The following is a 288,358-nucleotide window of genomic DNA, read 5'->3' on the forward strand; positions in this document are numbered from 1 at the left end:
CGGTGTCCCTGGCCAACAAATGTGCCAGAAAAGTAATAACAGACTTCAAAATACAAAGATAATGAAAAGAGAAGAAAAACGAAAAGAAAAAAGCTTCAGCAGCCATGAGTTAGCATTTTGAAATGACTGACAGTCAGCTGTAGAGAAAAACCTAGTTCAGTTTCTGCTTGGTTTTTGAATTCTAGCTCCTTCAGAGTGTCAAACGACCGGCTGCTCGTCAGAACTCAGAATCTAATGTTGTGCACATGTTTTTAAAGTAATAGGTGATTGAAAAGTGAGCTTTATGTAACTTTCCATGTCTGTGTTTGAGTTTTGGAGCAAAGCTGGAGTGTAGCAGTCAGGAGCCAGGTCAGCGTCTTCAGTAGAGCAAAGGAAACCAGGAAGCATCAAAGTGGACTAATCTGTTATTATCCGAGTGACGTCAGGCTCTGTCAGCAGCGTGTCTGCAGGGATCACAGCCAGGTGTCAGCAGATAAACCCATATCACCTCCCCGTTTGACGACGACTCACACAGTATGGAGGAAACAGACGCCTCTCTGAGTTCTGATGTCAGGAGCTGAAATGAAACGTTAAATCAGAATCTCTCTGCTCTCATTTCCTCTCAAGGTCATCTGGTGAGGAGTTCCACAGCTTCTAGGTGGAGGAGTGGCTGACAGCGCCACCTAGGCGTGCAGAGTGGGACTGCATCCCGCCTCACAACTCGTCAACCAGCTTACCCAAGCAGCACCACCACCGCCGCCGCCAGATGGACCTCGCACTCTGAGAGCAGAGCCAGCCAGGACCGAAACCAACCGAGGAGAGGAGAGGAGAGGAGAGGAGAGGCGGGGGACAGCGCCCACCGGAGCAGGACAGGCGAGGGCATCGCTCGTAAGGGAGAGGAGACAGGAGGGGCTTCACCATGTCGTCGAACAGGACCCAGAACCCCCACGGACTGAAACAGATAGGCCTGGACCAGATATGGGACGACCTGCGGGCTGGCATCCAGCAGGTGTACACACGACAGAGCATGGCAAAGTCACGCTACATGGAACTCTACACGTATCCTGAGCCAACGGAGGGATGTGTCGTTGCTAAACTGTTTTTATTTTACTGTTTTCGTAGCTAATGTGTCACTCAGCGAGGGCCAATCAGAAGCTTCGACGAGTTGGTGAAATTGAGCTTCGTCTAGCTTAACAGGAAGAAGACACGACTTTCTGTTGATTAGAAAAAGTTGATCCCAGATATTTTAAACCGTACAGGAAGCAGAAAGCAAACAGTCGCTAAAGTATCCCAAGTTTTCCTGCTAGATTGATTTAAAAAGAGTAATAATAACCCTGATAGTAACAAATATCAACCTCCTGTTTTAAAGAGAGGCGTCTGGCTGGATTTTGTCGCTCCTCTCCTAAACTAAAACCTGTTTTATTGCTGTTTGTTGAGGCAATGAGTTACAACAAAACCCACCCAGTCCTCAGGCCACAAAACAAACCTTTCCCTCCATCCAACAGTTTAATGTTTTATGCAACCACTCGTAAACTTTAAAAACTGTATCACTAAGCTGGCAGAGTGATTAAAAGCTGAATCTTGAAAGCTGGAGGAGTTTTTAATCAGATTAAGTCAGAATAAGAAGATCCTGATCCACGGTTTGAAAAGAAAAATGATTCAACAGTTTCTCTTTGTTATAAGAAATGAACCACGTATGAAAGGTTTTAGCCGTGTGAGCTCAGATCCGCTTCGTTTTCTCAGATTAGCTCCAGGTTTTCTGTGATGTGCCATCTCCCTGTCTTCCTCCTTAACCCTCTCCTCAGACATGTATATAACTATTGTACCAGTGTCCATCAGTCCAGCCAGGGGAGGGGCTCCGTGCCTCCAGCCAAGCCCTCCAAAAAGTCCACCACTCCAGGCGGGGCTCAGTTTGTGGGCCTGGAGCTCTACAAGCGCCTCAAAGAGTTCCTGAAGAACTATCTGACCAGCCTGCTCAAGGTGAGGGAGTTTTTCTCTCTGCACGGCTTGATTTTGAAACCCCAGCTCTTCACTAATCTCCTCTTCCTCTCGTCTCCCAGGATGGCGAGGATCTGATGGATGAATGCGTGTTGAAGTTTTACACCCAGCAGTGGGAGGATTATCGTTTTTCTAGTAAGGTCCTCAACGGGATCTGCGCCTACCTCAACCGCCACTGGGTCAGACGGGAGTGTGACGAGGGACGCAAAGGAATCTACGAGATATACTCGGTACGTCAAACCTGAATCTGAACACCAGCGAGTGATGAGCACGGTGTATTTATCTGTTTTTATTTTTGTTTTAGACCTCCACCAAGCATACTGTGATTGTCACCAACACTTTAGTCCTACTTTAATGTTATACTCCCTTTCAGCAGACTGTCTGCTACAATTTGGTGTTAGTTGCAGGTTTGTATGATAATTTGTTTCCTGACAGTGTTGAAAAAATAGGATGACCCAGTTCATATTTCATATTCTGGATCTTAGTATCCAGAATATTTCCAGGATCTGGATCGTACTTTAACATCTGTCAGAAATTATGGTGACCTTGTCTTGTATTGTTTTGCAAAGCAATCCATTTATGGTGGAGTTATATACACATATGGTGAAAACGGCCCTATCTCACAGTGATAAAGAATCCTTTAAAAGAAACCTGGATCCAGACGGTGATCCAGATCACCTCCAAAATTTAATAACTTCTTTCTTATCTCATTTTGAACATTTCCTGACAATTTCATCCAGATCCGTTGGTTAGTTTTTGAGCTATGTCGTTCACAGACAAACAAACTCTCCCAAAAACATCACTTCTTTGGCGAGGGAATGAATAAACAGAAGAAATCAGTCACTCAGAGAGTCAAAAAAGAAAGAAGTAGCAGGTTTGATTTGAAGTTTACGAAGGTTTGTTTTAGTTAGGACTGAGTGCAAAGTCTTTGGCTCCATGGACTCTCCCTATAGATAACTCCAAGTAAAAAATGTCCAAATGCATAAAGACCCATGCTTGGAGAGTCTAATCTCCTCCTGACTCTACCTCCTGACATATTTTACAATCCCCGAAAAAATACACAAGAACAGCAGCTATCAGTCATTTACGTAAAACCTTGTTTTTATCCTCTTATAACTAATGAAAACGAAACTTTTCAGGAAAAAAGAGGACTTGAATACAGGTCAGCCAAATTATATCTTCAAATCACCACAAAAATCTGACGTAAGAAACATTTCTATCAGGTGTATTAATTTTATTAGTTTGACCACAGCCCATCTGGAATGACTGGGACGATAGATTTTTTGACCTCTACTGCAGCCAGCCACCAGGGGGAGCAGTTCTTGCGGCCACCTCACTTCGAGTTGAGCAAGATGACTTCTTTTTTTTTTTTTTTTTACAGTCTATGGTGGTGACCATTTTTTTTCTGTTGTGTGTCCAGCCAACACTGCTCTTCTCTTGTTCAGGGTTGAGGCTGACATTTTTTTGGGAATCCCGCGGGACACGGGAACCAATCAGGAAGATAAAATATAATATATAACATGCGCCGCCAATTTGTAGTTTAGAAGCCTGCACTCTAAGGCAAGTGAAAAGAACTACACTTCCCAGAAGCCAACAGTAAACTTAAACAGAATGAAGAGAAAGCTAGTCTCACATCAACTCATACTTTATCCCAGTGTGTTTTTCTGTTTACAGTTTTAAAGTAAGCGCTGTGCATACGTTCCTCTGAGAGCTCGAAGCTTCTTCTCATTTCATGTCTGCTCTCACCACAGAGCCTCTGTGCTCCTTCTTTCTGATAAAACATGAAAAAATCAGCTCAGTAGTTTTGTAAAACAGTTAAAGAGTAAAGAAGGACGCCACTGTTATCTCAAACTCCAATCTCTAACACTCCTTCCAGCATCAGAGATGATTTATTTAGACTTTAACGGCGAGTGACTTTGAGTTACAAACATGAACCCTGGAGTCTGGACCTTTTGTTAACCCTCTCACTCTCTCCCCCCTCCTCCCCTCTCCTCACACGTCTGTTTCCTCCCAGCTGGCGCTCGTGACCTGGAGGGAGTGTTTATTCCGACCCCTCAACAAACAGGTGTGTTTGTTTTCTTTCTCCGAGTTGAACGACAGAGTTCTTTGAGAAATCCTTCATTTGTCAGCTTCACATCAAGTCATCACAGAAATCAGGAGCATTTGCTAAACACACGTTTGTTTTTTAGGTAACGAACGCCGTGCTGAAGCTGATAGAGAGGGAGAGGAACGGCGAAACCATAAACACCAGACTGATCAGCGGCGTGGTTCAGTCTTACGGTACGGATCAGAAAATGCTTCCTCCTGTTTGTGTGAATGTTTTAAAGAGGAAGAAAGTCGACTGACGGCTTCATCGCTGAAACACGCTCTCATGTCTCCTCTCTCTGCAGTTGAGCTGGGTCTAAACGAAGAGGACGCCTTCGCCAAAGGCCCCACGCTGTCTGTGTACAAAGAGTACTTTGAATGCCAGTTCCTCACTGACACAGAACGTTTCTACACACGCGAGAGCACAGAGTTCCTGCAGCAGAACCCCGTCACCGAGTACATGAAGAAGGTCGGCCATCTTTCTTTCTTCACACAGATTGATTCTTTTGACTTTTCCTGACGTTGAATCTGAAGCTCGCTTCGTTTTTCTGCTCAGGCGGAGGCTCGTCTGCTGGAGGAGCAGCGGCGTGTGCAGGTTTATCTCCACGAGTCCACGCAGGACGAGCTGGCCAGGAAGTGTGAGCAGGTCCTCATAGAGAAACACCTGGAGATCTTCCACACGGAGTTTCAGAACCTTCTGGATGCCGACAAGAACGAAGGTAAACCTGGGATTTCTGCCTCACACACTTAAGGCCTTTGCACATCAACGGTGACGCGAACCAACAGCAAGAAGTTGTGAAAACTTGGAGGCGACATATTCAATCTCTTCAGCTATTTTCCTCCAATCGTTGTCTTTGTAGTTTTTTTATGGCTTTTGTTGTAAAGAACTTGGTGCTGGGACATGAACACAATCAATGTTGATTGTTTTGGTTGGTGATGTGTCAACAATGAGTGTTTTGATTAGTCTGATATTTATTCATCGCAATCCAATCCAACTTTATTTATTAAGCACTTTATAAACAACCATAGTTAAAACAAAATGCTGTACAGGAGAATAAATAAAATACGAGATAAAAGAATAGTCATAAAACATAAGTAAAATGATTTTTTTTTTAAAGACAAGGAACAATTTAAAAGACATAAAACAAATTAAAATGAATAAAAAACGCAGAAGAAGCAATCAAAATAAAATGAGATAAAGATAAATAATAAGCAAAGAGCAAGCAAAACTTTGGAAAAATCAACTTCAGTCCGAAAAAATTTAAAAGCCGCAATTTCCCTTAGCATCTTGCATCGAAAAACAGTAGGTTGGAAAAAAACAAATCCTGTCCTTCAAGTCAAACTCAGATTTAATTAACGCTCAAAATTAAAACTCTTACTCCATCCTGGCTTCTTTGTGGTTCTGGCTTAAAATCAAAAACTGAATTCTAAAACTCCTTCTTAAAGAAACGTAAAGACAAGAAATCCCCAATCATTTTAGGAGTAAATCCATAATTAGGGGAAAATTTCAGGTTTACAAAAAAGTGAAAAAAAAATACATGTATGTGTTTCATATTCTATCTGATTGCAAACGATACACCTGGAATGCACCAAATTTATTAGGTTTCAAGCTTAAGCTCTAATGATATTCTTAAATATTTAAGTAACAAAAAAAAAATTGGAACATAATTTTGTCAAACTTGTTATGAACAAAAGTTGTGACTATTTTTTCAACATAAATCCAAATTGAACTGAGTTTAGAGTTATTCAACATTTCTATGTCAGACTACGCTCCATAGAAATGTCCCTCATCATTTATACCGTAAATCCTCTTATAGTAGCCAGGGCTTTTATTTGTCTCAACTTTAGCTGGCACCAGGCTTTTAATGTAAGGAGGCATGAATAAAGGAGAGGCTTAAACTAAACAGTAGTGCAGTTACAGTACATATGGTCACACCTTTCATGTTCCTCGAGTGAGGCGTGCACGTTTATTGTCAGCGGCCATCAGCTCATCTTTTTGTCTTTTCCTATCTCGGATTTGTTTCGCGTCAATCTTTAAGTGCTTTGCAGCTTTCTCTCCTGAATACTCCGCTGCATAACGCAAAGCCTCCTCTTCAAACTTTGCGTCAAACTTTCGTCTTTTTGGTGTACAGAAAAACGCAGAGGGACGGGGGCACGCACGCTGTCAGTACAGGGCCACAGCGCTTCACAAAAAAAAATGAAATGACGAAAAAAAAGCTTCTATTGGGAGGCGGCTTTTATGCGCTTTCTTCAAAGACGCACCGGGTCATTAAAGGACACGGGTTTATAATGGAATACATGTCATTATGAGAGGATTTGCGGTATCACAGTTTAGCCAAAATTTTAAACAATTATAGCGCAAAAATCACAGCAACACGGCTGACATTTTCTCCTTTTTTGGAGACCACCTGACCTCCATCAGCTCATATTTCTGCTCCTTTTCTTCACAGTTTGGTCTTTATAACATCTATAGTAAGAAGAGCAGAAAATGTTGGTAACACAGTTGATGAACAGTTAATGCGCCCCATGCACAGACTATCATTCTGATGAAATATTGATGAGGAGGAGCTGAAACATGACACACTTTCTTCAAGGTTCACACCAAAAAGGATGGGACTTCAATTGATTAAAGTCATGTGACTTTGGAGCAAACCATTGCTGATTTATAGGGTTTTTTTCAATGGGTAACACAGTTGAAGTTGATTTTTAGGACACACAAAAAGAATTTTTTTAATCCATATAAATTGTTAAAATAGTTTTTAAAACAGCTTAGTCATGTTTAATGATTATTTTAAACAAATAACACTGAAAATAATATTCACAAACATGTTTTGTAGTATTAATTTTGAAGAGAAAACTTGACATTTGAGAAATCAGACAACAAAAAAACTTCAAATTCTTAAAACATGATTTCAGCTAAACAAATGATGTAACCTGTAACTTTCTGTATTTAATGAAAGTGAAATATCACCCAAATGACCCACTGTAAAACTGGTCATTGCTTTAAATTAATACTTAGTAAAATTGATGAGTATATCCCATGTACCCCTAATTATAGAACCACTCTTTAGCTAAAAGCAAATATAAAACTTAGATTTTGTCTTGTCTGACTCCACATTGCCTCCGTTTCTGCTCCTAACCCCCTCTGTTCGCCTCCTCAGACCTCGGACGGATGTACAACCTGGTGTCACGGATCACAGACGGTTTGGGTGAGCTGAAGAAACTTCTAGAGACTCACATCCACAACCAGGGCCTGGCTGCCATCGAGAAGTGCGGCGAGGCGGCGCTCAACGTAAGACATGTCCTCTGTCTGACGCTCTGTGTTCAGTTCAGCTGAGGTGTTTCTAAAGTGATGAAATGATTTACCGTCATGTTTCCTCCAGGACCCCAAAGTCTACGTCCAGACCACCCTCGACGTCCACAAGAAGTACAACGCCTTGGTCATGTCTGCCTTCAACAACGACGCCGGCTTCGTGGCGGCGCTCGATAAGGTCAGTCATCCTGTCGCAGGAAAGTATCCAAACATCCTCCAGGAGATGAGGCATTCTCACACTTCACGTGTTTGTTGTTTTCCACAGGCGTGTGGTCGATTCATCAACAACAACGCCGTCACCAGGATGGCGCAGTCGTCCAGCAAATCTCCAGAGCTGCTCGCCAGATACTGCGACTCTTTACTGAAGAAGAGGTACGGGACGCAGCCACTTTACCCCTTAACCCGTCATCAGACCTCATTATTGATCTTTAAAATACAACAAAGGAGATTAAAACAATCTGATCAGAGGCAGAAAAATCAAATCACTGCTTTTACAGTTTTTAAAATAGACATAGAGTCGGTGTTTGTATCAGGAAACTTTACATCATCCTTAAACTTTGTTTTTTTTAAATCGCATTCATATCTGGCACTCGCTCCTTTGATCCTCTCTGTGATCTCCGTTGTTGCGCTGCTCTTTCTTTCTGAACTACCGCGACACATCCTCAGTTGGAGCGTCTCGCTGTGTCTCTGTCATCTCACATCTTCTCCTCATATCCATGCTGAACTCTCGTCCAAAGAGCACACCGCTCTCACCCACAGTAGTTTACGAGCAGGATTTTGCTTGACAAACTCCGCCAGACCCCGCCTCCCCCTGCTAAAAAAAACATAATTTACTTCTATCGCCATAAACCTTTGCAATCAAATTGAAGAAATGTGGATTTACAAATTTTCTCTTCTTCGCGTTTTCTTCTGATTCTTCATCACTGCAATTTTGTAATGTCCTAGAATTCAGATTCTTTATTTGGGGGCCTTAAGCAGATAAGAGATTGAAATGCGATAAATTAGATTAATTAATTACAAATCTTGTAATTAATTAGATTAATTTTTTAATCGCCTGACAGCACTAATAAAAATAAATGTAATTTGAAACAGGAAAAAAAGGTTGAGAAGGATGTTAAAAGCACTCGTGATAAACGTCATGATGGTAATAATTTGTCCAGGTTGAAATGAAAATGATCCCAAATGAAAAGCTGTTGAAAAAGTTGATCTTTATTTTAGTGCCAGAGACTCCCAGCAGCAGAGAAAGAAAAAACAAAAAGGTTTTGGATCCACATGAACCCGTTAAACACGAGCTTCTCAAACTACAGACTCACTTCACAGACAACTGGAAACTTTAAATTAAGCAGGAAGTGACCAAACGGTCTCTTTCTGTTAACACCGTAAACAGGTTGAAGGCAGTGAAAGCTGAATCTGAGAAATCAAGTTTTTATTTCTCAGATTGTTAAAAATGAACTCACCAACACCTTCAGACAGTCGTCAGGAAGGAGCAGGTGGAGGTTAAAGGCTGATTCGTCGTTATGAGTTAGAAGAAGAAATGAGCAAAACAAAAACTAAAGAGGAGATGATCTCTGTTGGGACGTTTCTTTAGATGAGCTTTGAATTCAGTTTTTACGCTGGTTACAAAGTAAAGATGTGTTATATCCTGACTCACAGACTCAGACTGATGGGGGGCGGACCTCAGGTTTTAGCCTGATCTGGTTTCTCCTTTAATGAAATAATAATAAATGAACTTTCTGAGCCTCTCTGCTGAAATCTGAACTCTCATCTGTTTTTCTCTCCAGCTCTAAAAACCCAGAGGAGGCAGAACTGGAGGACACACTCAACCAAGTGGTGAGACTCTGACCTCTGTGTTTGCACCAACACACACACACACGCACCAACAGAGTGTGTTTGCATTAACTTGAAAGAGCACTGCTGAACTACTGACCTAGTTAGGAGGTTAGCAGGTCGTTTCAAACGGGACAGAGAAATGAAGAGTCTGTGTTTTTATTTCAGGTTTAACGTCTGACTTTAAACTTAAAATTCTTGTTGTAGTTTTGATTTTATTCCTCTCGTTTCTCCTCCAGATGGTCGTGTTCAAATACATCGAGGACAAAGATGTTTTCCAGAAGTTTTACGCTAAGATGCTCGCCAAGCGTCTGGTCCATCAGAACAGCGCCAGCGACGACGCAGAGGCCAGCATGATCTCCAAACTCAAGGTGAGACTCACACCTGCCCCGCACTCTGAACTTGGTTTCCCAGAAGTCTCCAAACCTCAGACCAGGTCCGTTTCTGTCTCCTGCAGCAAGCGTGCGGCTTCGAGTACACGTCCAAACTGCAGCGGATGTTCCAGGACATCGGGGTCAGTAAAGACCTGAACGAGCAGTTCAAGAAACACCTGACCAACTCTGAGCCTCTGGACTGTGAGTACACACACACACACACACCTTACAGAGCGTAACAAGCTTTACATTCACAGATCTTTGAGAGACTCTGAAACTTTGATTTAAACAATCACAATCGAAACTGATGGTTTTGCTCCTTCTCTGCTTCTCTCAGTGGACTTCAGTATCCAGGTCCTCAGCTCCGGGTCCTGGCCTTTCCAGCAGTCCTGCACCTTCGCTCTGCCCTCAGAGGTAACACACACTCACACACACATAAACATAACCTTTCTGTCTCTCTCCAGATTCAGACTTTGAAGAAGAAATGTGTCTCTGACGCTGCCTGAACATGTGGGGATTTTATTCCTGCTCCCAAAGAAGAAAAGGAAAATCCTGCACACTCGCCAACTTCCAGAGAAAAAAAAACTTTAAAGCAACGTTTCGGTCAAAGACCTTTGTGAAGCAAATGTTTGTGCCAGCTATCGAAGCCATCTCAAAGGGGCTGTGAGGAGTTTGACAGTGATCTTGAAAAAGTCTCCCTTCTAGATATCTTCCTGATCGTAATCCACACTTTAAAATAAGATTATTAGCACCAATATTACAGGTTATTTAAAATTGCTACTTCAAAGCTTCGTGATCGGGTCGTCCAGGACTGGATTGATCTACGGCAGGTTTAGGTCTCTATGACAACACCATGACGGTTGATGAAGTGTAGTAGTGAGAAGAGATAAAACACAGAGATCTGTGTTTTATCTCTGCTGAAAACGATTTCTCGGACTAATTTTGTAGTGATGGTGGACACAGGAGCCTAACTGTCAGACAGAAAAAGGACAGAAGAGCAGAAGAAAGATAGGATAAAGAACAGGAGAGAGATACAGCCCAAGCTAAAGGCTAAACGGGCTAAACTGTTTGTGCTAATATTGACTCCAACCCACAGTCAGCAGTTATTCTGCAGTGGTCTGTTCAAACTTGAGAGTCTATCAATAGAATGAAGAGTGAGGTTACGTTAGCTCTGATTGGTAGATGACTGGCAGGACATAACCAGGATTTACTGATGTTACCCATTATGGATATGTATTAGAGCACCGGGCTGCTAGCTGCGCTTGAATATAAACGGTCACTAAACTACTTACAAACTGACAGTGTTTGGCATGTTAACCTACAGCAGGGGTGGCCAACCTGCGGTGGATGCCTTCGAGTGTGCGGCTCTTCGATCCATTCGTAAAAATACATATATACTTAAGAGTAGCGGTGTGCCGATCAATCTAAAATATTGATTTACTGATGCCAACGTTGGGATCAGTGTTGATCAATGTTTGGGTGTACAGATTGATACTTAAGTTTCACTTTCTCTTCTCTAGTATAAGTTTAAACACACAAACAAAATACACCGGGCTAACATATCGCCGGCTGCTACAACATTTGCTTGATGTCACGTTTCGAACCGTAGCGCTACGTAACTGTACTGATAAGTCCCTTACCTCAGCTATACTTACACATATGAGTAAACACAAAGCAACAGGTCAAATAAACAGATAATTAAAAGACCTGATGATGTGAAATTTTTCTTTTCTTCTGGTAAATTTGGACTTTTTTTTTGTCTTCATCCAACGCACTAACCCGAGGAGTAGATCAAAGCTCTGCTGTTCCTGCTTCTGTGAAAGTCAAACATCTCTTCTCTGTTTTTTTGGAGGTCTGAGCAGCAGACCTTTAGCTCTAAAACACTTTGTTCCTGTTTTTTAAACCCCTCCTCTTCCTCTTCCTCTTCCTCTTCCTCTGATCTGCAGCTGGAGAGGAGCTACCAGCGCTTCACGGCGTTCTACGCCAGCAGACACAGCGGCAGGAAGCTGACCTGGCTCTACCACCTGTCCAAAGGAGAGCTGGTCACCAACTGCTTCAAGAACAGGTACACACACACCACACACACACACACACACGCTTTCTGTGAGGGTTTGATGATCAGAGTGTGTGTGACACGTGGCTTCATCTCACACTGAATCTGTCCCCGTGTGTGTGTGTGTGTGTTTAGGTACACACTGCAGGCCTCCACCTTCCAGATGGCCATCCTGCTGCAGTACAACACAGAGGACAGCTACACCGTGCAGCAGCTGACCGACAGCACACAGATCAAAACTGTACGTCAGCTCAAACCAAACCCCATCACCACAAACTCTTCACATGTTTTGTTTTCTCCTCTTCATGATGTTTTTTTTCTTCTCTTTCAGGACATCCTGGTTCAGGTTCTGCAGATTTTGTTAAAGTCAAAGCTGCTGGTGAGTCAAACAGACTCCTCCCTGAGATGTCTCTCCCCAAAAATGACTAAAACAATAATTTACACTCCTCACAGTTTAACTTTTAAAGATGGACGACCCAAAACTTCAGAGGAGAAACTTTTCTCTGTTCAGAAACGTGATTTTATGGCTTTAAAAAATCCTGCTGTTCTTTAAGTGAACACCAGAGGGCGCCACATGCATTTCTCACACACACACCCGTCTCACTGTCGTCTGTCTCTCCATCCCTCAGGTGATGGAGGACGAGAACGCTAACGTGGACGAGGTGGAGTTCAAACCAGACACCGTCATCAAACTTTTCCTCGGATACAAAAAGTGAGAACTCGTCGTTTTTCTTTTCTACGACACACACGGAGCAGAAAAGATCCTCACACTCACGTTTTTAAACTTTCCTCTCCTCGGCAGTAAAAAACTGAGGGTGAACATCAACGTCCCGATGAAGACGGAGCAGAAACAGGAGCAGGAGACGACTCACAAGAACATCGAGGAGGATCGAAAGCTCCTCATTCAGGTGACACTAACGGCAAATCAGCCCAGTGTGAAGTCAGACCGGAGTTTACAGCAGGAGCAGAAATATTTAAGGCTAAAAATGTTGTTTTAGGTTAAAAATTAAACAAAATCCAGATCCTGATCCCAGCCTCCGTGTCACGTTTTGTGTTTTGGTCTCCTGGATGTTCCTCAGGATCATTTACTGACGCGTGTTTGTTCCTCACAGGCTGCTATTGTGAGGATCATGAAGATGAGGAAGGTCCTGAAGCACCAGCAGCTCCTGGCTGAAGTCCTGAACCAGCTGTCGTCTCGGTTCAAACCCAGAGTCCCCGTCATCAAGGTGAGAGCTGAACCCTCTGTTAAGACCAGCCTAACCGCCCCCCAAACTCCAGAATCTGACTTTAACAACTGACTTCTTGGTACTTCTTAGTCTGTATATAGATATTTTTTGACCGAATATCTTTGTCCTGGTTTAAAACAAAATCTCTGTCCATACTAAGAGGCAAAACTGAAAACGATTGCCTCTGAAGCCTGCAGTGCCGTGACTGGCCGATAAGTGGCAGGTTAGCAAAATGTGAAAACCATAGAAGAAGAACGTTATGAGCATGTGCAGTCAAAAACAGGATGAAGCAGTCAACAGAGTAAGAAAAAATGTCGCCTATCGTTCCTGTTGTTGGTAACCGTTTTTTTAGTTTTTTTATTTCTTCACTTTTTTATCCGTTTCAAAAAATCTGTTTATGTGGATGAAATCACATAAATGGACAGAAAAATGTGCGATTAGGAAAATATCAATGTTTGTGTGGTCCAGGCCTTATTTAGCGTGTTGTCACTATAAGTCAAACACTCACTTCTAGGCCTAGGTTTTTGTCTACGCTGAGAAAAATTCAGATCAAAGCCTCAAATATTCCAGTTTTTGCTCAAGAATCCAACATTTTGTCTACAAGAATCTCTGACGCCAACAATGTTTGAGTTTTTTAAAAATCTGAAGTAGGGCTGTGCCGGGGGTCTGCAACCTTTACCTTCTTAGGAGCCATTTTGCGTCAGCTCACCTGAATTAAAGTCATCTGGAAGCCACAAAATGTACTTTGTCTTCGCAATAAAGACAAAAAGTCTATAAAAAGTTGTTTTTATAAAATTGTACATGTGATGTCTTAAGTTTTTAATCTTCAACAAATTTGCAATTTCAAAAAAAAGAAAAAAATTTCAAGTCATAAATTTTGGAAATTTGCACTTCTGAAAAAATAAGTTAGATTTTTTAAAGAAATTTTGAAAAGTCAATAATTTGCAAAATTTTTCAAAAGTATGAACTTAAAAAGGGCAAAAATTGGCTTTAATTTTATAAATTTGCCAGAAACTAAAATAATGCAATTTTAAATTTTTGCTTAACTTTCAAAAAATGCAATTTTATTTTTTTTAATAAATATTTAAAAAATCTGCAGAAATTTAAAAAACACTGAAATTTTAATTAAAAAAATATTTTTTAATATTTCACAAACATCCTTAAAAAATAAAAATGATAAAAAAAATAAAATAAAAAAATAAAAAGAATTGCAAAAATCACATTAAGTTTAGAAGCTTTTTCCTCAAGTGGTGATACATATTTTGCTCGACAAAATGTCAACATGTATGTTATTTAACATCAGTGTCCCTTATCATCAACACCATCTGTAAGAAAAACAAAAGTTCTTTATTTTAATAATACATTTTTGAAGCTACAAGGAGCCACTGCAGAGGAGTCAAAGAGCCGCAGGTTGAAGACCCTTGGGCCTAAAAATAAAATTCCCAGATTTTTCCACAAAACATTATATTTTTGACGACTTTTCTAAATAACAGCGAGAACTCAAAACCAGTTTTGTTTTGATTTAATCAAAAACTTACAAAAGTAAAGTCTATTTCACTCCTGGAATTGAAGTTTTAAAGGAGGCAGACTTATTTCACACTCACATTGACCCCCCGCATAAGTCAGAGCCGTGGTCGGGGCACCCCAGTCTAAAAAGTCTGGACCCGCCCCTGCAGATATGTTTTGTCGCTCTGCTCATCAGCAGATGAATTTATGCAGAAGGGAGTTACAGAGAAAGATGGGACTCAGATTTACCTCGGGTAGAAGTCAAACAACTTCTTGGTCACATCTCCCTCCCCGCGGTTTATTTTCACAAATCATAATCAGGCCGTAACAACAAAAAGAGGGGATTTTCTTTGATAGAGTGGGGATGTTCTGAGGAAAAATGATTTGTAATTTTCTACTATTTAAATCTAAAAATGATCAGTTTTATCTTTGAGGAGCAGCAGGTTTAACTCCTGAAAAGTGAGAGATAGAAAACAGAGGATTGAAAGAAAATGACATTCTACTTTCTTGTTGTTTTGTCAGTGAAATGTTTGATCACGCTGCACACACCCAGAGTCAGGAGAAAAATTTAAATTTTTCTTTTTTTGAATCTACAAAAAAAAACTTGAATCAATAGATATAATCGATATGTCACTAACTGGAAACCTGTTTTTGTGTCCCTGTCCTCACGTCTGCGTTTTGTCTCCCCCCTGTGGACAGAAATGCATCGACATCCTGATAGAGAAGGAGTACCTGGAGCGAGTGGACGGCGAGAAGGACACGTACAGCTACCTGGCCTGAGCGCCGCCCGCCCGCCCGCCCTCCCTCTGACCCGCCGGCTCTCCTCAGTTTTATTTTTATTTGTTCTCTTCTTCATTTTTTAAAATTTTATGTCTGAGTAATAAAAAGTGAGGATCCCTCTGAGCGGCGGCCGTGTTGTGAGTCTGTCGCCAACCATGTGACCTCCCTCTGTCATGACGAACCCTGAGGGGGAGGAGCGGGGGTGAACTTTTTACTCTCCCTTCAGCCATGAAGAAGACAAACGCCCCTCCTGTTGAGACTGGGAAGCCCCGTCTACACGCTCGCCTGTCTTGTCCCATCTGTAGGACTCAAACTCACACACTTACACACACACACACATAAACACAGCTACACACACACTTCCTTGTTGTCATTTGTAAATACAACCATGGACTCTAAGAGGAAAAAACAAACCCTGCTCCCTTCTCTGCATAGCGTAATGAATTAGCCAATCAGAGGAGAGCCGCATCCAAAGGTTTCTGCATGCTACTGCCTCCCTGCACCGCGGTGACCACGGAAAAGAAAAGATGAAATAAAGTCGAGTCACTGGGCAGCCGACGCAGTCCACCGTACGACACGAATCAAAGCCGCTCCTGTAATTTAAAGTCAGAGACTGAACCGGAGGAGGAAGAGGAGGAGGAAGGTGGTGAGCGTGGAGCCGCTGAAGTCGTCTCAGTTTTGGTTTGAGGTCGGTCGGGTTCGTGCAGGAGGCCTGTTTCATTACTGAACGGTGGACATTTGTATAGTGTGGTTCATTTTCTAAATGTGTGATAAATAAAAACAAGGAAAGATTTCTCTAAGGTTCAACTCTCCTCTCCAGATTCTGTTCACACCATCATCACCTTCATCACCTTCATCACCTGGGCGGGTTAGTTTCTGTTTCCCACTTTCTGTTTCCACAAAGCCACAAATCTCTGTTCACAAAATCTCAAAGTTAAGCTCACAGGAAGTTCCTCTTTTACCTCTGACCAAAATTTGTTTAACCCTCAACGATCATGAGCAGCAGTAGATCAGAAACTCGTTGTCTTTGAGGTTAAATTCTGTTTTTATCCGGTAAAGTCTACAGGCTTTGGAGAGAGATGTGTTTTCCTGGTTCCTGGTCCTGATGAGACCTGAAGTGTGAAAGTCTCTTTTTTTAAAATTCAAACCAGAAACAGATGTTACAGCACTCTCTTCAAAGCAGAGGGGTCAAGTAACTAAGTCAAAATTTTGGGTATCCATACTTTACTCGAGTAATTATTTCTTAGTCGACTTTTCTTCTACTCCTCACATTTTCAGGCAAATATTTGTACTTTCTACTCCGCATGTTTTGAAATCGCGCTATCCGCAAAGAGTGAATTTGATTTGAAGATGTCCGTGGCAGAGACTCAGGAATGGGGATGAACTTAAGGCCTCTGTGGCACAGACTGAGCTATTGACCTTAACGGCATTTCCCACTTTAAGTTACTTTTACTTTTATACTTTAAGTAGTTTTGAAACCAGTACTCCTACACTTAAGTTAAAAGCTTGATTTGACTTGTTTAACATTGTTACAAGACTAATTAGACCAACTACTTCTGTTTTTTGCAGGGAAAATCAAATTTTTTTCAAAAAAAAAGTTCAATCACAAAAACATGTTAAAAAACTATTTTTTTTCTTTACCTAAAGAAAGTTAATCAACCCAAAGATATTTTAAAAAGTAATTTATACATAGCAAACATATTTTAGAACCTCAGAATTTTTCAAAATCATTAAAATCAATGCAAAAACGGAAATTTAATAATCAAAAAAATTAAATGAAAGGCAAAAAACAAGACCCAGTATATATATATATATATTGAAAAAAGTTTTTTAAACTTTAAAAGTGATCCATAAAATGTGAAACTATTGCATATAAATATATATATTTAACCGAAGGGTAAAAGCGATATAAAAAATCCGTAAAAAAAAAAAAATCTGAAAACTCAAAAATATTTCATGAAATTCAAAACATCATCAAAAAAAAGTTTTAACTGAAAAATACAGAAAAACAAAATGTTTTATGAAATGCAAATTTTTTTTTTGAAAAATCATATTTAATTATATATTTTATATTTAATTATAATGAATAATGAATATAATTATATTTCTAAAATATGAAAAATGCCAAAATTTAAAAAAAAATTCTGTGACTACAAAAAACGTTCAAATGTTACACTCTTAATTTTTAATAACACAATTTATCCTTTTAGCATTTCACTTTACAAAACTCAAACGATTGAATTTTGGAAAAACGTTTTATTCTGAGAAATATTTTTGCTTGGTACGACATAAAATGTTTTATGTAATTGTCCTTCAGGGCCACCATAGTTGTTGGTTGTTTATGACAGTTTTCACTTTTGAAACCCCAAAAAAGAAGATACTTAGGTTCCTTCAAATTAATTATTTCATAGACATTTTTAATCAGAAAATGGACAAAAATCTTACTCATCAAAATCTTCGGATGAACTCTGGGCAAGTAGGACATTCAAATGAAGAAGGCAAAAACACAGAAACCATTTATAATATTTTAATCTGCATCACTTTGAACAACAAAATCCCTGTAAACATTACAAAGTCAGCACCTGTTCATCAGACGAAAGAAGTGGTCCAAGAAGAGAAGGGGGGGGATTAAACGCAGGCGGACGTCTGAAACGATAAATAAACCTGCAGCTCAGACTCCCTCCACTCGCAGAGAGCCGGGCGACACTGTAGAAGTGTTTCCTTAACCCAAGATTTTAAAAACACTGGAGAATGACCATGAGGGGACAGGAAAGTTTGGTTTCCCCTGCACACATTTACAAAAACAGCACGGGGAGGGGGCGAATATGCTGGTTCTCTATCATCTAAAACATTCGGAGGAATTCTGGAGGCTCGTTTCAGGCGGCAGTGAAGGTTTAAGGTCTGAGAAACACGTTTGTGTCACCGTGTTGTGCCGTTAGCGTCGCTGGATGTGACTGCTGGAGGAGCCCTGTGAGTGAAGCACCAGCTCTGAGAGCCTCTGAGTCTCTACGGGGCGATGGATGGGGGGTACAGGAGGCTGGTATTGCTTCAAGTGGAGTTTTTTTTTCTCTAAGCACCAGAGTTTCCATCAGAGGAGAGAGAAAGAGTCAAAGAGTGATTGTTGGTACGTTCTCAAAAGGCTTATTTATCACATCAAACTGATTGGACATCACACGGAAGAGGCAGTACTGAGATGTCGGAGATCCCCTGAATGCAGCACCAATGGAAAACTTCTCAGCATGCAGGAAGTTGAAAGTGAACGCAGACAGGCGGGCGTTTTGTTCGGGACTGAAGGCACGGCAGAGAGAGGGACACGAGGAGAAGTCGCAAACGAGGTGAAGGTCGTCACGGCGCTCGACTCAACTGGACGCTTCCCTGAGCTCTTTGAATCATCAAAAAGAGGATAAACAAATAATCATTATGACATATTTAATCATAATAATTCAGTTTTCAAGAATAACAAAGCCTTATTTCATAAATTTATCTCTTATTTACCAAAATGTTTTGATTTATTTCATTATGAATCTTTTGGGGTTCCAAAAAACTGGAATAAACCAGATTTATTTTTCCTTCTTCTCTAAAACTCTTTGAACACATCGACTTTGATGATTTGAAAAAAGAAAAAAAAAAATTAAGTTAATTTGATGAAACTTGATCTAAACGCTGGGAGAGCTCAGAGTGGGCGGAGCCTGAATGAGTGGAGCGCAGTGACAGAAAAATGTGAACGAAAAAAAAATCATGTGTGTTTTTGGTGAAGTTTGAGAGAGCAGTGTGTGTCCACACTAACACACACACACCAGTAAAAACCTTAAGCGTGTGCGTGTGCGTGTGCGTGTGCGTGTGTGAGGGTGGGTGTCAGGGGCTGGTGAAGCTGGTTCTCTTAGCACCAGAAGCGGAGGCAGCATCACAAAGCAGAGGATGTTTTCCACTTTAGTTCGTCCTCTCAGGATTTTCCCACAGGACCCTGAAGGCATCGCTCCATGAATCTCTCAGCTCCAGGATGTGAGGTCGTTTCTGATTGGTCAGAATATCTTTGAAGAAGTTTTGGTCGACGATGTCTTCGCCGCTTTGTGAGCCGCCTCCTGTGTTACAGACAGACAGTGATCTGGCACTCTGAGGAGTGTGTGGCTGCTTCACGACGTCACACCGTATAAAAACACACACACACACACTGTAAGCACAACATGTGGCACACAGAACGCAGAGTCCAGTGGTGGAGGATTTTGGTCCCTGAAGCATGAACACTGAGTCGTGGGTTCGTCTCCTCTCGCCCTCGTTGAGATATTTAAAAAAAAAAAACACTGAGTCAGTTTGTCGGTGATGTGCGGCTCCAGCTGAGCGGAGATTCGTGAGTCCCAGCCTCCCGCTTCGACAGGAGAGGAAGATTTGTCATCAAGAGAAAAGTCACAAGAAGAAAATTCAGACACGAAAAATGTTTTTTTTTTGTTGTCGTTTGTTTTTTAGAAAAAAAAGCATCAAAAACTCTGCTTCAAATATTCCCAGTTTTCCTGAAGCTCTCTAACATTTTCTGGATTTCCTGAAGTGAAAGTGTGTGAGTGTGTGTGTGTGTGTGTGCATGGTGTGTGTTTGTGTGTAAGGCCTTTGTGTCGTTGATCCACAGGAGGTAGAAGTCTGATTCAGGCGATCTCCATCTCTCGCTCGATACCGACGTACTTCAGAGCGTCGGCCTGGCTGTACCTGGAGGACGCAGAGGGACACGTTAGGAAATCTGACGTGTCCCGTGACGTCATACAACACCTTTGAAACATTTTCTTTGGCTCTTTAAAGATAATCCTGATCCAAAAAGTTAAGAGCAGGAAACTTTCCACTGACCGTGTTGGACTTAAACGCTTGAACAGTTTCATGATGTGACTGACCTGTAGTCAAAGAAGAGCTCCTCTCCCGTCTGAATGGCTCTCTTAGCAAAGATTCCTATCCTGTGATCCCCGTTGACCATCATCACTGCAGAGAGAGCAGTTAGCAAACATCACACACCGTAAGTTTGTTCACCTCATGGGTCTGCAGGGAAACAGCGCCCTCCTCTTACCTTTTGCATAGCAGTTAGGGTTGACAGAATGATTGGCAAAGCGGATTTTGTTTCCTTTCCTTGTGGCATCGACGACAAAGTCTGAGGAGAAAAAAAAAACATTTTCAGGATCTTTTAAGGTTAAGTCAAAAACTGAACTTTAAATTCAGGAACCTGTCGGGCTGTAAAACCTGAAACCTGTCTGTGTGTGTTTTTACCGTTGTTGAGGTTGAAGAGGAAGCTGCACATGTATTTGTCGTAGACCTTCCCTCTGCGGTCGGCTTCATCCTGAGAGATGATCTGCAGAGATAAAAGTTTGAACAAGTTATAGTCTAAGACAAGGGTCTGCAACCTGCGGCTCTTTGACTCCTTCGCAGTGGCTCCTTGTAGCTTCAAAAAAAGAAATTACTGAAATAAAGAGTTTTACAGAGGGTATTGATGATTAAAGACACTGACACTAAATAAAATCCTGTGTTAACATTTAGTTGAACTAAATCTTCATCCCATCTGTCAATAAAGCCTGCCACTGCTCTACTTCACCTCCTACAACATCAACAGCCCACCAACTTTCCATGCACCTGTGGCTAACCTCAAGTTTAACATCCCTGGGAAGATAACTACATCTACAAAAAGACTAATCTGGAAGAAAATACAGATTTTAATTCTGTGTGGATGGATTCATTTAACTGACAATGTGCTTAAAGTGCATGGTTAGTATGATGAAAGTAATTAGCACACAACAAAAAATAATATAAGCCCTATCAAAATACGTTACCAGATTTAATTATTTTTTCCAAAATTTGAAACTTTTGCAGCTGTTTGAAATTTGAAAATTTATTTAATTAAAAAATTTGAGTAAATTTTTGAAACAAAAAAATATTTTCTTGCAGATTTTTGATATAGTTTTTAATATTTACAAATCTATTTAACAACTAAATTTTATTAAATATTTGAAACTAAAAAAAATTTTTTTGCAGTTTTTTTTTTTTTCTTCAAAATTTGCAAATGTCAATATTCAATTTAAAAAAATATTAAATTTTTAAAATTTCAATATATATATTTTTGTCTGTTTTTTGTTTTGCAAATTTATTAGATTTCAACTTTTTGACATATTTGCAGACTTCCAAAATTCTAAAATTTATGCAAATTTCCAAAATCATATATATTTTTTAATTGTTGCAGATAAGAAGAAAAAATAAGATAAATAAAATAAGATAAGAATAAAGAACTAAGACATAACATGTTAAATTTCAGAAATCCTAAAAAGCTTCTTGTTCAGATAATTATTGTATTTTAGATTTTAATAAACTATAGATTTTTATACACTCTGAGTCTAGATTTTGAAGATAACGTTGGATTAGTGGCTTATGAATGACTTCAGATTAGCTGAGGCAAACGGCTCTTCTGAAAGTAAAGGTTGCAGACCCCTGGTCTAAGACTTTAATCGCTTGCTGACCAGACTGAAAATCCTGAATCAGAGTTTTCTTGGGAAACGTTATCTAACCGCTAAGCTAAGATAGCTGCAGCAGACTAGTCGACGTAAGGCCCGGCGACTCCGGCACAATGTAAAGAATTAATAAGGGAATCGTTAAGCACAAAGGCTAACGATATCGATGGATTGAAACATTTGTTGTCGATTCTCACGATTCCCATCCCTACTCATAAAGACTTGGAGGACTCGCACCTCTCCACAATACTCAGAGATGAACTCGTTTTTCTGGACCGGCTCTTTGATGAAGATGCCCCAACCTGCGACGTCTGATGGAGCGAGCAGCAGATGCTGAGAAACGAAGAGAGAAGCAGTTAAAAACAGTCACGTTTGTTTCTGTGAGTCACAGGAACTAGGGACTTTTAAAGATCTTAATTAGTTCTTGGCCTCATGGCTACATCACTTTAAGAGGTTGTGTCATGCAGCTGCTGAATGAGTCTCCTGTTACCTTCTTGGCTCCCCTCTGAATGGAGCAGTTCTTGCAGGACACGTTCTTGCTGTCCCAGTGATCCGCAGCGCCGCAGGTCAGGCAGAGGTCGGGGTCACACTCCCTCACAGCCAGGTAGCAGGGGCACTGCTTGGTGTTGCACTGGGCTTTGCACCGACAACCGGGGAAACGGTTTTGACCTGTTTCCACAGCGGAGAGAAAAACGTTACTTTGATTTCTACAGATACGTCAGTGTGTGTGTGTGTGTGTGTGTGTGTGTGTGTGTGCTCTTACACTCGGAGCTGCACTGGCAAAACTTCTCGCAGAAGTTCTGAGCTGTGACACAGGGGCAGGAGGAGTCACAGGGCTGCCGAGGGTGGTCACATGGTTGGTAATTGTACACGTGATTGGACGAGCCGTCTGGAAGGAAACAGGTGAAGACCAGAAGTCAGACTCAATGCGAGGAAGAGTGTGTGTGTGTGTGTGTGTGTGTGTCTTATGCTGCGTTCTCTCTGACCTTTCTTCAGCTGGATCTTCCTGCAGTGAGTGGCCCACAGTCTGTGTTTCCTCTTCTTCTTTCTTGGCGGTGTGTCCTCGTCTTCAGTCGGTGCTCGGGCGATGATGCTCGACTCTTTGACCCTGAACTCATAAACCTGCAGCACGCAGTCACAACGACAGTTCAGGCTCTTTGTTGAACTCAAACCCGACGTTAAAAACTTGATTTATGAAACCTAACGTGTCTGATGCTCACCTGTCTGCAGGTCTTGGTGCCTATGAGCCTCGCGATGGCGCAGAAGTTGTCGTAGTACGTCCCAATGAGAACCCTGAAGAGGGAAGCTTCAGCGCCGCTCCAATCCACCGCTTCAGCTTCACCCGTCAGCTTCATCTTCACTGGAGTCTGACAGCGGGAGTTACCTTCTAAACACACACACACGCACACACACACACACACACACACACACACACACACACACACACACACACACACACACACACACACACAAGAGCAGGATCATCAACAGGAACTTGTTCAGGGTCTAGCTTTCCTCCTTGAATCACGCTGACATCACATCCTACCTGAGCTGCTGGTGTTGTCGTCCTTCTTGTCGTCATCGTCTTTGTCGTTGTCTCGCTCGTCTTCTTTGCTGCCCTCGCGGTCGCTGTCTGTGTCTTTGGTTTCTGAGGAAACGGTCGGGGTGCTCGGTCGGCTGTTGCTGTTTGGCAGTCTCCCCCGGCGGCGGCCCACCGTTCGTTTGGAAGGCGTCTTAGCCCGATCGACGACCACGCCTGCGGAGTACTCGTTTACGATCCCATCCTGAGTGTACCAAAACAGTGACACAAAAAAACATTGGTTGGATTCATAAGTCATTGTGTAAAGTTACAAAAAAGGATGTTTTTTTATAGATCAATAAAAACAGAACCGGGAATAATTCAGGAAAAAACTGAGCCGCTGTTGTCATAAGTTGACTCACCTGAACAAGGTACATGTAGCAGTCGATGCCGCAGGGTTTACTGTCCACCAGGTTCTCCAAGTTCTTTCGCTTGTACGTGTTTGGTGTTGCGTGGAAAGCTAGGATTGTGACAAAAAAACATGAACCAGTTTGTTTACTCTGACATTCTTTCCTTTTTTATTCCAGAAAAATTGAGGATCTGAAAACCTGGGTTCATGAATGTCTTTGGTCGTCATATTTCTGGTTTGTCAGCATGTTTAGGTGAAGTTCTGTGTACTTACGGTGGAGGAAGCAGTCGTATTTGAAGCAGCGTCGGCAGAACAGAGTGTGGAACGAGTGCAGGCTCTGTTCACGCTGCACTGAGCGGGCGTTTGGCCCGTCGATGTTGGGTGTGCACTCAGGGGGCAGCGCGCCGGGAAGCTGCTGCTCCGTTAACTCCTTATACCTGACGAACACACACGGATAAGTTAACGCTGCTGAACGATAACATCATTCATCCTGCTCTCTGAAACTTCCTCTTTGACCCTCTTACTTCTCTTTGAGCTCCTCGGTGGAGCCTTTGTCTGGAAACATGGAGGAGATAGCTTCAAAAATCTTGTCAGAGGGAAACTTCTTGTTGCTGTCGTTGCTGCTTCGACCTGCAGACGACACAGACACACACTTTCCATTGGTGGAAAACAGGTTGTATAGCTCTAGATGTGACCGAAGTCTTAAAAAACATCAACATCATGTTCACAGGGAAGAACGTACTCTCATTGTTGACGTGCCCGTCCTTGCGGGGATCGTCTGGATGCTCTTTGCCGTCACACATCTCCATCTTGTCCACCTTGAAGTCCTGCTCTTCCTCCTCATCGTCGTCCTCGTTGTCACTGTACTGAGACAGAGCGCTGACCAGCTCCACGAATATCTCGTCGTTGATGAAGCCACACTCTGAAAATCAGAGAGATATAAAAGCACAACACATGAACTGCTGCGAAAACATTTCTGATTTATCTTTTCTCCCGTTCTCTAAAAAGAACGTTTCCAGACTTTCAGGATCTTCACAATGATCAGAACCACTCCACACTACACTCTCTAAAACCATCAACTTCTTCATCATCAGCACAAATGAAGAAGACAAAACTCACCTCTGTCTCCATGAACTTTTCCATCGTAGTTTTTTATGAGTTCTTCAATGAAAGTCCCGTCCTGGTCCAGGATCTCGTCTCCCATGTAGGGGATGTTATGGAGCACCGTCTCGTCCTCCACCTGAAGCACATCATGCAGAATAAGAAGGAAATTAGAGAAGACTTTTGACAACATTTCAGGTAAACAAAAAAAATGAAAAAATATCTGCTTTTCTTTTTTTATATTCAATCTGATAACAAATGATACACCTGGAATGTACTAAATTCGTAAGTTGGCAAGATTAAGCTCTAATGAATTCTTAAATATTTAAGTAACAAAAAAAGTTTGGAGTATAATTTTGTCAAACATGTAATGGACAAAAGTTGTGACTTCTTTTTCAACAACATTTAGATTTGTTCAACATTTTTATGCAAGACTATGCTCCCTAGAAATGTCCCTCATCATTTATACAGAGTTAAAGAAAATTCAAACACATGTAACAAAGTTGACATTTCCTCCATGTTTTGTCCCTTGTGCTAACTGAGGACTTTGAACGTGGCACCACCTGACCTCCATCAGCTCATGTTTCTGCTCATTTTCTTCGTCTAAGGTAAGAACAGCAGAAAATGTTGGTAACACAGTTGACGAACAGTTAATGCGCCCCATGTACAGACAATTATTCTGATTAAATATTGATGAGGAGGAGTTAGACCATGCAACACTTTCTTCAAGGTTCACACCAGAAAGGATGTGACCTCAGCTGATTTAAGTCACGTGACTTTGGAGCAAACCATTGCTGATTTATAGTTTTTTTTTTTTTTCAATGGGTAACACGGTTAATGTCGCAGATTTCTAGGAAACACAAAAAATGAATAATTTTATCCATACAAATTGTTAAAATACTTTTTTAAATAGCTTTGTCATGTTTTAATAATTATTTCAAACAAATAATACTGAAAATAATATTCATACATGTATTCTAGTGTTAATTCACAAATGCAAAACTTTACATTTGAGAAATAGGACAGCACAAAAACTGCAACTTTGCAACACATGCTTTGCATTTTTTGCTAAATAAATGATCGAACTTGTTAACTGTCTGAATTAAATAAAAGTGAAATATCACCCAAATGACCCACTGTAAAATTGGTCATTGCTTGAAATTTAGGCTGTATTCAGACCAGAAAAGTCCTTTGGTCCACTTGTTTGGTCCGGACCAAAAGCGGACTTTATTTTTTTCGTTTGGTGCGGTTCGTATTCAGATTGTACTTTTTGCAAGTGGACTATATTCTGTAAACACATCCAGGTGTGTGAGGATCAGTGCTCTCATTGGACAGCACTGACAAAGGGCGGCACACAGAGTACAGACCCGGAAATGGAGGTAAACATGTGTTTGTGCTCTTATTAGAGCTGCTAAATCATTTTCAGTTTCAAGAGCAGCTCCTTCAAAGCAGCTTAACAACACAGGTTCAAATTTTGGAACAGCGAAGACGAATGCGCGCAGCAAGGAGACGCTATGCTCTGTGTGTCCTGACCCACAACATGCTAGCAACAGCGTGGCTAAACAGAAGACGGAGGATCAGGTATGAACCAAAGACTGTTAGGTTACGGTGGCTTAATAGGCCCAAAAGGCGCATGTATCCTGTAGTTAGTTCGGATGGACCTTGGTTTGTATTCAGACCTGCACCGGAGAACCACGAACCGCACCAGAGTTCGTTTGGAAGCAGACTGAGACCACCTAAAAAAGTGGGTCTCGGGCTGGTTGTTTGGTCCGCACCAGGGGTTTTTTGTGTCTATTCACACCTGGATGAAAAGTCTGCACCAGTGTGGGAAACGAACCCTGGTCTGTTTAAAGTGGACCGAACAGTCCAGATCTGAATACGCCCTAATACTTAGTAAAATTGATGAGTTTACCCCATGGACATGAAATGTTCCCCTAATTATAGAATCACTCTTAGGTTACCAACAGTTTTTGATTCAAGCAAAGATGGAGGCTTGAAAGTTGCCTGTAGTTCTCTGAGGTGAAATCCTGAAACACGTTAAAAGTCATCTTTTCACATCTAAAACATTTATCCATCAAACTTCTGCCACTTATCCGGGGTCAGGTCGCAGGGAAAGCAGCCTAAGCAGGGAAGCCCAGACTTCCCTCTCCGTAGCTACTTCGTCCAGCTCTTCTCAGGGGATCACAAGACGTTACCAGGCCAGCCGAGAGATGTAGTCTCCCCAGCGTGTCCTGGGTCTACTCCAGGGTCTTCTCCTGGTGGGACGTGCCCTGAACACCTCACCAGGGAGGCATCCTCATCAGATGCCTGAGCCACCTCATCTGGCTCCTCTCAAAGCAGAGGAGCAGCAGCTCTACTCCGAGCTTCTCGCCCTATCTCTAAAGGAGAGCCCGGCCACCCTACGGAGGAAGCTCATTTCTGCTGCTTCTAAAACAGCACAAAGATAACGTTTAACTCCATACACACCATGAAGTTCTGCTGCAGTGGCGACCAGGAGTACATGACAGGGACTGAGGCCACGGCGTTGAGAGTCTTCAGGGGGATGACCTGCCTGGGGAACTCAGAGAACCCACTGTCCACCGTGCACTGCGGAGGACAGCAGAGACTCAGGAAAAACTGAATATTTTTCAACACGTCTGCGTCCTGAAGAAATGTGTGTTCACTAACCTCTCGGGTTCCTCTCAAAGAGCCAACAGAGGTCATGATGTGAACCGGCTGGATCCGTCTGGTCTTCCACTCCTGGTTTAAGATGTCCGTCCGCTCCATGATTTTCTGACGGTTTGTGTTGAACATGCTCTGTGGGGGTTCAAAAACAATGAAAAGTTACTGCAGTGACCAAAAGAAACACAATTATCAACCTCTAATTCATGTTGTTCATTGCTGCAAGAAAAGCCAAACAGTTGAGACATCAGAGCGGATGTAAAGTGACCGCCATCTGATTACTGAGGTATAGAAGCAGCTTTCCACAAATATCTCTTACCAGCCGGACCGCTGAGTACCGCCTCTTCTCCATCTGGACAAATTTACACCATGTCATGTTCTGTTGAATTATCAATTCTATGAAATACAAAGACTTGTTTCAAATATTGTGGCCTTTCTGACTGTGTGGTGTCCTCTTTGTTGAAGATTCAAGATCTAAACAAACCCTCTCAGAGACTTAACCCTGAGGTAAAGATTAAAGTGAGAACAGAAGCTTTCAAGCTCCTCAAACTTCTATCATTCTTCTTAAAGTGAAACTCCGGGATGGAACAAGTTGGGTCCTATCACAAGGTTTAGGGCAGAAATTACCCCTACAGCAGTGATTTTGTGCAGCAGAAGCCCAGGGCTCACACACCAAACACCCCCTCCCTGCTCCTCTGCCGGTTTCCTCTGCACTCAGACGGGGCCATATTTTACTTGACCAAAAACACCAATAAACGGACTCCCACCGAAAAAATCTTATATCGGTCTGCATTCACGGTTTATTTAGAGAATTTTCAGCGCGTCATCGTGTCTCTTCGTCCTGGCAGACTACCTGCGTTTGTTTATATCTGGCACGCCTGCGGACTGATACACTAAGCGGCGAGCGCCTCGTAGCCAGCTGTAGCTCTGCAGCGAAGGTAGCGCCGTTTTACAACACGATGAGAACTAGAGCCTTATTTAGCGGTGTTTTTGTGTGAAAGTAACGCGCTGAAAATTCTCTAAATTAAGCGTGAATGCAGTCCGATGTCAGATTTTTTCGGCGGGAGTCCGTTTATTCGTGTTTTTGGTCAAGTAAAATATGCCCCGTCTGAGTGCAGAGGAAACAGTCAGAGGAGCAGGGAGGGGGTGTTTGGTGCGAGCGCTCTGGGCTTCTGCTGCACAAAAACACTGCTGTAGGGGTAATTTCTGCCCTAAACCTTGTGATAGGATCCAACTTGTTCCATCCCAGAGTATCACTTTAATGTAGCTCTGATAATACTGAAGGCTGTCTGTGAGTTTTCTCCTCCCCCTCCCTGAACAAATACATCCTCGAGCCGACCTCTGTGAATAATGAGTTGGTGTGTTTAGACAAACCTTGACCTCGTCAGCCCGCCTGAAGCGCTTGAGCTGCCGCAGCCTCATGTATTCAGACTTCACCCTCCTCTTCCAGCAGGCAGGTCCCTTCTCTGAGCGCTTCCCTGTCAGCACCATGATCAACCTGCAGCCAAAGGAAACAAGCATGAAGGTCTGAACAAGTCACTGGATTCACATTTCATCCTAACAGGTCCTAAATAAGATCTGAAATAAAAGAAAGCTGCATCACAACACCTGAGGGGCTTCCTTTGATAGTTCCACCTCTCTTTTATTATCTCATGTATATCAGATCTGAGACATTTGCTTTGATTGTTTTTCACTGAATCTTAAAGGAGTTTTTTTTCTACAAGTGTTTTTAAGGTGCAGTGTGTTGAAATAGAAACACTCTGTGATGCTTGACTGAATCACACTCCTCATTCATATACATACACTGAGCATTTTTACACACGTTTCTGTACTTTGCTTGAACTTCAAAGAGCATTTCCCACTTCTCTCTGCTGTTGTGTAGCAACAAAATGTGCCACCTGATAATCAGAGTGAGTCCCTGCCTACCAGCACGCCGGTCTGACTAAAATCTCACACTTTCATTGAGATGTGTCAGACGGCTGTCATGGAGACGTGCTGGTAAGCCATGTGTCAGATTGTAAGCGATGTGGAGGAGTGCGCTGGTATGACACATTCAGCCAAAATTAATCACCAAACCACACACTGACTTAGGATTACAGGTAACTGGTTAAAACTGAGAGTTTGACTGATTGAGGTTGATAAGAATTCACTGTGTTGACAAAACTGAGGGCGTTAAGATCTCGCAGCAAAATTAGTCGCAGGTCTAGGAGATGACCCTGATGATCGGATGTTTTTCAGTCTGTATTAAGTCTCAACATTTTTACATTCTGGTTAACTTTATGTGTGTAGCAGGTATCATCTGTATATTTGCAGATTTTTAAAACATGTTTACATTTTTTATGCTACTGTCTGATGTTTAACACATTCAGAGAGTATATTTACATGAGTCTTGCATTAGTTACAGCAACTGTCAGGAGTTTCTAGTTGGTTTTGAATCAAATTTGAATTTATTTTTATGTCTTACATAAAGATAAACATAAAAACAATCTTTAACTCATGTCAAAATGGGGAAGTTACACAGAATTAAAGCAAGCAAGTGTAAACATAACCACAAGAATGCAGAGGAAAAAAGATAATCAAGTATGTGTAACCTAGAAAAAAATGTACAGAGCTGTTTAACTACAGAAATATGAAAATAACTAATATACAAACACGAAATGTACGTGTGTGAAGAGTAATGGCATATCTAAGGTAAAAACTGTGTAGGGAACTGTAAGATGGTGAGAGGTAGTGCACATGTTAAGGGGTGAAATGGTGATAATTACACCACTTGATGTTTTGACGTACAGAGCTCTGTAACACCGACCAAACCGCCTCGACGTGGTCGAATGAAATGAAGCTTTTGTTTACACGCTAACACAACAGTTTACTTTCGTCAAACAACGCTAGAAAGTTGCCATCTTTACGAGAGAGGCTGTTTTGACAGGGGTACTAAATTTGGCTCAACACCCCCGGCGAGCTAGCTAACAGTTGGTTAGTTAACAAAGATTAAGACTCCACAAAGCATCAAGAACAAACCCGGGGCATTTGAATCCACATGAAGTCTATAGCCGTGACAGCTTCTCTCACCTGTTCGGGAGAACCAGTCCTCATTCAACGGGGTGATACTGGGAGGATATGAAGAACACTGGCGAAGTCGTCCTTTGTGTTGGGGATTAGCTGGCTCTGTGTTTCAGCTAGCTGTAACGTTAGCCCAGCGGCTAACTAGCAGTTAGCTCAGGAGGAGGGATTGATTCACTTTGACCGGCTTCACCTACCCGGCAGTCGGCGAACAGAAACAGCTGCAGTTTCCTCACTTTAGCTACCGAAATCTCTCTATGTCACTGTGTTTTTGGAATGGGTTGAAAACTGTAGTATTCCGCCTCGCTTGTAAAGAATTTGTCTATTTTTAATGTTTCCGCCTCGACACAGTTACGGTTCAAACTGCTCCCTGTCTCACCGCCCACTTCGGCTGCAGCAGATTCAAGAGGCGCCAAACGTTTGAGCCTATCACAGCCGTTTACCTTCAGTGCTCTCAGTGTGGTGCCCCGCTATTGGTCAATGTTCATAGCGACGACAGCCAATCACACTCACAGATGCGCCGGGGGGCCTGCAACGGGGACATGTGGACAGGTTCTCTTTGTTCTCTAATGTGTCAACGGAATAAAAGTCAAAACACAACTTGTGCTGTTTGACAACTAAATTAGCAATCTCTATACATTGTTTTCTTCTCCACACCAGCTAAAGAGCCGTGTGTCAGTCGTCATTTTGACGCCTGTACGCTTTAAATGTTTGACAGCAAATTTACCCCACTGAATTCCTCATTTTCTCGTTGGCTTTTGTTGCTTTATTTTATTGTTAAGGTGAAGAATATGGACCGTAGATTGTATAATATTTACAACCCACATATCATAAAGATGCGCACACTTTTTGTGGCATTTTATTCCTTTCATTCAGCCTAGTTAGTGTTCCTTCAGTACTAAAATTAAAACTGTAAGCAGCATAAAATGTCTGTTTATTTTTACGGTCGGTTGTCATAAACGACTCTCCACCGTGAAGTCAATTTGTAGATGGATCTCGCGACCGTTACGGTGCAGCCGGTGTTTTGGAGTTTAGAGTGACCAAGCTAACAAGAGTCCTCCAGCTGAATGTGTAAGTAATTGGCATAGACTGTAAAAAAAAATTGGAGGCTGTCAGTCACCGGTTAACAGGGTCACACTTTACACTGGAACACCAGCGATGTCTCTGGTGGGTGATTAAATGTGTTTTCTGTATTTAACCTCTGTTTACCAGGTTTGACCGTCAATAACTAATATTAACCGTTAATGTCCTAAATCTATATTTTACTCTGTGTGGACTGAAACAGTTGGTTTTAGAGCTGAGGTTATGACCGAATTTGACTGAGGAATCATCTCCACCTGCTGATAGCTCAAGTGGAAGCAGGAGCTGAGACGTCAACTATTGAACTTGTATTTAGCAGCTTTAGTTTTGGCTGCCATGTAAGACAGGAGCCAATGACCAGCGCATCCTTGTCCAGAAAGAGTACACGGCGTTTTTTATTGAGGTACGTTTGAGAAAACATGACAATCTGTGCTCGCAGCGAGTCAGAGCAAGGGTCGTAGAGTTTATATAGCCACGCCCCCTCCCTACACCCATTGGCCCGTGGCTTTCCTTCGTTTTCATGGTGCGTTCAAGGTCCTCCTGAGTAGGGTTAGTTTTTTTTTCCCAAACACTTGAAATTTTATGTCAAAGTGTAGGCTAAACGATAATGGATTTTCCTGCAGACAGACAGTTGTAGTTAAACGAAACAACAGCAAAAAATTACTGTAAGTTGATAAATCATCTTCAAGAATGTGAATCTCTACATGACTTATATTTTCAATTTAGAAATTTAAGCAGAGGTTGTTTTGTTCACTCAGAATGTGGAAAAAACATTACACTTTTTGTTTCTCCTTTTTTTGTGACTTTTTTTTTTTACCGGGTTTTTACCTATAACCTGAAAAGAAACTAAAGGCGCAGAACTGGCACCGAGCACAGGCTGGTTAATTTAGCAACACGGATGCTAACGCGATGGAGACGTTACTCTGCTGTAAACCGAGGACGAAGAAGGAAAAGAAGAAAATGACTACCAGGATGAGCCACATTAAATGTAAGTGAACATACAGAAATACTGTGAGTTTATGTGTTGAGCTTCAAGAACTTTTCTTCACTTTGTGCTTTAAGAAACGAGCTAACGCGATAGCTCGTTTGCGGCTGCTAGCTGTCACGGCAGGTAGCATGACAACGTTCGCGTCGCCGCCATATTGGTAGTGGTTGGTGAGCCAGTTTTGCTCTAAGCCTAAGTATTTTTTAAATCTACGGGTGTTTTGTGGTGTTGTTTTTTTTTAATTATTAGGGTTTTTCCAGTTTTATGAATTACTGAAAAATGCAATTTAGCACGTTTTATAATAAGCAAGTAAGGTGTTAGTTAAAACACTTATTGTTGCTGTACCTGTTGCATTAAAATCACTTGTTCAGCTTAGAGCACTTTTTGGGGTGTGTGAATTAACCACAGCCCGTGTCTAAAGGATGTATTTAGGTTTATCATCGTGGTAAACAATAGTTTTGTACTTACAGTATCTGTTTAGGACAGTAAAGGAACCAAATTAAAACTCTAAGGATGAACAAGGGAGCCCAAAACAAGAGTGTTATCATAATCATTTCTTAATAAATGTACGCTGTACTGGAAATGTCATTATACTCGAAATAAGCACAAATGACACCTGTTTTGAATTGCTAAAAATTACACATTTAAACATGTAATCAGAAATACTCAGTTTTCTAATCTTTACAAAGATTGAAAAGATTTAAAGATTTTTGTCCCATATGTTTATGTTGCTAATGTTTTAAATAACTTATATGTAAGTTATTAAAATCTCAAACGCTACTGACCTCTTGAGCTATTGACCAAGTATTACCCATCTCAACAGTAGGTCAAAGAGCAAAATATAAAAAGTCCAAAATTGTTTTTTTAGGCTCTTTTTGGCCAGCAGATGGTGCTAAACCTGATCAAAGTTTGCTCTTAGGTTCTCATGAAAACAGATCAGGTGGATTCCCCGAAGCAGCACTAACAACATACATACATAGACGTCAACAGGAAACCCACATCCACCAGCCTGCTGCCCTCTGCTCTGAGAAACTCATATTTACTATCAACAGATCAGGAAAAAAAACTTGGGGTGTTAAAAACCACAGCTCTACTGCTTGATGAAATGTCTTCTAAGGTTTTAATCAAAATGGTGTTTTTAAGAATTTGAGATAAACAAAGAAAACATAAATGATATATTTTTTCACATATGTTAAAGCATGTCTCCATTTTCTTGTTCCACATTACATTAACATTACTTTTATCTGCTGAAACTTTAACGTTTTTTTTTTAAGTATGAGAAAAGAATGCAAAGAGCAGAAAATGTGTATTGAACATAGAATATAAATACATCATGCTGACAAAAAAAACATCAAAGGTGTACAAAAGTCAAATACATGAAGCAAACTTTGTGGCAGTATTTGGTCAGAAATGTTCATCATGGATTTTTAAAATGAAAAATCAAGATTTTACACATTTACTTACATGCATTTTCCTTACATTGATTTTAAAGGGGAAAAAATAAATAGTAGAAATAGCCAGACAGTATCTATAGGCATGTGCTAAATGAAACACGTGTATTTTTCTAGAGATAGATTCAGTGCATCATGACTTTTCAGAAATTTTATTGTAACAAGAAATAGATGAAACAAAGTCAACTTGAGTATTTTAACAATTAGAAAAGTCAAGACCAGCTTCATCCAACTGTTCCAAACCAAAGCAGTTTATTAAGTTTCTTTTGCTTGTTGATTTGCCTTAAAAACTTAGTTAGAAATTCCCTGGATCAGACAGAGCTTTATAAACTGAGCTTGGGTAACTTTCACAGGATGCATGCACTGAAGCTGTTCATCCGGCTTCACATCAGTCCCAGGTGTTCAGAGAAGAAGGGGTCGAGGTCACAGAGAGCCTCGATCATCTCTGAACTCGCAGCTTCACCTTTCCCCCTCACTGTGTCGATAACACAACGAGCTTTGTCTCCTCTGTTTCTTTTCACATCCACTGACTCCACTTCAGAGTCAGTCATCACTGTTTTCTGCAACAGTTTGTCCATCAGAGATTTGAGGACAGGTCCTGACACCCCCATGATAAAACTGCTTCGTATCTCAAACAGTCTCTGGTCTGGAGGCAGATTCAGAGCGCTCTGTCCACAGGACCTCTGGACCTCAGATGATGAAAGACAAACTCGTCTCTCCCAGACACTGTTAGAGTTGTTGGAGTCTCTTAAAAACAGTTTCAGGTGTGTCATGGTTTTTTCTAAAGCCACCTGGAATGATGGGAAGTAGTTGTCATAGTTGTCAGAGTCAAACTCTGCTGTTGTTGGTTCCACCAGGACTGAGTCGTCTTCAGGACAGGTTGACAGAGTGTAGTCCTGCTGTGGCTGCAGTTTACAGTGTGGGGACGTTTCTACGTAGATCTCGTTTACATCTAACTTCTTCCTGTAGCGCAGCACGTCCCTGAACGCCACGTTCCTCGGCAGCAACATCACATTGAGGAGAGAGCTAGGATCAGGATCAGCAGGAGGCTTGTAGAACACCAGAACCAGTGCCCTGACCGGGGCAGGGGGTGAGTCTTCATCTTTGACGTTACCAAAAGCAGAGAATCCTGTGATGTTTATGATGACGTGAGTTTCTGTGATCTTATGAGGGACGATCAACTCCATGCCCTCTTCATCAAAGTGAGCCACAGACAAGAAGTCAGCTCCACCTGTGGAGCGGATCTCACAGTGTGGGAGGTGGAGCTGACACACACTCTGCTGCTCACATTTGATGTCAAACAGTGGTCCTGCAGGCTGCTTGTGATGCTGAGACAGCAGCTTCCTGTTCCAGGGGACCGTCCTGTAGACCACGTCCCCTTCTCCCTCCATGTGGAACACCAGGCCTGTCACGCTGCATTGGTACAGACCTGGACTGGAGCACTGGAACCTGTAGGTTTCATGGTCTTCATCAGCAGTGATATCAGGTGTAAACTGCTCACAGCTGCTGTTAAACTGCAGATCAGGTAAGCTCTGTGCTCGGGTTAAGGTTTGATCCTCTGCAGAGGTCATGTGACTCAGTGAGGGGCAGCTGTGAGAACGAGGCAAAGATCCAGAGAGTCCTTTAGTCCAGGATGGACTTGAGGAGCAGGTCTGAGCATGGGGTGGCAGGGTGTTTGTGACTGAGCAGCTCACAGCTGTAACAGCTGCTTCCAGCTCCACCTCAGCATCAACGTCACCTCCTGACTCAGCTTTGGTTCTTCTTCGAGAGGATTCTGAGGATTCAGCATCAACAGACTGTGAGTGAGTAGTTAAACGATTTGGTTCAAGATTTTGCTCCCCAGAAAGGCCACAGGCATTAATGTACGAAGAATCCCAGCCAGAAATATCACTCAAGGTGCCACAAACTATTTGGATCAAGTTACCTTCATAGAATCCACTTGTGATAGATGGACTCTCCTCACATCTTTTAAGAAAATCAATATCAGAATAAGTATCAATATCAGTATCAGGTGGACAATCTCTGGGGGCTGTTACATATTCTGTGATATTAGGAAACCTGGGAGGGTCTTCAATGGGAAGCTGCAAAGATAAAAGTTGCAGACTGGGATATCTGGGAGTCAAAGCAGTGTAGACTCCAGGGGGGGGAGACCCTACTCTGCAAATCCTGGAAAGAGTCCTCCTGATTCCTCTGGCTGCTCTGCTGAAACAAGAAGCTTTTCGCCCGGTTCTTTCTTTTTCCATCGCTTTTGTCTTTTCTTAATCCTCACAATCCAAAACACAGGATGAGTGTTGGGTGTTTTACAGTCCTGTTTGAAGTTTTTCTTTTGCCAAACCTTTAAACAAACAAACAAAAAATTGGTATAAATTAACAAATAAAATATGTCCTAATCTAATCACCAAATGATTTGATTTACAGTACTTTATATCAAATTCCAGGCCCTGCTGTCCACATATCAAAGTGTCACTGGGAAAGACATTGAACCCCAAAAGTGCCAATGGTGATGTGTGACATTTACATGTAACGTAGACGTGCTTTAAGGGGTCATTGGACTGGGGAAAGTGTTATAGAAACATGCTCCAGTTACCATTTACCAAGAATGATCAACTGATAGGCAAACTGTCCCGCTCTTGTGATATTAGATCAACAGTTGTACCGTGTACTATGTTAAAGACTACGAAGTCGTATACATCAGAAACTTGCAAGATTCCTTCAACATTTAACAGAAACTGCTTAACTTCTTCTTTAGTCTACAGGGAACTCCTGCATGTGTTTCATAGACCCTTAATTTTATATATTTCAGAGCCTTAATGATTGATGATGCAACATTTTAATGGCATTTCGCAGCCACATCAATGGAAGACATTAGTTGTTGACTATCTTTTGAAATTCATTACACATTTACCCGATTTATATGTGTGCTTCTCCCTGGAACGGTAAGTTTTGATTTTCTTTTTCATTCAAACTTTATGGTAAAAATGGATCTCATTTGAGGTACTTCCTCTTGTCTGCAGTGATTATACATTTACCCTAACAAATAAGATTATAACTTGTAAAATTCCATAATGAACTGTTTTATAGTGAGATTTTATTGTAAACTAAACATATAACAGTTATCAAAACTGGTGAGTACATTTTCACTATTCCTCCCTTTGGTAGAGTACTCAGTCAGAGTACTTAAAGTACCTTAAAAGTGTACCATGTCTCAGTTCTTTCACAATACTTAGTAACATTCCTCCTCTGAACAGTTGTAAATTATTTAAAGTCATTTGAAAGAAACAAGAGTTAACTGCTTTTTATTTCTTCGTTTTGTGTGATTAAACAATACTTAAAATTGTTTTTCTATCTTTATGTGAAGCAAATCACTTCCTAGTATAATTTCAAAATATTCATTAAATAAAATAAATAAATAAATCTTTTCTTTTTTTCAGACTCACCGATGAACTGCCGGGATTGACTTCAGTCTTCACACATGAAAGAAAAACATGTCCGCTTTGGTCGCCTTCTGGTTCTTGTGCTTTTGCATGTGTTTTTTCTACCCTCCCCCACAAGTTTTTTTTCTCCCAATGTGTTTGAAATAAAGCAGCCCTGCACGAGGTTATGAACACTTTCTTCAAAATATAATTTCACAAAACAAAAACAGCCATAAAGTTACAACCCAATATATATTTTTTAACAGATTGTACAAAAGAAGAAGAATGTGGTTGTAGATTAACATTTATTTCACATTCATGTTTTTTATTTTTCCATATCTCAGGTTTCTACCAGATACTTATGACTGGCTTTGCCAGCATTAAACCCAACACCCTACAGTCCAGGAATGATGTACCATGTCCAGATTTTATTTTGCTGGTCAACAAACCACCATATAAAACACCTCTGTTGCTGTAAACAGATACTGTCACTGGCACATGAGCCAAACACTCCAACAAGAGGATTCCAGGGGTTACATCCAAAGAGGTTAAGACAGAGACCAAAAAGAAACCAGGAGATTGTCTTACCAGGTACGTGGACGATAACTTTAAACACACTAAGAAAGCAGTCTAGAAACGAACTAAACAACAAATATCTGCCTGTGATAGAATTAAAAATGGTTGTAATTTAAAAGCTGTAAATCAGGGTACAACAAGGACTTGATATAAAGCTGCGTAATAGTAAGGTGTAGTTAATAAAAAAAAAAGAAAGGGTGCTAAAAGCTGGGAAATACACAGGTAATAAAAAGGTATAATGCTTTAAAATATGTTACAACCTGCAGTTGACTCTGTAGCTATGTTGTAAAAGCAAAGACAGACACCATCATATAATGAAATTTAAATTCATTTTTTATGTCTGTCTTAAGGCCTCCAAATAAATGAAGAAAACTTAAAGAAACATAAAGTTAACTTGAGATCAAGTGAAAGAAAATAAAGATGGAAAAAGAAGAAACTTCTTCTGCCTTCTGTGAAGTGAGGGAGGAGGGGTTCAACAAAGGTCCTTTCCAGTCTTACCCTGTTAACCATTTACATGACATTGACAGACTGTATGATCAAAAAATTGCAGAAAGTACTAGAAATGCTCCCTAGATCATCCCTCAAGATGCCTGTTTTAAGGTAAAATAAAATAATGATAATAAAATAATTAGAGCTGTGACTTTAACACGTTAATTAGATTAATTGATTACACTGCACATTAACGCTTTATAAAAATCAACGCAAGATTAACTCTTTGGCTGTTGGCCATTTTCAGAGCATCTTGAATGATCTTCTAAGACCCAAATAATCTTGTTTTCTATGACCATGTGAACACCAAAGTTACTTAAGAAGAGTGGACTCTTTTCTTTTATGTGTCTCTTCCTGTTTTGTTCCAAAAAACAGACAAATCAAACTTTTTTTCATCGCGTTCATTTCGGGTGCTCCATCCTTTGATCCTCTCCATGATCCCCGTCGTCTTTTCTCACGATGGCGCCGCTCTTTCTCTCTGATTCACCGCGACACATCCTCAGTTGGAGCGTGAGCTGCCTGAACTTTTCTGACTTGCAGTGTCTCGCTTTGTCTCTGTCATCTCACATCTTCTCCTCATATCCATGCTGAGCTCTCATCCAAAGAGCATACCGCTCTCACCCACAGTAGTTTAGGAGCAGGATTTTGATTGACAAGCTCCAACCTAGACCCCGCCTGGTTTGGAGACTGATTCCACCACAGCGCAAAGACCTTGACCTTGACCTTGTGTGGTTTAATTCTATTTGTGGTTTTATTAATAGCATTTTAAAATAAAGACTTGGAAGAAGTCATTTTATTTTTCGTACACCTCATTGGTAGAACTAATTGAAAGCCTAACAAATCATTTTTTACATACCAAGGCCCAGGTTATTGGGTTTCAGAGAGGAATTTAATTTAAACCCCTTTAAATTACATGAAATTGACTTTTTGCTTTATCTTTGCCTCCTTTTGGAAAAAAAAGCTCTTTGGTGTCAAAATGTGTAAAACGTTTGAGCCATCTTGACTGGAACTGAAACTGTGAGTTGGCTCCTGATCCTCGTTGTAAGGGCGCCCCCTGCTGCATGATTCACACTACAGCATCCTCACACCCCACAGTGACAGGACGTGACTGAAATACTGAAATCAGCGGAAAATAATCTTCAATCCTGTTTTATACAGTCTATGCTTCGACCACAGAAAGTTGTTATCAACAAAGAGCTGTTTCTGTTGACACTTTTAAACACAAAATTAAGATTTTTTTTTTTCACACTGTTATTTTAAAACTCATCTGTCAAGTTTAAACACAAATGATTGAATGAAGAAAATGGAAAAAAATCACATTGTGTTACTTATCTGTATGACCTGGAAGAGAGTCAAGAAAGTTTTTAATTACATTGATGTGACAAAAAAGCCATCCAGAGGTCACTTTAAAAAATAATTCTGTGCTCTTTGTCATGCCCTTTTTTTAACTTCAACGGTTAGCAAAGCAGTCACCAAAAAATCCGTTATGACATCGCTGTTTCCTCAGAAATTCAAACCTACAATATGATTCACCGAGAAAGAATTGGGGGAAGCCCTTTGGTGACGTCAGAGTGATTGACGGCCGACTCAGCCAATCACAGCCGGTTTACCAACCCACCAGACCCGCTCGGAGTAATCAGCTGGAGCTCTGAACAGTAACGCGTGTGATTATTTTACTACGCATCACTCAGAGGTAAGAGACAGAAATTTAAACTCTGATACTGATTTTTCTAGAGTTTTCTATTTTGTGTCATGTAACATGTGTCAGCTAACATTTAGTTTATGAACATTAAAGGAAACAGGCTGTGAAGTAAAGTCAGGAAGTTCACCTGCGTCCGTCTCTTTTCTTTGCTTATGAGTCTTTACCCGAACTTTAATGTCAGTGATAGCTTTCTAACGACATGTAATGACTTTAAGACTGTTCAACATTCATGTTTTTGTTATTGAAGAGAGGAGAAGAAGCAGGCGGCCTCATTTACAAGCTAGAAAGTCATAAAGGGAGCTTAGACATAAGAGGGGGTTTAGTTTACTATTTTTACTAATCTTTAAGACATTAAACAGTCAAAATCTTTTGTTTTGTAGTATTTAACATTGTTTTGAATTTGGATGGCTCTGTACTGTTTTGAATGTGTGTGGGGAATCAGTCCCAGAGTCCAGTGAGAGGAAGGATGGGTGAGGATGATGATTTTAAAGTGAGTGTGTTGAGGGATAAGGAGCCTTAAAGGTAGTCAATCTTTGTATATAGCAGGAAAAATTATAACTGTATTTGTTTTTTCCACCCTGTGGTATCAGCAGTGTAAACTCTCCTTTTCTCCCTTTTCATGTGTGTTGAGTATCAGTGTGTATCTGTTTTGTCACGAATAAGACTTCCTCTTACTTTATAACAGGGGCGTCACTAGGATTTAGGGACAGGGGGGGCTTCAGCCCCAGGAGCTGCAAATGAAGGAATGTGTAACAAACAAAACACACCAAATAGAGTTAATAACTGCTCAACATAGAGGCTAATGCCATGACTTTTTGCAGACAATGCAATAATAGTTTTGTATTTTGAAGTCAGATTGATAAATTTTGGCACATAAGTGGCTAGAAAAGATTTAGAATAGAGTTTAAGGTTCTTGTATTAGTCTAAAAATCTGTGAATGGTCTTGCTCCTTTATATTTACCAGATTTGCTTTTATCATTTGAGCCAAGTAGGGCTCTCAGGTCTTCAGGTAGTCGTCTTCAATGTTACCTAAAGTTAGAACTAAAACATATGGGGAAACCTCTTGTTATTATTATTATGGCCCCCATCTGTGGAACAGCCTACCTTAAGACCTGAGGGTAGTTTCTACTGTTCATATTTGTAAAAGTAAACTCAAGACCTACCTTTTTATTCTGGCTTTTAGCTGATTATATTTAGTATAATTTATTGTGATAATTTTATTTGTTTAAATCCTCTTAACCTGTTTTTTTGTTCTCCTTTTTAGACCAGATCTATCACTTCTAATTTTATGACCTGCTCTGCTTTAGCTGTTTTTTTTACCCATCAAGTGTTAGGCTATCTCATTTCACCATATTACTTGTTCAAATTTTATTTTATTTATTTATTTTCCGTGTCGTACAGACCAATTACTCTATCTTTGGACTCACCTTTCCAGTGACGGTCTCTCCCCTCTCATTCCCTGTGCTCCTCTGCCCTGACTCCTACAGATCAATAGGGATGGCGGAGTGATTATTGTTAATGTATTATTATCATTATATTCACCATAATAATAATAATAATCAATAATCATAAAGTACTGTTAGCAGGGGGATGGAGTTCATTGTTAACTACCATCAGTAATAAATACGTACTTTTTGGAAAAAGTTCCTGATATCCATTCTACATTGATGGCTTAAATAAAGACTTATTGTGTCTTGCTTTACTCCTGAGTCCATGACAAGAAGACATCTCCGTCCTTTTGACTGTCCGTCCAGTATCAAGGAAGAAGAGACGGATAAAGCCTGCCCACCGCTCCTAGCTTAACTCAAACGCTGAGTGTCAATATGAAAGTTTAGCCTGTCCCTGCCTCATCAGATAAACTCTTCAGCCCTCCAAACGGTCTTGTGTGCCATTTGTGAGTCGTTTTTACCTCATTAGTTGAGCTAGCTTTACTATCAAAGTATTATCTTCTTCCACTACTAAACAGAGTCTTTGTTTCGTGACTTTAGTTGTTCTAGTACCGTGGTGGTTTTCACGAGAGATGGGACGTTCTCGAACGCGTCGACTCTTTTAAACAGAGCTTTTCAGTGAACAAAAAGAACCGATTGTTTGCAGGCCATTACTGAATACAAATTGCCTGCACATTTCAGAACAAACAGCTCACTCATAACTGTGAATGGGTTCTCACTGATCATTTCAAAAAGGTATTCAAAAGACTCGACTCGTTCGCGATTTCACATCTCCCGCGAAAACCACAGGGGGTGTATGTAGAATGTTGAAATTACCTCAAATCATTTAGGGGGGCTTAATGATATTTTAGAGGGGGCTTCAGTCCCTCAAATTAGGCCTAATGACGCCACTGCTTTATAATATTGATGTCTCTTTTTATTCTTTGTTTAAAGGTTGTCAAGCAGTGAAGACAACTTACTGGACAACAAAAAAGGGATGTTTTAAAAATCTCCATGTGATATCAAGATAACAAAAGATGCAACAAGAAAAAGGAGAAACTTCTTCTTCTTCCATCTCTTCTGAGGAGGAGGTCAGCAGCAGTAAGCAGACAGGTGACTCCACTCAAAAGGAGGAGTTTAAAGAATGTGGGATTGAGTCAACAGGCAGCACTCAGGGTTTACTTTCAGAAAGAGGAACAAGGATGAGTCGTTTTCTTGTTAAACAGAGATTACAGGAGGTGAAATGTGAGAGAAAGACTCACCCCTCTGACTTTTCAGGCCATCGCCCTCAAATCAAACTTGGGGACAGGCAGGAAAGAGATCGGAAATCAATTGTAATCGCCCGTAAACGCCCTGAGATTTTGTCAAGCTTTAGAAACATGTTTCCTGGTCTCAGTGTAGAGTCTACGGATACAGTTCCTGGCAAACTTTTGATCACTCACCATCCCAGCAGGACTCCTGTTGTTGCTTCTTCAACCTTTCCACACATACATATCCCCCCACCTAGACGTGTTTCAGCCGGCTATTTCACAGACGACTCAAAGGACACAGTGGAGAAAGAGTTGGACCTACGGGCGACTGTAGAAGACATGATTTCAGGTGATGATGATTTAAGAAGTTCCACTTCCTTCTTTCACAGTCGTAGTAGAGCGGCTAGGAGCAAGGCTAAACATCGGCCTGATCCTTATCGTCCACATTCTTCTTCAACTCTCTCACCACCAGAGAAGGCCATCAGTTTACAGCCTTTAGATGAACCGCTCTCAATGTCTAATGAAGATTCTTATCAAACCTTGAATAAGGAATGTTCCACAGCTCCAGAGAGAGTAGATTCTACACCCCCTGGTCCTGTGTGGCCAAAGAGCAGTACCGTACCCGACAAGGAGTTAGTGGACCTTTTGAACTCTTCTGCAATGTCATGCCTACCATCAGGACAATCCGACAATCTGCACAGCAGCTTTGGACCAGCAAATCCAAGCCCAAGTCTTGGAGCCGGTTTCAACAACGAGCCCAGTCCAGATGAACACTCTCTGCCTGCTGATTCTGACAAGGAGTTAGCTGACCTTTTGGATTTTTCTGCAATGTTTAGCCAACCATCAGGACAACCTGTATTTTTTTCAGGGAAGGTTAATCCTATACAAGCGCAATTACAAAAAAAATCAGACTATGGTCTGCAGAGCAGCTTGAGATCACGAGGTTCAAACCTTGGAGATGGTGTCAACTTTGAGGCCTGCCCTGCTGAACAGAAGTTTTTAGTGCAAAGAACACGACAGCGTTTGGGCCATTTTCAACAAGGAGGGCCTTGTCTAGCTGAACACTCTCTGCCTTCTGATTCTTACCCTCAACAAACTTTTGGTTCATTTCAAGGGACAGGAGAAGGCTCTCGTTTAGTGGAGCTTTTGAACTCTTCTGCAATGTCTTGCCTACCATCAGGACAATCTGACAATCTGCACAGCAGCTTTGAACAAGCATATCCAAGCACAAGCCTTGGAGCTGGTTCCAACTTTGGAGCCAGCCATGATGATGGGCAATGTTTAGTACAACAATCAAGACCTTATTTTGGCCATCTAAAACAAGGAGAGCCCTGTCCATCTGAGCACTTCCTGCCTACTGATTCTGACCCTCAACAAACTTTTGGTTCATTTCAAGGGACAGGGGAAGACTCACCTTCTTCTAGCTTATCATCCTCAAGTGAAACAAGGGGTCCTGTGCAATATCTCAATGCTGGCTTGTCCTCCTCTTCCTTCAGACTTCATGGAGATCTGAACAAATATTGGCTTGATCCTTATTCATATACTTCAAGTGCTCCTCTTCCACCCAAAATACCCAAAAAAGTTTTTGGAGCAGAGCATCCTGGAGGTAGTTCTTCCCTCTGGTGCTGGGAAAAACGTCCTACAGATGCAGAGGGAGTAGATTCTGCAGCCCCTGGTCCTGAGAGCAGTACCGTACCTGACAAGCAGTCATGGGACCTTTTGGGCCTTTTGGATTTCTCTGCAATGGTAAGCCAACCATCAGGACAATCTGCATTTATTTCAGCGAAGGCCAATCCGGTACAAGCACAATTACAAAAAAAATCAGACTATGATCTGCAGAGCAGCTATAGATCAGCATATCCAATCACAAGTCTTGGAGATGGTTTTAACTTTGGTGCCAGCCCTGCTGAACAGAAATGTTTAGTGCAACAACCACAACAGCGTTTGTGCCACCGAAAAGAAGGAGAGCCAAGTCCATCTGAACACTCTCTGCCTGCTGATTCTGACCCTCAACAATCTTTTGATACATTTCAAGGGACAAGAAGAGACAGGCCTATCCCTCAAATACACTTTGAAGCAATGAGGCAACAAACTCCCTGTTCCTTTTCTCTCCCTGGTCAGGCCCTCCCTAGCCCCAGCTTCTTTGAAACTGATACACAAGCGACCTCTTCCAGCTCATGTGATGTTGACTTCAGCTCCAACTTCAAACTTTGTGACAGTGTCCCAAGTCCTCGAGACCGTTCCCCTGATCCCCAAAACTCTTCCACTGTCACTGAGGGGAGCAGAGCACAAGCTGAGCGATCATCTGTCCACTCTGAAGCTGAGTCAGGAGGTGACGTTGATGCTGAAGTGGAGCTGGAAGCAGCTGTTACAGCTGTGAGCTGCTCAGTCACAAACACCCTACCATCCCATGCTCAGACCTGCTCCTCAGGTCCATCCTGGACTAAAGGACTCTCTGGATCTTTGCCTCGTTCTCACAGCTCCCCTTCACTGAGTCACATGACCTCTGCAGAGAACCAAACCTTAACCCGAGCACAGAGCTTACCTGATCTGCAGTTAAACAGCAGCTGTGAGCAGTTTACACCTGATATCACTGCTGATGAAGATGATGAAACCTACAGGTTCCAGTGCTCCAGTCCAGGTCTGTACCAGTGCAGCGTGACAGACCTGGTGTTCCACATGGAGGGAGAAGGGGACGTGGTCTACAGTACGGTCCCCTGGAACAGGAAGCTGCTGTCTCAGCGTCACAAGCAGCCTGCAGGACCACTGTTTGACATCAAATGTGAGCAGCAGAGTGTGTGTCAGCTCCACCTCCCACACTGTGAGATCCGCTCCACAGGTGGAGCTGACTTCTTGTCTGTGGCTCACTTTGATGAAGAGGGCATGGAGTTCATCGTCCCTCATAAGATCACAGAAACTCACGTCATCATAAACATCACAGGATTCTCTGCTTTTGGTAACGTCAAAGATGAAGACTCCCCACCTGCCCCGGTCAGGGCACTGGTTCTGGTCTTCTACAGGCCCCCTGCTGATCCTGATCCCACATCCTTCCTCAATCTGTTGTTGCTCCCGAAGAACGTGGTATTCACCGCTGTTCTACGTTACAGGAAGAAGTTAGATGGAGACGAACGATACATACCCATACCTCCGTACTGTAAACTGCAGCAAGAGCAGGACTACACTCTGTCCACCTGTCCTGGAGACGACTCAGTCCTGGTGCAACCAACAACAGCAGAGTTTGACTCTGACCATAACAACAACTATCTCCCATCATTCCAGGTGACTTTAGAAAAAACCATGACACACATGAAGCTGATTTTGAGTGACGTCAAAAGCTCTCACAGTGTCTGGGAGGGACAAGTTTGTCTTCCATCGTCAGGAGTCCAGAAGTCCTGTGGACAGAGCGCTCTGAATCTGCCTCCAAACCAGAAGCTTTGTAAAATACGGCTCGGCTTCATCGAAGGGATCTCAGAGCCAAACCTCAAATCTCTGATGGACAAACTGTTGGACAAAATGGTGATGACTGGCCCTGAGGTGGACTCAACAAACTACATGAGGGAAAGGAGGGACAAAGCTCGTTTTGTTATCGACACGGTGGAGAGGAAAAACAAAGGCTCAAAGATGATTGATGCTCTCCGTGAGCTGGACCCAGCCTTATCTGAAAATCTGGGACTGAATGAAGCTGAATGAACAGCTTCAGCTGCACATGATCCCGTAGTGCTGTTCACAAAAAGTTATCACAGCTGACTTTGAATTGCAATGAAATATTTTCAATTTGTTGTGACTTTGAACCAGCATCTTTTTTATACATTATTTAAGATTTGTATTCAAGAAATGAAGCTCGGTGTGTTACTCTCAGATCAATAGAAATTCATGATTCAGTGAATTCAAAATTTAATGCAGGTTTTTTTTTTTTATAAAATACAAAAAAATGTGTTGTTCGTTTATGCTTTCTTGAATCCTGTTCAAGTTTTTTTGACACCATTGCTGAGTAATTCAACAAAATGGATGGACATATTTTTTAAAAAAGAAGAAAGTAGTTCATTTTCAAACTTTTGGTTTTGAAGTTTGAAACATTTCTACATGTCTCTTATGTGTTTCTGTTTAATTTTTGCAATGTTTTGTAGTTTTATTCACACACACAGATCATGACCCTGTGTCTGCTAATTTTTTTACCCTGTTGTTTTATTCACAGCTTTTAAAATGAAGCTTGAGACGATTTTGATTTTGCTATTTTGATATTCTTTTACACCATTTGTTGAAGTGTTCAAAGCCTGACTTATTTCTTTGTCTATACATATGAATATATATATATATATATATATATATATATATATATATATATATATATATATATATATATATATATATATAAAATCCTGTTAGATGATATTAAACTGACTCACCTCCCTTAAAAACCACTTTGCTGCTTGAGTTTGAAGACGTTTTGTCAAAATGTGTAAAATGTTTGAACCATCTCAACTGAAACTGAGTTGACTTTGAATTGCAATTAAATATATTTTCAATTTGTTGTGACATTAAAAAAGCATCTTTTTGTACATTATTCAAGATTTTTAATGCCTTTAGAAATGTATTTAAATGTGTAACTTTCAGATCAATTGAAATTCATTATCCAGTGAACTCATAATGTTGATGCAATTTTTTATTTTTACAAAATGCAAAAATGTGCTGTTTTTAATGTTTGCTTAAATCCTATTGTTTATGTTTTTGACACTTGTTGAAAGAGTAACTCAATTTTACTTTGAAATTTCAGATGTTTCTAAATGTCTTTCATGTATTTTATATTAAATGTTTTGTAGTTTTATGCACACACACAGATCGTGACATTTGGTGTGTTATTTTGTTAGCCTGTTGTTTTATTCACAGCTTTCAAATTAAAGCTTGAGAAGAAGCAATTTGATTCTCTTTTATGCCATTTGTTGAAATATTCAAAGCACACACACATGAAAACCTCCAGCCTGACTAATTTCTTTGTTGAAAAAAAAATCTAATCTAATCCTGTTAAATGATATGAAACTGACTCACCTCCCTGAAAATCATTTTGCTGCTTGAGTTTGAAGACTTTCTTTGTCAAAATGTGTAAAATGTTTGAACCATCTCAACTGAAACTGTGAGTTGGCTCCTGATCCTTGTTGTAAGGGCGCCCCCTGCTGCATGTTTGACACTACAGCATCCTCACACCCACAGTGACAGGACGTGACTGAAATACTGAAAGCAACAGAAAAAAAATGCAGCGATAGAAGGCTGTTTCTGTTGACACTTTCAAAACCAAACATAAGACTATTTTTTTCACAGTTATTTTAAAACTCACAAGTTAAATATAAAAAAATAACGGAATGATGTGAATAAAAAAATCGCAGTACGTTTGTTATTTGTATGAGCAAGAGTGGAGTCTTCTAAAAAGAAAGTGTTTAGTACAGTAATATGACAAAGAAGCCATGCAGAGGTTATTTTAAAAAAGAAAACACTACGTGATATTTTCCTGTCGTGTCCTTTTTTACTGTAACAGTTTACTCAGCAGGACACAGTCATCACACACCTCTGATAATGTTGTGACACCGTTACTTCCACAGAAATTCTAACCCCCAGCGTTTCACTGAGAAAGAATTAAAGAACGCTGATTGGTGGTGTCAGAGTGATTGACGGCCGATTCAGCCAATCACAGCCGGTCGACCAACCCACCAGACCCGCTCAGAGTAAATCAGCAGGAGCTCTGAACGGTTACGCTTGACGAGATTTTAAACTCATCACGTAAAGGTAAGAGACAGATATTTGTTCCTTAACACCATTTTTTTTTAGCGTTTTTTATTCTCTGTCATTTAAGATGTATCAGCTAACAATTATTTAACAACATTAAGAACAGGAAGCAGGCTGTGGAGTTCAGTCAGGAAGTTTACCAGCGTCTGTCTCTTTTCAGAGCAGGTCCTAAAGTGCTTTTTAATCTTTACCCGATCAGTGATAGCTTTCTAACGACTTGTAATGACTTTGAGAATGTCCAACATTCTTGTTTTTGTTATTGAGAAGCAAAAATAAAAAAGAGGAGACAGACTGACTCAGCTACAAGCCAGGAAGTCAGGATAACATTACGATGTTCCAGGAAATAAAAAGTGGGTGTATTTTACATTAAATTTCAACCTGGAATTAAATTAACTCGGGTATTAAAAATACAACACAAAACGTGAGATGATCATCAGGAACAGGAAATATGATACCAATGATTACTATAAATTCATTTAATGAGGTTGTTTTCAAAACTAAAAGAAACTAAACAACAGATGAAATGTATTATTTTTCATTGTTTATCACTGTTTTTATTTAATGTATGTTGGGGGTGAGTCCCAGAGATAGGGGGCACCATAGTCTCTCCAGTTCAGGTGCTTTAGGTTCCTGGAGAGTGTGATGATGGGAGAGTTCAGTGAGGTGCTGAGGGACCTGGTGGTTCAGGGCTAAGGAGAGATAGGTGAGGAAGTTGATTTTAAAGTTGGTGTAGCTAGGGATGGGTACCAAATGTGGTACTTTTATAGGTACTGATCGGATTCTGTCAAAAGTACCGGGTACCACTTTACGTAAAATCAAAAGGTACCATGTTTAGGTCCCTAAATGCATCTTTGTGACTGAGAAGGAGTGGAAGAGTAGGCGATTTTCCAAGTTGATTGTTTTTTATATTGCATTATTAAACAAATTGATACCTTTTACCACATAAACACAAAAAGTACCAAAAATTGGTACCATTGAGTACCGGTACTGATTGCCAGGTACCGGGCAGCCGTACCAAATCATTTCAAATGTGAAAGGTACCCATCCCTACGTGTAGTGCATAAACTGTATAAAGAGTGGACAGCATGGCTCTGCTTTTTGCCGTTGTACATTCCTCAGCCAGAATATCTCTGTCAGAGGTGCTATCATTGAGCAGCTAGACTATGCACAGAAAATCTGTGTGGAGCCACGTCACATTTTTTTCCATTTAAGAGTCTGATCTCATTTTAGCTCTCCTTCCCAACATACCTTACAATCCCTGAACAAAATATGCAAGAACGGCAGCTGTCAGTCATGGTGAAAGGTGATATAAAACCTTGTTTTTAACATCTAATAGCTCATGAAAAAGAAACTTCAGAAAAGCAAGGACTTACACACAAAGCAGTCTATTGATTCACATCCCCACAATATACAAATGTGAGAATCATTTCTACGTGGTGTAATTATTTTTAAAGTCTGACCAGTGATGTGCACAGACATTTGAAGAGCAGGGGCAAAAAGGGCAAAAAAAAAGACACATACAACAACTGTTTTTGCCAACCAAGATGGCAGTTTACAGAATAGAATAGAATAGAACTTAATTGTAATTGTAACAAGTACAATGAAATTGAAGTCACAGTAGCAATCAAGAAAACAAAAGTAAGAAAGTGTATAGAAGGTGCAAAAAGGTCCATAAGAAAATAGATGCTGACAGCTTGTCCATCATTGTCCAGTCAGCCAGCCTCCACCTCCACAGGGTCCAGGACTGAGCTTCTTCAGCAGTCTGTTCAGTCTCTGTCTCCTGGATCCTGTCTGCTCACAGCAGGTGAAGCTCTTCCAATGTGGCGTTGGTGTCTGGTGTTAGCTCTGTTAGCCATGTCTGTGAATAGCATGATGCTATTCTGCCTTTTGGTATTCCCTCTGTTGCTGGGTTAGCACAGCTAGCTCGTCCATCTTATTGGAGATGGATCTTACGTTCCCAATAATGATGGATGGAGGGACAGGTCCATGTTGTCACTTCTTAGCTCACACCTGAGAACCAGCACGTCGTCCTCATCTCCTTCTCCTCACTTTGTGGGAAGACATCAGGTCTTACACCAGTTAGCATTGTCATGCTACAGGCTGCTAACAGCTGAGTTCACATGTAAACAATGCAGCCATGGTAACATGTAGCATCTCCAGACAAACAAAGGAAAAAAAGTAGTAAAAATATCCATTTGGTCATGGACACCAACCATTTTGGTGTCCATGACCAACATTACAAAGATGACGGAAAAGAGACGAAAAAAAATAACAAGAAACTGACAAAAAAGAGAGAGCTGCTGCAAGAGGCAGCCATAGCCGAAAGGGCAGTTTAGTGTGTTTTACCAACCAGGAGGGCACTTTATTGCACGTTTTGGCTCGAAACACACCCCCTGTGCACAGTCCATTTAAAATGAATGGAGAACAGAGTTTAAATCTGTATCGCCCAGCAACGACATTCAATTTTTTTACAGTCTACAGTGTGGTGAGAGATAAGGAGCTATAAATGATGCCAGTATCAATGTGTAACTGTGTTGCCACAGCTTTAGACCATCTCATACTTAAGAATATTCATATCTCTGTTTATTCTGTTTCAAGGCCGTCAAGCAGTGAAGACAACACAGAGACCAATCAAAGGCGATGTATTAAAAATCTTCATACGTAATCAAGATAAAAAAAGGAAAGATGCAACAAGAAAAAAGAGAAACTTCGTCTTCTTCTTCCTTCTATGCTGAGGAGGCCGGCAGCAGCAAGCAAACTGATGAGCCCACATGGATGAAGTTCAGTGAAAGATGGGAAAAGGCAAGGGGCAAGGCTCAGAGCTCAATCTCAGAAAGACAAACAAGCACAGTGTCGATGAGTAAAACTGGACTGCTTTCAGAATATCCAGTATCATCAGCAGGCCTCTCCAGCTCTTCAAGCTCTCTCTCTAAAAGCAATCTTGAGGAGAGGCTGGAAGTAGATGAGAAATGGCCAGCGTCGGACAAAACGTGCTTTAATCCCAGTCCACACATCTTTTATTCACCAGCCAGTGGAAACATAATTCCTGGTCTCGCTGTAAACCCTTTATATCCAATCTTTGACAAAGTTTTTCAAGAATATAGAGGAAAGTCCCAGCTCAGTGACTTTGGCTCTTCAACCAGCGGTTACATGAGCGATTCATCGGACAAAGGGTGTGAAAAGCTGGACAAGGACAATCAGTCGGCCATAGAAGAGAAGTTTTCAGTTGACGTCATTGATGAAAAACTATCAGATCAAAAACCTCTCAGTTCTCCTTCAAAGAGAAAGCTTTCTACAGCTTATGGAGCTAAAAAAAGAAGAAAAAGGCCAGGGCTTTGTCTCCCAGATTATTCTTCAACTTTGCTATCATTACCACAGTCAAGAGGCGAGACTATAGAAGGTCAAAGTTCAAACCCCCTAAGAATTGATCTTTCAAGAAGGATGTTGGCATCTTGGCAAGGTCAGTTTTATGATAGACAACATAGAGAGCATGACAAATTGGAGGATCTTCAAAAGTATCTTTGTCCATCAAATCTCCACGCACAAGGACCAAGACAGGACTTCATCCATGATCAGTCAGACTATGGTCATGGTACACTCCAAAGACAACAATCAAGTGGCAGCCCCTCTGTCTCCAGCCTTCTTCTCCCAATCACTCTTGAGGCCAGGCAGGAGAAAAGAGATCAGAAACAGCCAACATCAGAGGTACAGTACTATGGTCCCAGTATACACACTGAACATTTACCAGACAGTGGGAACATCTTTCCTGGTCCCAGTTTAGAGGCTGTAGATACAGTCACTACTGCAAAAATGACATATTCCTTTCCTAGCATGGCCAGAGTTCCTGTCACTGTTTTTTCATCCAAGCCCAACATTCATCCCCCCACACCTGTTCATGCGTCAACCAGCAGTTACACAGGTGACCTATTAGGCCCAGGATGGGAAGAGTTGGACAAGGAAAATGAGACATCTGTGGAAGAGAAGTTTACAGGTGGCTTCATCGTGGAAAAACTATCAGATCAAAGTGCTCTCAGTTCTCCTTCAAATATTTCTTCTCCCTCCAAGCCACCTAAAGTTTATGGTGCTGAGAATAAAAGCTGGTCTGGACCTGATCTCCCTGATTATTCTCCAACTCCCTTATCACTACCAGAGTCAAAAGGCAAGACTCTAAAAGATGAAAATTCAAAGCTATTTAGATGGAGGAGGCGGTCAAAACTTTGCAAAGGACGCCGTAGTGGCAAATTGGAGAATCTTCAAAAGTATCCTAATCTATTAAATCGCCACATACAAGGACCAAGACAGGACTTCACCCATCCTCATTCAGACTATGGTCATGGTACACTCCAAAGACTACAATCAAGTGGCAGCCCCTCTTCCTCCAGCCCTCTTCTCCCAATCACTCTTGAGGCCAGGCAGGAGAAAAGAGATCAGAAAAAGCCAACCTCTAGGGTAAAGATCTGTAATCAGAGTACACACACTGTTCATTTGCCAGACAGTGTGAACATCTTTCCTGGTCCCAGTTTAGAAGCTGTGGAAACGGTGACTACTGCAAAAATGACATATTCCTTTCCTAGCATGGCCAGAGTTCCTGTCACTGTTTTTTCATCCAAGCCCAACATTCATCCCCCCACACCTGTTCATGCGTCAACCAGCAGTTACACAGGTGACCTATTAGGCCCAGGATGGGAAGAGTTGGACAAGGACACACGGATGGCCATAGAAGATAACTTTTCCGGTAGTGATGTTGAGTCAGGTCATGATGCCATTGGTTTGTCTTCCAATATTTCCTTTCCCTTCAGACTTCATGGCGGTCTGAATAAAAATTGGCCTGATCCTAATCTTCCACATTCTTCACCAATTCCCCCTCTACAAAAAAAAGGCAAAACATCAGATTTAACAATAGTTTTTAAAGGTTATCCTTCAACCTGGAGGTGGGAGAATCCACCCACAGATCCAGAGAGAAAAGATTCTGCAGCCCCTGTTCCTGTGTGGCCAGTAGACCCCCCGAACAATGAGTTACCAGTGAAAAAGCTCCCCTTCACTCCCCGCTATAGCTTAACGTGTCCATTTTCTTCACCTAAATTAGAAATTATTTCAAGGGAGGCTGATGCTCCACTTGCACAATCACAGAGCAGCTCTGGATCACAACATCCAAGCACAAACCCCAGCGCTGGTTTCAACTACGGCTCCAGCCCTGCTGAAAAAATAAGTTTATTGCACGCATTGAGACAGGGAACACACGGAGAGCCCAGTCCAGCTGAACACTCTCTGCCTGCTAACCTTAAACAAACTTTGGATTTATTTCAAGAGATGAAAGAAATCTTACCTCATTCTGGCTCATTATCCTCTAGTCCCACTGATTTCCTAAAACTGAGTCCACAATCTCACAGCTTCCTCTCTTCCTCTCAGTCTAGCTTATCGTCCTCAAGTGATTCAACAGGTCCTGTGCTATATCGCGACGATGAATTGTCGTCTGTAAGCTCATTTGACGTTAACTTCAGCTCCAAATTCAAACTTTGTGACAGCGTCCCAGGTCCTCAAGACCATTCCTCTGATCCCCAAATCTCTTCCACTGTCACTGAGGGGAGCAGAGCACAAGCTGAGCAATCATCTGTCCACTCTGAAGCTGAGTCAGGAGGTGACGTTGATGCTGAGGTGGAGCTGGAAGCAGCTGTTACAGCTGTGAGCTGCTCAGTCACAAACATCCTGTCAACCCAGATCCAGACCTGCTCCTCAGGTCCATCCTGGACTGAAGGACTCTCTGGATCTTTGCCTCGTTCTCACAGCTGCCCCTCACTGAGTCACATGACCTCTGCAGAGAACCAAACCTTAACCCGAGCACAGAGCTTACCTGATCTGCAGTTAAACAGCAGCTGTGAGCAGTTTACACCTGATATCACTGCTGATGAAGATGATGAAACCTACAGGTTCCAGTGCTCCAGTCCAGGTCTGTACCAGTGCAGCGTGACAGGCCTGGTGTTCAACATGGAGGAAGAAGGGGAAGTGGTCTACAGGACGGTCCCCTGGAACAGGAAGCTGCTGTCTCAGCGTCACAAGCAGCCTGCAGGACCACTGTTTGACATCAAATGTGAGCAGCAGAGTGTGTGTCAGCTCCACCTCCCACACTGTGAGATCCGCTCCTCAGGTGGAGCTGACTTCTTGTCTGTGGCTCACTTTGATGAAGAGGGCATGGAGTTCATCGTCCCTCATAAGATCACAGAAACTCACGTCATCATAAACATCACAGGATTCTCTGCTTTTGGTAACGTCAAAGATGAAGACTCACCACCTGCCCCTGTTCGAGCAATGGTCTTGTTGTTCCACAGGCCCCCTGCTGATCCTGATCCCACATCTCTCTTGAATCTGCTGTTGCTACCAAGGAACGTGTCAATCCCAGATGTGGTGCGCTACAGGAAGAAGCTAATTGGAGATGAGCATTACATAGAGAAGCCCTCAGACTGTAAACTGCAGCCACAGCAGGACTACACTCTGTCCACCTGTCCTGAAGACGACTCAGTCCTGGTGGAACCAACAACAGCAGAGTTTTACTCTGACCACTATGACAACTATCTCCCATCATTCCAGGTGACTTTAGAAAAAACCATGACACACTTGAAGCTGGTTTTAAAAGACTCCAAAAGTTCCAACAGTGTCTGGGAGAGGAGAGTTTGTCTTTCATCATCAGGGGTCCAGAGGTCCTGTCGACAGAGCGCTTTGAATCTGCCTCCAAACCAGAGACTGTTTGACATACGGAGCAGGTTTATCAAAGAGGTTTCAGGACCTGTCCTCAAATCCCTGCTGGACAAACTCTTGCAGAAAATGGTGATGACTGACTCTGAGGTGGAGTCAGCTGACCAGTTTAAGGACAGAGGAGACAAAGCTCGTTTTGTTGTTGACACGGTGAGGAGGAAAGGCGAAGCTGCGAGTTCAGAGATGATCGAGGCTCTCTGTGACCTCGACCCCTACTACTCTGAACACCTGGGACTGATATGAACCATCATGAGTTATCAGATTCTCTCTTATAACCACAGCATTTTACTGTTCATTTTTATATGTGTATTTTTTTTTACAGTTTTTTTTGTATGTCTTTACTGTTTTTTTAAAAAGTAAATATTTATAACTTACATTTACTGTAAACAACTTTGTCTCCACTTGTTTCTGTCAGAAAAAATCAAGAGTAATGTTTTAAAACTTGACTGAAAACTTTACATGGGAGGATTTATTTGAAACACTTTAAAATAAGAGGATTAGTTTGAGCAGGTTATGATACAAACTGAAGTCAACATGATGCGTCTGATGATGCTCGATATATGTTCAAGAAACTATAAAGATTTATACACCAAAAAATATTTAATCCCTCTTACAAATTAGTTTTAGTTGCAAAACTTACAAACTTTTAATTGTTAGCAATAAAATAGTTTAAAGCAGCCAATTTTTAAATAATTTTATTTAAGTTTAATTTCAAATCATAGTTTTTTGGTCAAAGATAATTTTACCATTACAACGCAAAGACCTTGACCTTGTGTGGGTTACTTCTGTCAGTGGGTTTATATTCAACCTTGAATAAAGATTAGGAAGAATTCATTTTGTTTTTCTTTCACAACATTGGTAGAACTAATCAAAAGCAAAAACAAACAAAACCTCCAGCCTAACATCACTTTTTTTGTTACATACCAAGGCCTGAGTCAGTGGGTTTAAAAGGGGAATTTTATTTAATCCTATTAAATGATGTGAAACTGACCATTTGCTTAATAACTCTTTGCTTTATGATCTGTTCGAGCTCTTTTATTAAGAAATGTGTGTAATGTTTGTACCATCTCAAATGAAACTTAAACTGACAATTGGCTCCTGATCCTTGTTGTAAGGGCGCCCTCTGCTGCATGATTTACACTACAGCATCCTCACCCCCCAAAGTGACAGAGCATGACTGCAATACTGAGGACAAGAAAAAAATAACCAGCCAGACAGTTGTGATCAACAAAGACATGTTCCTGTCGACACTAAAAACAGGGAATGTTGAGAGCACTGAAAAGAATGAACTGGAAGAGAGTCCAGAGGGTGTTTTATTTTCATTATTATGACAGAAAAAATATCCACAAGACTCTAAAAATGACACTGTTCTCTTGTCGTGTCCTCTTTTTTATACTTCAACAGTTAGCACAGCAGGACGCACAGTCATCACGCACCCATGATGATCCTGTCATACTGCTATTTCCCTTTAAATTCTAACCTTTGACACGTTCCACTGAGAAAGAACTGAAGGAAGCTCTCTGGTGACGTCAGAGTGCTTGAAGACCGGCTCGGCCAATCACAGCCGGTTTACCAATCCAACGGACTGGTTCCTTAGAACCAGCTAGGATCGGAGCAGTTAGTCAAATACAGATTTTAAAACTCACCACCCAGAGGTAAGAGTATGGAGCTAATACCGACTTTTCTAACGTTTTCTGTTCTCTTTAATATAAGATGTGTCAGCTAACATTTATTTAAAGAACATTTATTTAGGAAACAGGCTGTGAAGTTCAGTCAGGAAGTTTTCCAGCGTCTGTCTCTTTTCACAGCAGCTTTTTAAAATCTTTGTCTTTACCCGACCTTTAGCGTCCAGGATAGCTTTCTAACGACATGTAATGACTTTGAGAATGTTCAACATTCATGTTTTGTTGTTGGAGAGAGGAGGAGAAGGACGAAGACAAAAAGGAGTGGCAGACTTCCTGATTTACAAACTAGGACGTTAGTATGAGATTTAACAATGTTCCGGGAAATAAAGAGGGTGAAGCTATCATTAAAGTCACATAGGAATATATAAATACGAAACACACAGACAGTCCTCACTCGCAGCAGATGAAATCATGTCAGTGTGTGTCTCATTATGGTCACGTATGTCCCAAAGAGGAGGGAGACAGGAGACAGCATCATTTAGTGACTTTAGTGACTTCTGGGACAGCCATTAGTGACTTTCCTTGCTGAGGAGTTGGCGTGTTGAACTAGTAATGTTTCACTCAGCTTTAATGATGTTTTAAACGGGAAACAGACTCACTCTTTCAGGTTTTTTATGGCTATACTTAATATAATTGATTAAGAATAATCGTTTCATCAAGGTATAAGGTAATCTGGGCTGTTTAAAAACAACAAGGTGTTATTGTTGTTGTTGTTGTTTGTGTGTGTGTGAGTGTGTGTGTGTGTGTGTGTGTGTGTGTGTGTGTGTGTGTGTGTGTGTGTGTGTGTGTGTGTGTGTGTGTGTGTGTGTGTGTGTATTAGGGATGGGTACCACATCAGGTACTTTCAAAGGTTCTGACCCAATTCTGTCTGTAGTACTGATTCATGTCAAATCAAAAGTTACCATGTTTAGATACACCCAACCTTGTGACTGTGAAGGAGTGGAAGAGAAGGTGATTTCCCATGCTGGACATGAACACAGCACTGCAAGGTTATATGTTAAAGGATAATTTACTAAAATAGAAAAACTTTGAGATTTTATGATTAAAAAAAATTATATTTGTTACCACATAAACACACAAAGTACTGAAAACTAAAATTGTTGCGTACCGATATCAATTGCCAGGTGAATTGTGAAGGGTACCCTCTCCTTTATATATATATATATATAATATAAATATAGATATATATTTATTTATTTATTTTGTTTTTGCTCAGTTGTTAAAAGTTTTTACTAACTTCTTACTGTGTTGCTACAGCTAAGACTTCCTCATACTTATATATATATAAATATTGATGTCTCTGTTTGTTCTCTGTTTAAAGGTCAAAGAAAACGCAGTGAAAAACATGAAGGAGATGCTTTGAAAAATCTTCATCTGAGATCAAGATTTAAAAAAAAAAGATGCAACAAGAAAAAGGAGAAACGTCTTCTTCTTCCTTCTCTGCTGAGGAGGAGGCCAGCAGCAGTAAGCAGACTCCTGCTAACCCAACACCATCTATGTCCCGCAGATCACATATTTCAGATAATTTACTCAGAAGAAAAAGACGTAGGCTTCGAAATCCGCTGTTTAAATCTGAAGCTAGTGAAGACTCACCACATAGCCTGGTCCCATCGATGGTTCTGGTGTTCTACAAGCCCCCTGCTGATCCTGATCCCACTTCTGTCTTGAGTGTGCTGATGTTACCAAGCAAAGTGTCGATACCAGATGTTCTGCGCTACAGGAAGAAGTTAGATGAAAATGAGCGCTACATAGAGATGTCCCCGTACTGTAAACTTCAGCCACAGCAGGAATACACTCTATCCACCTGTCCTGAAAACGACTCAGTCCTGGTGGAACCAACAACAGCAGAGTTTAACTTTGACCACCATGACAACCATCTCCCATCATTCCAGGTGGCTTTAGAAAAAACCATGACACATCTGAAACTGTTTTTAAGAGACGCCAAAAGCTCCAACAGTGTCTGGGAGAGACAAGTTTGTCTTTCATCTTTAGAAAACCACAGTCCCTGTGAACAGAGCGCTCTGAATCTGCCTCCAAACCAGAGACTACTGTGGATACAGAGCAGGTTTATCAAGGAGGTTTCAGAACCTGTCCTCAAATCCCTGCTGGACAAACTGTTGGAGAAAAGAATGATGACTGACTCTGAGGTGGAGTCAGCTGACCAAATTAGATACAGAGAAAACAAAGCTCGTTTTGTTGTTGAAACGGTGATGATGAAAGGTGAAGCTGCGAGTTCAGAGATGATCGAGGCTCTCTGGGAGCTTGACCCCATCTTCTTGTGTGACGTGGCCTGGCAGGAAAGACATCAGAAACGTCTGACATCAGACGTGAAGAGCTCTTCTTCCAGTCCGCACATTGATGATTTGATAGGTAGTAAACCTTTGTTTCTACCTTCTTTATCTCCACCTTTATCTTTTTATTCAGGGGAGGCTGGTTCTGTACATGCACAAAAAAAATCAGACCGTGGTCTGCTGGGCAGCTCTGGAGCACAATATACAAGTACAGCTGGTTACAACTACAGCTCCAGACAACTCAAAGGAAGAAGTTTTTTGCGCTTAGTAAGACAGGGCAAACGAAGAAAACCTTGGACGGCTAAACACCCTCTACCTGCTGATACACACATGACCTCTTTCATCTCATGTGACAGTGACTTCAGCTCCAACTCCAAACCTTCTGACAGCATCCCAGGTCCTCAAGACCATTCCTCTGATCCCCAAAACTCTTCCTCTGTCACTGAGGGGAGCAGAGCACAAGCTGAGCGATCATCTGTCCACTCTGAAGCTGAGTCAGGAGGTGACATTGATGCTGAGGTGGAGCTGGAAGCAGCTGTTACAGCTGTGAGCTGCTCAGTCACAAACACCCTGCCATCCGAGATCCAGACCTGCTCCTCAGGTCCATCCTGGACTAAAGGACTCTCTGGATCTCACAGCTGCCCCTCACTGAGTCACATGACCTCTGCAGAGGACCAAACCTTAACCCGAGCACAGAGCTTACCTGATCTGCAGTTAAACAGCAGCTGTGAGCAGTTTACACCTGATATCACTGCTGATGAAGACCATGAAACCTACAGGTTCCAGTGCTCCAGTCCAGGTCTGTACCAGTGCAGCGTGACAGGCCTGGTGTTCCACATGGAGGGAGAAGGCGACATGGTCTACAAGACAGTCCCCTGGAACAGGAAGCTGCTGTCTCAGCGTCACAAGCAGCCTGCAGGACCACTGTTTGACATCAAATGTGAGCAGCAGAATGTGTGTCAGCTCCACCTCCCACACTGTGAGATCCGCTCCACAGGTGGAGCTGACTTCTTGTCTGTGGCTCACTTTGATGAAGAGGGCATGGAGTTCATCGTCCCTCATAAGATCACAGAAACTCATGTCATCATAAACATCACAGGATTCTCTGCTTTTGGTAACGTCAAAGATGAAGACTCACCACCTGATCCGGTCAGGGCACTGGTTCTGGTGTTCTACAAGCCTCCTGCTGATCCTGATCCTAGCTCTCTCCTCAATGTTATGTTGCTGCCGAGGAACGTGGCGTTCAGGGACGTGCTGCACTACAGGAAGAAGTTAGATGGAAACGAGCGCTACGTAGAAACATCCCCATACTGTAAACTGCAGCCACAGCAGGACTACACTCTGTCCACCTGTCCAGAAGACGACTCAGTCCCGGTGGAACCAACAACAGCTGAGTTTGACTCTGACAACTATGACAACTACTTCCCATCATTCCAGGTGACTTTAGAAAAAACCATGACACATCTGAAACTGTTTTTAAGAGATGCCAAAGGCTCCAACAGTGTCTGGGAGAAACGAGTTTGTCTTTCATCGTCAGGAGCCCAGAAGTCCTGTGGACAGAGCGCTCTGAATCGGCCTCCAAACCAGAAGCTTTGTAAAATACGGCTCGGCTTCATCGAAGGGATCTCAGAGCCAAACCTCAAATCTCTGATGGACAAACTGTTGGACAAAATGGTGATGACTGGCCCTGAGGTGGACTCAACAAACTACATGAGGGAAAGAAGGGACAAAGCTCGTTTTGTTATCGACACGGTGGAGAGGAAAAACAAAGGCTCAAAGATGATTGATGCTCTCCGTGAGCTGGACCCAGCCTTATCTGAAAATCTGGGACTGAATGAAGCTGAATGAACAGCTTCAGCTGCACATGATCCTGTAGTGCTGTTCACAAAAAGTTATCACAGCTGACTTTGAATTGCAATGAAAAATATTTTCAATTTGTTGTGACTTTGAAAAAACATTTTTTTGTACATTATTAAAGATTTGTATTCAAGAAATGAAGCTAGGTGTGTTACTCTCAGATCAATAGGAATTCATGATTCAGTGAACTGAGAATCTGATGCAATTTTTTTATAAAATGTAAAAAAATTGTTTTTTTTTTATGTTTTCTTGAATCCTATTGTGAGTGAACCACTATTGTTGAGTAATTCAACAAAATGGATGGACATATTTTAAAAAAAAGAAGAAAGTAGTTCATTTTCAAATCTTTGGTTTTGAAGTTTCAAACATATCTACATGTCTCTAATGTGTTTCTATTTGATGTTTGCAATGTTTTGTAGTTTTATGCACACACACACAGATCATGACCCTGTGTCTGTTATTTTTTTTTACTGTGTTGTTTTATTCAAAGCTTTAAAATTAAATCTTGAGAAGAGTTTGATTTTAATTTTGCTATTTTGATTTTCATTTACAACATTTGTAAAGTGTTTAAAGGGGACATATCATGCTTGTTTCTCCTTTTCACTATGCCAGACTAGGATGCCTGTAAAGCATTTCTGCCCTCAGTACAAGTCATTTAGTTCCTTCATTGCCCCATAATAGTGTTCTCAATATCCTCATTTTAGGCCATTCTGAAGATCTCATTTGAAACGCTCCGTTTGGAGAATGACCTCCAGTAACCTCGCAACGTCACAGCCCTTTGTGCTCTGATTGGTCAGTTCTATCAGAGGGGCGGAGGGGGTAGAGCCAGGGGGCGGTATTTACAAAATCGCCACATTGAATGGAGCAGACCGAGCGAGTTTGCTGTTTGCCAAAACTTCACCAGACATTGATAGCACTAATAAAATGGCAGAGTGTAGGATACGTCCTTTTGTGTTGGACCCTGAGTCAGACCCGGACGGTTCTGCAGCTCAGGAGGAAGAAAATCTACCTGGACACAGATCATCTCAGGACGCTTCAGTGTGGTGAGTCAAAACGGTACTGTAACATGTAGAGTTTATACGTGGAAATAAAGGCAGACTTCCCCAATAAACTATTTCTATAACAGGGCTCCATCCTGCTCCTTCACTTTTCTCTGTCTGTTTTATCCATCATGCTGAAAGTGTAGTCTAAAGATCGCCTCTACCGTCAGTTCCTCACTATGTTATAACCGCAGCTTTATTGTGGTCCAGGTTCACAGAGCATGTCAGAACAAGCATGCAAATATCACAGTCTCACAAGTATTACGGCGTCTGCTAAAACTACAGTGTTTTAACTGCTAATTCACCATGTAAAGCTGAGCTGTTCCGCAGAGCAGAGTCCCTGCATCCAGCACTCAGTCAAGTTAGCCAGAGGTCGTCAGGAGCTGTATTTATACTCAGCTCTTGTGGGTGTATCCCTTGGTGGCGGTTGTGTGACTAACTGACATCACAGAGGAGGAGCTGCTTTATCAGATACTCCAATAAAAAGAAAGGATCCTCGTGTTGTCACGAAGGTCGAAATCTCGCGGCCGAATGGCAATTACCTATTTTCAGAGGCATCAAATCTCGTTCTAGGATATCAGAAAAATACAATATCTCATTTTTTGAAAATTCAGGGGGTGTAAGGTCTTGTTTTCAACTTTATTATATGTAGGTATTAAATCAGGGATCAGCATGATATGTCCCCTTTAAAGCACAAACAGCCTGACTCATTTGTTTGTCAAAAAAAAATCATATAATGTAATCCTGTTAGATGATGTGAAACCAACTCACCTCCCTTTAGGATCACTTTGCTTTTTGAGTGTAAAGACTTTTTGTGTCAAAATGGGTAAAATATTTGAACCATATCAATTGAAACTGAAACTGAGTTGGCTCCTGATCCTTGTTCTAAGGGCGCCCTCTGCTGCATGATTCACAGTACAGCATCCTCACACCCAAACTGACGGAGCATGACTGAAATCCTGAGCAGCAGAAAATAATTGTAATCAACTTAGATCTGCTTTTGTTGACATTTTCAAAGCCAAGAGTAAGACAATTTTTTTTTCACACAGTAAATTTTAAAATTCATGAGTTAAATATAAACAGAAAACACTGAAGTGGTTGAAAAATTATCACGTTATGTTTGTTATCTGTAGAGTCCATAGAGTTTTTTTTTATTATATTGATGTGACAGAAAAGCCATCCAGAGTTCACTTAAAAAAAGCAAAACAAAAAACAAAACATTTGGTTCTGTTCTCTTTGTCATGTCCCTTTTACTTTAACAATTCACTTAGCATGACACAACATAATAACAAACCTGTAATGATATTGTGATACCGTTACTCTCTCAGAAATTCTAACCCCAGCGTGTTTCAACCATAGACTGTAGAGGAAAGCTCTCTGGTGACGTCAGAGTGATTGAAGACCGGCTCAGCCAATCACAGCCGGTTTACCAATCCAACGGACCCGTTCCTTAGAACCAGCTAGGATCGGAGCAGTTAGTCAAATACAGATTTTAAAACTCACCACCCAGAGGTAAGAGTATGGAGCTAATACCAACTTTTCTAACGTTTTCTGTTCTCTTTAATATAAGATATGTCAGCTAACATTTATTTTAAGAACATTTATTTAGGAAACAGGCTGTGAAGCTCTGTCAGGAAGTTTTCCAGCGTCTGTCTCTTTTCACAGCAGCTTTTTAAAGTCTTCGTCTTTACCCGACCTTCAGCGTCCAGGATAGCTTTCTAACGACATGTAATGACTTTGAGAATGTTCAACATTCATGTTTTGTTGTTGGAGAGAGGAGAAGGACGGAGACAAAACGGAGTGGCAGACTTCCTCATTTACAAACTAGGACGTTAGTATGAGATTTAACAATGTTCCGGGAAATAAAGAGAGTGAAGCTTACATTAAAGTCACATAGGAATATATAAATAAGAAACACAGAGACAGTCCTCACTCGCAGCAGATGAAATCATGTAAGTGTGTGTCTCATTATGGTCAAGTATGCCTGTCCCAAAGAGGAGGGAGACAGTAGCATCATTCAGTGACTTTAGTGACTTCTGGGACAGCCATTAGTGACTTTCCTTGCGGAGGAGTTGGCGTGTTGAACTAGTAATGTTTCACTCAGCTTTAATGATGTTTTAAACGGGAAAAAGACTCACTCTGTCAGGTTTTTTATGGCTATACGTGATATAGCCTAATCGATTGAAAATAATCGTTTCATCAAGGTATAAGGTAATCTGAGGTGTTTAAAAACAACAACAATGTTTTGTTGTTGTTGTTGTTTTTGTGTGTGTGTGTGTGTGTGTGTGTGTGTGTGTGTGTGTGTGTGTGTGTGTGTGTGTGTGTGTGTGTGTGTGTGTGTGTGTATTAGGGATGGGTACCACATCAGGTACTTTCAAAGGTTCTGACCCAATTCTGTCTGTAGTACTGATTCATGTCAAATCAAAAGTTACCATGTTTAGATACACCCAACCTTGTGACTGTGAAGGAGTGGAAGAGAAGGTGATTTCCCATGCTGGACATGAACACAGCGCTGCAAGGTTATATGTTAAAGGATAATTTACTAAAATAGAAAAACTTTGAGATTTTATGATTAAAAAAAATTATATTTAATACCACATAAACACACAAAAGAACTGAAAACTAAAATTGTTGCGTACCGATATCAATTGCCAGGTGAATTGTGAAGGGTACCCTCTCCTTTATATATATATATATATATATATATATATATATATATATATATATATATATATATATATATATATATATATATATATATATATATATATAAATAATATAAATATAAATATATATTTATTTATTTATTTTGTTTTTGCTCAGTTGTTAAAAGTTTTTACTAACTGCTTACTGTGTTGTTACAGCTAAGATACTTATATATATAAAAATATTGATGTCTCTGTTTGTTCTCTGTTTAAAGGTCAAAGAAAACGCAGTGAAAAACATGAAGGAGATGCTTTGAAAAATCTTCAACTGAGATCAAGATAAAAAAGAAAAGATGCAACAAGAAAAAGGAGAAACGTCTTCCTTCTTCTCTGATGAGGAGGAGGCCGGCAGCAGTAAGCCGACTCCTGCTAACCCAACACCATCTACGTCCCGCAGATCAAATATTTCAGATAATTTACTCAGAAGAAAAAGACGTAGGCTTCGAAATCCGCTGTTTAAATCTGAAGCTAGTGAAGACTCACCACATACCCTGGTCCAGGCAAAGGTTCTGGTGTTCTACAAGCCCCCTGCTGATCCTGATCCCACTTCTGTCTTGACTGTGCTGATGTTACCAAGCAAAGTGTCGATACCAGATGTTCTAAACTACAGGAAGAAGTTAGATGTAAATGAGCACTACATAGAGATGTCCCCATACTGTAAACTTCAGCCACAGCAGGAATACACTCTGTCCACCTGTCCTGCAGACGACTCCGTCCTGGTGCAACCAACAACAGCAGAGTTTGACTCTGACAACTATGACAAGTACTTCCCATCATTCCAGGTGGCTTTAGAAAAAAACGTGACACACTTGAAACTGTTTTTAAGAGACACCAACAACTTCCACAGTGTCTGGGAGGGACGAGTTTGTCTTTCATCGTCTGAGGTCCAAAGGTCCTGTGGACAGAGCGCTCTGAATCAGCCTCCAAACCTGAGACTGTTGTGGATACGGAGATGGTTTATCAATGAGGTTTCAGAACCTGTCCTCAAATCTCTGTTGGACAAACTGTTGGAGAAAATGGTGATGACTGACTCTGAGGTGAAGTCAGCTGACCAAATTAAATACAGAGAAGACAAAGCTCGTTTTGTTATCGACAGGGTGAGGAGGAAAGGTGAAGCTGCGAGTTCAGAAATGATAGAGGCTCTCTGGGAGCTCGACCCCGTCCTCTTGTGTGACGTGGCCTGGCAGGAAAGACATCAGAAACCTCTGACATCAGACGTGGAGCGCTCTTTTCCCAGACCACACATTGATGATTTGCCAAGCAGTAAATCTATTCCTCTACCTTCTTTAAAGCGCGCCACATCACTGCCTTCAGTTAAAGTAATCAAACAAAATATTTCTGAACAATGTATGTTTGAATTATCTCCGCCTAAATCAGGAATTATTTCAGGGGAGGCTGATGTTCTACATGCGCAAAAAAATTCATACTATGCTCTGCTGGGCAGCTCTGGAGCACAATATACAAGTACAGCTGGTTACAACTACAGCTCCAGCTCTGACAAAAGAAGACGTTTAATGCAAGTATTAATTCAGTGCAAACAAAGGGAACTTTGGGCAGCTAAACACCGTCTACCTGCTTATACACATGTGACCTCTTTCAGCTCATGTGACAGTGACTTCAGCTCCAACTCCAAACCTTCTGACAGCATCCCAGGTCCTCAAGACCAGTCCTCTGATCCCCAAAACTCTTCCACTGTCACTGAGGGGAGCAGAGCACAAGCTGAGCGATCATCTGTCCACTCTGAAGCTGAGTCAGGAGGAGACATTGATGCTGAGGTGGAGCTGGAAGCAGCTGTTACAGCTGTGAGCTGCTCAGTCACGAACACACCAACTATCCAGACCTGCTCCTCAGATCCATCTCAGGCTGAAGGAGTCTCTGAAGCTTGGCCTCTTTACAGCTTCTTCTCTTCCTCTGATTCTAGCTTATCGTCCTCAAGTGATTCAACGGGTCCTGTGCTATATCGTGATGATGAATTGTCCTCTGAAAGCTCATTTGACGTTAACTTCAGCTCCAACTTCAAACTTTGTGACAGTGTCCCAGGTCCTCAAGACCATTCCCCTGATCCCCAAAACTCTTCCACTGTCACTGAGGGGAGCAGAGCACAAGCTGAGCGATCATCTGTCCACTTTGAAGCTGAGTCAGGGGGTGACGTTGATGCTGAGGTGGAGCTGGAAGCAGCTGTTACAGCTGTGAGCTGCTCAGTCACAAACACCCTGCCACCCCATGCTCAGACCTGCTCCTCAGGTCCATCCTGGACTGAAGGACTCTCTGGATCTTTGCCTCGTTCTCACAGCTGCCCCTCACTGAGTCACATGACCTCTGCAGAGAACCAAACCTTAACCCGAGCACAGAGCTTACCTGATCTGCAGTTAAACAGCAGCTGTGAGCAGTTTACACCTGATATCACTGCTGATGAAGACCATGAAACCTACAGGTTCCAGTGCTCCAGTCCAGGTCTGTACCAGTGCAGCGTGACAGGCCTGGTGTTCCACATGGAGGGAGAAGGGGACTTGGTCTACAGGACGGTCCCCTGGAACAGGAAGCTGCTGTCTCAGCATCACAAGCAGCCTGCAGGACCACTGTTTGACATCAAATGTGAGCAGCAGAGTGTGTGTCAGCTCCACCTCCCACACTGTGAGATCCGCTCCACAGGTGGAGCTGACTTCTTGTCTGTGGCTCACTTTGATGAAGAGGGCATGGAGTTCATCGTCCCTCATAAGATCACAGAAACTCACGTCATCATAAACATCACAGGATTCTCTGCTTTTGGTAACGTCAAAGATGAAGACTCACCATCTGATCCAGTCAGGGCACTGGTTCTGGTCTTCTACAAGCCTCCTGCTGATCCTGATCCTAGCTCTCTCCTCAACGTGATGTTGCTGCCGAGGAACGTGGCGTTCAGGGACGTGCTGCGCTACAGGAAGAAGTTAGATGTAAACGAGATCTACGTAGAAATGTCCCCACACTGTAAACTGCAGCCACAGCAGGACTACACTCTGTCCACCTGTCCAGAAGACGACTCAGTCCTGGTGGAACCAACAACAGCAGAGTTTGACTCTGACAACTATGACAACTACTTCCCATCATTCCAGGTGACTTTGGTGAAAACCATGACACATTTGAGGCTGTTTTTAAGAGACACAAACAACTCCCACACTGTCTGGGAGAGACAAGTTTGTCTTTCATCGTCTGAAGTCCAGAGGTCCTGTGGACAGAGCGCTCTGAATCTGCCTCCGAACCAGAGACTGTTTGACATAAGGAACAGTTTTATCACGGGGGTATCAGGACCTGTCCTGAAGTCTCTGATAGACACTCTGTTGCAGAGAACAGTGATGACTGACTCTGAGCGGGAGTCAGTGGATGTGATAAGAAACAGAGGAGACAAAGCTCGTTTTGTTGTTGACACGGTGAGGGGGAAAGGTGAAGCTGCGAGTTCAGAGATGATCGAGGCTCTCTGTGACCTCGACCCCTTCTTCTCTGAACACCTGGGACTGATGTGAACCATCATGAGAACAGATGAGATTTTCTATTTACTGATGAGATTCTGTGTCTTTTGTTTCATATTAAAATTGTATATTGATTTATGCATAACCCTACTGTCATGTATGCCTTATTAGTTCTTGGAAGTTATCAACATTATTGATGAACTGATTTAAAATACGGAATAATGCTAAATAATTAAATATATATTCACACTATTTTACAAAAATAAATAACTGTAAAGTTATCTATATGTTCATGCAATTTGATGTATGTTGCCATTTTATTATTTTCAAAGTCCTGCTGATCATTTGTTTTTCTGCTCTTGAGATAATCTTCCATCACTCTCATTATATTTTTAAAATGTATCTTCACTGATCATATCATGGTGCTTTACTTTGTTTTGCATGTACTGTACCTTTTACACATTTTTGATGTAACGGCTAGTAGTTCTTTGCAATGTAATTCATCTCCACAAAAGACATTTCAAAACTGTTCTTGTACCTGTAAAGACCAGCAGGCGGAGACATTCACCTTTTAAATATGAGTTGAGCTTGGTGTAGATGTTGAACTCTAGTTATTTAAATACTGTCTTTTTTTACTGTGTTGATTTCTATGGCAAGAAGTAAACATGTTTATATTTGGTTCATTAATCGTCTTTTTTAAGCACAGTCTCAATTGTTGTAATAAATAACATGGAGATATTTGTATCAGTGTCAGTCTGTTTTATTATCTGCTAAGAACTCATCACAGAAGCTTTTAAATCAAACTACGAGATTGCGAATTTGCCAAAATCTCTGCAACAGAAACAAATGGATGGCGTCACGTACACTACGTGATATTTTATACATCATATGTCAAAAACTTGATTATGGCGAAAGTTGCCGTTGTGTTTTTTTTCTGCCGATAAATTACTTTAAAATAAAAACAATTAAAAAAGTGTCGGTTGGATTGCTTTCTATTTCATTTTAGCTTACACCGTCGATTATTTAAACTATTTTTACGTGTTTTTTTTGAGTCCTACGACAACTTCCGGTTTCTCTCTCGCTAGCTGCTGCTAGCTTGTCGCTCATGAAGTGAACGGTTTAACGGTTTGCAATAAATATCAAGTAAGAACAATGTAAAACAGCTCAAACGAACTGTTTTTTCCTTTAAATTTCAACAAAAATGTGACTTTTTATCTACTGTAGTTTAAAAACTCAATTCTTTACTCGAGATTTTCAGTAAAGACGGTGGTTCAAGTCAGGTGACACACACTCGCACACCTCACCTTTTTTTCTTTTATCTCATTCCTGTCATGTCATGCAGAAAAGTCAATGTACTGCAGTTATCATTTCCATCGTCCCCGTCAGGTGGACACACCTTTCTTCCAGCACGCTAAGTGATGTCAAACTGTCAAACCAAAGAAGAAACCAGAGTGAGGGAAGCTGAGACTGTTAATGTTCTGTTACCAGAAAACAGGAATACAAGCGGTGGAGAGAAACTTCCTCTAAAATAGATAAAATACCCAGACTGGGTCAGACCAGCCGACCGGTTCCAGCGACGGTAAAGTCGAGACGGAGATCTACTGAGGGACCACAAGACCTATTCAACAGGTAAATAAAGACTTAACAATTTATTTGATTGACTTTTAATAATTGACTTGTAATTATAACCACGTTCACACACTTAATCTTAAATGAATAGCTAAATAACAAATGCTTAGTGATTAAAACGTCCACACTAAAAGATATATATATATATATATATATATATATATATATATATATATATATATATCTATATCTATATGAATATATATATGTATATATATATATATATATATATATATATATATATATATATATATATATATATATATATATATATATATATATATATATATACACTCGGGGTCCAATACAAAAGGACATATATATATATATATATATATATATATATATATTTTTTTTTTTTTTTTTTCTGAAAGAAAATATTCAGTTTAGTTTTATTCATGACAGCCACTTGAGAGCTAGCATGTCGTTTTCAAGGGGGTCTAAAATCCCAACAGAAGGGTATCTGGGGCACTGTCAGTTTCACAGAGGCTTCGTTCTGGCTTCCTTCAGCAGTATGAAGCAGAAAAAGTCACTGAGTGTGTCATAAATATCCCTTAAAGGGGACATATCATGCTGATCCCTGATTTAATACTTACATATAATATAACAAATTTGAAAACAAGACCTTTCACCCCCTGAATTTTCAAAAAAATGAGATGTTGTATTTTTTCTGATATCCTAGAACGAGATTTGATGCCTCTGAAAATAGGTCATTGCCATTTGGCCGCGAGATTTCAACCGTCGTGACAACACGAGGATCCTTTCTTTTTATTGGAGTAATCTGATAAAGCAGCTCCTCCTCTGTGATGTCAGTTAATCGCACAACCGCCACCGAAGGATACACCCACCAAGAGCCGAGTATAAATGTATAAACTATACATGTTACAGTACCGGTTTGACTCACCACACTGAAGCGTCCTGAGATGATCTGTGTCCAGGTGGATTTTCTTCCTCCTGAGCTGTAGAACCGTCCGGGTCTGACTCGGGGTCCAATACAAAAGGACGTATCCTACACTCTGTCATTTTATTGGTGCTATCGATGCCTCACGGTGAAGTTTTGGCGAACAGCAAACTCGCTCGGTCTGCTCCATTCAAGGTGGCGATTTTGTAAATACTGCCATGCTGCAAAAACCGCCCCCTGGCTCTACCCCCTCCACCCCTCTGATAGAACTGACCAATCAGAGCACAAAGGGCTGTGACGTTGCGAGGTTACTGGATGTCATTCTCCAAACGGAGCGTTTCAACGAGATCTTCAGAATGGCCTAAAATGAGAATATTGAGAACGCTATTGTGGGGCAATGAAGGAACTAAATGACTTGTACTGAGGGCAGAAATGCTTTACAGGCATCCTAGTCTGGCATAGTGAAAAGGAGAAACAAGCATGATATGTCCCCTTTAAATTTGCTGAAATAACAATATCATGAAGCAGAGTAGTGAAAAAGTCAAGCTTTGTCAGGTCTGTCCTCAAGAGGAGGGGAAAACTTCTTTTCAAATGTTTAATGTTGAGTGAAGTTTGGGTCCATCATTTGTGAAGCACTCCAGGAAGTCTGTAAATCCAAATGCTGGTTGTTTTTTGTGACATAGCAATCACAGAAATGTGTCTCAGTCTAAACGTTTGATCTAGAACACATGGTTTGCTGCTCTTGCATGCAGATATCTGATTGTAGAGATCTATGACTCATAATCAGATATCTGCTGAACAGAGCCACAATGTTATCACAGGGGATTGTTCTGCCTGTCCTTGCTTAACACTTCTCATACCAAAGTCCTGTTCTACTTCTTTTTGTCTTTTTTTGAAGTTGTGGAGATTCAGATAAATATAAGTGGGCTGTCCTTAGCTGGAAAAGCAGGTAGAGATTGTGACAGCTTTTATGTTTTCACTCAGTCTGGATTTAACCTTTAACTTTTCTTTGATTATTATTTCAGGTATGTTTTATTTTCATTAAAGCTACAACATCCCCATTTTTTATATTTAAATTATCATTCTGTTTTCATTTTAAGGCTTTGGACCAAATAAAATCAACAACAACTGTTGTGGAAAGAAAGGTGACGAGGTTTTGATTTGAAACCAAAGATGCAACGAGAAAAAGGAGAAACTAAGTCGTCCTCTGATGGAGGTGAAGGGGGCAGCAGTGAGCAGACAGCTGACTCATAGCTGGGGGGGAAGATTAAAGGTAGAGGTTCGTCTTCAAAAAAAACAAGAACTTTGAAAGAGAGAGTGATGAAGCTTTTCCGACACAAAAAGTCCACAAAAGGTGATTTAGCCTCGACTTCTGTCTGTCTTGAGGGATCTATAGTTTCTCCGAGGGGGCGTGAATTTAAGGAGCATCTTGTCAGACCACCCCCTTTTCCTCCCCCCAAGCCACCCAAACCAGGATCCAACCAGATCTTAGACGATGATGTTGATGATGATGATGAAGGAGAAGAAGTATATCAAAATTTCAGACCAGACTGTCTACCAACAACTAGACGACGACAAACCACCGCCAGAAATCTGAGTATTTCTGCTGTTTTTCTTCCATCACTACCCTCACCTCCTTCCTACAAAATGTGGCATGCTGTGGGCAGTGATAAGAACCCATGTGACTTATTCCCTACAGTGGAAGGGGAGCTGTACACAGACAGAAAGAAATCATCACGTCCAGATCAATACTGTCAAATATCCATGTCAAAAAATCAGAATACTAAGGAGAAGTTTTTAAGGGAGGGTATTGCGGACCAAACTGCTTTCGTTATTTCTCTGGAAAGTTCCTCTCACTCAGGTCTTCCTGGCGATCACAAGAGCCGGACTGGGTACAGGAAATACCCTGACCCTACACTTTCTTCCCCTCTGTCTCAACCACAAGATGAGCTAGTCATAGCGAATCTGTCCGTACCTGAAAGACTGCCACCTCGAAAGAATGTTAGGCCATTCAGCCTTTTTGAACCTTCTAGACCTCTTGATAAGTTCACTCCACAGTTAAGTGATTATAATCTGCCTAGCGAATCTCCATCAACTGATCAAAGATTGAGCCCAAAGGCTGGTGCCAGCTCCGTCTACAGCACTGGAGTAGGCCAAACTATCAGGGGGTGTCCAGTTCGGCAATCTGAAAACTCTCCGCCTGTTGATTCTGACGACATCTTAACCATCCTCGGAGCTTCTACTTTTCAAGACCAGCTCTCAGATCTCCAAGGCTCAAGAGTTACTGAAGGAAAGGAAGCAGATAATTCTGAGCTAATGTCCGTACAGACTGAACGCAAGTTGGGAAGTGGCAGTGACGATCTGGTGGAAATGCATGCAGGTCATACAGATGTGGATCAAGGCATGGAAAAAAGAGCACCGCACTTCAGCAGGGGGCTCAGACGGAGGCAGGGATTTAGCTCCAGCTCTGATTCTACTTCCACTGTCAGAAATTTCAACTTCTTCAGTTCAACAGACCCAAATGTTCCAGGACCTGTTGGGAAGCAACACCCTAATTCAAGAACAAGGGTCATGAATGGGTCCAACATCACCTACAGCCCAAGCAGACCCCCGAAGAAATTGTCGGTTAAGTCTCCAGAGCAGTCACAAAGTAAGCCTACAGATCACCGTCGTACACCACAGGAGATGCTGATGTCTGTTTATGCTCGGCATGGTCTACCTAGACGCCTTCAACAACCCTGTGCTCCTCCTACTCCAAGAAGCTCAGAGGAATCAGGATATCACAGTGATGCTGCGATGGGGCGGAAAGCAGCTGTTACAGCTGCGAGCTGCTCAGTCACAAACACACCAACTATCCAGACCTGCTGCTCAGATCCATCTCAGGCTGAAGGAGTCTCTGAAGCTTTGCCTCGTTCTCACAGCTTCCTCTCTTCCTCTCAGTCTAGCTTATCGTCCTCAAGTGATTCAACAGGTCCTGTGCTATATCGCGACGATGAATTGTCCTCTGTTAGCTCATTTGACATTCACTATGGCTCAAACTTTAAACCTTCTGACAGCATCCCAGGTCCTCAAGACCATTCCTCTGATCCCCAAAACTCTTCCACTGTCACTGAGGGGAGCAGAGCACAAGCTGAGCGATCGTCTGTCCACTCTGAACCTGAGTCAGGAGGTGACGTTGATGCTGAGGTGGAGCTGGATGCAGCTGTTACAGCTGTGAGCTGCTCAGTCACAAACACCCTGCCATCCCATGCTCAGACCTGCTCCTCAGGTGCATCCTGGACTAAAGGACTCTCTGGATCTTTGCCTTGTTCTCACAGCTGTCCCTCACTGAGTCACATGACCTCTGCAGAGAACCAAACCTTAACCCGAGCACAGAGCTTACCTGATCTGCAGTTAAACAGCAGCTGTGAGCAGTTTACACCTGATATCACTGCTGATGAAGACCATGAAACCTACAGGTTCCAGTGCTCCAGTCCAGGTCTGTACCAGTGCAGCGTGACAGGCCTGGTGTTCCACATGGAGGGAGAAGGGGACGTGGTCTACAGGACGGTCCCCTGGAACAGGAAGCTGCTGTCTCAGCATCACAAGCAGCCTGCAGGACCACTGTTTGACATCACATGTGAGCAGCAGAGTGTGTGTCAGCTCCACCTCCCACACTGTGAGATCCGCTCCACAGGTGGAGCTGACTTCTTGTCTGTGGCTCACTTTGATGAAGAGGGCATTGAGTTCATCGTCCCTCATAAGATCACAGAAACTCACGTCATCATAAACATCACAGGATTCTCTGCTTTTGGTAACGTCAAAGATGAAGACTCACCACCTGATCCAGTCAGGGCACTGGTTCTGGTCTTCTACAAGCCTCCTGTTGATCCTGATCCTAGCTCTCTCCTCAACGTGATGTTGCTGCCGAGGAACGTGGCGTTCAGGGACGTGCTGCGCTGCAGGAAGAAGTTAGATGGAAACGAGCGCTACGTAGAAACGTCCCCACACTGTAAACTGCAGCCACAGCAGGAATACACTCTGTCCACCTGTCCTGCAGACGACTCAGTCCTGGTGGAACCAACAACAGCAGAGTTTGACTCTGACAACTATGACAACTACTTCCCATCATTCCAGGTGACTTTGGAAAAAAACATGACACACCTGAAACTGTTTTTAAGAGACTCCAACAACTCCCACAGTGTCTGGGAGAGGAGAGTTTGTCTTTCATCATCTGAGGTCCAGAGGTCCTGTGGACAGGGCGCTCTGAATCTGCCTCCAAACCAGAGACTGTTTGAGATACGAAGCAGTTTTATCACAGGGGTATCAGGACCTGTCCTCAAGTCTCTGCTGGACAAACTGTTGCAGAGAACAGTGATGACTGACTCTGAGGTGGAGTCAGTGGATGCGATAAGAAACAGAGGAGACAAAGCTCGTTTTGTTGTTGACACAGTGAGGGGGAAAGGTGAAGCTGCAAGTTCAGAGATGATCGAGGCTCTCTGTGACCTCGACCCCTTCTTCTCTGAACACCTGGGGCTGATGTGAACCATCAATGTTTTTGATGTGTTTGTGTATTTACATTTATAATCCATCTATTAATAACTCTACTGTCATGTATACCTTCAACATCAACCTGTTATTTGTTTTCGGAAGTTATCAACATGAAATAATTATTAATTTTGAATACTAAACATCAGTAAATCATATAACCTTTTAACTGTACAGAAAATCATATGTTTTACACTTTGATGTATGTTGACATTTTATTTTGTCAAAGTCCTGTCAACCATTTTTTATCTGCTTTTGACATAATCTATCATTCCTCTCATGATATTTTTTATATTTATCCTCAATGATCATATTTTTATGTCTTGCTTTGTGAAGCTCGTACTGTTGCTTTTTACGTTTTTGCAGTAACAGATAACTAAAGTTTGTTGCATTGAAATGAATCTCAAGAAAAGACATTTTAAAACAGTGTGTACCCATAAATGCCAGCAGGGGGAGACATTTACTTTTTTAATGTTCATGAGCTCAGCTTGGGGTTATTTTAGTCCTTATTTTACTGAGCTCCTTTTTGTACCAAGCTGTAAATAAATGTATTTTGCTTTGAAGTTTAGACTTTTTTGTATGGTCTTGATCGTTTTATGTATCAGTCTCATGGGGGTATTTGTATCATTTTTAGTCTGTTTTGTATTTAGTTTAAAACTTCTCATAAGAGCTTTTAATCAAACAACAAGATCGCAAATATGCACAAAACTCCATATCAGAACAGATGGGTGACGTCACGGATACTACATAAATGATATACAGTCCGTTTAACATAGAACTATTGCTGAAGTAGCCGTTTTTTTCTGCTGATTAATCACTTTTAAAAATTATCAGATTTAATTAATTTCAATTGTATTTAGCTTATCCTGAATTGATTTTTTTGGAAGATTTTTACGTGTATTTTTATTTTATTTTATCTATTATTATTTTTTATGTATATATTTCGATCCTATCGCCACTTCCGGTTTCTCTCTAGCTAACTGCCGCTAGCTTGTTGCTCATGAAGTCAACGGTTCCAGATCAGCATCCACACTTCAGACCGGGACGGTGAGCCACTGAGTGAGGACACAACAGCCTTCCCTCTCTGAGAATTTCAGGTTTTATCACTTTTTTAATCACTGTCGCTGGCTGAAAAGGTTCTGTGGGAATATCCTTGCCTCTCTTTCTGGATTATATCAACTACATCTCCGTGTTAGGAGTGTCATTTAGCCGCTGGAGCGCTCAGGGGAGCTGTGGAGCATGAACCCTCCGTGTGCCCGCTGCGGGAAGATCGTCTACCCGACGGAGAAAGTGAGCTGCCTGGACAAGGTGAGCACCTCGACCAAGTATCCATCAGAAATTTTATTGTTTTCATTGTGACTTTATTCAGCGGAATCAAACATAATAATGGAGGAAAAATATTTAAAAAAATGACTGAAAATACAAAAAAGTGAGTTTAGGGTGAAAACAGAACTTGTGAAGTGAACAGAGTCTGTGGCATGATCTGATTCTTAAACCTCTTTATTGATCAGGTTTATGTCTTCTCTATGCTCATTTCCTTCTGGTATAAAACAGTAATGGGAAGTAAATACCCAAATACGTAACAGAGATCTGAGTGAATAACAGTCAAGATAAGTTGTATTTTCTTGCATTTCCAGAAAATAAGTGTGTGGTTCAGTTCAATATGGTTGCATAATCTCCAGTTTGATATTTAGTGTACTGAAATAGGAATGAAAACACTTTTTCCCCCTCAGTTTTATCTCCTTTGTAACAGATTTTATATTGATTGAAAAAAGCTGTTACTGGTTTCAGTTTGATTGCTACACAGATAGTAGTAGTAGTATTAGTAGTAGTAGTTCTTTATTTGGTCTGTAAGCAATTTCATTTACATGCACTTTTCCATCTCTCTCATTATTTCCTTTTCTAAACAATAATCATAATATTGATAACCAGGAAAAGAAATAGATAATAAAATATGGATGTAATAACCAGACCAAAAGGCGTAGGCTGAAGCCTAAGCTTATTGTGCCTACCCATTGAATTTTCAAATAAACATCTTGCTAGAAAGAGTTACAAACTGGGATAAACAAACAAACAATCAGAAGAAAAGAAAAAAAAATAACAGCAAAGGAAGAAAACAAAGAATAAATTGCAAAAAAAGGGAAGAAAGAATCTGACCTTTTTCTACTTGGTTGTTATTGTTGATTCTGAATTTAAAACGAATCCAAAAAGCTTTTCTTTTAAAACACGTAACTCTGAAGGCATCTGATAGCTAGCTTCATCTTCATCTGCATCTCAATAGTGTGGAAGCTAATAGGACAGACTCTCAGATTAAAAAAATCAGCCTATTTTTTGAGATTTTTTCGGACATATGTGTGATATTTCTGAACGACATCATCCTCTAAATAAGAGAAATAGTAGTGTTTTCCTTTCTGTGCCATGACACTATCGTGTGAGTTGATTTCTGCATTCACCTGATAACACCTTCAATATTCTGTTGCATAATGATGATGAATTATTGATTCTCTTCAGCATCCTCTGTCTGTCGTATGAAGCTTCAGATGACACAACAGCATGGTGGCCCTGCACATGAGAATCAGGGATCCAGTTTCTCTCAGCTGTATCAGATAATGTTTATGATCACAAAACTTCAAACCCTCGTCTTCATTACTAAAGAAAAACAGGCGTTCCAGCTTGTTAAAGCAGAAAAGAGACCGCATTTATCCCCTCCTCTGTCCTGTGAGAACAGAGGGGGCATGTTTGAAGCCTGAATAAGAGAATAAAAGAGCTTTAACACTGTAAGAGGCAGTGATTTAGAGAGGAGGAGGCTGGCAGAGAAACAGAGAAGTGTATGGAGAAAGCGAGAGAAGAGAGTGTGAGGGCGAAAGAAACAGAGAAATAAACTCGGCATCCAAGGACTTCTGAGCTCCCTGCTGTCTCCTACAAAAGATCATTTCACCAGGACTTTTGCAAGACTAAGTGGCACCTCTTCCAGACGTGCTAAACACAAACTCAGAGTGGGAATAAAAGCCTATAAGACAGGAAAAAAACTGCGTTTGCGTCTTGTTCTGCTGTTGGTGTGAGCCTGTGAGTAGGAGGAGTGCAGCTCTTCTTATTTATCTCTTGCAGAAGTTGTTAAAATGCACACGTCCAATGTGGCTTCAGTCGTCATGTTCTGCAGAGTTAAGGGGTGTGGAAGTGAAGCGCAGGAATCAGCAGGACCTTTTGAAGTCTTCTGATCTTTGAACAATGTGTGAGGAGTTATTTTTAGGATTTCAATAAACATCTCGCCCAAGAATCTGGAAATGAAACAAGCAGTGAGATAACAGAGAAAAGGAACAAGGTTTTTTGATCAGAGCTGAGTTATTCAAGAAGAGGAAATGAATATTTAGGTCAACAAAGGTCAAAGGTAACTGACTGAACACAGGGACTAAAAAGGAAACTAAATCTGCTGCTTTGACAAATTAAATCATGTTTTATAAAAACGGACACAAACTTAGACTGCATTTCTGTGCTAATGTGTATTTTGTGTATGATCCTGTGTTTGTGTTTTGTCTCTAGAACTGGCATAAAGGATGTTTTCACTGCGAGGTTTGCAAGATGACCCTGAACATGAAGAACTACAAAGGCTACGACAAGAAACCCTACTGCAACGCGTGAGTCCTCCTCCTCCTCCTCCATTTCTTTCTGAACTCATGGTTACAGAGCCTGAGAGTGAACTGTGTCATGTTATTGCTGTCTAAAGCTTGCAGAGCTAGCACCATCAACAACAACAACTTGATCTTCATTTCATAAATCAGAACTTAAAAAACCAGGCAGTGCTTATTTTTGTCAGGGTTGTAGAGTATTATTGCATCACTGCTAACTGCGGCTGTTGGCAGTGGCTGTGTTTAAGCTGCAACGCAACATATGACCCAACAATCCAGGCTAGTGATTCTGGGGCTGACTAGCTCAGGGGATGTTGGATTTTTCAGTCAACGACGTGTTATTAGGGCTGCTATGATCTGTCGTCAATCGACATGACAATGTGACTATAAAAAGTCAATAACTAAGAATTTTAACAGTCAACGTGTCATATTATTGTTTTTATTGTTGGTGAAATCAAGCACTAGGCGGTAAATGCTTCACTGTGACTTCAGTTGTTATTTGATACTTTTATGGAAAAAGATCACTGAATTCATGAGGAATATTGATGAGGAGCTATCCCAGTGGCCTTGATGGCACTGGGCGCTGTATCTCCGACAGCCTGACAGCTCCTGGTGTAAATAGTTCTCTCTGGAAATACGGTTAATTACTTTAACCAAAGTGTTATTTAGCATGTCTGATTCCAAGTCATCTTTTTAATTTATTCGACATTAAAATGAAGATAAATGACGTCACCATGAATCCCCATGGGTTGAGATACACAGGTTGAATTTTACAGGTGTGCACTCCTTAGCCACGGATGTAAAACAGCGTCCAAACTCATTATGATTAATTGACGAATCAAAAAAATAAACCATAGTGTAGTCAACTTTTAAAACATTGCATGTCATTTCCTGTAGCTACATGGTTTGTGTTTCCACTGTGGACTGAAGATCAGGGTCTGTTATAGAGACAAAAATAAAGGTTATTGCAATAGACCACCAGACCAGTAGAGGGCGGTAAGATGACAGCACTGCAGGTAGCCTGTTGGTATTTTACACCAACAACCAGCCTAATGTCACCTCCTTCTTGGATAAAACTAAAGTGTTTAGTGGCATTAACGCTGGGGGGGTTTGATCCTTGTATTGAAGTATTGGGATTTTTTGTCGAACGACTTTGATTTGAATTGTGATTTTTTTTTTGGTTCGAAACTTTTTTTCTTCAAATTTAAGTCCTTCATTTTAGTCTTTATTTATATGCTGGACTGTAGAAACTGAGATGTCAGATACCAGAATCCTCTATTCACTTAGTTTGTGATTTTTTTTGTTTGTTTTGTTTTATGAGATAAGAGGGTAGGTCTTAGGGTCCGTTTTCAGTTTTAGGCTGAAACGTAAAATTTTTGTTGCGTTTCAGCCTCGCGTTTACACAGAAATGGTGTTTTGGCCGACCTAGAACGCAAACTTTTGAAGGTGGCCTCCAGAGTGGGATTTTTCTGAAATGCTGCCAACACCGTTGCCATGATAACACTTAGCCAGCCTTTTCAGTGGAAACGCTGACGTCACACTCCGCTTCCCGCAATGCATACAACAGGACAACGGTACTGTTGTTACGATTGTCGCGGACTTCCGTGTTGTACTTGTGCTGCTCAATGTGGTGGAGATCTCCTAAAAGCAGCTTCTGGACAGGACAGCTGCAGCACCGACTACAGGCCTGGCATGCTTACTACAGCATTTTCAGTCCCTCGGTGTTTCTGTGTAAACGCAGTTTTTTCTTGTACTGCGTTTTAGCGTTTTCAGATGAAGCGTTGTTGTGTAAACGGGGCATCAATAAGCTTTAGCTTCAACCTACACCCTTTTGGTTTTTCTTGAAAATTCTGAAATTTCACTTTCAGCTTGTAAATTGTTACAAGTGTTGCAAGTGAACCGAAATAAATTTCTTACTGTCATTCATTCTTTCCCTATAAATTCAAACTAGAAGAGCACTCAGAGAGCTTTAATGTTATACTCCCTTTCAGCGACTGTCTGCTACAATTTGGCGTTAGTTGCAGGTTTGTACGATAATTTGTTTCCTGACAGTGTTGAAAATTATAATGACCCAGTACATATTTCATATTCCAGATCTTAGTATCCAGAATATTGGCAGGATCTGGATCGTACTTTAACATCTATCAGAAATTATGGTGACCTTGTTTTGTGTTGTTTTGCAAAGCAATCTGACCATTTATGGTGGAGTTATATACACATATGGTGAGAACAGCCCTATCTCACAATGATAAAGAATCTTTTAAAAAAGTCCTGGATCCAGACGGTGATCCGGATCACCTCCAAAATTTAATCACTTCTTCCTTATCCCATTTTGAACATTTCCTGAAAATTTCTTCAAGATCCATTCGTTACTTTTTGAGCTGTGTTGTTCACAGACAAACAAAGAGACAGACAAACTCTCCCAAAAACATAACCTCTTCACGTGGTCTGGTTTTAAAAAAGCAAACTAAAAATTGGAAATATCAAAGAATTGCAATTCAGATCGAATCAGCACCCCAAAAATCATGATAGAATTGAACTGAGGGAGAAGCATATCGTCCCAGCCCTAATAAACGCCTCCTCTGGTTGTAGCCTGTGTGTTATTATCAACATCTGCTGGTATCTGTGAGGTGACCCTTCATGTTTTTATAGCAGCGGTGGTTGATGGTCATGGTTTGTGGTTGTTTCTGGTGGTTTTGGTTGCTGGCCCAGCCCTGCTTGCTTACTGTGTGTTTCTCTGAGCTCTGGACATGCTTGTTTTTATCTGTACGAACACGATACACCACATCACCGTTTATGGCCCCCTCCCAGAAAGAAAAAAAAAATCATGTTTGCATGTTCTTCATTCACAAAAACAAACTAAAAATCCTCCAAGCCAGAAGTTGGGATGATTTTAAATTATGGTTTGAGCTAAAAATGTTATGCCTGTTTTAAAACCACAGGCTGAGGCTGTGACCTTTGACCTCTCTGTTTGGTTGCTTTAAAAGTTAACGATGTGAGAGCTGAAGCCTCTCATTGAAGCTTCCTCCTCCTTCCCTCGTGTTTCTAACTGTTCACATCATTCGCTTCTTTTCAGCGCAGCATGAATTTGGAGAAACAACAAGCAGCTTTCTGTAGTTTGAGAGAAAAAGACTTGAAGTCACAGCCAGATGAGAAGAGAACAAAACCACACTGTCCGCCAGACGCACCCACTTATCTACAAAACACACACACTTAATTATACACAGGTAAACACTCAACAACAGCGGACTTAATGGTTGAGTGGAAAGAGTGACATTTGACCCCGTGAGGTCAAAAAGGGCTTCCTGTCAGCTTCATGAACACGTCTTTGTTTCCCTTCTTCGTTCTCCTGAGAACAAACACAGCTCAAGTTGGTGACTTTTATACCTGCTGCCATCACACATCCACTGACTCTGACTTCTTCAGGGTTTTATACCAGGGTGAAGCACAGGTGTGAATAAACCCTGGGTTCATTCAGGTCAGTTCCTTCTATTTCACACACAGGAGCTAACGTCTTTGAGTGAGTCTTAGTTTCCACACACACTGTCAGTTTGTTTGCTCTGTGGAGAATCTCACAGCAGGTCAGGACAAACATGTAGAGAAGTACAGATGATTTACTAACTTAAGGTAAGAGTTTGACAGTCAAAGGTTTGAGCTTTCTCAAAGTTTGACCTTTAAATGTCCAATTTACAGTCCGACCCTAAATGTCCAGATTTTACCAAACTATACTTCCTTTGGTTTAATAGATTTCCTCTGGAAGGGTTCTCGAAAAACATATGGCGGACCTTGTTTCCTTTTCCTTTCTTTTATTGTTAAAGGTCCCATACTATTCTCTGCAGTTTAATATGGATCATTGATGTCTTCATGAAATGGTAGTAACATGTTTTGGTCCAAAAAGCCAATAAATCAAGCACAGCAGCATTGTTTCCAGGCTCTCATAGCCCCTCTGTTCAGAACGCTCTGATTTAGTGGGCGTGGCCTTCATATGTAAATGAGCCACCGCTGATACCGCCCCGCTCTTCAGCGTGACTGAGAGTGGCGCCACGAGCTCCGAGTGCACAATATTTAGGAAAAAGCAAAGCTCGTTTACCGTAACATCACAGGCTAAAACAACAGGCTAACTGCAGCTAAAGTTAGCATCCTGAAGCTAACACAGAGACGGGGGGACACTGAGGAAAAGCTCTTCCATCTGCTCCACAGCACACAGCATTTAAAATACTCACATTTCCAGGGTCCCAGGTTTGTTGGTGAATGGTTGGTAATGCGCCTGGATTCAGGACCAGTCTATTGGCTAGCCCTCTGTTGGACTGTCCAAAGTTGGAAAAGCAGTCGGCCATGAAGTGACTAGCACACACATGCACAGTTTTACTGAGTGTAGCTGGAACATTTCCTTGATAAATTAACTCTAGTCACTCAGTCTTGTCTTCTTCTGAGATGGGAAGCTTGAGCATGGAACTATGTGGCTGTTTACAGCCTAAAACAGAGCAGTGATGGCTCTTCAACTTTGGCATTCTCCTCCCCGCTGCTGGAGAGATTCCTCTCTTAACTAAACGAACATCAAAGTAAAATCTGATCTGGTTTAACAAGATTAACAAAACTTATACACTAGACCTCCTGAAAACCTTAAGGCTAATATGTTATTTCTTAGAGATGAGTATTGTTTTTGATATTTTTTTTTTTTACTAAGCTCCACAGAGTGGAAAAATAAACTGTAAAAGTTTGAGTTTTTAATCCGTTGACTGAGCTCATCTTACTTGTTCCATTTTTTCCTAGGTTAAAATCAAACAGATCTTCTTGGCGAAGACAGTTTTTACTGTCAGAAAATAGAAAAGCATCGTGTACGGACCAGAAAAGACCAGATGACTGTAATTGTGACTTTGTCTGATTCTCTAACAAGTTGGTCCCTCCGCCTCCAGCTCGCTCTCATCTCTTCAGTCTGCATGTGAAGTCAGACTGACAGGTTTGTTTACTGTGCAGAAAACAGCTGCACACTCCCTGCTGAGAGTTCTTACTCATCACTGAGAGTTTTGTGTTTGTACCTCAGTGTTACATGTCGCGCTCGGTGCCCAAACCAGCGTCCTGTAATTAAAGAGAGCCTCTGCGGGGCTCCGGCTCCCTCTGATGCTGACTGTTTTCAGTCAGATATGACTGGTGAGTGCTGTGAAAAACCCGGCGGCTTTGTTTTCCTTGGCCTTTTTGTGTCATGGGTCTGATCTGTCTGCATTGTTGAGCTGTGGCTGAAAACAAGCGTCTTATGGCTTCAGTGCTGGTCTGCGTGGCTCTGTGTGTTTGTTCTCTGAGGCTGCTTCAGTCGAGGTTCACGGGTTGAGCAACATGATACTGGAGCAACATTATGCCCCAGTATGATGCACTAAATCATCTATTAACCCAGTTATTTGGTTAGTTTGTGGATTAATTGAGCTTTGTGTAATTTGACGTCTGTCCCCACATTCCTCTCTGCATACGAACATGGAGCATGTCCCGTCTCACCTCGCCTCCTAAACTCTGCTGCTGATCAAGGAGAGTGTTCTCCATTAGGGGCCGATATGGAGGAAACATGCCAGGATCTTTTTACGGCAGGATCAGGATCTGGATTTTGTTTGCCAGACTATTTTGACCTGCAAACAACATTTTGAGTCTCAAATATTTCCTATACTGCATCCTGAGCTACTTTTCTGCATAACTTAAATGTCTTGTGTCCTCTAATTTGTCTTTTGAGCTCTCATATTTTCACATCATGATTGATTTAGTCATGTAAAGACGTCAGGTGTAAAAGTTGTTGAGTTTCTGCAGATTGTGCGGCGCTTTAGGTTTGCACAAGCAGCCTTTGCACAGCCCAAATGTGGTTTAAAGAGATGTTACTAAATACTACTAGATATATTTTATCTTAGACTTAGATCACTCCAGCATGCAGGTGAGACAATATAACAATTATTGTCTGCCTGAGTCTAAAACAAAGGGAAAGGCTGTCTCTGAAACCTGAGGGTCTCTGAATTTTCAGACTAGGTCCCGTGCTTCTTAAGACCGTGTCTTAAAGAGGGGAGGTATTACAGAAACTAAGACTCAACACACTGTCACTGACTGACCTTATTCCAGCACCAGTTCTGTCAGAGGAAGAGTTTTTACAATTTAGATAGAAACAGGAAGGATCACAGGTCTGTTTTTATGTTAAATTCCTGGAATACAGAAAGCTTTAGAGGGATATGTCAGTTTATAAATGCATAGATTTCTACGGCAGGTCATGTGGTGAGATTTAATCTGCAGTGTATGACTGCCCCCTGTGAACCAGGACACCTCTTGACCTCTGAGCCGCTGAACTTTTCCCCTTTAAGGCGGTGAAAGTCACACTGAACTTTCTTATTTTGCTGAAATCCTATGCAAAGTGTTTTGAAGGAAAGATTTCACCTCAAGCACAGAGTTACTAAAACTCTCTGTCTGTAATCACAGCATAATCAGCCTGTTAGAAAATCTCTTCAGTAGATCTTGGCTGCTTGTATCTTAATACTAAAGATTCATGATATGATTGGTGTTGTATGGACGCTTGTAGATAAAGGCTTCAAAAGATAACAGTCGATATCTGCAGATATACTTTCTGCTGATGTGTTGGCTAAGAAGGCGACGATTTAATTGTAGGCACCAACATCAAGACCCAGCTCTGACACGTCAGCTTTATGGAAGTATTTTATGGATACAAAAATGAAAATGTTCTAAGTTTATGAGTTAAAAAAACAAGCAGCAACCTCTGGTCTAATACTGGGAAGCCCATGAGGAAATCCCAAAAACTGCAGTTCCTCAAGTGACCACTAGAGGCTGGCTGCAGAAACACCAGAAGCTACATACACAATCCAATCAAATCCAAATTATAAATAATTAAAATAAATACACAGCCTAAAAGCCCAACATTTACAGCAAGAAAAAATTAACAGCCTGGATTAGAAAAAACTGGGGTCTAAATAGCTTTTTTTTGATGACTTGTTTATTTTCAAAGTCAATAAACTTACGAGTTTCGGGATGATAAAGAGATTAATAGGTCATCAACCGTCAATATAAACAAAAAAAAAACCCTCAAAATGAACTTAAATAAGTTTACATTCATCTGTTTAACATAGATCATTTTTTAAAACACAAACAAAAAAAAAACCTCACAAAGTCACTCACCGACACAGGGTACGAGTCCTGACAGGGGGAAATGAAAATGAAACTTAAAGAAGAACTGCACATTAGGACCACCAGCAACATGCACACAGCACATGATCTGGGAACCTTAACTAAACAATCAATTTTTTTCTCATTACATTTATTTCCAAAGCTGCAATTTAAACAAAATTTCTACCAGACATTGGTATTAACTCAAATAATCCCCACATGAAAAGAAATCACAACATTCAGGTCCACAAATAATGATTATGTGGAATTAAGTACGATAACACAGGATAACACACCTTGGAAAGGCTGTAAACTTTGGCAAGGAAATGCACCATACCACCTGAAATCTGTCAGTAATTATTACTTAAACTTCCAATTAGTGCAAACCAACATCAGCTGGGCTAGAGCAAATTGATGGTCCTATAAAAAAGGTTGTTTTTTCACCAAGCAGTTAAATACGACACACCTCATGATGGGTAAAGGCAAAGAGCTCTCTGAAGACATTCACAACCTGATTGTTGCTCAGCATCAGAATGGAACTGGTTACAGACTTATATCAAAGCACCTGAATATTCCAGTCAGCACCGTTGGGGCCATTATTCACAAATGGAAGAAGCACCACCTTACTATCAACAAGCCACACACAGGAGCCCCTTGCAAGATTTCTGACCAGGGAGTCAGAAAGATAGTCAGAAGATTACTCAACAAGCCAAGGACCACCCTGAAAGTGCTCCAGAAAGACTTGGAGGCAGCAGGTACAATTGTTACAGAGAAAACAATAGGCAATGCACTCCACTGCCATGGCCTCTATGGACGCTCAGCACACAAGACTCCATTCCTCAAGAAAAGGCATGTTGAAGCTGGTTTAGAGTTTGCTAAATAGCATCTTGACAAGCCTGTAGCATACTGGGAGAATGTTGTCTGGTCAGATGAGACCAAAACTGAACTTTTGGGCTGTCATACTACAGACCATGTTTGGAGGAGAAATGGCACATCAGCCAAAAAACACTACACCAACAGTGAAGTTTGGAGGTGGAAGCATCATGGCATGGGGTTGTTTCTCATCTCATGGTGTTGGCAAACTTCATATAACTGACGGAGCAATGAATGGAGCCATGTATGGGGAAATTCTCGATCTGAATCTGCTGCCATCCACCAGGATGATGAAGATGAGACGTGGCTGGACCTTCCAGCAGGACAACGATCCAAAGCACACGGCAAAGTTGACTCTCAAATGGATTCAAAAAAAGAAAATCAGTCTGTTAAAATGGCCTAGTTAAACACCTGACTTAAATCCAACTAAATATTTGTGGAAAGAAATAAAGAAAAGGGTTCACCAGAGGGCACCAAAGAATATTCCAGATTTAAAGACAATCTGTGCAGAGGAATGGGCCAAGATCACACCTGAGCAGTGTGGGCCATTAGTTCAAACATACAAGAAGCTTCTGGAAGCTGTCATTGCAAACAAAGGCTTCTCCACTAAGTATTAGATGAGTCTCAGTTAGCGTGTTCAATACTTTTTTCCTATGTTATTCCACGTAATCATTATTCATGGACCTGAACTGTATCTGCACAACCACATAAGTGTTACTTGATTTTGAAGGACGAACTCAGGGAAACAAAATGAAATAGATCAAGGTGTAAAAGTGTGATTAAATTTTGATTTCATGACAGTTTCCCTCTTCGGTAAGTCTCTTGTTTGTGGTCTGTGAATCCGGAAAGTGAGGCCTGCTCAGATGAAGGTGTTTTTCCCTTTCCTTTTCTTTTTTTCTGCAAACTTAAAAATGAATCCACAAAGCTCCAGCAGAACAGAAACAGTCTGATAACAACATTCAAAACAGGCGTCGTCTTCTGTCAGATATTTGGGTTTAATTAAGTTAGCCGTTATGCTAATTAGTAATAATCAAAGCTGGTTATGTAACCCATCACAGCAGCTCTTCATGTGGAGCTGGAGACATGTGAGACGTATAACTGAAGTCTTAAAGAGGTCACCACTCTGCTCTCCGTCTTACAAACGTCCTCACATGATTTCTACATGTTGGTTTGTGTTAATAGCTGCTCAGATTGCTCTGATAACGACTGTGTGGTTATATAACTCTGCTGCCCACATAACCCAGATAACTGCTGTCTTATTGTGCAGTGCAGGGAGAAATATTTCAGCTCACTTCAGTCTGCACAGCTTCAGGAGGCGAACAGATCGAGCAGCAGCTGTAGGATATGAGATCATTTACATTAAACGGTATCTCATTCTGACTGTAGCTCAGAGGCAGCAGGTGGAAGAAGTCGACGAGTGGTTCCTCTTCAGGCACAAGAGCAGCCGTCAGAAAAAAAGGAAAAACTTCTTTTAGTGCTAAAAAAAGCTCCTCTGCTCTGATCTGCTCTGTGGTTTTTGATCGCGCCTGTAAGTTTGCTGCGGCTTCACAAAGTGGACAAAGTGCAGTTAAAGGGTCGTTGCGTGGTTTTAAAGTGAAGTTGCCAGTTGTTGGTTGCATACTAGAGCTGACCAGAGGCAGAGTTTATGTTTTAAAGTAAAAGAAGAGCGTGCAAATTCAGATGACACAATATGCAAAATCTGCTCCAGAAATGTCTGTGTGAAAGTTGGTTAAACCATCAAATCTGAGGGCTCACCTAGCAGCCCATCCTGCAGCTTCTCAGTCGTCCAGAGGGCGTCCCTGTGCCACCCACCAACTCTCAAACTATAATTGGTTATTTGCCTTGTAAAACTTGGTATAATTAGTTACTGCTGGTAGCAAAGGTTTAAGAGATGAATCAGGCCATCAAACCACGCAAGAAAACTCATGCACACTGTTCATCAAAAACACATTTATTGTCAACATATGGACAAAAATGCTACATTTATAAGGTATAAAAAGTGACATGAATGTGTTGTAACTTAATGAATCAACAGTATGGGCAAAATAACAGAAAATAAATTATCTGCAGCAGCTAACACTAATGCTAATGTTTGATTAATAAACCAACATTAGCCAACATGGTGGTCTTCAAACAGGGTGATGATTCAATAAAAAGACTTTACGAGTCCTGAAAGACAAAACATGTGTTTTACAACATATAAAGGAGCGTATGTGGGATTCTGTAGTTCCTCACCTCGCTGTGAGCTCGCTGGCTCATCATCGATGAGCCCAACATGTTTGTGTTTTAAGTGCTGGATCATTGAAGTCGTACTGCCGTGTAGGGCTGAACAATTAATCAAATTTAAACCAACCAGCAATGCAATAGAATGCAATTTTCAAATAGCAAAGGTTGCAATTAAAAAAAAACTTTTTTAAAGAGCATTTAAAAAGTGCAATCCACACATTTCCGTATTTCAGTGGTTGAGCCAAAACTATTTTTATTTATATTTCTGAAATTGAGTTTGTGTTTTGTTACTGGAAAGAGATCAGTGAGATTTTTATACATATAATGTTTATCTTCACTCAGTGTTTCCTTTTATTTTATAAAAAAGTACATTCCATAAGTTGACATATTCCAGTTGTTGAGCCAGAGATTTGGTCTTATTTACAATTCTTTATTTTGTTTAGTGTAAGATCCATAGACAAGGACTCACATTTATCTTTCATATTATTGCTCATACCAGGCCTGTTCTGCAATGCTTTGTTTCTTTCACTAATTTTATTCAAGGTAATTAATTGGAATGTTATTACATGTCTACAAGCCTTGAAGTTAAACCAATCAGTCAATATTCAAATGTGACTATAATAGTTAAATAAAGATATGTTATTCATATTAATTCATGGATCAATTCATCTCATTTCAACATAACATGTAGGCATGGCCTACAGGAGATACCCCCCCCTTAAAAATAATAATAAAAAAAAATTGCATGCCCAATCACAATCGCATTTGGTCCAAAACAATCCCAATTAGATTATTTTCAAAAAAATCGTTCAGCCCTACTGCCGTGCCATCCAAGGTCATTTTTGTCAGTTAACACGCTGTGTGCGTTTACTCAGCGTAATATACTCCCAAACTCTAGATCTTTTGGGCGAACTGCTTCTCCGGCTCTGCCGTTTATTTGTGTGTTTACTTGTTTCCCTCACCCGCCGGCTCGGCTTCTCCTCCACCATGCTGATCTGTTTACATGTGACGCATACAGCCCCACAGCCCAGGTAATCTACACTCCAGTCCAGTAGGTGGTGGTAATACACCTTCAGCTAGTTGCTAACCGCTAAATAATCTGACAAAAAGGAAGAAGACAAATAAACTGAAGACTAACTGATACAGTAATAACGCAGCATAGTGCATCGCTTATGGAAAAACGTTGTCGATGCTTTTACTGATCAATTTTATCGATTTTATTGATTCGTCGTTGTAGGCCTTATCATAATGTTTACAAACAAAATAAACAATTGTTGGAAACATCCTGTGCCTGAGTTCGGCCTTAGAGATAGGGGGCAGAGCTCGGATATCCGGGGAGAACCTCGGAGTAGAGAGGAGCAAGATGATACCTCAATAAGGTAAAGGAGACTCTGAAGTCAGCTGAAATCTTATAACAGGCAAGGATGGGACAAGATTTGACTTTAAAACTCCAGAATCTGGTTTCCTGGGTTCCCTTTTTTATATTTTTGGGTTGTACACCCCGTAGTTTTGATGCAGCTTCGACCTAATTCAAGTTTCAAGTTTCTCCAGTTTCATCATTAACAAACAGTTTTGAAGAACAACAAAGGTGACTACGCAGAAATCTGAGTTAAACTTCACAGAGATTTCATGCTGTACCTGCTGAGACCAACAAAACAAACGACTGTGTGTGTGTGAGAGAGGAGGAGAGCAAAGAGAGAGGACTGAGAATAAATCCGACTGCAAGACACAAAGATGGAGAGAGAGCTGCTGAGAGATGTGACGGGAAACTTATGTAACACTCCTTCTAATCTTTCCTGCTCTGAGCTGAGAATCTGCTGAAAGAGGACGAGGAGAGGGGGGGACAGGAGCGAGCGCGGGGACAGCACACAAAGAGCCAGTCGAACACAGTTTTTAACCAGTCAATAAATAGAAATGTGAGGGATTGGAGGGGCAGAGAGGGATGGAGAGGCTCAGCCGGGAGAGGAGAGACAGAGAGGAAGAGGGGATGAGAAATGTCTCCATTGAAGGCTGACAGAGCGTCACGCATGACTGAGTGAAGAGAAAGACAGAGAGGAGATCACTGGAGACAGTGTCATGGTGTTAGAAGAGCTGCCATGACACAGCTCTCTGTTTTCCCTCCGCCACACTCGTCTGTTCCTGTTTTTTTCTCATCAGACGCTCATGCACATTCACAGGAATTCAGTCTGCTTCTTTCTCTCTATACCTCCTTTTATCCCAACTTCCCTCCTCCTTAATTATCCTTTCCCTTTCATCTGCTTTGATCCTCAATCATTCTTTTCCCTTCTTTCTTTTTCTCTCATCTCCTGTCGTTGTTTTCTCCTTTGTCTTCTCTCATTCTCATCTCCTCTTGTTTCCTCTTGTTTACTTTTACCTCCCCTCATCTCCTTTATTTAAAATAATTTTGTCTTTCCTTTCAGCTCCCTTCCTTTCCTCTCATGTCTTCTTTCTCTCATCTCCTTTTCCCTGTTCTCATCTCATTACCTTTCATCTCCTTGTCTGTTTCTCAACTTTTTTCCTCTCATCTCCTGTTGTCTCCCTTATCTCTTTCCCTTATACCCTTTCCTTTTTTCCTTCCCTCTCATTTCTTTTCCCTGATCTCATTTGCCTTGTTTCCTTCGGTTTCATTTCCTTACTTTCATCTTCTTGCCTCTCTCTCATCACCTTTCACTTGTCTCTTTTTCTATCATACCCTATCATCTCATCTCCTTGCATGTCCCTCATCTCATCTCATCTCATCTCATCTCATCTCATCTCATCTCATCTCATCTCATCTCATCTCATCTCATCTCATCTCATCTCATCTCATCTCATCTCATCTTATTTCATCTCATCTTATCTCATCTCATTTCAACTCCTTGTCTGTTTCTTATCTTATCTTATCTCATCTCATCTCATCTCATCTCATCGCAACGCCTTGTCTGTTTCTCGTCTCTTTTTCTTTCATCTTCTGTCATCTCTCTTAAGTCTTTTTCCTCATATCCTTCCCTTTTTTCCCCTCCTGATCTCATTTCCCTTGTCTCATCCACCCTTGTTTCCTTTATTTCATCTCCTTGTCTTTCCCTCACCTACTTTCCCTTGTCTTCTTTTGTATCATTTCCTTCCCTCTCATCTCCTTGCCTTTTCCTCATCTTACTTTCTCTCATCTTATCTCATTTCCTCTCATCTCATTGTTTCTTCCTCATCCATTTACCTCTAATCTCCTTTTCTTTCCTTATCTCTATTCACTCATGTCCTTTCCTGTTTTTCCTCTCATCTCATTTCCTTTCCCTCATCGCCTTTCCCTGATCTCAGTTTCTTTGTCTAATTCACTCTCATTTCATCCCTTTCATCTCCTTGCCTATCCCTCATTTCCTTTCATCTGCTTGCCTTTACCTCATCTCATTTTCTCTCATCTCATTTTCTCATATCTCCTTGTTTCTTTCTCATCTGTTTTCTCTCATCTTCTAATCTTTCCCTCATGTCCTTACCCTTGTCTCCTTCCTTCTCATTTCCTTTTCTTTCATCTTCTTTCCTCTCCCTCTTCTCCTTTCTCTTATCTCCTTTGCTATCATTTCCTTTCCTCTCATCTCCTTGTTTGCCCTCTTCTCATTTCCTCGCATCATTTTTTCTTTTCCTTATCTCTTTTTCTTTCCTTTCCTCTCATCTCCTTGTTTGCCCTCTTCTCATTTCCTCGCATCATTTTTTCTTTTCCTTATCTCTTTTTCTTTCCTTCTCCCCTCTCCTTTTCTCGCCTCTCATTTTCTTGCCTTTACCTTTATTTCCTTTCCTCTCACTCCTTTTCCTCCTCTTGTGTCTGTACTCCTTCTTCTTTTTCCTTGTTGTCTCTTCTCTCCCCTTCTCTTTCTTTGTCTTCTCCTTTTCTTTTCTCTTTTCTCTCTGTATCTTTAAACTTGTGACGTTATTTGTTTATTTCATGCTCAAAATAACGTCACATTTCTGCTCCGTGCAGCTGTGGTATATTTGATGCTGAAAGTGAATGCATGTGCGTACAAAGCGAAGACTGTGCCTGTGATATCTTTAATGTGCTTATTATTAATCTGATGATAATCCAGTGTTTGTTTTCTGGAGTAATTAACTTTTACACTCTTAGGCTGTGATTCAAAGAGGAGCAGGTTTGTTTTCGGTGAATTCTCCGACAAACAGCTGAAGTTTGCTCAGAGCGTGCGATAACTTTGTCCTGCGTCGTCCCCTGGCAGAAACAGGAGTGTGACTTATGTTGGAGGGAAGTGAGCGGTGTGATGATTCCCTGTGTCAGGGATGAGGTTTGGGCGCTGTCTTTATTTGGGGTAATTATATAACAGCATCAAATCTATGCCTCACAGAGGAGGCTGAACCAGAAACCTGGCACACGATTACACATCTGTGAACAAATCTCTTTTTCTCTGAAAGATTCTGTAATTAGCTTCCTCCAGATTTCGGGCTCGTCCTCCATCATTTCTCTCCTCTTCCCAGCGTCTTCCTCCCTCCGTGTCCTCTGAAAGACACAGCTCCTCTTCTAATCTGGGCCGTGGATCAGCCCGGCAGCCGGCTATTAAACCTCGTGGGTGATAATATCTTAGTTAAAAAGCAGAGCCTGAATTAACTCCCCTCATTTGTCACAGCCTTTTATCATCCACTGCCTCCAACGGGAAAGCACGAGAGGAGGTGAGGGGCATTAAATGTTGGGGATGAAGGTGGAGTAATTAAACAGGAGTCGGCGATGAACTAAAGGCTGTGTTTCAAAGACTCTCTCAGGACCGGAGCATCTCATGACTCCAAGATGATGATGATGATGATGATGATGAGGGTGATTTTGACCAGTTTGAGGTGATGTAGTGATGAAGCAGGCGCAAACATTACCCCCCCCTCCGTCAGAGTCACATACGTGGATTAGCCGGAGCCTGAGGGTGTGTAGATGCAGCAGTGTGTCTGAAGTCAAAGTAGGACACACACTCCCAATGTGGAGGACTGCAGAAATCAGTGTGTGTGTGTGTGTGTGTGTGTGTGTGTGTGTGTGTTGATTACAGGAAAATCACTGTGAAAGTGAGCGGCTTTGTGTTCTCTTCTGTGTGTCGGTGGTGTGCTCAAACTTTTTCTTACCACTAAAGAAGCACAAAGTTCCACATGTTTTCATTTCCCCTTATTCATATGTTACACAACAGGCACATTTTAAGGCTTATTATATATAGCTTCAAACAGTTTTTGAAGCTAAAAGATTGTTTTTTCTAACCAGAAGGGCACTTAAGCATAGGTTTCTCTCACATAAATAGGCAGATTATCATATTTAAACTAGCGATTGTAGTTTTCTAACGAGGAGGGCACTTAAGCACACATTTTGACTCTCAAGAGGGCCTGTTAGCATGTGTTTTTGGCTCAAGAGAGTGTGTCTTTTGGCTCCAAAAAAGGCAGTCTAGTGTGCATTTAGTGTCTAAAGAGGACACTTAAGCGCCACTTTCTCTCCCAAAAGGGCACTCAAGCACGTTTTGGCTCTCAACAGTGCACTGTAACATGTTTTGGCTCTCAAGAGGGACTGTAGAGTGCATTTTGGATCCCAAAAAGGGCAATTAAATGTGTTTCAGCAAACAGGAGGGCAGTTAAGTGTGTTGTTTGCCTTGAGAGGGCCCCAAAGTGCATGTTCTGGCTCCATAAACATCACATTTTCTTTGAGCTTTGGCTCCAAAGAAGGACTTTACCTCAACTTTTGCCTTCCAAAGAGGGCACTTGAGTGTGTATTTAGCCCTAAAGAGTGCACTGTATCATGTTTTGGCTCCCAAGAGGGACTAAAGTATGCCTTTTTGTCCTAAGTAGGCAGAAAAGCAGACATTTCGACCCAAAGAGTGCACTTTAGCACAGTTTTTGGCTTCTAAGAGGGCACATTAGCATGTGTTTTGCTTCTGAAAGAAGGCACTTTAGCACGTTTTTCAGCTCCCAAAGAGGGCAATTTTGCACATATTTTGCTCTAAAGAGTATACTATATCCTGTTTGGTCTGTAAAAGAGGGACTCAAGTATGCCTGTTGGATCCCAAGAGGTCAGATAAGCAAGCGTTTTGACCCAAAGAGGGCACTTTATTACAATTTTGGATTCTAAGAGGGCACTTTAGTGTGCATTTTCCCTCTCAAGAGTGCACTATATCATGTTTTGACTCCCAAGAGGGACTCAAGTATATCTTTGGATCTCAAGAGGGCACTTTATCATGTGGTTTGCCCCCCAAAGAGGGCACTTTATCATGTGGTTTGCCCCCCAAAGAGGGCACTTTAGCGTGCATTTTCCTCCCAAAGAGGGCACTTGAGCATGTGTTTTTGCACCACTCCAGAGGGCACTTAGGTGCACATTTTGGCTACCAACAGGGACTAAAGTGCATGTTTTGTTACCAAAAAGTGTCGTGTTTTGTGCGTGTTTTATCCCCAAAGAAGCATCTTAGCACACCTTTTGCCCCTATGAGGATATTTTAGCGTGTGTTTTTGCTCCCAAAGAGGGCAATTTAGTGCATTTTTGGCTCTGAAGAGTGCCCTTTATCATATTTTGTCTCTAAAAGAGGGACTCAAGTATGCCTCTTTGGATCCCAAGAGGTCAGATAAGCTGGTGTTTTGACCCAAAGACGGCACTTTAGTACAATTTGTGGCTCCTAAGAGGGCACTTTATCATGTGTTTTGCCACCCATAGACTGCACTTTAGCGTGCATTTTTGCTCCTAAAGAGGGCACTTTAGCATCTGATTTTACACCAAAAAGGGCACTCTAGTGTGCATTTTGGCTCTCAAGAGTGCACTGTATCATGTTATGTGTCCAAAGAGGGACTCAAGTATACCTTTGGGATCCCAAGGGGGCTCCAAGAAGGTGATTCAATGTGTGTTTCAGCATCTAGAAGGACAGTTCAGTGTGGTTTTTTGTCTCCAGAGGGCACTTAAGTGCACATTTTGGCTTCCAACAGGAACTAAAGTGCGTGTTTTGTCACCAAAAAGCATCATGTTCTGTGCGTGTTTTGGCTCCAAAGAAGCACTTTTGCACAGGTTTTAGCGTGTGTTTTGGCTCCCAAGAAGAAATTTGCTTTATTTTGGTGAATCTTCTCTAATGTTTGAGTTTTTTATGGCAGAGTTTTCCTGTGTTCTCTGCTACTTTGGTTTCCTGTCTTTACTCTAATGAGATGATACCTTTCCCTACATGTGAAATGTGCGCCTTTCACTTTGTTGCATCGATAAATCAGCGCTCAGTGGATCCAGCGTGTGCCTTTTGGTTTATGTTTGCCTGTTGTGCTCCTGAACCTTCAGAGAGGTTTACAGGAGCCAAGTCTGTCCTGAGCTCACACTGAGATATTCATCAACACCTACGCAGGAACATGGAGAGAGGCCAGACTGACCAGCAAACAAACACACACACATGCCTGGAGAAAAGCACACATTCAAACACACATTCAGCTGTCATCCCTGCTTCTCTTCCTCCTCTTCCTCCGTCTTACTCACAGTGATTCATCAAAAGAGCATCCATGCTGCTGTTCATCAGCCGGTGCACAAAAATCCACCGTCTCCATCTTCCCTCAATCTGAACATGCGGCTCCATCCTCCTCTCAGTGTGCTGCTGGAGTTGTTGACAAGAGGAGGACTGGGAGCTGTGGTGTGACTGGCTCGGCCTCCGTCACAGCCGGGCCTCCTGCTCCACCATGTGTCTGGCATTAGAGGCTGTTTTCCATCATCTGAGGGAGAGAAAACAGAAATGCTGAACATTAAAGGAGCTGAAACAACATACTAAACTCACACGGCAGACATTTTTATTCCAACATCACAATCAACAGAATGCTTTACTGCTCCTCAAAGCTGATGTGTGTAGGATCAAGTATTCAGAACAAAATGCAAAAGTTGTAGGTATGAAATCTTGCAACCCTACTGAAGAGTGAGCCATCCCTCCCAGTATGGAATATTTCTTGATCTTAAGCACTCTTAAAGGTCCCATATTCTGCTCCTTTTCTGCAGTTTAATACAGATCATTGATGTCTTCGTGAAATGGTAGTAACATGTTTTGGTCCAAAAAGCCAATAAATCCAGCACAGCAGCATTGTTTCCAGGCTCTCATAGCCCCTCTGTTCAGAACGCTCTGATTTAGTGGGCGTGGCCTTCATATGTAAATGAGCCACCGCTGCTACCGCCCCGCTCTTCCACGTCACTGAGAGCGGCGCCACGAGCTCCGAGTGCACAATGTTTAGAAAACAGCAAAGCTCATTTACCGTAACATTACAGGCTAAAACAACAGGCTAACTGCAGCTAAAGTTAGCATCCTGAAGCTAACACAGAGACAGGGGGACACTGAGGAAAAGCTCTTACATCTGCTCCACAGCACACAGCATTTAAAATACTCACATTTCCAGGGTCCCAGGTTTGTTGGAGGATGGTTGGTAAAGCGCCTGGATTCAGGACCAGTCTATTCACTAGCCCTCTGTTGGACTGTCCAAAGTTGGAAAAGCAGTTGGCCGTGAAGTGACTAGCACACACATGCACAGTTTTACTGAGTGTAGCTGGAACATTTCCTTGATAAATGAACTCTAGACACTTAGTCTTGTCTTCTTCAGAGATGGGAAGCTTGTGCATGGAACTATGTGGCCGTTTACAGCCAAAAACAGAGCAGTGATGGCTCTTCAACTTTGGCATTCCCCTCCCCGCTGCTGGAGAGATTGGGGGGGGGGGGGGTCGCTGATGTCGGCAAACCCCCGAAATTCCAATCAGCTCGTTTTAGGTCAGGATTTTACATTCACAAGCTCTACTAAGTACAGGTTTTGTCATTAAATATCACATTTTGTGAGCTGGAAGGAAATCCAAAGACCCACAAATTTCACTAAAAGACTTAATAAAGTGATTTTGGCATAATATGAGACCTTTAAAATCATGGGAGACAACTCCCATGAAGACAGCTCAGATTAATTTTTAATATCATAATCTTCTTAATATACACTGAATATTGCTACATAACACACTAAAAGTTCATGACAACAGTTCCATAGGTGTGAGAGCTCAATGAATCCTGCCTTATTCATTTGATCCACACACTTGAGGATTGTTTGGACTAATAATCGTTAACAATGAGGCCCAAATCAGGCCACGCCTTCTGATCTCTGAGGGAGGCAAACCAGGCCCTAAATCTGTTTTATAACCATGTGACCAGATTAACAGTCTCAAAAAGTTTGACCTCTTTCAATTCAAGTTTCTGGTCAGACGTCAAACGATGATCTCCCTTCTGTGTCATCAGCAAAGGATAGTTAATTTAAAAGATGATAAACAATAAAACCAGAAAGTGACTAAATCCATTGTTTTAGTTTGAATGTGAAAAGACAAAGTTTTTTATTCTGGATCCGAAACAATCTGACTTTGTGCGTCATCGCTGCAGGAGCCGGAGACTGTCGCTGTTCAGCAAATGCCACAGAAACAGTATAGACAATAGTGAATCTAAATCTGTACACACAACACACCCACTGCACTGCAGCACACACACACACACACGCACGTAAACACACACACAATGACTGTTGTATTGTAAATCTGGTGTCTTAACCGAGCAGTAAGAGAAAGGCAGGATGTGTCTGAGGGTATTATTGGAAGCAGTTAAAAGGACACTGTTTGTGTGTGTGTGTGTGTGTGTGTGTGTGTGTGTGTGTGTGTGTGTGTGTGTGTGTGTGTGTGTGTACGTTGTGTATGTGCGCATTTGTTTTTGTGAGTTTGTTCCTGTGTTTTTTGGTAGCTGCTATATTTAGCCGATGGCATGAATGACGAAGGTTTGAACACCTTAGAGTTTGTCTATCAGTGTGTGCGTGTGTGTGTGTTTTCTTTTTTACTCCACTGAGAGTGTGTGTGAAGTAAGTTTTCTGTCTCCATTCAGGTCCATAATGGCTGCTCATTTACAGTTAGCACAAATTGTCTCGAAGAGCTGATTAAAAAGTTTCTTCAGCTTCAGGATCTTGGTCATTTAATCTGATCTTTTGGAGAAACACACGTTTCTTTCAGCTCAGATGACTTCTCTTGGTGTGTCCTGCCCTGCCCCCCTTGGTTTCTCTGTCCTGTATTTGTGTCAGATCATCATCTACAGCTTGGTTTATTCAGACCAAAGTTACACATCTCACACTTCATATGGCAGGCGCTGCTGGTAATCAGACATGCAGGGTGGAGAGTATTTAAATCATTGATTGGCAAACCTTATAGAGGAAAAAAATTAATAAAAAATGGTCTGTAAATGAATCAAAGCAGGGATTGAATATATGAAGGGAACAACAACTAACTATTCAGGCATAAATGTGTACAAAAAAACCCCACAGGAATGAGGAGTATTTATTCACCCTTGAAGAGCTGCTTCTCTTCCTTTAAAGTATCAGATAGCTCTTACCCTCCTTACATTTTATGAACTTTGAAATAAATGTACAACTAATGCACAACTCTTTAAGAACTAAAAATTTCAAGTCTCAATGCAAACACCATCATAAGACAAAAAAAACCCCAACTGCCAGCAGCAGAAAACCACAAAATGTGGCAGTGTTAAAAACTGAAGGTAAGGATTGGTACTGAGTTAGGTTATGTTATATGTACCGACCGAATTCTGTCAAAAGTACCAGGTACTGATTCACGTAAAAAACAAAAGGTACCATGTTGAGGTACCTAAATGCATCCTTATGACTGTGGGAAAGTGGAAGAGTAGGTGATTTCCCATGCCGGACATAAACACAGCATTGCAAGGTTATATATTGAGAAATAAATATTTGATATTGAAAAGAATTTACATTTATTATTTACCAAATTTATATTTTTTTTAACACATGAACTCACAAAAGTACCAAAAATTGGCACCGTTGGGTACCGATACTGATTGCCAGGTACTGGAAATCGGCACTGTATCGTTTCAAATGTGAAAGGTACCCATCCCTAACTGCAGTACCCCAATTATCCACTTGGGGCTGGCTTCAAAAGCCCTGGAGGCCACATACACACCCATTGTAAAAAGCTGATCTTAACAGGAGATTTGAACATGTTTAAAGCCTGGTTCAGAAAAAAAATTTTGGGCATAAAAATGACTGTCTTTTTGTACGTATGGAATGGGGGGTGGACTGAGTATTATAAATGTATATATATATATATATATATTTTACCAATCTTTAGAATTGACAAAATCAAAGTGAGAGTCCAGCATAATTGGTAGGGATGAGTTGCAGTTTTCAAATGTTTGAAAAAATGTTCATGAAAAAAAAAAAATCAAATAGTTCATGTGTCTTTTTTCTTAAAAATACCCTTTGTTACTTTATCTATTTATTTATTTATTTATCTATGTACCTATTTATTCTTTTTAAAACATATGGAAAAAGCACCCTTCAAAGACTATCTTGTGCAACAGTCATAAATAACCACAAACTGTTGGCATGCGGGGTCACACTTGTTCCCCTCTCTTGTTGAATAAAACATAAAACCAGAGCAATTAAAAAATAAATAAAATAGAATGAAATTAATTAAAACTTATGCCAAATGTCTAATCAACTTAACTTACTAGAATTCTGAAAAGCATGAGAAAGTGTGTGAAATACAGGTCTGGAGAAAGAGTCAGATTTCTGCAGCATCTGAGAGTTCAAAAAAAAAAAAAAATCAAAAATTGAGGTTGAGGGGAAACTTCACAGATAAAACTGGAATATAAAGGAATATCATGTCCATTCATATATCATATCTGACAACTCAGACTTGCTTGTAGATAGAGTCAAGGCTGGTTGTGCTCAGTTCAACCTGTTTGCCTCTTTCCGAGGTAACTGTACGTTAGGTTGAGTTTACCTTTCCAAACATGACGTCACAGAGACAAAGCACTTACACACCTATAGTTCAGAAAGTTCTGTTGGCACCAGGCCTGGCCAATCAGATTTCAGAGGGTCCCATTCCATTTAGTTGCTGTTGCTGTTAAAAACACAGATTGTGAGGAGAAGCGAGCCAAGCAGCCTGTTTGTCCGCTGCTGTCGTCTGGACGTCATCTGGCTGTTAAAGACTCCGCACAAACACAGTTTTTGTCCTGAGCTGCTTGTCCGGCCAGCACACAGTTACCTTGGCTGGCTGTGTGTGTGTGTGTGTGTGTGTGTGTGTGTGTGTGTGGGTGTGTGTGTGTGTGTGTGTGTGTGTGTGTGTGAAATATCCCACAGTGCAGCTCTTTGTCTCAGAGGATTGGGTTGCACTGAACGAACAAAGCATCCATGGTTGCTAGTAGAGACGGTAACAGGTGAAGTGAAACTTAAGGGGAACATTGGTGTGTGTGCGTTCATGTGCGGGGGTGTGTGAGAGTGTGTGTGTGTATTTTTGTAAACTATGAGTAGAAGTGAAACAAAGGGACTGTTAGTTGAAAGAAATGCCAGCGTTTTCGCACACACAGTAAAAACTGCCTCTGGCTGTGTTTTTCTGCAGAGGCAAACTAAACCTCGACAGGAAGCCTTTGTGTGTCTGTGAGTCAAAGACAGAAAATAAGCGATCTGTAAAAAAACGACAGAGAGGGGTCAGTTTAGAAAGAAGCAGGAAGTTATCTTAAAGAGCGAGCAGACTTTAGTTTCTGTTTTTCTGATTTATTAATCTTTAACCTGTTGAGTTTATAAGCTTGTTGTTCACTTTACAGCCCCAGGCAGATAGAGGGCGCTGTTTTCCCTTTATATTCTCTCAAAGTTATGATTCTGTGAAGTATGAAGGCAGTATGAAGAGAAATGTGCACCCATCTCTTGCTCCACTTAGTATCTGATGCAAAGCTCTACTACCTGGATGTAAACAAGCGCAGATGACAGTGTCCTACTATGGCGTGACAGCATTTTTGAGTATTTTGATCTAGTAAATGGAGATAAAGTTGTAAGTAAACCATGTCTTACAACCCAAATGGAGTGAGTAAGTTGTGCTAGCTCTGATAGTGTTAGGAAACTTGGAGATCAGTCACTCAAAGTTGGGCTGTCGTGATGTCAGAATTTCATTTCATTATATATATATGTATATATTTTATTTTTTTATTTACTGTTATTTTTTAAAATTATTTTTTCAAGTATATATTTTCACTTTATTTGCATTTCTTGATTTTTAAGTATTATGTCATCTTATAATAATAATAATAATAATAATAATAATAATAATAATAATAAAATAATAATAAATAATAATAATAATTATTATTATTATTATATTTAATTTTTTAAGTATATATTCTTACTTTATTTGAATATCTTAATTTTTAGTATTATGTCATCTTATAATAATAGTTCTTCTTCTTCTTGTCATTATTATTATTATCATTTTTATTATTATTATTGTTGTTATTATTATTATTATTATTATTATTATTATTGTTGTTTTTATAATTATTATTATTATTATTATTATTATTATTATTATTATTACTGCTATTATTAATGGTAAATTTTTTGCTTGTTTTCCATTTTTCTAGTTTGTTAGCTTTTCACTAATCTATTTTATTTAATTATTTTTTTCTGGCATTTGTATGCCTTTAAATTCAAAACCAAAAACGGAATAAAAAGAGTGTGGAAAGACTCTAATTTCACAAATATTGTGGCCAAAAAGGTGAAATATTTTTCTGTCATTTATTGAAAACATGGTGGGGAAAACATAATCAGACTTCATGATCCTTGCCCTGTTGTTGTTATTTCACCTTCACAGTCAAATTTCACCAGATCCATGTCTGGTCCATCTCCCCTCTACACTGACACTAAACTTTCAGATAATTCAAACCCTTTTTGCAAGAAGGGACACAGCAGACTATTCTTGCTCAGGAGACTCAGGTCTTTCATCATGGAGGGGGCTCTTCTGGAGTCCTTCTCTGACTCTGTGGTGGCATCAGCCAGCTTTAGAAAGGTCTGCTCAGTTTGACCTCTGTTTTTTTGACACAAACACACTGAGAATCATTTCTGAAACTGTCTTCAAGCCTCAGTTCCTCCTGTGGGTCTCTCTGTGCTTCTCCTGACTGTTACAGACTCATAATGAGCGTCGACTCACAGTGACCGAAGAGACAAACACTGTGAGACACAAAGACGAGTTAATCTCATGATGAGTGTTTATGAACTCCCACTAATTATCAGTTAAAGACACCGTCATGTTGATAATAGCTGTGAAGGAGACGGAAACAAAGCGTCACAACATGAAACTGATGTTTGTTGCTTTAGGAATGTTAGTGAAACATCTGAGCTGTGGTCTTTGAATGTGTATCTGTGTGTGTTATGGTTAGGACGGCCTCAGGGTCAAACAGGGATCACTGGGTGACAGCAGAGGTGTGTATTACAGCTCACTGCCCTGATCAGTTCACAGTGCAGCCAGTGTTCAGTGACCTTTGGTAACCTCACACACCTGTGCATGGATGTTGTTTTATAAATGAGATGAACTTCTACTTCTTTTTAACCAAGCAGCAGTTAAATCCTCATAATTACCACCCTCTCTTATTTTTAATGATAATTACCGTAAAACCCATAATATAAGTGCAGGTGTAAACTGGACACAGTCAATTTTTGGGAGCTCTTAGAGGAATAAGGTTTTAGCTGTGTTCCTGATTTTCATCAGTCAAAGTTTGTAAACGTTTAAGAAAATGATCTTATTTCAGGAAAATATCAAATTAGTGATATTGAGTTGATCATTGATTTTGTATCTGAAGCTCTCACCTCAACCAATCACAGGACAGATACACTTATTTCCACACTGAAAAGAACGAGCTGGAATATTTTGTGTGTGTGTGTGTGTGTGTGTGTGTGTGTGTGTGTGTGTGTGTGTGTGTGTGTGTGTGTGTGTGTGTGTGTGTGTGTGTGTGTGTGTGTGTGTGGGAGAGTGTGGATGTTAAAAATGAGCGTGGGAGGCAGAAAGAGTTGAAGTTAGAAGAGGAGAGGAGTGAAGGACAGTTTGGTGGAGTGGTCAAACTGTGCTGCTGAATATGCTGCTGACACACACACACACACACACTTAATGGTCAACAGAGCTGTCACTCAGGACATTAACAAGTTTTTAAAGCATCAGAGAAAAAATCAGAGCTCAAATAAACCTGAAGATAAATCCCTGTGTTTAGAACAATCATTTTGAAAGAAACATGTGTTTTAGAAACATTTATTCACCCTGGATTTTGTTCTATAAACATGGAGGAGATGAGCTTTATAACCCATACTGAGCTAGCCAGCAGGGGGAGCTCCAAATGTTCTGTAATCACTTGTTTGAACATCTGATCAAAAGCAAAATTTCCCTGCAGCAGTCTGAACTCCTGCTTGTTGTGACAATTCTCACTCCTTTGTTTTTAAGGCTTGAAGACCCCAATTCAAAGAATTGGTTTGATATGATTTTCATTCTGACAAAAAAATAAAACATTAAGTACAACAAAATAGAACTTGTCCCTTCCCTCAATAAATATCATTTGCAAGTCACCTAGTGCAAAAATTTAAAGAGCAATAAGCTAATATGCAAAAGTCCACTTCATTTGTGCCCCACCTGCAGGGATTTTAATGAAACTGTGTTCACCTTGTGCACTAGGGGTGTGGATTGCTGGGTTGAAGGTGGAGGATTGTGTGTGTGTTTAAGTTGGGTCACAGGTCACTTTTGATTATTATTTTTCTTTTCTTTTCTTTTCTTTTCTTTTCTTTTCTTTTCTTTTCTTTTCTTTTCTTTTCTTTTCTTCTCTTTTCTTTTCTTTTGTCGAGCACTTTGTGTTGCAACTATTGTGCATAAAAAGTGCTTTATATATAAAGTTTTATTGATTACCCCCCCTCCCCAAAAAATATGTAGACTCCCCTAATGTTCATGAAACAAGAAGTACTTTTTATTTCAACTCTTATCCCCATACATACTAAACATCTTAGATTTGATAATATCTTTAAAGATATACTTTGATTTTTCCTGTTTGCCGTCCTTTTATAGTTATTCAATGAGTTTATCCCTCCTGCTGTGCGATACTGTTCCTTTAACTTGGTTGTAAATCTTGTTTTTTTGAACATTACAAATTTTTAATTATGACAGCTTTCAAACAAAGGATTGTTTTTTCTGAACCTGTACAAATGAGACCTGAAGATACAGTAAACAGATGCAAAAGTGCTCAATGTATCATGGGCTGTGCTGTGGAGATGCTGTTGTTTCAAAAAAATCTGACATTTTTGGAGAACAATCTCCTACTTTTAAGGAAATGAGCTTGATGGATGTGCAGTAACAGTGATGCACCAGGCGGTGGCTGACAACAGTGTTTTTTTTTTCATTTTTTTAAAAATTGATTTTAAAGAAGGAACAGTGCATATTAATGAACATATTTACTAATGTAAATATGCCAGATTATAGCCTTGGGCTAATTTCCATCTGCAGACTGATTGATGGTTACATATACAACCAAGAAACTAAACTACAGTCGGACAAACCTAATGACGGTTGACAAGTAAAAAAGAAACAGAAAAATATATATTGCACATCATTTTAGTAAATGCAACTTCTATTCCACCAACCCCTATTGCACCAGTTTGTATTGCACGAATCTCTATTGCACCAACATGAGCAACTTATAAGTCACACATGCTCACATGACTGCGTTCCTCTCAGCCACAGTTTTAGCTGTTTCTTAAACGTTTGCAGACTTGGACAGTCCCTCACTGATAAAGGGAGACAGTTCCAAATCTTTGCACCCTGGACTGACAGGATATAATGTTCACATGTTTGCATGCACAGTCTGCAGTCATCTGCAGTCAGTCTGCAGATCCGTATGAGCGTGGAGATGCTAACGGTTCATGTCCACAATTAGCTGCAAAACAAGAGCAAACTGCAAAGATCTGCAGAGCTTCATGGACGTGTTCGCTATTGAAAATTCTTCGACCGTTTCATGAGTGTGTTTGGGAATGTTCCAGAAGAAAATACCCAAAGGCTAATGATTTTTTTTTTTGGCTGAAGTTTCCAAACACCCACTCAGAGGGTTTCTCTTCCTGCGCTGTCAGTGAAACTACCTCTGAAAGTTCCCGGAGGTGGAGAGTGGGAGTTGCTGTAGATTCAGTGGAGCTGTTTTTAGATCTCAGGGTTTCATTCCCTGAAGGTCATTAGCAGGAGGCTGGAAGGTCATGTGAGATAAGGAGGGTTAAGTTTCTACACCTCTTAACGGCTCATTGTTCCTGCTGACGTCGTCGTGTTGGGTCATTAGCTCGTCTGATTCTTCTCAGGATCAGATAAATGCTGTGAGAAAGCATTGAGAGTTGTAAGAAAACATTCCCTTTTGTTCGTGCAAAATTCATGAAATGAAGCAGAAACGTTTGGCTCACAGGAGCTGAGGTATGAAGGTTCAAGAGTCAGAATTTGTCGTGCATTTCAGATTTCTAATTTGCATCTCTTTTAAAATCAATGGGTGCTTCAAAGTGATGAATAACAGAGTGATGAATCATTTACCTGCTTTTGAAAGAAGAGACAAAAAACACTGCCGTCTCCAAAACTACCATTCACAAAAACTTGATACTTGATATATGAATCTGCTTTCTTCTTTCAGACATTACCCCAAGACGTCGTTCACCATCGTGGCTGACACACCGGAGAATCTGAGACTGAGACAGCAGAGCGAGCTACAAAGCCAGGTGAGCACACACACCTACACACACACTTCAGCCTTCAGATGTTGACTCACGGAGCAGGTAGCTGCTTTGACATCCTCTGAGTGTGTTTGTATTTCAATTTAGAGAATGAGCTCCAGAGCCGGAGGTGACGGCTGATGGAGATCTTTAAATATTAATGGTTTATAAGTGGGCCGCTCATACAGAGCTGTTCAGAGCGCTCAGGTCGTCTGGTACAGGTGAGCTTCCTGTCTCCAGAGTCAGACGCTTAGTGAAACTGCCAGGTAGCTTCGACCCAGAGACGTATCTCTCGATAGACTGATAAATAAACCAGACGTTAAGCTAGATGTTTTAATTGTCCGTTATTTTGACGGACAGGGTCGCAAAAAATCTGTCATAATGAACAATTATCCCTCAATTAAAAAAATCTAGTACCAGGTTGGACCCCCTTTTGCCTTAATCCTTGGTGGCATAGATTCAACAAGGTCCTGGAAACATTCCTCAGAGAGTTTGGTCCATATTGACATGATAGCATCACACAGTTGCTGCAGATTTGTCGGCTGAACATCCATGATGAGAATCTCCCGTTCCACCACATCCCAAAGGTGCTCTATTGGATTGAGATCTGGGGACTGTGGAGGACATTTGAGTACAGGGAACTCATTGTCATGTTGAAGAAACCAGTCTGAGATGATTCCAGCTTTATGACATGGAGCGTTATCCTGCTGGAAGTAGCCATCAGAAGATGGGTACACTGTGCTCATAAAGGGATGGACATGGTCAGCAACAATACTCAGGTAGGCTGGGGACTTTTTTTTTGTTGTTTTATTTTACTTTTTCTCTTTTTTTATTCTTATGTCTTTTTTCCTTTTTCTTTTTTTTCTGTTTTACCCTTTGTTTTTCTTTTTTCTCTTTGTTTTCTTTTTTCTTTTTTTCTTTTTTCTTCTTTTTTCTTCTTTTTTCCTCTTTTTTCTTTTTTCCTTTTTTTTTTTTTTACTTTTTCCCCTTTTTTTCTTTCTTCTTTCTTTTTTCTTTTTCCCCTTTTTTCTTTTTTCTCTTTTTTTTTCTTTTTCCCCCTTTTTTTAGTCATTTTTTCTTTTTTTTCTTTTCCTTTTTTCTTTTTTTTTCTGTGGACTTTAAACCATGCTCAGTTGGTACTAAGGGGTCCAAAGTGAGCCAAGAAAATATCCCCCACACCATTACACCAGCAGCAGCAGCCTGAACCGTTGATACAAGGCAGGATGGATCCATGCTTTCATGTTGTTGAGGCCAAATTCTGACCCTACCATCTGAATGTGGAGCAAAAATCCAGACTCATCAGACCAGGCAACGTGTCTCCAATCTTCTATTGTCCAGTTTTGGTGTTGCTGTGTGAATTGTAGCCTCAGTTTCCTGTTCTTAGCTGACAGGAGGGTCACCCGGTGTGGTCTTCTGCTGCTGTAGCCCATCTGCCTCAAGGTTGGACGTGTTGTGTGTTCAGAGATGCTCTTCTGCAGACCTCGGTTGTAACCAGTGGTTATTTGAGTTACTGTTGCCTTTCTAATAGCTCCAACCAGTCTGTCCATTCTCCTCTGACCTCTGGCATCAACAAGGCATTTTGTCCCACAGAACTGCTGCTCACTGGATATTTTCTCTTTTTGGGACCATTCTCTGTAAACCCTAGAGATGGTTGTGGGTTAAAATCCCAGTAGATCAGCAGTTTCTGAAATACTCAGACCAACAACCATGCCACGTTCAAAGTCCCTTAAATCACCTTTCTTCCTCATTCTGATGCTCGGTTTGAACTGCAGCAGATCGTCTTGACCATGTCTACATGCCTAAATGCATTGAGCTGCTGCCATGTGATTGGAGTGAGGAAGTGAGGTTGCCACAAAAACTACTCCCCCTGGTGGCTGGCTGCAGTTTAGACGGAGAATAATCTGTTAACGCGACCCCTGAAATAAACCACTTTACGTTGGGATCATCTCGGTTTAGTCGATCGTGTTTGTGTAACTGACATCTGCAGATATCCGGCTCTTATCTCCGCCCCTCTGGCTCCACATGATGAGGAAAACAAACCCTCAGGTGTGTCAGAGAAAGCTGCTCTGACAGCTTCCTGGAGACGAGATGAGTCACTGCGCTCATTTACTGACACACACACACACACACACACACACAAACAATGATGCAAAGAACACATATCAAGGAAGAAACACGCTACACTTCTGTGCCATATGTCCTCATCCTGTGTGTGTGTGTGTGTGTGTGTGTGTGTGAGCTCTACAGACTGCAGTACAAAAGGACAGATGTCCACTCAGCAGTCAGCAGAAGGGGACATGCTGTTTGTCCTGCGATGTGTGTGTGTTTGTTTGTGTGTTCCTCTGCCCTCATAAAAACCACTTTATGACCACTTTGTCATTTGCAGACCTAAGATTTACTCTCTCATTTATTCCGTCCTCGTCTCTCTCTGCCTCGTATTCTCATCACACTCCTGTCTGATGCAGCAAGGTTCAAGTTCTCTACGTTTTTTACATCAAATATTTAATAAACACGCTGGATGATTCGCTCACAGTCACGCCTCACATGTTTTAGGAAAATCTGAAAATCGGGCATCACTTCAAATCGATTTTTTTATGTAACTTCTTCAGCAGTGCTCCTAAAAGGCTTTACTTCTCATTACTTCAAGGAGAGTTGTTATGAATCATTCCCTCTTCCTCCTCCTCTTCTTCTTCTTACTTCTCTGATCCAAGTGTGTGTGTGTGTGTGTGTGTGTGTGTGTGTGGTCCCCGGAGGTGATGTTAAAATCACCCCACATTAGCGCCGCAGCTCTCCGGTGCGGCTGAGGAGACTGATTATAACAGACGGTGACAGTGTGCAGAGTGAGTGAACGTTCACACTGTGGGAAAACCTCCTCATGTTCAGCTCTGACCTACTTGTTTGGAGGTGCAGAGGAGGGGATGTGACATCGTCATCATCATCGTCATGTGACCAGCTGGTGTCGTCTCACTGCTGGAGAGCTGACATGAATTTACACAATCTGTCAGGAAACAGATCCGTCCACCCTCACGTGCCTCCTTTTTCCTAATTAACACGTATCTCCTCCTCCAAAGCATCCTTCCCAACATGCCTTTCTCCCTACCACACTTTCTTCCTCCTTTGCAACCTTCATGCATCATTTAAGTCCGACTCAGCCGCCTCTTGTCAGACCTCACATCCATCACACCAGATTCTCCTTCTGTCACAGTTCCTCCAACACATACCAGGTGCTAATGCCGTATTATCTTTAATACTCCCGTACTTGTCTGATTGAACCAAAAGTGCCGAAGTTTAAAAAAAAAAAAAAAACGAAAAACAGATACAGTGGGGAAAACAAGTATTGAATGCGTCAACTTTTTTCTCATCACATTTATTTCCAAAGATGCAATTCAAACAAAATTTCTACCAGACATTACTATTAACTCAAATAATCCACACATGAAAAGAAATCACAGCTTTCAGTTCCATAAATAATGATTATGTGGAATTAAGTACGATAACACAGGAAAAAAGTATTACAGATTGTCTTTAAATCTGGAATATTCTTTGGTGCCCTCTGGTGAACCCTTTTCTTTAGTTCTTTCCACAAATGTTCAGTTGGATTGAAGTCAGGTGATTGACTAGGCCGTTCTAACAGATTGATTTTCTTTTTTTGAAACCATTTGAGAGTCAACTTTGCTGTGTGCTTTGGATGGTTGTCCTGCTGGAAGGTCCAGCCACGTCTCATCTTCATCATCCTGGTGGATGGCAGCAGATTCAGATCAAGAATTTCCCCATACATGGCTCCATTCATTGCTCCGTCAGTTATATGAAGTTTGCCAACACCATGAGATGAGAAACAACCCCATGCCATGATGCTTCCACCTCCAAACGTCACTGTTGGCGTAGTGTTTTTTGGCTGATGTGCAGAGCCATTTCTCCTCCAAACATGGTATGTAGTATGACAGCCCAAAAGTTCAGTTTTGGTCTCATCTGACCAGACAACATTCTCCCAGTATTCTACAGGCTTGTCAAGATGCTGTTTAGCAAACTTTAAACCAGCTTCAACATGCCTTTTCTTGAGGAATGGAGTCTTGTGGGCTGAGCGTCCATAGAGGCCATGGCGGTGGAGTGCAATGCCTGTTGTTTTCTCTGTAACAATTGTACCTGCTGCCTCCAAGTCTTTCTGGAGCACTTTCAGGGTGGTCCTTGGCTCGTTGAGTACTCTTCTGACTATCTTTCTGACTCCCTGGTCAGAAATCTTCAAGGAGCTCCTGTGCGTGGCCTGTTGATGGTAAGGTGGTGCTTCTTCCACTTGTGAATAATGGCTCCAACGGTGCTGACTGGAATATTCAGGTGCTTTGATATAAGTCTGTAACCAGTTCCATTCTGATGCTGAGCAACAATCAGGTTGTGAATGTCTTCAGAGAGCTCTTTGCCTTTACCCATCATGAGGTGTGTGGTATTTAACTGCTTGGTGAAAAAACAACTTTTTTATAGGACCATCAATTTGCAGATAGATTTCTTACCTCCTTTCGGTCAGTCATCTGAGTCAGCTCTCGTCTTGATTGACTTTGCTCCATTACACGTGACGTTACGCGTGACGTTACACAATGTACCTGCTCGGTTCCTCTTGTAGCGCCCCACACGCTACAGGATTTCTAGTCACAAATATTAAACACGTTCATTATCTACAATCTCTGAATCGGAGGCCTTCCCAGCAGCTCCGACCCAAAGAAATCACTCTTAACACACCCTAAACCACAGGAAAATCACACACAATGTCATTTGCAAACATCCAACGATCGGGCCTTTGCTGGCTTTGATTGTAAGGGGGAGATCCGGACAAAAATCAGCCTGATTACCCTGTAGTTTGTACCCGCCTTTACTAGAACCAGTCTGTCAGGTTGTCTGCTGACTAGGTTGGACGAAATGACCCAGTTTGGGTGGAAAGTACTGGTTGATCAGTCACATGATCGGACCTTTAACGCAAACATTATGTCGTTGTTTTATCCCTCTGATCATTTCTCCGTCCTTCATCGACTGTTCAGTGACCGTGAACCAAACATCAGTTTTCACTTTTGGATTCTTGTTATTTCTATCCCCTATAGATAGGTGTGTGTGTGTGTGTGTGTGTGTGTGTGTGTGTGAGAGAGAGAGAGCAGTAATAGACTCTTTTTAGTGCGTGTGTTCTTGTGGTGAACCTCGTCAGCTCGTCTTATTAGCTCTGCAGGAAGCCCTCGATGGATGAATGCCGCTTTAATCTGCTTTGTGTTTGGGAACAATCACAGAGAGCAGGATAGCAGAGCACACACACACTCACACACACACACAAACACTCAGTCTGAGTCATATTCCTGCAGTTTACAGCCTTATGTAACTCTGAGGGTTAATGGGCTGATACTGATGACTGATACACACCAGCAGGATGACTTTCTGGCTGAATGAGCGGCAGAGTTTCACTAAAGGTCGAGTGCGGAGTGACCTCCTGCTGCTCGCTTGTTGTTATCGTCTGAGGGATGTAATTTGTTCGGTCTAATCTCTGTTCCGCAGGGACGCTGCGTTACTTCGATTATTAAATCTCAACACGGAGTAGCTGCTTGAGAAGAAAGTTTATGAGTCAAGTTTGACTGGTTGATTACCTCTGTCTTTGCCCAAACGAACCACCCTCCAAAGATCAGACTTTTAAATCACTTTCTTCGTTTTGCAGGTGAAGTACAAGAAGGACTTTGAGGAGAGTAAAGGTCGAGGGTTCAGCATCGTGTCCGACACTCCAGAGATGCAAAGACTCAGAAAGACCCAGGAGCAGATCAGCATTGTACGTATAACACGCTGTCTATTCGTGGTGTTTGTACACATTGAAGTGTGTGTGTGTTTGAAGTGTGAGAGTAAGAGTGGGGTGCTGTTAAGTCGGTGAGCATAAACACACAAACTGCACACACATCCCCTGGTGATGAAGACATCAGCTGTTTGAAGACGACTTCCTCCTGAAACCAGTGAGTGCAAATGATTTTATTTCATATTTAACACATATTTTAGTTTGAAGCATGATAAAAACCTTTAATGTGTGTGTGTGTGTGAGTGTGAGCAGGTACAGGTGAATCCTGGCGACCCAGTGAGCTCCAGCAGATGAGGTAGTGTATCCCTCTCTTTCCTTCTTGTTGTGTATTTAATACTTTGAGCTTCTTGAGACAAATTAAAAGACCCATAAACACACACACACACACACACACACACACACAGACCTCCTCATGGCTGTTTGTTTGCATAATCCCCCTCAGACTGATGTAAATTCAGCCGTCATCCTTTATCCACAGAAAACAAAGACTCCTGTCCCTTACGTTGTCACATTGTTTATTTGATGACTCTATTTCTTTACGTTACACGTCGTTTAACACCGTGTGAGAGGAAAAACCTTCGGGAGATTGTTGTTTGCATAATCCTGTTCAAAGCTGCAACCTTCATCCTTTTATGTGCAGGAGGCAGAAACTTGTGTCTGTTGCTTCTTCTCTTTGTGAATGCTGACAAGGCGCGGGTGGTTTCAGCTTTTCAGCATGGACCGCAGTTTGCATAATCAAACTTACTCTTCATCACCATAGACTGTGTGATATAAGGACGCAGGATCTATGACTCCACCCATCAGTTTCTGAAACAGAGTTTTGAACAACACTGTCGAAAGGAGCCATATTAAAAATGCTGACCTAGACTTAACTTTATCAGGTAAAGAGGCAGGATTTTTCTTGAATAATAGTTTAATACAGGGTGTCCACGGGGTCTTAGAAAGTACTAAAAGTTAATAAATCAATTGTGGGAAAATTAAGGCCCTTAAAAAGTGTTAAAAAGTCTTAATTGTAATGTTCTGAGGTATTAAATATCATTAGTATTCAAGCTTTGACTCCAAACGTATCCATGAATTTTTATTTCCCTCCTCACGACTGTTACAAACTAGAGGTCGACCGATATGGTTTTTTTGTGGGCCGATGCCGATGCCGATGCTTTCCAAATTTGGGCAGCCGATGCCGATATGCATAGCCGGTTTTTCCAATTTGATATTCAGGCCGATTGTTAAATAAATATATATTTATCACATTTTTGTAGCAACTAAAAGAAATCTATTACAACAAGTGGTGTCCAGTCCTCTGAACATTTATTCAGCTTTCAAAACAATGAAATATTTTGTCTGAGTAAACACACAATGTAACAAGCAGTAGTAAACATTCACACTCTTCTTAAAATGTCAAAAAAGAAATTTAAACTTATTAATATAATTTGAACAAAAGTATGTAATGTATCCAAGTGGTTCCACAAGTTTGAGGTGCTCATCTTTTTTGTGCCTGATCAGAAATTGCGTCATTTTATACAACGGATCAAAAATCGGCTTTTTAAAAGAAAATACGGCCGATGGCCGATAGAGACAAATGTCCAAATATCGGCCCGATATATCGGCCGGCCGATATATCGGTCTACCTCTATTACAAACTACAGACACGCCAGGCAGACAGTTCCATATATCTGCCACAGAAATAGTTCGTCTGGTTTAAAAATGTTTTCAGGGTCTGAACCTTCAAAAAATAACCACACCTGTTGTTTGGACGATCAATCTGCTCGTCACGCTCATCACAGACCAGTGTGAGGATCCAGAAAAGCTTTAGCATCTCAAATATATTTCACTCTAGAGCATAAGAGTTTCTCAAGCCTCCTAAGAAAATGTCTCAGACTTTTGATGATCTGGGATCTTGGATTCTTATGATTTAGAGAAAGCTTCCCCTGATCTCAGTCGTTTTGGAACAAATTTTCTTTGTTAAAATCACCTTTTTACTGGATACAACGCGATGAGGTAAGGTATTAATCAACACAGTTACGTAGCGCTGTTGTTTGAGACGTGACAACAAGCAAAGTTGTGATTTTGTGAGGCGTGGTCGATACGTAGCGTTAGCAGCCCAACATATATGTAGGCTAATGTGACGACAAACTCAGTTTGTACAGTAGTTTATTAGTATGTAACACTGATAGAAAGCAAATACAATCTCAAGCACAAGTCCTAAATTTTGACAACGACGAAACAAAATTCTTGTTATCCTTGAATAACTGCTGCTACTTTTTGTGGGAATGGGAATTAACTTGCCTTTAGTTTCTTTTATTTTTTCAAGCTTTATTCCTTCTCAGCTTACCCAATTCATGTTAAAATTCAAACTACAACTGTCACAGATCGGTTGCCAACAACAGCTTAAAGTCGGGATAAAGTCTGAAGACTTTTTGAAAGGTTTTTTAAAAAGTCTTGAAAAGGAATTGAATATAACTTCAGGATTTCAGCATATACCCTGTAATATAAAAAAAACCCAGATAATTAATGTGACCATTATCCAGAGGGGTCAAAAGTATTAACATTCATTCAAGATGACGTATAGCTAGTTGGCTTTAGAAAGACTTTTGTAGAAGTTGAAGTATCAAGTTTTTTCGTGTAAAAGTACTGGTTTCAAAACTGTCTAAAGTATAAAAGTAAAAGTAATATAAGGGGAAAATGCCATCAAGGACAAAAGCTTAGGTCATGCCACTGTAAAGGCAATAATGACTAAAAAGTTTCATTTTCGTTAAAAAATTGATGTTTAAAAATTTGAAGCAGCTGGTGTTGATCAATACTCAACACGAAGGCTGGATTGATTTAAACTAATCTAGGCCAGGTTATGTTTTTGGGAGACGTTGTCTGTGAACAACACAACTCAAAAACTAACAAACAGATCTTGATGACATTTTCAGGAAATGTTCGAAATAGGATAAGGAAGGTCTGATTAAATTTTGGAGGTGACATGGATCACCATCTGGATCCAGGATTTTTTTTTAAGCATTCTTTATCATTGTGAGATAAGGCTGTTTTCACCATATGTGTATATAACTCCACCATAAATGGTTGGATTGCTTTGCAAAACAATACAAGACAAGGTCACCATAATTTCTGACAGATGTTTAAGTACGATCCAGATCCTGACAATATTCTGGATACTAAGATCCAGAATATGAAACATGTACTGGGTCATCATAATTTACAACACTGTCAGGAAACAAATTATCGTACAAACCTGCAACTAACACCAAATTGTAGCAGACAGTCTGCTGAAAGGAAGTATAACATTAAAGTAGGACTAAAGTGTTGGTGACAATCACGATACGCTTGGTGGAGGTCTGTGCTCTCAGGGTAATTTGTAGTTACCTATAAAGTTTGACCAGATTCTGTCCTAGGTTTTAACAACACAATCAAAAGAAAAAAAAAATCACAAAAACACCTCAAGATCAGCAGTTTGATGATACCAAACTTCTTTATGGGCTCACACATTTTTAGGTCTACAGACACGAAACTGACATGGGCAGATTCCTCAGGTTCTCAGGCTTCTCACTGTCTATTCATTTCTCTGATCGCAGCTACCATTCTGTCATAAATTCTGGCAGTTTGAGACCACGATTTCATTGGTATAGTATTGGGAATCAACAGTCTCAACCAGCTCCCTAAGGGCAGTTGGTAAACAACGATCACCATGGCAACATCTGGCTTCAGATGACCCTAAGGTGACAGGTTTGCGTGATTTAAAACACACACAGGACAAAAAGTGTCACACTTTAACAGCATTTCAAAGGTCAGACAGCTCATAATTTTTGTAGATTTTTTTCTTTAATTTTAAATCAATTCATTTACTTTTGAATTCATTCAGCCATTCAAATTTCTAAATTCATTCATCCATTCCATTGATTCATCCATTCATTTGTTTCCTTTCATCCAAGAGTTCAAGACAGGCTTTTTCAGATTTCTGCATTCAGAAGTTCAGCGCAAGCTTTTCAGGATTTTGATTTATCCATTTTCAGTCATTCATCTTCAGCATTCTGCATTCACAGAGAAATTTCTTCAGAAATTGTTTTTCCAGTTTGATTTGTTGTGTCGGTTATAGATGTTTCTATTTTCAAGTTTTAAGCTTTGAAAAGTCATCACCGTACTTTTACGATCTAATGAACCCAATCAGTCTTTATTGTCTCCTCCTTGTTTCCTGCCTCAGTGTTTCCCCGTGTCTTCACTCCTCTCGTCCATCCATCCATCGTCCACCCTCCCCCCCTCTCCTGTCCTCATCTGTTTACCTGACCGCGTGATCTTATTATTCCGCTGCGTAAATACACCACCCATTCTCCCTCCTCATTTCTTCCACTTTAATTGATACAAACACACATCACCTCTCCATCAGACGGTGTGACATTCAGCCGCCCACACATTTTACATTGTATCACTCAGCTGTTTTCAGGGTTGACCTGCTGATGAAAGAAAGAGTCATGTCTGCTCACAGCTGACTTCCACATAAGATGAGGTTGGAATAAATAAACTCATAAAGCAGTGAGGATAGACTGAGGGAAGGTGTTTGGAGAAGTCTGAGGTTTAACCAGCAGTTCACATCAGGACGAGATCCCACAGATCTCTCCTGGGAGAAGCTTTGTGTTTCCAAATTCATTAACAAGATCTGAGGGAGAGCGTAAGACACAGCTTCTGGTCTCAAGGCAGCCTTCGTTTTTTTTTCTTACCCCTTCTGAAAACTGTCTTTCCCACTTTAGCTCTGAGCAGAGACACATTCTCACCAAAGCCGCGAGTCCTCAGAGAGCCGTGTTTACTGTGATCCTGGGTGAGACGAGGATGGCTGCTGGCTCGAGGTGCAATCAGGACTCAGCTGTTGTCCAGGCCACTGAAGGGATGATGTGTTCAAAGACCTCATTAATCAGGTCATGTTTTTAGGTGTTTCTGGAAGTCCAAAAGTGAACTAGACCAACTGTTATTGGATTATATTTTAAGTATTTCTTGTGATTCTTGGCCAACTTCCTCTTGATTGGTGTCCGGTCTCTGCTCTGTTGTAACTCTGGTAACTCCAGACCTGGCTCTGCTGATTCTTGCGGTTTGTTGTTGTAGTTCAGTGAAAAACAATCTGAAGTTTTTAAAAATCAATCAGATGCTTTAAAGTTGTTTCCTTCCTGTAGCATCGTACTCTGGCATCCAAACACCAAGGTCTGCTCATAACTCCACCCCCTGACACGCCTCCAGAGGGCTGGCCAATCAGAGGGAAAGGGGTTCATGGAGTGGGGAGCCTTAATCCTGGAAAGCCTGATCCATCAATTTTTTTTTCCTTTTTCAATCTTTTTAACCCCTTCAACAAAATCCACAAAAAAACACAATCAACCGGTCCGCCACGTTGAATGTTTTGGTCTCGGTCTTAAAAAATAAAAGCTGCAATTTTGCCCAGCTAAATAATGTTGCTGGTGTGAAAGCTTGCATTGACAAAAGAGGTTTAAAAAAATGAATAACATGTGAAATATTCACACCAAAAATATGCGTATGGTGTGCAAAGAGTTTAACATTGACTGCAAAATCAAAAGGTATCATGTTTTGGTACCTAAACACATCCTTGTGACTGTGAGGGAGTGGAAGAGGAGATTCTCCATGCTGGACACAACACAGCATTACAAGGTTATGTATTAAAGAATAAGTATGTTAAGTTGAAAAAAAATACATTTTATTATTAAACAAATTGATATTTTTTTTACCAAATGTAAGGAAAATCAAATGTGAAAGTTACCCATCCCTACTCTTTAACTATTAGGGCAACTGAAAAAAAATTTAACCAGTTCTTGCAAAAAGAGAAGCTGAGCTCACTGGGCATGATCTTGGACTCTCTTAGGGCCAAAATAAAACAGAGAGTTTTATGGGTAGGTGGTTGTGCTAAATGGACCAGCGTGGAGGCTGGGTTCTTGTCTGATGAGTTGAAAAGAAGGAAACCAGGTGACAGGAAGTCACCTGAATGCAGTTACCAAAGGGCTTGATGGTAGCTGGTTCCTGGGCAGGCAAGAAAAGACTGATCCTGGTTGCCTTCCTAGGATGGAAATATGAGGAGCTGTGTCCAGCGTTGAAATGAAAATTTGGTAGTTTTTGAAACTGAGGGCCAACTCATTCATCATTACCAACATCACAGACTTTAACTTTCTGGTCAAATAAAGTGTTACTGAGGTTTTTAGAGTTTGTTTGGGAGATTTGACATTCCTTTCAGCTTGTTCACCTTCAACACTTTGACCTACACACACTCATACAGTAGGTATGAGTCTATGTTTTGATACTACACACACACACTGGCACTGTGACTGGGATGAAGGGCACGGTGGTGATAAGGTCTCGAGGAGAGGCTAAATGTGGAAGTCCAACGTGATAAGAAGGAACCCGATGAAACGACACCCAGAAGACAGTCCGCCATCACGGTAGACGGTCGAGGCTCGACGAAGCAGTTTGGTCGCTTGGAGGTTTGGAAACTAAATCAACCGGAGGTCAGTGAGAAGGAGAAACCAAAGGGTGTCCAGGACGAAGACTCAGAGAAGATACTGAGTGAGTCAAAATCTGGAAACTCAAAGTCTAACCAAGCGCCACGGATTAAAAAAGGAGAAACTGTTCGAGAGACAACTTTGAAGCGGACGAGGTGAGTGCCAGAATCAGATATCATCGATGTCAAAAAAATCAAAACATCGTCAACTAAATGAAAGCATCCAGAAAGAATCTCAAAGTTGGCCAGAACCCAAACACGTTGACTTTGTGGGAGCTGAAAAGGTGACCTTGATTGGAAACAAGAGCTGAGGCAACGACGTAACAGGTCATCTGTGATCAGTGAGGTGTCGTGTAAAGCTTTTTTAAGTTTCGCCTTAATTCTGAGATGACAGATCAAAGATAAAGCAGGAAACTGAGGAAAGACATAAACCAAAAAGACCGTCTGCTACGAGGACTACGGCCTCTGTACATGGGGCGCTCAACTTAACCACTCAGCCAAACTAGTGCACCTCAGCTGGTATTTTAAGCAGTAACTCTCCCGCCCTACCTCTTCACGTTTCTCCTTTCTACATATAACATTATTTGTTAGGGGGCGACATGGAGAAAATATGTCTGGGTGTTTTTATGGCAGGATCAGGATCAGGATTTTTCTATTTTTCCTGCTCCATTGCCTTACTTTCATGTTGTCTTGTGTTGACCTTTAGCTGATGTAGTGTAGTGAGATGTTACTCGATAGACTTTGGTTTGGTTTGAGCTAACAACAGAAAATGTAATATACACATGATTTACAACATGATTCATTTACTTTTCATGTTTAAGCCTCTTTACGTCGACAAATGGAGGGAGCTGAGGCCCCAGAGGCTCTGATGTCTGCTGACGATGACACAGAAGTCGTGACAGTGGAGGAAGACAAAGAGATGTCTTTCCATGAAACGGTGGAAACAACGGTGACCACCGTGACGAGTGTTGTGGAGACCACTCCTGTGGAAATGGATGTAGAGGAGAAGGAGGAGGAAGAGGAGATGGAGGAGGAAGAGGAGACGGAGGAGGTGGTAACTGAAGCAGAAACGGAGGAAGGAGAGGAGAGTGGAGAGGAGGGGCAGAGTCGGGCGAAGAAGTTGTTGGGAGCCTGGGAATCTGAGGTGAGAGTTATCAGAGAGTTAAAAAACTCTTTGGTCTCATTACTGCCAGGGGGGTTCCTACAATCAGGCAAACACAGGCAGTTGCCTGGGGCCCCAAGATCCCCAGGGGCCCCCTAAACATCTCTTAAAAACTGATTTATGAAGGGTTTTTTTTAATTAAAATGTGCCTCATAATACATCAAAATGCTAAATCTTTCATGATAGTTTTGGGTACCCCCCCTTCCTTCTCAGTTAATGGACTATTCCATGTTACAACACATGCAAAATGCAGGAAGAAATCTTATTTTCCAACCAAGTTTAAGGACTTTCTCTAGCAACAAGATAAATTTCCCAAACTCAACTCTTTTGAGTTGATGACAAACATTAACATAAAAAATCTCTTTTTTGGATAAATAATTCACTAGACCAGGGGACATATTGAAATATACTAACTGTAATGAAATAATGATAAAAACTACGATAACTGTAAATATCGACTCTTTTAGCAGATTTTGTTCAGTTTCCTGTTATACTTGATATGTACATACTTTTCTTCCAATGTGGTGTTGGTGTCCAGTGATAGCTCTGTTAGCCATGTCTGTGAATAGCATGATGCTACTCTGCCTTCTGGTATTCCCTCTGTTGCTGGGTTAGCACAGCGAGCTCGTCCATCTTATTGGAGATAGATCTTACGTTCCCAATAACGATGGATGGAAGGACAGGTCCATGTCGTCACTTCTTAGCTCACACCTGAGAACCAGCATGTTGTCCTTACCTCCTTCTCCTCACCTTGTGGGAAAACATCAGGCCCTGCACCAGTTAGCATTGACATGCTACAGGCTGCTTACAGCTGATTTCACATGTAAACAATGCAGCCATGGTTACATGTAGGATCTCCAGACAAACACAGGAGAAAAAGTAGTGAAAATATCACTGAAGCCACAAAAAGTTTGGTGTACATGACCAACAAATGAGCCATACAAAGTAACGATCCACTCCAAACACAAAAATTACAAAAAAGAGACAAAAAAATCACAAGAAACGAACAAGGAAGAGAGAGCAACACAATTTTTCTATCCAATAATTTGAAACGTTTTTCACTTTAAACTTTCTTGTTTGCCACTGTTACTTTGTGTATTTCTCCACTGATGGACAAATTAAGCACAGTAGGGGCTGTGAGGGATTCTGGGAGAATCAGAGTGGAGCCGGGTGACATTTTTTAAAATCTTTTTGAAGTCTAATCACTTCTTGACTCTACTGACATATTTTACAATCCTCAGAAATACACAAGAACGTCAGCTGTCAATCATCGTTACACGCGACGTAAAACCTTGTTTTTAACCACTTATAACAAATGAAAACAAACTTTTCAGAAAAATGAGGACCTAAATACAAGGCAGCCAAATGATATCTTCAAATCACCGAAACAATTGGACGTGAGAAACATTTCTACGACGTGTATTAATTTTTTAAAGTTTGACCACAACCCATCTGGAATGACTGGGGAGATGGATTTTTTGACCTATACTGCAACCAGCCACCAGGGGGAGCAGTTTTTATGACGAGCAAGATGACATCCATTTTTTTTTTTACAATCTATGGTTAATGAGTTACAAGGACATGGAGGGCCCCAATGACTGGTTTTGCCTCGGGGCCCCAGATGACTAAATACGACCCCCATTTCGGCCTGAAGCTTCAGCTCCAGTTTTTTGTTTTGAAACGTGACACTCCCCCAGATTTTCAGCGGTGGACTTGTTGCTCCCTTCATCAGATCATTCTCTCTACAAATCATATTTCCTGCTTCACTACACCACTTCACACAACGTTCCCAAAACTGTGTACGACTAAACGTCTTTGAGGATTTCGCCGTCCTTTGAAGAAGTCTGCTGAGAGGCAGATTTAGTTTGTCTGCGCTGAACCCCCCCCTCCTCTCAGCTCAGACTGGGACTCTTTGTGTTGACCTTGGCGTGGGGCATTGCCTGGCTCTGCAGGTTTTCATGCAGGCTCAGAGAGGATTAGTGAAACTACAAATGAAAATGTGCCGTTATTAGCTTTTGATAGCGGGGTTTTTGGGACTCAATCAGGCCTGTTAAGTGAGGCGAGGGATTAACGGAGCGTGAATAAGGAAAGTTTCCTCTGGATTATTGGTGGGCTCAGACGGATTGTGTTTTTATTACCAATCAGCCTGAAGACCAGAGATGAAGACCCCCTGCTGCTCTCACCGATGCATTTTAAGACCCTTGAGCACTTATTTTTTTGCCTGCTGGTGACTCGATGTAAATAACTTTTGAGTAAAACTCCTAAAAGTTAGTGTTTTGTGCTTCTGATCTCAAAGTCTAAGGAGCTCTTGTGTGTTTTCAGGCCTCCTCTGATTCAAGACCTCCACTCCCAGACCCGGCATTCAACAGGAGGTGCAGCCTTCTCATCAGTGAGGTGAGTTTGTCTCACCTAACTAAAAACATCAACAAGTTAGACGCTGATGTAGCTCACGTTTGGGGGGAAGGGATGAGCTATATTTATGTGACAGTTTTCAAGCTGAAAGAAGTCCCTCCAGCAGCTGCTCAGCTCCTGAATGTAACCACAGCACTGATTAGGAGTAACACTGTGGGGTATGATGAGTGAGAGTGTGTTGTTTGCTGCTCTTTAAAACCAAACACACACCTTAAGTGTGGAGCAGCAGCAGGTTGCCGCTCCCATCGTTCCCCAGTTACTGCGCTGAATGAGGGTGGATGCTGTCGGAGGATGTGGGAGGGTGAGATATCGATTCCCCGCTGTGAGTCAAACCTGGCAGCAGCAGAGTGACTCATCAGCTCCGGTGGAAGCGAGTCAACCCACTTCATAAAATCAGCTTCAAGTCTTCCTCCAGCTGCTGCCGCTCTGCGTCCTCGACGTATCCTTCAGTCTGCGCGAGCATGACTCCAGACTCCTCAGGGTTTCAGTCTCACAGGTTAACCCCTCAGAGGTGTGTTTGATGACTCTCAGGGTCATGTGACGACTCTCCATGACTGTAGATACAATAACCTGCCTGCCTCAAACCTCTTCTGAACCCTGAATGAAGTCACGCCCTCAGGTGGAGGCGTTGCATACAGCAGCACTCCTACAGAAACAGGAACTTTATGTAACCTTGGTTTCATGTGAAAAAAACACAAATAAATCACAAAATAACCTTCAAGCAGATTCCAAAATATCACTCCTCAACCTCTGTCTCCATGTCTGCATTTCTTTTTCTCTTACATCTTTTTTTTTTATTAATTGAATGTTTAAAATCTTTATTATATGAATTTCCGAAGAGATTAAACATTTTACAGTCAAAGGGAGCGCAGAACAATAGTTTAGATTTTGCCCACTAATTTATTAGAATAAAACCTTACAATTCAAGACATTAGAAAGAAGCAAATTATTAGAAAAAGACACAAATTTGTCAAAACAAAAAACAAAAAACATCCGGGATATTTTGAAAAAAAAATTGCAACATTTTTGAAAAATGCCCAATTTCTTTTTCTTTTTTTGGATAAAAGTTTTATATTTTTTTAACAAAAAGCTGCCAAAAAAGTCTAAATTTTCCAAGGACATAATCACATAATTTTGAAAATGAAAAGGTTGAGAAGTTGCAAATTTGTAAAGGAAATAGTTTTGGATGGTTGAGGAAAAAGTCTTCAAGAAAAAATAACATTTTTGAGAAAGTCCTCATTTTATTTTTAGAAAAGTTGCACCTTTTTTTTTCCTCAGAAAGTTCTTTTAAAACTTTTGCCACATTTTGAGAAAAAATTGCCAATTTATGAAAAAACAAAAACAAAGCTAGAAATGAGGTAACAAATTTGTTACAAAGAATTTATGTAATTTTTGGAGTAAAAGTCACACATTTCAAAGGACACAATCGTAATATTTCAGAATAAGTAAAAATTTTATTCCTCCATAAAGTTGTAAAGTTTTCTTTTTCATTTTACTCACTTGAAGTTTTTCACAATAGTTTTAAGAAATGATGAAAGACTTGTCAATTTAAAGAAATCAATCTCACATTTCTGAGAGTGAAATGACAAAAAAACTGGAAAGAACTTTTTTTTAAAAGTTGCACATTTTGGACAAAAATGTCAAAATTTGTGAAAAAAATGCAGTGATTTATTAAAAGTAACACATCTTTTAAGAAAAAAATAATCATGAAATCATAAAATTGTGAAAATGGTCCAAACACTTTTTTTTTTAATTGAAACTTTTTTTTTGTTATTTTGATTTTTTTCTCAAAAAAAAAAAAAAAAAAATCAACATTTGAGGAAAAACTTTTAAGAAAACAGTCACATATTTCTGGGAATTTAGTAAGAGATTTATGATAAAAGATTTGCACATCTTTTGGAGAAGAAATTAAAAATTTCTGAAAAAAGTTGCAAAATCTTGAAAAGGGTAGTTGCAAATTTTCCGAATTTTTTAGTACATTTTTGTGGAAAAATCACTTAAAAAAAAAAGCCTAACATTTTTCTTATATTGTTATCCTTTCTCGCATTTTATCAACTTTCTCTCCATTTTTTTGCCAAGATGTGAGGAAAAAAAATATTTGTGAAGACATGCTGCAAATTTATGGGAAATAATTTGACTGAAGCAAAATGCAAGACATTTGTTGAAAAATTAGCAAATTTTATCTTGGATGAAGAAGCAAATTTTCATAAAAAAAACTTCAAATTACTGAAATTTTAATTTTTAAAAGTTGGAAATATGTGAGAAAGAGTCTTAGAAAATGGAAAAAAACTACAAAGACCTTGACTGTCGTACCTGTCTGCATCTTCTGTTCTAACCTCCTCCTCCTCCTGTGTGATGTTCACCTTTTTGAGTTTTTAAAACCTGACCCTGCAGAGTCAAAAAACGGACAGGTTTCAGATTTCTGTGTCACATTTCTGCTGGTGCCATGCAGCATTTTCTGTTGCCACAGATTGGGGTGGACAGCTTGTCATCCCTGGATTAATTCAGCTGGTCTCCTGAGACTCTTCGACAGCCTGTTTCCCAAACCCAACGTCCAATCAGAGCCAAACCACAAACTGCAGATCATGTTTGAAATGAAGCATTTCTGTTCATGTTTATCCTGAAAGTAGAGCACTTTATTTTAAAAAAACTTCATTAAATCCTAAAGAATAAGCTTAAACTTTTGCTCTGTTAAAAAATTACTCATTCATGCCAACAGGAGTTCTTTTATGCATAAAACTTTGTGAAACCACTTTCACGTCGTTCCTCCTGGGGATGAAGCAGGGGTGCAGCAGAAGTTCAGTTTGCATGCAGAAAAAACACACATTCACACACACACCTCTCTCTCCCTGCAGGTGAAGTACAAGGAGGACTTTGAGAAGATGAGGGGTCAGAGTCTGTTTGTCCCAGGAGCTGAACTCATCCACTCTAAGAACATCAGCGCTGTGATTTCTGAGGTACGTCGCCGACACTCCAGAAACAAAATTTCAAAGAAGAGAGGAGCCGAGTCTCAGGACTTTGATGAAACAGAAGAGTGAATCCACACTGACTAATTTACTCCTACTCTCTCTTGATGATGTGAAACTATTTCAGTCAAAGTACAAAGAGGAGGGAAAGAAGGAGGCGTCCATGTCTCTGTACTCCATCCTGCCTGAGACTCCTGAAACTCAACGAGCCAGAGAAACTTCAGAGCTGCAGAGCGAGGTACCGTCATCACTCTGTGAAACTCTGTGAAAATAAGACCTGGGTTGTTTTTAGCCCCGTGATGCTGTAAGATCTGATGACTCTGGTTAGGACTAAAGTGGTTGATTGTGACATGATTAAAGACACGACTCCAGCTCTGACTCAGTCCCTTTGTTTGTTTTTCAGATCAAATACAAAGGGAACGTGAAGACGGAGATCTCCTCCTCTCTTTATTCTCTGCTGCCTGAAACAACAGAAACCCAGTTCGTCAGAGAGCTGACTGAGATGATGAGCGAGGTGAAGACATGAGGGATGGATGGATTGATGGATGGATGGATGGATGGATGGATGGATGGATGGATGGATGGATGCATTAATCGATGGCTTGGTTGATGACTGGATGGATGAATAAATCTGCATGGATGATGAAAGAATGACTGGATGGAGGGATGGACTTATGGTTTGATTGGCAAATAGGTGATTGAAAGGATGGATGGCTCAAACAATTTTTGGATGGATTGATGGATGTGTGGATGGTTAAATAGATGGATGAGCAGATGACTGAATGGATTCAAGGACTGAAAGATTGAAGGATGGATGAACGGATGGTGGATGGATGTATAGATGGTTGGACCAGTGGATGAAAGAATGGGTTCAAGGATTGATAGATTAAAAGATGTTTGGACAGATGGTGGGAGGACTGATAACTGAATAGTGGAGGGATGTTTTGAAGGATTGTTGAATGAGTGGATGGTTGGATGGATGGATGAGTGTGTAGATGAATGACTAGATGGATGTACAGGTGGATGGATGGTTGGATAAATGGGAAGATGCATGACTTATAAGCTGGCTGGATGGATGGCAGATGGATGGCCCAGTGAATGAATAGACCAATGGGTGGATGATTAGGTGGGTCTGGATGGGAGGGACTAATGGACAAATGGGTAGATGGATAGTTGGATGGGTCTGGGTGGGTGAACAGCTGGAAGATGAATAGATGAACAAATGGATGGCACGCTGGACAGATGGATGTATGGATGGATGGACAAATGTAAAAATGGATGGATGTATGGTTGACTGGATAGATCGATAAACAAATGTAAAAATTGACGAATGGAAGGATGGATGTATGAATGGATGGATGGTTGGATGGATCTGGATGGGTGAACAGATGGACAGATGGTTGAATGGATGGATGGATGGATGGATGGATGGATGGATGGATGGATGGATGGATGGATGGATGGATGGATGGATGGATGGACGGACAAATGTAAAAATTGATGGAAGGACAAACAGATGAATGAATGGATGGATGTTAGAATCAATGGATGGATGGTTGGACCAATGAACAAATGTAAAAATTGATGAATGGAGGGATGGATTGTTGAATGGTTGGATGGGTCTGGATGGTGGAACAGATGGATGGATGGTTGAATGGATGGCACAGTGGATGGATTGTTGGATGGATGGATGGATGGATGGATGGATGGATGGATGGATGGACAAATGTAAGAATTGATGAAGGATGGACAGATGAATGGATGGATGGATGTAGGAATCGGTGGGTGGGTGGATGGATCGATGGATGGATGGTTGGATGGATGTAGGAAAGAAGGGTGGATGGATGGATGGATGGATGGATGGATGGATGGATGGATGGACAAATGTAAGAATTGATGAAGGATGGACAGATGAATGGATGGATGGATGTAGGAATCGGTGGGTGGGTGGATGGATGGTTGGATGGTTGGATGGATGTAGGAAAGAAGGGTGGATGGATCGATGGATGGATGGTTGGATGGATGTAGGAAAGAAGGGTGGATGGATGGAATGGATGGAATCATTTGAAGGATCGACAGGTGGATGGTTGGATGGATGGATGGATGGATGGATGGATGGATGGATAGATGGATGGATGGATGGATGGACTGATGGATGGGCAAATGTAGAAATCATTTGAAGGATCGACAGGTGGATGGTTGGATGGATGTAAAACAAGGCTGCAAGGATGGATGGATGAATGACTGGATGGATAGGGGGCAGATGGATGAAAAAAAGATTATAGGATGAAAGACTGAAAGATGGGTTGATTGGGGGAACTGAACAGATGACAAAATAGTGAGATGGATGGATGAAGATCTAAAGACAATTTCGTGGAAGACTGAAAAATGAGTGGTTGAATGCATTAATGAACAAATGGATGAACGAAGTGATCATTGCTGTTCAAGAAATGGACAGATCAAAGAACAGAGAGAAGAATAGATAATCAGACGTACGAACTCACAAACACATTTATTGATAAACAGATCTGTGATGAAGGGATGAGTGGATAAACTGCTGGTTTAAGAAGGAATAAAGAGAAATTACAGTGCTCAGATTTAGTTCAAACAGTCCCAGTAAACTCCTCCCTGCTCCTTCTGCTCCTCAGAACAAGTACAAGGAGGAAGGCAAGAAGGAGATGAGCAGCAGTTTGTACTCGCAGCTTCCTGAAACCTCGGAGATGCAGCTGGCCAAGGCCGTCCACGAGTTCCAGAGCGAGGTACTCGAGCACGGTATTCATCCTGACTTAAACAGCAGCTGTGTTTCAACATATTTCATCAGTTATTTTCAGTCTGGGCATCAACGCACAGGCTTCATTTGAAGCAGCAGCTGCAGGCTTGATGAGGCTGCGAGGTGTCCCGCTGAACATGAATTAAACACAGAAAGCAAACACAGAAATCTCACTTGAACTCCAGCTATCAGAAGAAGTTATCGTAACACAAGAGCCACTTCTACGTGAGGTTATGTACCAACAGTTTGGTGTTGTTTAGAAACACTTTAGAAGCATTTTTTCATGAACCCAGGAAATGAGATGGTTGTGAGTTTCTGATATGACTCATTGGTCTTTGTTGTCTTTTTTTAGAAAAAGTACAAAGAAGACGGGAAGAGAAAAGCCTCCATCTCTCTGTATTCCCAACTCGCAGATACTCCAGAAATACAGCACGCTCTGGAGGTTTCCCAGCTGCAGAGTGAGGTAACAAAACACCAAGAATAACTCGAAGCACACGAGCAGGGTGGGGATATGAATAACAAGTGGAGGCAGACTAAATGAAAACTGTGGTTTTTGGATATCTTTTGATCCTAAATGATGAGGTTTCAGGTGCAAAATGACGACAATCATTACTTAAAGTATCTTGGTGTACCTCAAGGCAGTAGTTTGGGACCACTGCTTTTCTTCGCCAGTGACCTTCCTCTTATCCTACCTGAGCTGTAGCAGTTTCTTTTGCAGGTGATACCCTCAGCTCAAAATGCTGCTCAGAGGACTGAAGAGAAAAAATCAGAGGAGCTTTATTTTCCTGTATTTAATTTGCACTATGAGGGAAGGCTGAAAAGTTCATTGCCAGACTAGGAAGGAGTTATGCCATAGTGATGAAACTTTGCCTGCATTTTTTTCATCATTTTCTGACTCTTACAGCAAGGTTTATTTTCATCAAGGTCGATGTTTTCTTGGGTTGTTTCTGTGACAGGACGTTCAGACCTTGGGTCATCTTCCAGTCTCTTCCTACCCCTCTTGAATTCAGCTGCCCACTTTTTCACAGTTGATAAAGCTGGAGCATCATCCCCTGATGTAGCAACTATGTCAGCGTGAACGTCCTTGGGTGTTACCCCCTTTTTCTGCAGATATTTGATAACACCGCAGTGCCAAGTTTTATCCATATTCACAAAATGTCTCTGGCACTACAAACTTTTCAGCCCTCCCTCGATGTTGTTGTTTTTTCTCTTTATGTAAAGTCAAGCAGCCGAATTAGGTACTTTGATAGTTACCGACTGAATTCTGTCTGCAGTACCGAGTGATGATTCACATAAAATCAAACGGTACCATGTTAAGGTTCCCAAATCCAACCTTGTGACTGTGAGGTAGTGGAAGAATAGGCGATTTTCCACGCTGGACATGAACACAACATTGCAAGATCATATGTTGAGAAATAATGTGTTAAATTAAAAAGCTCTGAGATTTTATCATTATAGGAGCTTAAGGAGTTTGAAAGTGATCTTGAAAAAGTCTCTCTTCTAGATATATGCCTGATGGTAATCCACTCTTTAAAATGAGATTATCAGTGCTAATATTGCTGGTTACCAGTTATTTTGAATTGCTACTTCTTAGCTTCCAGTTTGGGTCGTCCAGGGCCAGATTGGTCTCCATGACAACACCACACGGGCTGATTAAGTTTAGTAGGGAGAAGAGATAAAACACAGAGATCTGTGTTTTATCTCTGCTAGAAACGATTTCTGTGATTAATTTTGTGGTGATGGTGGACACTGGAGCCTAACTGTCAGACAGAAAAAGGACAGAAGAGCAGAAAAAAGAAAAACAGGAGAGTGATAGAGCACAAGCTAAAGGCTAATTAGCCTTTACCCCAGGCTGTATCACTTTATAACACAGGGGTTAGACTGCATGTGCTAATGTCCATTTCAACCCACAGTCAGCAGTTATTCTGCCGTGGTCTGTTCAAACTTGAGAGTCTATCAATAAAATGAAGAGTGAGGTTACGTTAGCTCTGCTTGGTAGATGACTGGCAGGACATAGCTAACCAGGATTCACTAACGTTACACATTAAGGACATGTCTTAGAGCACTGGGCTGCTAGCTGCGCTAAATATAAACGGCTACTAAACTACTTACAAACTGACAGTGTTTACTTGTTGTCATGTTAGCCTTCAGATACGTCAGAGCAGCGAGCTAACATATCGCCGGCTGCTACAACATTTGCTTGATGTCACGTTTCAAACCGTATCGCTACGTAACTGTACTGATAAGTCCCTTAACTCAGCGCGTTGTATCCAGTTAAAAATTGTCTTGAACAAAGAAAATTTGTTTTGATCTGATCTCCATTTAATTCCAAAGTAAACACACACCTGGCTAAAAGTAAGCGTGCAGAGACTCCGGGCCACAAGGTGGCGAGGGAGTGCAATTGAAACAGATCCTGCTCATAGTATCTTTAAACAAATTAATATTTATACTGATAGTGTAGTGGCGTTTTCCATAAGAGTCAAAGCCACTAAAGAACTGCAGGCATGGTAACATAGTTCCTACGTGAATGACAAGAGGTGTATCTGGTTTTAAACTGTTAATGAAAAAACATCATCATTTTACATCATTAAAGGTCAAAGCGTAGAAAAACATTATGCTCCCATGCCATGTCAGCTCTGTCTCACAAGGAGCGGGCCATATAGTATTTTATATTTAGCAGCTCAGGCATCAATTATATTGTTTACAATAACCAAAAGTATAGATCAAATAAACTGAGGGTTATATTTTAAATCAACTTTGATTATTGAACTGTGGCTCTCAAACCTCTCCTCTCATCTTCTGAGTCGCTCAGGTGAACTACCGCCCTAAGCTGCTGGTCAAAGGAGCGCCGTCCTCTCTGTACTCCCAGCTGCCCGACACCACCGAGATCCAGTTTGCCAGAGAGATGACTGAGATGCAGAGCGAGGTACGGCACGCTGTTTACACTCTGTGATGAAATTAATGAGATGCATTAATTTGTTCAACCAATGTCGCGGTTTAACATTGATTGATGAGCTTTAAATGGAACTTGAGGCTTTTAAATGACAAAAAAATGATCGTGTGATAAGCACAAAGACGTCCTGATGTGATGCATTCTTTGATAACACCGTTAAATAAAACTCAAACACCAAGACGTTTCTATTTTTTATTCTTTTTCTGTCATCTCTCAGAGTAAATACAAAGAAGGCGGCAGGAAAAGCCTCTCTCAGAGTTTCTACTCCCAGCTCCCAGAGACCGCAGAGATCCAGTTCGCTAGAGAGGTGGCAGAGCTGCAGAGCCAGGTGAGCTCCTCTTAAAGGAAAACAGAGCTTCACATAGAGTTCAAACCTGTCCCATGTTTGTGTACGGTCACATTTTAAATCCTTAAAAATGTTTCACTTTCAGATGAGGTACAAGGAAGCCGGGAAGAAGGGCGTGAACTCGTGTTTGTACTCGCTTCTGCCAGAGACTTTGGAAACGGCTCATGCTAAGGAGGTGTCTGAGCTGCTCAGCGAGGTACAAAACATCACATCGAGTTTGTTTAACTCCTGATTATTTTATAAGTAGTAACATCAAAGTGATATTCCTCATTGTATCTCTGCAGGTGAAGTATAAGGAGGAGGGGAAGAAGGAGATGAGCCTCAACCTGTACTCTGTGATGCCTGAGACCATCGACACGCAGCACGCTAAGGAGGTGTCGAACCTGCAGAGCGAGGTGTCTTATTTTACTTCATGTGCATTCATTTGTAAGACCCAAGATGAAGCGCTCATTTCCAGTGCGTTGATTCTCCTTGTGTCCTGCAGGTGAAGTATAAAGAAGGCCTGAAGCAGAGGACTCAGAGCAGTTTGTACCATCAGCTCCCAGAGACCACAGAGACACAGCTGGCTAAACAGATGTCTGAGCTGCAGAGCGAGGTACACAACGTAAAAGAGAGGCACCATTTCCGTTTTTAACCATGATTCAGCACAGCGGTGGAATAGTCTTCCACATCATTTTGCAAGATTTGACTCTGGAGTTTGAAATCTCTACATTTTTATGCTTTTGGAGTCTTATGATGGGTATGAAGAAGTTTGGAGCGGCTCCAGCAGATGGCATTGTTTTGGTCCAAAAAGCCAATAAATCAAGCACAGCAGCATTGTTTCCGGGCTCTCATAGCCCCTCTGTTCAGAACGCTCTGATTTAGTGGGCGTGGCCTTCATATGTAAATGAGCCACCGCTGATACCGGCCCGCTCTTCAGCGTCACTGAGAGCGGCGCCACGAGCTCCGAGTGCACAATGTTTAGAAAACAGCGAAGCTCGTTTACCGTAACATTACAGGCTAAAACAACAGGCTAACAGCAGCTTAAGTTAGCATCCTGAAGCTAACACAGAGACAGGGGGGACACTGAGGAAAAGCTCTTACATCTGCTCCACAGCACACAGCATTTAAAATACTCACATTTCCAGGGTCCCAGGTTTGTTGGTGGATGGTTGGTAATGCGCCTGGATTCAGGACCAGTCTATTGGCTAGCCCTCTGTTGGACTGTCCAAAGTTGGAAAAGCAGTCGGCCGTGAAGTGACTAGCACACACATGCACAGTTTTACTGAGTGTAGCTGGAACATTCCCTTCATAAATGAACTCTAGACACTTAGTCTGTCTTCTTCTGAGATGGGAAGCTTGAGTATGGAACTATGAGGCTGTTTACAGCCAAAAACAGAGCAGTGATGGCTCTTCAACTTTGGCATTCTCCTCCCGGAGAGGGGAAAGGGCAGGGGGGTTGGGGGGTATCTGTACGGTGGACCAATCAGGTCAGACTTGCTCCTGATTGGTCAAAAAAGAGAATCGCTGACGTCGGCAAATCCCCAAAATCCAAAACAGCTCGTTTTAGTTCAGGATTTAACATTCACAAGCTCTACTAAGTACAGGTTTTGTCATTAAATATCACATTTTGTGGGCTGGGAGGAAAGCCAAAGACCCACAAATTTCACTAAAAGACTTAAAGTGTTTTTGCATAATATGGGACCTTTAATGTGGTAAAAATCATCCCACTCCTCCATATTCACCCCTTCAGGTGATAAAAAAGAGACCTTCTCTTGAAAACTCCTCACGGCTCCAGTCTGAGCTCCATGTGAGGGTTTCCTGCAGAGAAAAAAGGGAGTTTTGGAGCCAGCGCTGTGCGTGGATTCATATTTTTAACACACTGGCAGCACTGCAGGGGAGAGGAGCTGTGAGGTGACACCAACGAAGAAGACTGAATAGATTATTTAAAAATCAGATATCCTCTTGAATATTCAAACTCAGCCTCTGGTAGTTGTTGCTGGGTGAAATCAGGATGGCAGAGCTGGAGAATAAGAACAATTCAAGCTCCTCTTCCCATCCCTGATGCTGGCAGGTAGACAGACGGCACCGAGGCAGTAATGTGTTCACATGAAAGAGGTGTTTAAAATACTTCTTCTTTATTTTTCTGAAGAGAGAAAATCCAGTTTCCACAGCCGCAGCAGGAGGTAAAACCAGTCCCCACATGAGGAGGGTTGAGCTAAATATGAAGATCTATTATGGGATGTTAAAATCCTGTATTCTGTAGAGCTGCAGTTTGAACTACTTCAACTCTCTGAAGCATCTCTTCCCACTCATCCCACGCGTTCGTGGAGAATCACTCCACTCAAAGCCAAAATAACTGATTTGTAAAGGCAGAGGAGGATTGTTGGAGTTACTTAACATAAAGGCTGCATTTTAATTAACTTTATAAATTATATTAGACCTGAAAATACTACAGCACACAAGGATTAGGGGGTGTAATGTAAGGATTGTGTTTCATTTGTTTCAGAATAAGTATAAAGAAGCTGGAAAGAAAGACGTGAACACCTGTCTGTACTCCCTCCTGCCTGAGACTCTGGAGACGCAGCACGCCAGAGAAGCCGGGGAGCTGCTCAGTGAGGTGAGGAGCAGCTTTAAAACATCTTTAAGAGTTTAAACTCTCTGGACTTTGAGGTGAAATGTTGCTGGACTGATTCTCTCCAGAATAAATACAAAGAAGGAGGAAAGAAGGAGATGTCCAGCTCGCTTTACTCCACTCTGCCGGACACGACAGAAACAAGCTTCGCCAGAGAGATGACCGACATGATGAGCGAGGTACGTGCACCAAAATAAGACGATAACACAGTGTGTGACCAATGAGCACAGGATTAAAAACTGCGTCGCTCTGTTGTTGGTTTGTTTTGATCATTAGAGGTGTGATTAGCATCATAAAGGATCAAAGAGGTCATGTCTGTCGCTGCTCTCAATTACATTTCTCCTCGTTGCTGCAACACGGTCCAGATTAATGTGTGTCCTGATCTGTGAGGACACCCTGAGGTCTTAGGCCCCGTTTACACGGAGACTCCCGCAACGATTCTTCCTTTGCGTTTTCAAAAGCCACCCGCGTTTACATGAGGACGGCGTGAAAACGATCCGCGTTCATACGACTCCAGGAGGAGAAGTCTCCTCTTCTGTTTTTTCTTTTTCTGCCGTTTTGTTGTGTGAGACGGTCGGCAATCCAACCATGACGCGCATTACCGCCAACTACTGGCTCAACTGGAAATGTGGCTGAGCGCGGAGCCTTCACCTAAAACTGCGAGTGCGCATGCGGTGACGTCAGCGTTTCACCCTGAGACGCTCCGCTCTGTGTTTACACGAAGCTGGATGGAGGAGCGGATTCAGATCTTTCCACTCTGGGGAGCGTTTTCAAAAGTTTGCGTTTTCACTGAAAACGCAACGTGGTCTCGTCTAAACGGAAGGCCAAAACGCAACGAAATGTTTGCGGAATCGACCGTTTTCGGCGTCGTGTAAACGGGGCCTTAATGACGCACATGTAGAAGAAAACAATAAAAAATACACAATGACCAATGAACTTCTACTCTTCTATGAGGTCAGGAAAACCAGGGCTGAAGCCAGATGTAACTGCAAGAAACTATTCAAAAAAAGAAAGGTGGAAAATGAATATTTACTCTAAAACAATAAAAACTGTGAATAACTATGTACAAAACACTTAATTCAAGTCTTGGATCAAAAAAGAGTGAGATAATTTCATTTTTACAAGCTTTAAACTCACAAACTGTTGCTCATTGTTGCAGAGCAGCCCCAAGCTGACACATGACACCAGTAAGATGAAAGGAAAATTTCCAATAATTCTTTGAATTTAAACACAGGACATTTATTGATCATACAGGGTTTGTTTAAAGCAGCAAATAGTGTAAAATTATTTGTTTTTTACAGAATTGAGCTAGAGCAAACGGTTCTGCAAATTTTCAAAGAGGATGTGTGAATAAACAAGATTTGGACGGCATTCTCACAAAAATCATCGTTCTTTCCCGCCGGTTTTTCTGCATGTTGCTGACATCACGTGTGATACATTTAGGGACCGTCGGAAATTTGAGAATCTGACGCTAACACCACTTTTTTACAGCTTTTAAATAGGACAACTGGTTTGTAAATGCCAGGGATTTGAAAACAAGTGCATTTTTGAACCCACCCGCAAGTTTGGGACCCAGAGGGTTTTAACGTTGAAGCTGCACAGATGGCTCAGAAAAAAAGTTGTTTTTTAATTTACTGAGACACCTGTACAAGGAACAGTGAGAAAAACCCTGATGAACAATTTTCAGGTTAGGCTCTGTATTTCATTTAAAAGACTAAGACAAGGTCAGCACCTGAATGTACGATTAAAAAGGGGGGACTCAGACTTTTACACTTGAGGTTATGGAGCACACGTGGAAACAATGAGGGACGGAGAAACAAACAAAACAAAAGACAAAATCGAAGTGAAAAGTACAAAAGTAACGTAACCGACGAGACATCACTTCCTAGAACTAGCTGTCAGGCTCTTTAAGGCTGTGTTCACACAGGAATAAACCATCTACACGCTTCAGTTGAGGGCGTTAAAAGTGCAGGAAGTTCTTGTGTCTCCCTTTAGTCGTGCCAATAACTTCCTGTCGTATCACCTGTTGTGATTTCCCAAAGACACCAGAACAGTTATGAAACTGCAGCTGTGCTAACTTGCTCGTTACTCCTTTTTACTCCCGTTTAAATTTACAGACGTAGAGAAAAAAACAGGTTGTGTCACTCAGTTTGGGGCAGCCGCACACAGACACTGTCCATTTTCCATCCATTAAAAATTATTTCTCCTTGTCCAAAAATGTCCAAATGTCCCACATACACACTGTGTGAGCTTTGTATTATTTGAACCTTGCAAAAAAACAGTAAAGTGCAGAAGAACACCATGAAATACAATTCATATTAAGACAAATTATTTTCTGGACCAACCCTTGGACTTGGACCCTTTTGTGACTTTGTACTGGAACAAGTCCAATGGTTTCCTACTTGGAGAGCTTATCCTCTCGTCTTTCAGGATTTGTTTGATTTTTCTTTTGCCCAAATAGTTGAAGAGTTACGGTAATAAAAACAGCGTGCATCAGTTATCGTGTGTGATTAAAAAATCAGTGCACATGGATTCGTATATCACTGTAAAGCTTGTCTTTTCTTCTTTAAGAAGACGTTTGAGTTTTCTCAAAGAGGGTGGGTGATTTTATGGGCAAACATGAAATCTACCTTTTTAATCCAGTGTTAATTTGAAATATTCTTTTTTAGCCCTGGAATATGTTATTACCAATATTAATTTTATCACATCTTTTCACAACATTTCTTTCTTTCTTTCTTTCTTTCTTTCTTTCTTTCTTTCTTTCTTTCTTTTGTTTGTGTCTATTTTTTAAGTGATTTTATGGTATTTATTTGAACTCATTGATTTCACTTCTAATCTATTTTTTTTTAGAATTCAGCTCACAGTTTTCTTACACTTGTTTCGTTCTGTAAAACACTTTGTGCTGCATATTTTAATGTATGAAAGATGCTGTATAGTTAAAGATGTGTTTGAGTTCTCACTTGCCTGAATATTTGAGGAGTTACGGTAATTTAAAGAGCATTTATGAAATTGGAGTGCTGGCAATCTGTTTTTGTAAGAGTTACATAAACATCACCAGAAGATTTCCAGATTTTATTAATTTGTACAGATAAGTCCATGAAATGTGTTTTTTCTTTCAAAATCCACAAATTAAAATGTAACACCCTCTTCTTATTGTTTCTCATCTTGTTTTGACCCTAAGAAAAAAAAGATATGAAACTCAAAATGTGCTGAGAAGTTTACATAACGTCTTAATTTTCTCTTCTAACAGTCAAAGTACAAGGAGAGCAGGAAGAGTCTTTCACAGAGCGTTTACTCTCAGCTGCCGGAGACCTCTGAGACTCAGTTTGTTAAAGCTGTGTCTGAGCTGCAGAGCGAGGTGAGCAAAGCTTTGATTTTTGATATTTAATTCATGTTTATTTTGATTGTTTATTAAAACTTTTAGCATCATCTGAATGAAGCTGCAGATCTGAACTTTTGGATGTTACCTCTCTGTGTTCTTTTAAATCTTACAAAAACTAATATTTTTTCATTACTGGACTGGTTTCAGATGAACTATAAAAGAGGAAAGAAAGACGTGTCCACCTCTCTGTACTCCACGCTGCCTGAGACTCTGCAGACGCTGCACGCCAAAGAGGCCTCTGAGCTGCAGAGCGAGGTGAAAACACATCCATCATACTGTAATGATCAGAAAATCATCTCTGCAGGGGAAAAACACTTTTTTTTAAATTTTCAGCTTAAATACAAAGCGGCTCTGAAGAAAGGACGGTCCTCCAGCCTGTTCCACCTGCTGCCTGAGACTTTTGAGACCGCCCACGCCAAGGAGATCTCTGAGCTTCTCAGCGAGGTAAAGACAGGACGAAGGAAATACTGCACGCCAACAGAAAGATCTGTTTCATACAGAAATAAATACATGGCTTTGTCTTGGTGATTATAAAATAAAAGCTACTTTGTCTCAACAAAAAAAAAAGAAGGTAGGAAAAGTGGATGACCTGCCTCCCTTACCTCCCTACCTTCTCTCCCACCTCTGTCATTCCACCCTTACTCTCTATCTTCCCCACTACCATTCAACTTTCTTACCTACCCACAATCCTAACCCTCTAGCTTTCTCCCTACCTCCCTTACTCCCTAACTTCCTTCTTCTCTACATTTCTCCTTACTCCCCTCCCTCCCTCACACCCTCCCTTCCTCCCTGTCTATGTTTCTCCCTTCCTACCCTCCTCTCACTTTTTCTGCCTCCCTACCTCTCTACGTTCTTCTTTCCTCTGTACTTCCCTACCGTCCTTGCTCCCTACTCCCCTCCCTTCCACTTCCCTTCCTCCCTTCCCATCCTCACAACCTGCCTACCTTTCTTCTTGCCTACCTGTATCTCTACTTCCCTCCCTACTTCTCTACGTTTTTCCCTACTCTGTACTTCCCTACCTGTCTTGCTCCCTAGTCCCCTACCTTCCACTTCCCACTTCCTTTCCCATCCTCCCAACTTCCCTACCTCCCTCCTTACCTCCCTGCCTCCCTGCATCCCTAGCTCCCAACCTCTCTACGTTCTTTCTTCATTGGTACTTCCCTACCTTCCTTGCTCCCTACACCCCTATCTCTTACTTCCCACTTCCCACTTCCCATCCTCACAACCTACTTACCTCCCTTCTTACCTACCTGCCAACCTACCTCCCTCCCTACTTCCCTATGTTCTTCCTTCCTCTGTACTTCCCTACCTTCCTTACTCCCAATACTCCTGCCTCCCACATACCACTTCCCATCCTCCCAACCCACCTACCTACCTACCTAGCTACTTTCCTGCCTCCCTACCTCTCTATGTTCTTCTGTCCTCGTTACTTCCCTACCTTCCTTGCTCCCTACTTCTCTACCTCCCACTTCCCTTCCTCCCTTCCCATCCTCCCAAACGACCTCCTTACCTGCCTGCTTCTTAACCTCCCTCCCTACCTCTCTATGTTCCTTCTTCCTTGGTACTGCCCTACCTTCCTTGCTCCCTACTTCTCTACCTCCCACTTCCCTTCCTCCCTTCCCATCCTCCCAATCTACCTACCTACCTACCTACCTTCCAGCCTCCCAACCTCCCTCCCTACCTCTCTATGTTCTTCCTTTCTCTGTACTTCCCTACCTTTTTTGCTCCCTGCTTTGCAACCTCCCAATTCCCTTCCTCCCTTCCCATCCTCCCAAACTACCTCCTTACCTGCCTGCTTCTTAACCTCCCTCCCTTCCTCTCTATGTTCCTTCTTCCTTGGTACTTCCCTACCTTCCTTGCTCCCTACTTCTCTACCCCCCACTTCCCTTCCTCCCTTCCCATCCTCCCAATCTACCTACCTACCTACCTACCTACCTTCCTGCCTCCCAACCTCCCTACCTACCTCTCTATGTTCTTCCTTTCTCTGTACTTCCCTACCTTTTTTGCTCCCTACTTTGCAACCTCCCAATTCCCTTCTTCCTTTTCCATCCTCCCAACCCTACCTACCTTTATGCCTTCCTCCCTTCTTACCTCTCTACCAGCCAAACGTCCTACCCCTCTACTTCCCACCCTACCTCCCTGATACTCTACCTTTCTCCTTATCTCCCTCCTATGCTATTTACCTCTCTATTTTCCTTCCAACCACTCTACCTCTCTAGTTTTTCCTCTACATGCCAAACTCCCTACTCCTCTACCGTTCTACCTCCCTGTCTTCATCACTACCTACCTCCCTTCCTTCCTTCTGTCCTTCCTCTCCATCTTCCTTTCTCCCTTCCTACCTACTCATCTCATCATAGTCTTCGTACAGCAGGTTTATCTTCATCCTGGTGTTGAATGTTGTTTTTCTCCACCAGGTGAAGTATAAGGAGGAGGGGAAGAAGGAGCTGAGCCTCAACCTGTACTCTGTGATGCCTGAGACCATCGACACGCAGCACGCTAAGGAGGTGTCAGACCTGCAGAGCGAGGTACACAAACAGCTGGTTGTTGTTGTTCTGTGCAGCTTGGCGTCTCGTCTGTCTTGAATATTCTTCTCTAATGCTCCCAGTGGATGTTTCGAGTCTGAAAAAGAAGCCATTTGACACCAAAAGCTGCAGAAACAAGACTTAAGAGTAAAAGAGATTCTGGATAAACCTCTTGTTTGTTAATTTTCTCTGTAACAGATCCAGTAAATGAGCCTGTGCTGCTCTAAAATAGATTATTTCTTTTCTACATTTCCCATGGTTCCCATCCAAGTTTGACTGAGCCAGCTTTAAAGGACGCTCAGATATTTTTATGTTGGCGTCGTCCTCCAGGAGGAAGGGCCAGCTCCTGAGACTCTAAATATGGACTGTCATGGCGATGATGTGATGCTTGTGCAGTTTTTGAACGGATTGCTCAAACATCCTGTGATCCTGCCTCCTGCAGGTGAAGTATAAAGAAGGCCTGAAGCAGAGGACTCAGAGCAGTTTGTACCATCAGCTCCCAGAGACCACAGAGACACAGCTGGCTAAACAGATGTCTGAGCTGCAGAGTGAGGTACACGGGCGGGTTTTTACAAGCTTTAATGATTTCACTAAGAGCCGATCAGAGAGGGACGTGAAGGAGAATCAGTCAGACTCTAGAGAGAAGGAGATAAATTTTATAATGGTGCTGTTTGGAGCTCTTTTGTTGATTATCTTTTTCGTTTGATTGTACAGACCAAGTACAAGGAAGCTGGTAAGAAGGAGGCGAATAAAAACCTGTACTCCCTGATGCCCCACACCATGGAGACACAGCACGCTAAAGAGGCTGCAGAGCTGCTCAGTGAGGTGAACATGCTGCTTTTTTAATCTCTATCTAAAGTCTTATTAACCAACTGGATTAATTAACTGTGCTTATATGTTTCTCAGATTAAATATAAGGAAGGCGTGAAGAAGGAGATGTCCAGTTCGCTCTACTCCACCCTCTCCGACACGACAGAGACCAGCTTCGCCAGAGAGATGACCGACATGATGAGCGAGGTGAGCTCCAGGTCATTTCTGTCTCTCGTCTGAGTCAAAGGTCTGCAACTTGTGGCTCCTTGTAGCTTTAAAAAACATTATTGAAATAAAGAAGTTTTATTTCCTTCCAGAGGCTATTGATGATTAAAGACATTAACACTAAATAAAATCATGCATTAACATTTTGTTTAACTAAATCTTCATCCCATCTGTCAATAAAGGAAGATAGGGGAAGATAACTCCATCTACAAAAAGACTAACAGATTTTAACACAGATTTTAATTCTGTGTGGATGGATTTATTTAACTGTCAAAGTGCCAGATTAATATACATGTTTGATATGTGGCTAGACGTTAGCAAACCGCAAAAAAAGATGGGTGAAAAGATATCATCAAAATGTTATCAAATTTAACTATTCTTTTGAAATTTTGAATTTTTTGCAATTTTTTGAAGTTTTTTAAAATTTTTGACATCGTTGAAAATTATGCGCATTTATTTATTTATTTATTTATTTATTTATTTATTTATTTATTTATTTTTTAAACCTTAAAAAAAAAAGTTGTACATTTTTACAACTTTTTGACTTTTCAAAATTTTGCATTTTTCTCAATTCCCCCACAATTACAAATTTTTACATTTGTGCTAAAATCTGCTGTTTCCCAAGTGTCTGCTTGAGGCTGGAAAAAACGTATCCTGTCTGAATGGCTAATTTCACTATCGGCACACACTGTATGGGGGTGATTTTATTTTTTGGGAGACTATGTCCATTTTTTATACAGTCTATGGGAGAGATTCAGGTGCGAATCATACGGACAGCAATGCAAGCTCAAATAAGCAGCTACACTTAAGAAAAACTCCAGAAATCTCGGGGCCATGTTCGTTTCCATAAACACTGTCACCTCAGGAGTGTGAGCTGTTCACATCGCAGTCCACAGACAGGCCACATTCAAAAATGTAAAGTGTTTAGCAAACAAAAAAACGGAATTGAGCATTAAGACCTGCAGTGGGAACGTAGCCCTGGTTTGTCAATCGAGCTCTGCTCAGTCTGGTCTTGATCTGATCTGACTAAGCTGTTTACATGCATCTTAATAGTCTGATCTCTTGCTCACTAAGCTCATAGTCGGTTTTCTGAAGCTACATGAACAAAATTGGCCGAACCTGAACAGGATAAGTGGTAGAAAATGAACTAATTAATGTTTTGAATGTAAAAACCAAACAAACCAGCTTTTACAAAAGAAAAAAGTGCTCTCAGTTTAAGTGTTCAAATACAAACCTTGCATTCCCAGAGGGAGATACTTGAAGCATGGAAAGGAAAACAAAGACTCCACATGTCAGTTTGTGTTAGCTGTGAGTCAGGATAAACTGAGCTGACACAGCTGATTTAAAAAGACGACAAAGGAAACAAAGTAACGCGAAGGATGAAGGTTGTTTCTCCTTCAGACAGCTCAAAGTGAATCAGATAAATTAAAACCTTCAGGAGGGATCCTAGATGTGCAGAAATCTTTTTGATTGGTTATAAATAATCAGTGTGCCATTCTCCAAAGCTCTCTGATGTTTTTATACTTCAGACTCTCTGGAGTTGGGAATCTCTTGGTTTTATTAACTATTGTAAAAAAAAAGCTTTAAGAACAGAATCATCTCTTCTCTTTCAGAACAAATACAAAGAGGATGGAAGGAGGAGCCTCTCTCAGAGTTTCTACTCTCAGCTTCCTGAAACCAGCGAGACTCAGTTTGTGAAAGCTGTGTCTGAGCTGCAGAGTGAGGTCAGAGCGCCTTTTTACCACACAGCTTCATCCTACAGGAGCTTTACCCGCCCTCATCAGTGTTTTTTATTTATCGTATCATGTGAAAATAACAATCAGATCATCATCAAACAAACTTTTTACGTTCCTCTGGTTTAGATGAAGTACAAAGAAGCAGGGAAGAAAGGAGCGTCGAGCTCTCTGTACTCCACTCTGCCTGAGACTCTGGAGACGCAGCACGCCAAGGAGGCTTCACAGCTGCAGAGTCAGGTACACACTCAAACACACGCTGACACACTCGTCCTGTTTGCATGTCTGGATTTTAATTTAACCAAAACTGTGACTGTGACGGTTTCAGCTGAGGTACAAACAAGGCTCCAGGAACGACTCGTCCAGCCTTTTCCACCTGATGCCGGAAACCATCGACACTCACTTCGCTCGACAGCAGACGGAGATGATCAGTGAGGTCAGACTGACACACACATACACACACACACACACACACACACACACACACACACACACACACACACACACACACACACACACACACACACACACACATTTTTGGGTGGGGTCATAAAATAAAAGCTGCTTTGTCTCAACAAATAGAAGGAACAAAAGGAAAAGTGAATGACCTACCACCCTTACTCCCTACCTACCTACCTACCTACTTAACTCCACACCTCTCTATCCCCTTCCCTACTTCCCTACTTCCCTTCATCCCTCCCTACAAACCTTCCTTCCTGACTCTCTCTTTTATCCTTACCTCTCTACCTTCTGCCCTTTATCCCTTCCTACCTACCTCCCTTAGTCCCTACCTACCTACCTATCCACCATCCTACCTTTCTAGCTTTCTCCTTACATCCCTTAGTCCCTACCTTCCTACCTAACTACCTACCTACTTACTTACCTCCCGTAGTTCCTACCTTCTTACCTACCTCCCTTAGTCCCTATCTTCCTACCTACCTCCCTTAGTCCCTACCTACCGACCTACCTACCTACCTACCTACCTACCTACCTACCTACCTACCTACCTACCTACTTACTTACCTCCCATAGTTCCTACCTTCTTACCTGCCTCCCTAAGTCCCTATCTTCCTACCTACTTCCCTTAGTCCCTACCTACTGACCTACCTACTTACCTGCCTACCTACCTACCTACCTACCTACCCCCCTTAGTCCCTATCTTCCTACCTACCTACCTTAGTCCCTACCTACCTACCTACCTACCTACCCACCCACCCACCTACCTACCAACCTACCAACCTACCTACCTACCTACCTACCTCCATTAGTCACTCTCTTCCTGCCTACCTCCCTTAGTCCCTACCTTCCTACCTACCTACCTACCTACCTACCCACAATCCTACCTTTCTAGCTTCCTCCTTACTTCTGTGCCTTCCTTCTTACTCCCCTACCTCCCTTCCTGCCTTCCTCCCTACCTCCCTTCATACCGCTCTTCTTATCTTCCCTACCTTCCACTCTTTCTGCCTCACTAACTACCTACCCAACTTCTTCCTTCCTCTGTACTTCCCTACCTTCCTTCCGACCTTCCTTACTTCCCTTCATCCCTACCTCCCACTTCCCTTTCCTTCCAAACCTACCTACCTACCTCCATCCCTACCGTCCTGCTTTTCTACCTTTCTCCTTACCTCCCTCCTTCCCTTCCTCCCATCTTCCTTAACCCTCTGCCTTCCTTTGTACCTCCCTACCTCTCTAGTTTTCACTCTAACCTCCTTCCTACCTCCCTACCTCCCTCTTTACCTTGCCAAACTCCATACCCCTCTCCCTCCATACCTACCTCCCTTCCTTCCTTCTATCCTACCTCTCTATCTTCCTTTCTCCTTTCCTACCTTCTTACCTCATCACAGTCTGTGTGCAGAAGGTTCATCTTCGTCCTTGTTTTTAATGTTTTTCTCTCCACCAGGTGAGGTATAAAGAGGAAGGAAAGAAGGAGCTGAGCACCAACCTGTACTCTCTGGTCCCCGATAACATCGACGTCCAGCACGCCAAAGAGGCGACGGATCTGCAGAGTGAGGTGAGTCAAAGGATTGTGATTTTTTCTTCTAGCTAAACATGTGTCCTTGTGTTAGACTGTATCTCCTTTAACTAAGTCTGAAAGATAAACTCCTGGTTGTGTTTCAGGCTAAATACAAAGAAGCCGGTAAGAAGCAGACATCGTCCTCTCTGTATCATCGTCTGCCCGAGACTCTGGAGACGCAGCACGCCAAAGAGGCGTCACAGCTGCAGAGTCAGGTAAACACACCTGACATTAACCTTTTTAAAAGGTTTTAGGCTCATTCTTCCCTCTCAGTGAATTTCTTGTCCGTCTTTGTGTCTGACAGATTTTATACAAAGAGGCCGTGAAGAAGGATCTGTCGTGTCCAGTTTACCATCAGCTCCCCGACACTCTGGAGCTGCAGTTTGCTCGAGAGCTCACCGACATGCAGAGCCAGGTAAGAGCAGAAACACACACATAAATCAAGATGATCACAAAGAGGCTTCCTGTTAAAACTCGTCTCAATTAGTCTGTTTTCTGTCTCTGACTGTAGAACAAATACCGAGAGGACGGGAAGAGGAGCCTCGCTCAGAGCTTCTACTCTCAGCTGCCGGAAACCAGCGAGACTCAGTTTGCTAAGAGCGTTTCTGAGCTGCAGAGTGAGGTGAGATGACACATGAGTAGAAAGTTACAGGACAAATGCAATAGATGCATCACCTTTACCTTAGAGATTGCTCTTTGCAAAATAAGATTTGAACTCAAGGATCTGAGCGCTTTTGCAGTAAATCAGAGTACATCCTGTGAAAGTGATTCCCGCTGAGAAAATAAGAAAAAATAATCTGAAAATGTTTCTCCTTTTCAGACAAAGTACAAGAAGTCTGGGAGGCAGGAGGCTGGCAGCTCTCTGTACTCTGTGATGGCTGAGACTCTGGACACGCAACACGCCAAGCAGGCCTCACAGATACAGAGCCAGGTACGGAGTTATGAACATGGTTTTAGCACTGTAGAAAAATAAGATGACGAACAGCTAACTGCTGTGTCAGCTGGACTGGCGTGGTGGAGAGGGTGTGGAGTCAGAAGACAAAGCTTTTCCTACCAGCTGATCAAAGTTTCAACCCTCGTCTGTGGTCTTGAGCTGTGGATTGTGACTGAAAAGGTAGATGTCAGAGATACAAGAAGCAGGAATGGGTTTCTTCTGAGGGGTTTCTGGGCTCAGCCTCAGAGAGAGGAGCTGGATCTCGGAGAAGACCTGTTGCTCAAAGATCAGCTGAGGCGCCAGAGAGACTGGGTCTGGGTCGATTCACTTAGGGCAAGGGTCTATAACCTGTGGCTCTGGAGCCTCATGCCTCATTGTAAACGCAGAATTTGTGTTTTTCTTACAGTCGATATTGATGAATAAAGACACTGACACCAAATAAAATCATGCGTTAACATTTAGTTGAACTAAATCTTCATCCCATCTGTCAATAAAGCCTGCCACCGCTCTACTTCACCTCCTACAACATCAACAGCCCACCAACTTTCCATGCACCTGTGGCTAACCTCAAGTTTTACAGCCCTGGGAAGATAACTACATCTACAAAAAGACAAATCTGGAGGAAAATACAGATTTTAATTCTGTGTGGATGTTTGAAATGTGGCAAGACATTAGCAAACAACAAAAAAAAATGATGAGTTGAGCTAAATTATCAAATTCAATCGTTATTAAAAACATTTTAAAAATTTCTTAATTTTTTCTTCAATTTTTGCAAACTTTTGAAATTCTAAAATTGTTTTAAATTTTTGTTTTAAATTTCAAATAATTTTGAAATGTTTGGTTATTTTTTATATTTCTTTTTTTTTTATTTTTTATATATTTTTTTTAAAATTGCAACTTATTGACTTTCCTAAATTTTTGTAAAATCATTAGAATTCAAAATTGTTTGAAATATTTGCAATTTTTTTCTTTTTTTAAGAAACAAAAAGTAAGACATCAAATGTACAATTTTATAAATTCGAAATGCATCTTGTTTAGATACTTATTTACTGAAATTTACCATTCACAGATTTTTTTTTCATTTTGTTGTCTTCATTGTGAAGATAAAGTCAATTTTTGTTTGAATTTTTTACAAATTTTTAAAATTTGGAATAATTTTGAAATGTTTGCATTTTGTTTTTGATTTCTCTTTTTTGTTTTTGCATTTTTTAAAGAAAATGAAACTTTTTCACTTTCCTAAATTTTTGCAATTTATAAAAATTCAATTTTTTTAAAAGTATTTGCAATTTTTTTCTTTTTTCTTTCTTTTTTAAAAAAAAACAAAACAAAAAGTAAGACATCAAATGTACAATTTTATAAATTCGAAATGTGTCTTGTTTCGATACTTTTGTGGCTCCACGAATGACCTTAATCCAGATAAAAGTGTTTAAATTCTAAAAGTAACCCGAGATCTTCTCAAAACTTACTAAACTGATGTCATCACATAAAGATCTTCTAACTGGTCCCTGAAGGGATGGGCCTCAAACACCAAAGTCTACCGATAGGTCTTTAGAGGGAGCTGGCCAATCAGAGTGAAGAGGGTTTGTGGAGCAGGGAGTCTTAAAGTGACAGCAGGTAAAGCAAAGAGTTTTAGACAGAAGCTGAATCGAGTGTTTTTTACACCAGTGGGGGAGAAAAGGGTTTTTAGAGCTGTAAATCTTGTCAATCTGCTACGGGGGCACCAGAGGGACAGAATAAAGACAAAAGCAGAAGCACAGTACCCCCTCTTTAAACTGCCACCAGATGATAATGAACAGATGAATGGATGCTTTTGTTTTCTTCCTACCGATAAAACTTGACCCACGTACACACCTCTCCCTGCAGGTGAAGTACAAAGAGGAGCTGCAGAAGGAGCTGTCCTCCTCTCTGTTCTCCACTCTTCCTCAGACCCTACAGACGGAGTTAGCCAAGGAGGTGACGGAGCTTCAGAGCCAGGTGAGACAAACTTAACCTCTAGATCTTTTTCAATTTTTAACCAGAGAGGGTGATAAATCTGCTTCTTTAAAGCCACCATCTTTAAAGTTTATTGTTGTGATTTTGGTGTTGTGTGATGTGTGTTTCATGATGCAGGTGAAGTATAAAGAAGGCTGTAAGAAGGACGCGTCCTCGTCACTCTACCACCTCCTCCCTGAGACGGCTGAGATGCATTTCGCCAAACACATGTCAGAGATCCAGAGCGAGGTGCGGTCACGCTCAGCTCTCCTTCTTTCTCACTCGTCTTTGAATCTCTGTGGACGTTTTATGAGACGATTCCTCTCCTCTTAAAGGTGGAGTATAAGAAAGACAAAGAGGATCTGCCCAACACGTTGTACTCGGTGCTGCCGGAAACTCTGGAGACTCAGTTTGTGAAAGAGATGGCTGAGATGCACAGCGAGGTGAGAGCTCCTTTTCATCATTTCTCTGCTTTAACTCAGTTAAAAATATGGCAGAGCTCCATTTTAGTCGTTTTACAAAGATTCAATCAGAGTCATACCTTCAACTTGATCTTTTTCATGATTCTCCTGAAGATGAAACCTCATTGTACAAGTTTCCCGGCTAAATAAAAGAGGTTTACGAAATATAAACTGTGCTTTCTGCTGTCTGTAGATCTTAAAGCTGTTGAGAAGAGACCTGGTGTGTTTTACAGCTCTCAGGAGTGAGTTTATTTTAAGCTCTGAGGGACTCACTGTGTGCTTTTAGCATCAAATATCTGATTTAAAGGTAATTGACAGCATCTTTTGGAGCTAATATGGGCTTTAAAGATGTTTTGTGGAATAAAAACTCACGTTAAAGTCTTATTGTCCCTATTTTGTACTTTGATGCTATTATTAGAAGGGCATCCCATTGACACAGCTATTATTCTAAATAGTGAGTTTATACAGTTTTTGACTAATAGGCTTCTCAAACTGTGAAATTAAGAAGGATGTGAAGTTTAACTGTAGCAATGAGTCCTGACTTTATGTTTTGCTTACTTATTTTGAGAAAAAACAACATTTACCATGGCTGTATTAAGTAGATGTGTATTCAGGTCAAAATAAGTTTAAAAATAAAGCATTAAATGTCACTAAAACTACTTCAAAAGCTTAGTTTCTCTTTAAAATTTTATTTATGTCTTACCCCGCTCTGTGTGTGTGTGTGCTGGCTGTAGGACGCCGTGTTGTCCCTGAATTATCTCCCTGTGTGTTGAGTGTTTAAGAGCAGAGACCAACAGCTCAGAGATAAGACGGTCCAGATTTAACTCTGCTGAACGTCTGGGCCTCTTCTCATAAACACAGACAGAAATCCCATGAAATATAAGCTCTGAATATTTATGCAGAATCAAGTCAGGAACATGACTCTTAGAGTGTCTCACTGCTACAAATGTTTGCCTTTTCCTGTTTATGCAAATGTGACGGATATGTAGCATGAAACAGTGTGGAGTCAGAGGAGTGATGTGAGGAACATCTTCATAGACATCAGAAAACATACGTAGGGGCAAAATAAGAGAATGGATTTATTTTTGAAAAAAAAAGAATAAAAATGTGAAAGAGTCAGGTACAGCTTTTATCAGAATCAGAATCAAGTTTTATTGCCAATTACATTTGTACAAACAAGAAATTTAACTTGGTATGTTGGTGCAAAAATTATCAAGAAAAAATACAGAAGTACTTGCTGTACATTCTGTAAAATATAATAGAATAAAGAGAAGTTAGGATATAGAATATACAAATATCCAAAAAATACATAGAAAAATAAAATAGAATAAAAGTAAAGAATATTTAAAGAAAAACTAAATAATGATAATGAGAAAAGAAGAAATGCATTACATAAAATATGGAAATAAATTATAGAATAAATCATTATTAAAAAAATAGAAGGACTTTTTCTTGTATGAGTCAAACTTTTCACATTGAATTAAGTTCATCTCCATATTTAATTATCTTTTACATCCTCTTTTTTTAATTTTGACTGATATTTCTTCTTCTTTTGTTGATCCATGCTGGAAAAATTAGTACAAAAACAATCACAACAAGCAGATGTGGTTAAAAAAAAAGAGTGTAAGTGCTACTAGATAAATATTTTTTAGGGAGGTTAGGCCAGAAAAAAAACATAAAACAAGTCTGACTTTGTGTTTTAATTCTGATTATAACATCAGAATAATAATTGAAAAAGAAAGAAAAGTTATTAACTTATATGTGATAATAGAATTTAAACACAAGACACTTTATATATTTTTTTTACCTTACTTTAAAAAAAAAATATGACCAAAATAAAATGAAGAAATCATTAAATAATTTAATATCCCTTTTTTTATCAAAGTCTTTTTATTTCTATTTTCTGTGTAAAGAGAACAACATAAACAACAGCAAACAGATAGGACAGTCGGGAACTAAAAAAAAAAACATGCCCCTTTCCCAATCAACCCTCCCCAAATACAAGGTCATCAATATTCAGCCAGACATTTAAAAGAAAAAAAATAAATAAATAAAACATATGTATAATAAATAAATAAATAATTAATAAAATGAAATAATTAAATAATTAAATGAATATATAAAAATAATTAAATAATAAATAAATGTTAATCTATATATAGATCCTTTTTTTTTTACATGTAATTTGTGTTTTTTAACTCATTTATTGGGGCCTTTTTATGACTGCTTTAAAACTAGCTGCCTCAAATCCAGTGATTCTATTGGCCGATGGAGTTGATGATGTCACCAAGTGGTTCTAGAATGTAGAGCTGATAACAGCTCTTACAGGAAGATCCCTGCTGGAACCATAGCTACTGGAAGTGGTCATTTACTCTCTCTCTCTGTGTCTGTGTGTGTGTGTGTGTGTGTGTGTGTGTGTGTGTGTGTGTGTGTGTGTGTCTCAGGTGAAGTATAAGCAGGCTGGGAAGCAGCAGGCGTCGTCGTCTCTTTACTCCAAACTTCCTGAGACTCTGGAAACCAAACACGCCAAAGAAGTCGGCGAGCTGCAGAGCGAGGTGAGATTTTCCTCTTCCTGTTTCTTCACTCAATTTAAAAAAGAGATGATCAACCAAACACACTCACCTAAATCTTATTTGATAACTTTGAAGGGTTAGTTCACAGTTTTTTGAAGACATTTCATCCCTTTGTGGCTCTAAGGTTAAATCCTCCTGATTGCTAACTGTTTACAAATTGAGACTGATGATGAAACAGTTAGAAATATACAGCACAAGCTAATCCTGACCTGTTTGTTTCTTTATCTCAAACAAAACACTTGATTAAATGTCTGGCATCTTTTTGAGGAGCAAGAGTTTATCCAAAGACCCAAATTTATCTCTTTTCCTGCAGCATTTATCAGATGAACGTTTTTATTTCAATTCCATACACACAGTTTGATTTTTCTGAAGGATTTTAGCCATAAGTACAGGTCTGTGAGACCTGTTATAGCAATCAACCTCCTGAAAAGTTGCACTGAAATGATAAAAAAAACTTAGCAAAAACTAAATTTATCTGTGTCATTTCTGGACACATTCTTGGGACAAAAAAAAAAAGATTTTCTAAATTTTGTGTGAACTGGCCTTTGAAATCTAAAACACTAAAAACTCTTCCCTCTCAGTTTAAATCATATTTTTTTGTTTCTGATTCTTTGTGCTTGGACAGAAAAAGTACAAAGATGAAGGAAAGAAGGAGATGATGACGCCGCTCTACTCCCAGCTCCCTGAAACCTCTGAGACACAGTTTGCCCGAGAGATGACAGAGCTACTGAGTGAGGTATGGTACGCACACTCAGTTTCACACACACACAAACAACTGTCTGTTTCTGAGTGTTTGAGGGATCACATTTACACAATCATACTGTGGGGAAAATAAGTATTGAACAAGTCAACTTATTTCTTGTCACATTTATTTCCAAAGCTGTAATTCAAACGAAATTTCTACCAGACATTGGTATTAACTCAAATAATCCACACATAAAAAAAATATGACATTCAGGTCCGTAAATAATGATTATGTGGAATAATGTACGATAACACAGGAAAAAAGTATTAAACTGAGACTCATCTAATACTTAGTGGAGAAGCCTTTGTTTGCAGTGACAGCTTCCAGAAGCTTCTTGTATGTTTGAACTAATGGCCCACACTGCTCAGGTGTGATTTTGGCCCATTCCTCTGCACAGATTGTCTTTAAATCTGGAATATTCTTTGGTGCCCTCTGGTGAACCCTTTTCTTTACTTCTTTCCACAAATGTTCAGTTGGATTTAAGTCAGGTGATTGACTAGGCCGTTCTAACAGGTTGATTTTCTTTTTCTGAAACCATTTGAGAGTCAACTTTGCCATGTGCTTTGGATCGTTGTCCTGCTGGAAGGTCCAGTCACGTCTCATCTCCATCATCCTGGTGGATGGCAGCAGATTCAGAACAAGAATTTCCCCATACATGGCTCCATTCATTGCTCCGTCAGTTATATGAAGTTTGCCAACACCATGAGATGAGAAACAACCCCATGCCATGATGCTTACACCTCCAAACTTCACTGTTGGTGTAGTGTTTTTTGGGTGATGTGCAGTGCCATTTCTCCTCCAAACATGGTCTGTAGTATGACAGCCCAAAAGTTCAATTTTGGTCTCATCTGACCAGACAACATTCTCCCAGTATTCTACAGGCTTGTCAAGATGCTGTTTAGCAAACTTTAAACCAGCTTTTGCCTTTTCTTGAGGAATGGAGTCTTGTGGGCTGAGCTTCCATAGAGGCCATGGCGGTGGAGTGCATTGCCTATTATTTTCTCTGTAACAATTGTACCTGCTGCCTCCAAGTCTTTCTGGAGCACTTTCAGGGTGGTCCTTTGCTCGTTGAGTACTCTTCTGACTATCTTTCTGACTCCCTGGTCAGAAATCTTCAAGGAGCTCCTGTGCGTGGCCTGTTGATGGTAAGGTGGTGCTTCTTCCACTTGTGAATAATGGCCCCAACGGTGCTGACTGGAATATTCAGGTGCTTTGATATAAGTCTGTAACCAGTTCCATTCTGATGCTGAGCAACAATCAGGTTGTGAATGTCTTCAGAGAGTTCTTTGCCTTTACCCATCATGAGGTGTGTGGTATTTAACGGCTTGGTGAAAAAACACCTTTTTTATAGGACCATCAATTTGCTCTAGCCCAGCTGATGTTGGTTTGTACTAATTGGAAGTTCAAGTAATAATTACTGACAGATTTCAGGTGGTATGGTGCATTTCCTTGCCAAAGTATACAACCTTTCCATGGTGTGTTCAATACTTTTTCCTGTGTTATCGTACTTAATTCCACATAATCATTATTTATGGACCTGAATGCTGTGGTTTCTTTTCATGTGTGGATTATTTGAGTTAATACCAATGTCTGGTAAAGAGAAAAAAGTTGACGCGTTTAATACTTATTTTCCCCTCTGTAAATCCTTTATTCCACTGGTTAGATGCACTTTGAGAGTAAACTTCAGTCTCTCAGAGGATCCCTCTCGTCTGCTCTGACCCGGAGTCCAGCTGGGCCCGTTTGTGAACAGAGAATCAGCTCAAAGGGTTGACTCTGTTACATCATCTGCATCTGATTCAAACTCAGAAACAGTCTCCAGTTCACAAGCTTCCTCAAAGAAAAGGAGAAAGACTTTCAAAATAAAGCTCAAACCGATCCTGGCGTCTTTCATTTGGCTCTTCGTTTTGTAGATTTATTGTCTGTAAAAAAACAAACTGAGCTGGAGCCTGAGCCTGTAATCACAGCGTGTCAGAATTTTAAAGAAGACATGCACCCGCTGAAAACAACTCATTACAGAAGAGGGGGGATAACAGCCTGGTGGATCTGGTGAGATGTCACTCTGATGTTCTTGTTTGTAGAATAAGTATAAGGAGAGCGGAAGGAAGAGCCAGACTGTCAGCGTTTACTCCCAGCTCCAAGAAACCAACGACATCCAGTTTGCCAAAGCTGTTTCTGAGATACAAAGTGAGGTACGGAGGTTATTTTGTTAATTTCTTAAGGGAATGGGTTAAACTGAGGGATCACGACCTGTTCACAAACTGTTTTATCTTTTTAATCCAGACTAAATATAAAGAAGCAGGGAAGAAGGAGGCGTCCAGCTGTTTGTACTCGAAGCTGCCGGAGACTCTGGAGACTCTGCACGCTAAAGAGGTTTCAACACTGCAGAGTCAGGTGAGCATGCCGGGCAGTGACAAGTTCAGATCAAGGAGGAAAATATGTCTTTTGTTTGATGGCTGGGTAGAAAAGGGATCAAAGCAGTGGCCAAGGCCCAGCCAATCAAGCTGCTTTCTTTTAATAATCACTCCATATTCACTATATAGTGAAAATTCACTATATAGTGAATATGCCATTTTGAACTGCTGTTCAAAATCTGAGTGAGCATGGTCATTCACTATATTGTCCACTCAATGTATCCCACAATGCATTTTGAAAAGTAGTGTATTAGCGATGCTCACTATATGAGCAATATATACCATCATGCATTGCAGTTCAAACAGAAGAAATGGCTGATTACATGATTAGTAATTACTGAAAACATGAAACATCTTAAAAAACTCTCAGGGAATAAAACTTAGCTCCCTGTTTAACTTTCGGACGAGCCCGTCTCACAACTTTGAGCTGAGAAACAAACAACACGGACGTTAGCCGTTAAACCGTTCCAAGCGGGTGATGCATTCACTGGACCTTGTAATTCTCAAACACAGCATAGGTTCCGCGCAAATATATGGTTTGTTTATTTAAAAAATAGTGTGGTATAAATGTTTCTATTATTTGGCTGTTGCAAAAAATAATCTAAGTATAATGTTATCACTGAAATAAATACTGTTTTGCAGTGTTTGAGAAAAGTTTTAACTGTAAATCCCCAGCCGTCAGTGAGCAACGCAAGAGTAAATACGTCACTGTCAGCGGCAGGCGAATGAGTGAGTAGTGTCCAAAATGTTTTAATTTAGCTGATCCAGTGGACTATAAAATCCACTACATCTAATTCACTATATAGTGAGTAGAGAGTGAGTGAATGATTTCGGACACAACCAAACAATTTTCCGTACTTTTTTGTGTTTATGTGGTAAAAATATCAATTTGTTTAATAATGAAATCTCAAAGTTCTGTGCTGAATCTACGGAGGTGCAGGACTTCACTGTGCAGAGAAAAATGAAAATGTGACAGAAGCAAAAAAAAAAAACAAACAAAAAACAGAAACTGTTTGGGATCCTGAGGATTAAATTGACTTAATATGTTGTTTGCGTTCCTCATCCCTTTATATCTGTCAGTATTTGATAATCAGCTGTAAGCTACATTAGCAGAGCCTACTGTTTGTGGAACCTGTCCACTTTTATTCAGCTTCTGCTGTAGGTTAAAATCAGGCTTTGCCACTGATTCAAAGTCAAAAAACTACCTCCCTGACACTTTAAACCTCTGATTTGTTGTCTCACTTTCCAGAAATCACAAAAACATTTCTCAAATTTCACAGATGACAGTGTCAATTGAGTGATTAGATTATCTATTTTCTGTTTTTAAATCTTCTCCGTCTCTCTGAAGGTGAAATACAAACAGGACATGAGCAAAGAGACGAGTGGCGCTCTCTATCACCAGCTCCCTGAAACCACAGAGTCACACCTGGCCAAAGAGCTCAGAGACGTTTACAGCGAGGTGAGACACGTCTGATATCATGAAAACGTTTAAACTATCACCTGTGTGTGTCTGCCAGGTGTGTTTGGTAACGTGAAGTGAGTGTGTGTGCTTTGTCAGGTGAAGTATAAAGAAGAAGGGAAGAAGGAGATCAGTAAGAATCTGTACTCGCTGCTCCCTGAGACGGCAGAGACGTTTTTCGCCAAGCAGATGTCAGAGATACAGAGCGAGGTGAGGACCCTGAACGCATCATTCAGGTCTTAACAGAAATAGGAAAAGAGAAAAAAAAGTCAGCTCCATCCCTCCATCCTTTTCCTCATTTTCCTGTTCAGGTGAAGTACAAAAAAGACAAAGAGGATCTGCCCAACACGCTGTACTCTCTGCTGCCTGAAACTCTGGAGACCCAGTTTGTGAAAGAGATGGCTGAGACACACAGCGAGGTGAGACATAAACTCTATTTCTACTGTATGTGAGCCATGAAACTTCAGGTTTCTGGTTGGATTTTTCTAGCCAGAGATGTGAGCCTCTTTTTGTACGTACACTCCTGAAAATTTGTGGAAAAGTTCAGGACGGTTTGCTCCTGAAATTTCCCTGTTTTCCTATCGCATACGTTGTTTATGGTGTGAAGATTTTTCTGTTGCTGAGGAGGTTCAGGAAGATTTTAGGATGCAGAACATGGTGTAAAATAAAAAAACTGTTCTTGTCACAGCTCAAACAGGCAGCATTTGAGTCTAATTTTTAATAGATATTGTCTGTCTTAATACTAAAAACTAAGATTTTAGTTTTTGCAGTGCAATGAGAGAGGACAACTTTGTTTAAAAGTATGATCACTTCTGCTTGAGCAAAATCGTAACACTTCAAAACAATCAAGGCTGAAATATGGACGATTTAACAGCTCAGTAGCTTTGTAGTTGTAATTTAATAGCCTCATCTTGATTACTTTGTTTCTTCTTTTGTTTTCAGTTTTTTTCTTTTGCAATCTGGCTTCCTTCTGAGATAAATACCACTGTTTTTGTTTTGGTTTCGTAATAAGCCTACAAAAAAGTGTTAAAAAAATAGCAACTAAAAATAAGAAAAAAGTAATTGAAAAAAAAAAGGAAAAATGAAACATTAAAAATGTAAAAAAAAAAGCATTTAAAAAATATTTTAAAAAGGAAAAAAGCTATTTAAAAAAAAGACAAAATTATAAAAGGTACAAAAGTTATTAAAAAAATCTAAAGAGGGGAAAAAAGTGATTGAGTATAAAAAACATAAAAATTAAAAAAGAAAAAAGTTAAAGAAACATGATAAAAATGTCAAAAAGTAAAAAGGTGAATTATTAAAATAATTAAAAGTTAAATAAATGTCTTAAGCTTACATTTTTGCTCCAAACCTGTAAAAATCTGTTAAAAAAAAAAAAGTTAAAAAATGATTTAAAAAAATATTTTAGAAATTTAAAAAAAGTAAATTATTAAAACAAATAAAAGTTAAATAAATTTCTTTTGCCTAAATTTTTGCCCTAAACCTGTAAAATTCAGTAACTTTAAATAGGAAAAAAAATTATTAAAAAAGTAAAATGAAAATTTAATTTTGAAAAGGTAAATAATTAAAATAAATAAAAGTTAGATAAATGTCTTTTGCCTAGATTTTTGCTATAAACCTGTAAAAATCTGTAAAAATCCAGTTAATTAAAAAAAGAAAAAAATTACTAAGTTACTAATTATTAAGTAAAATGAATATTTAAAAATTAAAAAAAAAAATTATGAAATAAATTACAGTTAAATAAATGTCCTCTGCTCTATTCTTTTTCTCTAGACTTGGAAAAATCTTGAGATAAAATTTCTGCCTGACACCTGGATTAAAAATTTCAGCAGTTTTCAGAAACACGTGTGAAAAAAGGCTCAGAGAAAGTATCAAGAGGCAGCTCTGGGGATTTCTTTTTCACACATACAAAACACAGACATATACCATTTACAGCTCAGTCTCAAAGACGCGTCCCTCGTGTCTTCTGAGACAGTTTGAGAGCATGTTTTCCATCTCAGTCACTCAGACGTGTGAACATGTCACAGATAAAGTGACCACTGACGTCTATTCTGGTCGTCTTATCAGAAACACATTCACAGCTGCTGGATTCCTCCTCTTCCTCCTCCTCTTCCTCTTCTTCTGCTGATTAAACTCTGTCTCTCTGGAGCAGCAGTTCTCCAAACAAAATAAAAAATGCATCATCTCTCATCCTCTCTGCTTGATCTGTCCTCGCCTGGTTTCCTCTCCGGTCTCTGTCTTTCCTGTAAATCAGGGATCTGCAGACAAAGCAGCGACAGTGTTTGTGTTTGTTTCTGTCTCTTTAAATCCGACAGGTGTGTGACTTGTGTTTCCCTGCAGGTGAAGTACAAAGAGGCGGGAAAGAAAGAGGCGAGTAGCTCTCTGTACCACCGCCTGCCTGAGACTCTGGAGACGCAGCACGTTAAAGAGGTCACAGAGCTGCAGAGCCAGGTACACACACACACACACACACAGTCACACACACACTCTGTCCTGCAGGGGGTGAACTGTATGATACTCCCTGCAGAAACAGACTGAAGCTCCCTGCACACTCACTGTCCTCCATCTTTACGGCTCAAAGCGAGCTCTGCGTTTGTCTTCAGAGGAATCGATGAATGAATCATGTTTCTGCACTTTGAAGACTCTTCGCTAAACGCGGAGGATATTATGGATGCTGTTTGTAGCCGGAAAGCAACAGTGAGACATGTTTATGTAATGTTCATCAGATATTCAACAAGAAGAGGAAAAGATGGAGAATTAAGATGCTGCGTTCTCCCTTTTCTCAATCAAAGATTGTACACAAAGTTTTTTAAAACAGAGTTAAAGGAAGGATTCCTGCAGAGACAGAGGATGTTTTCTTCTTAAGTTAAAACTGTTTAACTGAGCGCTCACTGACAAAAACAGAAACTATACGATACATGATGTACAGGGAAGTTGATCTGATCTAAAACCCCGGACTAGTTCGTTCTAACATACCCTATAAATTGTCAAAATCTGTTTAAATCCAAATCACACACTTCCTATTTGGAATTCACCATGGGTGTAAGAGATTTTTTTTTGTAGATCTATGCATGATAGTTACGCCTGCAAAATTTCAGGGCTCTAGCTCAAAGTAGCCCAAGGGGCGGTAGTTTTATGCCACAGGGGGCGCTATGGAGCTTATTTTTTTTGTGCTAATACTGGATTCATACATTTTCACAGACAGTGGCAGCTGGTCAGTCAGGAGGGGAAGCTCATTTTTTTCCGGCCTACATCATAAATTTGTTTATTTATCTAAACGTAAATTCTACCCTCTGTTCCTTTTCAAGAAAATGATCTGTGACCCTGTCGTACCAACCAGGTGTTTTTTCCAGGGATTTTACCAGTGTTCTCTCGATGGCCAGCAGAGCTAGACTGCTTAAACGGCGTTGCGGGTGTAAGACTTGAGCCGCTTTAAACAGGAGAAGCTCCTCTCTACACCTGCAGGCTGTAAGTGTGAGTGACAAGGGGAGGAGCTCCACAGCTGTAGCTGTAGCTGCTTATTCGTGAATAGAGAGAGACTCTTTATACACAACGCTCGTCGTTTTCAAGAAAGGTAAACTCACTGGGGATCAATAAAACCTCCAGATCAGTCCAAAACAAATGAATGTAGAACTCAGAAGATGCTCCGGTGGAGGGATATACCTCAAGATCGCTGACTGGCTCATTCACTGTCAATCAAAAAGGGATTTGACCTCAGACAGATCATCCAATCATCATGCAGAAGTCAGAAGACACTCAGCGTCCGACTGTGTCACCACTGTTTTTGGGAACATTTTAGGGGAAGCTGAGCTTCCCTTGCAGTCTTAGAGCAATCCCCACTGTTCACAGCTGACTAAATTTTGTGGCTACATGTGTTCGCGTTTATCTCTAGTGAAAGGCGCACAATTTGGGGTTAAAAAGGTGTAAGAATAATCCTTAAGGTTTCAAGAGGGCCTTCTCCCCGATGCTCTGGCCTTAAAAGGAATAGAGCTGGTTGCCACCCATCGATATCTGATCCAGCTTTGGGGCTGGATCGGACCGATACCCGATACAAGGATTGGGTTCGGTGTATCCGTAGTACCTACTGATCAGAGATTACTTCAATAAAAGGATAAAATTGGGTTGATTGTAACATTGTGTACATACATACAGTGGTTAAGAGCATAACTTTAGTGTTGTATCAACATCTACATTGTACATTAGGGATAAATGGGAAAAGGAACTAAAGAGAAAATCAACCAAAGAAGACTGGCATACGTAGGAAACAGAGTAAAAACATCAAGCTCTGAACGTGGAGGGAATATGGCTGGGAGAATACATTGAGATTTTTCATCCCCCCAAAATATCAAAAGACAACTTTAACTCGTCCCACAGCCTGGCTGGAGAGCATGACGTCGATCACACTCTTGTTTTTTTGGCAATGTGTGAAAATGACTTGAGTATTTGGATGGAGTTTGGAAAGGAATGAAAGCAACTTTAGGTTCTGAACTTTCAAAGCCGTGAAGTTTTGTCTGGTGTTTCTGGGAAGTTTAACAAGAAAATATTCAAAGCAAAGACAGATACCTGGCTGGAATACGACAGCTGGCAGCAAAGAAAGCTGTATCAACAACGTGGTGTGGACAATTTAAAAGGAGGCTAAACTGACTTCTGTTAACTGACATCAATGTTTTGCATAAAAAAAGAGAAAAGAGCCATTTTCCTCATAGAGCTCTTGTTCTGCAGGATCCTTTCTGTAGCGCTATCAGACGCTCAGAGTAACGGTCTGAGCCCGTTAGCGATGAATTCAGATCTGATGCTTTCCCCTGTAAAGATTCATCCAGTCTTTTCTTCTTGTTAAACAACACCCTGCTGCGTTTTCTCCACCTGCTGCTGTTTCCTCCAGAACAAGTACAAGGAGAGCGGAAAGAAACAGATGTCGTCCAGTCTGTACGCTCAGCTGCCACAGACGGCAGAGACGCAGCTCGCCGCCAAGATGTCCGACATGCAGAGCGAGGTAAAGAAGACACTTGTTGGACGGTAAATGCAGGCTGTGTATGTGTGTGTGTGTCGTCTTCTGATGGTTTTTCGCTCTGTTTCTGTTCAGACTAAGTACAAAGAAGACGGGATCCGGAGCCTCTCTCAGAGCTTCTACTCTCAGCTCGCAGAAACCGCAGAGACTCAGTTAGCAAAAACCGTCTCCGAGCTGCAGAGTCAGGTGAGAAGGACGAGACGATGAAGCATGCCATCCCTCATTCTTTGCCTATTTGCTCTATCAATCAAAACAAAAACACCGAAAAATTAAAGCTGCAAGCAGCGATGAGCTGTCCTTGCCCGTCATGCACCCATTGGAGAATGTCCTGGCCGCCGAGTGTGCAGCAAAACATTTCATGCCTGTAGCTCAAAGTAGCTGGACGGGCTGCAGTTTTGTGCCCCTGGGTGGCGCTGTGCAGCATTAATGTTAGCACAAGCAGTGATAGAAATGCACTGAGGCTTTGACACTAAACCTCTGTGTGCATTTTGGTCCTGATCCAACAATGTACAAGACAGCTATAAAGGTTTTTATGAAGCAGCCAAAAAGGTCAACTTTGACGGTCATTTGTGGCCACGCCCATTGACGTAGCAAAAATCCATTTGTAACTTTTCATTGTCAATGCGTGTAGTATACACAAGCCAAGTCTGGAGTTGATCAGATAAAAAACCTAGGAATTGTTCCATGTAAAACGTAGGCTAGAAATCGTCAAAATCCGATGTTTACATCCAAATAGCGAACTTCTTGTTCTGAATTCGCTATGGTCATAATAGACTTTTTTGTAGGTCTAGGCATGATTGTAATGCCCACAAAATTTCATGCTTGTAGCTCAAAGTAGCTGGGGGTGCTGAAATTTTGAGCCTCTTGGTGGCGCTATGGAGCATCAATATTAACGCAACCAGCGATAGAAATGCACTCAGGCTGTGACAGTGAACATTTGTGTGAATTTTGGTTCTGATCCAACATTGCACAAGATAGCTATTAAGATTTTCTTAAAGGGGCAAAACGGTCAACTTTGGCGGTCATTTGTGGCCACGCCCCCAAAAATTAAAACAATCCTATAATGGTTATTAATCTTCAGTGTCTCTAGTATACACATGGTTAGTTTGGAGCTGATCTGAGAAAAAACCTAGGACTAGTTCGTTCAAATACTTACCCTATGAACTCACGTTTTTCCAAATTCTGGCCATTGCCATTAGGGGGCGCTGTACTTTTAGGGTAAAATAATGATATAGCTGCGTCCGGGACGCAACACTTAACATGTGTGTCTGTTTTTGTGCAGATCGGACAAAGTTTAAAAATGCCGAAATTTGAGCCTATGTCGTAGCCACACTGAAAAAAATTATAAAAACGTAATTACGATTATTGATCTTTAATGTAGGACTAGTTTGTTCAAATACATAGCCTATAAATCTCTAAATTATGATGTTAAGGTCCAAACAGCGAAGTTCGTGTTCGGACATCACGATAGTCGTAAGACACTTTTTTGTAGGGCTGGGCACGATTGTTATGTACACCAAATTTCAGGGCTGTAGCTCAAAGTAGCCCAAGGGGGTGCAGTTTTTACCCTCTAGGGGGCGATATGGAGCTTTCAGTTTTGGGCAAGCAGTGGAATCATACATTTTTCACCAGGATTCAATTTTGGGGCTAATAAAACCTTAAAGCTCCTGTGAGGATTTTGGCGCCCTCCTGTGGACACAATAGTCTTTGTTGATTTTGTATGGTACACTTAAAGAAAAGCATGAAGCATGACAAAGAGGCTTTAGACGTTATCATAGAGAAACAGTTGCTTCTCATTGATGCTCTTGTCTTTTTTTTGTGTCACAAATAAACCGGCCAAAATTCTACACAGGAGCTTTAAAAACATTTCCACACAGAAATGAGACATATTCAGAGCACTCTTTTTGTAAACAATTAAGAAATTTTGGACATAAATTGTCATTTTTGGAGCTCAAACATCATTCCTTTGATGCTTCAGGCTAAGTACAAAGAGGCGAGTAAGAAGGAGGCGACCAGCTGTCTGTACCACCAGCTACCTGAAACGCTGGAGACGCTACATGCTAAAGAAACTACAGAGCTGCAGAGCCAGGTACAGGAACAGAAACTCACACATCCACAGAGACAGAGTTTGTTTTTTCCTGAGTCAAACACACTCAGAATTACCTCAGATGAAGCTCTGTAATCAGTCTGGCTCCTGTCTCCGTCCTCTCCAGGTGAAATACAAAGAAGAAGGAAAGAAGGAGCTGAGGTCCAACCTGTACTCCGTGCTGCCCGAGACCGAAGAGATGAAGATCGCTAAAGCTGCCATGGAGCTTCAGAGTGAGGTTGGTGCACGTTTTGAGTCAGAAAGAATCAGATCAGCTGCTGACAGGAGACACAAATCACATAGATCATCTCTGCGTGATGGCACCTGTCAGTGAGGATGAGTCAGGGAGGATTCTGTTCTTCACGTTGAGTCTGAAGATTGAGGAAACAAGCTCTGCACTGAAAAAAAGAAATCTTATTTAGTGATTTTGTCTAATTATCAGTAGAAAATGTGTTTTTAGACTTAATATGAGCCACATTTTTACTTGTTACAAGCAATTCAGACCTCATTTTTGTCTTTAAATAACTTGAAAAAAGACATTTTTCTGAACTGATCAGTTGAATGTGGCTCATAATAAGTCTTATAAGACATTTTTACTGAAAATAAGACAAAACCCTTGATAAGATTTCAGTTTTTGCAGTGCAAATGTGTTTTGCACCACTAAGGTTATTCAGTAAGATAAACTCCATTCTATTTTGTGCACACACACTGCAAAAAACTGAACTCTTCAGCGTTTTTGTCTTATTTTAAGTAAAAATTGTCTTTTTAAACTTGAAATGAGCCACATTCAGCTTGTCAGTACAGAAAAATGTCTTGTTTCAAGTTATTTAAGACAAAAATTAGGTTTGAATTGCTTGTAATAAGTAAAAAAATCTGCCAATGGAGCAAGAAAAATGTTGTAGAATTTTTTTTTTTAAAGGTCCCATATCCTGCTCCTTTCCTGCAGTTTAATCTGGATCATTGATGTCTTCATGAAATGGTAGTAACATGTTTTGGTCCAAAAAGCCAATAAATCAAGCACAGCAGCATTGTTTCCAGGCTCTCATAGCCCCTCTGTTCAGAACGCTCTGATTTAGTGGGCGTGGCCTTCATATGTAAATGAGCCACCGCTGATACCGCCCCGCTCTTCCACGTCACTGAGAGCGGCGCCACGAGCTCCGAGTGCACAATGTTTAGAAAACAGAGAAGCTCATTTATCGTAACATTACAGGCTAAAACAACAGGCTAACTGCAGCTAAAGTTAGCATCCTGAAGCTAACACAGAGACAGGGGGGACACTGAGGAAAAGCTCTTACATCTGCTCCACAGCACACAGCATCTAAAATACTCACATTTCCAGGGTCCCAGGTTTGTTGGTGGATGGTTGGTAATGCGCCTGGATTCAGGACCAGTCTATTGGCTAGCCCTCTGTTGCACTGTCCAAAGTTGGAAAAGCAGTCGGCCGTGAAGTGACTAGCACACACATGCACAGTTTTACTGAGTGTAGCTGGAACATTTCCTTGATAAATGAACTCTATCCACTTAGTCTGTCTTCTTCTGAGATGGGAAGCTTGAGCATGGAACTATGTGGCTGTTTACAGCCAAAAACAGAGCAGTGATGGCTCTTCAACTTTGGCATTCTCCTCCCGGGGAGGGGAGTGGGCAGGGAGGGGGTTGGGGGGTATCTGCTCTGGTGGACCGATCAGGTCAGACTTGCTCCTGATTGGTCAAAAAAGGGAATCGCTGATGTCTGCTAATTCCAAACAGCTCGTTTTAGGTCAGGATTTTACATTCACAAGCTCTACTAAGTACAGGTTTTGTCATTAAACATCACATTTTGTGGGCTGGGAGGAAAGACAAAGACCCACAAATTTCACTAAAAGACTTAATAATGTGATTTTTTCATAATATGGGACCTTTAAAATTCAAATAATGTCTTAATCCAAGTAACTTTTCTCTTGTCCCATTGGCAGTTTTTTTTTTACTTGTTACAAGCAATTCAGATCTCATTTTTGTTTTTGAATAACTTGAAACAAGACATTTTTCTGGACTGGTCAGGTGAATGTGGCTCATATCAAGTCTAAAAAGACATTTTCTACTGAAAATAAGACAAAAACACTTGGTAAGATTTTAGTTTTCTCCAGTGTTGAAGTCACGCTCCATGAGGTTAGCCCTTGAGCCATCGGATAGCAGTTTGCTCTTGCATAAAAAGCAAGGCGTTTTTTTGTCCTTCTCTGCTTTAATCAGAGTTTTATTGTCAGTTTTGTGTCACTAGAAGATAAAAATGTGTGCTTAACTTTTCTATGAAGGCATGGCTTTGAACTGAATATAGTTTTAGAATAATGTCACAGCCGTTAAAGCTGATCTGCAGAAGCAAAAGGAAAAGCAGATCCATCTTCCCTCTCTTTTCAATTTTGTTTCTTTTTGGATGATTTTTCTGTAACTGTAACTGATGAGATTTTACTCAAGTTGTGCACAATTCTCGTCGTAATGGAAACACTGGCAAAGTGCAGTTATACTTTACATAAACTTTGGAAACACAGCTACAGTTGACTTGTTTGCAGCATCTGTGGGATGACCTGGAAAACCACATCTGATCTTTGGAGGCTCCATATCTGCTTTTTTACACTTATGTTCTTGTAAAAAAATGAAGATTGAAGGTTTTATTTTGACTTAAACAAGGAGTCAGTGCCATTAAAAAAAACATAATCAGCTGTTAATATTCTCACATGTGTGTTTGTCCATGCAGAATAAATACAAGCAGAAAGGCAGACAGGAAATCACCAACAGCGTCTTCCACCAAATGCCGGAGACCAAAGAGATGGAGTTCGTGAAGCAGATCTCTGAGCTCCAGAGCGAGGTGAGGAGTTTCTTCATGAGTGGAAACTTTAAAACTCTCTCTCTTACAGTGAAATAAATCTGTTTCTTTTTTCTGTCAGACGAAGTACAAGAAGGACAAAGAGGATCTGCCAAACACGCTGTACTCTCTGCTGCCTGAGACTCTGGAGACTCAGTTTGTCAAAGAGATGGCTGAGACGCACAGCGAGGTGAGAAACCGTCTCTGTGAATGTCTGAGTGTGTGTTTGCCTGAAATAGCCTGGGTGTGTTTGGGGTTTGCCCCATTTTTTATTCCCAATATTACAGATTAATTATTAAAGAAGAGATTAAGCACTTATGAATGATTTGTTGACTTTATAAAACTCGTCCTCTGAGGCCTCGTGTTTTTACAAACATGAACCTCAAATTTACATTTCAACCCAGACAGAGAATCAGGATTTCGGAGAAAGAGCGTCACATCGTCAGCGAGCAGGTTAATGAGCGGTCATTATACACACCTGAGAGGACGTCACAACACAAATATACTGGTTACAGGTTATCTTAGATTGCTACTTCTTAGCTTCCAGTTCGGGTCGACCAGGACCAGATTGATCTTGGCCTCTATGACAACACCACGCCGGCTGACGAAGTTTAGTACTGAGAAGAGATAAAACACAGAGATCTGTTTTTCTCTGCTGAAAACAATTTCTGTGATTAATTTTGTAGTGATGGTGGACACAGGAGCCTAACTGTCAGACAGGAAAAGGACTGAATAGCAGAAGAAAGATAAACGGGGGAGTCATACAGCCCAAGCTAAAGGCTAATTAGCCTTTAGCCTTCAAACTTGAGAGTCTATCAATAAAATGAAGAGTGAGGTTACGTTAGCTCTGATTGGTAGATGACTGGCAGGACATAGCTAACCAGGATTTACTTGTGTTACACATTACAGACATGTCTTAGAGCACTGAGCTGTCAGCTGCGCTAAATGTAAACGGCTACTAAACTACTTACAAACTGACAGTGTTTACTTGTCATGTTATCCTACAGATACGTCAGAGCACCTGGCTTACGCCGGCTGCTACGTTTGCTTGATGTCACGTTCCAAACCGTAGCGCTACGTAACTGTACTGATAAATACCTTACCTCTGCGCGCTGTATCCAGTAAAAAGTTGTCTTGAACAAAGAAAATTTGTTTCAATCCGATCTGCATTTGATTCCAAAACAAACTCTCGCTAAAAGTGATTCACAACAGTGTGCGGGGACTCCGGGCCAGAAGGTGGCGAAGGAGTGCAATCAAAACAGATCCTCCTCATAGCATCTTTAAATCTTAAAAGATTTTTTTTCTAAAAATAAGACAAAACACTTGATAAAACAACAGTTTTTTGCAGTGTTGAAGTCACGCTCTATGAGGTTAGCCTTCAAGTGGTTGGATAGTGGTTGGCTCGTTCCTTTAAGTCACCACCAAGGGGCAACATCCAGTCAGTAAAAATGAAGCCTGTGTGGAAGTGCTAAAAGTCGCTGTTCATTGAGAATCCACTAGAGGCTGGCTGCAGAAAAAGTGGAAGTCACGTACACACCCAGCCATAAAAACAGACTTTTACGGCATTAAAAACATATTTACAGTCTGGTTCAAAAACCAGCTTTGGTCTAAAACACTGATTTCACTATCCGCACACACTGTACAGTGAGGGATTTTTTTCTATCTCTGCGGTTTAGAAGTCATTAGGATGGTTTGATTTCCAATCAGAGGCACTGCTCAGGTCATGTGATTGCTGGGCGCCCTTTAGCTGTGCAGAAAAAACTCACAGCCAATGTCATAGCGAATTTAGCTTGTCTGCAGATTGGCTTCATTCCACGGTCTTAGGAACAGACGGGTGATGTCACGGATGCTTCGTCCATGTTTTATACAGTCTATGGTCACCGCCCATTCTTACCCTGTTTCCTTCTCAATCCAGTTTCCTTTCCTCTTTAGATAAAAGCAAAAAAAAAAAAGTTTTTGCCTCCACCAAGGAGGTTATGTTTGGGAGAGTTCGTTTGTCTGTGAACAATATCCCAGAAAGTAACAAACGGATCTTGATGAAATTTTCAAGAAATGTTCAAAATAGGATAAGGAAGAAGTGATTAAATTATGGAGGTGATGTGGATCACCGTCTGGATCCAGGTTTCTTTTAAATGATTCTTTATCATTGTGAGATAGGGCTGTTTTCACCATATGTGTATATAACTCCACCATAAATGGTCAGATTACTTTGCAAAACAATGCAAGACAAGGTCACCATAATTTCTGACAGATGTAAAAGTACGATCCAGATCCTGGAAATATTCTGGATACTAAGATCTGGAATATGAAATATGAACTGGGTCATCATAATTTTCAACACTGTCAGGAAACAAATTATCGTACAAACCTGCAACTAACACCAAATTGTAGCAGTCAGTGGAGGGAGTATAACATTAAAGTAGGACTTAATTGTTGGTGACAATCACAATATGCTTGATGGAGGTCTGTGCTCTCTGAGTGTTTTTCTAATTTTTTTTTTTATTATTTTATTTTGGGCTTTTGTGCCTTTACTTGGATGGTAGACAGGACAGTGGATAGTGCACAAGGGCGAACTTCACAGAGCGCGACCTAAACCACCAGGCTATCTGCTTTGATTACAAAGATCGCGACCACAAACATCCACAAATGTCCGTAAATAACAATATTTTCCAGGATCACAGCAGCGTTATAACGGTAGAGGGAGTTTAAAGAGAAAATCAGCTTGACTGTTTTTAACTCTTTGTTTTTGTGTCTCCAGAGTAAATACAAAGAGGCCGGTAAGAAGGAGCTGGTGAACAGTCTGTACTCTCTGCTCCCTGAGACCAAAGACACGCAGCACGCCAAGGAGCAGACTCAGCTGCACAGCGAGGTAAAAACACGAGCAGGAGCGACTTTGAGCGACGTGTTTGACTGAGTATTAATGCTCAGTTTGGTTATTATACCGAGCTGAATCAGTTAGCTCAGTGTTGTTGTTGGTCTTTATAAAAGCCCCTATATTTGGCTGGAGGGTTAGCGTCCTTTAAATAATTCACCAGCAGCCTCCACTAGAGAGGAACTGAGGGGGTTTGGAGAAACGGAGGACTGTTTTTAAACATCCTTTAACGTCCTCTGACTCTCTTTTTATCACAGGAGTTAAAACAAAAACTATAAACGTCGTTTTCTCCTCCTTTTCTGTTTCATATCGATACATTTCTTTTCTTTTTAAGTTTGACAAGTGTACTTCTGCTGCTTCCCTTCAGCCTGCCAAGAGAAACTGTTGGTTTGTGTTGATTTTAGCGCCCCCTGTAGGACGAAGATAACACCTCCTGGCTTTCTTAATCTTGTTTTGTGCACGCTAAGATGAAATTTTCTGACAATCTCATTCTGCTGTCGCTAAATAAATCCGTTTTGATACTGGTCGTCATTTTTGCTTCTGTAGCTCACAGAGAGACATCAGTATCAGTCTGAATTTGTTTGAAATTCACTTTAAACTCTTTTGTTTTAGTTTTTAAGTTTGTGTTTGTGTTGCAGAAAGCCTACAGGGAGGAGGGGAAGAAGGAGGCCGGCTGCAGCCTGTACGCTCAGATGCCCCAAACCATCGAGACCGTGTTCGCCAAAGAGCTGACCAAGACGCAAAGCGATGTAAGTCGTAACATCAGTCCAGAAAATATCAAGAATTCTAGAGATTATCTCTACATAAAAAATCGCTGTTGAGAAATTTCAACAAAACTTGGTAGCAACTGTTGTGGTAAGGCCACACCGGACTCAAATTTGCGTCGAGATTACATACAAAGTCAATGCAAAGACGTGTTTAGACGCCGATTCGCCTGGACGGCTCTTAGACCCGTTTGTGCGGCACGTATGGGGCGTCAGACGCCTCTACGCTCTAATTGAAAATATTGAACTTTCGACGCAAATTTGCGTGAGGCTGTGCCGCGGCAGCCAATCAGCGATGACATTCCCCCACGACGTCATTGATTTGATGACATGTGACGCTCCCGCCACCTGCTCTGGCTCCAACTCTGCCGGAAGATGGAGGAGAAAATAATCTGTGCGGTGTGTCATCATCCAGAGTTATACGATACGACGTGTGTACTCTACAGAGACCAGAAAAAAGAAGCAGGCTTGGGTGAAAGTCTCTGAGGAGACAGGTTTTGTAGGTAAGTTCTGTAAACATTCGTTCCCAGCTGGATTTGCCTGCATGGATCATCACTGAGTCCGACTGTGTTTTCCTCAGTGGAGTTTTGAGCCTGATAGAGAGGAGGAAAGAGCGGGGCAGGGGCAGAGCCAGGGAAAAGATGGAAGTTCTCTGTTGTCCTCTCTTTCCTCGACCCCTTCATTATCCCCAGGGAGACCTACAGGAACATGGGTCGGGGGCTTGAGGATGAGGTCGCAGGGAACAACCAGGCAGGGCCAGTGGAGGTGGATTACCAGGGAGAGGCAGCAGACCTTGATTGTGATCTCCAAAGCTTTCACACACTCTCCTGTCATGCTTTTGAAACCACAGCTCATTGTTTTTCAGATGCTCTTTTGGGCTGTCCGTCTTTAAATGAGCGGGCTCTCTACCCCGCATGCACAGTGAAGCCCGTCAGCCCCTCAGCTTGTCAAAATAGTCCAGCGTCCAGACTCGGGCGTTCACAAGGCGCATTACAGGCGTGACGTGCGCTTGAATTAGCGAATTTGTGTCTGGTGTAGCTGCATTAGAGGATGTGAGGAGGTGAGTTGTCAGAGCCGTAAAAACTTCCCCACTCAAGGACTGACTTTCAATAGATCTACTCTGCTTCCTGCAAAACCTTGACCCAGAATCAGATCGATTGCAAGTCAATCAGGTCTTTCTCGTTTTGTTGCTTCACCTGTTGGACAGAAAAGATGATTTTTGGAGCAGAAACAGTCTCTTTAATGCTATCTTTAAGAGCTACCACAACCTTTAGGACAGGGATAGTAACATCCCTTCTCAGACCACAAGAGACAGGGGTCTACAGCTTCTTTCTGCACAAGTATTTTTCAAAGTAGCACAATAAAACTTCAATGGCCCTCATTTATCAAACGTGCATATGCCTGAAAAATGGGCATACGCTCCTTTCCATGCACAGATCGGCATTTATCAATCTGAACATGGGGGTCAGGTACGCTCAAATCCCACGCCAGGTCTGAGTTTGTGTACGCAAGTTTCATGTCAGTGAGGAGCGCGGTGCAGCGAGGGAAATTTGTCTGTGGAGGAGAATTATTAGATCATATGAAGGCAAAACTTTTTCAGAAATAAAAACTGATTTTCCTAGATTAATATTTAGATCTTTGAATTATATATGACCCCAAGAATGTTTCTAACATTTCACTGTTATTCAGCAAGTCTATAAAATACTTTGCAATAAAAGAGCAGCGTGAGCTGTCAGTGATTTCTCCCCATGTTTCCCTTATCGGTGTACTTTAAAAAATTAAAAATAGAGAGGCTGTTATCAGTTTTTAATACACTCCGATGTTAAAGTCTCTGCAGAGAACATTCAGAGGACGCCTGATCAAACTTTACAAAAACATCAGCAGTCGTCCAACGCAGTTATCACAGCTGTTTCTCGTGTTCCTGTAGTTGTTCGTCTATTGTTTCTCAGTGCACAACGGCTACGTCATACATATTGATGTGGATTGGTCTGTGGTGAGTGTGTCAATCAGAACGATTGTCCAATCACCAGCTGCCGCCTCTGAAAACAAATCCGAAGAGCTGCTACCCAGATAAACTAATGAAATATTTACGTGGCTGATATATAAAACTGTTAGTCTGTTTCCTCAGGTTACTATCGTATTGCAATGCCATATTTTTACGGCAGCACAGAACAGACTAACTAGTAACACATGTTTCTGGATTCACACGTTTGAAATTCAACAACAAATTTGGAAAAAGAAGAAGGTGAATAAGGAGTGGTTGCTCCGTAGGCCACCGTAGGCCATGATGTCAGAAAGCTAAAAATCTGAAGCTGCGATAAAAACAAGAACTCTCAGCCTGTTTCACAGCTACTGATGCATCTGTTTGTCTTTTGACCCCAAAATATGAAACATATGGGACCAGGATCCAGAAATCTAGGAACTGACCTTAGACTCTACACACACACACACACACACACACACACACACACACACATGCAGAGTGAGGAAGATGTTGCGAGGCATCTGCCAAGGCGTGAACACAGAGCAGCTGTGTAATGCTCGACTGCCTGAGGACAGAAACACTGACCTACTGCCTACACACACACACACACACACACACACACACACACACACACACACACACACACACACACACACACACACACACACACACAGCTCACATCTAAAGACAGTGATAAAATATTTCCTCCTGCTGCAGCTCCTCATGTCTTCAGCAGCCATGAAACTGGCTGTAAAGGCTGAAACGTGATCCTGATCCTGACTCAGATTCTTCTCCTCACAGATAAACCGTCTTTATTTCATCATTCGTGAGCCCAGGAGGCAGGAAATCCAAGCCCGGGGTAAACTAGGGCACGAGCCTGACGCTTTCTGGTTTCACGTCTGTTGACCGAGCAATGCAACGCTAACTGGGGCGTGTAACGTAGACCACCTAGAAACAGGCAGCCCAGACAGTCCCAGTGTCTGCAAACCAGCACGACAAAGAAACTGATCTCAGGCCTGCAGGCTGAAGAGAGAAAAGCAGGAGAGGAAATTTATGTCGTCTTGTTGATCTCCAAAGGAAGGAAAGCAACCAAACACATTGAAACTCACTTTAGACACTGAAGAAGTATTTATTTCTGATCACATTGAGCCTAAAATGATTAAAGTTGCAGAAAGTTTGGGCATTTTCCTGCAGGATGCCTTGTGTGACAGCTGCAGTGATAATCCTAATATTTTGTTCCTCAAATAAAAGTGTCAATTCTTACCTCGTGAAGGCTTACATTGAGGAATTAAAAGTGTGACAGCTTTAGGAAGAGGAACCCTGCAAAAACTGAAAACTTATCAAGTGTTTTTGTCTTATTTGAAGAAAAAATTGTCTTATTACACTTAATATGAGCCACATTTACCTGATCAGTCCAGAAAAATGTCTTTTTCAAGTTATTTAAAGACAAAAATTAAGTCTGAATTGCTTGTAACAAGAAAAGAAAATCTGCTAATGGGACAGAAAAATTTGCTTGAAACTAGAATAATGTCTTAATCAGGGTTGTCACTTTAACATGTTAATTAGATTAATAATTACACCACAAATTAACATGTTATAAAAATTAAGTCATTGGCTTCCAGCCATTTTTAGCGCATCTTAAACGATCTTTCAAAACCCAAATAATATTGTTTTCTCTGAGCATGGTAACACCAAAACTACCTAAGAAGAGTGGATCTTCTTTTTTATTTCTCTCTTCCTGTTTTTGATCCAAAAAACAGACGAAACCTTTTTTTTTTTTTTTGGTGTTCATCTTGGGCGCTCCATCCTTTGATCCTCTCTATGATCTTCATCGTCTTTTCTCTTGGTGCCGCTCTTTCTCTCTGAGCTACAGCGACACATCCTCAGTTGGAGCGTGAGCTGCCTGAACTTTTCTGACTTGCAGCGTCTCACTATGTCTCTGTCATCTCACATCTTCTCCTCATATCCATGCTGAGCTCTCATCCAAAGAGCACACTGCTCTCACCCACAGTAGTTTACGAGCAGGATTTTGATTGACAAGCTCTGCCAGACCCTGCTTCCCCCTATTAAAAAACACAATTTACTTCTATAGACGCAGTAAACAGTTACAATCAAACTGACGTGTATAGACATCAGCCAGACATTTTGATATCGGCCAGATGAAAAAATGTGGATTTACAAATCTTCTCTTCTTAGTGTTTTCATTTGATTCTTCATGCACTACAATTTTGTAATGTCCTAGAGCTCAAATTCTTTATTTGGTGACCTCAAGCAGGTATGAGATTAAAATGTGATTAATTTGATTAATTACAAATCCTGTAATTAATTAGATTTTTTTTTTTAATCGCCTGACAGCACTAGTCTTAATACAAGTAACTTTTTTCTTATTCCACTGGCAGATTTTGTTAATAACTTTAATTTAACTATAAAAAAAAAAAAAATTGAACTGGTCAGGTGAAGGTGGCTCATATTAAATCTAAAAAAGACATTTTCTTTTGAAAAAAGGACAAAAACACTTGATAAGATTTCAGTTTTACTAGTGTGACCTGGAAAAATAGGAATTTGACTTTGAAGGATAAATGAGTTTTTTTGTCCTCTGCTGCTTTAATCTGAGTTTTTCTCTCAGTTTCGTGTCACTAAAAGACAAAAACAAGTGTTAAACTTCTTGATGAGGGCGTGGCTTTGATATGAATCTAGTTTTATTCAGAATAGTGTCACAGCTTTTAAAGCCGATCTGCAGAAGCAAAAAGAAAATCTGCCTCCTTGGTTTTGTTCCTTTTTGAATGATCTGTCTGTAACTGTAACTTCATGGAGACTCAGGAGTCACATGATCACACAAACCATCCGTTTGAGGCAGAACCGCCAATCTGTGGGCTTTGAAACACGAGTGTTTCACACAGAGGACAGCCGGCTTTGTCTTCACTCACTTTAATATTCATCTCTGCATCAAACTGTTAATTTCTCCTTTCCACCGTTGGAGGCTGCTCCTCTCTTTTGAAGCCATATAAACGGACATATTTCACTCCCTGAATCAGTCACCAGATGTTTCTCTCTCTGCAGAAATTCTACAAAGAGAAGTACAACCGTGAGAAAGGGAAGTCCAGCTACACCAACATGAAATCACTGCCGGAGGTGGAGCACGCCATGGAGGTCAACAGGAACCAGAGCGATGTAAAAACACACACACACACACACACACAAACACACACACACACTCAGACATGTTTGTGTTGCAGCGCTCTGAATGATATCACAAAGCAATGAGAGCTTATGTAACCGTGTGTGTGGGCATCAACACCTGCTCATCTGTGTGGAGTTAACAGGATAAATATTAACTCTTTCTCTGCAGAGTTTAGATGATATCATGTGTTTTTAGGGTGAGACAACATGAGCCTGGTTCATGTTTCTGGTAGTTTTCTCTCTGTGATAGTCAGATCACCTGTTTCTGATCCTGCTACTATTAATTATTTGGGCTTAAGCTAAAGCAGCAAAGGCCCTCATGAAGCGGATTACTGTTCTTTTCTTGTGCCGCTTCAACCCCAAGTTATGAGCCTTCATCGTGCTCCAAAACTCACCAAATTTTGAACAAAATTCAGTAATGGAAAAAATTCTGAATCCAGTGTTTTTGTGCTGATCCACAGCGCCCACTAGTGGCTTAAAACTGCTTATTCTCATCTTTAAAGATCCCATATCCTGCTCCTTTTCTGCAGTTTAATATGGATCATTGATGTCTTCATGAAATGGTAGTAACATGTTTTGGTCCAAAAAGCCAATAAATCAAGCACAGCAGCATTGTTTCCAGGCTCTCATAGCCCCTCTGTTCAGAACGCTCTGATTTAGTGGGCGTGGCCTTCATATGTAAATGAGCCACCGCTGATACCGCCCCACTTTTCAGCGTCACTGAGAGCGGCGCCACGAGCTCCGAGTGCACAATGTTTAGAAAACAGAGAAGCTCGTTTACCGTAACATTACAGACTAAAACAACAGGCTAACCACAGCTAAAGTTAGCATCCTGAAGCTAACACAGAGACAGGGGGGACACTGAGGAAAAGCTCTTACATCTGCTCCACAGCACACAGCATTTAAAATACTCACATTTCCAGGATCCCAGGTTTATTGGTAGATGGTTGGTAATGCGCCTGGATTCAGGACCAGTCTATTGGCTAGCCCTCTGTTGGACTGTCCAAAGTTGGAAAAGCAGTCCGCTGTGAAGTGACTAGCACACACATGCACAGTTTTACTGAGTGTAGCTGGAACATTTCCTCGATAAATGAACTCTAGTCACTTAGTCTTGTCTTCTTCCGAGATGGGAAGCTTGAGCATGGAACTATGTGGCTGTTTACAGCCAAAAACAAAGCAGTGATGGCTCTTCAACTTCGGCATTCTCCTCCCCGCTGCTGGAAAGATTTCTCTCCAGCAGCAAGGAGGGGTTTTGGGGATATCTGTTCCGGTGGACCAATCAGGTCAGACTTGCTCCTGATTGGTCAAAAAAGGGAATTGCTGATGTCGGCAAACCCCGGAAATTCCAAACAGCTCGTTTTAGGTCAGGATTTTACATTCACAAGCTCTACTAAGTACAGGTTTTGTCATTAAATATCACATTTTGTGGGCTGGGAGGAAAGCCAAAGACCCACAAATTTCACTAAAAGACTTAATAAAGTGATTTTTGTATAATATGGGACCTTCAAATCCAGCACAGAAACTGAATTAAGGACACAGAGATCCAAATTTTTTTGAGGACATATTTCTACGTCGATGTTTCTTTTTGTTGAAGTGTGTTTTGTCGTGTTTGCTCTCAGGTCGGCTACAGAAAAGGCAAAGAGGAGCTTCATCACTACAACCCGGTGGCAGACAGACCCGACATCGTCAACGCCAGCAACGCCACCAAACTGGCCAGTGATGTTAGTATGCCTGTGTGTGTGAGTGTGTGTGTGTGCATGCGTGTGTGAGAACATGTTCCAGCAGTAATTTCCATGACAACGGTCCCATTACCCAGCTGCTCTCTGAGCTGAACCACTGATAAATTATAAAAACTGTTCTGCTGTTAACACTGAACCGCCATTATGTAAGAGTGGCCTACAAGGTGTGTGAGCGTGTGTGTATGAGTGTGTGATTTTCTTTAGATTGTTGCTTTGTACAGAGTCAAACATCTTACATAAGTAAAAACATAATCCTTCTTAAATTTTTAAAGATATCATTCACCTCATGTTTTTTTAATTATTTATTTATTTGTTTGTTTAACTATTTATATGTGTGTGTGTGTGTGTCCCCTCCCAGTTTGTGTGTGTTTGTGCCTTTTACTTATGTGCTTCTGCTCCACATTTTTATCTTTGTTATTCTTACTTGTGTGTGTGTGTGTGTGTGTGTGTGTGTGTGTTTGTGTGTGTGTGTGTGTGTGTGTGTTTTTACAGGTAGCCTATAGGAACAACAACAAGCCGCCTGTTTACAGCGACGGCTCTCTTTTGGCCCGTACCGACATCCAGCACGCCAAGGAGGTTTCAAAACTGGCCAGTCAGGTATCACACACTTTCATAAAGCTTACCCAGCATGCATTGGGAAGCTGTTTTGGCTCTTATGTCAGAATTAATTAACCCTTTCATGTCTGTCGTTCAGGTGAAGTATAAGGAGAGCTTTGACAAAGATTTAAAGGGCCAGCGTCCTCGTTACAACCCGCTGGACTGTCTCTCCTTCAAACACACACAAGCTGCCTCGGCTCTGGCCAGCCAGGTGAGTGTGTCCCAGTCACATGACCCCATCACAGAAAGTAAGCTGTATCATCCCTCTGCCTGTTGACACTGTGGCAAAACTGTCATCTTAAAAATTGGAGAATAACGACATGGTCTTGGTAATGGTCTAGATATTATGGGGTCTGATTGAAAAATGTGGCTGAAAACTTTAGGAATTTCCTCTATCAATCATTCAGCACAGACCAGGCTGTAAAAGCTGCTTTTTTAAAGTTTGTCAGAGACAAGCTGCTCCTGCCTGACCTGGATTGTTGTTTTTAAAGAGGGGTAATTGTTCTTTGTTAAGGCTTTATTCTGTCCCCCTGGCATCCCCATTGCAGCTCTACATAATATACTTCTTTATAATAATCCTAATTTTTCTCCCAGTGGTGATCTAGAAATCCTCTCTAGAAAGCTTTGTTTTAGCTGCTGTCTCTTTAAGGCTCATTGCTCCACAAACCCCCTTCCCTCTGATTGGCTGAAACTTTGGAGGCCTTCCAGGAGGCGGAGCTATGGACAGATTTTGGTGTTTGAGACCTGCACCTCCAGTGTGTCATTAGCCAGTTTGGAAATCCTAATGTGATGAAGATCTTGTAGAGATCTTGTTCTGTTTTCAGGAAGCAGTGTTTTGATCAGTTTCCTGACAGATTCTGGGATTCCTACGACAAATGACTATGTACAGGTTTAACAATCTGGGCCTGTATGCACGTTCAGTCATTGAACAAACGTTCTGTTATGGAAAGGCCCGTTTAGCTGCAGCGTTAGCCGCTTGCACGACTACAAACAATCAGCCAGTTAACTCATTACACCATGAAAGAGACGTAGGTGCAGATTACGTCAAATTGCCCATGTCTACCACTCATAAACAGTGATAAACCTGGTGAGCAGTAACTCAGAGAAGATCAAGAAAAACATTTTTCAGCTGCAGAAATGGAGATCTTATTACAAGACCAGCTGTTACCAGTGAGTCAATCAGGTAAACAAAGAGAAAGAGAAAGTTTGGCGATCACAACAGAGTAAATGTGTGTGGTGTTTCTGATCGCACAGTAGAAAACCTCAATAATAAAATCAGTAATATGAAAGAAGCAGTTTGTCTCCTTCATCTCATCATCGCACTTTTTAAGCTTGTTAACCTGGCTCATGCATACCGCTAATCAACTTTGTTTTCACCGTTAGTACAAACGGTCCGTTTTCCCCGCCAATGCCCTGTCATGCATTCGGGCCCTGCACATGATGAGTCCAAACATTCATGTTTGAAGTATGGTAGGGATGGGTAATGATTTTAGAATATTCAAATAGTCACTAAACAAAAACTAAAATATTGAAGAGTTCATGTGACAATGGTTTTGTCCTGTCAGCGGCAGGTCGCAGTTTTATGCCGGATACTGGAGCTGCTCTGCGTCTATTACACGAAAACAATCCATGTCCAAATCAGATCCAACAAACTGACATATATCTTCTAACAATTTTCAAATAGTTGAGTGATTCTTCAATTGAGGGAGTTTTTCTGTCCCCAGGGTAGATTTCCCAGAAGAAAAATGTTTTGACAGAAAATACATTTGTAAGGGTTGGGTTTAAGAACTTGTGAAAAAAAGTAACTGTGTCTCATTGATGATATTTCAAAACTTTTTTCTGTTGAAAATTATATTGTGCAAGATTTTCACTGTTTTGGGGCTTGTCCCCTGTGTGATGGTAATGAGAAATTTCACTTTTTGCAGAAAACATTGGTTACATTTTAGACTTGCTAAGCTAACAGGCTAGCTAGCATACAATGTACACAAAATATATGTAAATAAAGTGAAATTTCCTACTAATTAGTCCAAAAATCAGGCTTCTGCCTCATGTCTTGATGTTCCTCTGGAGCAGGGGTGGCCAACCAGTCACAAAAATTACTGTGGTTCTACAAAGAGCCACAAACGAAAGGGGATAAGATGAAAATCACTACACTTCCAAATTTCAAGTAACATTTATTGGGTTTGTAAGCGTGTTTCAATTCGTACTTGGAGCCGTGTCTAAGACAAGTTTCTGTTTTTACTGCAGAAGAGACAAAGTTTCATCCGTCTATTTGTCTGGATTGCAATAAGCACATGCGCGATGTAGAGAAAAGAAACTGAAACTTAAGTATCAATCTCAAAACCCAAGTATTGATCAATACTGATCACACCATCAATATATCAATAATTTAGATTGATTGGTACACCATTACTCATAACAATGATGAATGGATCAAAGGGCCGCACACTGAAAGGCAAAGAGCCGCAGGTTGGCCACCCCTGCTCTGGAGTTTGTAATTAGCATGCAATAATGTGAGTAATTTTTTGTAAAAACTTTATTAGTCTGAAAATGTTGAGTGTGATGTAATGACGCAAGTATAAAGGACAGCAATATATAACTATAAATTAATTGCAAATTGAACAAATTGAACAAATATTAACTATATGAAGTTAAAAAAATATCTTTTTAAATTGTTATGAGGAAATGTAAAGTGAAGATATAAATTAATTTAGCACTTTTATTGCTTAATTATGGAGGGGATGTTAAAAAACCTGGGTTGGGGACAAGCCCAAAACAATGGAAAGAAAAAGACGGACAGAAAAACGTCCTTAATTGAAGAATTGCCCAGTTTCGAGTAAATATCTAATAGCTCTTTCGCTTGAATATGGGTCAGCAGAATACCCCCTCTTTAAGTCCCAAACGTGTTCACAGAAACCTCTTCCTCTGTGTCTTTGATCCTGAAGCCGTTCTTTGTTCCTGACGGACAGGCCTTCAGCGGAGTGAAAGCCGTCTGCTCACTCCTACATCTTTTCTCAAATTGAGACTTTCTGGCTCCGTTAGCTGACAGACACGTTAGCGGACAGGAAATCAATCTTTCCATCCTTCTACTCAACACCCAACACTACAGGGGTGCGTTCCCCAGCTCAGAACTTGCTCCTTAGAGTGAAGAGTGAATCTCAGCTCTTTGTCAGATTTCCTCACACACTCTCTGGGATGGTTGGGTGCCACATCGAGCCAGTTTTGGATTCCTCCTGCTGTTTTCACATGCTGATGTAGACTGTCTCTGGCTCAGCGAGAGGTTTTTCTGAAAAGCAGCTCTGAGGGAACGTTCCTGAACACCAGGCAGCGTTCAACACAACACCCTGTTACATAACGTGGAGTGAAGAGGCTCTTTTCTGTGGCTGTGTGGGCAGCAGGCGGACTAAAACTGAACCGTGGCTGCATCTGTGTGTGTGTGTGTGTGTGTGTGTGTGTGTGTGTGTGTGTGTGTGTGTGTGTGTGTGTGTGTGTGTGTGTGTGTGTGTGTGTGTGTGTGTGTATATATTTGGTGAGGCTCCTGCTTGGTCATCCTAATGTGCATTTGCATGTGTTGACTCCTTTCTATCTGTATGTTGTGCATGTAGGTGTCCACTGAGTGTGTGTGTGTGTGTGTGTGTGTGTGTCTATGTGTATGTGTGTGTGTGTGTGTGTGTGTGTGTGTGTGTGTGTGTGTGTGTGTGTGAATAACCTCTGCAACTTCTCCAACTCCTCATCCTACAATCACCCAGCATTTGCCTTACAAAGGTTGCCATGGTAACACCCACACAACAGACTGAGTTTGGAGAATGAGTCAAAGTGAATGAGATACACACACACACACACACACACACACACATACACACACACACTGAGTCCATGGAGCTGCGATTTCTCCCAATGGTCAAAAAGGGAACAAATCGCTCTGATGGAGCGTATAAACCCGCGTTTTCAAAGCCTTCAGTCGTCAACAGGTAGCCGTTAGCATCCTCGCTAACCGCTACAGGATGCCCATCTGCCAGTCAAGTCAACCACGCCCTTTTATGGGCAAAACTTATTAGATTATATCAAATTTTCAATGTTTGCTGGTATTCATCTTGTGGATATCCCCTCTATAGCATAAGGAGGATCAGACCCTACCTGACACAACAGGCCACGCAGCTTCTGGTACAGGCCCTTCTAAAGCAGCACGTCTGGTCTTTAACCAGCCCAAAACAACACATGTCACCCGCTGTTAATCTTTCTTCACTGGCTTCCAGTGGCAGCTCCAATCAAATCCAAAGCTCTTCTTCTGGCTTACAAAACATTGATAAGAACAGCTCCTGTCTACCTGGGGTCCCTCATTCAGGTCTAGACTCCTTCTTGTGAAAGACACCTGGTGCTCCCAGCCCAGCGTGGCTCTGAATCTCTAGCCAGACTCTTCTTCTCTGTTGTGCCCAAATGGTGGAAAAAATTACCAAACTCTTTACGATCCACAGAGTCCCTTTGTAATTTCATAAATCTCATAATTTCTAAAAATTTAAAAAAAATCAATTATTAGGAAATTTTCCCAAAAAGTCTTGAAATTTCAAAAATTTGCAAAAAAATAATTTTTAAAAATGTGAAAATGTATAAAAAAGAAATTTCCAAAAATTTCAAATTTTTCATAGACTTATAATTAAAAAAAAAATAATAATTATTATTATTTCTTCAACTTTCAAAAATTTTCAAAATCTTTCCAAAATTGGAATTTAAATAATTTGCTAAAAATATGCAGAAAGTCAAAAAAGAAAGAAATTTGAAAAATAATGTCAAAATCTTCAAAAGAAAATTGTTTTTTTTTCTGAATTAAGAAAAAATTCTAAAAAGAAATTTGATTCAAAAAATTGCAAAATTCTCAAAAGAATTTGAAAGCTTTATTGCAAAAAGCAAAGTGTATTTGATCCAACTAAATATAAATGCATGATTTATTTAGTGTCAATATCTTTAATCATCAATACCCCCTGTAAGAAACATAATATTCTTAATTTTAATTATGTCTTTTTAAAACATAAAGAAGCCACTGCAAAGGAGTCAAAGAGCTGGATGAGGCTCCAGAGCCACAGGTTGAAAACCCTTGTCTTAGCCTGATGGAAGGGCTGTAAAAAAATGATTTTTGATTCTTCATGGTGAATGCAACTGGTTGAATGTTGTCCTCTAGATGTTCTTGTCTTTGTTTTCTTCCTACAGTTTTATTTGAAGGAGGCTCTATTTGAGACAGTTTAACAATAATCTCATCAAGGCCACAAAATTTGATATAAGAAGCTCATGAAGGAGACAAAAGCTGCTGGTCTGGATTGAAAAACCACAGGTGAACATACTCTTCTAAAAACAACACCTGACCTGTCCCCTCTTCATCCTCCAGGTGAAGTATAAAACCAGCCAGAACCAGAAACCCGAGTCGTCTTCAGACCTGCCCAACCTCCTGCAGCTGGAGCACGTTCTGCACGCCAGCAAGCTGCAGAGCAACGTACGACAACGTTACACCAAAGTGTGTGTGTCATCCGTTAGGGAGTGTGTTTTCATGTGAAGCAGCTAATGGTGTGTGTGTGTGTGTGTTCAGGTGGAGTATAAGAAGAAGTACGAGCAGACTAAGGCTCACTACCACATCGCTCTGGACACGGCTGAACAGCTCCACCACAAGGAGAACGCAGTGCTGCACAGCCAGGTTACTCACACACACACACTCACACACACGTCTCTGTCTGTCTCTTTCTCAGAGTTAACCATTGAAGGTCTGTTTCAGGTGAAGTACAGGGAGGAGTACGAGAGGAACAAAGGCCGCTCTCAGATGGAGTTTGGAGACACTCAGACGTACAAAGTTTCCAGAGAAGCTCAGAAGATGCAGAGCGAGGTAAAACACTCGCAGCTCTCAGTCTGAAACATGGAGGCTTCTGGGAACTGACGTCTTTATGCTCATCTCTCTCAGAGGGAGTATCGGAGGGACTACGAGGAGCAGATCAAGGGGAAAGCTTTGGTGGATGTGGACCAGACACCTGGGTACCTGACCGCTCGCCACGCCAGCAGCCTGCTGAGTGAGGTAACACACACTTCAAGTTATAAAACACCTACTCTGAGAGTTTTAGGGTCTGAGTCAAAAGGGTTAATTAAAACATGAAGTATTTCATAGGCTAAGACCAGTGCGTCTTTAGAAAGGATTAAAGTTTCTCTACATTCAAGTTATTTAGACATAAGGGGACGTATTTTATTTTTTTTATAAATCTGAGTATTTATAAAAAGTATTGACAAATGTTATTGTACATTTTTTGCTGACATTCGTTCAAAAAAGGGAAAAACAAATAAATAAATTACATAGAAATGGACACTGACTGTGCTCCAGTAACCCACATCCCAGCCGACACAGGTCCAATCACAAACGTTGACACAAAAACAAGTTTCTGTTTTGAAGTTGATGTAAAAATAAGTTGTTCAATTTTGTTTAAGTGTTAAAATGTGTTTTATTTTTTAAATGTGCTTTTTGTGCAAAGAAATATGTCATTTTAAAGTTTTTTTGTTCAGTAAATTTAATTTAAAGACTAAAACAACCTCCAAAAATATAAGGATTTCAGAGGAAGACTTCCTAGTTGTTAAAGCAATCACTGAAACTACAGCAGGGAAGAATTTTAGTATTTTGTTTATTCGCTTTAAAGTCTGCGCCATAAACCATGTTAAATAAAATGAGGACGAAGAGGAACCAGTTGCAGATGTAAAACATATTTTTTACTAAACTTAACAAAAAAACTCAGATCCAAAGTTGAAACCAAAAAGTCTAACCAAAGAAACAAAACCAAAATACACTGGAAACACCAATGAAGGAGCACAGAAAGTACGTGGACACAGGAGCAACAGCAACACAACAATGAACTGACCAAAGAACACAAGAAACATTATATAGACAGGGGGGCATCAACACAGGTGTGAAACAAGACAGAGGTAAAACACATGAGGAGCAATCAAACTGGAGGGAAACACAAGGAAAACTAAACAAAACAAAGGGAAACTCAAAACAGAGACTAAATAAACCCTAAAACACAGAGACACTAAGAGTAATCACAAAAAGACAAACACACAAGAACCAAATCAAAACCACAAGAACATGAAATAAAGACAAAAACAGGAAACACAGAACACTCAACAAGAATAACTAAGGTAAACACAAGAAACCCAGGACATAAAAGAAAATCCCAAATCCTGCAAAGCACACAGTCTGAACAGGTAGAGATTTAAATATTTAGCTTCCTTAGTGAGTTTAAAACACACCAAGAGCTCAAAGAATCCTTTTCATTAGGATTTTAGAAATGTGAAGAGGTTAAAGTGTCCTGTGTGTTCAAATCTTGACATGTCAGCTCTCTGAAGAGTCAGAAAATCCTTTTTTGTAACCTTCAAAGTGAAACTTATCACTTCATCATGTGATACATTGAGTAAAAATTAAAAAGTCTCTCCTCTAGATATATGCCTGATCTTAATCCACACTTTAAAACGAGATTATCAGCACCAATATTGCTGGTTACAGGTTTTTTTAAATGGCTACTTCTTAGCTTCCAGTTTGGGTCGACCAGGACTGAACTGATCTACAGCACGTCTAAGTCTCTATGACAACGCCACGCCAGCTGACAAGGTTTAGCAGAGAAAAGAGATAAAACACAGAGATCTGTGTTTTCTCTGCTGAAAACAATTTCTGTGATTAATTTTGTAGTGATGGTGGACACTGGAGCCGAACTGTCAGACAGAAAAAGGACAGAAGAGCAGAAGAAAGATAAATAGGAGAGAGATACAGCCCGAGCTAAAGGCTAATTAGCGCAGAGCACCGGGCTAACATATAGCCTGCTTCTACATTTGCTTGATGTCACATTTCAAACCGTAGCGCTACGTAGCTGTACTGATATATACCTTACCTCAGCGCGTTGAATCCAGTAAAAATTTGTCGAAAAGAAATTTACAGCAGTGTGCAGAGACTCCGGGCCACCAGGTGGCGAGAGAGTGCAACTAAAACAGATCCTCCTCGTATCATCTTAAAGAAATCCTAAGTTTTTCTTTTCTTTCCATGAATAAGGTAGAAACAACGCTGTTGTAGCTCAGCTCAATTCCTCTTTCTCGCTGTAGAAGGAGTACAGGAAGGACCTGGAACAGGAAGTGAGGGGGCGGGGCTTGTCCGGCATGGGGCTGGAGGAAACACCTGAGCTGCTGAGGGTTAAAAACGCGAGTCAGATTCTGAACGAGGTGAAACACACTCAGCAAACACACACATGTACATGTTAAAAAAGCAACAGATGTGACTTGAGCTTGAGCGTGTGTGTATGTTTGTGTGTGTGTGTGTGTGTGTGTGTGTGTGTATGTGTGTGTGTGTGCGTGTGTGTGTGTGTGTGTGCTCTGCAGAAGGAGTACCGTAAAGACTTGGAGAGGGAGATCGTGGGGAAAGGAATGGAGCTGAGCTCAGACGTCTTAGAGATGCAGAGAGCAAAAAGAGCATCAGAGATCCAGAGCCAGGTAACACCTGAGTGTGTGTTTGTTCACTGCAGAGTGTGTTTGTCCTCAGAAGTAAACATGTTGCTCTCTTTAGTGGTAAAACTTATTTTAGATAATTTATTTCTGACTTTAATAATGATATAAAATTCTTTCGAAAATGATCGTAAAATATCTGTTATTCAAAATGTGTGTGTGTGTGTCAGAAATCTTACAAGCAAACAGAGCAGCTCAGAGAAAACTCCTATGGGACGGTTACAGACACACCTGAGCTGCTTCATGCCTCCTACCTCAAAGACGTCTACAGCCAGGTGTGTGTTCACTGAGTGTGTTTTAACTGTGAGAGATCATAAATCTTTGTGAGGGGGTTTGAGTCTTGCTGGTTTGCTCTGTGTGCTGATGATCTGCCCGTGTCTCTGTCCTCTGACTCCTCCTCTGTCTCCCCGTAGAAGAAGTATAAGGACGAAGCCGAGCGTCTGAAGGGACGCTACAGCCTGGTGTCTGAGACTCCAGAGATGGAGCGAGTCAAAGCCAACCAGAGACACATCAGCTCAGTGAGCTCAGCAGCTCCTCTGAAGCCTTTTTATCCAAACACAGAGGGACCACCCTTTAAAATAACACCGCTCTCTGTCGCCCTCTAGCTGCGGTACTGCTGGGACTCCAAGCTGATGAGAGGCCTGATGTCTTCAGTCACAGAGACGCCAGAGATCGTCCTCGCCAGGGAGAACGCCAAGAAGATCAGTGATGTAGGTATACGGGACAAAAGAACGATAAACAAAACAGACAGGGGACAAGAGCTGGATGTATTTTACGAATCAGTGTAGTGAAAAGTTGACGTACTGCTCCTTTAACAGCTGCTCCTCCTTCAGGTCAGGTACAGAGAGGAGGTCGGCTGTGGCACGGCTGTGAAGGACACACCTGAGATGGAGCGAGTGCGACGCAACCAGGAGAACATCAGCTCAGTGAGACTCAATTCTTTTTCTTTCTCAATGGATTTATTTTGTCCCTCATTTTTACAAACTTTGTTTTTCTGTTTTTTAATTTCTTTTTACATCCTTTCTGATCTTCCTTTGTCTTCTTTATTTCCTTTTTTGTATAAAGTCATTATTGGCTTCTTTTCTTTTTGTTTTTCCATCTTGTTTTTTTTTTCTATCCAAAAATCTCTTCAGCTTTCCCTCTCTCCTTTTTTTGGATTTCATTTTTTTCCTTAATCCTCCATTTCCCTCTTTTTCCACCTTTCTGCATTTTTCCTTCTTCTTTTGTTTTCTCACTTTTGCTTTCTTTCTTTCTTTTGATTTCTATTTTTTACGTTTTTTTTTCCTTTTTTTTTCTTTTTTTTTCTTTTCAGTTTTCTTTTCATCATTCCATCTTTCTATGCGAGTCCCTTTCTTTCTTTCTTTCTTTCTTTCTTTCTTTCTTTCTTTCTTTCTTTCTTTCTGTCTTTCTTTCTTTTGAATTTTTCTTTCATTCTTTCTTTCTTTTGAATTTTTCTTTCTTTCTTTGTTCTCTTGAATTTTTCTGTCCTTCTGTCTTAACTTGTTCCTTTCTTTCTAAATATCTTTCTTTCCTTTTTACTTTTTTGATTTCCTTCTTTCTATTTTTTCTTTTTCTTTTTTCCTCTTTTTGTTGATTTCTTTCCTGATTTCTTATTTCCATCCTCCTTTTTTACTTTGTTTTTTTCTTTTCAGTTCTAGTTTCACTTTCATTTTTTTCTTTGTTCCATTTTCTCTCTAACTTCTTTCAAATTTTATTCTCCTTTTTCTCTTTTTCTTTTCTTTATCTTTTCTTCTTTCAATTTCAAGGCTTTAATTTCATTCAGTTTTTACACACCCCTCTTTTGTTTCATTCCTTCTCTACATAGTTTATTTTTTAGCAAATTTTTCACATCTAACTTCCTGCCTTTTTCTTTGTCACATGTTCTTTTTCTTTCTTTCTTTCTTTCTTTCTTTCTTTCTTTCTTTCTTTCTTTCTTTCTTTCTTTCTTTCTTTCTTTCTTTTTCTTTTTTTCTTTCTGTCTTTCTTTTTTTCTTTCTGTCTTTCTGTCTTTCTTTCTTTCTTTCTTTCTTTCTTTCTTTCTTTCTTTCTTTCTTTCTTTCTTTCTTCCTCTTGTCTTACTCTTGTGATGATGTTTTTTCTCCTCGTCAGGTCAGATACCGGCAGAGCGCTGTCAAGGCAACAAGTGTTGGAGTGACTCCAGAGCTGGAGAGAGTCCGACAGAACCAGGAGAACATCAGCTCGGCAAGACACACACACACACACGGATCAGCACACATTGACACACACTCAAACACAGATTGTCATGGTATAATAATGTGTGATCTACCTTCTGTGTGTGTGAACAGGTGAGGTACCAGCGCGGGCTGCAGGAGATGAGGGGGCGGAGCTGCACCGAGCTGGACACACCTGAGTACAGACGTGTCAGGAAGTCTCAGGACTCTGTCTCTATGGTAGCAGCTTGGTTGCCATGGCTCCTGGCTGTGGGAGGAGCTAACCTGCTTGGTGTGACACCTCGGGTTGGACTGACGCACTGATACTAACAGAAACCTGCAGACAGCTCGGGGACGAGGAGTGTGTGTGTTAATAAACACTTAAAAACAACTCCAGCGTGTGTGTTATTTGCTCACTGACAGAAAGCACCCCACCTGAATGCATGTGTGTGCGTGTGTGTGTGTGTGATGTGTGTGTGTGTGTGTGTGTGTGTGTGTGTTGCTGCTGTGATTATGAAGCTTTAAGACAGAAACTAAATGTGTGTTTGGCTCCAACAGGCCAAGTACCATGAGGACTTTGAGCGGGCGCGTGGTCGAGGCTGCACGCCAGGATTCGACGACCCCAGCATGGAGCGCTACCAGAGAGCCAATCAGATGATGGCGGAGGCGGGATACAGCAAAGGGATCCACCCCCAGGCGGTGGAGATGGACAGACGACCAGGCGGCATCATCGTAGGTCAGTGACAGAAAAAGGAGACGACTTTTTTACTTTTAATCACTTTCCTGTTCCAGGAGGAGCGGGCGCAGAGACTTCAGCTGTTTTTGTTTCAGAGCCCTCTCTGCAGTAGAAGTCACCGCATGCTCTGTTTGTTCAGATGACCCTAATATGAGGATTTGAGGTGTTTTCATGCTGGATTAACTCAGTCTGTGTAAAGATGATTGGCATCCTGTGAATGAACTCTCCCTCCTCTCTGAAGACCTGAAGGTGTGGAGAACAGATCCCGGCTCCATCTTTGACTTTGACCCTCTGGAGGACAACATTCAGTCAAAGAGTCTGCGCAGGATGTCTGGTACTTCTTCCTCCACCTCTTTAACCTCCTTTAACATTAAGGGATTTGTTTCAGGCTGTAATTAACCCAAACAAAGGCAGAAGTTAGCACGAGACTGATGTTATAAAACCCTAGGGATGGGTACCTTTAACATTTGAAATGATACGGTACTGATGCCCGGTACCTGGCAACCGGTGTCTGTACTCAATGGTACCAATTTTGGGAACTTTTGTGTGTTTATAAAGTAATAAATATTAAATTGTTTCATAATAAAATTTCAAAGTTTTTCAGTTTCTTGTATTCATACTTAAATATATAAACTTGCAATGCTGTGTTTAGGTCCAGCATGGAAAATAGTCTACTCTTCCACTCCCTCAAGGTTACAAGGATGTGTTTAGGTACCTAAACATGGTACCTTTCGGTTTTACATGAATACTACAGACAGAACTTAGTCGGTACCAATAATAGTACCTAATTTGGTACCCATCCCTATGCAACCCTCAAAGAAATGAAATAAAAAACCCAGCGCAGAGTCTGATCAGAAGAGAAAAATCACCAGTTATAAGATCACCTTAAAGGGGCCGTGGGGAGTTTCTAAGTGATCTTGAAAAAGTCTCACTTCTAGATATATACCTGATCATAATCCACACTTTAAAATGAGATTATCAGCGCCAATATAGGTTATTCCTAAATGCTACTTCCTAGCTTCTCGATCGGGTTGAGTAGGACCAGATTGACAACACCATGCCAGCTGACGAAGTTTAGTAGTGGGTAGAGATATTTGTGTTTTTCTCTGCTGAAAATGATCCCTGTGATTAATTTTGTAGTGATGGTGGACTCTGGATCTTAACTGTCAGACAGTTAAGGGTTGGAGCACGTTTGGTGAACAATCACTAACTAAAAAAGCCCTCAGAGAGCGCAGACCTCCACTAAGCATATTGTGATTGTCACCAACACTTTCCTACTTTAATGTTATACTTCCTTTCAGCAGACTGTCTGCTACAATTTGGTGTCAGTTGCAGGTTTGTACGATAATTTGTTTCCTGACAGTGTTGAAAATTATAATGACCCAGTACATATTTCATATTCTGGATCTTAGAACCCAGAATATTGCCAAGATTTGGATCGAACTTTTACATCTGTCAGAAATTATGGTGATCTCGTCTTGTATTGTTTTGCAAAGCAATCCGACCATTTATAGTGGAGTTATATACACATATGGAGAAAACGGCCCTATCTCACAATGATAAAAAAAAATCTTTAAAAAAGTCCTGGATCCAGACAGTGATCAGGATCACCTCCAAAATTTAATCACTTCTTCCTTATCCCATTTTGAAGATTTCCAGAAAATTTCATCAAGATCTGTTTGTTACTTTTTGAATTATATTGTTCACAAACAAACAAATTCTCCCACAAACATAACCCCCTTGGCGGAGAGAATAAAAATAAATATCTGACTTTTCATTATTTCACATTTTTGTTTCTGCTTTCAAAGAATTTGGAAACCCACTCTTCTTTTTCATCCTTCCTTTCTTCGTCTCCTCTGTTTCGCTCCTGCTCTGTGCTGCCCCCTGTGTTCGCTGCCTGTCAGAGCGGGCTGACCGCAGGCTGAGCAGGCAGCACTCCCAGCAGTCTCTGACCCACAGCCAGGCTCAGTCTGTGAGCTCGCTGGCCTCTGACCCCTGGGACCGCAGCAGCACCGACACTCCTGGTACCTCTCCCTGTGTCGTGTTGTGTCTCTCACTTCAGGAAACACTGGCATGTGTTTGACTTTGACCACCGACAAACTAACTTTTTTTTTATCTGTAGAGTCCTAAAACTCACCGTGTGCTCACAGAAGAAGCCCCACGTGTGTCAGAATATCCAGCAGATATTTTTTAAACACTCTCATTCACTCTTTCTACCTTGTTGTCTGTGTGTTTTTGTCTCTCATCCAGCTCCGGTCCTTCCTGGAGCGTATCATCAGGGCGTCCAGATGCAGCAGCAGCAGCAGTATCACGGCTACATGCACCAGACCAGCATGTCATCAGTCAGATCTGTCACCTCCCCGCCGCACTCAGCCACCATGGTGAGCTAAGTCCTGTGTTTGTGGTTTAAAAGTCAAACTTTCAAGCTTTGATTTTCTTTACATCAGACTCTGTGAACTAATCATATGTTTTTATTAGGGCTGACACTTTGACAACGTGTTTATTAGATTATTTAATTACACCAAGATTAACCCATTGGCTGCCAGACATCTTGGAAAATCTTTCAAGACCCAAATAATATTGTTTTCTCTGACTATGTTAACACCAAAACTACCGAAGAAGAGTGGAGTCTCTTCTTTTATGTCTCTCTTCCTGTTTATGATCCAAAAAAGAGACAAAATATACTGCTTTTGATCGTGTTTATCTCTTTTTTTCTTTTTCTGGCCTACATCATAAATTTGTTTATTTATTTAGATGTAAATTCTACCCTCTGTGTCAGCTTGTTAGCAGCTTGAGCTGCTACATGAGACTACAACAGGCTGTAAGTGTGAGCGACAGGGGGGGAAGCTCTGCAGCTGTAGCTGTAGCTGCTTATTGGTGGAAAGAGAGAGAATCTTTAAACACAACGCTCGTCGTTTTTAAGAAAGGTAAACTCGCTGGGGATCGATAAAGCCTCCGGATCAGTCCAGGACTCCTGAGAAGTTGCTCTGGTGGAGGGTTATACTTCAGGATCGCTGACTGGCTCATTTCACTGTCAATCAAAAAGGGATTCAGCCTCAGACAGATCATCCAATCATCACGTAGAAGCCCAGCGTCCAGGCCAGCCCACTGCCTCATAGACCCCCAGAGACGCTGAGCGTCCGATGGGCGGGACAAAGCCCAGCGTTTATCCAATGACAGTCCAGTTTCCACAGTGGAACAACCCACTCTACGCTTCCCCGCTGAAGTCAGAAGACGCTCAGCGTCCAACTGTGTTAAAGCGCTGAGACGCTGCAGGGATGAATGAGAAGGAGGTGGAGCCAGTTACCTGTGATAGGAGCTGATTCTGAACAAAAGAGGAAGGAATTCTAGCTCAGATTTTATCAATGAAATGTACACACAGCAGAACATATCAACACTTTTTTTAGGGACATTTTAGGGGAAGCTGAGCTTTCCTTGCAGCCTTAGAGCAATCGCCACTGCGCGACACATCCTCAGTTGGAGCGTGAGCTGCCTTAACTTTTCTGACTTGCAGCGTCTCGCTATGTCTCTGTCATCTCACATCTTCTCCTCATATCCATGCTGAGCTCTCATCCAAAGAGCACACCGCTCTCACCCACAGTAGTTTATGAGCAGGATTTTGATTTACAAACCCCGCCAGACCCCGCCTCTCCCCGCTGAAAAACAAAAATTACTTCAATAGATGCAGTAAACTGTTGCCATGGCAGTGAACACAGACAGTTTAATATTGGCCAGTTGAAAAAAAAATGTGAATTTATGAATCTTCTCTTTTTCGTGTATTTATTTGATTAGTCATGCACTTCAATTTTGTGTTGTCCTATAATTCAAGTCATTCATTTGGGGACCCTAAGCAGATATGAGATTAAAATGCGATTAATTAGATTAATTAATCACAAATCCTGTAATTAATTAGATTTTTTTTTTTGGCGCTTAACAGCACTAGTTTTCATCTGACCTCTCTGTCTCTTCATCTGCAGCGTGTTTACCGAGCGCTGTACGACTACGCAGCCCAGGACCACGACGAGGTCTCGTTCAGAGACGGAGATGTCATCATCAACGCTCAGCCCATCGACGAAGGCTGGATGTACGGCACCGTGCAGAGAACCGGCAAGTCTGGCATGCTGCCGGCGAACTACGTGGAGTGTTGCAACTAAAGGAGGAAGAGGAGAAGGAGAAGGAGGAGTGGAAATGTAAAGAATATAATCTTCCGTTGCTGTCGGGGAATCAGCCGCTGGTGATGTTCTTTGTATTTCAGGGTCATTCATTGGTGTTTCTTCTTATTTTCAGAGTTCTCACAGTTCACATCAGGAAGCAAGAGTCACACATAAAGCATCCATCACAGATGAACGAAAATGAGCCACAAATATTCTTTTCAGATATCTAAATCTGAGGCATTTCAGGAAAACGTTAGAGGCAGAAATAAAAAATCAAAACTAACAGATGGAAAACTCTGAACATCTCCAGCTGCTGATGACAAACAACAGAGAATCTGAGGAGGAGGATTTTTTAACGTCTATGGGGAAAAAGAAAGAAAAGCTACAGTATAAATCCAGCATGCTGTCGATACGTTAGGTCAAAAGATACAAGTAGAGGAGGAAGAGGAGAGGAAGGATGCATGAAGGAGGAGAGGAAGAGAGTTTAGAGATGCCTGTGATTATTCTGCAAAGAATTAAACTTTAAGATTTATATTTCTTTGGGAATTCAACATGAGAGAAGTGAGAATGAACTATCAGGCCAGGTGATGAAAGATTAAGTCTGGGGATATTTTTTACATTTTCTTTGCCATTAAAAAAGAAAAAAAAGAACAGGACGCTGAAGATGTTGGCGAAAAGATGCAGCGTGTGCATCAGAATCTGAGCTTCTCCAAAAATGAAATCGAAAACATGTTAAAAAGCTGTTAAACGTGAAAAATGTATGGCTGCTTTGAGCTTCCGTAAAATTCAAGGTTTAAAAAGTCAAAATTCAGAAAATTGGTATGCAACCAAAGGACAGAGTGATGACAGAGCGATGAGCGAAAGATGAAACATGTTTTCTTTATTCCTGAGTTTGTCTTCATGTTCCCGCTGAGTGTAGTTTAGTTCCTGACTTTGATTTAATCCACAGAGACGCCGCCGCCGCACAGCAACTCTAACCTCTGTGTTTGTAACGGACTTCTCTAACTCACTGTGTACTTCTGGTTTTATCTGACTTTAAATGAACTTTTCACTCGCTGTCCACACAGAAACCGTTACTGAAGACTGAAATCTGACTGTGTGAGTATCTGAGCTGGAGATTATTTTCATACACGGGCTCTGTCTATGTTCTGGAAAGCTATATTTTACTCCTGTGTGTACCCAGTATTTAGTGTTTTTAGGGTTTGTTGTCTTGCCGTGTGAATTGCATCCAGGTCGTGTATTGAATAAAAAACCACTTCACTCAGCCTTGTTTCATCATAACGTTCTAACAGAGGGTATTTTATATGTTTAAATGCAATAGGATATAATTTACTGCCTGTTCCTGAATTTCAGAAGAGGCACTTTGTCTCGTTTTATAAAACATTTGATTTTCTCAACAGTTTTTGACTCCTAATGGCACAATTTGTAAAGTTTTTGATTTAGTTTGTTGTCGTCACAGATTATACTCGGTTAATTTACCTATTATTTGAGATTCTATATCACTTAATCTCTGTTATGTTTTATTTGCCATATAATTACAGTGTGTTACATGTGGTAGAAATAAAAAATATTTAATTTGTCAACAGTGTTTGTCTTCTTCAGCGTGACTGATACTATTCATCTGAGTTTATACATACATAGATCAACATATACATTATATAGTTACAGCTTATTTTTTTAAAATAGTCTAGAGATTTACGTTAATTATGAATTTGCAATTGCAGGAAATTCTGTGGAGGTGCGAGTAAACTAAAGGGGTCCATGCCACCTTGAGACGTACCTCTGTCCATTTGGAAAAAAATGCAATAAAAACAAATTGTAAAAATTATGATTATTGTTTCTACAATTCAAGTATTTGGGATTTTGTAATTTCAAATTAAATACAAAAAATAGACATTATTTAAATACTTTCTTATCCCAAAGCTCTCACGAGCAAAAAGATTCGGTGTTGTGTTGAAATTGGTCACCCATAAAATCTGGGCTTTTAAAAAAAGTAAGGTTTTGTTGAATTTTCTTTTATTTCAAAAAGTTACCTCCACGTGTTAAAAAAAAATTCAATCAGAAGTTAATATAATAAGACTTTTTTTAAAAAAGTTTTTTTTTTCCTGTGATTTGTCTTTTTTATGTTTTATACTAGTTTAATTTTGTGTTGTTTTTGAGCAACTTTTAGTGGATATTTTAAAGAGGAAAGAAAAGTAAAAACGTTCGACCTTCATTTCAACATTTTTTAAAATAAGACAACCATTTAGTCTAACTTTTAAATTAGTATAATTATTTATTTATTTATTTATGTATTTATTTATTTATTTATTTGTTGCACAAGCTTTAAGTGTGATCTATTTTTAAGTTATCTGGTTTTAAACTAATAGAGTAAAATATATTTTATTTACCTTTTTTTCTGTATGCAGTGTTTTTAAAAATTCTCTGTTGGAAAGCGCTTGTGGGGACACAAATTCAGAGGGTAACAAACTCCACCACAACACCTATCGATTCACTTCTCTTGCGCATGCGTCCTTGTAATCGTAACGGAAGCGGCACGGCAGCGCTCACAGCCTGGCTGTCTGACAGACACTGAATGAAAACGCACTGATTTCCACTTCAAAATGCTGAAATTTCTACCTAAACTGCTGCTGCTAGCGCTGCTAGCCTTCCCGGCGACTCTCCTGGTCAAAGGTCGGTTTGTGTTTTAACTCCTCACATCAGTTTAAGGAGAAGGGAGTGTGTTAAAGTAGCTGTTAGCTGCTGAGCTAGTGAAAAGAGGAAGGCCGTGCTCCGTTTGACATGTGCTAACTGGGACTAAATGTGGACATCAAAATGAAACAGTGCTTCATTTTTTCATCGAATTATGCATTGTCCGCCTGCAGAGAGTGTCTTTATATGAATGTTTAATCGTTTTTAAATTCGTTGCAGAGCTTTTCTTGTATTAACAGCTGACCTGACTACTTAGACTGACGTGTCCTTACTGTGTGTTAGCAGTTAGCACAGAGGCTAGGTGGCTAGGTTGACATGATGGCTACCTGTGTTCCAGATAAAAACAAAGTTAAACTTACTAAAATGAAGCCTAAACAATAACTCGCTTCATTTATAATTGCCAGTAGTGAATATAATTTGGTAAAGTTGCAGTTTAAGGGTTTATGTCGCATTCAAAGCTCTGACAGCTAACGGCTCAAACAGTAGTTTTATTAATGGTTGACTTTGAAGCTAATGAGCAGCTAACTTTGTTCGATTCAGTGATTTTCTCATGAGTTAGAGCTGTTTGTTTCAAAGCAGTGACAATGACTGTAATAATCTGTATGAATGGAGGGGTGTGTGTCTGTGTGTGTGTGTGTGGAAGACAGAGAGCTGTGATTACCTTTGCTGTGATTGAGCCTTTGAGGTTGTAGACCTAAGAGTAATCTTTATTTCTAAAGTACAAAGATTTAAAGTCAATGCCCAAGACAAAAATATACAGAAAGACATGGATTGAATTATTAGTGCACACCTTAACTTATGTACAATATAGTGTTATCTTGTTTTTGATATTTAGGATCTTTGCATGTGGGTGTATGTTTTGTAAGCTTTGATTCTGTGTTGTCACATGCAAATGCATGTAAAGTTTTCAGGCAGTTTCAGCTTTAAATTTACCTTCTGTGCACTGGGTCGGCTTTTTGTCTGGTTATTTGCTGCAAATGATTTGTCTTTGTGTCTGTCAACATTTTGTCAATACCGATGCCTAGGCCTGTCACGATAACAAATTTTGCTAGACGATAATTTTCCAAAATATTATTGCCGATAAACAATATTATTTTCAATATTTTGATTTTTTTTCCATTTTTTCATTGATGTAATTATGATAAATGGGATAATAAAGTGAGTACACCATATCAAAAGCAAGAAACTTTAATTTCTTAAGAGTATTTAACTGTAATTAAAAGGTCAGGATCTTTTAAATAAAATAAAATAAACAAAAATTATAATAAATTTAACAAACAAGAAAGAGAAAAAAATACAATGAATATGCAATGGACTCTCTTTTAGAAAAAAATACATGTCAATGAAAATAATTAATACTAAGCAAAAACAATAAAACATAGACCCTGTCTCTAAAGAAAAAACGAAACTCCAAAACAACAACAACAACAAAAACTATAGCCTAAGTAAAAGGGAGTTTATACATTTCCTGAATTGTTTGTAACATGTACTTTTTCCCAGTCAATCCGCACTGTTTGTCAAACATTTTTAGCATTTCTGGCTTTCAACCGTATTGAAGAGCTGCATTTCTTTGGCAATGTAGCTGTCTTTGAGCACCCACCATTTGGCGCTTTTATTTCTATTTACTTTGTAGACCAAAAGCCTCAGTAAGAGCAGATTGTCAAAGAACAAGGCTCCGCTGCACCTCCCCTTCTTCTTCTTCGTCGCCACTATTTTCAAACAAATGCGACATATCAGCTCGTTGGTGTTCATGAGCTCACACTTTGTTCATTCTGATAAAAAACAAAATATTCCCACACTGGGACTGTGGCAGGTGGCTTAAGAACCGTATCTTTCGTGCCATCGCTCATATTAGCGTGTGTTTCCTCCTTACCCCTCAGGACGCTCGCTTCAGCTCTCTCCGTGTGTGCGCTCGAGCAGCCCCGTCTTCACCCCAAAGATCGCATTTTTGACAGATGCTCACTCCGCTATAAATCTGCTAAATCCGCTATAGAACCTATGCACCCCGATGTTAGGAAAGATAAACGTAGTGAGCCATCTTCTCATTCAGCCTCTTTGGTCGAAAGAGAGGAGGAAAACAAACATGCACGTGTCAGTTTATCGAGGCTGGCAAACTTACAGAGGACGTTTTTATTTATCGTTCGGTTAATCGATTTATTGATTATCGTGACAGGCCTATTCACTGTAATCGTAGGGAGCACTTTATAGAGCTGCTGGATGTGTAGATTTCAGTGTCAGCTTGTTATTTTTGTGTAGCATAATGTCCACACTCCAAGAAAGGATGGAAGAGGAGGTTGAGAATGTAGAAAGTTCAGGTTTTTATCCTTTATTGAACCTTTATGTAAAATCTCCCAGAACCTCCTTAAGCATGTAAAATACAAATAAAGAAAATCGTTGTCTAGAAGTTGTTTTTGTTCATACATATTTATGAAAAGCTCTCCCTACATAGTTCCTCACAGGGTAAACTGAGGACACTGTGTTTATTTTTAATCCTGTGATGATAATGTCTCATTTTCTGGTACCAAAGGACCAATGGTGAGCGCCCAGGACCTCACAGAGGATGAGGAGGCAGAGGCTGTGGATGAAGATGTGGTGGATGATGTGACAGCAGAGGATGAAGATGATGAGGCAGAAGTTGAAGACGACGAAACAGCAGAGTTGGTGAGGGAAATAATCGACTCAGATAAACGTCCCAACTCTTTGAATCTACAGATGTCTGTGGTTTCCTCTGACTTTAACTCGTTCTTGTCTCCAGACGGAAGAAAAAGAAGATGAAGAAGAAGAAGCGCTGGTCGGTGAGGTGAAAGCTTCCCCAAACGCTGACACCACCATCCTGTTCGTCAAAGGAGAAGGTAACTTTCTCTGCACACTGTCAGACGAATGAGTGAAGGATGTCCTAAAATAAAAGTTTAAGATGAAGATTTTCCTCTTTAGACTTCCCAGCAAACAACATCGTCAAGTTCCTGCTCGGCTTCTCCAACAAGGGATCAGAGAACTTCATCGTCGAGTCTCTGGACGCTTCTTTCCGTTACCCTCAGGTATGAAATGAAACGCCTCTCTGAAGTGGAGCTCAGATTGTAAATGAGCTGATCGAGAGCTAACGTTTCTTCTTCTTCTTTTTTTTGTGGCTTTTTCAGGATTATCAGTTCTACATCCAGAACTTCACGGCTCTCCAGCTCGGCATCTCGGTTCCAGCAGGCAGACAGGCCACCTTCGAGTACTCCTTCATCCCTGCTGAGCCGATGGGAGGGCGGCCGTTTGGACTCGTCATCAACCTGAACTACAAAGACGGCAATGTAAGGAGTCTTTTCCTTTTGGGTTGAGTGCAGGGTTCAATGATCAGAGACAGAAACATGAAGATTTTTCTTTCTTCTTCTTTCACTCTTGACATTTTCTTCTATTATTCTTCCCTTCCTCCTCCTCCTTGCTGCAGGGAAACATCTTCCAGGACGCAGTTTTCAACCAGACGGTCACCATCACAGAGAAAGAGGACGGATTGGATGGAGAGACGTGAGTGTTTGCATCACCTGGATTGTTAAAATATTATCAATCCTCCTCTGTATCTCTTTCTTACCTCTGTTCATCCTTCTCTCAGGATCTTCATGTACGTCTTCCTGTCCGGTCTCGGGCTGCTGGTCATTGTCGGTCTTCACCAGCTGCTGGAGTCCAGAAAGGTGAGACGAAGACAATGTTTTATCCAGCCATAAAGGGAAGAAGTAGCCTAAACTCAGCGTTTTATTTCCAGATTTAAAAAATCAATTTATAGATTGATTTATTATCGTACTGTAAATTATTTTCACGCAGGACTATGAGAGTTTTCTTGTCTTCCAGCAGTGTCTCGTCTTTCTTTTGCTGTTTGTCCTAAATGAGCCAATTTATAGGTGGTTTGCACTGAAAAATGTATAAAAATTCACTTTTTAAAATTATTTTAAACTAGTTTTTCAAAACCTGAACATCTTTAAGGATTTAATCTGGCAGTTCGACAAGAATGTGGAATACTTTTATCCATCGGGGAAAAAAGATGTAAAGATGTCTGATGTCAGATTAGAATAGAACAGAACTTTATTGTCATTGTAACAAGTGCAACGAAATTAAAGTCACAGCAGCAATCAAGAAAACAAAAGTAAGGAAGTGTATAAAAAGTGCAAAAAGGTCCATAAGAAAACAGATGCTAACAGCTTGTCCATCATTGTCCAGTCAGCCAGTCTCCACCTCCACAGGGTCCAGGACTGAGCTTCTTCAGCAGTCTGTTCAGTCTCTGTCTCCTGGATCCTGTCTGCTCACAGCAGGTGAAGCTCTTCCAACGTGGCGCTGGCGTCTGATGTTAGCTCTGTTAGCCATGTCTGTGAATAGTATGATGCTACTCTGCCTTCTGGTATTCCCTCTGTTGCTGGGTTAGCACAGCTAGCTCGTCCATATTATTGGAGATAGATCTTACGTTCCCAATAATGATGGATGGAAGGACAGGTCGATGTTGTCACTTTTTAGCTCACACCTGAGAACCAGCACGTCGTCCTCACCTCCTTCTCCTCACCTTGTGGGGAAACATCCGGCCTTGCACCAGTTAGCAATGACATGCTACAGGCTGCTAACAGCTGAGTTCACAAGTAAACAATGCAGCCATGATTACATGTAGGATCTCCAGACAAACACAGGAGAAAAAGTAGTAAAAATATCACTGAAGACACAAAAAGTTTGGTATCCATGACCAACAAATGAGCCATACAAAGTAATGATCCACTCCTAATACAAAGATTACGAAAAACGAGACGAAAATATTACAAGAAACGGACAAAGAAGAGAGAGCTGCTGCAAAAGGCAGTCATAGCCAACAGGGCGGCGCCTAGTCTGCTGTGGACAGAAATCTGTAGCACTGATTTAACACGCTTGATTTTTATATGTGTTTTTTTGTGTGTGTGTGCAGAGGAGGCGTCCTGCTCCAAAGGTGGAAATGGGAACCGCGAGCCACAACGACGTCGACCTGAGCTGGATCCCTCAGGAAACGCTCAACCAGATCAGTACGTATAAATCACGCACACACACACACACCTCACCTGAACTTGTCTGCTTCTGTTTCTGCACCTGTTTTTCTAACAGAGCACTCGCTGACTAGATTCTTCACCTGCTGTGTTTTCTTCAGTAGCATCATGTTTTCTGTAACGTGAAAAAAAATCCTCCAGTTAGAGAAAATTATGTGTTAAAGGCCTCTTATGGAGAAAACTTTGAATTTTCACTTCAGATTCTGTTTGGATGTTTTTTAGATTTTGGTCCTTCAGAAGTCCAAAGGTGTAAACCTGAAGTAATGTTATACATTAACATCAGAGTGTGGATTTGAGGAAATAATCTTTGATCTTTCAGGATTTCATGTTCACATCCTGAGATCAAACAGGTTTTGTCAGCTCTCGGCTCGTCTCTGGTCGTTTGTCGTCTCTCTGGATCAGCTGATCTCTTCTTGCTTCTCCTGCTCCTGGTTTAACTTTAACCTCCACTGTGCATGACGCTCACTCTCTTCTCTTCTCTTCCCTCTCTGCCTTCCTCGCTGTCATGTTTTCCTGCGTCTTCAGTGCAGAGTCGCAGAGGTGAGGTCTGCTTCAGCTCTGTGTTTGTGTTTGTGTGTGTGTGTGCTGATGATGTGTTTGTTCTCTGACATGTGTAATCTTTAATCTGTGCATTGAGCTTCCTCAATGTGAAGGTTCAGGTAAAGGTGTAAACAGAGAACAGTCCCATCCTGCAGACTGGAGATCAAAAACCTCCACCAGGTTATTTTATCTCATTCAGACCTGATACAACAAGGCCGTATGCTGTGTGCAGGTCATTTCAGGCGGTGTCATCATTTTGTAGACATGTGACCAATGAAATGTGCTGTGATTCGCTGTAATACAGGTGGAGGAAGTAGAAAGTTTGTCCAACTTTTTTCTTTTTACCACCGGGGTTCTGACAGCCTCTGAAATGACCTACACATCAGATCTTGTCTTAAAGGGACATACACGTAAATGTTGCATCCAATCACTGTGGTGACTTAACAAAGTCTTAAAGGATAAGTTCGGTTTATACAGCTTTTGCATTGTTTATAGAATGAAGTAGAACAAAATACTCACCCAGAAGGCTTTCCTGATCCAAGCAGTGCTTCGGGAGATATTTAGATCCAAAATCGTGCGGCGCACGTCGGTATAATGGGATCCATCGGGGCATAGACAGCGCAGCTCCTAAAACTGCATTAATCGTCCAAAAACTCATGTTTTTCACCAATACTCTATCATGGTCCGCTCCGGGTTGGTCCTCTGCTACAGTCTGTGTCACTCCAGACAGCGCTGTGTGGCTGTACTGATCTCTGAACTGACGAAGACTTTGTTCACGTTTGCCCCTCCGCACATGCGCAGTACTCTCTGGAGAGTTGACTCCACTTTCTCCTTTCTTTGAGGGGCACAGAACGCTCTGATTTAGTGGGCGTGGCCTTCATGTGTAAATGAGCCACCGCTGATACCGCCCCACTCTTCAGCATCACTGAGAGCGGCGCCATGAGCTCCGAGTGCACAATGTTTAGAAAACAGCGAAGCTCGTTTACCGTAACATTGCGGGCTAAAACAACAGGCTAACCGCAGCTAAAGTTAGCATCCTGAAGCTAACACAGAGACGGGGGGGGCACTGAGGAAAAGCTCTTACATCTGCTCCACAACACACAGCATTTAAAACACTCACATTTCCAGCCATTATGTGGCTGTTTACAGCCAAAAACAGAGCAGTGACAGGGAGGGGAGGGGGTGATTAGTAAAAAAGGGAACCACTGACATCGGCAAATCCCCCAAATCCAAACAGCTCGTTTTAGGTCAGGATTTTACAGTCACAAGCTCTACTAAGTACAGGTTTTGTCATTAAATATCACATTTTGTGGGCTGGGAGGAAAGACAAAGACCCACAAATTTTACTGAAAGACTTAATAAAGTGATTTTTGCATCGTATGGGACCTTTAAATCAAATCAGCCCCCTCAAAATGGTAACAGAATCGAATCACAAGAACAGTATATCGTCCCAGCCCTAGTTTTTACCTTAATGTTGTTCAGACACATTTTGAGTCCTAGTTTCAGAAACCTGTCTAAAGACGTCCATGGTTTCCAAAGAGAAGTCAGATTCTGTTTTCTATTTCCCCTCAGTCCGTCTTAAACGGTCTCAGATCCAGGGAAGCCTCCACTTTTCATTATCCTGGATTCCTCTTTGCCAGGTTCAGTCTGAACCTATAGAGATGTGATCGTGAGCCCATGCGGTGACTTCCACTACAGAGTCGTGCCTGTTTTTAACCCCCTGGTCACTTTTGTTCAGAGGTTTCTCTAGATTCTCTGAATCTTTAGAGTGAAACTGTTGAACTATTTGCTGCATCCTTTTCAAACCCAGTCATGTGACTAACCTGTTGATAATTCACCTCATTAGTGTGAAGATGTTTGCAACGTTACACAACTTTTCACTGTTTTCTTTCTTGTACAAACTTTTTAGAAAATCGTACCAGCGTCAAATTTAAAATGAGTGTTTAATTTCAGAAGGTGGCTAACATATCCCAGTTTGGATGTTCGACCTGTTGTCTTTACTTGTCTGAAAGTTGTCAAAGCAGATTTTCCCTTTAAGCTGAGAGAAGGAAAACAAACGTTTCATGCCGCCTTATTGTGTTTGGCTGTTTGTTTGAATCCGCCCCTCACATTCGCCGTTTCGTCTTCCAGACAAAGCATCTCCAAAGAGATCTCCACGCAAAAGAAGCCAGAAGCGCTCGGCCGGCTCGGACGAGTGACGGGCGCGTGACGCCACGGCAACAGATCTTCATCCGCCTGGAGAAGGAGGAGGAAGAGGGCTGTGAGCGCCACGCTGGGCGAAACTCCGCCCCCTTTACTGAAGAACTTTAACCAGTGCCAAGCTCAGCTGTGGCTGGCTCTCGACTTTCAGCTTAAAAACTGTTGAACACACACACACACACACACACACACACAGACACAGACACAGGCAGGTAGCAGTAACACTCTGAAGCTGCCACAGGGAGAAGCGTAAAGGATGATCTGAACACAGGTGTGTGGGTTTTACAGCAGGTGAGGACGTTTTCTACACAGGTTGTTGCTTTTCTTTGACATCACGTTTGCCTTCAAACTGCTGATTGGATTTTTTTTTTTTCGGGGACAGTTTTGATTGTGTCTTTGTTTATTACCTCCCGCTCTGAGGCAGGGCTGAGACGAGAAGAGGAAATAAAACCATTTGATTTTTGACTGTTTTTCAGACATCCTAAACTTTATCTAAACGGTAACAGATGCAGTTTTTGTGTTTGGATTTTTCACTCTGCACTAAATTTAAGACTTTTCTGATTCTGGTGTCTGCTGTTGTTGCTTCACACACTCCATCTGTCACGTCTGTGTGTCGCCGTCCTGATAAACGTAGTAGAGCCCAACGTTTTGAGATCTTTGTGCCTGAACAAACCTCTGCAGACTGAGGCAGTTTTCAAACACCAGAAAATTTAATCTTACAGAAAGAGCTCGTAAAAACACACTGGATTAACGCAAGATCCTAAAATGTTTTTGATGCAGTAGAGAAATCAGCATTAAAGTGCTTGAAGTTGTGTAAAATGATGCAAGGTGTTCATCGTTTTAAGGATGACAAACAACTCTTTAAGGATCAGTTTTTAGTCGCTATGCAGAAAAATGAAATCATTTAAGACTCCTGAAACGTGACAGTGAAGTGGTTTTGTTTGTAGTTTGAACAGTTTGAAGACATTAATGTGAAACTAAAAGACATTTTCACAATTTTTGAAACGCAAAAAAACGGTCAGCAGAGGTTAGAGCAAGCAACAGGCGGATTTCTTGGTTCTGTCAAATCATTTATGGGGCGAGGGGAACCGTCACCTTTTTTAAGCTGAAAGATTTGTAAACAAACAAGATGAGTAAGGAACAAAAACATGAGTTTGATGATAAAATCTGATCTAAATAGTTTTCTCTCACAGTTTTATGAGCTCTTAAATATCACGGCCACATCAAAGATGGTAAAAATTTAGAGATATCAAAGATAAAGTCGTAATGTTGCTCATAAAATGCCCGTCCAACTTTAAGACGGTCGTAGAAATCTTTTTTTTTTTTTTAAAGTGAAATCCCAAAAGACTTAAGAAAGTAAATAAATTATGAATTTAATCTTCTAAAATAGTTCTGCTTTAACTGTTCCCGGATTCCTTCATTTTTCTTCATTTCTTCAGGTGACGTTTTTCTCTCAACTGCAAATGTTTGGTTTGTTGTTTTTTTTTTCTTTTATTTTCCACTCCATCATGAAGTTTGGATTTTCTTTTCTTAAAAACATATTTCTCAATTTAAAAATAACTTTTCACCTGTAACAAAATGTTTTGAAAGCTGTTTTATTTTCCTTTAATGCCAGTGCTGTGACTCTTATTTGTTGCATGTTTTTGGTTGAGATACTTTTTTAAGACCTCAGGAGTGTTTTTCTTCAGGTAAATTCCTCATTGAAGGAAAACATCCCTCTGTGTTCGTGCTGAGAGAAAACATTCAGATCAGATTTTTACTCCTCTGTGAAGCGAAACAAATCCTCAATGTGTCCGATTTTACTTCTTTTGTTAAAACATTTCTTTCTTCTCTCTAACTTCTCATCAGAATCAGAAAATCAATGACCCTGAAGATGAATTTAGTGGATTTTTTCCTTTTGACTGTAAAAATGTTGACCTGGCCGAAGCACTGGTGTAAATACTGGCTGATGGACGATGACGGCAAAATTACTGAGCTAATTTATTTGAGCAACAGACGGGGGTTAAATACACTGTTTTTTATTTTGTCTTACCACTAGGGGGCAGCACTGACTCACTCTGCAGGCTCTGGGCTTTATTTGAAGCGTAGGACCTGCAGAGTGTTGATATTTAGAGCTCTGTGTTCCTGTCACAGATCCACAGCGCTGAGCTGATGTTTGTTTTCTAAGATGACGGGCTGTCGTTCACTGATAGAAACTTTTTCTTTATTTGCTTTTAAATGTGCAGAAAATAAACTTTGATTACTTGCTGTACACTTTGTGTTTTCTTCCTTCTTAACTGTATTTTAGAGGAACTTTCCTTTTTCTGCAAAGTTTCACAAACTGATTTAAGCTAAAAATGTGTTTTTACACCATCCTGCCTTCAGTAGCCCATGGGTGGTGTTTTTAAGGACCCAGTCAAGCCTGATTTTCATTATTCTGATGGAAGTCTTTTGATGTTGAAGGAAACTCTCGTTTGACTTTCCTCGACTTAATTTTTCTGGAGGAAAGACTTGTTTCTGTAAATGTCCTGATTATCCGTCTCTATTTCCCTTTGAGTTGTCTTTTTTTTTTCTTTTTTAGAGCATTACACGACTTTCTGTGGAACAATACAGTTCAGTGATGCTAACCCATGAGGATCTGTGGTGAGGGTCCACGATGTATTCAGCTCTACTTTTACACACATAGAGGGTTGGAAAGAATCTAGAAAATTTGGGAAACATGGAGGAATTGGTAACACCAACTTTCAAGGCTTGATCAGTTTACGAAAAAGTCTATCATGACCATAGTCAATTCCGAACAGGAAGTTCCTTATTTGGACATAAACACTGGTTTTTGAAGATTTCTAGCCTACGTATTACATGGAACACTTCCTAGGTTTTTAATCTGTTCAACTCCAAGCGTGGCTTGAGTATACTACATGCAATGACAATGAAAAGTTACAAATGGATTTTTGCTACGTCAATGGGTGTGGCCATAAAAGACCGCCAAAGTTGACCATTTTGGCTGCTTTAGTCTAATTAGGGCCTGACCCCGAAGCCCTATTGAACCCCTTGCCATTATCTTTCTTCTTCTGTGTGCGCCTTTAACCCCAAACTGCGTGCCTTTCACTTGAAAAAAAGGAGACGCACCTAGCCCCAAAATTCAATCCTGGTGAAAAATGTATGATTCCACTGCTTGCCCAAAAATTAATGCTTCATAGCGCCCCCTAGGGGCTAAAAACTGCAGCCCCTTGGGCTACTTTGAGCTACAGCCCTGAAATGTAGTGTGTATAACAATCATGCCCAGCCCTACAAAAAAGTCTCTTACGACTATCGTGATTTCCAAACACAAACTTCGCTATTTGGACCTAAACATCGTAATTTTGCAATTTCTAGGCTATGTATTTGAACAAACTAGTCCTAGGTTTTTTCTCACATCAATTCCAAACTTGGCTTGCGTATACTACACACGATAAAGATCAATAATCATTATATAATTTGTATAATTTTTTTTTCAGTGTGGCTACGACATGGGCTCAAAGTTTGGAATTTTTTAACTTTGTCGGATTGCTACAGAACAGGGTTAAGTTGTTGAAGAGCCTTTTCGTACAACCATAAAATGTTTATTATTTAAAATAATTTGATTTCTCACCACTTGTTTTTGTGCCACCTCTAATGACTCATTGGACTTAAACTTCTTGAATTCTACGTAAATAAAAACTGGAAAACTTTTGACTGGTAGTGTACTCGGCTCAAAGACAAGTTAAGGGGCGCAGATGGTCTAGCGGTTTAGGTTGCGCCCCATGAGGTTCACCGTTGGGCCCGTTACCTGCACGTCGTTCTCCACTCTCGCCCTCTTTCCTACTTTATCCACTGTCCTCTCCTTTATCATTAAAGGCATGAAAAGTCCCAAAAATAACTTAATAAAAAGACAAGTTTGGTTTGATCAGCATGCTAGAGAAACTCCCACTAGCTATGCTGTCGGTGCCTGGATTGCAGGACAGGATGTTGCTCCACTTTTCTCTGTCAAGGATGTTTGGGGCTTTCAACTCGGTAAGATTGTACTTTTGATCTTGATGATCTATTGTAACATTTGAAGATAGAAATATGATTTAATTGAGAACGTTCCAATTTAGAAAAATCACATCTCATTTGTTGTCATCACTTAACAGATTCTGGTTCATGTATTTCTATTTTACCTCTTTTTTTTTATCCAGAACTTGTTTTGTGTCCCTTCTGTTTTGTTTGGTTCATTAATACAATCACAAGGGTGTTTAAAGGCGTTTAAATTCCTTCATGCTCATATTTCTGTTTCTTTAAGACAGCTGAACAAACAGACAAAAAATGAACTGTAATATTCTCGAACCGAAGGCCGATTTGAAACCGTCAGTGTTTATGAAAAAGTTAAACTCTTGAGGTTGTGATGATTTTGAAGAAGTGTCAGGGATCTCATCCTGCTAAAAATCAAAATTTTCTGTTTTTTTTTTTTCTTTTTTCAATTATTTGTTCAAAATTTAAACAAAGTTTGAAACTTTTAAAAATGTTCGTGCAAACCAAATTGTTGTTTGTTAATCCTGAACAAAGTGTTTAATCACCAACAGACTTTTTTAGTGGTTCAAGGAGTGTTAGATTTTTGCTTAATGAGGTTGACTTTATTTGCATCCATAGGTAGATTTGTTTACAGCGAGATAAAAAAAATCTACTTAGAAAACAACATGAACAAGAGAATTCATAAACTTTGAAAACCCTAAAACACGACCCAAAGGAACCATGGTTCCACCAGCAGCAATTAAAATGAGAGAAAAGAATATCATAAAAACAAAATGCATTTAATTAAAAAGAATCCACAAATTAATAAAATAACAAAAATAAAACCAAGATTAATACACTTGAGAAAAAATATTGGACTGGCAGACGAATTAGCAGGAAAATGAGACCTTTAAAACATCGAGCATAAGTAAAGCCTCAGCAGAATCCAGACTTTTATCCCTGTTGGTGGAAAGTTTTTGACTGGTTTTGTAATATCATTAAAAAATAATGTGTCACATGTGGCACCATCTTCTGCTGTAAAGATATGTGGGATTAAATAAATCACACTATTCCACATACTCTGAGTGGCAATTGGCAAAAAATCAAAACTAGGACTTTAATTTATGATCTCGTCATCCTACACAAACCAAATCTGTGAAGGAAAGTAAAGTGGAGGAAGACAAAGCATCAGGTCCAGGTCTTTAGTCTGAGAGTGAAGTTGGTCTTCATCACTGAGAGTCCCCATCACCTTCACCTGTTGTGATCGGTCTTTCAGTCTCTTACGTCCCAGCTGCTGCTTCCACCTCCAGGAGGGAGACGATCCTCTGTGATCACTCTGACAGAAGTCACAGCCAGCTGATGGTAAAAAAAGACAGCGTTTACATCCTGAGATGAAACTTTTTGCCAGAGAAAAAAAAAAAAAAAAAGAGTTTGACTGAAGCAGATTCACAATATGCAAAAACATTTTATCTGTGACAAACCCCTCCGGTGAAAGCGTATCCAAAACCATGTAAATCTTTGCTACAATGCACTGTATGACAGAAAGCAATATCTTGTATTCTGCCATACAGTATAGTAGCTGTAAAAATTCTTCTTCTTCCTCATTTCTCTCCTCTACTTAATGAGCATTTTATGATGCGTAAAACAGCGCCCTCCTAAATGCTATTTGGCAAATAAGTGGTGAAAATATGATATTGCACACTGTTGTCCTCAAGGAAGCCAAGCCAAGTTGGCGTCCTTTGGTGAAAAAACCCCAAGAATGATTAACCAATCAGATGAGGCTGCTGTCATGACACTGCTCACCTGTGATTGGCCAAGACTGTGGCCATGTTTACACGGAGACTCATGCAAAGATTCTTCCTTTGCGTTTCCAAAAGCCACCCACGTTTACATGAGGATGGCGTGAAAATGATCCGCGTTCATACGACTTCAAGAGGACAAGTCACAACAATGTAGTGGCCATGCCAGGCCAGTAGTTGGCGATGTGGATATATGCGTGTAAATATGCTACTCGGAAATCAGCCATCATTGTTGCAGGTGTTCTTTGTTTTTCTGCCGTTTTATTGTGTGAGACGGTTGGCAATCCAACCTTGAGGCGCATTACTGCCACCAACAGGACCGGAATGGCTTAACTGGAAGTTGTGGCTGTGCGCGCAACCTTCGCCATGAAACACTCTGCTCTGTGTTTATACGAGGCTGGATGGAGGAGCGTTTTGAAAATTCTCCACTCTGGGGAGCGTTTTCAAAAGTTTTGGTTATTGGACAAAATGCTACGAGTTCCATCTAAAACGCAATTTAATGTTATTGGATTTGACCGTTTTTGGCGTCATGTGGCCTTCCTGTGTCAAGGAAGGCCACCCCGTTATATAACAAGCGTGTTAGTTCAATGTGTGCTCTCTGGGCGCTTGTAACAGGTCATTCCATTACATGAAATAGTGATATACAAGCTGTAAAATAGTCTTTTATGAACCCCACTCCCTAAAAAACATACAAATTAGAGGCTTTATCTCACTTGGCTTTCTCAAAAACTAGGTAGATGTATAAGAAACATTATCTCTCACCACTTCATAGATGTGTGATGCAACGCTGTAAATACCAGCATGGATTTATTTCAACTCTTTACTGACCTCAGAGTTTGCAGTCTATAGTTGGGGCTCTTCTGGAGATCACACAGCAGCTCCATGTCTGAGTCCTGCAGGTTGTTTGCACCAATGTCCAGTTCTCTGAGATGAGATGGGTTAGACCTCAGGGCTGAGGCCAGAGAAGCACAGCTGGTCTTGGACAAACTGCAAACCCTGAAACTAAAAACAAAAAGATGAAATTAAGAAATTTTAGAAATTAGTATTCCTGCTTCAAATTTTTGAAACTAAAAGGGGAAACTTTCCAACCCATTACATCAATGCTATCAGAGACAGAAACAAGCTGTCTTACCTCAAAGTGTCGAGTTTACAGTCTGTACTCTTCAGATAATCACACAGAAGCTTCACTCCTGAATCCTGCAGATTGTTGTTGCTAAGCCACAGATATCTCAGATGGGAGGGGTTGGAGTTCAGTGCTGAGGCCAGAGAAGCACAACTGACCTCTGATAATCCACAATCCCTCAGTCTAGATAAAGAGTACATGAAAAAAATGCATGAAACAAAGTCTAATATAAAAAGAACTTGTGTGTAGGGGCCTATTTTTAAGATCTTTCCCAGGGCTCAACCTACTTCATGGAGGAAATGACTGAAAGACCATAATCAAGAGAAAAAATATAACATCAGCCTCATGACTTCAGCTATGTATCACCAACTGCCTCACCCCAGATTCTCCAATCTGCAGTTTGGACTTTCCAAATAATCACACAGTGACTTCACTCCTGAATCTTGCAGCTTGTTAAAATTCAGCCAAAGATCTCTCAGATGGGAGGGGTTGGACTTCAGAGCCAAGGCCAAAGAAGAACAGCTGATCTCTGTCAAACTGCAGTTCCACAATCTGTGAAAAAAAGAGAGTAGAGAATGAGAATAACAACTAGAAGGACCTGCATTTCCTTGCAAAAAAATGATGGAATGTTGAAATGGTGATTGTTGGTTTTCTTTTATCCCTTATAACACCATAAGCTGTGTGGTTTCCATGGCGATGGAACATCTCAGTATTTTTTTTTTAATGGGAAAACAATGCTAAAAATGTTGAAAGTATGATGTTTAAAAAGGTTTTTTAGGAGCTGAGGGTGCACAAAACCCATGAATGTTCACATTTTCAACAGGTCTGACTTATGCAAGTGGATTTTGGTGAGTTTTAGTGCAAGTTTAACCCTACAAACAAGTTTGTTCTTCACGATATATCTTTCTTATGGGAAAGAAGAGTTGTGTTGTTTAGGGCAATGTCCTATTTTGGTTATGTGTGAAAGGAGACACGCTAATGTATTTGGTGTTGATGCTTTGTTCAATCTATTTTTTAGCTACGACAAGAGGAATGAAACAAATTGGCAAAGGGAAAGTTCAAATCACTATCAGGCTTCATAAATCTACGACAGGAGCAGAGAGCAAGAGAACAAACCCCAGGTTCTCCAGTCTGCAGTGTGGACTCTCCAGAAAACTGGACAGACACTTCACTCCTGAAACGTCTAGCTTGTTGTTATTCAATTCCAGCTCCCTCAAGTAGGAAGGGTTGGACTTCAGAGCTGAGGCCAGAGAAGCACAGCTAAACTCAGACAAACTGCAGTCACTTAATCTGTAAAAAAAAGAATAAACAGAGAAGCTTTAGAGAAAATGGTGAACCTTGTCTTTGTGAATACATCAGACAACAACATTTTAACATCTCACTAATCTAAAAACAGAATTAAAAATAGTTTTGACCTCAGAATCTCCAGTCTGCAGTTTGGACTCTCCAGCCCCGCAGACAGAAACTTAACTCCTGAATCCTGAAGCTCATTGAAGCTTAGGTCCAAACATCTCAGATGGGAGGGGCTGGACTTCAGAGCTGAGGCCACAACTTCACAGTGAGTCTCCGAAGTTACACAGTGTGAAAATCTGTAACAACATAAATATCATGAAAAAGTTTCTTATTTTAACGTAACCTATCTCAATTTAATAAGTCAAAGATTTGACATTGTTTAGAGGGAGTCTGTTTCCTTAACAAGCCAGCTTACAAAAACTAGAATGACACGCAAAGGAGGAAAAGTGACGTTATGACTGTAGTTAGCAGTTTCTTAATAAATAAAATTGTGTGAAACTATATTATTATTGCTGTTACAAACATCAGAGTACATTGCTGACATTTCACAAACTCTAATCAATGTGTCTTGCACACCAAGTGGATGCTTTATAGATACATTCGTATATGTCAGAATCTTGACTTACATCGCCTTCCTGCAGTTCCTCACAGCTGGAATCAGCCTTAGTCGCCCCTGATCTGATGTGTTGTACATTTTTGGGTCCAACTCATCCAGGACCTCCTCCGACATCTGCAGAATGTCACCCAGAGCAGAGCACTGGATCTCAGAGAGTCTCTGTGATCTGTTCTCTGACTTCAGGAACTCTTGGATCTCTCGATGGACTGAGTGGTCGTTCATCTCCATCAGACAGTGGAAGATGTTGATGCTTCTGTCAGGAGAGATCTTATCTGTGTTTATCTCCTTCAGGTTGTTTATGACTCTTTGGATCAACTTTGGACTGTTGTCCATGCAACCCAGCAGGCCTCCCAAGAGTCTCTGGTTGGACTCCAGAGAAAGTCCATGAAGGAAGCGAACCAAGAGGTCCAGGTGGCCGTTTCTACTGACAAGGGATTTCTCCATGACTCTCTTCAGGAAGACATCCAGGGATGGACCAAGGCTAAAACTGGCCCCTAAGAAACTCAAAAACCTTTCTTTGAAAGACTTTGATTTTGGATCAGCGTATTTGTAGTTCCCTAGGAAAGCCTCCAGTACAGCTGTGTTCCTGTGAGTGAAGCAGTGGAACATGTAGACAGCAGCCAGAAACTCCTGAACGCTCAGATGAACAAAGCTGTAGACTGTTTTCTGGAAGATCACACTCTCTCTTTTGAAGATCTCTGTACAAACTCCTGAGTACACCAAGGCCTCTGTTACATCCAGACCACAGCGCTCCAGGTCTTCTTGGTAGAACATGATGTTTCCTTTCTCCAGGTTTTCAAACGCCAGTCTGCCCAGCTTCAGGAGACCTTCTCCATCAGCCTCCATCAGCTCCTGAGGACTCATGTCTTGTCCTTCATGGTACTTCTTCATTTTTCTCTTGGTCTGGATCAGCAGGAAGTGTGAGTACAGGTCAGTCAGGGTCTTGGGCAGCTCTCCTCTCTGCTCTGTGCTCATCATGTGCTCCAGGACCGTAGCAGTGATCCAGCAGAAGACTGGGATCTGACACATGATGTGGAGGCTCCTGGACATCTTGATGTGTGAGATGATTCTGTTGGACAGATCTTCATCCCTGAACCTCCTCCTGAAGTACTCCTCCTTCTGGGCGTCAGTGAAGCCTCGGACTTCTGTTACCCTGTCCACACATGAAGGAGGGATCTGATTGGCTGCTGCAGGTCGAGATGTTATCCAGATAAGAGCTGAGGGAAGCAGATTCCCCCTGATGAGGTTTGTTAACAGCACGTTTATCGATGACCTCTGTGTGACGTCAGACATGATCGTCTTGTTGTTGAAATTCAAAGACGGTCTGCTTTCGTCCAGACCGTCAAAGATGAACAAAAGTTTACAGACAGCCAGCGTCTCTGCTGTCAGCTTCTGTAATGTTGGATGGAAAACATGGAGCAGACTGAGGAGACTGTAGCGCTCATCTCTGATCAGGTTCAGCTCCCTGAATGAAAGCAGAACCACCAGACTGAGGTCTTGGTTTTCAGAGCCCTCTGCCCAGTCCAGAGTGAACTTCTGCACTGAGAAAGTTTTTCCAACACCAGCAACACCGTTTGTCAGAACCACTCTGATGAGTTTCTGTTGGTCAGGTGAAGGTTTGAAGATGTCCTGGCACTGGATCGGTTTGTCTTGGAGGGTCTCCATCTTGGAAGTTGTCTCGAGCTGTCTCACCTCATGTTGTGTGTTCACCTCTTCACTGAGGCCCTCTGTGATGTAGAGCTCAGTGTAGATCCCTTTGAAGGTTCTACTTCCTGTTTCATCAGTTCCTTCATTCACGCGTTCACATTTCTCTCTCAGACTGATCCTATGTTCATCTATTACCTCCTGTAGACTGCCATCAGCTGAAAGAGAGGATAAACATGAGACATCTGACAGAATGAATCAGCTAAAAATCTGTGACGAAGTCATACAGGGTTAAATTTACTGCAAAGAATGACAACTCTGCATCAGACGACAGATGTATGGTCTCACCTGTTATGGAGCTGGTTTGACTGTCTGTCTGCAGACCTGATATCGTCCCAGTTTTCTCCCCACAGCTGCTAGAGACTGGATCCTCCAGGACATCGTGACTTAAAGAACAGCTGGAGTCTAATCTCTCTTTTACTCTGAAACCAGAAACAGTTACAGTAATCTACACCGCTTTTGAAGATCAGATATTTTGACACTGATCAACTTCAGCTGACACAGTCTATTCTTAATAAACTTAGGTGACGTTAGTTGTGTAAAGGGATGAGTATTGATAAAATTTCATTGATACCAATTCCCTCCTCAATTACACTTGTGATTTCATTCTTTATGGATTCCTTTATCAATTCCTCCTGTGAGTTTTCTCTGTACAAAAAGTATGATTTACAGATTTTCTGTATCAACAACATTTATTGGGTTTATAAGTAAATAAATATGACACTGGTCATTGATGTCTCTGGACGTAAATAAAAAGAAATATGTAAAATTGCACGAAACTTGAATCTGTTGTACTGTTTTTTATGTTATTGACTGAAATAGGCCATCTAGTGTCTCAAAGTGGTAATAGCAATGCTTTGAGTTGTTAGAAAGAACATTGAGCTTGCCATAGTTATGCTGAAGTTAGCCATTAGCCTGCGCTTACCTCTTCTTCTTTTTTCCTGTTAGTATTTTGACATTTGAAATGTCAATATTGTTTACAAAGAGTAACTGTGATATGTTTGTGTTGAAAGTAGAAATTCTGTAGTAAAACCAAAGTTATATCAATCATCATCAAGCTAGCGCAAATTTTGCAATATCCGTTTCCAATATCCAATATATCCAATATCCATAGAAGATATATAACAAGTTAAATGTTTTTGATAGGTCGGAGGTCGAAGTGAGGTCTCCACAAAAAACTGCTCCCCCTGGTGATTTGAAGATACTATTTGGCTGTCTTGTATTCAAGTCCTCTTTTTTTCTGAAAAGTTGTGTTTTCATTAGCTATAAGAGGTTAAAAATGAGGCTTTATGTAACATTCAACGATGATTGACAGCTGCTGTTCTTGTGTATTTTTTTCAGGGATCATAAAATATGTCGGGAGGTAGAGTTAAGAAGTGATTAGACTCTCAAAAGAAGAAAATATATATTATTTTTGTCACCCAGCTCCACTCAGATTCTCCCAGAATCCCTCATCGTCTCTACTGCGCAGACTCTGGCTCCAAACTGCTACAATGGTGGCGCCTGAGACGGCGGTATTTTGGCTTCAAAACCGTACAATGACAAATGGCAGAGCCACGCTGTGTACTCTATATACAGTCTATGATATCTCAATTAAAGGTTTACACAGAAAATCTGTAAAGCAAAAACTCACAGGAGGAATTGATAAGAGAATCAATTAAGACTCAAATCATAAGGATAACTGATAAGAGCATTAGTATCAATAAAATCTTATCCATACTCATCCCTAAGTATGTGTTTGCGCAACTTCAGCATGTGTGACACAGTGGTAAGTCTAGAAACAAACCAGCTCTAGCTCATTGCTAATGCTTGAGAGACTGCTGAATGAAAACTAGTTCACTTACCGTGAATCTGGGGGACCTGGTTCTTTACTGAACTGTGGATTCCAATTTTTAGACTGGTCACTCTTCATAGACAGACAGCTGGACAGGGGGGACTTCTCTCTGTCCTCTTCTTCGACACAATCATTCATCCTCTTCACTTCACTATGACTAAATAAACGTCACATGTGGTTAGCACTGTGGGGGACAACAATCAACTTGGCAGCATGTCCGTCTAAAATGAAAAAGAAGCACGAAGCAGAGTAAGAGAGAGAAGCCGTCAGCCATCTCAAAGGGGGAAGATTTAGGTTTCCAGCGGGACTCAAAATCCATACATTTGTGTGTCAGTAGGTATCGTTATAGTTATATTCCCCCTCTCAAGTGTAGTAGAAAATGGGGATTGTTGTCACACTCATTATATCTCACCAGCAGAGGGCGCTGTCTCCCAAGTTGTAGTGGGAAGTGGAAATTTAAAGAATTAGAATCACAGCTCACCGAAATGATCTTAAATAAAGTATGAAAGCGAAGGTGTAAGGACTTCTGTGTTTTTCATGTCAAATTGTTAGTATTCAGCTCCTCTGTATTTTTTTCTTATAGGCTCTCACACAATGGGTTAACAACAAAACTACTGACTCATGGCTTAGTCCCGCCTTAAAACGTGAGGAGCCAATCAGAGTGGGTGTAACCATTCCCAGACGGACACTCTGCTCAGAAAAAACATCGCAAAAAGTCTGTTTTTGTTCAGTTTTATGATGTTTTTCCGAGATTTTGAGTTTAAAAAGTGGCCAAACGGTGTTCATGGGTTACATGCAGCTCCAACACAAAGTACCTGAGATGCTGGGATGTAACGGGATGTAATTTTACCCCTTCCTAAACCTCATCTCAACCGAGAAAAGTGTCTTCTTTGGATTAAGTTGTGCAGTAGATCAACTCATTGTAAATGAAATTAACAAGGATGCTACATCTTTACTAAGGTAGGCTGGAATTTTATTTTAAGGGAATATATTGTCATTTAGCAGGAAAGAAATATATAGTTATCTGTAACACTAGAACCACTACTGCAGTCTGACAATTTGGGACCATTAGCTAAAGTTAGCTTACCGTTAGCCTACCGTTAGCTGCGTTGTTCATAATGTCTCTTTGTTTGCTGGGAGTTCATTGGCATATTCTGTTTAAGTCTTTGTTCTTGGTTATTGTACATCATTTTTAGCTGTTATCCAAAAGGGTTAATCTTCTGGAGCTTAGCTTCATTAGTTTATATGTTACAGCCGAGGAAGGTTCGCAAACTTTATGCTGAATAATCCAATATAAATACTGTAGGACCAAATTAATGAAGAAACACTCTTGAAAAAGTTGGTAAAGTTGGCGTTTATTTTTTTATTTTATTTATTTTTTTTGATAATATGTGATCTTTCTATCCCCAAAAATGCAAAATAACTCCTACCGTGATACCTACCATAGTGCCTGTCACAAAATGTTCATTGTTGGAGTGAGTGGAGGGTAACGTGTCTTAATAATAGGCCAATTGTTACACTCTAAAAGTTAATAGGGAAAGCTGGGGTGGATCCGAATAGTCCTTCCTAAGTCCTTTCCTATCCACTTTACCTTAACCCTGATAAAAAACGCCACAGGGTCAAGGGAAGGAGGGAAAAAGATGATAGGAAAGGAGAACTGCGGCCAAAGAGGAATTCGACTGCATTTTCACTTTGTCATATTTATGTGACGACAATTACTTGTGATGTAGGTAAGCCACGACGAACTACAATGTCCCGAAAATGAACTACTGGAAGCTCATTTGTCCTCTGCCTTATCTCACAGGGTTGTGTCATGTCTTCACCGGTCAACATTAACAATCCATGATCAGAGGATTTACCTGTGACTGTGTTTTGTGTTTGGTCATGCAGTGTGTGTTTCCTGCTCACAGCTGTGAGGTTTGAGAACATCTGTAGTAAATGTTAGGGATGTCCCGATATTATATTTTCACTTCCGATACAATACCGATACTGCAGCATTGAGTGTTGGCCGATACCGATATTAATCCGATACGATATCAGCATTAAACATGCATACTATTGTTACTTATTTTGTAGTATTTCATGTTAGAAAAGGCTTGATTTAGTGATATTATTCAAACAAAGAACAGTAATCAGTAACAGTAGGTATGAGGAAAAACTCACCCATTTGTTATTGACCAGTGGGTAACAGAAATTTTAACATTAAACATAAAAAAGACTAGTAATTGAATAAAATACAGAATATATTAGAAGACCCAGAAAATAACCTAAATAAATCAAATAAAAACAGCAGGAGCGGAGTCAGGAATGGACTGCTTATATCTGAGATTTTAGATGCATTCCGATACGATACAGATATTTGTTTTTTTTGCTGATATCGGACCGATATCCGATATTAATATCGGACTGGGACACCTCTAGTAAATGTTGACAGTCTGAAGCCTGATAACACAAGAAGACTGTCATGGATAATACAGCAGACTGTCAGAAACACTATACCCCCTGTTTCATTCACATATACCATTATGAACATTGTTTGAATTTATTATATTTGGAATATTGTAAAAGTCCTCATTTGCCCTTCTTATATTGACTTTAATAAACTTTATTACTTCGATCACTAGTGATTCATTGTTTCAGTTCGGAATTGCAACCAAACGTTTGGGGTTATAAATCTTTTTGACATTCATACATTGTGAACACAATAAACACATTCAGGCAGACACATGATGGTTAATGTTAAAAAAGCAACAGTACTCGCATAATTTCCGTCCCTTCTCCATTGTAAGTTTGCGTAAACTTTCGGCAGGAGCTGTATTTATACACGTCAGGTGCTGCAAGGCATTATGGGGCGTTTTCTGCTCTTTTCCTTTTGAAAAGGATGGTCCGGTGTTTCTTAAGCTAAAGGAGATATTAAAGGAAGAGACGACCCTCCTTTCCTTAACTTTTGGAGAATTCGAACAGCACTTATCATGGCCGACGCTTAAATGCTTCCGGGTCATTTCTTCAGTTAGGAAGGTTCCTTATCAAAAAAGGACTATTCTGATGCACCCCAGGTTCAGGTTATCATTGGCTAGCTTACTGGTTGTTAGCCTTGATGCTAGCAAGACACTCCAGTTGGGGTTTGTCATCACATTCTCTTTGCATTGGCTGTCATATTTATACCTATGTTATATACAGCAGGCTGGCCTAAAGATGTATTTCCTGTTCATGTTCCTTGCTCATTTTGTGTCAGGATGCATCAAGTTGTGCATTCCTGAAATGGTCAGACACTACCTTTAAAGCTCATCTTTAATGCAACAAAGTACAAATGTAACAAGAAAACAAAAGAATTATTCAAATTACCCTCAAGTCTATTGAAAGTGTACTGAACTGTAGAAGCTGAGTCATTCAGATTATGAAAAGATTGTCATCATTTTTTTCAGTAGGTGATGGTAGTTTAAGAAAACAGTAAAAGAAACAAATTCAAACATAAATTCTAAAAATAATATCTATCATTTTCATTCTTTGTGTTTTCAGCTCATGGATAACGAATCTGTGCAGATCAAGCAGTCTGGAAAAAAGAGGAAATAGTGACACCTGTTGGCAGAAAGCAGTGCAGGTAGGTTTCCCTCCTCGTGTTTAAGTTAATTTTGAGTTGAGTTTTACAAGTAGAAATTATGTCATTAAACTTTCAAATTTATTTCTGCCTTCTTGCTTTTAAAAATAAAAAATAATTTTCTTTTTAAAATGACATTGTGAGAAACAACCCTATAGTGTGTTACAACCATCCCTGTGGCAGGGTTGTTTGCCACAATGTTATTGAGAGTCTCTGATAGTTGATTACCTCTTTGAGTTAAAAAATGAGAGGGATACAAAAGCCAACACATCAAGCTCTGGTTAATGTAGTATTGGTTACTGAAAGATGTCTGATGATGAGCAATTCACACGAGGGTAAAAAGCGTGACAAAACCTCGTTTTGCCTCATCAAAGGTTGTCACTTACGCAAGAACCACACATCGACAGTTTCCTGTACCGTAAACTGATTCAGCGCTGTGTCTGGTCTCATTTCTGGTACAAATCTAAAACATATTACCCATCAAATAATAATTAATTTTCTTGTAATAAAGATACACTCACCCTGTCGTTTCCTCCCTCTGCACTACTCTGACATCAAACTGGAATCCACGCCGGAAACAGTCTCACTCTGACTGAGCCACTTCACAAATAAATCTGCGTCACAGCTTCTCCTCCCCTTGCCTTTTAAAACCACATTGGATTCAGTTTATTGTCATTTCACATGTCCTCAAAACAGGTAACAAGATACAGATTGCATCTTACCAGAAGTGCATTGCAGTAATAATAGATAATAGGAACAGTTTTGAGTTAATGGTTTTGAGGAAGCCAACAGTTATGTGAGGGGCGGCAGGAGTCTTTGTCGCTTCTTTCAGCTGTGACAAGGCTTCCTGTAAATGCCCTCAGTAACAGGAAACAGCAATGCATGGGTGGTTTCCATCACCATGTGCAGTGCCTAACGGTCTGAAACAGACAAGTTCAAACATCAGGCTGTAATGTAGAGAAACAGAATGTCCGAAGAGACGCAGTGTCTTTAAATAGCTTTCAAGAAAAAAGAGGAATCTACCGCTGCTCTGTTTGTATGGATTGGTGGGTGCAAGTCTGACTCGTTGACTCATCAAACAGCCTTGTGGTACAAAAGTCTTTAGTGTCAGAGTGGGGGAGGAGTGATGGTCCAACCGTTGACTTGAAGTTCTGTCTTTTTTGTAATGTATTTAAATTTCTTTCTTTCTTTTTTTTTTTTTTCAACTTTTTGACATTTTTAAAAAATAATTCGAGTTCAGATTTCTTTAAAATTACCTTCCTCTTTTTAAAGCATATACTGTATTTCATTGCCTAGTGTTATTATTCCTTATTTAATTATTACTATTTTTTTGTCCCTTTTTAAAATAATAATTATTTCTATTCTATAAACATACATCTGTTAAATAATTGTATACCAGTTGTAAGTTGCACATCCTTATAAATAATACCTGGGTAGGTGGGTGGGTTTGTCTGGCATTAATACGATTTGATTATATGTATGGCAAATGCTGACAAATGTATTTGTACACCCATTTTTTTTTCAGTGATATTTGCTCAAATGAATGGTAAAAAAAACCCCATCTTCCTCTGCTTAGTTCAAATAAGAAGCAGTCAGTGCAGTAACTTTTCTGTTCGAGTCTCACTTTATTGTAAATGCAGCAGCACCACCTGCTGGTCAACTACGAGCAGAGCACTTCATCACCAACAGAAAACCCCTGGACCAGGTTGTGGTGTGTAGTGTCACATGTTGTATTTTTCATTTGAGAAGAATCTCTTTATACTTGTATTTCACTTCAGCAGACCAGAAACTCTTAAAGCTAAGGGCACTGTGATGTCATCTTAGCGTCCACTGCTTTTTAAAGTGTGTCACTCCACCATTGTTTCATTACTCAATGAACCAGAGAATGTGAAAGTGGACTAAAATGTTAAATAAACAGGCATCCTGTATCATGCCCTTTTTTGCCCTCTGCTCTCTGGACTGAAAACAGTTTTTGCTTTAACTGACACGACACTTTCACATTTTCTTCACCTGTTTTCATTAAAACCTGTCAGTTGTTATATTGCTCATCACAAAAGATGAAATGTTTCCAGGAATTCCTCTCATTGTAAACAACATTTTTTATTTCAGAAGAACAAAACACACACACACACACACAAATGTGGTCACTCAATAAAAATTACAAGCACCAGAACACATGATGATATTTCAGTAATGGACAGTTATTCTTTTGATGCAACATTGCAGTGATGTTAGAGACTATTTAGGAGTGACATTATTGATTGTATTGTAAACGACAAGAGCCAAATATATTTTATACATCAGAGATCAATTATTCTGTTTGACAGCATTTTCTCTAACAGGAGATAAATGTCATATATCAAAGATAACGTAGATCATCTATTGAATTTAGGGATGGATACAAAATTAGATAGTTTTATAGGTACTGACAGAAGTCTGTCTGTAGTACTGAGTACTGATTCATGTAAAATTAAATGATACCATGTTTAAGTACCTAAATGCATCTTTGGGACTGTGAGGGATAGGGCTGCAGCGATTAGTCGACATAATCGACTAGTCGACGATAAAAATTCTTAGACGCAAATTTTAATAGTCGAAGCGTCGTATTATTGTTTTTATTATCGTTGTCACTTAGTGAAACCAAATACCAGGGGGTAATACTCATTCATAACTCAAGTTCACAGCATGAGTGTTATTGGATACTTTTATGGGAAAAGATCACTAAGTTCATACGTGAGGAATATTGATGAGGAAAAATCTCCACTCCCAGAGAGCGCTGTGCGCTGACGGAGGCTCTTCATCTCCAGCTTGGACAGCCTGACAGCTCCCGGTGTTTAGCGTCTGATAACATGATTTAGAGAGTCTCCTTCACTCTCTGTAACAGACAGTTTTTCAGGATCTGAGTCACAAACTTGTGTCAAAACTCCCCTAAGTTTTGAAAAGAGAGGACATTTATCTGATGGAGCTTTCACTCTCAAGCTCACACTGCAGCGGTAACACTCAGCGGGAGGAGGAGGAGCGGAGTGCGCATGAGCGAAATAGCGCATGTAGAGAAATAAAACTAAATGTGTTGTCATGGAGAGCTGGGAGAGAGTCAGGCGGGATCATACAGAGAGCAAAGCCCCAATGAGCAAATAAACATGAGAAAACAAACCCAAAGTCACTAATAAGCGGTCTATCCAACACTACGAACAACAACTTCATTTCCCTGTTACCTGCTTCATTCATTTTGAGATTTTTTTTTTTTTTGTATCGTACCTACTTATATTTTTTTATGTCATCATGAATGAAATAAAGACAAACAAACATTACACAGGGCTGACCAATCAGAGGTGACAACCTAACTCTGAGTAAATGCAGTGAAAATGCAACACACTGGTTGAATTATAAAGGTCTGCACATTTTAAAAGCCAAATTAGGTTGAAACACAAAATAACCATGATTAATCGACTAATCTAAAAAATAATTAATAGATTATTATTAAAAATAAGTAAGTTGCAGCCCTATTGGACTGTAAGAGTAAACAGACTGGCCTTTTTATTTTTTATAATTTTATTCTATATTTTGCATTTTGCTGTGCAAAACAGTGTTGTTTAACTAGCTCTGTTATGAGAGAGATCGTTTTGGCATTTATTTGGGATACATTATGGTTTTGAAATAATTGAACAACAGAAAAATAATTGTTAGACGAATAGTCCAATTAATCGTTAGATTAGTCGACTAATCGATAAAATAATCGCCCGATTAATCGTTCTAAAAATAATCGCTTATCCCCAGCCCTAGTGAGGGAGTGGAGGAGTAGCTGATTTTCCATGCTGGACATGAACACAGCATTGCAAAGTCATATATTGAGTATAAATATGTTCAACTGAAAAACTTTGAGATTTTACTATGTATAGAAAAATATTTATTACCACCTCAACACACAAAAGTCTCGAAATTGGTACCAACCAATCACAGAGCGCGCAGTGCGCAATTGACTTTGTGTGTTAATAATAGCCAGTGGAAGAAACTACCCTGACTGGCTTTGATAGTGGACGTGATTAGCTTGTGCTTACATGCCAAGTCTGGTGCACGGCTCTAGTCTTTCCCTTGTAGAAACCCAATGATGCAGATGGTTGCTGGGTGAGTGAGTGTATCCACATAGTCATGGTCGTAGGCTGTGGGTGTGAGCTACTGCTGGCACTGAGCCAAGGAGGCCCAGAGCCCAATTTGAATTTTTTTTTTTACTAACAAATAAATTCCTGCAGACCCTACCTTTAAAGCTCATCTTTAATGTAATAAAGTGCAGATGTAATAAGAAAACAAATGAATTATTCAAGTTACCCTGAAGTCTATTGAAAGTGTACTGAACTGTCAAAGCTGAGTCATTCAGATTATGAAAAGATTATCATCTCGAGGATAAAAGAAGAGTGCAAGAAAATAAAAAATCAGCTCCAGGTCTTGAGTCTGAGAGTGGGGCCGGATCTCAGAGGGGTTCAGACTGCAGCACTGAGAGTCCCCTTCACCTGTTGTGATCAGTCTGCGCAGTCAGAGACTCACCATCCCTGCTTCTGCTGCTGCTTCCACCTCTCTGATCAGCAGGAGAAAGACGATCTTCTCTGATCACTCTGAACTGTCCCTGATGATTGAAAATAAAAAACTGTGTTTAGACTCTGAGATTTACTCAATCAGCTGTTAGCTCTTCAGTCAGATAAATAGAGCATGCTTCCTTCTAGCTCTTATGTTCTCATATTGGACACTTGTAGCATGAGGGGAAAGACAGACTCCTTGAAGGCATCATTCTGTTTTACTGTTGTTGTTACACATATTCAGTTTTTTCACTGAGGGAAGAAAACTCTGGATGGGTTAAATAGTTTCCAGGATATCCTGATTTCTGCTGTGTTTGGAGCGACACTGGAAAAAACAGCATAGACTATCTCCAACATACCTCAGATCCTCTAGTCTGTACTTTCGACTCTTCACAAGATCACGCAGCGGCTTCATTTCTGAACCCTGAAGCTTGTTGTTACTCAGGTCCAGCTCTTTTAGATAGGAGGGGTTGGACTTCAGAGCTGAGGCCAGAGAAGCACAGCTGGTCTTAGACAAACTGCAGTCACTCAATCTAAATAAGAAAGAAGTAGTGATATTTTAGAAAGCACGGACTCTGCTTGTCTTAAAATCAGTCAAGACCAGAAACCCTGAATTAGTGAAAAATAATTTCCTATCAGCATGAATACAAATTGCTGTTTCAACAAAGAAGCAGAAACTTTTTTTCCCCCTCTGCCTACTCTGATTTTAAAACTTTCTAAACAGTGTCTAAAAAAGATTTAACATGAATTAAAACCAAATAATGTCCAGGATGTCTAAAGTGTTTCAAATTTAAAAGAACCATGCTAATCACAAAAAAAAAATATTTCTTTTCTTTTTTTAACTCTTACCTCAGAGTCTCCAGCACACAGTCTGGACTCTGCAAAAACTCACATAGCTGCTTCACTCCTGAATCCTGCAGCTTGTTTTTACTCAGGTCCAGCTCTTTCAGACGGGAGGGGTTGGACTTCAGAGCTGAGGCCAGAGAAGCACAGCTTGCCACTGCCAAGTTGCATTCACTCAATCTGAATTAAAAAAAAATATTTTTGTAGTTTTACAAGAAGTCAGAATAAATTTTCAAGTGGAAGATTATTGTTTTGCTCAAGACTGATCTACAACTCACTAGACAGAACTTCGAAAGAAGAACACAGACTTTAGCAAGAAGATACTTAAGTGGTAGGGATGAGTATAAAAGCTGTTTTTTTTAAACCTTACCTCAGAGTCTCCAGTACACAGTCTGGACTCTGCAGGAAATCACTCAACTGCTTCATTCCTGAATCCTGCAGCTCATTTTTACTCAGGTCCACCTCTTCTAGATGGGAGGGGTTGGACTTCAGAGCTGAGGCCAGAGCAGCACAACTTACCTCTACCAAGCTGCATTCACTTAATCTGATCAGGGATAAAATTATAACACTTTAGACACAGATTTCCTGCTTCAATTGTTACTATGCGAAACTTAAATACAATTGAAACACCAAAAATTTGAACCCAGCAGGATGGAGGCTCAACATAAATTACATGTGATAAAAAATAGAAACCCTTCAGATATGAAAGATATTTTTTTCACTAGTTCATACATTTAAAGGAAGGTTACATTTAAGGTGTCATGTTTTTGAGATTTATCCAACTTTTTTTTTTTTTTTTTTTTTTTTTTTTTTTTTTAAAGGGGTTGTCTTACATCAGAGTCTTCAGTATGCGGTCTGGACTTCGCAGAAAGTCACACAGCAGTCTTAGTCCTGTATCCCGCAACTTGTTTTTACTCAGGTTCAGCTCTTTCAGATAAAGGGGTCTGGAATTCAGGGCTGAGGCCACTGAAATGATGTTGTTCTTTGACAAACGGCAGTCCTTCAACCTGGATAAAGAGTGAATAATGTAACAACAGGAGGCAAAGCTTTTATTGAACCAAATGTCAAAATGCTTCTTCTTAATTGAATTGTAAGGTTGAGGTTTTATGAACTTTAGATAAACAATGATCTTATCAGGTCAATGAAACTAACCATCAAAGGTAAAAACAGACTTTGTCTGATTCAGTACAAAACTGTGCTGTTTTGCAACCTCTACACACGGACAAAACGTGCATTTTCAACTGATGCTTGTGTGTGAGTGCAAAACAGAAGACCCACCTCAGAATACCCAGATAACAGTTTGGACTCTTCAAATATTCACAAAGAGGCTCCAGTCCTAACTCCTGAAGAGAGTCATAAGCCAAGTCCAGCTTTCTTACATGTTGGGGGTTGGACTTCAGAAATGCGATCAATGAAGCTGTGTTGAACCATGAAAAACTGCAGTTCCACAAAAATGTATTAGAAAAAGATCCACTCAAGATACAAAACATTTTAAAAGTGTCAGGATAAATAGTGGAGGTTAAAAATTGCATATGCAGAAGTTATAATAAACTTTAATTTGATCTTAACTTTGTGAAAATGTTAGAAAAAAATACAAGTTTTACAACTCATTAACACCAGCAGAGCAGTGAAAAAGTGTCTGACCTGAAAGACCCCAGTCTACAAAGTGGATTGTCAATGAATTTACACATCAGCTTTATTCCTGAATTGCGCAACTTGTTTCCTTCCAGGTACAGTTTTCCCAGATGGTAGGGATTGGACTTCAGAGTTGAGTCCAGATGAGAACAACTTTTTGTTGTCAAGCTGCAGCTATTCAAACTAAATAGAGAAAAAAATAATGTAGTTAAAACAATGAGTATAGAAATCAGACGTGCACTGGTTTTAGACATCTTGCCTTGTAGTGGTTTGATTTCACCAAAGGAAAGCAGACTCTAAGCCACTGAAAAGCTTTCATACAGGGACTAACTCGACTGAATGTTTGTTCACAATCATGGACCATACAGCTTCTGTTGGTCTACATGGACATACATATCCTTTAACAACTTGCATGGGAGTCAAACAGCAGGCTCAAAAAATGGCCTAAAGCAGTGGTCAACGAGCTGTGTGCTTACCCCAGGAGGCACAGCAACAACAGTTTCTGCTAGTACTTGGTGCTGGTGGGTGCAAGGCGCCTGATGCTTGTAATCCCAGAACCTGTTGGTGGACACCAAAGGTGATGGGTGCCGTCAAGTTGAGGAAGGAGTCATACGGGGCATAGTCGGCTTGTGGGACTCCGGGGCCAAGCACTGTGTGGCTATTACTGAGGCAAAAACTCAGGCTTTGGAAAGTTTGTTGAGGCCATGGAACTGGATTTCTCTTTTGGCCTTGAAGAAATACTGGTGAACTGTCCGGCAGCTCAGAAGGAGAAAGCAGCCTTTTCTCTGCACTGTCTACAGTGCGTAAGGGGGGCAGCTGACCTCAACTGAGAGTATAATTAGGCAGTGGAAGGAGTACTTTGAGGATCTCCTCATTTCCACCAACATGCATTCTTTGGGCCTGCTCATCCCTGTGGCAGTCAAACAACCCAGCAGCAAGGCTTCAGGGGTGGACTAGATCCATCCTTAGTTCCTCAGGGCTGTGGTTGTTGTAGGACTGTCCTGGCTGACACATCTCTGCAACATTGCATGGATATCAGGAATGAGCCTCTGGATTGGCAGATTAGGTTGGTGGTTCTCCTTTTAAGAAGGAGGACCAGAGGGTCTGCACCAACTATGGAGGTCACACTCCTCAGACTCCCTGGTAAGATCTTACTCCAGCGTAATTGTCCTGGTCGTGGAACACTGGACCAGCTCTATACCTTTGCAAGGGCGCTAGAGGGACCATGGAAGTTTGCCCTACCAGTCAACCTGTGCTTTGTAGACTTGGAAAAGGCTTTTGACTGGGTCCCCTGAGGCATTTTGCTAGGGGAGTGCTCCGAGAATATGGAGTTGATGGCCTGTTGTTATGGGCTATTCAATCTCTATATTTATTTATTGGACCAAAGCGTCTGCTAAATGAAACTGCTAAATGAAACTATATTTCCTGTGCAAGAACTTGGTATGTGTTGCCAATGGTAAGTCGAACTCGTTCCCAGTCAGGGGTGGACTCTGCCAGGGCTTCCCTTTGCCGCTGATTCTGTTAATTACTTTCATGGACAAGGCGCAGCCAAGTGGCAGAGGGAGTCAGGTTCGGGGGTCTTAGGATCCCATCCCCGCTTTTTGCAGACGTTGTGGTCCTATTGGCCTCATTGAACACTGACCTCCCTGGCACTGGGGCAGTTTGCAGTTGAATATGAAGCAGCAGGATGAAGATCAGCACCGCTATGTCTGAGGCCATGGTTCTCAGTCGGAAAAGGGGGGACTGCCCACTCCAGGGCTGAAGGGGGGTTCTTTGTCCCAAGTTTAAGTATCTCGGGTCTTGTTTGTGAGTGAGAGGAAAATGGAGCGAGAGACTGATAGACAGATTGGGGCTGCATCGGCAGTGATGCAGATGATATACCTCTGAAAAGAGGGAGTTGAGCCAGAAGGCAAGACTCTTGATTTTCTGGTCACTATACATCCCGACCCTCACCTATGGCCATGTGCTGTGGGTAGTGACCGAAAGAACAAGATCACGTACACAAGCATCTGAAATGAGCTTTCTGAGCTTTTCTTTCAGGTTGTCTGGGCTCAGCCTTGATGATAGTGTGCAGCTTGTAGCACCAAAAGAAGCCAGATGAAGGGGATTTGGGTATCTGGTGAGGATGCCTCCCAGACACCTCTCTTGGGGAGCTTTGAGACACACCCACTGTGGCTTCTTAACCCCACTTCGCCTTTCCTGACCTGTACGTGTGTGCTACGTTAACTGTATGGATTGACTGTATAAGTGGTACAGTAAAAGAGTAGTATAAAATTGTTGACTTCATCAAAGAATGACTAAACTGACCTCAGAGTCTCCAGTCTGCAAGTTGGACTCCTCAACCAATCACAAAGCTGCTTCACTCCTGTATCCTGCAGCTTGTTATTACTCAGATCCAGATCTTTAAGATTGGAGGCCAGAGTAGCAGTGTCGTGCCCAAAAAAAATGTGGGACCACAGGCTGAAAATTGATTTTAAAAAAATTAGAAGGTTCTGCAAGAAGATTTTAAAGTTGTTACAGTTAACGTTCCTCAACCAAAGTTAATCAGACTGAAACATTGTTGCAGAAAAAACCTGGATGAACCATGACTTTAAAATCAGTATCAGGAGAAGATTAGATCAGGAGAAAAATATGATTTTGACCTCAGAGTTTGTGGATCACAGCTTGGGATCCTCAACGTATCACACAGAAGTTTCACCTCTGCGCGCTGAAGATCATCTCTGAACTTCAGAGCTGAGGCCAGAGAAGCACAGTCAATCTCTGACAAGTTACAGAACCACAGTCTGAAAATAGATTAAACAGGTTTTAGAAGGTTCTGCAGGGTAAAGTTCAAAGTCTTTGGATTGTTGAGACCAGATAAATATTTTAGGTAACACTTTGTAACATGAATCCATAAATGGTTACAATACATTTAATGACTGGTAAATTAATTTATCAATAAGTTTACCAAAGTCATAGTAATTTCCTTGTAAAAAAAAACAACAGTTTTGTAATGTTTGTGTATTATTTCTCTTAAATTTATATTTTTATGATGATATTGTTCAGCAAAATTATCAGTAATGTATCAAAGCTAACACTAATAGCTTTAACATTCTATCAGTCTTAGATCAGGAGAATATATGGTGTTGACCTTAGAGTCTCCAGTTTGCAGTTTGGACTCTTCAGCCCTTCACACAGAAGTTTAACCCCTAAGTCCTGAAGCTCGTTGTCACCCAGGTCCAGCTCTCTCAAGTGGGAGGGGTCTGACCTCAGAGCCGAGACCACAACTTCATAGTGAATCTCTGCCAGTCCACAGCCGGATAATCTGTAACAATATTTTGGATGTGCTGCTAATAAAAGATAATTACAATATTTGCTTTACCTATGCAAATCTCTGAGTAGTATGTTTTTATATATTTATTTTCATTCCAAGTTTGTTATATTTCAGCATTTGTCAGTGTCACATTTGCACTTACATCGCCTTCCTGCAGTTCCTCACAGCTGGAATCAGTCTCAGTCGACCCTGGTCTGTTGTGTTGTAGTTCTTAAGGTCCAACTCATCCAGAATCTCTTCTGACATCAGCAGCATGTGAGCCAGAGCAGAGCAATGGATCTCAGAGAGTTTCTCTGATCTGTACTTTGACTTCAGGAACTCGATGATCTCCTGATAAACTGACAGGTCCTTCATCTCCATCAGACAATGGAAGATGTTGATGCTTCTGTCAGGAGAGACCTCATCAGTGTTTATCTCCTTTAGGTTGTTGATGACTCTTTCGATCATTTCTGGGCTGTTGTCTGCGTGACCCAGCAAACCTCCTAAGAGTCTCTGGTTTGACTCCAGAGAGAGTCCATGAAGGAAGCGAATGAACAGGTCCAGGTGTCCGTTTCTACTGACAAGGGATTTCTCCATGGCTCTCTTCAGGAAGACATCCAGGGTTGAGCTACCACTATCTGAGTTTATAAACAACTTGGAAATTTTCTTCAAATTGAAAAACGAGAGCCAGGATGTGTTGTCCTCTAGGAAAGCCTCCAGTACGGCTGTGTTCTTGTGTGTGAAGCAGTGGAACATGTAGACAGCAGCCAGAAACTCCTGAACACTCAGATGAACAAAGCTGTAGACTGTTTTCTGGAAGATCACACTCTCTTCTTTAGAGATCTCTGTACAAACTCCAGAGTACACCAAGGCCTCTGTGACATCCAGACCACAGCGCTCCAGGTCTTCTTGGTAGAACATGATGTTTCCTTTCTCCAGGTTTTCAAACGCCAGTCTGCCCAGCTTCAGGAGAACTTCTCCGTCAGCCTCCATCAGCTCCTGAGGACTCGTCTCTTGTCCCTCAGCAACCTTCTTCTTCTTTCTTTGCGTCTGAACCAGCAGGAAGTGTGAGTACAGGTCAGTAAGGGTCTTGGGCAGCTCTCCTCTCTGCTCTGTGCTCATCATGTGCTCCAGAACCGTAGCAGTGATCCAGCAGAAGACTGGGATCTGACACATGATGTGGAGGCTCCTGGACATCTTGATGTGTGAGATGATTCTGTTGGACAGATCTTCATCCCTGAACCTCCTCCTGAAGTACTCCTCCTTCTGGGCGTCAGTGAAGCCTCGGACTTCTGTTACCCTGTCCACACATGAAGGAGGGATCTGATTGGCTGCTGCAGGTCGAGATGTTATCCAGATGAGAGCTGAGGGAAGCAGATTTCCCTTGATGAGGTTTGTTAACAGCACGTTTATCGATGACCTCTGTGTGACGTCAGACACGACCTCAGTGATGTTGAAATCCAGGGGCAGTCTGCTTTCGTCCAGACCGTCAAAGATGAACAAAAGTTTACAGACAGCCAGCGTCTCTGCTGTCAGCTTCTGTAATGTTGGATGGAAAACATGGAGCAGACTGAGGAGACTGTAGCGCTCATCTCTGATCAGGTTCAGCTCCCTGAATGAAAGAGGAACCACCAGACTGAGGTCTTGGTTTTCAGAGCCCTCTGCCCAGTCCAGAGTGAACTTCTGCACTGAGAAAGTTTTTCCAACACCTGAGTCACCGTTTGTCAGAACCACTCTGATGAGTTTCTGTTGGTCAGGTGAAGGTTTGAAGATGTCCTGGCACCTGATTGGTTTGTCAAGGAGGGTCTCCATCTTGGAAGTGATGTAGAGCTCAGTGTAGATCCCTTGGAGGAAGGTTGTTCTCCCTGTTTCATCTGTTCCTTCGTTCACACGTTCACATCTCCTCTTTAGACTGATCTTATGTTCATCTATAACTTCCTGGAAACCACCATCTGCTGGAAGAGAGGATAAATATTCTGAGAATAAACTCAAAACAGAAATCTCAAAATAACAGTTTTTACAGTGAAATGCCGCACTGGTTGGTTTTGTTCTTGATCCTTCCCAACACTGGGGGCAGCTTGAGTCTCCTGGTGAAGTGGACTGGTCCCAGTATGAGGTGATGCACTGTCTACAGAACCAGTGTCCACAGCTGGTAGAGACTGGATCCTTCAGGACATCCTTACATAAAAAACAGCTGGACAACAGGAGGGCGGGTCACAAAAATGTTTTTGTTATATCAGAAAATAAAAATAATATCAGTTGGATCATAAATGTTTTTGTCAAATTAAATCCAATAAAAGACAATTTAAGAAACCCTGCAAATCTTTTCTAAAAACTCATCACAGCGGCTGAGAATCTAGACCATGGTGATGTAAGGAAATCAAAAAGTCAACCTGCTGTGATTTTTTTTTTCTTCACTGAATCTGAAAAACAATCTTTTAACAGTTTGGCAGATTTGTATTATGCTATGTGTGTATTTTAGTTATGTTATTCAAATGCAGCATTTGGTATGCCACTGATTGCTCAGTGACATGTGTCAATCCCTCTACCCTGCGTGTCAATCGCTCAGCGACTCATGCCAATCCCTTTTTGGTCAAGCACCAACTTTGTAAGTTGTCAACGCTGGCGGGTTTGTGAAAAAAACTTGAAATTTGACCTTATCTCCTGGCCGCACCCATTTAACTACAACAAATCCTTTGATGGGCTTCCAGTTTGTGTCACTGGGCAATTGGCATGAGCACCTGATGGATTGGCATGTGTTGCTTAGTGATTGACACGCCTCACTGGGGGAATGGCCTGTGTCTCTTAGCGATCGCCACTAGTCCCTGAGGGGTTGGCACATGTCATTGAGTGATTGACACAAGTGGCTGACTGATTGGCATGAGTCACTAAGGGATTGGCGCAAGTCGATGAGGGATTGGGGTGAGTGGCAAGTGACTGACAAGAGTCCCAATGGGGTTGGCACAAATGACTGAGTGATTGACACAAGTTACTGAGGGATCGGTATTTAACCTTTGTATACACCTCATTCTGAAAGTAAAGTGCCAATCCCAATGGACATTTAATCGGTTTCATAGGGGTGGAATATTCCTTTCCTCAAACCGATTGAGGTATCATGTATCCACTCAAACGGAAAGTTGTCAGGGTACGTTCTTTCAGTGCATGCTCAGATATGATGTAAGACGCAACTAGAGACGTTCCTCAATTTTACGTCCTCAATCACGTGATGTTTACGTTTTTCTTTGCATGCCCCATTGACTATTCTGTTTGATTATAGCGGTGCATGTAGACCAGAGATTGGAATATTCCTTTCCATGTATACTATTGTTTTCGGAAAAGTCATTCAGAAAGATTCCATTCAGAAAAACAAGAAACTTTTCATGTAACCGTGGCAAGTGACACGTGGCGCTGAGGGAATGGCATTGGATGCTAAGAGATTGACACATGTCACTGACAGTGGCAGCTGGTCAATAGAGGGTGCTCAGGCACCGTGCTACCACCCACAACATTACCTTGAGTAAAACTTCAGGTTTATAAAAAAGTGATAAAAATTCCTTTTTTTTGCTGAGTCCTTTTAAACCAGTGATCCCCAAACTATGGCCCGGGGGCCAGATATGGCCTCCCTCCACATTTTGCCCAGCCCCCTGAACAATACCAGAGGTGCATTGTCATTTTTTTTTTTTGTCTGGCCACATGATTGAGATTTACTCATGCATAGAACGTGACTTTCTGCAGTTTGTGGCCTATCTAAAACCCCTCCCTTAAAAAAAAAAAAAAAAAAAAAATCCTGTTACACAACCATACTGGTAGCGAAATGTATTGTGCTGGGAGGTGTTGTATCACTAAGTTTGGTTTCTTAGCCTGCTGGCTTTCTGGTTTTCACAGTTAAGTTAATGAGAGAGCTGCAAACAGTGGTGTCTACAAGAAAGTTAATATTTTATGGTCTTTTTTTCTGTGAAATACCTGAAAAGGGTTATTTAGCGATTATTTAATTCATAAATATTGTTGTATATTTCATTAATAGTGTTATTTATTTTCTGGTTTTTTTTTCCTGTCAAGATCAAAGGGTTGTTAATTTTGGTTAACATATATATTAATATGTGTGGCTTTCTGTAAACAAATATTTACATTTGGACACTTTTTTTTTTTTTTTTCATCGTCACACTTTTTTTTACAAACTGACCCTGGCCCCCCATCAGAGAAGTGAAAAGTTGTTTGGCCCTGATGGGAAAAAGTTTGGGGACCCCTGTTTTAAACTGTGAACATAAAGTCTGAATACAAAGATTTTTTTTCTGATAGTGTGAAGGACTAGGAAAGACTTACTGTTCCTTTGAAGGTCCTGGTTCATTACTGAAGTTTGGACCATCACCTTTGGACCGGTCACTCATCACAGAAGGGGAGCTAGACATTAAACACATTGTTCTGTGAAATTACATTTTGTGCTTAGTCTTTATTAAAAAGTTAATCCTATTGACAGTATTAATGCAGCCAGCCTGCCCATCTTGAGCCAAACCCTGTTTTAAATTTTTGCTTAAAATTACTATTTAACAATTCGTCAAACAAATAATACTACAGAGAGAGAAACAGACCAAAACATCAAGCAGGAGTCGTAATGTTTGTCTGTGGTCATTATTTACCCTTAGGGAGACGGACAGACTCTGGACACTGACTTCTTCTGAATTGTCAACACAAAGTCTGACTACAATGATCTTTTTCTGGTAGTGTTGAGGTCTTGAAATGTCTTACTGATTCTTTGAAGGTCCTGGTTCATTACTGAAGTTTGGAACATCACCTTTGGACCGGTCACTCATCACAGAAGGAGATCTAGACATTAAACACATTGAGCTGTGAAATGCCTTTCTGTGTTAAGTTTTTATTACTAAATATATCCAATTGAAAGTTTGGGCTGCAGTGATAAACCAATGAAATCAAAAGAGTATTTTGATGAAAGCCTTGACTATATCTTTTTTTTTATTGTTGCATTGTTGCACAATGATTTCCTTCTTAAGTTACCTGATTCATGACAACATTTTTTGATATTTAATTCTCTTAAAGAAGGTCTTATTGACGATTATTGTTATCATATGTATGGCAAAATAATGCTTTGAGACATGGAGGATGACAAGTAATTATATCTAATCAAAGTTGTTAAGTATTACTTAAATACAGGTTATTTTAAGTATTATGGAATAATATTTAATTGATGTAGTTAGACACCACTGCACATGGGGTTTATCTGATTCATTTAATAATAATGTAAGCCTGTAGAAGGTGTTATAGACCTTTATTTATGAATTACAACAAAAAGGTATTGTTTGCTCTGCTTTAATGTATACTCATACTTTTTTTTTCTCATTTTAACCTCATTCAAAGAACAACAACAACAAACCTCAAGCGACTGCTTGACAGAAAACAGCTAGAAGCTGTCTTAATAGATTGCATCATGAAAATGAGAATCAGCAAGAAATAACCTGTTATTAGTTCACCTGTTTACACTGAAATCACTGTATTACAACCCCCATTGGTTTTTAAGTCAAAGGAAGTTGAAGAAAAAAGGTGTATGTTTTATTTCCAACTCATAGGTTAATAAAAAAATTTGTTCACCCAATCATTGTTTACCCTCATAATGACTCACAGACTCTGGAAACTGACTTCTTCAAAACTGTCAACACAAAATCTAAATACACAGATCTTTTTCTGATTGTGTGAAGGACTAGAAAATGACTTACTGTGTGTTTGAGGGTCCTGGTTCATTACTAAAGTTTGGACCATCACCTTTGGACCGGCAACTTACCACAGAAGGAGATCTAGACATGAAAAACATTGTTTTGTGAAATTACTTTTGGTGCTTATCATTATTTATCCCCAGAAAGACTGGCAGACTCTGAAAACTGACTCCTTTTGAATAGTGAACACAAAGTCTGAATACACAGATCTTTATCTGATAGTGTGGGAGACTTGAAATGCCTTACTGTTCCTTTGAGGGTCCTGGTTCATTACTGAAGTTTGGACCATCACCTTTGGACCGGTCACTTATCACAGAAGGAGATCTAGACATTAAACACATTGTTCTGTGAAATTACATTGAGACATATGGATTTTAGAGCTTGAGTGCTACACAGCATCCTAATACTTCATCACACCCAGAGATAGGCTGCACTGAGCTGTTGTAATGGGATACACCTCTTTACCTTTAAAAGCAAAAGACTTCACATTTAAATTTTCATTATTGTGTTTGATATGAAGAAATGCTGCTTTATTTTGAGTTTTCTTACCCTACGCCTCTTTCAAGTTCAGGTGTACCACTGAGGTCTGGAGAGTGATCTTTAGACCAGCCACTCGCCTCAGATAAGGCACTGGACATCAGGACACATTGAGTTTGAGAGTTTGAGATAAATTCTTTTCACTGAGTCCTACTACTTATATCAAAGAATGGTCTTGACTGAACACTCTGCCAACCATGAGAAACTAAAGTCACTTTTTCTAATTCATTTTTTTATTTATTTGTTGTTGTTTTTTTAATATATTTTTTATTTTTATATTATTTATGTTTTTTTAATTTTTATAGTAATAATAATAATAATAATAATAATAATAATTATTATTATTATTATTAGTTTTTACTATTTTTGCTAATATTACTATTATTTTTACTATTATTACTATTATTATTAATATTATTATTATTATTATTATTATTATTATTATTATTATTATTATTATATATTTATTTATTTATTTATTTATTTATTTTTCTAAAGTCGAGCTCAGGGAGGACGAAAACCTCCCATGTTGCAGAAGGACAAAAGCTTGCTTGAGCTTTATTATCAGTATGAATATGGACCATGAACGTGAGGCCACACAATCCCTCTGATGTTTTGGGTTTTAGGCAGGAGGTGTCTGAAAAATTTTGAAAGACAAAAAAAAAAGAAGTGACTTTTAAATTATCAGTATTAAGTTAGACATTAAAAAATCAATCAATCAATCAATCTTTATTTATATAGCGCCAAATCATAACAAGTGTTATTTCAAGACACTTTACAAAAACATTTACAGGTCTAGACCCGTAAATGTTAATAAAATTTTATTAGCAGAAACCCAACATCAAGACAAGATAAGGAGTCTTATCTTATCTTAATCCACCATGAGTACAGGACTTTGCAGCATTTAGCAAGTTACAATGGCAAGGAAAAACTTCCCTTTAACGGGCAGAAACCTCGGACAGAACCAGACTCATGTTAGACAGACATCTGTCTCGACTGTGTTGGGGTTAGAGAGAGACAGATAGAGGAGAGAGAGTGGGAGAGAGGGGGGAGAAAAAAGGAGGGGGGGGGGGGGGATACACACACACGCACACAGACACACACACAGACACACACACAGACACACATACACACACACACACACACAGAAAGGGAGAGAGAGAGAAACAGACGCAGTCTGAAGTTTGGCGCTGTGGCGACAGTTAAGGAGAAACCAGCAGGCCAAATCCAAAGCTGTAGTAGCTGGTGTCGGACAGGAGCACAGCAGCAGGCCGTCTTCTTCACCGATCCCCAGGAACCTACAAGACAAACTCAGACCCTCCCAGAGAGGTGTATGGTCAGTAACTATAACAGGACAGTAAGACTAGAAGTTAGACTGACAGAAAAAGAGGGAAACAGGAGCCCTGTGTGTCAGTTCCCCCTAGCAGTCTAAACCTATAGCAGCATAACTAAGAGCTGGTTCAGATCTGATCCAGCTCTAACTGTAAGCTTTATCAAAAAGGAAAGTTTTAAGTCTACTCTTAAAGGTTGAGACCGTGTCTGCTCCCCGGACCTCAACCGGTAAGTTATTCCAAAGAAGAGGAGCCTGATAACTAAAGGCTCGACCTCCCATACTACTTTTAGAGACCCTAGGTACAACGAGCAGACCAGCATGTTGAGAACGCAAAGACCTAGACGGATTATACGGAACAATTAAGTCTTTAAGATACGATGGCCCGATGCCATTAAGCGCTTTGTAAGTCAAAAGAAGAATTTTAAACTCTATCCTAGATTTTATAGGTAACCAGTGTAGAGACGCTAACACTGGAGAGATGTGCTCTCTCCTCCCAGTCCAAGTCAGTACCCGAGCGGCAGCATTCTGAACCAGCTGAAGAGTCCTAATAGACTTATTAGGACAGCCGGATAAAAGAGAGTTACAGTAGTCCAGCCTAGAAGAAAAGAAAGCATGGACCAGTTTCTCAGCGTCGCTCCGAGACAAGATGTGTCTAATTCTCTTGATATTGCGAAGATGAAAAAATGCCGTCCTTGAGACCTGTTGGATGTGAGAGTTAAAGGACAGGTCCTGATCCAAAAGAACTCCCAGGTTCCTGACAGTGGTGCTGGAAGCCAAGCTGATGTCGTCAGAAGCGGCGATGTTGTTCAAGAAAGCTTCTCTGAGATGTTTAGGTCCAAGAACAATGACTTCAGTCTTCTCTGAGTTCAGCAGTAAGAAGTTTCTGCTCATCCAGGACCTTACGTCTTTGAGGCATGCTTCAAGTTTAGATAAGCGGTTGGTTTCTTCAGGCTTCATTGACAAGTAAAGCTGAGTGTCATCTGCATAGCAGTGAAAGTTTATGGAGTGTTTCCTCAATATAGTGCCGAGAGGAAGCATATACAAGATGAAAAGAATCGGTCCGAGCACTGAACCTTGAGGAACTCCATATTGCACCCTGGTGTGAGAAGAAGAGACGTTGTTCACATGAACAAACTGATGTCGATCCGAAAGATACGATCGAAGCCAGGCTAAAGCGGTTCCTGAGATACCAAGAAGACTCTCTAATCTCCTCAGAAGAATGCAATGATCAATAGTGTCGAAAGCGGCACTAAGATCAAGCAAGACAAGCACAGAAAGAAGACCACTGTCCGAAGCCAAAAGTAGATCGTTGGTTACTTTCAGCAGCGCAGTCTCAGTGCTGTGGTGAGCTCTGAACCCAGACTGAAAGACCTCAAAAAGACTGTTGCTATGAAGAAAATCACAGAGCTGACTCGCAACAACTTTCTCCAAGATCTTAGAAACGAAAGAGAGGTTAGATATCGGTCTGTAGTTGACAAAAGAGCCTGAATCAAGTGTAGGCTTTTTAAGAAGAGGCTTAATAACAGCAACTTTGAAAAGTTGGGGCACGTAGCCCGACAGTAAAGACGCATTAATCATCCTTAGTAAAGAAGATCCGACCAAGGGAAAGACTTCCTTTAACAGCCAAGCTGGGATGGGATCCAGAAGACAAGTTGATGGTTTGGCTGAAGTGACAGTTGAATCCAGCTCTGACAGGTCCACAGGCGAGAAGCAGTCCAGGAGTATATTAGCTCTAAGCGACGTTTCCGCAAATTCGCCATCGATCGAAGGTTCTATCACGGTTGCATGTAACACGCTACTAATTTTATCTCTAATTTTTAATATCTTATTGTTAAAAAAGCTCATAAAGCCCTCACTGCTAAGCGATAGAGGAACGCATGGTTCAGTAGAGCTATGACTGTTTGTCAGCCTGGCTACAGTGCTGAAAAGGAATCTAGGATTGTTTTTATTCTCTTCTATAAGAGTCGAGTAGTAAGTTGCACGCGCAAGTCGCAAAGCCTTTCTATATTCATTTAGACTATTTTTCCAACGCAAGCAGGATTCGGTTGTTTTAGTCGAACGCCATATTCTTTCTAATTTCCTCGATTGTTGTTTGAGCTCACGAGTTTGAGCGTTGTACCACGGAGCGGAACGATGTCGTCTGAGAGTCCTCTGTCTGAGCAAAATGCTGCTCAACTATTTTTTACTGTGTGACTGGGAGTTTAGGTCTGTCACTGAGGTCTGGAGGACGATCCTTAGACCAGTCTCAGATAAAGAACTTGACATCTGAGAAAATTTTGTCTCGATATCTCTGTCAAAATGTTTAAAGAGGTCATTTGTTAAAATCTGTTTTTGCAGTAGCGCAGGGATCTTAACACGTCAAATGCGATAAATTATAGAAAAATGTTAGTGTTCAGTCACACAGAGATGTTGATCAAACTCTGTTGTGGCAGAGGTCAGATAAGGGACCGTTTTTGTTTTTTTGTAGAATGGTCTGACTCGTTCTACCCCTGAGGACAAAAAAGAGAAGGGCCAGATTAAGGTCCTAAGTGTTCCCTGAACAGATGAGTCTTCAGACATCTCTTAAAGTAGAAAGGGACTCTGTGGATCTTATAGAGTTAGGTAATTCATTCCACCATTTGGGAACAACAGAGGAGAAGAGTCTGGCTAGAGATTTGGAGCCGCGCTTGGCTGGGAGCACCAGGCGTCTTTCACAAGCAGAGTGTAGTGGGCGAGAAGGAGTGTAGACCTAGATGAGGGACCCCAGGTAGGCAGGTATTTTGCACTCTATAGGTATTGGAAGTCCTGTGTAAGTTTAAAGTTGATAAAGTCATTTGAAAACTTGAATTTCACAGTTAAGTCTTGAGAACTTTTCCTGATTAAATTATAGTAACGTTTCTTAAACTGCACTTCACATTTAACAAGTACTTAAGATTGACGTGTTGTTTAAGCTTATGTCACTAGTATGTGTATTTATTGATTAAGTCATCTTCCAGAAAGCCATTTCAAATGAAAAACGCTTCCCATGTGAAATATTTATAAGCAATGAATTACGACTGAGTGTGATTAATTATTTACAAAGCCTCCAAATAATTACACTAATCCTTAACTGAGTCCCACCACTTGTATCAAAGAATGACCTCTGCCAACCATGAAAAAAAAAAAAAAGTTACAAAAAAAGTGCTGCTGCTAAACTAAAAGTTCTCTTACCCTTTGTTTGGAAGTTCAGGTCTGTCACTGAGGTCTGGAGGATGATCTTTAGACCAGCCACTCGCCTCGGATAAGGAACTAGACATCCGAGACATTTTTCCGTCAATATCTCTGTCGAAAATTAAAAAGAAGTCGTTTATTTAAAGCCAACATTAACTGGAATCTTTCAATCGTAAAAAACTAACTTCAATTTTAAATTTTCAGTGTCAAGCTTGGTATGAACAAATGATGCTGCTAAGCTAACACAGCTCTCTTACCGTGAGTCTGGAAGTTCAGGTCCGTCACTGAGGTCTGTAGGATGATCTTTAGACCAGTCACTCGCCTCGGGTAAAGGGTTGGATTTATTAGACTTCCTTCTTTCCTTATTTCTGTCATAAAATTCAAAGAAATTATTTTATGTCAAAGACTGATCTTAACTGGACACTCCCAAGCATAATAAACTGACTGCACCATAAAGTGTCATCGTTAAGTTTGAGCTGCTGTAACTCTTTGATTGTTTTGAAGTTACCGTTTGTCTGTGGGTGCAGGTTTTATCCTGAAGTCTGGAGGGTGATCTTTGGACCAGTCACTGTCCACAGAGACACAGTCAGACATGGCCGACTGTCCTTTGTTCTCCTCCATGTCCGTAGAGTCACTTATCCCCTGATATTCAGACATGTACACATGTATGTGGTTTAACACATAATTAGTTTTGCATACTGTGACATACACTCACCAGCCACTTTATTAGGCACACCTGTCCAACTGCTCGTTACCGCAAATTTCTAATCAGCCAATCACATGACAGCAACTCAACACATTTAGGCACGTAGACATGGTCAAGACAATCTGCTGCTGTTCAAACTGAGCATCAGAATGGAGAAGAAAGGTGATTTAACGGACTTTGAACGTGGCATGGTTGCTGGTCTGAGTATTTCAGAAACTGCTGATCTACTGGGATTTTAACCCACAACCATCTCTAGGGTTTACAGAGAATGGTCCCAAAAAGAGAAAATATCCAGTGAGCAGCAGTTCTGTGGGACAAAATGCCTTGTTGATGCCAGAGGTCAGAGGAGAATGGACAGACTGGTTGGAGCTGATAGAAAGGCAACAGTAACTCAAATAACCACTGGTTACAACCGAGGTCTGCAGAAGAGCATCTCTGAACACACAACACGTCCAACCTTGAGGCAGATGGGCTACAGCAGCAGAAGACCACACCGGGTGACCCTCCTGTCAGCTAAGAACAGGAAACTGAGGCTACAATTCACACAGCAACACCAAAACTGGACAATAGAAGATTGGAGAAACGTTGCCTGGTCTGATGAGTCTGGATTTCTGCTCCACATTCAGATGGTAGGGTCAGAATTTGGCCTCAACAACATGAAAGCATGGATCCATCCTGCCTTGTATCAACGGTTCAGGCTGCTGCTGCTGGTGTAATGGTGTGGGGGATATTTTCTTGGCTCACTTTGGGCCCCTTAGTACCAACTGAGCATGGTTTAAAGTCCACAGCCTACCTGAGTATTGTTGCTGACCATGTCCATCCCTTTATGAGCACAGTGTACCCATCTTCTGATGGCTACTTCCAGCAGGATAACGCTCCATGTCATAAAGCTGGAATCATCTCAGACTGCTTTCTTCAACATGACAATGAGTTCCCTGTACTCAAATGTCCTCCACAGTCCCCAGATCTCAATCCAATAGAGCACCTTTGGGATGTGGTGGAACGGGAGATTCTCATCATGGATGTTCAGCCGACAAATCTGCAGCAACTGTGTGATGCTATCATGTCAATATGGACCAAATTCTCTGAGGAATGTTTCCAGGACCTTGTTGAATCTATGCCACCAAGGATTAAGGCAGTTCTGAAGGAAAAGGGGTCCAACCTGGTACTAGCAAGGTGTACTAAATAAAGTGGCAGGTGAGTGTATTTGAGCTGAGTTTACATTAACCTTGAACTCATTTGACACTGCCTTCAACTTTCTTGCCTCACCTGTTTCTCATTCCACAGCTTGAAACAACAATCTGTGAATTCCCCATCGGCTTCTGTATTTTATCTTCCTGATTATCTGAAGTGGTGATGAATCAGTTTTGTCTGTCTGCCACTTGCAGCCTGGTATGTACCCTGTCCTGTTTGGGGTTGTGTGACTTTGACTTCACCACCTGACTCTACAATCCTGCACTGACAGTGAAAAACCTGCCAGGTACCAGAATCCTTCTCAGAGTATTTTATTAGACTTAGACTGACCTTTAAAAAGCTTCAAAGGTTCAACCATGGCTGGATTTATTAAGACAAAATGACTCAGCTTGAATGGTTTAAATGATACAGTGATTAAAATAAACATCACTGTCATCTTTGGCCTCTGAGAAAAAAACAGTTGCCCCGTGAGAAAGAATCATGGCTTCTGTTTACTCTGCAAACAGCCTCTATTTACCTATTCTATAACTCAACACCCAGCAGTGGAAGAATCTGTCTTCATCTGGATGTTATTAACAGTTGTTATATTTGTCAAGCCCTTGCTAAAAAATCTAATAAATCTATTTTTAATAATAATAACAATGATACATAAAATTATCATTTTTTATTTTTTGATACCAGAAGCAAAGGGAAGACAAAATGCCACACTTACAGCCCTGTTCCAGTCCCTGCTATCATCAACATAGTGATTTAAAGTCTACTACTCAACAATTTCTTCTTTAAAATGAAGAACCACAAACTTTAGCAGTAAAACAATGAATTTAGATTATTACTCACCCTGTGTCAGAAACTTTGTCTTCCTCCGTCTGCTCCATCCGCCTCTCTGGCTGACCTTAGAAAAACAGCATGCGCTCACTTTTTTTCTTCCATAGTTTGTTTTGTGCAAACCTGTTTTACCTGTTTGGAGTTTCCTCTTCTGGCCTTTTACGGGAATAGGCGGGTGTTTACTTTAACAAGCTTTAAGTTCAACATATTGACTCCAACAGAATGACTGGGTAAAGATTTCAAGCGAGGTCACGTCTCTTTACTGATGCTCGTGGTTGTGGAAACAATTAAAGCTGAATTTTATAGTGCTCAAGTTTTCACTGTGAGATTTTTCTGGTGACACTTCTTCACAGAGTTCAGTTTGAAAGTCTAATCAGACGTATACGCTGTGTTCCAATTTATTGAGCAAAGTGATCTTTCCTTGAAAATCTGGAAAGCTGCTGTTGAGACAGAAACAGTGTTTTACTATGTTTTTTTTTTTCTAAAATGTCCAAAGTCAGTGGCGAACACAGACATTTTGAAGAAAAAATAAAAGGCATATTCAGCGCATACTCGTCACTGAAGAAGGCACTTATTTCTGCGTGTATTCCAGGGCACTTTAGCAGACATGTTGGCCCCCAAAGAGGGCTCTTTCTGACCCAAGGGGTTATCGATAATATTGATACCAACGTTGGTATTGATATCGAATGATACCAGTGTAAAAAGATCGATGCCCTAGTTTAATTTTTTCTCCTGCATGCACTGACTGCTGCGGTTTTATAAAATTGGCGACCTGGCTGTTTAAGTGTAAGTGCTGCTGTGTCACAGCGCGGAGCAGCACTCTCTTTGCACCGTCCTGTGGCTCAGCAGCACCAGGGAAACAAGCAAACAGTGCAAACAATGAAAATAAGGATACATAAAGATATAATTAAATAGGTGTTACCGTAAAAATTATGAACAGAAAAGTTGATCTCCAAGAAATATTTACACAACAGTACACGCATAAAATATGTGGATACTGATAACATAAAGGTAAAAAAAAAAAAAAAAACTACAGAAAATAAATGTAAAATTGTGAAATTAAAACAAATATATTGAATATCCTATGGCTCTTACTTGATTAAATATATATATATTTTTTAATAGCGTTTAAGTGTAAAAATTCTTTATACTTTATTCGTTTAAAAAAACAGCGAAATAATGGAAGAACTTTTTAGATCATTTTAATTTTACCTTAAAATGATCATTTTTGCAGTTTATTTTATTAAGAGTAGACTTCCACAAAAAACAATTTTTCGGGAAAAATGTGTTTTACTATTGTTCTGTTGTTTCTGAACATGAATGGTTATCATTACATTAAATTTTGTAGTCACCTTTGAATTTTGCTCAAATTCTGTCCTAGGTTTTAACAACATAATCAAAATAAAGAAATCACAAAACCACGTAAGGGGCAGCAGTGTGATAATACATCAACCTTTAATATTAAAATATATCGGTATCAGCGATACTAGCCCCGTATTTACTTGGTATGGAATCAATACCAAAATTCCCAGTATCGCCCACCTCTAAAATAACTGAATTTCATGGCTTTAAAAAGCATATTTACAGCCTGGTTTAGGAAATGGCTTCGATCTAAAAAGCTGATTTCACTATCGGCACATGCGGATCGGGTCGCGGGTTTTAGTTTGACACATCAAAATTAATATAAAGTAATAATAAATACAATAAAATAAAAACGTAAGTTGTAAGCTGGTTGTAAGGCTGTGACATGATCACGGCTCGTACCTGCTAAGTGTCGCTTAAGTCTGGACAGAAAGTAAATCTACTATTACACATGTAAAGGTCCTTTTAAGAGATTAAAAGATTAAAAGCATTAAACGTAAAAAAACAAGTGATTTTACAGTTGTATGTGAGAAGATCACAGAGCGTTGATGGTGGAGCTGAAGTCCAGCTTTTATTGGAAGAGTTGCTTCATTCAGGTGCGTTGTTTATTGTTGTGGTAAACAACTGTTGTTTTACGGGTTGCGGTACTAATCTGGCTGATGCGCGGGTTTGCGGTTCGGGTGAGGGTTTGTACGTCCCCGGGTCGGGTCGGGGCGGATCTTGAAAATTGGACCCGTGCAGGACTCTGCTGCCGGGCGCCATGTAGCTGTTGGAAAGGAAACTCCAACCCAGCGTCATAGCAAACATGGCTGCGTCTGCAGATTGGCTTCATGTCACGATATATCAAGAGCAGACGGGTGACGCTGTGGATGCTAGGTCCATGTTTTATACAGTCTATGGGTTTGACTTAAGAGGGCACGTTGGCACGCAGCAGGGTGGTTTGGCCCCAAAAAGGATATACTTGCATGCAGTATGGTACCCAAGAACGCACTTTAGCATTCATTCCGGGCACGTTAGCACATGCTTCTCAACAAGTGGTCCATGGAGGGGTGCGACCACCCCCTTGTCCCCCTTCTGTGCACACCACTGTCCCAAGTGCTGTTAAACAGATATATTAATTTTGAACACAGAAACTAACCTATTCCACAAAAACCTGAAACTACAGGGGTCAAATTCACTAATTAGGAGCACAGAATACAAATAAAATGTCCCTTCATTTCTAAAACCTACTGATGAGCCCCCCCATGAGGATCCAGTCCACAGCGGATCAGGTTCTCATGTGGATTTGAAGCAGACACTCTCAGTTATGGAGAGCTCAGTGACCCTCCTGTTAGTGTTTTTCTCTCTTCATTTTTTCTGAACTCTTTCAACCTGAATGCTTCAGGAGCCACATTAATCATCAGAGCTGTCAATCATGGTGTCACACCTGCTCTTTTAAAACTGAAGTTGTGGAAAAAAAATGGCACTGGGACATTAAACAGAAAGATAAAACAGAGAAAAGTATAGGAGGGGTATTTAAATGTTATAGTTTGGCTGCTTTTATCTCTGTTAACAAAGAAAATATGGCATTCACTTCATTACAGTCTGTGGTCTCATCTGATTCTTAATACAGCAGCTCCATCTAGTGGCAAAAAAAATCAACTACATGCACAAAATACTGAGCACACATAAAATCAGTATGACTGATTTTTTTAAATTCACCATCTAATAAAATAATCTATAATCTAATAACACAGAGAGGTAGATTAAAAACAGAAATGAGCGGTTACTTTTCTTTTTCTCCTGTTGATTCTTTTTCTTTATAGAGAAGTAGAGTCTGAGAGAAACACACATCTCATTAGTGAGCATGGAGTTTGAAAAGACTAAAAGTTCCACATCATAAACTAGGTCATATTAACAAAATTTAGAGTTCATGAACACATGTAGGTGTCCTCGTTTCCTCCCTCCTCTTTTCATTTCCTTGCATCCCTCAATGCATCTTTGGACGAGGTGAGTTAATGGTGCAAGTACGTGATGTACAAATGTCAAGTTGTAAGAGAAGGACACAAGTGAAGGACCCAAGTCAACAAAGCAGTAACAATACAGATGTCGTAAGGAAACACAACAAGGGTAGGATGCAAGTGAGGGACACAAGTAAAGTACGCAAGAAGAAGACGTAAGTAGATGACTCAAGTGAACATCACAGGTAAATGCTGCAAGTGACAAAAATAAGTTAATGTAAGCAACTGAAGCAAGTAAACAAAGCCAGGGAAGGATGCAGGTGCCGACTGCAGGACGCAAGGAAACGATGTAAGTTAATGATATAAGTGAGCAATGCAAGTGGAAAACACAAACAAATGACATGATTTTGGAAGTAAAGTGGAAAAACAACACAAGTTAAAGATACAACTGGACGATGAATGTGGAGGATGTAACTGAAAGGTGTAAAGATTGAACTTTAAAGCTTAATGATCCACCGATTGTTTTATTTACAATAGTGACACCTACTGGAAGGGAATTTCTGTACATGACGGGGCACTTGCACTTTATCCTTAATGTAAAATATAAGGTTTTCTGCTGTTGGAGCAAACTTCCAGTTCATGTTAGACCCATGGACTTACAGTGATAATGTAACAACCAGAATCAGAAAGGGGAAGTTCAATTGTTTTATAATAATAATAATAATAATAATGATAATAATAATAATAATAATAATAATAACAATAATAATAATAATAATAAAAATGTCATTATTATTTTTATATAGTTAGAGAAATTGTGGTAAGTCAAAACCAAGGTACAGATGAGAATAAACAATAATTCCTTTATTATCTTTATAAAAATTTTACAACAAAATTGATCAAAATTCATTACAAAGTGCAGTAAACAACAAACAAATTCAAATTATGAATGAATAAAATTTGAGGAACAATAATATCCAGAACTCAAATTACTGCAGTATAATAATTAAAAAAAAGAAGATACCACTGATATCAGTAAAGTTTTGATTGGTTTGGCTTTCAGTGTTGTCGTGTGGTCCAGTTCAAAACCAAGGCTGCTTACCACTGTGAGGAAGAGCTTAACTGTGATATAAACCACAATATTTAGGAAATATTTTAAAAATACATTTCTGCCTTTGTAGGTGGTGCTACAAAACAGCAATATAAAAATTATTTACATGTTCTTGTCAAAAACAAATTTATGCTGTTAGTTAAAGTTCAGAGTAAGTGAAAAAAGATAAAATATCAGGTCTTGGTCCTTAGTCTGGAGATGGAGCTGGTCTCAGAGGGGTTTAGACTGCAGCACTGGGAGTCTCCTCCACCTGGTGTGATCGGTCTGCTCGTCTCTTGCCCTTTTTCAAACAGACACGTACACCCGCTTCCTCTATGGCAGAGTGCGCTCAGTTAGAAGTCACACTCACAGCTGAGTGAAATCCCATTTATCGAGGTGTAGGGTATAAATACAGCAGCAAGCTTTGGGACAAACTTTCCTCTCTCAGGGGCTGTTGACACAACCACGGTGTTAGGATGAAACGCAAAAGTTTTGTTGCGTTTCAGCCTCTCGTTTACACGGAAACAGCGTTTTAGCCAAGCGGCAACCTCCGGTCTGAGAATATGAGACAATGCGGAAGTGCTAAAATCTGCTGTTTCCCGAGTGTTCGCTTGAGGCTGGCTCCAGAAGTCACATACACACCAAGCCAAAAAAAAGCCATTTTCAAAGCAGAAATTAACCTATTTACAGCCTGGTTCAAAAAACGTCTCCTGTCTGAGTCGCTAATTTTACTGCCAGCACCCACTGTACAGGGGGTGAATTTTTTTCCAACATGGCCGTTTAGAGGATATTAAGAACGTGAGCTCCCCCAATCAGAGGCACAGCTGAGGGTCACATGACGGTCGGCACCCTATGGCTGTAGGTGAAGCCCTTGCCACTACCAATATGGCCGCTATAGCCGATGTGCTTCATTTTCAGTTTCAGTAACAGATGGGTGACGTCGGCGAGACTACGTTCATGTTTTATACAGTCTATGGTTTTAGCCGACCTAAAACAAACTTTTGAAAACGGCCTCCAGAGCGAGATTTTTCTGAAACACTGCTGACACCATTGCCGTGTTAACAGTAAGCCGGCGTTTTCAGTGGAAACGCTTATGTCGCACTACGCTTTGCACATACAACAGGACAACAGTACCGTTGTAATGATCGTCGCGGACTACCATGTTGTGCTTGTGCTGCTGAATCTGCTGAATCTGCCGACTGTCTTTCATCAATGTGCATCTGTTGCTCCACTTCTGCTCTGAGTGTTCACCAAAACACCAGATGATTGGCTCAACTCTACTTCGATCTACCAAAAGCCGCTTATGGACAAGACAGTTACAGCACTACCTACAGGCCTGGCATGCTTACTACAGCGTCCTTTGGTGTTTCTGTGTAAACGCAGATGTTCTTCTGTGCCTTCTTGTGTTTAGGGCTGAAACGTTGTCGTGTAAACAGGGCCTCAGGGGGAAAAGGGAACTGTGTTAACATGGCTTCATAGCGGTGTCTTAAGAGAGCAAAATGCTGCAATGCACCAGCGAATGATACACTTTTGGTTTGTTTTCCTATGTTTTTTTGTACTTTATGCATTCTGTAAAAATCTTAATGAATATTAATGTTTTCTTCTTTGGTAAATTGCAGTAGTCTAAAATAATAAATTATCCTTTAATGTAAGTTAAAAGTTAAGTCTATTAATTGTTATTCATCATAATTTAAAAGAACAGGTTGTTCTAGATGAATGAAAACAAAGGGATCATATTTTTGAGTGTCAAAGCAGCAAAAAGCTCCCTTTTTGATCGTCACTTAAGATGTACGGAAATTCCACAAAGCACAAAAACATCAAAAACAATAAATCAAGAAATACCCGAAATATTAACAGAGAACTTTCCTGCAACATGACTTTGATCAGTGTAAATCAACTTGGTGCTGAAATTGACCTAATCGATGAGTGTAAATCAAATAACTTTAAGTATTTAATCCCAAGAGGGCAGAGACCTTTACATGCAACTAAAAGCAGCCACCCTCGTCATGATGCTACAAAACAACCCAGAAGTGTGTATCAAGAAGGTTACCACCGGACACAACTGGTGCCAGCGCAGACTCACTAATGGAGGGTTTTATAGCCCACTTCCACTCCCCACTCAATCAGTTTGGGACGGACTTCATCAAGGACGAAGTGGGTAGGGGAAGTGCTCAGTGGCTGGTTTGAGAAAGACCTTCTTCGTAGCATGTCCCAGTCAGAGACTCACCACATCCCAGCTCCTGCTGCTCTGCTTCCACCTCTGGGATCAGCAGGAGAAAGACGATCCTCTCTGATCACTTTTAATGGAATGATCTCCATCTGAGGGTAGAAAAAACAGGTGGTCAGTGTTCTGCCCTCTGAGACATTACTTTGGCTGAACTTAACATCAGGACCCACATTCACAAAGCTTCTCAGAGTCCTCTCAGAGAGCTCCTAACTTAGCCTGAACATTCCTAGCAAAAAGTCTGAACTTCAGAGTGATTCAGGAAGTTTCTGAAAGCAAGGAAGAGACTGAAGCTTTGATCTTATGGTGCGGCCACACTGGACGCAAATTTGCGTCAAGATTACATACAAAGTCAATGCAAAGACGCGTTTGGACACCGATTGGCCCTGGACAGCGCATTGGACGTATTTCGCACGGCGCGTTAGGGGCATCTGTGCATTTGGAGCATCGGCACATTTGGAGCGTCAAACGCCTATCACTCAAGTTGAAAATATTGAACTTTCGACGCAAATTCGCGTGAGACTGAGATTGAGAGAAAACAATCTGTGCAGTGTGTCATCATCCAGAGTTATACGATACGACGTGTGTACTCTACAGAGACCGGAAAGGAGCAGGCTTGGGTGAAAGTCTCTGAGGAGACAGGTTTTGAAGGTAAGTTTTGTAAATATTCGTTTCCAGCTGGATTTGCCTGCACGGGTCATCACTGAGTCCGACTGTGTTTTCCTCAGTGGAGTTTTGAGCCTGATAGAGAGGAGGAAAGAGTGGGGCAGGGGCAGAGCCAGGGAAAAGATGGAAGTTCTCTGCGGTCCTCTCTTTCCTCGACCCCCTCATTATCCCTAGGGAGACCTCCGGGAACATTGGTCGGGGGTTGAGGATGAGGTCTCAGGGAACAGCCAGGCAGGGCCAGTGGAGGTGGATTACCAGGGAGAGGCAGCAGGCCTTGATATTGATCTCCAAAGCTTTCACACACTCTCCTGTCACGCTTTGGAAACCACAGCTCATTGTTTTTCAGATGCTCTTTTGGGCTTTCCGTCTTTAAATGAACGGGCTCTCTACTCCGCCTGCACAGTGACGCACGACAGCCCCTCAGCTTGTCAAAATAGTCCAGCGTCCAGACTCAGGCGTGACGCTCGTTTAAATTCACTAATTCCACACTGCGGTGTGGCCACAGCATTAGGCTTCTTAAAAGTCCTCCTCCTTTCTCCTGACAGTTTTTCTCCTCAGGAGCTCTCTGAAGGCTTAAAGGGATAGTTCAGTTTTTTTGAAGTGGGGCTGTATGAGCTCGATGTGACCACTAAGGACATTAGATACAGTAGAAAGTTGTCTCCTCTCCCTCAGTAAGACACAGACTTTAATCGATGGTGACAAGGAAATAGGAGCTAACAGGGAGAGACCGTACCAGATTCAAAGGCTATTTTCTCTGCCTACAAGAACTAAAATCAAAAAGTAATACCACAGTTTAAGAGTACGCTATAATAATTTTTAAGTGCAATAAGTCTTTGGAAATATAAACATTTATCCGGACCTAACTAACTGGTCACGTATCCTTCCGCGGAGTGCTAGTGCGCTCCGTCCCCCCTCCTCCTTTTAGCTGTAGGGAATATAAACAAGCTATGCTTCGGGCACCGGTTACAGACAAATGTTTATATTTCCGCCTTGAGAATAACTTTTGTCTTACTGAGGGAAAATTCTAAGAAAAATCTTGGAAATCTGAGGAATTCTAAGATTTTTCTAAGAATGACGTCAATAAGAGCTACTTTAAGCCTTAGGATGCTTTGTGAATACAGGTCCTGATCAGAAGACCATCAAGGGCTTCAGTCCTGGTTAGACCAGACCAGACCAAAGATGAAGACTATCAAGTGTTAATACCTGTTTATTTTTACATGATTGGAAAAAAGAGAAGAAGTTAGAAAAATAAAACTATAAACTCTACATTTGATGACCTATATCAACAGACAAAATCCAACAAACTGACCTCAGAGTTCTCAGGCTACAGTTTGGACTCTTCTCAAGGTCACACAGCAGCTCCATGTCTGAGTCCTGCAGGTTGTTCCCTTTCAGGTCCAGTTCTCTGAGACGTGTGGGTATAGACTTCAGGGCTGAGGCCAAAGTAGAACAACTGGTTTCTGAAAACCCGCAGTCAATCAATCTGAAAAAGACAAAGTATGATGGTTTAAAACACAGCTATCTTGTTTGAAATGTTATTTTCTTGTATTGTGTTGAGATCTAAGGAAGGATTAAGAAAATGTTTAAGAAAGGAAGATGAAATGTCAGGTTTTCTAGTGTTTACTGTGAACATTCTACAGCTGTTTGTGAATGACTTTATTTACATGGTGCAAGTGTTGGTATTTAGGGTCATACGGGGTAAAAAGATTTTCAATCTTCAATTCAATGTCACCTTTACTTTTCTGTCAAAAAAATCTCAGCAGAAAAATAAACATGTTTCCTGACCTCAGGATTTCCAGTCTACATCCAGGAGTCCGCAGAAAATCACAGAGCAGCTGGACTTCAGATTCCTGGATCTTGTTTTTACTCAGATTGAGCACTCTCAGACTGAAGGGATTAGATTTCAGAGCTGAGGCAAGATAAGCAAAGCTGGTCCTGGACAAACTGCAGTCTTTCAACCTGGAGAAATACCAAATCATTCAAAAACAGTGGAACATCTGACACTGAAAGGCTATTATAAAATAAGATGAAAAAACGCCATTCATGGTCAGAAGATTTAACAACACCATATTTTTAGAGTACATTGTTAAATAACTTACCCCAGAGTCTCCAGTCTGCAGTTTGGACTCTGCAGATATTCACACAGAAGCTTCACTGCTGAATCATGTAGCTTGTTTCTATCCAAGGCAAGTTCTTTCAGATTGGATGTAGTGGACTTTAGAGCCGAGGCCAGAGAAGCACAGCTTTTCTCTGACAAACTGCTGCCCCGAATTCTGAGTAACAAAGAAAAAGAAAGAGTCCGTTTGAATGTTTTTATATTCATACAGTGGAACACAATCATACTGCTAAGTTGTAATTTAATCAGAATCATGTAGCCCTTATTTTTGTTAATTTTTCAGTAACATTTTGTTCACTTCATCTTTTCAACTTCGCAAGGATCAGGTCATAGAGAGTTATGTAGTGCTGCCAAATCTTTTTTCACTTTAACAAACTTGTTGTAGATTTAACCATCAAGTCGAAAGTCTCCTACACGCCATATATGACAGGTTCATTTGCAACGTCATGTAAGCTTACAGTTACAGTTTAGGTTTACAGTTTCATTTAGCAGATGCTTTTGTCCAAAGCGACGTACAACACAAGCAAGAATTTAGACAGAAGGAAAACCTAGTCAGTGCGACAACAGTGCAAGGTGCAGGTGCAAGGTTTTTTTTTTTTTTTGGGGGGGGGGGCACGAGTGTTCCCTGAACAGATGAGTTTTCAGACATCTCTTAAAATTACAAAGGGACTCTGTGGATCCTATAGAGTTTGGTAATTCATTCCATCATTTTGGCACAACAGGGGAGAACAGTCTGGCTAGTGATTTGGAGCCGCGCTGGACTGGGAGCACCAGGCTTCTTTCACAAGCAGAGCATAATGGGCCAGAAGGAGTGTAGACCTGGATGAGGGACCCCAGGTAGGCAGGAGCCATTCTTGTCAATGTTTTGTAAGCCAGAAGAAGAGCATTGAATTTGATTCGAGCTGCTACTGGAAACCAGTGAAGAGCGATTAACAGCTGGGTGACGTGTGCTGTTCTGGGCTGGTTAAAAACCAGACGTGCTGATGCATTCTGGATCACCTGCAGAGGTTTAAATGTACACAAAGGGAGGCCTGCTAGGAGGGAATTGCAAAGGATATGTAGAGACATGTTATGTAGGGATGCCCAATATGTAATAATCTGCCACGTTTTGTTATAAAATTCTTGAATGACATATGTTACAAACTTTGCTGTATTATGTAATTTTTTTTACATATTATATCAGTAATAACATAATGCAGGTACTGAACCTTTTCTATTAATAAATTGATAGAATTTGGTGCATTATATGATAAACCACCAAAACGGATGTCTTCATTAGAAAAACACAACATAACAAAACATTATACCATCAAAGTGACAAAATAAAGTTTCATTAGTCAAATCTAAATTCAATACAACTGAATTTAAAGAGGATGTGTTTGGATGCTCATAGAGACAAAAACTGCATTGAGTGTTACTGACACGAACATTATTAGTGAACTGAAATGTTGGAAGACATACACACATGCAATCTGGATTATGTAGTGCAATAAAATAAATGAAACATAACATGTTTCATTTATTCAATTCTGTGAGTTTTTTTCTTTACTGTGGTGATTGCCATTCAAACTATAACTTCAAACTTCAATATGGGTTAAGTAACAAGAAAATGGTGTCTTACTCTAAAGACTCCAGTCTGCATTTTGGACTCCGCAGAAAATCACACAACATCTTCATGGCTGAATCCTGCAGCGTGTTGCTATCCAGGTCAAGCTCTGTCAGATGGGAAGGGTTTGACTTCAGAGCAGAGGCCAGAGAAGCACAGCTGATCTCGGACATATTGCAGCGCCATAGTCTGCGAACAAAAAGAATAATCAAGTCCTCCTTGAAACTCAATACCAAAATTTTGAAACCTGTTGTAAGAATTTACAGTCTTATCATCAATATCTGAATGTCTTCTGACATCATGCTTGACATTATGCTAATAGTCATTGAGGTCTTGCTTGACTGCCATGCTAGCAGAGTTAGCCTAGGAGCTACCATGGTTCATCTAAGCAATTCCGAGTTGTTTATGCTTTCTATTCCTGAGACCGGTTTTATCATGACAAACAATCTTAATAAATGCAGTTGCAATGTAATTTAAAAACATTCTTGATTACTTACTTCAGAGTCTTCAGCCTACAGTTTGGTCTCTGCAGAAACTCACAGATCAGCTTCACTGCAGAGTCCTGTAGCTTGTTTTTACTCAGAACGAGAACGTTCAGTTGGGAGGGGTTGGAATTCAGAGCAGAGGCCAGAGAAGCACAGCTGATTTCTGACAAGCTGCACTCCCTCAATCTGACAATAAGCATGGACATGAAATATGTTTTAAGACAAAATGGGTTAAAAAATGGAAGTCACAAAAAATAAAATAACAGGCTACAGAGACAATAAGCAAATGTTGTCAGTTTGTACTGTAGTTTAGTAGCCGGCTATATTTAACGTTACTCTCAGCCCTGGTGCTCTGAGACATGTCAGTAGTGTGTAATGTTACAAAGATAATCCAAGATATTGTTTCTTGCAGAGAAAAACAAAGATCTCTCTTTAGGCTAGTAAACTTAATTAGCCGGCGTGGTGTTGTCATAGACACTTCGAGCAACCTGATACTGCCTGACCTGATTTGGAAGTTAAGAAATAGCATTTGGAAATAACCTATATTGCTGCTGCTGATCTCAGTTTTGAGTGAGGTTTGTGATCGGGCAAATATCTACAAGTGAGACTTTTTCAGTCTTTTTCATAATTACATGGGGGTTAACTTGATAGATTAACGGAATCTTACTCTAAGGTCTCCAGTCTGCAACCTGGACTCCGCAGAAAATCACACAGCACCTTCACTGTTGAATCCTGTAGCTTATTTTTACTAAGATGGAGAAGTTTCAGTTGGAAGGGGTTGGAGCTCAGAGCAGAGGCCAGAGAAGCACAGCTGATCTCCGACAAACTGCAGTCCCTCAGTCTGTATAAACAATAGAAATATTGCATTAAATGTGATGTAAAACAAAAAGAGTTAAAAAGTGGAAGTCACAAAACAGAGAATACTACTTTAACTTTAAGCCTACATTGGGATTAAAGTAACAAAAAATGGTGTCTTACTCTATAGACTCCAGTCTGCAATCTGGACTCTTCAGAAAATCACAGAGCATCTTCACGGCTGAATCCTGCAGTGTGTTGCTATCCAGGTCTAGCACTTTAAGACGCGAGGGGTTGGACTTCAGTGCTGAGGCCAGAGAAGCACAGCTGATCTCGGACATATTGCAGTCCCACAGTCTGTGTTAACAAAAAGGAAAGTAGGGAAATAGTGATCATGCTTAAAACCAAATTAAGTCTGGTTTCCACCAAGCAGTTTAGTTCGGTTTTAACTCAGCATGGCACGCATTTAGTTGAGTTTCTATCGACCCATCCCAGGACAAGTGCCAGACATACTAATCTGACCCAGGAAGGTGGAGCTAGAGACACAGTTGTTGGATGTCTTCCATCTTTGCTATTTGTTTACTGTGTCACGTTTTTTTTTTCTTTGTTGTATTTATTAGCAAGGTACACAGTCACCTCGCTAAGGCGTCATGCTATTAAGTAGCTGAAGTGGTTATCAGTATCTGCCTTACATGCTGCCTACCAAAAAGGGCATAGTCTGCTGTGGAAATGCAAACAGGATCAGGTTGTACTGATCCAACTCGTACCACAGTGTACTGATCCATACTAGATTGCTTGGTGGAAATGGGGATTCAGATAAGATTGGACAATACTTTCAGAATACATAATATTTACCTCAACTCCTCCAGTCTGCAGTTTGGACTCAGCAAAAACTCACACAGCAACATCACTGTAGAATCCGTCAGCTTGTTGCCACCCAGGTTCAGCTCGCTCAGATGGGAGGAGCCAGACTTTAGAGCAGAGGCCAGAGAAGCACAGCTGATCTCTGACATATTGCAGCGATTTAACCTGCATTTTACAAAACAGTGCTCCTACTTATAACTTGTAATACAGTTTTAAAATTTGCAAATACAAAACAAACAATGTTCATTCATACATCCCCAATACTGCTACACCACATGTCTGCCATTTAGTGGCTTCATAGGTTCTTCATCATAGTGTTTTTAAGATACACACACACACACACACACACACACACACACACACACACAAAAACAAATCCTTACCTAAGACCCTCCAATCTGCATTTTGGACTCTGCAGAGAATCACAGAGCAGCTCCACCGTAGAATCCTTCAGCTCGTTGTTACCCAGGAACAGCTTTTTCAGTTGTGAGGGGTTGGACTTTAGAGCTGAGGCTAGAGAAGCACAGCTGATCTCCGACAAACTGCAGTAACCCAAACTGGATTAACAATAAATAAATGCACTTTGTTAAGTGACCATGAATAAACTGCATATCTCAAATGAAAAATGTGTTTGGAGAAAAACAAAGTGTTTAGAAGAAGAAAGAAGAAATAAAACGAATATATATATAAAACAGAACTGAAGTCCACTGAAGTGATATGAGTTGACGCCCAAGATTTCAAAAATAAAAAAATACTTACACATGTCTTTAAAAGTCACTAGTTGGTAATTATTTTACAAATTTAAAAGTTTTATATAAATGATTGTTACTTTGTAAGAAAGCAACAAAAAGTTGGGTGTGGTTTAGTAAAACCTAAGCCCCTTGTCTGCAGTTTGGTACCACACAGCTCTCATCTATCAATGGCCTTAAAGCATGATTTGTCCAAGTGATAAACTCTTACTTTTAAACTATTATTTTGTTAGCCACGTGGCAAAGTTGCCCAAATAAAAAGCAAATCAGTTTAAAATAAAATAAGTTAGCAATATTAATGTAGAAAATAAAAAGACGAAATTAAAATTGGACATAAAAAATGTTTTTTTTCTTCTTGACTTAGGTGGAAATCCTTACTCCAAAGACTCTAGATTGCAGTTTGGACTCTCTAGCAAATCACACAGCATCTTCATGGCTGAGTCCTGCAGTGTGTTGCTAGCCAGATCCAGCACTTTCAAGCGGGAGGCGTTGGACTTCAGTGCTGAGGCCAGAGAAGCACAGCTGAACTCTGACAAACCGCAGTACCACAGACTAGATAAACAAATAAGAAATTTACTTAAAAATAGCAATCTTGTTGAAACACAATATCACAGCTTTGAAATCTGTAAAGAGATGAAAAGTAAAATTAAAGGAAAAAGTAAATGAACAGTGAACTTCTTCAGGTTTTTTCTAATGTATTTAGTGTTACTTATCTGACAGAGCCTGCATACCTTATCAGGACCTTATCTCTACCTGGTGAGCCATGTTTGGATAGCGTGAGCATGGATTGTTCTTGAGGTATGTGGAAATAAGTGTATCATATTCCTCATGAACTTTTGTTTTCTTTTTCCTGAGTTGAAAAAAAAGCTACCCACGGGTCCTGAAATCTACTTGGAAGGCAGCCAGAGAAGAACAGAGGGGGCTGTTGTTTTTTCAAACACCAAATTAGTTTTAGTTCAGGAAAATAAATGCCTTTTGTTTGCAGCTTGATGTCACCAGAGTTTCTAAGTCATGTTAATTTTTGAACCGCAAATAACTCACCTCAGAGTTTCCAATCTACAATTTTGACTCTTCAGGAAATCACATAGAAACTTTACTGATGCATCATGTAGCTGGTTTTTATCCAAAATCAGCTCTGTCAGATTGGAGGGATTGGATTTCAAAGCTGAGGCCAAAGAAGCACCGCTGATCTCCGACAAACTGCAGCAACTTAATCTGATAAAAAAAAAAAAGAACAAATGTACTTAAAAGCATTACTGGCGCCTAATTCAATATAATTTCTAAAGAAGTGTTGGTTAGCAAAAAAGGTTGCAAAAGTGGGGATACAGAACAAGAAAAACAAAATTATTAAACAACTCTTACTTTGCATGTCAAGTCAGCCTCATGCTCCTACAATTATTCTGACACTTAATTAATGAAAATTAAATTCTGGAGTAAAAACTAAAGAATTCTTACTTTAGAGTCTCGAGTTTGCAGTTTGGACTCTGCAGAAAATCACTCAGCAGCATTGTTGTTGCATCTTGAAGCTTATTGTTACCCAGGTCCAGCTCTTTCAGATGGGAGGGGTTGGACCTCAGAGCTGAGGCCAGAGAAGCACAGCTATTTTCTGACAAACCACAGTTCCTGAGGCTGGATTTAAAAATAAATAAATTAATAAAAAGTATTAAAATACTTTAAAACAGCAATTTTTTTGATACTAAACATCACTGTTTAAAATCTGCTGAATGTTAAAACAGAGTTTGATATGTAAAAGTAGTAACATCTGTATTCCACATAATGAAGGTTAAAAATTCAATGCAACATGTGAAAAACCAAGTGTGAAATTTAGTTTGTCTAATTTTAATTAAGGACCACAGTAATTCCATTCACCTTTTTATGTTTTCTCGAGGTTTGGTATAACAAAGAGCAGTCTTTTGATCTTAGTGGCTCATAGTTGGAAAATGTACTGTCTTCAGTTCAGCTATCAATCGTGCAGAAAAGTAGATCACTAGGTTTTTGTGTCAAATCTGTAATCAACCTTGATTATACAATGCGAATTCAATGAAAAATACATTGTCTCAAGACACACTCAAATGTAATACTTTTCTTATTAAACTCTCTCTCTCTATCTCTCTCTCTCACACACACACACACACACACACACACACATACACACACACACACACACAGAAATAACTTACATTAAATTTTCCAGTCTGCAGTCTGGACTCTGCAGAAAATCACACAGCATCTTCACTCCTGAATCATGCAGCTTGTTTTCACCAAGGCTCAGCACTTTAAGATGGGAGGGGTTAGACTTCAGAGCTGAGGCCAGAGAAGCGCAGCTGATCTCTGACAAACCGCACTCAAACAATCTAAATAAACAATAGATATGTGAACATTAAATGAATAAAATCTTTGATCCCTCTTAAAATTTAACAACATAATTTTAAAATGAATTTATAAACAAAAAAGGATTGGAACAATAGTCCCCAAAAACCTCAAACTCCCAGCCTGTATGTTAACTGCTCAAGAGGATCTCAACAAACTTATTGTCTGTGGAAAACATACTTTTTTTTTTTTTTTCATTTACAATTTGAGTAATTCACTGATTGACTTAATGAGAAAAAAGGAATTTATAAATCCTTTTCTCTCCTTGCTAAGCAATGACTCTAATTTTGCTTATCAAGGCAAGGCCTCATGCTGCTCCTTTAATATGACACTTCGTTTAATGAAAATCTAATTTGAGAAAAAGTGTGCACACACAAAAAAGGGAAAAAAAAATGCTTACCTTAGAGTCTCTATTTTGCAGTCTGGACTTTGCAGAAAATCACAAAGCAGCCTCATGGCTGAATCCTGCAGCTCATTGTGACTCAGCTTTAGCTCTTTCAGATGGGAGGGGTTTGACTTTAGAGCTGAGGCCAGAGAAGCACAGCTGATTTCTGACAAACCACAGTCCACGAGGCTGGGGGAAAAAAAAAAACTAAATAACACAATTTTTAACTTTGGTAAGAAATTACACAGATACAAAAAGGTTACACAAATGAATTCTAATTAGCATGAAAAAAAAACTTAGAATAGGTTACAATGCCTTTCATAAACTGGTGGGTTTTTAGGTGGAATATGCTAGCTTACTTCTTATATGTTTCTTTATAGACCAGCTTATTGTTTTTCCACTTTTTTAACCACTGAATCATTTTGAGTGAATCAAACTAATGGCTACCTTAATATAATTAGAGGTGCATTGTAAATGAAGTTTATTGGTAATGTTAGAATTGTTGAGTTTTACAAAACACTATAAAGTAAAATTGAACATACTGCTTTTAACTGTATTGCATTATTTGGTGACTGTATACTGTACTAGTTCATTCAAAATGTTAAATTGATTTTAACAATTGTTAAAATATGAGGGACAAAAATTCAGCTCTGTATCAGTAAAATATCTGCCTTCAGTCTGAGCTTTAGTGTGTCAGCAGTTTTAATGTCGTACTTTTAACCCTTTATTAAAACATACTTACATCAGCGTCTCCAATCTGCAGTTTGGACTCTGCAGGAAATCACACAGCAGCCTCACTGTAGAATCCTGCAGCTTGTTGTTACCCAGCGTCAGCACTTTCAGATGGGAGGGGTTAGACTTTAGAGCTGAGGCCAGAGAAGTGCAGCTGATCTCTGACAAACTGCAGTCTGACAGACTGAATAAAGAACAAAAGACACCATCTAAGAAACATATACAATCCTGGATGTTTCCAAGTTTGGAAGTCTAGCCCACCACAACTTCACAGTTTTTACTGATTTATCAACAACATGCTGCTATTTTAATTAAGTTAGAGTCATTTCACTTCTATCACTAGGATTTCCTTCCAGTGGACCATACAGGGTTATATAACGCAGCCAAACACATATACTCTCTCAAAAGTTATAGTTAAGTTAAATTAATCAGTTAAATACTGATTAATCTAATTAAAGAGATGAAAACCAAAGGCATCTGTAAAGTTTCCCCTTACAAATAAAAACATTGATTAGTATATCTTCTGATATAAATTTTGGTGTAAGCGCCATTACCGACATAAAAATGATGAAGGAAAATTATAAACAGATCTGAATTTCTTTAAAGTTGCAATTTACAATCATTTTTCATTTTATTTGAAGTACTACGTACTTTTAGTATGTTGGATAGTTTAAAACAGTCTTACCATAGGCTTTCCAGGCTACAGTTAGGGCTTTGCAGAAAATCACAAAGGAGCATCAAGGCTGAATCCTGTATCTTGTTGTTATTAAGGTTCAGCTTTTTCAGATGGGAGGGGTTGGACTTCAGCGCTGAGGCCAGAGAAGCACGGCTGATCTCTGACAAACTGCAGTGACTCAGTCTGTATAAACAATAGAAATTTTGCATTAAATGTGATTTAAAACAAAAAAAAAATAAACAAAAAAATTACTTTGAGACAGTAATCCTGCTTGACACACACAAAGATTTACCAATCATTGTGAGCTAAAAAAAAAATATGATTGAAAATAAAATGAATCCTAAAATACAAATGTTAGTGAGCCCAAAAAACTTAACTCACAAAAAGATATGTGAAAAATAGCTATGCATCTTTAATTTCACAAAGTATTTGCTTTTAACAACAATAACAAGTAAAGGAAAAGTAGGAAATTGTATGTAATAAAAGGAAATAAATGTATAATGCTCAATTAACTCTATTATCCTCATGACATCAGAACCATCTCCTGGAGTCATTGGTCATGACGCAATGACCGCCCTACATATTGTACATTAATTATACATTAATTAATTTTAAAATTTCTCACCATTATACAAAGACGAGAGACAAAATTTATCTCAGCCTTTGACCAGTTGAAAACAAGCTTCATGCAGAATGATGTCACCATAAAACATACATTAGAAGAAAAACAAATTCATACTCCAAAGTTTCCAGTCTGCAGTTTGGAGTCTGCAGAATATCACACAGCAGCATCACGGTTGAATCCTGTAGTGTGTTCTCATCCAATTCCAGCACTTTCAGATGAGAGTGATTGGACTTTAGAGCTGAGGCCAGAGAAGCACAGCTGGTCTCTGACAAACTGCAGTCCCACAGTCTGGGAAAAGTTTAAAGAGGTAAATGTCATGTCGCCTTTTTCATGAGTCACATGTCACTCCTAAGTTGAGCACCTTTTTTGACTTTTAATCTACATTTGAGTAAGAATACCCATTAAAAAAAAGATGGTGTCTTACATCAGACTCTCCAGGCTGCAGTTTGGACTCTGCAGAAAATCACACAGCTGTGTTACTGAAGAATCCTGCAACTTGTTGGCACTCAGCTTTAGCTCTTTCAGATGGGAGGGGTTGGACTGCAGCGCCGAGACCAGAGAAGCACAGCTGATCTCCGACAGACTGCAGCCACTCAATCTGAATAAACAACAAAATATATACTTTAAAACAGTGCTTCTGCTTAAACTAAACATCAGGGTTACAAATTTAGTTAAGGCAAAAAAAGGTCTGAGTATAAGGTAAGACACTGAAAATAAAATAACACCTGAGCCCTACGGGATGAAGGTTAGATAATGTATAAAAAACTTTGTGGTTAGTGACGTTTTGACCCATCAGAGAATCTGTCTTGACAAACTAATTTTGTGAATCCAATACATATTAAAACCACTGGAATTGAAGCAATTGGACCCGAGCTTCCAAAGAAGCAAAATGTTTGCCTCAAAATGTCCCGATAAGGATGACATCATATTGTTTTAACCCCTAAGCAAAAACTACAGAAAGGTGTTTGACCTCAGACTCTCCAGCAAACAGTTTGGACTCTTCATTGCACTGGACAAAAGCTTCATCCATGAATCCTGCAGCTTATTGTCACTCAGGACCAGCTCTCTTAAATTGGAGGGGGTGGACTTCAGAGCAGAGGCCATGACCTCACAGTGGGAATAAGACACTCCACAGGAAGAAAGTCTGTGACGACATGAATGTTATAAAGTATGTTATGATTAAAATAGACTAATTAATACACACATTTATAACAAAATCAGGCTGACATGTTTTTTTTTACATTGCTTTTCATTATTTCAGTCACATCTGCACTTACATCGCCTTCCTGCAGTTCCTCACAGCTGGAATCAGTCTCAGTCGACCCTGGTATGTTGTGTTGTAGTTATTCAGGTCCAACTCATCCAGGACCTCCTCTGACATCTGCAGCATGTAGGCCAGAGCAGAGCAATGGATCTCAGAGAGTCTCTGTGATCTGTTCTCTGACTTCAGGAACTCTTGGATCTCTTGATGGACTGAGTGGTCGTTCGTCTCCATCAGACAGTGGAAGATGTTGATGCTTCTGTCAGGAGAGATTGTATCCGTGTTGATCTCCTTCAGGTTGTTTATGACTCTTTGGATCATTTCTGGATTGTTGTCTGTGCGACCCAGCAGGCCTCCCAAGAGCCTCTGGTTGGACTTCAGAGAAAGTCCATGAAGGAATCGAATGAAGAGGTCGAGGTGGCCGTTTCCACTGTCGAAGGATTTCTCCATGACTCTTTTTAGGAAGACATCCAGGGATGAGCCGGAGTTGATGAAGTTTCCAAAAAACTCTGGAATCTTTTTAAAAAAATAACTGAAGGAAAGGAAGGAGTCCTCGTTTTCGTTGTCCCCTAGGAAAGCCTCCAGAGCCCCCCTGTTCCTGTTTGTGTAGCAGTGGAACATGTAGACAGCAGCCAGAAACTCCTGAACGCTCAGATGAACAAAGCTGTAGACTGTTTTCTGGAAGATCACACTCTCTCTTTTGAAGATCTCTGTACAAACTCCTGAGTACACCAAGGCCTCTGTGACATCCAGACCACAGCGCTCCAGGTCTTCTTGGTAGAACATGATGTTTCCTTCCTCCAGGTTTTCAAACGCCAGTCTGCCCAGCTTCAGGAGAACTTCTCCATCAGCCTCCATCAGCTCCTGAGGACTCATCTCTTGTCCCTCACCAAACTTCTTCTTCTTTCTCTGAGTCTGAACCAGCAGGAAGTGTGAGTACAGGTCAGTCAGGGTCTTGGGCAGCTCTCCTCCCTGCTCTGTGCTCATCATGTGCTCCAGAACCGTAGCAGTGATCCAGCAGAAGACTGGGATCTGACACATGATGTGGAGGCTCCTGGACGTCTTGATGTGTGAGATGATTCTGTTGGACAGATCTTCATCCCTGACTCTCTTCCTGAAGTACTCCTCCTTCTGGGCGTCAGTGAAGCCTCGGACTTCTGTTACCCTGTCCACACATGAAGGAGGGATCTGATTGGCTGCTGCAGGTCGAGATGTTATCCAGATGAGAGCTGAGGGGAGCAGATTCCCCTTGATGAGGTTTGTTAACAGCACGTTTATCGATGACTTCTGTGTGACGTCAGACACGACCTCAGTGTTCTTGAAATTCAAAGGCGGTCTGCTTTCATCCAGACCGTCAAAGATGAACAAAAGTTTACAGACAGCCAGCGTCTCTGCTGTCAGCTTCTGTAATGTTGGATGGAAAACATGGAGCAGACTGAGGAGACTGTAGCGTTCATCTCTGATCAGGTTCAGCTCCCTGAATGAAAGAGGAACCACCAGACTGAGGTCTTGGTTTTCAGAGCCCTCTGCCCAGTCCAGAGTGAACTTCTGCACTGAGAAAGTTTTTCCAACACCAGCGACACCGTTTGTCAGAACCACTCTGATGAGTTTCTGTTGGTCAGGTGAAGGTTTGAAGATGTCCTGGCACTGGATTGGCTTGTCAAGGGGGCTCTCCATCTCTGACGCCGTCTCGAGCTGTCTCACCTCATGTTGTGTGTTCACCTCTTCACTGAGGCCCTCTGTGATGTAGAGCTCAGTGTAGATCCCTTTGAAGAGGGTTCTCCTTCCTGCTTCATCAGTTCCTTCATTCACACGTTCACATTTCTCTCTCAGACTGATCTTATGTTTATCTATAACCTCCTGTAGACTGCGATCTGCTGAAAGAGAGGATAAATATTCAGAGAATAAAGAGATATTCGCCTGATATTTCTTTTACAAACTTGCATAAAGTGAGTCTAATATTGTATATTGTCATTAATTCCACATAATTTTACCTCCACGTTATTCATGCACTGCAAAAAACTGGAATCTTATCAAGTGTTTTCATCTTATTTCAAGTAAAAATTTTCTATTCTACTTGATATAAGCCACATTCAGCTTATCAGTCCAGAAAAATGTCTTGTTTCAAGTTATTTAAAGGGATAGTTCAGTTTTTTTGAAGTGGGGTTGTATGAGCTCTATGTGACCACTAAGGACATTAGATACAGTAGAAAGTTGTCTCCTCTCCCTCAGTAAGACACAGACTTTAATCGATGGTGACGAGGAAATAGGCGCTAACAGGGAGAGACCGTACCAAATTCAAAGGCTATTTTCTCTGCCTACAAGAACTAAAATCAAAAAGTAATACCACAGTTTAAGAGTATGCTACATAAAATATTTTTTAAGTGCATTAAGTCTTCGGAAATATAAACATTTATCTGGACCTAACTAACTGGTCACGTATCCTTCCGCCCAGGGCTAGTGCGCTCCGTCTCCCTCCTCCTTTCAGCTGTAGGGAATGTAAACAAGCTATGCTTCGAGCACCAGTTGTAGCCTCGTGTAAGTTTGATGAAGAATTGTAATTCTTTTGTTTGTACTCAAAGGATTGTGAGGCAGCGTAGGAAATTCAAAATGAGTGACTATGACAGCGACGATGAAGTTCCATTCACTTTGGAACCAAAAGGATACCTGTATGAACCGGAGTACACAGAAGAGGAGCTGCTACAGATGGCGACTGAAAGGAATACAGAGGAAACATCCGCGGACACTGGACATCAAGACAGAGTCAGAAATACTCAGTGGTGTAAATGTCTGAGCTGTGACTCAATGCCCATGGATGCTGAGTGTTACTGCTGTCACGAGTGGAACTTGGTTACAGACACTCTTCAGGATTTGTCTGAGGACACTGCTGGCTCTCAAGCCGTCTGTATAACTCATCACACAGATTTCCCTGCTCTTCTGAATTCTGGAGTGTCCTGTAACAGCAACAACAACAACAACAGTCGTGGCAGCAGTAACACTCAGCATCTTGATGTCCAGTGTCTGTGGATGTCTCCTCTGTATTCCTTTCAGTCGCCATCTGTAGCAGCTCCTCTTCTGCGTGCTCCGGTTCATACAGGTATCCTTTTGGTTCCAAAGTGAATGAAACTTCTTCGTCGCTGTCATAGTCACTCATTTTGAATTTCCTACGCTGCCTCACAATCCTTAGAGTACAAACAAAAGAATTACGATACTTGATCAAACTTACACGAGGCTACAACTGGTGCCCGAAGCATAGCTTGTTTACATTCCCTACAGCTGAAAGGAGGAGGGGGGACGGAGCGCACTAGCCCTGGGCGGAAGGATACATGACCAGTTAGTTAGGTCCAGATAAATGTTTATATTTCCAAAGACCTAATGCACTTAAAAAATATTTTATGTAGCGTACTCTTAAACTGTGGTATAACTTTTTGATTTTAGTTCTTGTAGGCAGAGAAAATAGCCTTTGAATTTAGTATGGTCTTTCCCTGTTAGCGCCTATTTCCTCGTCACCATCGATTACAGTCTGTGTCTTACTGAGGGAGAGGAGACAACTTTCTACTGTATCTAATGTCCTTAGTGGTCACATAGAGCTCATACAACCTCACTTTAAAAAAACTGAACGATCCCTTTAAGAACAAAAATGAGGTCTGAATTCCTTGTAACAAGTAACAGGCTATATGTGTCTGATTTTAAATCAGTTCTGCCTTCCTACTTGAAAAAAAAAAATTACAAATGTTGAAAAATGACATGCTGTCACCATCAAAGTCAAAATATTTACAGGTAGAGTCTACAGGATGTTCCTTGAAAATAAAACACCAACTTTTAGAGAAATAAGAAAGACGAACACAACCAACGTGAAATGAAAAGCCAAACAGATAGAGCTTTTTCTTGAACGAGGGTGAAGATTTGCTCGACTTTCACTCGCTGTCGGGCACTTGGAGAGCAGCTAGCATTGAAGAACAATGTAAGTTGGCTTTCTCCTGAGCAGGTATGTGTCAGATAACCTAGGAATTAGCTTGTGCTAACATGCCAAGTGAGATGCACAGATCTCGAGTCTCGCCCGCGTACACATGTGATGCTACAGGTGGTTGCTGGGCTGGTGAATGTGTTCATGCAGTCACGGTCAGAGGCTGTTGGTGTGCGCTGCTGCTGGCACTGAGCCAAGGGGGAATCAAGCTTGATCAAGCTATGCTCAGTCCATTCTCAGTCTGAATAAGCTGCTTACATGTATCTTAACAGTCTGATCTGATTCTGACAAAGCTCACAATCTGATTTTTAAGCTGCATGTAAACTTAATGACTGTCTTACGTGTCACAGCGCTGGTCTGGCTGTCTGTTTGATGTGGTATTGTTTTCAATCTTCCTCCACACTGGGGGCAGCTGGAATCTCTCCATGAGCCACGTTGGTCCCAGTTTGTGGTTACGCACTGTTCACAGCTGGAAGAGACAGAACTTAGATGAACACCCTGAGACAATGAACAACTGGACAAGTAAAGTGAAGTGAATAGACTGCAGTCTGGCTTGTAGCCTGAGAGTATGGAAACCGCTACATTATGATTAAGTACAATGTAGCTCATGTAGCTCTTTCACTCTTTTGCAGTGGCTCCTTGTAGCTTTGAAAAAATATTCCTGAAATTATTTTTTTCTTACAGAGGGTATTGATGATTAAAGACACTGACTAAATAAAATCCTGCATGAACATTTTGTTGAACTAAATCTTCATCCCAGCTGTCAATAAAGCCTGCCACCGCTCTACTTCACCTCCTACAACATCCACAGCCCACTAACTTTCCATGCACCCGTGGCTGAACTCAAGTTTTACAGCCCTGGTAAAATAACTAAATCTACAAAAAGACTTATCTGGAGGAAAATACAGATATTCATTTTGTGTGCATGAATTCATTCAACTAACAACATACCAGCTTAAAATACTTGATATATAGCAGGACATTGACAGCAACAACAAAATTATGAGATGAGCAATATTATCGATAAATTTTACCAAATTCAAGTATTTTTTCAAAAGTTCAGCAATGATTAAAATGTTTAACAATTATTTTTTTTATTTTTGCATGATTTTTGACATTTCAAAATTGTTTTAAATTTTTGCATGTTTTTACAATTGAACTTTTTTTTTAGTTTTTGCAAATAATTTTTTCCCATATTTATTTAATTCAAATTTTTTATCTTTGATTATTAATTACGTTTCATTTTTTGACGTTTTTTCATTTTTTGACGTTTTTTCATTTTTTTATTTTGACAGTTTTGAAATTTTTGCAAGTTTTTAAAAAGTTTTGCAAATGATACAAATTTCAACTTTTTTTACAACTTTTGAAATTTTTGCAACTTTTTCAAATTTCTTTTTTTTATATATTTAAAATATTTTTGTCTTTTTGGAATTTTTTAATTTTTTTTTTTATATATTTGCAAATTTATTAAAAAAAAAACAAAAACAGACATCACATATTTATTTTTTTTATTCAAAATCTTATTTTTTTTTTTAAAGAATTTACTAGATTTTAACTATCCCACAATTATTTGTTACACTTTTTTGTCTTAAATATGAAGATAAAGTACATTTTATGGCTTCTGAATAAGTTTAATTTAGGTGATCTGAGGCTAAGTTGCCCCTTTGAAAGTAAAGGTGGCAGTTTTCCATCACACCCAGAGAGACAGGCAGCACTGAATTGTTGTGAAGGAGTAAATTTTTTCACCATTTATGAAGAAGCTTCACTTTTAAATTTCTGGGTTTGACATAAACAAATGCTGCTGTTAAACAGGGCGTTCTATTATCCTTCTTCTAGGGCAGGGGTGGCCAACCTGTGGCTCGTGTGCAGCATGTGGCTCTTTGCCTTTTGGTGTGCGGCTCTTCGATCCATTCATAAAAAATATATGTGCATTGTTATGAATAGTGGTGTGTCAATCAATCTAAAATATTGATATATTGATGCCAACATTGGGATCAGTATTGGCCAATACTTGGGTGATGAGACTGATACTTAAGTTTCAGTTTCTTTTCTCTGCATGAGCTTCTCTCAATCACTCATGTGCTAATAGGTATCTATCTAACTAACAAAATAGATAGATAGATAGATAGATAGATAGATAGATAGATAGATAGATAGATAGATAGATAGATAGATAGATAGAACTCTGTCTCTTCTGTGGTAAAAACAGAAATTTGTCTTTGACATGGCTCCAAGTTTAATCACACAAACACAATAAATCTTGCTTTGAAAATCGAAAATGTATTGATTTTATATTATATCATTTGGTTTATGTGTGAGAGGATGTTGTTTGTACATGTATGCTTTGGCTCTTTTTAGAACGACAGTAATTTTTTTGGCTTTTGGTCTCTGACTGGTTGGCCACCCCTGTTCCAGGGTTTCGGGTCTATTACTGAGGTCTGGAGGATGATCTTTGGACTTCAGGAGTCTTAAGTCCACCACCTGCTTTCACTGATTGTTTGGAAGTTAAAAAACATAGATCTCTCACTCTGTGTCTGGAGGTCCTGGTTCATCTTTCACGTCTGGAGAATGATCTTTAGACCAGTCACTCTTCATGGAGAGACAGCTGGACATGTGAGGCAGAGTATTAGCAGATAAGAAATACGACATCAGGACAACTTAGAATAATGTGTCAAAAAGGAGTTTGTTTGGAGATGTTATAAGGAAGATCTGACCAGTGTCTTCTTACTCTGTGTCTAGAGGTCCTGGTTCATTTTTAATGTCTGGAGGATGATCTTTAGACCAGTCACTCTTCATGGAGAGACAGCTGGACATGTGAGGCAGAGTATTAGCAGATAAGAAATACGACATCAGGACAACTTAGAATAATGTGTCAAAAAGGAGTTTGTTTAATTGTTAAGTGTAAGCTCCCACATTTCATTACCTGATGTCTCATGGTATGACATCCTGCACTTTTAAAAGTCCGACAGACTCTCTGCCAACTGTAAGAAACTGAGTCCACCTCCTTTAGAAGTAAAATATAAATTTCTTACTCTGTGTCTGGAGGTCCTGGTTCATCTTTCAGGTCTGGAGGATGATCTTTAGACCAGTCACTCTTCATGGAGAGACAGCTGGACATGTGAGGCAGAGTATTAGCAGATAAGAAATACAACATCAGGAAAAGTAAGACTAATGCGTCAAAAAGGAGTTTGTTTAGAGATGCTATAAGGAAGATCTGACCAGTGTCTTCTTACTCTGTGTCTGGAGGTCCTGGTTCATCTTTCAGGTCTGGAGGATGATCTTTAGACCAGTCACTCTTCATGGAGAGACAGCTGGACATGTGAGACTTTTCTCTGTTGCTCTTTTTATCCACACAGGTACTCATCATTTCATCTTCAGATGTGTTGAGGCAAAGCTGTGAGGTTCAAAAATAAAAAGTTTGCTTTATCTCCTTCATACATGTACAGAATAAATCCAATAACAGAGCCTCTCCTTAAATCATCAGACTGCTTTTAATTCATTCATTAATACACTGATTCAGAAATTTCAAAACATTAGGATTCACAAACATTTTTTTTGTCACAGTAATGATAATATATGAAAGTATAAGGGGCAGTACAACTCAACTAGGTTAACTGATAGGGTTCTATTTAGCTCCAGGTGAGGGGAGATTATGCCCACCTGAGGTAGAGGGGCATAGACTGCAAAGCTTCTAATCAGGAAACTTGAGCTGCATTTCTTCCAGACGATGCAGGAACTAAAAACATTCCCCAGAACTGTTCATGTGGCCCACTGTTTGTGTTTTGATTGTGAGGCTGAAGACCCGGGTAGATTTCTGAAAAGAGAACAATGATGGAGGAAAAAACCGAAAGAAATTTATTTTAAAACACCAGCAGACCAGAAGAGGGCAGCAAGACAAAGGCCATGCAGTCATGTCTGTCACATCTCTGGGTTTAGTGTCTTATTTTTACTGTCTCTTGTCTCTGCCTAGCGTTACTTGTGCACCAACCTTGAACTGATTAAACCGTTTTTGAACTCTTTGTCTGTTTGCTGAGTCCTGCTTTTCGGGGCCCCTATCCGGTGTGTCACAAGCTCTCCAGCTGCAACCTGCAGTGTAAGAATATGAGGCAATGTGGAACTTCTTAAAAAAATGTGATTCATCGAGTATCCCCTGAAGGCTGGTTCAAGAAGTACAAAAAAAAAAAACATCAAGGGGCAACACCCTGTTTAAAAAATAATGAAGCTTATGAGGAAGTGCTAAAAGTAGCAGTTTGTCAACAGCTGAGGCTGGTTGCAGAAAGACTGCACTGCAAAAACTGAAATCTTATCAAGTGTTTTTCCCTTTTTTATTTTTATTTTTGGTTAAAATGTCTTTTATTAATGACATTATATGTAACACCAGTACATCCCAATAGATACAATGAAATTTTTCCTGATGTTTGTCCAAAATGTGCTGAAGATAGAGGAACACTGGTTCATTGTTTGTGGAATTGTAGAAAGATTGAATTGTTCTTGGAGGGAATAAGAGGTGAAATTGAAAAAAATAGTGTGAAAGAAATTTGTATTAAACCCAAGACTGTTCTTGTTTGGCTTATACCCAGAAAGACCTATATACACAAAAGCTGAAAGAATGTTTATAGATATGAACCTGTTAAATGTGAAGAGTTGTATTTCTTTATGTTGGAAAAATGTTCATGGACCTGCAGTAAGTCAGTAGAGGAAACAGATGTTGTCTACCATCCCACTAGAAAGGATTTCTTATGTACTGAAGGACGGACAAAACATATTTGAGAGTGTCTGGGGGTGTTTTCTGTTATATATCAAAGATTGTGGGATATTAGAAAGTGTTGTCGTACAATAGTGTTGAAGGCTGCTATGCTTTGGTAATTTTTTTGTAAAACAGCACTGTGTTGTGTTATGAATATGTGTTTGATGTTATGTCTTTTCAAGAAATAAAAAAAGAATTTGGAAAAAAAAAAAAAAAAGTCTTTTAAGGCTTGATATGAGCCTCTTTCACCTGACCAGTCCAGAAAATATCTTATTTCAAGTTATTTGAGGACAAACATGAGGTCAAGTAAAGAAATCTTCCAGTGGGGTAAGAAAAATGTGTTTAAAGATGCTATAAGGAGGATCTGTTTTAACTGATCTGAGATCTGATAGAAACAAATTTTCTTTGTTCAAGTCAACTTTTTACTGGATACAACGCACCGAGGTAAGGTATTTATCAGTACAGTTACATAGTGCTACAGTACTCTTCTGTCCTTTTTATGTCTGACAGTTAGGCTCCAGGGTCCGCCATCACTACAAAATTAATCACAGGAAGTGTTTCTAGCAGAGAAAAACTCAGATCTCTGTGTTTAATCTCTTCTCACTTTTAAACTTCGTCAGCTGGCGTGGTGTTGTCATAGAGACCTAGACGTGCCGTAAATTAAGGAAGCGATTTAAAATAATGTAACCAGCAATATTGGTGCTGATAGTCTCATTTTAAAGTGCGGATTAAAATCAGGCATATATCTAGCTCAAAACCTACCTTTTTAGTCGAGCTTTTACCTGAATTACCTTTTAGTGTTTTATTTACTTTAAGTACAGACCACTTTTTATTATTTAATCTTGTCTTATTGATTTTTTCATTTATTTATTTTATCTTTTCTTTTTAAAATCTTTTATATTTTCTGTATTTTATTCTCTAGTTTTCCTGTTTTATTCTTTATTTATTTATCATTTTAATTATATGTATATTTTAACTGAATTTCAAGTATTTTTTATTCTTCCTTCTTAAAAATCATTTTCTTATTTTATATTATGACATATTTAATTTTATTCTTTTTACCTAACCTTCAGTGTTTTCTAATTTTTAAACCTTTAAACCTTCTCAGTACGTACTGGGTACATCAGTGTGCTTCATTATTGTCTTTTATCTATGATGCTTTTTATTAACACTGTGTATGGGTTGCTGTGTGGGTGGGTTTGGGGGCTGGGTGGAGTGGGTTTGGGGTATAATTGTTTTATTTAATTCATGTGTCTGTTTGTAAAACACTTTGTGCTACATTTTATTTGTATGAAAAGTGCTATATAAATAAATTATGATTGATTGATAGAAGGGAGACTTTCTCAAGATCAGCCCCTTTAAGATTAGAATTGTTCAAGATGGCGGCATGTGTACAAGCAGCGGCTTCTCTCTGTTCCCACCAAACAGTGTATTTGTGTTTTTTATGTTTGAAATCAGTGTGTATATGCTACCTTTATTTACGTACATTTACAAAATTTGTATTTTTTTTTCTTCTAACTCAGTGGTTAAGAAGCTCAAAACTCACCTCATTGTGACTCAAAAGAGGATTTGTTTTAAAAGTCGTATCAAGAATATATTTATGACGTCACGGAGTCGATGTAATTTATGTACAGTGTATGCTAACACAGCTTTGGTAAGTGTGGTAGCAAGCAGGCCTGTTGGGTCTGTTATCTTATTTGCTGTCCTGGACTGTTATCTCACTCCTCTAACAGGGGACCACGTAAGAAATTTGCTATGCACCCTTAAAAAGAGTCAAAAACATCAAATATGGTGCACATTAATCTGATAAACTCTGACGTTAAACTATGGAAACTATCAGTCCCGAGAGGACAGGGGCTTAAATGTCTTCCTTTCTTCCTAATCTCTGTAATTATCAGGTCCCAGACACCGTCATAAACGGTTAAGTGTAGTCAGATGAAATTAAATTATTATTTAGGATTCTGGCCCACTCAAACAGTGAATACTGATGAGGAGAAGTCACACACTGCTGCAGAGTAAAAAGGCGACCCAACACTTTCTCAAACCCGTGTTCTCTGAGACGGAACTTGTGTATTTCTCCCCTCATAAAAAGAAAATCAAGAGTCCAAGACACTAAACCATAAACATGCAATAAACTCTTACCCTGTCTCTGTCCCGTTATCTCAAAATGGAGTCTGAACCGTGGACGTTAAACTTTTACTCACAAACTGTTTGGGAGGAAGGAAAACACTTGGCACGTGACCAAGTTCACTCTGGAGGCACCGCCACCTCATTCCGGAAAGATCCGAGAGTTACCGAGTGCTCGTTCCGGAAGAATCCGAGAGTTACCGAGTGCTTGTCCAGCAGGGGGCAGCAAAGGTCCATCGATACATGAGTGGGCATACATAGAGACTGTTTTTTTTATTTTTTTATTTTTTTTTTATTTTAAGTCTCTTTCTTTTTACTCCTTTTTTTGTTAACTTTTACTCATTTTTCACCATCCTCCTTTTTAATCGCCTCTTGTCGTATTTACTGTTTTTCTTCTCTTATTTTTAAATCATTTTCTGGTGATCAAGACAAGATGATACTGATGAAGATGGGTGCAATTTATGTAGAATTTCAGGTTTGCTTCAGAAGGTTTATGTGAATGTTATCTGTGTGTGTGTGTGTGTCTGTGTGTGTGTGTGTGTGTGTGTGTGTGTGTGTGTGTGTGTGTGTGTGTGTGTGTGTGTGTGTGTGTGTTATCAGTGAACGTCAGCCGGCTCCCTGCTTTGTTTTTAGGTCACTTTTACGCCGACTCTCCTTAAATCAGTCTGAAAGCAGCTCTGCTCTCTAAAATAGAAACAATTAGTGCGGGCTTGACATTCAACTCTTTCTCTCTTTCATCTCCTTCCTTTCTTTCTTTCTCACTTCTTTTCTTCCCTTCCAACTTTTTTTGTCCTTCCAGGTGTGTTTCTCTGTCCTGAGAAGTACTGTCTCTGTGCCCTCAACTTTCAGGCCAACAGCTTTATGACCCAACCTCCAGTTTATCCCCTTTGTGGCACTCTGTTGTTATCTGACCTGTACTCTGAAAAAGGAGGACTCATATGGAGATTCTACAACCAGTGATTGCAAAATTACAAGGCCAGACGTCAGCCAAAAGAAAAAAATAAAACAAAACAACAAACAAACATTAAAATGTTGACATTGTTGTAGGTGAAACAAATGTGGGCCAGAAGAAGTAATGGAAACAAAAAAATATATGTATAAAAAACAAAACATACTTAATTGCCAGAAAAGTATCACCCATTAAAGGAAAAAGGAAAAACATAAAGCAGTGATAATAAATAAAAACATGAAAACAAATTAAAGAAAAAATGGAGTAAATGAAATTAAAACAGCAATTAAAAAAAAAAAGTTGGAAGCAAAACAACATAAAAGACATAAGAGAGGTGAGGACCTTTTAAAAAGTTGAGAAAGTAAGGAAAAAAATGTTGATACATTAAAAATAAATGTGAAAAGTAAATTACAGGTATAAAATAATTCAAGACAATAAGGAAAAACAAGTACCATAAAATAATTAAAATAAAGTAAATTAAGATAATAAAAGTAAAAATAACAGTCAATTAATAAATACAGAACCAAATTAAGAAAGTTAAGGAAAACTGGAAAGAAAAAAAATATACATATATATATATATAGACAGGTAAATTGATCAGTCATTTAAATACAATTAAAAATGTAAAAAGAGGCATAAAAGGAGGAAAAATATAAAGAAATAACATAATTGCATAAAGATATTAATCTAAAAGCAGTTTGAAAATTATAGATTTAAAAGACAGTTTGATTTGTGAGGGTTCATTAATCATAATTTGAGCAGAAATAAAAAAACAACTAATAACATAAAAAAGTTAGAGCAAAACAACCTCAAAGATAAAAAAAATATATCAAATGAAAGACATAAATAATTAAAATTAAGCATTTTTTTTCAATTTACAACACTAATTTAGAAATAAAAAGAAAGGATTTATACAAGATATTTCAAAAGAATTTAAAATGTTTGTAGAAATAGCTTTGTGATGTTTCATTTTTTGATCTGAAGTCACATGGTGCACCCACTTCCTGTTTAACATCACAGCAGGACCGTGCAGCTGTCCCCTCTCTGCTGGGCTGCCAGGTTTGATACCAACGCACAGATACCAAAAGGACAACTCACTGTGTGTGTGTGTGTGTGTGTGTGTGTGTGTGTGTGTGTGTGTGTGTGTGTGTGTGTGTGTGTGTGTGTGTGTGTGTGTGTGTGTGTGTGTGTGTGTGTGTGTGTGATATCCCTCTGGAGAGTGAGGTCAGGGAACACACTCATCTTTTCCCGTCGACTGTCACGGGACCTCATCAACACCTCGCTGCCATGGTGAGAGGACACACACACTCACACATATACACATACATACATGGGCATACACATACTAACATACACACGCACACACACACACACACACACACACACACACACACACACACACACACACACACACACACACACACACACACACACACACACACACACAGAAGCACAAACCCAAACAACCAGTGGAAAGGTCTCTCATGGGAATCCCGAGCTCTGTGGAAAGATGAAGAGGTCAAAAAAGAAGAAGATGAAGCTTAATGTTGTTTGTCTCTTAAACAACAACTACACAAACCTTCACTGTGGCTCGTGTGTGTGTGTGTGTGTGTGTGTGTGTGTGTGTGTGTGTGTGTGTGTGTGTGTGTTCCATGACTAAGCCCATAAAGAAACAAATGTCATCACATGCAAGCTCCTTTATGCTGCGTCAGCAACGCTCCTGCATGTACTTTGTATGTGTCTGCCCTGTGTATGTGTGTGTGTGTGTGTGTGTGTGTGTGTGTGTGTGTGTGTGTGTGTGTGTGTGTGTGTGTGGCAGCGGTGTCACTCTTTGATCCTAATAAGCAGAGAGCGCTGCAGTCAGAATGAATACACACAGGAGGAGAAATAGGAAGAGGAGGATGGAGGGGGAATAATGGAGAAGTAAAGGAAGCGAGGCAGAAAGTGGACGAAGACAAAGATCACATGTGATAACTTCCAGATAAAAACAGAACAAATGCTGTAAAAAAAATAAAAATGTTGCTCTCTTTTTCTCCTAATGAATGCTTTAATCCATATGCTGACCTTAAAGGGATATTACTTTTTTTTTTCAGTAGAGTTGTATGAGTTAATTGTCACTGGACGACGGACAGGTAACCTGTATTTAGTAGTGTTTGTGAATGTAAAATCCTGACCTAAAACGAGCTGTTTGGATTTTGGGGATTTCCTTTTTTGATCAATCAGTAGCAAGTCTGACCTAGTTTGGTCCACCGGAGCAGATACCCCCGAACCCCCTCCCCGCCCACTCCCCTCCCAACAGCGGGGAGGAGAATGCCAAAGTTGAAGAGCCATCGCTGCTCTGTTTTTGGCTGTAAACAGCCACATAGTCCCATGTTCAAGCTTCCCATCTCAGAAGAAGACAAAACTAAGTGACTAAAGTTCATTTATCAAGGAAATGTTCCAGCTACACTCAGTAAAACTGTGCATGTGTGTGCTAGTCACTTCACGGCCGACTGCTTTTCCAACTTTGGACAGTCCAACAGAGGGCTAACGAATAGACTGGTCCTGAATCCAGGCGCATTACCAACCATCCTCCAACAAACCTGGGACCCTGGAAATGTGAGTATTTAAATGCTGTGTGCTGTGGAGCAGATGTAAGAGCTTTTCCTTAGTGTCCCCCCTGTCTCTGTGTTAGCTTCAGGATGCTAACTTTAGCTGCAGTTAGCCTGTTGTTTTAGCCTGTGATGTTACAGTAAATAAGCTTTGCTGTTTTCTAAACATTGTGCACTCAGAGCTCGTGGCGCCGCTCTCAGTGACGCTGAAGAGCGGGGCGGTATCAGTGGTGGCTCATTTACATATGAAGGCCACGCCCACTAAATCAGAGCGTTCTGAACAGAGGGGCTATGAGAGCCTGGAAACAATGCTGCTGTGCTTGATTTATTGGCTTTTTGGACCAAAACATGTTACTACCATTTTATAAAGACATCAATGATCCATATTAAACTGCAGAAAAGGAGCAGAATATGGGACCTTTAAATTAATGTGTCACTGCTCAAGCATCTGGCAGAAATAGGAGGCTTGCAAATCTGATGCTAAGGGCTCTGACTTTCCAGATCAAAACTGAGTGGATCCAGTGTGAGCTGACACAAAGGCTTTAACAGACACCTACTGTATGATCCGGTGCCATGATGGCAGCAGTTTTTATCCATCCAGCAGAAAAAGTATGCAAACACACACACACACACACACACACACACACAGACACACATACACACTTTTAATTTGTTCCTGTTAAGCCTCGAGCTCCCAGCCCCACTGGGAGAGAAACACCCTCAAACCCACGGGAGGAGCTGACCCTGTGTAAGGTGAAGTGTGTTATGATCATGTTCGTGTGTGTGTCTGTGTGTCTGTGACTGCAAGAACCAAAATTCTAAGAATTAATAATTTTGAAGTGGACATGGCACACATGATGCAACAGAACAAAATGACTTTACCAAACACTCAGATGAAAAGAAAAATGTTAATGTAGGCCTGCTCCTAGAAAAGTTTTTATATGGCAAAAACAAAAGCACAAAAAACATAAACAAAACAAAAAAATAAATAACAATAAATAAACTAATTAATTCTACAATTCTACAGTTTCATTTAACATACACACCCAAGAATTTAGAATGGAAAAAAAACCTTAGTGTGAAAAAGTGCTTCAAGTTATCTGGCCGCAGGTGCTGTCATCTAATGCCAGAAGGAGCACATTTTTATGTTTATTTTTTTAAATTTTGAAAAAGTATGAATATTATATTAAATTTAATTATAAACAAAAATAGTAAGACTTTTAACATAAGGGGCAAAGAAAAGGGCAACAAAGCTGGAAAATTAAACCAGTGCAGAGAAACTGCAGTTCCTTGAGTGTCCACTAGAGGTTGTCTCCAAAAGTAAAGTAGCTTTCATAGAGCTTTATGTATTAGTTTCTGACTGTAGAGCTGAAATAAACACATTTACAGACTGGAACAAAATAAATAAAAATAAATAAATAAATAATACGCTAAATTTATTATCTTACTGTTGAAATGAATAAACATGAATGTGGTGTTTCCCCAGACATTAGAGGTCAGCTCCACAGTTTGACTCTAGGTTGAAGTTATTAAAGCCTTCCTATGATTTTTAAACCTCAGTGAGAGTGAATCCAAGACTATAAATCTATTTTAGAGTACTTTCCCTTTAAGAGAGTAGAGTTTTGGCAGACAGACAGATGGGGAAGCTCCATTTAACATATGCTGAGGAACACAGGCACCCCCTCTGCTGTGTCTGTTTGAATGTGAGTGTGTGTGTGTGTGTGTGTGTGGTTACATAATCAAGTAAACAAGTCGCACAAACAAACACACTTTTCACTCTGTTCAGCGCTTTGCTCAAGGGCATCGAAGTAGTTCAGAAAGGACGGTCTGTGTGTGTTGGTCCGATGAGACCGTCAGTGAGGTTACTGATATTCAATCGACTGAGAATAAATCATATCCTTCAATCATGCGTTTAGAATTTGAGGATATCTGAAAAATTGAGGTGGACTCAATAGATTACATAATATGTTAGCCGGTTTTAAAACTTAAAGAGGGGGTATTCTGCTTCCACAGATTTTCAAATGTGGGTATAAAGCAACAGTGCTGGATTGAACTAAACATGCAGATTTTCAAACATACTTGTAGGTTGTATAAATCCCTAAATCTGTCACTAAACTGATCAAAACACCCTGTTTTAAAAACAGCACAAGATCTTAATGAGATCTATATGAGACTTGCTGTAATTATGATGTCATCACATAAGGATCCCCTAATTGGTTCATGACATATTGGGGAGGCGGGCCTCAATCACTGTAGTTCTGTCCTTGACAGAGCTCCAGGGAGCTGGCCAATCAGAGGGATGGGGGTTTGTGGGCATGGGGAGCCTTAAAGAGACAGCAGCAAAAACAGAGACTAAAATAAGGGTTTCTGAAACACAAGAAAGATTTTTTTTTTTTTTTTAGCTTTTTGTCAAGTTTTTTTTGTACAAGAGGGACAAATTAAAGCCTATAAAATCCTCAAATTATAATAAAAAATGATACCCCCTCTTTAAGTCCCACTGTCTGTTTGCCTAATCTTTAAAAAAAACGTTAAAAAAAATCATAAGAAAAACAAAATTAGACAATTATATTTTATTTTATTAAGCCCTTTTTCAGTACAGCACTCCTGAGTGCTCCTCAAAATATTCCAGGTGGGCGATAAACAGATAAACTTTCAACTCGACTTCATCCTGCTTGTTAAATCTCTGGGAGGAGTCAAGGTGAGCTGATGTGAAAAGCAGCAGATTAAACTCAGAGAAATTTTGATCATAACCTAATTTTTCTGTGGGATTAATTCAGCTTTCAACCAAAAACGATGAAACTGTTTCCTAAAAATCAGAGGGAGCTGGGGAAATAAAGCAGAAGGGACACGAAAAGGACGAGAGCAGCACAACAGACACGATTTTTCAGGTGTCAGCCTCAATCTGCTCCAACACACACAGAGTCAGTGAGTATAACATCAGGAGTTCAGCTTTGTGACACAAGTGGACAGCGTTGGCAAAGACACCCTGTGTCGTTGGAGGGATGAGATTACAGGGAGACGGGTGCAGATGAGCGTGTTAAAGGTCCCATATTCTGCCCCTCTGTTCAGAATGCTCTGATTTAGTGGGCGTGGCCTGCATATGTAAATGAGCCACCGTTGATACCGCCACACTCTTCCACGTCACTGAGAGCTGCGCCATATAACCATGACTACCGAGCTCCAAGTGCACAATGTTTAGAAAACAGCGAAGCTCATTTACCGTAACATTGCAGGCTAAAACAACAGGTTAACCACAGCTAAAGTTAGCATCCTGAAGCTAACACAGAGACAGGGGGGACACTGAGGAAAAGCTCTCACATCTGCTCCACAGCACACAGCATTTAAAATACTCACATTTCCAGGGTCCCAGGTTTGTTGGAGGATGGTTGGTAATGCGCCTGGATTCAGGACCAGTCTATTCGCTAGCCCTCTGTTGTACTGTCCAAAGGTGGAAAAGCAGTCGGCCGTGAAGTGACTAGCACACACATGCACAGTTTTACTGAGTGTAGCTGGCACATTTCCTTGATAAATGAACTCAAGCCACTTAGTCTGTCTTCTTCTGAGGGAAAAAAAGGGAATCGCTGACGTCGGCAAATCCCTAAAATCCAAACAGCTCATTTTAGGTCAGGATTTTACATTCACAAGCACTACTAAATACAGGTTTTGTCATTAAATATCACATTTTGTGGGCTGGGAGGAAAGCCAAAGACCCTCAAATTTCACTAAAAGACTTAATAAAGTGATTTTTGCATAATATGGGACCTTTAAAATGAGGTTCTGTAAAATCTGTGAGGAAAAAATACCAACAAACCAAAAATAAAACCATCACAACAGGTTCAGTATTAAATTTTTTTCTTGTTTATTACAGGAGGCTTTTGTTTTATATACAGAGACATGTATTTGCAAAATACTAAAAAGTATTTCAACTCAAAGTACTAAAAAGTATATATATATTTATATATATTCATATAATATTGTCGTAATTATTATTATTGTCTCTAAAACACCAAAGTGGGGTCACTGAGGCACAGCTTTCGCCTCCTTTACACCGAGGTTTCACCGGCGAGAGTACCGCTGAGGTCAGAGGAAAACCTTGTAACTTGTGTGTTTCTGAAACTGACATCAAAAATCTGGAAATGTTTAAAATGTTGTTAAAACAATTTGAACTGTAGACCCACTCAACCTCTCATTTCTCCTTGTTTATTCTTGAGTTAAATCTTTGGAGTTACAAGGTTTTCTCCCTCCAACATCTAAACCATCTTTTTACAGCAAAAATCAATAATAATGCTTGCATCAAGAAACCTCTTATCTCCAACATAACGTGTCCTGACCACATGTATTTACGATGAGCTGTCAGCAGACGTGTTTCATCCCAAAGTCGACACAAACAACGAGAGAATGTTTCTAATTCCATCGGGAACAAAGTCGACTCATGAGGCGTCAGGAGGGGAAGTGTTCGACAATGTCCCCCCTCCCTTCCTGAAAAAGGCAACTTTCTCGAGATATGAGGTTTCCGGGGGACTGATATGAAGCCGGATACCTGGCAAAACCAGTTTGACAACCGTTGTGAAACCAGTTTTCGGTGTAAACGGGGCGACGGTGATTTAAGCAGTGAGAGGATGCCTGGAAAAACCAAATCAATGACGACGAAAAAGTCAAAACATCATTGTTATTATTCTCCTCGTACTGTAAATAAGATACAGCATCACTCACTGCCTGTTTACATAACTGTTGTATTGCATTTATCACACAGTTAATAGAACAATAGTAATAATAATGAACAATGAAACCACTTGTTTTCTGTGCATTTCCTCCATGTTGGTACGTCGATGTTTGTTGTTTTGTTTCAGAGATGACAAAGCAGCTTTTGGTTTTAAAACAGGGAAAAGAAGGCAGGAAGGAGCAGAGATTCTCAGTCTGAGTTTGTGTTTTAAACACCCCTCCAGTCTTACAATGGACTCTTCCAAAACCCCTTGGTAGCACCACATGGACTAACCACTAGCTCAGAGAAAAAGCGACCAATGCCTGGTAAAAATATGGTTTCTAGCTCCAAATTCTCATGAAAGTGAAGGAGGAAAAATGACAGATTTTGTTCAATCTTTTGCAGCTGTTTTTACACACATTTGGGGATGCTTTTGAAGATTTAAAAGAGTTTTACCAACATGAGTCTGAGGTTCAAATTCACTCTTTTTTTGCATACTGACTGTATATAAAGATGGACGACAACTCCCCTTGTTGCAGAAACGTGACGCCAAAATATGGCTGCCATCTTTCACTGGTGGGACAATTTTATTGACACCCTCCTGCTTACCCAACACATTTAACTCCTCAGGTAACACAAACATTCTTGTGAGCCTCGTTTATCAAACAGCTGTCAGTCAAGACATTGTACCTGTTAGCATCTAATGCTAAACTTCCCAAAAAAAAGAACACTGTAACATAATTCAGCATGATTAAAGCTAACAATAATGACAAAAAACTATGATTGAAAAATATTTATTTGATGTTCAATTTGATATTTTAGTCCCACCCATGTGCCATCCGTTGATATGGATATCACAAAAATAAAAAAAAAATCATATATATATATATATATATATATATATATATATATATATATATATATATATATATATATATATAATTTTATTTTTCATAGGTTAAAATATATATTGAAAATAAATTAAAATAATTAATTGAGAGTACATATTTAAAAAGTTCCTGTTTTTCTGCAAATTTGAGTGAATTTGAACCTCTTTGACAGTTTCAAAATTTAACCCTTTCAAACACTTTTTTTTAAATAAAACAAAGTACTATTTTTTGATGTTACTAGTAATTTGCAAGGATTTCCAAATTAGAGTTTTTTCTTTTTTTTTTGATAGACACAACTATTGAAGCATCTTTTAAAATGGATATTATGCACCTCTTTCATGCAGAAATATTATACATTTAAAACTCCTGTGAGGCTTTTTTTTTTTTTAGCTCACTATGAAGCCGACTTAAATTAATACTGATGCTTATTTTCGTTTTTTATATGGTTACTTTCAGTTGTTGGAACCATAGGTGTGTGTGTGTGTGTGTGTGTGTGTGTGTGTGTGTGTGTGTGTGTGTGTGTGTGTGTGTGTGTGTGTGTGTGTGTGGGGGGGGGGGGGGGGCTGGGTAGGTTCCAGATCAAACTATGAATTTAATCTGCTTTTTATTTCCACAGTTCCACAGCAAAAGTTGACCATCAAATTACGCTGGACAAAACTGGTGATGCTTTGTCCACAAGAGGCGCCAAAATTGACCAAATACCAAAAGTTCCTCACAGGAGCTTTAATGTGCAAATAAAAGAATGAATTCTCCAACATGTTTTCAGATGGAAAGCATTGGTATACGTTCTTGAATTTGAGTTCTGAAGTTTCCCAGACAAATTAAAGCAAAGAGATGACATCAAAGACATTTTGTGACAGAGCATGAATCTGACTCTTCAACCAACAGAAAAACATCAGATAAACTGGCAACTACAGATTTTTTTTTTTCAGAACAGTCGCCAAGTCTTTGTCGAAATGTTTTTTGGGTAACAACCAACAATGCGTGATGTCTTTTTCAGTGGACAAGGGATTAATTGTGATTTTTCCCCAAATATAAAAATTCAACATGGGGCACTTTCACCACCTCAACTGCTAGGAAATTCACCTGCAAAAGTTTTCTGGACTAAAGGGATTTCTAAGATATTCCTGAGCTGCATGTCCATTTAGAATTTGACAAATATCTTGTTCACTCACTGTCCAGTGGGTGGCAGTGTATGGGATGACTTACTAATGTCTACTGGAGTGGCTGATGAGCTACCAGACCATCAAAACCAGCGACCTGTGAGAGGCAAGGGTTAAAAAGTGAAGAACCAAACCAGCCAATCAGATCTCTGTGCTGTTTTGTGCAACTACGTACAAGGAAGAGTCCCATCAGTGATGGAGGGGGTCTGCGCACCTCTTTCAGTATCAAAAAGCATAAAGCCAGTTCATCCATCAACCAACCAAATCACTCAGTCAACCTGGCCATTTATCAATCAACCAATCAAGCACGTTATCAATCAACCAATGGGAAAGCATGGCTTGGAGTGTTAGGGTTCGTATGTAGCAGGCACACTCTGGGTCTATTGCTACTGAAAACAGCCCTTCAGCACAACTGCAACCTGAAATACGCCTCGCAGCAGAGTTCAGCAGTGTCTTAAGTATTGACCTAGTGTATATGGTTTTCTATTCTCATAGAATCTAGTAGAAATAGAGTCCAGACGGTGCCAGTAGAGTTGTTTTTTATTTTTTGTCTTTTCTAAATGAGTCTAGTAAAGCGTTTAGTAAAGATCCCTCGGGTGAGCACGACAACAGAGACAAAGAGAGAGGTTGTTTGAAATATTGAGATAAAGCAGACTGAACGAACGCTGTACACTTTGACACTTCATCTCGATAAAAACAAGCGGCGACACTTCTTCACAGCTGCTTTGTGCCACTGTATTCACCTCTGTTCCTGCCCTACGCCATAACACTGCCGGGGCCACATCAAGGAAACTATCAGATTCAGTCTCCAAGTGTTTTTTTTAACGTTTTCAGGTTCTTACAGTGAGAAAAAGCTCCCGCGAAGTCAAGAGTCCCCACTTAAAAGGTTTTAGCAAACAGTTATTGCTCGACGCAGTTTTTTTTTTGTTTCATTTCTCTGTGCAAAATGGATAGAGAGGCGTCTCCATCGGCCTCCAGGACGCAGCGAAAATGTGCAAAAGTAAAAAAGAAATAACAATCTCAGTGTAAATAAAGCAACGAAGCAAGTCAATAAATAAATAAATAAATAAATTAGGAAAAAGTTTCACTTCAAAAGATTTTCAGCTGTACTTTTGTATCTGCTAGGCTTCAGGTTACGCCGACACATTCTGTGTTTCTCATTTAAAAGTTATGACAGGTCATAATTTGAAGTGAAACAGAAATCAAAGCAGAAATAAAAAGCAAACGTCCTCGGTTGTCGCACCAGTGTTCTGGAAATTCCTACTCAGTGTGACACCACAGACCATCAACTTCAGCGATGTTTACACCAACAAAGTCAACACAAACATTCATTATTATTATCTAAGAAGCTTAAATTTGGACGGTGTCACCCAACAATTGGAGATTTCACCAAAAAAAAAAGGAAATTTTTACTTTTTTTGAAAAATCTGCATCATTTAGTTCACCCTCCTTGATTCTTTCTACCTTTAATTGCAGTTAAACCAGCGTGACTCGCTGAGGTTAATGTTATAGTATTTGTCTTTAACAGTGAAACTAAGACTCCAAAGCTAAAACTGAACACTGGTAGTAGATGTCAACAGCTAACGATCTGAGCTAACAGGTCGTCAATCGTGGCTCTGGTCAGTCTCATGAAAGTTGAAGAAAACACGAGTTTTTGTTTCCATTTTGGACACAAGATTGCAAAATTGTCACATCCTTCTCTTATCGACTATAAATCCTTTACAAAAGACCAAAATCAGCTGAAACTCCAGTAAAACTTATCTCATAAACAGGCCTTTCTACAAAGCTAGCTAAGCTTTGGTCTAATTCAGGAGGTTGGGGCAAAAACTTTGAGGCTCCATCAGACGAACTAGAGTGACCTCAAAAACCAGTTGATTTCCAGAACACTGATGATCGACTGAATCCTAAATAACAAAGATAAGCACGAGCGGAGAAAAGACAAAACTGGCTGGATGTTGATGTGCTGAGCTGATTGTCTCACTCCGGTCTGGGCTGATCCACACGTCATGGATCTAAAACCTGTTGAAGTCTGGGACTTCAGTTTGAGATCTCGTGTGTGTCGGATCAAACTCAGACCAGACGGAAAGATAACGACAGAAGGTGATTTGTCAGAAAAGTCAGCAATGGGGTGAAAGCATGGACAAAAAGTAACTGCTGCATCCACTTTTTCACTTTTGGCTGCTTCTCATTTCGGCTCCTTACTTTTGTTTTTGCTTTCAAATATAAAAATGCTCATAAAGTATAAAAAAGTATTAAAAATTAAGTACAGTAAAGTTCATACACCAAAATTAGAATACTGGCAAAAAAAAGAAAACTAATAATAATAATAAAAAAAAAAAAAACATGTACCGCTAACCAAGACTTAATCAGAACCAAATGTGGAAAGACTTTTGGAGACTGGATCTTGTTCTTTTGTAAATAAAGAAATTTTAATCTAGTTTAACATACAATTAAATTCAAAATAAAAGAGGACAGGATTTTTTTTTTCAACATCTTTTAAATAAAATCATATTTTGTATGTGTTTTAAATTAAATGTCACTTTAAAATGGGACAAAATGTGATCCCATAGGCTGTACTGAAGTTAAAATACCTTGCTGACAGACGTTCAGAAACATCTGGGGCTCATGCTAAAACGTTACCTCTGTGTTGTATATTTACGGAGATAAGTAGCAACGTTTACCAGTATTAGCATTTGATAACTACACTCTGAATATAAGATGTCCATACTATTTTAGATTCAATCCAAGAAAAAAATTCCCTTATATTCAAGCCATTACGGTAAGAGAAGTGTTTCCAACTAAAGCGAATGTGCTTTGACATGTTTGATGAAATTCCTCTATCCCTCATTAAAAAGGTAACTAAATTGAGTCTTTTTGACAGTTATGATATGAATACAGCAGCATTATTAGATGGGGGACCAAGTATGTTGGTTTTATTTGTACAAAAAGGAAGTATATTAGTAGTTACTTAAAGCTATTTCAAATCAGAACACTTTGTTCTTGCAAAGTCCAACACCAAGAAAACTGACGCCAAAGACATTTATCGTCACTTTTATAAATAATGCAGCAGGAAGACGAATCTTTTGTCCAAGCTTGTTCGTAAAGCAACAAATCTGAGCCAAATTTGGACTTGGAGACAAATCACCCACTGGCCAAATCAGTGGTAAGGATGGGGATGTTGCCACCAGGGAAGGAGCACGCTTAAAAAGCCTGGGACTGTTTAGAAAACCTCATTGTGCACTCGTTTGTGTCAAAACTAAATGAATCCCAGGTCCTTTTCCTCGTGTCTTTGTCCAGGCGTGATAAAGTGACAGCACATGCAAACCCAAGAGTGAAAAGCCGCAGACTAAAGCAGATGAAGTTTTCGGGTTTTTGAGTTTTTTCTCCCGCACCGCTCGCTTTCCTCTCATCGCTCACAACGTGGTAGTTCAGCCACTTTCTCTACGCTAGTGCCGCTCCGACGTCGAAAGAGAGAGACTGCTTATTTTTCTTCAACTTACTCTAAAAAATATAAAAAATAGTAATAATCGTACCGCTATTAAAAGACTGTCAACATCGACAAAGTTATACTTTTACTACGAAAACATTTGTTTAAATCACGTTGTCGTTATTTCCCTCCTCTCTCCAGTCTCAGTCGGAAAGCTGTCGACTGTTATTGTGTCGAGAAACACCACCAGGAACACCGCACTCTTACAGCCAGGCGTACTCTGAGAATATTGATCAACTGTGGGAAGGCACAAACCCCCCAGGCCAATAAATGATGGATAAATCTGATATAGTTGTCCTGATCCCTCTGACCCACCATAGCCGAGGTCAGAGGTCTGTCAGTGTCGTGAACCCTCTGCTCCATCTGTGACTCTGACAAAGGCAGAGTTGACTCGACTCATGGGGTTCCCCTCTGTTATTGCAGTTTTTCTGCTTCCCTTTCAAGAAACTCCAAAAATGCTGTTGAGCAAAGTCCAGGAATCTCTACAGGGAAGAGGAAACGACATTAAAGGTAGTACATATCCTGCATTTCCTGCTCCTTGACTTGACGTCTCCTGCGGTTCCTCCCTCATAGCTCTCAGCGTTCCTCAGCGTTCCTCAGCTATGGTACATTCAGTAAACAAAAGAACAAACAGGCTTAACCCAAAACAAGGACATCCTCATTTGTTAAATTTTTTGCTTTTTGGTTCCCGCTATGGTACAGCCCCCTGCTGTCCGTCAGGGCCGACCAGTGACGGTGATTGTTTGCTCGGTTCGCTGCCTGCCGTCTCTACAGTTACTGTTTCTGTCTTAACTGCGAGCGGGTGAAAGATCTCCGATGTGGCTCGAGTGACGCTGTCATAAGACGGCGGGGACGAGGTGGAGGAAATTGTCTCAGAGCGCTCCATCCCTATCAAGCTGGAACCGTAGTTTTCCCTCATCATGGCAGCGATCAGCCCTTCTTTCTCTGGTGCATCCTCTATTGATGCTCCCTCACCGCCACCGTCGTCCCCTTCTGCGCCAACGTGCCGAGGCGTGGTGATCTGGCGGTACAAGTAGGAAGCAGCCTTCATTTGCCGTCTGACCAGGTGTCTGCGGTAGCACCTTTGGATCACTGTGGCAGAGACTTCTTCCTGTTTCCGCCTCAGAGTTGTTGTGATCGGCTCGTAGGAGATCTTGGACGGGTTGGCCATCATGAACTTTTCCTCCATCTGCTGCTTCAGAGCGTCCATCTCACCTGACTCTCCCAGGACTCGCTTCGTGAAGGCGAAGAGGATGTCCAAGCAGTGGATCTTGTCCCCGCTGACCATGGGCAGGTCCATGGAGATCAGTTTGATCTTATTGGGCTTGGCAATGCGAAGCGGCTCTGACAGTGA

The 288,358-nt window shown here is 40.5% G+C and overlaps 13 protein-coding genes and 1 pseudogene across 20 annotated transcripts in view; 9 read left to right on the forward strand and 5 right to left on the reverse strand.

The window, feature by feature from the left end:
- The window catches only part of LOC141807584 (cullin-1), a 33,733-nt gene extending 17,801 nt beyond the window's left edge, over positions 1–15,932 (forward strand). For both annotated transcript variants that reach the window (XM_074693702.1, XM_074693703.1), the window contains exons 2-22: positions 607–1,038; positions 1,785–1,959; positions 2,040–2,207; positions 3,992–4,042; positions 4,167–4,257; positions 4,368–4,531; positions 4,619–4,781; positions 7,224–7,354; positions 7,446–7,553; positions 7,641–7,747; positions 9,157–9,205; positions 9,442–9,573; positions 9,660–9,777; positions 9,914–9,990; positions 11,523–11,641; positions 11,765–11,870; positions 11,961–12,008; positions 12,259–12,341; positions 12,432–12,537; positions 12,742–12,855; positions 15,061–15,932. In XM_074693702.1, coding sequence (XP_074549803.1) covers positions 899–1,038; positions 1,785–1,959; positions 2,040–2,207; positions 3,992–4,042; positions 4,167–4,257; positions 4,368–4,531; positions 4,619–4,781; positions 7,224–7,354; positions 7,446–7,553; positions 7,641–7,747; positions 9,157–9,205; positions 9,442–9,573; positions 9,660–9,777; positions 9,914–9,990; positions 11,523–11,641; positions 11,765–11,870; positions 11,961–12,008; positions 12,259–12,341; positions 12,432–12,537; positions 12,742–12,855; positions 15,061–15,141 — 2,331 coding nt within the window. In that variant the 5' untranslated portion in view covers positions 607–898 and the 3' untranslated portion in view covers positions 15,142–15,932. The remainder of the gene's footprint in view (positions 1–606; positions 1,039–1,784; positions 1,960–2,039; positions 2,208–3,991; positions 4,043–4,166; positions 4,258–4,367; positions 4,532–4,618; positions 4,782–7,223; positions 7,355–7,445; positions 7,554–7,640; positions 7,748–9,156; positions 9,206–9,441; positions 9,574–9,659; positions 9,778–9,913; positions 9,991–11,522; positions 11,642–11,764; positions 11,871–11,960; positions 12,009–12,258; positions 12,342–12,431; positions 12,538–12,741; positions 12,856–15,060) is intronic.
- A 1,717-nt stretch (positions 15,933–17,649) lies between these two features.
- ezh2 (enhancer of zeste 2 polycomb repressive complex 2 subunit) lies at positions 17,650–30,830 on the reverse strand. Its single transcript, XM_074693712.1, has 19 exons — positions 30,374–30,830; positions 28,679–28,802; positions 27,311–27,439; positions 27,110–27,229; positions 24,662–24,782; positions 24,285–24,464; positions 24,067–24,172; positions 23,816–23,979; positions 23,556–23,653; positions 23,161–23,398; positions 22,835–23,001; positions 22,601–22,736; positions 22,378–22,503; positions 22,105–22,283; positions 21,852–21,947; positions 20,386–20,467; positions 20,189–20,269; positions 20,019–20,103; positions 17,650–19,839 (listed from the first exon to the last, which is right to left on the reverse strand). Exons 2-19 carry the CDS (start codon positions 28,793–28,795, stop codon positions 19,779–19,781), a joined length of 2,286 nt encoding a protein of 761 aa, XP_074549813.1. The 5' UTR covers positions 28,796–28,802; positions 30,374–30,830; the 3' UTR covers positions 17,650–19,778.
- Positions 30,831–34,263: 3,433 nt separating this feature from the next.
- Positions 34,264–35,689, reverse strand: LOC141807802 (caspase recruitment domain-containing protein 8-like). Its single transcript, XM_074694015.1, has one exon. The coding sequence runs from the start codon at positions 35,449–35,451 to the stop codon at positions 34,264–34,266; it is 1,188 nt and encodes a 395-aa protein (XP_074550116.1). The 5' UTR covers positions 35,452–35,689.
- Positions 35,690–44,681: 8,992 nt separating this feature from the next.
- Positions 44,682–46,635, forward strand: LOC141807426 (caspase recruitment domain-containing protein 8-like). Its single transcript, XM_074693443.1, has one exon. The coding sequence runs from the start codon at positions 44,817–44,819 to the stop codon at positions 46,425–46,427; it is 1,611 nt and encodes a 536-aa protein (XP_074549544.1). The 5' UTR covers positions 44,682–44,816; the 3' UTR covers positions 46,428–46,635.
- Positions 46,636–48,436: 1,801 nt separating this feature from the next.
- Positions 48,437–55,541, forward strand: LOC141807424 (uncharacterized). The gene is made up of 2 exons (XM_074693440.1): positions 48,437–48,515; positions 51,114–55,541. Exon 2 carries the CDS (start codon positions 51,201–51,203, stop codon positions 55,506–55,508), a length of 4,308 nt encoding a protein of 1,435 aa, XP_074549541.1. The 5' UTR covers positions 48,437–48,515; positions 51,114–51,200; the 3' UTR covers positions 55,509–55,541.
- Positions 55,542–56,866: 1,325 nt separating this feature from the next.
- Positions 56,867–61,106, forward strand: LOC141807825 (uncharacterized). Its single transcript, XM_074694042.1, has 2 exons — positions 56,867–56,920; positions 58,272–61,106. Exon 2 carries the CDS (start codon positions 58,351–58,353, stop codon positions 61,087–61,089), a length of 2,739 nt encoding a protein of 912 aa, XP_074550143.1. The 5' UTR covers positions 56,867–56,920; positions 58,272–58,350; the 3' UTR covers positions 61,090–61,106.
- Positions 61,107–63,569: 2,463 nt separating this feature from the next.
- Positions 63,570–68,531, forward strand: LOC141807425 (uncharacterized). Its single transcript, XM_074693441.1, has 2 exons — positions 63,570–63,650; positions 65,059–68,531. Exon 2 carries the CDS (start codon positions 65,137–65,139, stop codon positions 68,341–68,343), a length of 3,207 nt encoding a protein of 1,068 aa, XP_074549542.1. The 5' UTR covers positions 63,570–63,650; positions 65,059–65,136; the 3' UTR covers positions 68,344–68,531.
- Positions 68,532–72,466: 3,935 nt separating this feature from the next.
- On the forward strand, positions 72,467–75,343 carry LOC141807826 (uncharacterized). The gene has a single exon (XM_074694043.1). It carries the CDS (start codon positions 72,467–72,469, stop codon positions 75,341–75,343), a length of 2,877 nt encoding a protein of 958 aa, XP_074550144.1.
- A 996-nt stretch (positions 75,344–76,339) lies between these two features.
- Positions 76,340–112,657, forward strand: LOC141807428 (LIM zinc-binding domain-containing Nebulette-like). 2 transcript variants are annotated; one of them, XM_074693446.1, is made up of 5 exons: positions 76,340–76,443; positions 76,543–76,654; positions 78,887–78,981; positions 106,671–106,755; positions 112,436–112,657. In XM_074693446.1, exons 2-5 carry the CDS (start codon positions 76,586–76,588, stop codon positions 112,640–112,642), a joined length of 456 nt encoding a protein of 151 aa, XP_074549547.1. In that variant the 5' UTR covers positions 76,340–76,443; positions 76,543–76,585; the 3' UTR covers positions 112,643–112,657. The 2 variants fall into 2 exon arrangements, with proteins under 2 accessions (XP_074549547.1, XP_074549546.1); XM_074693445.1 differs by having other exon boundaries at positions 76,369–76,654.
- A 6,753-nt stretch (positions 112,658–119,410) lies between these two features.
- LOC141807827 (uncharacterized) lies at positions 119,411–193,744 on the forward strand. Its single transcript, XM_074694044.1, has 69 exons — positions 119,411–120,201; positions 122,542–122,613; positions 125,487–125,588; positions 125,725–125,835; positions 126,001–126,111; positions 128,246–128,356; positions 128,720–128,830; positions 131,180–131,293; positions 131,538–131,648; positions 131,752–131,862; positions 131,951–132,061; positions 132,151–132,261; positions 134,155–134,265; positions 134,349–134,459; positions 137,531–137,638; positions 137,810–137,917; positions 137,996–138,106; positions 140,077–140,187; positions 140,627–140,737; positions 140,899–141,009; positions 141,091–141,201; positions 142,833–142,943; positions 143,082–143,192; positions 143,281–143,388; positions 144,853–144,963; positions 145,071–145,181; positions 145,271–145,381; positions 145,478–145,588; positions 145,787–145,897; positions 147,764–147,874; positions 148,010–148,120; positions 148,207–148,314; positions 150,777–150,887; positions 151,531–151,641; positions 153,729–153,839; positions 153,931–154,041; positions 155,410–155,520; positions 155,620–155,730; positions 155,832–155,939; positions 157,861–157,971; positions 160,403–160,513; positions 160,604–160,714; positions 162,507–162,617; positions 162,742–162,852; positions 165,343–165,453; positions 165,533–165,640; positions 168,209–168,319; positions 168,961–169,071; positions 174,131–174,241; positions 175,870–175,971; positions 176,482–176,586; positions 176,684–176,797; positions 181,967–182,071; positions 182,165–182,269; positions 182,348–182,455; positions 182,531–182,641; positions 184,705–184,821; positions 184,978–185,088; positions 185,271–185,375; positions 185,514–185,618; positions 185,706–185,810; positions 185,934–186,026; positions 187,210–187,302; positions 187,407–187,511; positions 187,830–188,007; positions 188,249–188,388; positions 189,914–190,031; positions 190,258–190,388; positions 191,985–193,744. Exons 1-69 carry the CDS (start codon positions 119,896–119,898, stop codon positions 192,159–192,161), a joined length of 7,899 nt encoding a protein of 2,632 aa, XP_074550145.1. The 5' UTR covers positions 119,411–119,895; the 3' UTR covers positions 192,162–193,744.
- A 915-nt stretch (positions 193,745–194,659) lies between these two features.
- Positions 194,660–204,865, forward strand: ssr1 (signal sequence receptor, alpha). The gene is made up of 9 exons (XM_074693444.1): positions 194,660–194,834; positions 197,380–197,513; positions 197,608–197,704; positions 197,787–197,890; positions 197,990–198,148; positions 198,286–198,362; positions 198,448–198,526; positions 199,777–199,870; positions 202,562–204,865. The coding sequence occupies exons 1-9, from the start codon at positions 194,765–194,767 to the stop codon at positions 202,627–202,629; spliced, it is 882 nt and encodes a 293-aa protein (XP_074549545.1). The 5' UTR covers positions 194,660–194,764; the 3' UTR covers positions 202,630–204,865.
- Positions 204,866–207,734: 2,869 nt separating this feature from the next.
- LOC141807828 (uncharacterized) lies at positions 207,735–239,816 on the reverse strand (annotated as a pseudogene).
- Positions 239,817–246,705: 6,889 nt separating this feature from the next.
- On the reverse strand, positions 246,706–273,331 carry LOC141807422 (NLR family CARD domain-containing protein 3-like). Of its 6 annotated transcripts, none has more exons than XM_074693435.1 (26): positions 273,238–273,331; positions 270,009–270,162; positions 269,582–269,742; positions 269,381–269,458; positions 266,690–266,817; positions 262,398–264,255; positions 262,091–262,264; positions 261,545–261,718; positions 261,235–261,408; positions 260,505–260,678; positions 259,830–260,003; positions 259,103–259,276; positions 258,513–258,686; positions 257,788–257,961; positions 257,374–257,547; positions 256,711–256,884; positions 255,967–256,140; positions 255,575–255,748; positions 254,903–255,076; positions 254,592–254,765; positions 253,937–254,110; positions 253,455–253,628; positions 251,817–251,990; positions 251,503–251,676; positions 251,027–251,200; positions 246,706–249,146 (listed from the first exon to the last, which is right to left on the reverse strand). In XM_074693435.1, the coding sequence occupies exons 3-26, from the start codon at positions 269,713–269,715 to the stop codon at positions 249,128–249,130; spliced, it is 5,523 nt and encodes a 1,840-aa protein (XP_074549536.1). In that variant the 5' UTR covers positions 269,716–269,742; positions 270,009–270,162; positions 273,238–273,331; the 3' UTR covers positions 246,706–249,127. The 6 variants fall into 6 exon arrangements, with proteins under 6 accessions (XP_074549536.1, XP_074549535.1, XP_074549537.1 ...); XM_074693434.1 differs by having other exon boundaries at positions 262,398–264,258; XM_074693436.1 differs by lacking the exon at positions 269,381–269,458 and having other exon boundaries at positions 262,398–264,258.
- Positions 273,332–282,910: 9,579 nt separating this feature from the next.
- The window catches only part of LOC141807704 (sodium channel protein type 5 subunit alpha-like), a 244,433-nt gene continuing 238,985 nt past the window's right edge, over positions 282,911–288,358 (reverse strand). The window contains exon 32 of the mRNA XM_074693871.1: positions 282,911–288,358. This exon is cut by the window's right edge and continues 647 nt beyond it. Coding sequence (XP_074549972.1) covers positions 287,696–288,358 — 663 coding nt within the window. The 3' untranslated portion in view covers positions 282,911–287,695.

This window comes from Halichoeres trimaculatus, unplaced genomic scaffold, assembly GCF_033239565.1.
Source record: "Halichoeres trimaculatus isolate MK-OKI-2021-1 unplaced genomic scaffold, fHalTri1.1 fHalTri1_scaffold_18, whole genome shotgun sequence".
In the NCBI taxonomy this organism is placed as follows: Eukaryota; Metazoa; Chordata; class Actinopteri; order Labriformes; family Labridae; genus Halichoeres; species Halichoeres trimaculatus.

Coding starts and splice junctions, on each gene's coding strand:
- LOC141807422 (XM_074693434.1), bottom strand. CDS start 269,715: ATGATGAGTACCTGTGTGGATAAAAAGAGCAACAGAGAAAAGTCTCAC. Junction 262,265..262,397: donor AGGAACTGCAGGAAGGCGAT/GTAAGTGCAGAT, acceptor ATGTCGTCACAG/ACTTTCTTCCTGTGGAGTGT. Junction 255,749..255,966: donor TGCAGATTGGAGGGTCTTAG/GTAAGGATTTGT, acceptor TGTAAAATGCAG/GTTAAATCGCTGCAATATGT.
- LOC141807424 (XM_074693440.1), top strand. CDS start 51,201: ATGCAACAAGAAAAAAGAGAAACTTCGTCTTCTTCTTCCTTCTATGCT.
- ezh2 (XM_074693712.1), bottom strand. CDS start 28,795: ATGGTGCTGACAGGGAAGCGCTCAGAGAAGGGACCTGCCTGCTGGAAG. Junction 24,465..24,661: donor AAAAGTTCATGGAGACAGAG/GTGAGTTTTGTC, acceptor TCTGATTTTCAG/AGTGTGGCTTCATCAACGAC. Junction 19,840..20,018: donor GAGCTCTTCTTTGACTACAG/GTCAGTCACATC, acceptor TGCGTCCTCCAG/GTACAGCCAGGCCGACGCTC.
- LOC141807827 (XM_074694044.1), top strand. CDS start 119,896: ATGGAGGGAGCTGAGGCCCCAGAGGCTCTGATGTCTGCTGACGATGAC. Junction 137,918..137,995: donor CCTCTGAGCTGCAGAGCGAG/GTGAAAACACAT, acceptor TTAAATTTTCAG/CTTAAATACAAAGCGGCTCT. Junction 148,315..150,776: donor TGGCTGAGATGCACAGCGAG/GTGAGAGCTCCT, acceptor TGTGTGTCTCAG/GTGAAGTATAAGCAGGCTGG.
- LOC141807826 (XM_074694043.1), top strand. CDS start 72,467: ATGTGGCATGCTGTGGGCAGTGATAAGAACCCATGTGACTTATTCCCT.
- LOC141807802 (XM_074694015.1), bottom strand. CDS start 35,451: ATGACCTCTGCAGAGGATCAAACCTTAACCCGAGCACAGAGCTTACCT.
- LOC141807425 (XM_074693441.1), top strand. CDS start 65,137: ATGCAACAAGAAAAAGGAGAAACGTCTTCCTTCTTCTCTGATGAGGAG.
- LOC141807825 (XM_074694042.1), top strand. CDS start 58,351: ATGCAACAAGAAAAAGGAGAAACGTCTTCTTCTTCCTTCTCTGCTGAG.
- LOC141807426 (XM_074693443.1), top strand. CDS start 44,817: ATGAGGCAACAAACTCCCTGTTCCTTTTCTCTCCCTGGTCAGGCCCTC.
- LOC141807428 (XM_074693446.1), top strand. CDS start 76,586: ATGAACCCTCCGTGTGCCCGCTGCGGGAAGATCGTCTACCCGACGGAG. Junction 76,655..78,886: donor AAGTGAGCTGCCTGGACAAG/GTGAGCACCTCG, acceptor TTTTGTCTCTAG/AACTGGCATAAAGGATGTTT. Junction 106,756..112,435: donor AGAGCGAGCTACAAAGCCAG/GTGAGCACACAC, acceptor TTCGTTTTGCAG/GTGAAGTACAAGAAGGACTT.
- ssr1 (XM_074693444.1), top strand. CDS start 194,765: ATGCTGAAATTTCTACCTAAACTGCTGCTGCTAGCGCTGCTAGCCTTC. Junction 197,705..197,786: donor CCTGTTCGTCAAAGGAGAAG/GTAACTTTCTCT, acceptor TTTCCTCTTTAG/ACTTCCCAGCAAACAACATC. Junction 198,149..198,285: donor TGAACTACAAAGACGGCAAT/GTAAGGAGTCTT, acceptor TCCTTGCTGCAG/GGAAACATCTTCCAGGACGC.